Raw genomic sequence first — 288358 nt, forward strand, 5'->3', positions numbered from 1 at the left:
TCTCCTAATGAGAAAGTTAACCAGCCATCTGACTACCCAAGAATTATTGTGGAAACCATTTTGAAATATATAGAAATATGGAATCACTATGTTGTGTACCAGGAACTACCATAGTGCTGTAGATCAATTATTCCTCAAAAACAAAGTCATAGAAAAAGAGATCAAATTTGTAGTTATTAGAGGTGCAGTGTTTGGGAAGGGGAGACTGGATAAAGGCAGTTAAAAATTTCATGTGTTTTCATGTTTCCTAGATATTTTAATGAGAAATTTAAAAAGTATGGCAAGATGTTTGTCTTCTGCTATGTTACAAAAAATTTTTTTTATTGTTGAGAGTGTATAGCACAGTTTACTACTTAATTGTAAACTCTAGTAATATTTCATGGCTACTAAATTTGTTCATCAAAATATAACCCACAAACAGTACTATCAAATTATTTTAACAAGAGTACTAAACTAAGTCAAAGGGAAAAGGAAAGTCACCTATGCAAAAATTATTTCAATACAGCTCACACATGCAATCATAGAAACCAAAATTAAAATACTAGAAGAAATATAAAAGAAGAAATATGTCTTTTAATTTTGAGAAATGCAAATATTTCTTAGGTAATAATGTAGAAGCATTAGTGATGAAAGAAAAATTGAAAAATCTTACTAATTAAAATTAAAAACTTGTTTTCAAACAAAATAAAACAACCCTATTAAGAAAATAAATAGGCAAATCACAGACTAATAATATTCACAACTCATATAACTGATGAAAGATTTTAATTCAGAATATATAAATAACATGTACAATTCAATGACAAAATGATAGGCAACCCAATTTAAAAACAGGCAAATGTATTCCTAAAAGAAGACTGTTGAGTCTGTTTCTCCACTGCTGCCCTGTAAATAAATTCTTCCGTACCATTTTTCTAGATTCCGAATATATGCATTAGAATACAATAATATCTTTCTCTTTCTGACTTACTTCACCCTGCATAATAGGTTCTAGGTTCATCTACCTCATTAGAACTGACTCAAATGTGTTCCTTTTTATGGCTAATGAGAGGCAATGCCAAAGAATGCTCAAACTACCACACAACTGCACTCGTCTCACACGCTAGTAAACTCTCAAAACGCTCTCACATGCTCAAAACTCTCCAAACCAGGCTTCAGCAATACGTGAACTGTGAACTTCCAGATATTGAAGCTGGTTTTAGAAAAGGCAGAGGAACCAGAGATCAAATTGCCAACATTGCTGGATCATGGAAAAAGCAAGAGAGTTCCAGAAAAACATCTATTTCTGCTTTACTGACTAGGCCAAAGCCTTTGACTGTGTGGATCACAATAAACTGTGGAAAATTCTGAAAGAGATAGGAATACCAGAGCACCTGACCTGCCTCTTGAGAAACCTATATGCAGGTCAGGAAGCAACAGTTAGAACTGGACATGAAACAACAGACTGGTTCCAAATAGGAAAAGGAGTATGTCAAGGCTATATATTGTCACCCTGCTTATTTCACTTACACACAGAGAACATCATGAGAAACGCTGGACTGGAAGAAGCACAAGCTGGAATCAAGTTTGCCGGGAGAAATATTAATAACCTCAGATATGCAGGTGACACGACCCTTATGGCAGAAAGTGAAGAGGAACTAAAAAGCCTCTTGATGAAAGTGAAAGAGGAGAGTGAAAAAGTTGGCTTAAAGCTCAACATTCAGAAAACGAACATCATGGCATCTGGTCCCATCACTTCATAGGAAATAGGTGGAGAAACAGTGGAAACAGTGTCAGACATTATTTTGTGGGCTCCAAAATCACTGCAGATGGTGATTGCAGCCATGAAATTAAAAGACGCTTACTCCTTGGAAGGAAAGTTATGACCAACCTAGATAGCATATTCAAAAGCAGAGACGTTACTTTGCCAACAAAGGTCCATCTACTCAAGGCTGTGGTTTTCCCACTGGTCATGCATGGATGTGAGAGCTGGACTGTGAAGAAAGCTGAGCGCTGAAGAATTGATGCTTTTGAACTATGGTGTTGGAGAAGACTCTTGAGAGTCCCTTGGACTGCAAGGAGATCAAACCACTCCATTCTATTGAAGATCAGTCCTGGGTGTTCTTTGGAAGGACTGATGTTGAAGCTGAAACTCCAGTCCTTTGGCCACCTCATGCAAAGAGTTGACTCAATGGAAAAGACCCGGAGGCTGGGAGGGATTGAGGGCAGGAGGAGAAGGGGACAACAGAGGATGAGATGGCTGGATGGCATCACTGACTCGATGGATGTGAGTTTGAGTGAAATCTGGGAGTTGGTGATGGACAGGGAAGCCTGGCGTGCTGCAATTCATGGGGTTGCAAAGAGTCGGACACGACTGAGTGACTGAACTGAACTGAATATTCCGTTGTGTATATGTACCAAAATTTTTTATCCATTCATCTGTTGATGCACATCTAGGTTGCTTCTGCCTAGAGAAACAGACATAGAGAATAGATTTATGGACATAGGGAGACGGGGGAGAGGGGAGAAGAGGGTGAGATGTATGGAAAGAGTAATATGGAAACTTATGTTACTATATGTAAAATAGATAGCCAACAAAAATTGCTGTATGTCTCAGGAAACTCAAATAGGGGCTCTATATCAACCTAAAGGGATGGGATGGGGAGGGAGACAGGAGGGAGGTTCAAAAGGGAGGGTATATATCTATACCTATGGCTGATTCATGTTGAGGTTTTACAGAAAACAACAAAATTCTGTAAAGCAATTATCTTTCAATTAAAAAATAATTTTTGTTAAAAGTAAAAAAAAAAAATATTGCGGATCCTGAGAATTTCTGTTTTGCAAAAGCTGCTTCCAGTCACTATGAGGTCTGGCCAAGTGAAGGAATCTCTACTCTGTCACCTTATTTCAACTCAGACTTTTGTCTCATCCCAGCCCTTTCACAACCAAATATTCCTGTAAGGAAAAAATAAATAAATAAATAAATAAATAAATAAATACAAAGTCTAATAAGTATATTAAAAGTGCTCAATATTATCAGTCATCAGGGAAAAGCAAATTAAAACCATAATTAAAAATAACAAACTACACAACCACTGAAACAGTTAAAATGAAAAAGAATGAATACAAATACTATTAAGGATGTGGCTGTTGTTCAGTAGATCATTTGTCTGACTCTTTGAAACAACATGCACTGCAGCACATCAGACTTCCCTGTTCTTCACTATGTCCTAGTTCATTTCAGTTCAGCCACTCAGTCGAGTCTGACTCTTTGCGACCCCAGGGACTGCAGCATGCCGGGCTTCCCTATCCATCACCAACTCCCAGAGCTTACTCGAACTCATGTCCATCAAATAGGTGATGCCATCCAAACAGCTCATCCTCTGTTGTCCACTTCTCCTCCCACCTATAATCTTTCACAGCATCAGGGTTTTTTCAAATGAGTCAGTTCTTCGCATCAGGTGGCCAAAGTATTGGAGTTTCAGCTTCAGCACCAGTCTTTCCAATGACTATCCAGGACTGATTTCCTTTAGGATGGATTGGTTAGATCTCCTTGCAGTCCAAGGGACTCTCAAGAGTCTTCTCCAACACCACAGTTCAAAAGCATCAATTCTTCAGTATTCAGCTTTCTTTATGGTCCAACTCTCACATCTATACATGACTACTAGAAACACCATAGCTTTGACTAGATGGACCTTTGTTAGCAAAGTAATGTCTCTGCTTTTTAATAGGCTGTCTGGGTTGGTCATAGCTTTTCTTCTAAGGAGCAAGCATCTTTTTATTTCATGGTTGCCGTCACCATCTGTACTGATTTTGGAGCCCCCCAAAATAAAGTCTCTCACTATTTCCACTGTTTCTCCATCTATTTGCCATGAAGTGGTGGGACCAGATGCCATGATCTTAGTTTTCTGAATGTGAAGTTTTAAGCCAAACTTTTCACTCTCCTCTTTCACTTTCATCAAGAGGCTCTTTAGTTCTTCACTTTCTGCCATAAGGGAGGTGTCATCTGAATATCTGAGGTTATTGATATTTCTTCCAGAAATCTGGAGAAAGCTTGTGCTTCATCCAACCTGGCATTTCACATGATGTACTTCTCACAGAAGTTAAATAAGCAGGGTGACAGTATACAGCCTTGACATATTCCTTTACTGATTTGGAACCGGTCTGTTGTTCCATGTCCAGTTCTAACTGTTGCTTCCTGACCTGCATACAGATTTCTCCGGAGTCAGGTCAGATGGTCTAGTATTCCCATCTCTTGAAGAATTCTCCACAGTTTGTTGTGATGCACACAGTCAAAGGCTTTGGCATAGTCAATAAAGCAGAAGTGAGATGTCTTTCTGGAACTCTCTTGCTTTTTCAATGATCCAACGGATGTTGGCAATTCAATCTCTGGATCCTCTGCCTCTTCTAAATCCAGCTTGAACATCTGGAAGTTCACGGTTCACATACTGTTGAAGCCTGGCTTGGAGAACATTGAGCATTACCTTGCTAACATGTGAGATGAATGAAACTGTCTGGTACTTTGAACATTCTTTGGCATTGCCCTTCTTTGGGGCTGGAATGAAAATGCAAAGGAGAAGCCCCAGCAAGACGGTGGGAGGGGCGAAATGACATTTAGGATCAAATCCCATACCCACCAGAGATGTTCAGAGGGCTCAAACAAAACTTTGTGCACACCAGGAAACCCCACAGAGACTGAGTCTGAGTGTCTCCTGCGGAGGTATGGGTCAGCAGTGGCCTGCTGCAGGGGCAGGGGCTCTGGGTGCAGCAGACCTGAGTATGGCATAAGCCCTCTTGGAGGAGGTCGTCATTAACCCCACCATAGAGCTGCCAGAACTTACACTTATGTCCTAGAGTTTGCTTAAATTTATGTCCACTGAGTCAATGATGTCATGCAACCATCTCATCCTCTGTCACCCCTTCTCCTCCTGCCTCAGTCTTTCCCAGCATCGGGGTCTTTTCCAGTGAGTCAGCTCTTCACATCAGCTGGCCAAAGTATTGGAGCTTCAGCTTCAACATTAGTCCTTCCAATGAATATTCAGTGTTGACTTCCTTTAGGATTGACTGGTTTCAGCTCTATGCTGTCCAAGGAATTATCAAGAGTCTTCTCCAGAACCAGAGTTCAAAAGCATCAGTTCTTTTGTGCTCAGCCTTCTTTATGGTCCACCTCTCACATTAGTACATGACTACTGGAAAAAATCATAGTATTGACTATATGGACCTACGTTGGCCAAATGATGTCTCTACTTTTTAATACGCTGTCTGCATTGGTCAAAATGTGGAGCTCGTAGTATTCTCCTACCTTGCTAGTGAAAATTTAAATGGTCCAATCACATTCACTCTATGATCCAACAGTTCCACTCATAGATATTTATCGAAGAGAAATGAAAACCTATGTCTTCAAAAAGATTTGTGTATGAATGTTTATTGTGATTTTAGTCATAATGACCACAAACTGGAAACATATCAGTGTCCTTCACCAGGAAAACAGATAAACAAACTGTATATTTTTTCTATGGTTTACTTCTCAGTGGCTTCCCTGGTGGTTCAGCAGTAAAGAATCTGCCTGCAATGCAGGAGACTCGAGAGACACATGTTCAATTCCTGGGTCAGGAAGATTCGCTGAAGGAGGGGGTGGCAACCCACTTCAATACTCTTGCCTGGAGAATTCCAAGGACAGGGGAGCCTGGCAGGCTACAGTCCATAGGGTCGCAAAGAGAGGACATGACTGAAGTGACTTAGCATGCATGCCCACATGCATACTTCTCAGCAATAAAAAGGAACATGGATGTGTCTCAAAAACATTATGCTAAAGAAAATGAGCCAGATATAAAGAGTGTGTGCCATCTGATTCCATTTAAGTAAAACACTAGATTAGGTAAAACTAATTAATTAGTGATTTCTTGGTGCATGTGTGTGAGGGGGGTTATTTCATGGGAAGGGGCAGTAAGTCCACTTTCTAGGGTGGTGGAAATAGTCCATATCTACATAAAAATGCGGGTGACACAGACATATTCATTTTTCAGTATTAATGGAACTGTGCAATTAAATTTGTGCCTTTTACTCTATGTAGATGATTTCAATATACTTATCATATGTATACAAGGGTTGCATTCCCTGGTGGCTCAGATGGTAAAGAATCTGCCTGCAGTGTGGGAGGCCTGGGTTCAATCCCTGGGTTGGGAAGTTTCCCTGGAGGAGGGCATGGCAATCCACTCCAATATTCTTGCTTGGAGAATTCCTATGGACAGAGGAGCATGGTGGGCTGCAGTCCATGGGGTTGCAAAGAGTCAGACATGGCTGAGTGACCAAGCACACAGCACATGGAGGCAATAGAAAGCCCAGGATTCCATACTAGATTTATAAGACATTTTTCCTGAAATTATCAAATCATTGGATAACATAGTATAGAGTCCAAATGACATATTCTAAATACCCACCCAAAGTAGATTTTGATACCACTACATCAGAAGTGCCAGCTTTATGATGATTCCACTACTGCTTATGAGGAATTCTACTGCAGATGGAAGTTAAAAACTGAAAACTGCTGTGTTGTGCTTAGTCACTCAGTCATGTCCGACTCTTTGAGATCTCATGAACTGTAGCCCACTAGGCTCCTCTGTCCATGGGATTCTCTAGGCAAGAATACTGGAGTGGTTTGCCATCCCCTTCTGCAGGGGATACTCTCAATCAAAAATGAGTATACATATTGCAGACTGCCCTAAGTGAATTTGTTTGTTTACAAGGATTTCTTTGGTATGTATCAATAATCTCAATGTCTAGAAGCAAATGAGGGTTATAGGTGTCCTTCCCAGATAATACTCTAGTTGGATCAGGTAACAGAACCCTCCAAAGATCTTGGGATGTGAGGCTTAAGGAGTTTAGAATCAGGGTATGCAACCAAGCAGGACCCTTTTGGGCCTTCCTGAGACAGACCCCTTCCCCATGTCCTCTACCTGCCTCTTCTTTGTGAAAAAGCTGTAGTCTCCCAGCCCTCCCCTCAAGAATTAGTGATTGAAAGGATGTGACCAAGTAGTGACAAAAGCAGCTGTTGGGCCAGGAGAACTGTTAACAATTTACACAGATATCAGCCATATGGTAGAACAGAATCTTTAGTTCCTCCCTGAAGTACAAAAATAACAGTATCTGGTGCACATGCTTGAATTGTTTTAGACACTAAAGCCCCCGCTGAATGGAGAAAGTTAACTACATAATGACAGTGAGCACATACCCCTCAGACTGGCTGGAGCATGAGGGTAAAGTTAACCCCTGTGATACTGCCATTCTACCTTACCATCAACAGATCAGAGAATTGAGCAAGAGTTGAGTTGACCATGTACCCTGAAACTCCACTCCTGCATCTTGCCTTAAAAATGCTTCCCTGAGTATCCAAAACTGGTGCTCTGTGACAACCTGGAGGGATGGAGTAGGGAGTAAGATGGCAGGGGGGTTCAAGATGGAGGGGACACATGTGTACCTGTGGCCAATTCATACTGACGTAAAGCAAAAAACCATCACAATATTGTAAAGTAATTATCCTCCAATTAAAATAAGTAAGTAAAATTTTTAAAATGCTTCCCTGAAACCTACTGGGGGCCTTTTGAGCATAAGCTGTGCCATTCTCTTGCTCAACCCTCTCAATAAATCTTTCTCCACTCCATATTCCCATGTTTCAGTTTGTTTGGCCTCACTGTGCTAGGGGTACACTAACTTGGATTTGAACAACAGATAGAGATTGTTAGGTTCTGTTGAGCACAGCTGAAGTGTTATATATTTCTAGCTAATCAGTATGTCTTGAATATCACTCATTTCACCAAGACAAAATAAAATATAACTTCACTTATGCTAATTTATAAATACCCTAGAGCTGACCTCAAGTAAAAATAGTTGAAGTTTAGTAACCTTGTGAGTTTTAGAGTCTGGTAAGAGCAGTGGATCTCAACTATGCAATATGTTCAAATCATCTCTGGAGAGTTTTTAAATCCCAAAGCCTAGGCCACAATCCAGGCCAGTAAAATCAGAGTTTGTAGGGGTGGGATCCAGTCAATAGTATTTTTCAAACCTCCCTAGGTGATTCCAATTTACAGACAAAGAAGAGAAGCACTGGATTAGTCCATGAACTTCTCCAGGCCAGAATGCTGGAATAGACTTTCCATTCTTCAGGGGATCTTCCCAACCCAGGGATCGAACCCAGGTCTCCCACATTACAGCGGAATTCTTTACCATTTGAGTCACAAGGGAAGCCCTACAACCTTCCAATCAAGCCTAATTGCAGTGGATATTATTGAATATTGGTGTTTTAAATGCTGTTTAACTATGTTTAAAGGATAAGTAATACATATTATATACCATACTTTTGATGTTTAAATGTTTTTAAGTAAATACATAACATGAAACACATCCCATTTTCTCAATGATAGAACAGAAACAACATAACTATAGATACCAACTAGGTCTATGGCCATACCACCCTGACCGCGCCCGATCTAGTCTGATCTCAGAAGCTAAGCAGGGTCAGGCCTGGTTAGTACTTGGATGGAAGATACCAACTAGAACAGACTAGTAATCACCACCACCACCACTCCAGCATCCGGCACCAGAAAGGGAATTTGGCCATTTTTGAATGACGGATCTAGAGAAGGGAAGGCTAGATGCATTTGTACACAGATGACTAAGACTCTGCACTGAAAATTTGGTTTTTAAGCAATTACATCCTGAGATTGCCTGTAAATAGTAATACATGCCCTGATTCAAAGTGACTATCTCAGCCAGACCACAATAAAGTCAAAGCAGCAAGGTATGTACAGTTAGTTAAGAATAGGATGACAAGAGGAGAAAACCTAAAACAGACCAGAGCATTGATAATTCCCTTAGCCTAGCTGGCCAAAGATTTTACTAGTTCCTGACGAGATATCAGAAGATATTTTCAGAACATTACTGCAAGTTACTTGTATTTGTGGTATATAAATAAATTTATGTAAATTGCTGAGTAAAGTGTATGTTTTCATATGATTTGGTGATAGTATGGGTTTCTCTTGTAATCTTTATTTTTTAAACAGCCTGATATATCACAAACTTGGGCCCAATCCTTATCAGTTCCCCATTTTAAAGATTCTCTTCTTGAATAGATACATACACATGTACAACAGAGCCCCTTTGCTGTCCACCTGAAACTATCACAACATTGTTCATCAACTATATTCAAATATAAGATAAAAAGCTGAAAAAAATTCTCCCTTAAAGGATGTGAACCTAGACCCTCAATGTCCTATAAATATTTCTCTTCTGACTCCCCGCTTCAGAGTCCCTGCTAAGGCTTGTCAAGGTGATATTCATTCCAACTGTAGTTATTTCTAATAAATTTATCTTTAAGAAATTTTATAAAGATATTTTGGTGAGATCAACAGCAACATCACAACTAATCAAGGCTAATGCCTGCTTTGGAATGCCATTTACTACATGAGCTCAGTAAATGTATATTGATAATGTTTAAGTAAAAACAAGTTTCAGTTCAGTTCAGTTCAGTCGCTCAGTCGTGTCCTACTCTTTGCGACCCCATGAATCGCAGCATGCCAGGGTTCCCTGTCCATCACCATCTCCCGGAGTTCACTCAGACTCACGTCCATCGATTCCATGATGCCATCCAGCCATCTCATCCTCAGCAACATAAAATTCCAATCGAATATTGCAAAATATTTTTTCCCATCCCATTTGTTAATCAAAAACTGCCTGAGAGGATCTGAGGAGGAAAAAAACGCCCAATCGCATCCCCAAAGAGTTCCTTCATTAGAATCAGGTCACCTAACGATTATGAGAGATTTACATCCAAATACTATGTTCAGTCACAGTGCTCTGTGTATTATTTCCCTCCCTCTGCAAATGTCATCTTGAAATCACCTATTCAAATGTCATCTACACAGCATTTCTATCAAGTCTTTGAGGAATCCTTCTAACTACTCCTTTCTCTCAGCTATGTCTTTTGTGTTTACCACACAGTAATATTTGTTTTCATTTCTTTCTCCATTCACTTTGATCTATTTGAGAGCAGGATCCACAATAGTTATGTCCCTTTAGGGCTCATCATTGCAGAGTTTAAATTTTTTTTTAAAAAACATAATAAGTATTTTTTCAAATATTTAACCAGGTTTTTGGTCCTGTGATTATTTTACTTAACTTCAAACTTTACTTACAAACCCTTATTAACAAATGACACCTGGGTACTATAATACTTCTGCATGAGAAAAAGGTCCACTAAGACTGAGATACACAGTTATCAGTTGGTTGGGACAGAAATTCCAGCTAGAACAAGGGCAACTAAAATAGAAACTAGAAAGGTGCCAAAGGTGAGAGTCAACTCTTTGGGATTGTTCTGGGGAAGGAGATTTCCATAGTTTTTGCATCCTTTCTAGGGAAATTTCAAAATAATTTATTTTTGTATGCTTACGTATTTCAGTTAAAAAAATAACTAATATGTAAGATCCTATCAGGTTAAAAGAGCAGGATTTGTGTGTGTGTGTGTGTATTTTCTTGCAGAAAATAAACATCTATATTGTCAAGTCACATCCTGCATTGTTATTTTGCCTGAATTTCTTCAGAAATATATTCTAGCCACTATATTCCCTGTTTAAAAACAGAAAACTTTCTAATGTTGCATTCTTCAGTGAAAAAAAAAAAACTTGTTTTCTCTCTTTTAATGGATCTGAAAAGTAAATGACATATTGAGGTCACTAGGAAAATGAACGTCAAGATTGACATGAGTCAAGATTTACCTAACAAGCTTTCCTTCACCTGCATTTAATGAGTGGTTACATGGTATAGAAGAAAGACATTAGTTTTAGTATCCAAGATCCTGAGATCTAATTCGAAGCTTGCAAATTTATCTGGGCAACAATGGACCATTATTTCACGTCTCTGGATCTCAGTTTCTTCTTTCATTAAATATAATAGTCCCTCTTTTATAAAATTTTCTTGAGAAATACATAAGTGAAAAGTAAATAGTAGGCAATGAAAATATTTAAGTTGAATTGGAAATGTATTCATAGCAACTCTGTAAATCAGTTAGGTAAATAAGAATTTCACTCACCTATATCATCACTCTATAGATGGGATCATGGAGTTCTGGGTTCAGAACCATGAACTGAAAGAAAAACTCTTGGGGAGCATAACTGAGGCAGTGTAAGATTTGCCAGGACACTACAGACAATAAACCACCCCTAACATGAGACCAAAGAGGTGTTTCCATATCCACAAGTGGTCCAGATCTCTGTTTTATGTCTCTTTTGAAAGAAGGCAAAGTGTTTTTCTCTATCTAGTTCTCACAAAAGAAGTGGGCAGAAATGTTAGCCGTGTGACTTTAATGAATATCATATGAACTAGTTTCCTTACACACTGCTTTGGAAATGTCACCAAATCAAAGGTTGCACTTAGAAAGGGCATAAAACTGAACAAGATAACGGGACAGTTGTTGCCTGGCACACAAGAAAGGACATCACCTTTGTAGCCGGAAAATAGAACAAGAACACAGTAAGTTTGGTTACTGCACACACAGCCATTACTCAGAATATGTTGATGCACCTGCTTTACCTTGAAAATTGGTTCCTCTAATGGCCCAAATTAAATAAGGATAATGAGAAATATATTTTTAAAGTGCTATATGAAAATGATAGTAGATAGAAGATGTATAATGCAGAGCCAACACACCTACAATCAGAGTCTCTAAAGAAGAGAAGATTTGTAGTACGACAGAGCAAATACTTTCAGGCACAATTATGAAAGAACTTTTCTGAAATTAAAGAGAGACTTGAATCTAGATGCTGAAAGTAAACAATATGCACTAAAGAAATCTGGTTTATGATAATTAAAACAAGACCTATTTTTCCTTAGAATTAAATTTCTCTTCCTAAGAAGATGGCATCATCAATTCAATAAATATGAACATGGGCAAAATTGAGATGGTGAAGAACAGGAAGGCCTGGCACGCTGCAGTTCATGGGGTCACAAAGAGTGGGACATGACTTGGCAACTGAACAAATAAAGAAGAAATTAAAATTTTCTCTTAGGGAAAACAAAGATGAAAAAAATTATGGGAACACATTATAGTAAATTAATTATTTGGATTATATTAGCATTCCCTTTTTCTATGCCTTACCCCTTTATCATTTGTAATTTTTAGTATTTATATCTTTTTCCTTTTTTAATTGAAGTATAGATTTACAGTATTACATTAAATTCAGGTATACATAATAACTAAATACACTTATAGATGATACTCTAAAATTATTACAAAATAATGACTATATTTTCCTGTACTGTACAATGTATCCTTGTTGCTTATATATTTTTACATAGTAATTTGTATTTCTTTCTCTTGATTAATTTAACAATATTTTAGGTATTTTTATAATTTAAAAAAAAAAAGCTTTGGGGGAAAAAATGGGTTCTTCTCTCAAACAAAACCAAATAAACCTAAACAAAGTACACAGAGGGAAGGCCCAGCATATCTTCCAGGTACTTGTTTTCCCGTTGTTAGGCAGTTAGAAATTCAGCTCATGCTTAAAATGCACACTTAGTCATCTACACTTCACACATTTTCTGTGGCCCTAAAGTGCTGTTGATAAACAGTTAGTTAAAAACTCTCACAGATAATAGTTCCAGAATGCCCTTCTGTTGAAAAGCCTGTTACCCGTGGAACTCTTCCAAGCAAAACAAACAGTGGGAACTTCAGGACAACCTCTGTGGGGCTCTTACCTTGCATTCACATGATTCAACTCCCATCTAATTGCCATTTGGCTGCCAATAATTTTCCATGTCTCTACATGGTGTTGCAGCAAATATAGTCTACTGTGACTAGGAACCCTGACTGGACTATAATCAACTGTGTGCCTTTCTACCCTCACCCAAGCTTGAGGGTGGTACAGTGGGATGCCAGAATCATTTTTGTATCACTGATGCCTAAAACAGGATTTGGCGTCTAATGGGTCCTCAGTAAATATTTGTTGACTATTTTAAGAATGCCATCATTGTCACATTTTCTTTCCTACCAACCTATGCTTTTGTTTATAATAAAGATCTTGTCTCCATGTCTTCATTCTGTCTAATAATATTGAGTGGCCAGAAAGTTTTTTTGAGTTTTCCATATGTTATGGCAGAAAAACCCAAATGAACTTTTTGGTCAACTCAATACCTAGATTCTTGAGTGCCTGACAGCAAATGGTAACCCTCTAAATTAAATAAAATCTTTCAGCGATGTACCACGCATTCACCCATTCACTTTCACCAAGTCCCCCAACTACTTTCTCAGTTCCAACAAATATTTATCATCTATTGCCTGAGAATACTGTGCAATATTTTATACAAGTTGGAAAATTGCACAATCACTGCCATTTATAACCAGCACTCTCCAATAAAAAGATAATGACAGTCATGAGTGAAAGCAAATGTGCACTTTCAGTTTTTCTAGTAGTTATATTAAAAAAGGGAAAAGGAAAAGGTAAAATTAAGTTCAATTGTAAACTCTACATATATGAAAATTGCCATTTCAACACATTCAATGTAAAACTTATTAATGTTAAATGTTACTTTTTTTTTCTTATTAAGTCTTCAGAATCTGGAGTGTATTTTTAGGCTTACAGTATGTTGAGTTTGGAAGTGTCAGTGACAATGTGTGGCTAGTGGTTACCATATTGAGCAGCACAGACCCATAAAATCAACTTCTCATAAAAGAAAGAGAGGACTGTAATACAACATAAAGTAGAATGAATGCGATATTCAGTTACAACAACAAAACATGGGGGCAAAGAGAGGACCCGATTCTAAGAGCAGGGAAGGAAGTAGTCTCCTCTAGACCTACTCTAACTCTTTTCTCTGTACTAAACATGGCATCCTCTCATCTTACTTGCCACTTCGTCCTTCATCCTGTGTGATACATCCACGACTGTGTGCATCCACATATCTGTGCAAGTAGTTCAGAGTTTCCTAGGACTACACATAAATGGATGACACATTTATGTGAGTGCAGGCTATGTGTAACTGAATATGACTCTCCAGTTTATATAAATCGTGATTTAGAATAGATGGGAGGGGCAAATGCAAGATAAAAAGAAGGGGTGAACAAGAAATGAAAGACAGGGCTGTGACTGGTAGACCTTCTAATGGTGTATTCCTTTCCTAGTGGATTACCAAAAGGTAAGAGCAGGCAATGAGTAAGATGAAGAGAAACCTAGTTAAAAGGTAAGGCAACTAATTCTGTTTGTCTCCTTCTCAGGAAAAAGAATTAGCAGAAATTAATGAGAGTGTTTTCATAGATCTGTTTTACCAATATCTCCTAGTTCTTGACTATCGGGACTAGGTATGAATTTAAAATGAGGAATTGGAACTTTTGTATTCCCTATGCTTGGTAGAGGTATTCCTAATGTTAATAGTTTCTATCTGATATAGACGAGCATGAGGAGATGAAAAAAAAAAAAAAAACAGAGTGCCAATTTAGGAACCTAGTGTAAAATAAATGATAAAAGATTCGGGGGGAAATGCATCAGAACAACACTAAACACATACATAAAGCATTTGCATGGGATTAATTCCTTCATAAAGCAGTTGAGATGAGAGCTGTGTTTTACAGGCTGGGGATTTTGTTTGATTGAAAAGAAGGGAAAGTGACTGAGAAGGGAAAACTTAAAAATGAAACATGATATATCCTAAACAGACTGAAGATAGTAGAATGGGAAATAAGCAGCTATATACAAAATTAATTGACATCAAGCAAATAAGTGACAGTGAGATAGAAAGGAAATAAAAGAAGCCTGGATTCGAATTTTCACAGACTCATCCTATGCCCACTGGCTACCAGTTAGCTATCTGGTCTCTCTCAGACTAAGTATCCTCATCTGAAACATGGGGCTCATAACATGCTGTCATATAATGTGTTTAGCACAAAGCCTAGTACTTAATACACATGTGGCACATTTCAGTTGCATTTGTTAGAAAGTCTGAGATAACAAGGTTTGGAATTTGATAACAAGGGCAGTCGGTTACTGTTGGGAAGTAGAAAGTCTGGGGTAACAAGGTTTAGAATTTGATAACAAGGGCAATTGATTACTGTTGGGAAGTATGGTGAGTTATCTTTAATGGAAAAAAGATTTTATTTTTATTACCATTTAACAAAAGAAGCTATAAATGAAGAAGTTCAGTATACAATGCGGTGATCATCTAAGAGAAAGGCTGATAGAACCCAGGCCAGAGTTGTGCCTGAGTGAATAAAATGTGGCGAAGGCAAAGTCATATTTTTCATAATCTGAGATTTTTATAATGAATGAGGTCTGAAAAGAAAAAAGAGAAAAGTCTCCTCCTAGTTCACCACGAAGCACTCAGATCACTTTGGGAAGATTTCTTAGTATCTCCAAACTTCACTTCCCTCCTCTTTAGAATATAAGTAAATGTTAGTCGCCAAGTCATGTCTGACTCTCTTGAGATGCCATGGACTGTAGCCCACCAGGCTCCTCTGTCCATGGAATTCTCCGAGCAAGGGTACTGGAGAGGACTGCCATTTCCTTCTCCAAGGGATCTTCCTGATGCAGGGGTTGAACCCGGGTCTCCTGCACTGCAGGAAGATTCTCTACTGTCGGAGCCACCAGGGAAGCCCCAAAACCAAAAGCAGCTGTGTGCTGAGAGTGAGCCTTGTGAGAGCGGTGTGTGCTGAGGCACACAGCCTGATGATGGAGTGAGCTCAGTGTGTGCTGAGGCACACAGCCTGATGATGGATGATACCTCACCACAGGCCACTTGGCTGCCCCCAGCATGGGGCAGGATAGCTTCTTGGCAGGCTTAACCATGAGGAGCAGGGAAAGTCTACATGCATGCTCATGTGGCACTCTTTGCCCGAGGTCTGGGGACTTTCCCCTAGGCGCAAACAAGGAGCTAGTCCTCCTAGGACACAGGCCTTCGGCACGAACTCTCTTTAGAGTGGGGATAATTTGTGAACATAAGCTTCACAGAAACATTAGGAGGATTAAGTGAGTTATTATTTGTCAAGCACTAACACTGACTGGCACATGCTTGGTGCTATGTAAGTACACCTTAGGCGAAGCTGCAAACCACAAATGCAGTGTTTTGAAAGCTCTGGTGTGTGTGCTCAGTTGACCCAGTCATGTCCCACTCTCTGTGGGCCCCAAGGACTGTAGCCTGCCAGGTTCCTCTGTCCATGGAAATTTCCAGGCAAGAATACTGGAGTGGGTTGCCATTCCCTTCTCCAGCAGATGAACCCACATATCTTTTGTGTTTCCTGCATTCGAGGGTAGATTCTTTACCACTAGCACCACCGGGGAAGCCTGAAATCTCTTTAAGCATTCACTTTTCCTCTTCCCATACATCATATTTCTCAATCTAAACAGCAACACTGGGGGGCAGTGCTATTCCCACTTTAGGGATGAAGAGAGAGTTTTGGAGATCTGGTCAAAGTCACACAGGAAGAGTGAGCCAGGAGCCAAAACCAAGCCTTGCACTTGCACCTGGGCTCTCTCCACTACCACCAGTGCCCATGATGCGATGAGCCAGAAAACCTGGGAACAGTGATGTGATAAAGGTACTGAGATGCTGAGAAGGACTAGGGGCACACTCATTTGTCATTAGGATTCTGTTACTTAAATTTTTTAGAATCTAGGTATCAGAGAGGTGTTCAGTTCAGTTCAGTTCAGTCGCTCAGTCGTGTCCAACTCTTTGTGACCCCATGAATCGCAGCACACCAGGCCTCCCTGTCCATCACCAACTCCCGGAGTTCCCTCAAACTCAGAGAGGTGTTAGAAATGTGGAAATACATTACTACTACTACTACTACTAAGTCACTTCAGTCGTGTCTGACTCTATGCAATCCCATAGACGGCAGCCCACCAGGCTCCCCCGTCCCTAGGATTCTCCAGGCAAGAACACTGGAGTAGGTTGCCATTTCCTTCTCCAATGCAGGAAAGTGAAAAGGGAAAGTGAAATACGTTAAGAACAACCAAATGAGACCAAGCAAATATTTATTCAGAGCTTGCTATAGCAACAGAGTCAGCCAGCAACACCTCTGTTTTTTTAGAGAACCTCAAAGGCAGACAGAGGAGTGGAAAAGTTTAATTATGAGAAAGAGATGGCTTCCAGATCTGCCCTGATTGGAGGCTGCTGGCAGGGGAAAGCGCAGATGAGCTAATTCAAAGCCAGGCACCCTGCGTGACTGGTTAGGGATACACAGTTGACTTTCTCGGGTTGGTCCTAATCAGAAGAGTGGACAAAAATTAGGGAGGTTCTTAGTTATTCATCAAGTCCTGGCTCTATGGGGTCGAATGTTACAGGAGTTATTACTGCTAGAGATAGTGTGTTTGTTTTTGATAGTAAGGTCACCTTCCTGGGCTGGTCACTGTAGATATCGATTGGTTTCTTGGGTTGGTTGCCGTAGACTGTGGGTCACAGTCCAGCTTTTACAGATAGCCTGGTCATTGTATACATATTCAGCCTTTCAAAAGTCATCAAGTTGAAACCCCAATGTGAACATGATTAAATGTGACCATCATGGAGTATAAAGAACTCCAAAATACATAGTTTCATCTGAGACAGCTGGCCAGTGTTTTGAGGCTATAGTCATTAATGCTCACAAAAGTGTGTGTACTACTAATTTCTATTACTTGGTTCAAGGTCTGTGTTCTGAAGGATAATAAAAACCCTCAGGGAGTACATAAAACTCTCTGATGGCCTATCCCTCAGCACATAGACCTTGTATTAAAAGGAAGAAATAAATGTAACCTCTGAATTTACACAGAGTCACCCCGGTGTCAGTCTAATCCCGCTATTTCTACATCTCACAGACAAACTTCTGCTCAGACCAGCCACACATTTCATAGCAAATCACCATCTCCATGAGGCTGGGCTAAATATAAATCTGGATACCAATAGTAGCACAAGATCTTTTTCTTATTTGAGGAAAAAAAATCTCAGAAAAACAATTACTGTAACCTGTACCAGTCACCAAAATGCACCTGTAGACAGGTGCATAGGATTTGAATAAAATTTCAACTGATGAATCAGTATTTAATTTCTTTCCTAGAAGATTTTCTGCTCCCTCCCTCTCCTCTACCCCCAAACTTTAGTCACAGAAAATTCACTTGCTTTTTTTAAGAGCATGTACTATCTCTCCTTCTAATAGCTCAAAGATGAAGAAGCAACATCAGAGAAAGACAGGTAAATGGCTCTTTGAGTTTGTTCTTCTTGACACTGTTGAAGAGAGAGGCAGTTTTCTCAAAGCTTTTATCTGCTTACTTGGATGTAGTGGAGAAAGGGAACAAGGAAAGTCAGAGAACAAGTGAACAGGCTCCGCACCCACCAAGGGTGTGTTATCTCCTGATTGTCCTGTAGGAAAACTGCACTCACTTTCTCTGGTCTGGCCTACTGCATTGGAAGACAGTTCTTACTCAGAAGAATAGATCATTTTCCCCAATGTGTTCCTAACTTATTTCAACCTCAAAAATTTTAGTTACCACTCTATCTGCCCAGCAGAAGAGGATTCCAAAATAAACTTGTCTTATGCTACTTCCAAAGCAAATGACTATATACTCAATAGCATGACTTCCTATTATAATATTCAATACACAAACCCATATGTGTAAACAATACCTCCACTAAGCCCTTGAAACACATCTGTAATTATTATAAAACGTTGTGAAGTCATTCAACTTGGGTCAAAGTGGGAGGACAAGTCAGATGTCAAGCAAATGAGAATCTCACCAATTTACTACCACCCTATCATTACCACAGTGAGAAAAATGGGAGGCTCAACCATTCAACAGAAAAACCATATGGAGAAACCTTGTCATAAAGGGAAATCCTATCAGCCTCTCCCCCGTGGCCAGAAAGAGTTCAACTGGTCTTAGATACAATCAACAAATACAACATAAATTTAGTAACAGCTGCTGAGGGAAAAAACAATAATGCAAGATAATGGATAGAAATCAACACATGAAATACTATATTTCATTCTATGCCTGTGGCAGATGGCCAGCTCTCTACCAAAGATGCCTGTTGTCCTTCCATGGCATTGAGTTGCTTCTGGAAAGCACTTACCCAATCAGTGCTCTTTGTATTTAGATGAGGCCACATGACAGGTCCTCACCGATGGCGTGTAAGCCAAAGTGAGTCACTTCCAGGCTGAAGTAGTTAAATAGCAAGTGTGGCTTCCTTCTCCACCACTCTATCCTCATCTTCTGGCTGAAACTATAGGACTCTAAGGTCTGCAGGGGGAGAGCAAAGCCAGGGGAGAGAATAAGCCCGAGTCGCTGAATCACTGTGTGGAAAGCCATCCAAAGCATTTCATATGGACTTTGTGTGAGCAAGAAACATATTCCTATTGTATTAACCACTGAGGTTTCAGGGTTTGTTTTTTTTTTTTAATTACAACTGCTCCTGTTATTTTTTATGTTATTTTTGCCGACCGTCTCAAAATGTAATTGACGCATAATATTGCATAACGGCTTCCATGGTGGCTCAGATGGTAAAGAATCCGCCTGCAATGCAGGACACCTGGGTTTGATCCCTGGATGGGGAAAATATCCAGCTTAAGTGTACAGTGTGATGATTTAATACATGTGTGTATTGTGAACACGTTCACTGCAATGAGGTTAATTAACACATCCTTCTCCCTGGTGGCTCAGAGGTTAAAGAGCCTGCCTGGAATGTGGGAGACCTAGGTTCGATCCGTGGGTTGGGAAGATCCCCTGGAGAAGGAAATGGCAACCCACTCCAGTACTTTTGCCTGGAGAATCCCATGGAGGGAGGAGCCTGATAGGCTACAGTCCATGGGGTGGCAGAGTTGGACACGACTGAGTGACTTCACTTCACTGTACATAATTACCGTTTTGTTGTTGTTACTACAGTGAGAACTTTTAAGACTACTCTCACAGCAATATTCAACTATATAATACAGTATTGTTAACTGTATTCCTCATGCTATACATTAGATCCAGCACTTACTCATCTTACTGAAAAGCCAGATCCTGAAAGAATCCCATGTTTCTTTGTTGCAATTGTACTACTGGTCCTTTCTCTTCCTAATTTAAGCCCCAGATAGATTCCCTCATTTTGCATTTACAAAACAAAAAGAGGCTCAAACACAGAAAACAAATTTTTGTTTACCAAAGAGGAAAAAGGGGAGGCAGTTTGGGATTAGCAGACACACACTAGTATATATAAGACAGATAACAAGGTCCTACTCTATAGCCCAGGGAACTGTATTTAATGTCTGGTAATAAGCCATAATGAGAAATAATATATATAAATATGAATCATTTTGCTATAAACCAGAAACTAACATAACACTTCAAATCAATACTGAATACTTCCATTTAAAAAAACAAGGATGATATAACCAGGCTTTAGCACTACGTGAACTGTGAACTTCCAGATATTGAAGCTGGTTTTAGAAAAGGCAGAGGAACCAGAGATCAAATTGCCAACATTGCTGGATCATGGAAAAAGCAAGAGTTTCAGAAAACATCTATTTCTGCTTCATTGACTATGCCAAAGCCTTTGACTGTGTGGATCACAATAAACTGTGGAAAATTCTGAAAGAGATGGGCATATCAGACCACCTGACCTGCCTCTTGAGAAACCTATATGCATGTCAGGAAGCAACAGTTAGAACTGGACATGGAACAACAGACTGGTTTCAAATAGGAAAAGGAGTACATCAAGGCTATATATTGTCACCCTGTTTATTTAACTTATATGCAGAGTACATCATGAGAAACACTGGGCTGGAGGAAGCACCAGCTGGAATCAAGATTGCTGGGAGAAATATCAATAACCTCAGATATGCAGATGACGCCACCCTTATGGCAGAAAGTGAAGAGGAACTAAAGAGCCTCTTGATGAAAGTGAAAGAGGAGAGTGAAAAAGTTGGCTTAAAGTTCAACATTCAGAAAATGAAGATCATGGCATCTGGTCCCATCACTTCATGGAAAACAGATAGAGAAACAGTGGAAACAGTGTCAGACTTTATTTTTGGGGGGGCTCCAAAATCACTGCAGATGGTGACTGCAGCCATGAAATTAAAAGACACTTACTCCTTGGAAGGAAAGTTATGACCAACCTAGATAGCATATTCAAAAGCAGAGACATTACTTTGCCAACAAAGGTCTGTCTAGTCAAGGCTATGGTTTTTCCAGTGGTCATGTATGGATGTGAGAGTTGGACTATAAAGAAAGCTGAGCACCGAATAATTGATGCTTTTGAGCTGTGGTGTTGGAGAAGACTCTTGAGAGTCCCTTGAACTGCAAGGAGATCTAACCAGTCCATCCTAAAGGAGATCAGTCCTGGGTGTTCATTGGAAGGACTGATGCTGAAGCTGAAACTCCAATATTTTGGCCACCTGATGCGAAGAGCTGAGTCATTTGAAAAGACCCTGATGCTGGGAAAGATTGAGGGCAGGAGGAGAAGGGGACAACAGAGGATGAGATGGTTGGATGGCATCACTGACTCCATGGACATGGGTTTGGGTGAACTCCGGGAGTTGGTGATGAACAGAAAGGCCTGGCGTGCTGCAGTTCATGGGGTCACAGAGTCAGACACGACTGAGCAGCTGAACTGAACTGAACTGATCTGATCTGTTTTGCCTTTTCAAAAGATCACTTTGACTGCAGGATGGAGAATTAAGTTAATGAGGCCAATTAGAAGGTATAGCAATGATCCTGTCAAGAGATGACTTGCCTAAATTAGAGAGTGGCAGAAACACTTGATAAAGAAGCTTGTGGTACTAAGGACAGGACATGGTGAAGGAAGAGACATGGATGAAGATTTCCGGATGCTAACAGAGATGGGGACACTCACTGAGGACAGACTACGAGAGAACAGTCACCCTCCCCCACTGTTCATTTTTATAGTGTTTGGTTTGTTTTTATTTATAGTTGCCCCGTAAGCAATTGTTCTAAAGGGCTCCACACAGAAACATACACACACGTACACACAAACACATATCTGCCAGCTGTTAGTAAACCAACCATAAGACTCCCTGTTACTCCTCTCCTTAGAGTTACCTGCTTCCCAAGAGAACCTCGAGAACCTTAAGACATAAGTTTTGTAGTGTGGGGGTTCTTTTTAAAATGGAGCTACCATATGAACCACTAATCCCACTTCTGGGTACACATCTAGGAAAGACAAAAACTCAAATTAGAAAAGATATAGGCACCACAACGTTCAAAGCAGCACTATTTACAATAGCCAAGACAGGAAGCAAATCTAAATGACCACTGACAGATGAATGGATAAAGAAGACACACCATATATCTGCTGCGGAATATTACTCAGCCCTAAAAAAGAATGAAATCTTGCAGTGATATAGGTGGGCCTGGAGATCACCACACTGAGTGAAGTATGTCAGACAGAGAAAGACAAATATTAGATAACTTATATGTGGAATCTAACAAATAACACAAATGAACTTATTTACAAAACAGGAACAGATTCAGACACAGAAAACTTATGGTTACCAAAGGGGTGGAGGGAGAGATCAGGTGTCTGGGATCAACAGATGCCACACCATTGTATATAAACAAATAACCAACAAGGACCTACTGTGCAACACAGGGAACTACACTTAATACCTTGTAGTAACCTATAACAGAAAAGAATTGAAAATGTAGAGAAAGAACTGAATCACTTCACACCTGAAACTAACACAATATTATACATCATATATACTTCAATTTAAACAAACAAAAAAGGCTGAAGAGTTTTCTTTCACTCTGATGTCAGTAGCCAGAAATACCACCATGGACAACTTAAGCCTGAGGTCCCCCACCTGCCGCACCACCACTTATATGTTTTCCCGCAGCTAGTTCTGGCAGCAAGTTTAATCCACAGCCATGCCTCGGCTACCCCTACAAAGGCCTTGACTCATCTCATTTCAGATGACCCTCCCCTGATATTCTCTTGGTTGTAAGGTTTCATTGCTTCTCTCCTTCTGCATGTTTTTAGGTGCCAAGGGTGATTCATCTCCCAGCTCCAACTCCACCCTACCACCACAACTACTGCCACCATCACCTACAGGGATCAAATGAATTCATTTACTTTCTCTTTCTCAGTGGGACCCAAACCCATTCATAATCCCCACATGAGCACCATCCTTCCATCTCCTGTTCTCAGTTTCCAAATAGCTTATTTCCTCCAAGTCGACAATGCAGACTCAGTACCTCTCACTTTTTTTCTGGAATCTCTATTACATAACGTATGTTATCTGAAGGAGAAAGAGAAACACGTTTCCCCTTTGGGAAATTTGCCTCAAATCAATCAATTACCCATAGTTAACATTCAAGCTTTGTACATATGCTAATAAATCATTAAAATTCATGCAAAGCCTAACATTTTGAGGTTGTCTTCTTTTTCTATGTTCCATCATTTCAACCCAATTCTGGAAATTACAAATTTCCAAGTGAGAGCAATCACCCCCAGAAAGCTGCACGATACATAGGACTAAACAGAGGAATCTTAAGTTAGAAACTTTCATCACTTGTTAGACACTTTTTAGTCTTGAATAGTTCACAGTTCTGTTCCTAATTTCCCAAATGCAATACTGATTAACATTTGTTATGGTTGAACACAGAAATAAAATATACTTCTTCAAATGCCCAGAGAGAACCTAAAGAATCATAAAGAAGTTTGGGACTTGGTGGGTCATAGGAGCCAAGAACCCTTTACATAAGACTTTCCTGGTGGCTCAGACTGTAAAGAATCCACCTGCAACACAGGAGACCCAGGTTCGATCCCTGGATCAGGAGGGCATCTGGGAAAGGGAATGGCAACCCACTCCAGTACTCTTGCCCAGAGAAATCCATGGACAGAGGAGCTTAGTGAGTTATAGTCCATGAAGCCGCAAAGAATCATTAAAAATTTAGCTCCTACTTGCGTATTTCAGAGTTTAAGAGACTCACCCACTGAGGCTGACAGTCCCCATGTTGGTTGGTTTCTATTTGGGGAAAGTTTCTTGCATAAGAAATATATATAATAATTTACATATACTATGAATGTTCCTGGGCTTCCCTGGTGGCTCAGCTGGTAAAGAATCTGCCTGCAATGCAGGAGACTCAGTTTTATCCCTGGGTTGGGAAGATCCCCTGGAGAAAGGAACCACTATCCACTCCAGTATTCTGGCCTGGAGAATTGCAGCGACTATAGTCCATTGGATCGCAAAGAGTAGGACACAACTAAGCAACTTTCACTTGTAACTTTGTATGAATGTTCTTATTCCTTTCACCTTTAGGTTTCCCAGGATACTAACCAATAAACTCATCTCCATTTCTAAATTATAGCCTTCAACACTCTGCACACAGTCGAGTCTCCATTAAGCAACTCTTCCTCAGACTGAGCATGTGCAGTGACCTCAACACTTCCTTAGAGGTCAGGTCTTACCAATCTGTCACTCAACCACACAGGCTCACTTCAACTGCCTCATAAGTCTTTCTATCTCCTCTCTCCCCATCCCACCCAGATGGTCCCCAAAGATCAGGAATGCTCCTGAGGCACCCAGGTCCTAACAGAGGCCAGGAGACTTGATCCAAACACCAGAAAGCCAAGAGTCTTCTACAAACACCTTTAACCTGAGCTCAGTCCTCTTAGTTTTAAATTTTGCTAGCACCATCTGGCTATTTTTAAAATCATGGCGTTTTCCTGTCTTGCATACAGGGTCGTCATTGCTATCTTTCTAAATTCCATATATATGTGTTAGTATACTGTTTTGGTGTTTTTCTTTCTGGCTTACTTCACTCTGTATAATCGGCTCCAGTTTCATCCATCTCATCAGAACTGATTCAAATGAATTCTTTTTAACGGCTGAGTAATACTCCATTGCAAGACAGGAAAAAAGACACAGCGGTGTATAACGGACTTTTGGACTCAGAGGGAGAGGGAGAGGGTGGGATGATTTGGGAGAATGGCATTCTATCATGTATACTATCATGTAAGAATTGAATCGCCAGTCTATGTCTGACGCAGGATACAGCATGCTTGGGGCTGGTGCATGGGGATGACCCACAGAGATGTTATGGGGAGGGAGGTGGGAGGGGGGTTCATGTTTGGGAACACATGTAAGAATTAAAGATTTTAAAATTAAATTTAAAAAAAATTTTTTAAAATAGAAAAAATAAATAAATAAAATCATGGCGTTTTAAAAACCCAAAGGCGTTTTTGACATTTTCTTATAAAATTAAGACTTCTCCATTATATTCTTGTTAATTTTAAACTAGTTTCTAGGCTTTATATTTATCCTTGTTACATTACAAAGTATTGATTCCTCTCTAGTACTTTTTTTAGTCTTATTTTGCCATTTTAAGTATTAGCTATTCTTTCTAGCGTTAAGCCATCTTTTCCATTATCTAAGTCAAATAATAACCAAAATATTCAATACTAAACAGGATAGGGTAAAGGGCAAAATGCTGTCATAAAATTTCAGCACTTAAATATATAAAATTAAAATGTTAAATTTCTTTTAAATTATGTGCTAAAAATTAAAATTCAAAATGTCCTTCATGATGTGAATTTTGTAGTGAATTTGCTTATTGCATATGAGAGAATAAAAATATATTTGATTATAACTATAATAGGATTAGAGACATCCATAGTTGCCAACTTGAGCAAATTCATTGTTTCTCAACTTAGTATTATTGACTACAGAAAAGTTGAAGAACAAGGAGTATGCTGATATCCTTATGGGAAGCATCTTTTGTTCTGTGCAAGGAAATTTAAGATGTACTATTCTATAACTCTTTCCATCTAATAAGCTTACTTAGATTTTTACTTACATAGATGCCCAGACTACTGAAACATGTGTAACTAAATTTGATATTAGTCTACTAACAATATCAATTTGTTTTGAAATTTTAAATACATAAAAAGACTTCCAGTTACATCTCACAAAGTGATCTCAAAGTCTTCAAAACGATAACACAAAAATCATGTAGTAAAAGGAAATCAATTTGCTTTAGCATTGCAATGTCCTTAGTTATATGTTTTACAGATAAATATGTGTGTATGCATTCAGTCTTGAAAGATATATATAGAAATGCCTAACTGCAATGTTTTCAGCAGTAAATCATGACCTAATTATTGCTATAAATTCATTACCAAAGCTTTTCCCTTTCTCACACCAAGCTAAAATATAAACCTTGCACCATTACAAATTCTAACTGCAGCCAAATACATCCAATTATAATCAGCTGCAGTAAACTCTCACTTTGCATTAGGCATAATTAACCATGTGATAAATAATCAGTATGATAACATTTAATGTGCTGTGATAGCATTTCTGAACTACTCATGAGAATTCTAGAAGACAGAATATACTGCAATTCCAACCATCAATGTTTTTAACCATTTCCTGTTTAAAATTTCATGCTTATGCCTTGTTAGAGAAATTTTAATACACTCACCCAGAAATTAAAAGTTGGATACACTCAAGCACTTCCTCATGTATGTATTACAAAAATGTCCTCTATTTTCATCAAAATATTGTCAACTTTAATATTTAATTGAATCATTTGCATTTTAAGAAAAATCTCACACGCTGTTCATTTCAGTCACCATATCATCATTGGAGAAGGAAGTGGAGGAGAAAGAGGAAGATTTCTGCTCTGTCCTTATAAGGATGGAAATACAATTCAATTCACTGAAGAATATTTTTATTCTAGCACATAACATTTTTATTATCACCACTAACATTGTCCTTCTTTTTATGTTTACAATAGCAGGGTCAATTAGAAATAATATCAAATAGTATTTCTGAATTGCATGCTCTTTGTTGAGTTTTAGGCTAATTTCTCTCGTGTCATTCAATGACAAAATGATAATACCTATTACAACTTTGTGTTTTTATTTCACTAGAAACCCTATGACAATAAACACTTTGGAATGGTTAAAATTAATTGCCTGCACTGTAAATCTTTTTTGGCACTGTAATAGGACTTTAAAAGATGGATGCTAAACTATGACTTAGATTTTTTTTCCCCTTTGGGCAGAAGCTATCATAATAATATTTGCTCTAGTGAGCTTTGGCCAACATATTCATTGCAAACATGGTTATGGGTTACATTTAATTATTTATCTCGTTTCCCTCTTCAGCCCACAAAAATTTTGGCTAGTAATCTCTCTGGCTCAGTTTCATATTTCCATCTTTAGAGGTTACTTTTAATTCACTCTTAATTAATCAGAGTTACTAAGTGAATTCCCTGTCACATTATCTATATAACCACTTTGTGTTCAATAACTTAAAACTGATTTTTAAAGGATACTCTCAGGCTTGTTTCTACTTCAGGTTTGCAACATTTTGAAAAGAAATTTTCAAGGTAATTAGGAGACGCTCTTTGACTGTCTTTTACATATACAAACAACTATATATGAAAAGGATAACTAATAAGAGCTACTGTACAGAATAGGGACGTCTACTCAATACTCTCTCATGACCCATATGGGAAAAGAATCTAACAGAAAGTAGATCATGTTTATGTATAACTTGTTCACTTTGCTGCATAACAGAAACTAACACAACATTGTAAATCAGCTCTACTCCAATAAAAGTTTTTTTTTCAAAAAAGGATTTTTAACTGTTAACCAAATCATTCAAATTGCTGTCCTTCATAAGAGAAATCTAAGTTACCAGAGCTTTGCTAATATGAGATTCTTCTAGAAAAGCTGGCAGAGTTAGATTAATCCGTTCACAGTCCCTCACCATTATGAACAAATGCAGATTGAATGTTGGATGGATAAATATGAAGTAACAGACATCAATAAGCTTCTCATGAAGTTGAGCCTGTCACCTTGCTCTTATCACACATGTTCTGAGTCACCCATGTGTTCACAAAGAATAAAGCAGGTGTCCCTGAGAAATTTCTTTCTCCTCTGGATACCATAAGGGTGACTATGGATTGCGTCAGTGTCCTACATTTGTCCTACTCCATTTTTTACTGTTTATCAATGATGATTTTCACATAAAAATTATTAGATCCCTAGAACCTATTCATCTTATTTCTATAAGTCTATATCCTTTGACTAATATCTACCTATTTCCTATATATGCCAGACCCTGGTAACCACCTTTCTATTTTCCATTACTTTGAGTTCAGTATAAAAACATCATGTTTAAAAAACTTAAATATATATGGTTTTTATTTGTTAATAATACCCCAGTAAAGCTTGAAACCAATAAAACCTTTAGAGGAAGAGAAAGAAAGGGTTGAATATCACTCTAGGAATGCAATGATTACAGCCTAAAAAGTTCAAGAAAATATATAGGTGTAAGATAAGGTAGAGTCTTCTCTTGTGTTGTTGGAAGAAGGTGTTTGCTATGACCAGTGCATTTTCCTGGTAAAACTCTATTAGTCTTTGCCCTGCTTCATTCCATATTCCAAGGCCAAATTTGCCCGTTACTCTAAGTGTTTCTTGACTTCCTACTTTTACATTCCAGTCCCCTATAATGAAAAGGGCATCTTGTTTGGTGTTAGTTCTAAAAGGTCTTGTAGGTCTTCATAGAACCGTTCAACTTCAGCTTCTTCAGTGTTACTGGTTGGGGCATAGACTTGGATTACTGTGATATTGAATGGTTTGCCTTGGAAAGAGAGATCATTCTGTTGTTTTTGAGACTGCATCCAAGTACTGCATTTCGGACTCTTTTGACCATGATGGCTATTCCATTTCTTCTAAGGGATTCCTGCCCACAGTAGTAGATATAATGGTCATCTGAGTTAAATTCACCCATTCCAGTCCATTTTAGTTCTCTGATTCCTAGAATGTCAACATTCACTCTTACCATCTCCTGTTTGACCATTTCCGATTTGCCTTGATTCATGGACCTGACATTCCAGGTTCCTATGCATATTGCTCTTTACAGCATCGGACCTTGCTTCTATCACCAGTCACATCCACAACTGGGTATTGTTTTTGCTTTGGCTCCATCCCTTCATTCTTTCTGGAGTTATTTTTCTACTGATCTCCAGTAGTATATTTGGCATCTACTGACCTGGAGAGTTCCTCTCTCAGTATTCTATCATTTTGCCTTTTCATACTGTTCATGGGGTTCTCAAGACAGGAATACTGAAGTGGTTTGCCGTTCCCTTCTCCAGTGGACCACAGCCATGAAATTAAAAGACACTTACTCCTTGGAAGCAAATTATGACCAACCTAGATAGCATATTGAAAAGCAGAGACATTATTTTGCCAACAAAGGTCCATCTAGTCTTGGCTATGGTTTTTCCAGTGGTCATGTATGGATGTGAGAGTTGGACTGGGAAGAAACCTGAGCACCGAAGAATTGATGCTTTTGAACTGTGGTGTTGGAGAAGACTCTTGAGTCCCTTGGGTTGCAAGGAGATCCAACCAGTCCATTCTGAAGGAGATCAGCCCTGGGATTTCTTTGGAGGGAATGATGCTGAAGCTGAAACTCCAACACTTTGGCCACCTCATGCGAAGAGTTGACTCATTGGAAAAGACTCTGATGCTGGGAGGGATTGGGGGCAGGAGGAGAAGGGGATGACAGAGGATGAGATGGCTGGATGGCATCACTGACTAGATGGACGTGAGTCTGAGTGAACTCCGGGAGTTGGTGATGCACAGGGAGGCCTGGTGTGCTGAGATTCATAGGGTCGCAAAGAGTCGGACAGGACTAAGGGAGTGAACTGAACTGAACAGAAGATAAGGTATTTTACACGTATATTATAAAATTCTGAAAAGTAAATTTTAAATGGCTAGGAATTGAATGAATGTTGGCACACTCCTACATCCTCTGGAGAAGAACTGCATTTGTAGTTATCATCAACAAAGCACAGTAACAACTTTAATAGAGCTGATTCACTCTTTTGTACAGCAGAAACTAACAAAAGATTGTAAAAGAATTATACTCTGATAAAAAATATATTTAAAAAAAAAGCAAAATGTATCTTCTTGCTTTTATCTCCGGTTCCTCCTATCATCTGTTTAGTGCTGGTTACATCACTGTTTATGTTCCTGAATCATCCTCTGCAGTCCCTGTGTGTACTGGGTTCCAACAACTCTGTTAAAGTTGACCACTGCCCACCGTTTTTCAAAGGGCCTTTATAATAGCAACCAAAACTATTTAATTTCCATTCACCCTTAAGGTGTGATTCAAGCTTTCTGCTACTCCACTGCATATTCTCAGATAACCCCAGGACTTCCTTGGCCTTGAGTATGATTTCTTATCATTTGCATCCTTTATTTGGTTTTTGGCTGGAGTATTTTGGGAGAGGGGGTGGGTTTTGTTTTTAGTGAACTTTTAGTTACTTTTTAATGTTCATGATATTTCTGCTCAACTGAGTATAGACTAGTTGGGAAAGGCAAATACATCCTCTGTGTCAGTCACAGAATTGAGGCTATAGTACATATCCAATACATTACTCTTGACTGACCAATAAGTAGACACATATACCATATTGTATGTAAAATGGTGCTTTACCTGCCTCAAGCTTCCCCAGTGGCACAGTAGAAAAGAATCTGTCTGCCAATGCAGGAGATGCAAGAGGTGCAAGTACAATCCCTGGGTGGTGAAGATCCCCTGGAGTGGAAATGGCAATCCACTCCATTGTTCTTGCCTGGGAAATCCCATGGATGGAGGAGCCTGGTGGGCCGTAGTTCATGGGGTCACAAGCTTCAGACACAATTTAGCATCACATCTAATAAACAGACACATATAGCACAGTGTATGTAAAATGGTATTTTACCTGAGTCATATTATACTGGGACATAAGCTCATCTACTGAGGGCTATTTTTGAGTTAGGTTGACTTATATCTTAATTTGTTTAGGAAAAATGAGATTAAGTCAGAAACATATTTCTTGAAATGAAGACACTCAGAACCAAAGGATTTTTTCCTCCAATAAACAGCATAAATATGGAATATTTAGAATAAATGGCAGAGAAAATGAAGAAGAGCATTCCCTTCTCAGATCTTTTTTCCCAAAAGACAGGACTAAAACTATAAGCTCTTCTGGAAGGTTATTCACCAGCCTTTAAAAACTTGCTCATTTTATGCTTAATGGCACAATCTATTTTTTTCCAGTTTCATTGAGATGCACTGGATATACAGCACTGTTTAAGTTTAAGATGTATAGTATAATGATGTGACTTACATATATCATGATATGATCACTACAAATTTAACATCATCTTATATAGATCCATAATCTCATCATTACAAAAAAAGTTTGGTCCTCCAGCTAAGTTTGAAAGTGTTGGTAGGTAAGAAAGGATACTTCTGATAAATGCAGTGTCTTAATTTGTGAAAACATGAAAAAATTTAAACAGTGACTTTTATTAAATCACAATTTAAAAAGTTAAAAAAAACTTGCTCATTAATTCTTTTTCTTCCATCTTTAATTTTTAGAGTAAGTCTAAAGCATCAAGATGTGGGTCTTGAGCTGACAGAAACATCATTCCTGGATGCTGCAAGCTTGCTGAGCTCTGATGAAGGCATGGAGCACTGCTTGGAATTTTCAGGTTGTTTCTACACCAAGGGCTCCTGCAGTGACTCTCAAGTCCTGCAAGAAGCCTCCTCAGAAGGAGAGCAGATGTGACAGTCATATGCTGCCCTGATGTTCATGGTCTTGAACTTGATTTCATTTATGTTTTAACTCTTTAAAAAAAGAGAGAGAGAAAAGTGTCCTTAGCGCAAAAGATTTTTATTTTGCATACATTTGCATAATGAGGAATTCATTCAAAGTATGGGTAACAAACTAAAGTGAATTCATTCATCAGCCTACAGTCATTATATTCAGGTTCAACATGGGTGGTATTACACACATAAAAATGTCTGCAATTTAAAATTAATCATAGCCTGGATCAAGAAGAGATGAGTATTGCTGAAGAATACTGCTTAATAAACCTGTGAGACCCTGAAGTTATTCTGCTTTTATTAAATAACACTACGGGAAATTGGCCAGAGCTCTATTTTTCCTACTAGTGCTACCAAAGGTGAGCATCAGTTCAGTTCAGTTCCTCAGTCGTGTCCAACTCTTTGCGATCCCATGAATCACAGCACACCAGGCCTCCCTGTCTATCACCAACTCCCGGAGTTCACTCACACTCATGTCCACTGAGTCGGTGATGCCATCCAGCCATCTCATCCTCTGTCGTCCCCTTCTCCTCCTGCCTCCAATCTCTCCCAGCATCAGGGTCTTTTCCAATGAGTCAACTCTTTGCATGAAGTGGCCAAAGTACTGGAGTTTCAGCTTCAGCATCAGTCTCTCCAATGAACACCCAGGACTGATCTCCTTTAGGATAGACTGGTTGGATCTCCTTGTGGTTCAAGGGACTCAAGAATCTTTTCCAACACCACAGTTCAAAAGTATCAATTCTTTGGCGCTCAGCTTTCTTCATAGTCCAACTCTCACACGGTGAGCATAGTTCAAGCTTTATCTTTTCTGTGACAGCATTTTATTAATCTTTGTATCCTTAGGACTGGGCTTCCCTGGTGGCCCAGTGGTAAAGAATCTGCTTGCCAGTGTAAGAGATGCAGATTTGATCCCTGGCTCAGAAAGAGCCCCTGGAGAAGGAAATGGCAGCCCACTCCAGTATTCTTGCCTGGGAAATCCTGTGGACAGAGAATCCTGGCGAGCTGCAGTCCATGGGGTTGCAAAAGAGTGGGACACAACTTAGCAACTGAACAACAACAACAAGCATTGTTGCCACAAAATAGTCAGAAGATCACCTCTCTTTTTCATTTGAGATTATTCAGTTTCCCCCTCTCTAGCCCATAAACCAGTTTTTCTGAAAGTGTGGTCTACTGAGCTCTTTCACCAGATTTATCTGCAGAGTCTAGACTAAAGTTAGAGTCTTTGGTCTAGTTTCAGAAGATGGGATATACAACTGTGAATTTTCAACAAGCTTCCTGAGTAATTCTCATTCACATGAGATTTGGAGAGCCATTCATACACACACACACACACACACACAAGCATATCACATAAATGTATTTCTTACTAAAAGAAAAATACACTAAGCAGATGGCAGAGAGTAGGATTATTCTATTAGTCTTTTCCATCAGTTAGTAAAAGGAATCATTATTTACCTGGGGAAGGTGAGTACTTATTAATTATGTAGATAATAGAAAAGGTTAACAAGTCTTTTAAAATCTGCTTTGCATCATGGGCAAGTGTGTCTCAGAAATCAGGACCCATCACCCTCATGTTTTCTGTAATCCTCCCCCATTCCCATCTGGAGATATAACAATATTTGAGTGTGAATCCCTCAGTCTCCAAGAGACCTATCATTTGGGCTTCCCTGGTAGCTCAGCTGGTAAAGAATCCACCTGCAATGCAGGAGACCCCAGTTCAATTCCTGGGTTGATATCCTGGAGAAGGGATAGGCTACCCATTCCAGTATTCTCGGGTTTCCCTGGTAGCTCGAATGATAAAGAATCTGTCTGCAATGCAGGAGACCCGGGTTCAATCCCTGGGTTTGGAAGATCCCCTGGAGAAGGGCATGGCAACCCACTCCAGTATTCTGGCCTGGAGAATCCCCAAGGACAGAGCAGCCAGGTGGGCTACAGTCCACTGGGTCCCAAAGAATTGGACATGACTGAGTGACTAAACAACATATGAAAAATACTCAGGGAAAAAAATTCTATAATGTCAAGTACTTTAAATTTGGAAATTAATAAAGGACTAAAGATCACATTGTAACTAAATATAGGTATTCAGTATAATAAAGGACAGAATTTCCAACTCTCTTTATATCATGAAGAAATTTCTCAAGTCCAGTTGCCCTTGTTTCCTCATAGCCTTTCTATATAGACTTTTTTTTTTAATGAAGTATGGTTGATTTACAACATATTAACTTCAGGTGCACAGCATAATGAATCAATAATTTTATAGCTTATACTCCATTTAAAGTTATTACAATATAGTGACTATATTTCCTTGTGCTATATCATGTATGCTTGTTGCTTATCTATTTTATATATGGCAGTTTATATCTCTTAATCCCCTACCGCTATCTTGCCGCTCCCCTCTTCCCATTTCCCACTGGGAACAGCTAGTCTGTTGTCTTATACAGACTTTCTTTCCAGTACTGGAATGATGTGTGTGAGAGCTGGTTGAAAAAACCTATATAAAATAAGTAATTTTCCTGTGACCAGATGTTCTGCTGGTTTCCTGCTAGCTTTGCTGTCAGTCATAGGAGTTATCTGGAATCGCCAGAAGGCTCATCAGCCATTTTTTGACAAATATCAAGTAATTAACTAATTACAGTTCTAGCTAACTTTTCCCAAAAAATTAATAAAGCCCCTGTCAAGGAGATGGACTCGGGCAATCTCCTTTCTTAGCTGCCCCGAAGTATTTTCTAACATGACATCTTGTGCTGAGTGAAATCTTCTGCTTAATGATGAAATGTAGAATGCTTTAACAAGTACCCTCTAAATTAGAAAATAGAAAACATCTAGTACATTTTAAAAAGTATACTACCCAGAGACTTGTGACCAGAGAGAAATCAGCAGGCTATTCAATCAACTTTTTCTGAGAAAGGAAAAAAAAAAAAAAGCCCTTTGTATTCAAAAACAGCACACATGTTTGTCCCTCTGTGCTCTTTGAGTTGATTTTCCAGTAATGATGGTCAGTTCATACTAACTTATTCACACTCACTCACTTGTTTCTCATCACTGTTGGTTCAGGGCATTATGGGCCGTTGCCAAGATAATAGAAATGAATTTGAGCCTAAAGCAGTGACTGGTCACATTCCATATCATCATCACCACTGGACATGGAAAGACAAGCAAAGCATTAAATATATTGTTGAAAAATAGAGTTTCTGGTTATCAAATGATTGCAATAACAACACCAACAGTAATAATGGATAACTCTTTTTTTGAGCACCAGAAAATGTTCTAAGACTCTAAAAAGACACCGATAGTCATTTAATCCTTGTTACAACTTCATGAGTTAAGTGGTATCATTATCTCCACTTTAAAGAGAAAAACTGAAGCACAAAGAAGCTACATATTTTGCCCTAAGTCATGTAGCTGGTGAGGAGCAGAACCAAAATTCAAAACAGTTACTAGCTTCAAAGCCCATGCTCTTCAGCACTCTGTTATAATGCTCTCAAGCAAAATAAATGTGTTGAGGCAGGTGTGGACTCACGACTTCATTATCAGAGCTCTAAACAACTAAGTTCACCAGTCACAAGTAAATTCTGCGTAACACTTCAGACGCATACTCTAAGGTGGTCACAAAATTAAAATGGAATCATTTTTATCTAACATAAAATATGCCCAGGAAAACTAAGTAAGTATAATTTATAAAACTAATAAGAGAAATACTAAATGAGTGTTTCATAGAAAACTGACCTTATACTTGACCACAATACATTGTAACTATTCCATTACTTTTTTAAAAGTACTTAAGTTATATCTTGAGTATGCATCTTTAAGGTAAGAAATATACAGGTGACTTAGACAGTAAAGAATCTGCCTGTGATGCAGAAGACTTGGTTCAATCCTTGTGTTGGGAAGATCCCCTGGGGAAGGGAAGGGCTACCCACTCCAGTATGCTTGCCTGGAGAATTCCATGAACATAGAGACTGGCAGGCTACCATCCATGGGGTCAAAAAGAGTCAGACACAATTGAATGACCTAACACGTTCCTCACTTATGAATGGAAAGCTTAAAATTGCCTACCTTCCAGGATGGTGGAGAGAGAGATAACGCCTGTATAGGTTGCAGACATAGTATGTGATACATGATAAGATTTAAAAAAATGTTATCTCTTAGCTATAACTCTGCGACTGAAGAGCTGAAATGTTACTACAATTTGTGGGACCTCCGTTCTTTAATCTGCAAACGTAATACATGGAACAATAGACTGGTTCCAAATTGTGAAAGGAGTACATCAAGGCTGTATATTATCACCATGCTTGTTTATTTTATATGCAGAGTACATCATGCGAAATGCCCGGCTGGAGGAAGCACAAGCTGGAATCAAGATTGCCAGGAGAAATATGAATAACCTCAGATATGCAGATGACACCACCCTGTGGCAGAAAGTGAAGAGGAACTGAAGAGCCTCTTGACGAAAGTGAAAGAGGAGAGTGAAAAAGCTGGCTTAAAACTCAACATTCAGAAAACTAAGATCATGGCATCTGGTCCCATCACTCCATGGCAAATAGATGGGGAAACAAGGCAAACAGTGACAGATTTTCTTTCCTTGGGCTCAAAAATCACTGCAGATGGTGACTGCAGCATGAAATTAAAAGAGGTTTGCTCCATGGAAGAAAAGCTATGACAAACCTAGATAACATATCAAAAAGCAATGACATTACTTTGCCAACAAATGTCCATCTAGTCAAATCTATGGTTTTTCCAGTAATCATGTATGGATGTGAGAGTTGGACCATAAAAAAAGCTGAGCACCAAAATATTGATGCTTTTGAACTGTTTTGTTGGAGAAGACTCTTGAGAGTCCCTTGGACTGCAAGGAGATCAAACCAATCAATTCTGAAGGAAATCAGTCCTGAATATTCATTGAAAGGACTGATGCTGAAGCTGAAGCTGAAGCTCCAATACTTTGGTCACCTGATGTAAAGAACTGACTCACTGGAAAAGACCCTGCTGCTGGGAAAGACTGAAGGCAGGAGGAGAAGGGGATGACAGAAGATGAGATGATTGGATAGCATTGCCAACTTGATGGGCATGAGTTTGAGCAAGCTCTGGGAGTTGGTGATGGACAGGGAAGCCTGGCATGCTGCAGTCTATGGGGTCACAAAGAGTCGGACATGACTGAGAGACTGAACTGAACTCACTGACTGAAGTAACGCAAGAGGTAAAGGATGGGTTATATATACATCTTTCCTTTCCTTTCTATCTTATTTTCATTCTCCTAGTACAAAATGAAAAGTAATAAATGCCTTTTGGGGAATTTCCTTGGGCAGTCCAGTGGTTAAAACTCCATTCTTTCAATGCAGAGAGCAGGGCTTCAATCTCCGGTTGGGGAATTAAGATCCCACATGCTACACAGCATAGCCAAAAAAATTGTTTTAAAAGTTTTTAATAAAATAAATGCCATTTTTAAAAGATACCACTGCTTTTTTCTCACTGAGTCCTTATAAAACTTTGGGTCAAAACAGTCTCCCACAACGGAAGTTCAGAAACCTTAATTTGTGTTTTGAAATTTCTTTTATAAAAATGTCACTATAATTCAGTGTGTTGGCAAATATTTATTAAATGCCTTAAAAGCCCCCAGGCACTGTGAGGACACGAATCTAGGAAAAATACAGAAGTCTTTCTCCTTAAGATACTCAAAAATGACTGAAGAGACAGAATTGGGGACAATTATAACACCCAAAATACCTGTTGCATTGGAGGATTATACCAAGTACAGTGGGACTGTAGACAAAGAATCAGCCATGCCTGTATCAGAAAACTGAAGAAGGTTCACGGTTGTAAGTGTTTTCTAGATGGTCAGGAGAATTTCAAGGAGAAGAACAAGAATACTCACAGCACAGATGTTGAAACTATAAAACCAGAAGCACTACTGGAGTAAAGTTAAAGTGTTAGTCGCTCAGTAGCGTGTGACTCTTTGGGACCCATGGACTGTAGCCTGCCAGCCTCCTCTGTCCATGGAATTCTCCAGGCAAGAATACTGGAGTGGGTGGCCATTCCCTTCTCCAGGTCTCCTGCACTGCCGGCACATTCTTTACCATCTGGGCCACAAGCAAAAGGGTATGGGTTATGAGAGCTGGGATATGAGCCAAGCAGACAAGTAGGAGTCCAATCACCACAGGTGTTTCATAGCATACAAAGGAGGACAGACATCATATGTATGGGTTAGAAAGCTAATCATAATGACATTGTGATTGAATATGCAAGAATATCAAGAAGGATGCTACAGAAGAGCACAAATAACAGAAGATATGGACAAAGACATCAGCGGTAGAGGAGACAGGCACAAGAAAACTATTTAAACGAGTAATCGAACCTGTTGATTGACAGATCTTAGGAATGAGAAGGAGTGCTGGTCATGATGGTCTCTGTCATGAGGAAAGCCAAGAGTTCTGTGTTTGTACATGGGTCTAATGAGGAGACAGAAATCATATTGTGATTTGAAGAGAGAAAATTTAAGTAAATTAGGGGGTAACCTATATGACATGTTTCACAATGGTGAGGGACAGGGGTGAGGGACCGGGAGGCCTGGCATGCTGCAGTCCGTGGGTTGCAAATATATGGACATGACTTAGCCACTGAACAACAACATCAAGGGGATAACCTACTAAAAGGAAAAGAAACTTTAAAGATTTCAGAAATAACAGATACATGGAGTAGTCACTAACTCTTGGGCTCAAGCAAAATACTCAAGGAAGAAGAAAGTCTGAAAGAAGCCCCTGTCTCCCACCAAGGTTGAATTCCAGAATTCAATGGAGAGGGGCAGCCAGGACCCAGTGATGACCAAGTATTGAGCTGGACAAAAAGTTTGTTCAGGTTTTGTAGCAATTTATGGAGAAACCAAATGAACTTTTTGATCAACCCAATATTGTGCAGAGCTGTCATGCCAGCTTCCCACGTGGTGCTAGTAGTAAAGAATCCATCTGTCAAAGCAGGAGACACAGGAGTCATCAGTTCAATCCCTGGGTCAGGAAGATCCCCTGGAGGAGGAAATGGCAACCCACTCCAGTATTCTTGCCTGGAGAAGCCCATGGACAGAGGAATCTGGCAGACTACACTCCATGGGTCGCATAAAGGTGGACGTGGCTGAGCAACTTAGCACACATGCACATAATGCCAGCAGACCATTTAATCAGAGATTAAGATTTTAATCTCTGAGGTACTAGAGGAAGCCATCCATGGGGAGGCGCAACACTGTGGGATTCAACAGAAAGCCACCCACTGGGCATCGAGGAAGCATACCTGTGGGAAAGTTCTGTTGGTTGCTGGCTATGGTGAGCCTATCAAGGGGAAGGAGCTATGGAAGACATAGCCCTACTCCCCCAGTGGTGTCCTTCAACACTTTCTTCTGCCATCTAGTCAGCTGGTAAAGGAAAAATATTTCCAGGCTTCAGCTGTGTCATTGTCACAGAGAAGACAATGAATGGATTTGGGGCTGAGAAGCAATCAATTAAGAACTGACACAGCACGTGCAGGGAGAAAGTGAATTCTATTACAGAAGTTTTGAGTATGTGATGCCTTTGGGGGTCTCCTCTTTTGCTTTGCAAAAAGCAAAGGAGAAAAGGAAAGATATACCCATTTGAATGCAGAGTTCCAAAGAATAGCAAGGAGAGATAAGAAAGCCTTCCTCAGTGATCAATGCAAAGAAATAGAGGAAAACAATAGAATGGGAAAGACTAGAGATCTCTTCAGGAAAATTAGAGATACCAAGGGAACATTTCATGCAAAGATGTGCACAATAAAGGACAAAAATGGTATGGTCCTAACAGAAGCAGAAGATATTAAGAAGAGGTGGCAAGAATACACAGAACTATACAAAAAGGATGACCCAGATAATCACGATGGTGTGATCACCAACCTAGAGCCAGACATCCTGGAATGCCAAGTCAAGTGGGCCTTAGGAAGCATCATTGCAAACAAAGCTAGTGGAGGTGATGGAATTCCAGTTGAGCTCTATCAAATCCTAAAAGATGATGCTGTGAAGGTGCTGCACTCAATATGCCAGCAAATTTGGAACATGCAGCAGTGGCCACAGGACTGGAAAAGGTCAGTTTTCATTCCAATCCCAAAGAAAGGCAATGTCAAAGAATACTCGAACTACCACACAATTTCACTCTTCTCACATGCTAGTAAACTAATGCCCAAAACTCTCCAACTCAGGCTTCAACAGTACATGAATTGTGAACTTCCAGATGTTCAGGATCGTTTCAGAAAAGCAGGGGAAACAGAGATCAAATTGCCAACCTCCACTGGATTGCGGAAAAAGCAAGAGAGTTTCAGAAAAACATCTGCTTTATTGACTATGCCAAAGCCTTTGACTATGTGGGTCACAATAAACTGTGGAAAATTCTGAAAGAGATGAGAATACCGGACTACCTGACCTGCCTCTTGAGAAATCTATATGCAGGTCAGGAAGCAATAGTTAGAACTGGACATGGAACAACAGACTGGTTCCAAATAGGAAAAGGAGTACGTCAAGGCTGTATATTGTCACCCTGCTTATTTAACTTCTATGCAGAGTACATCATGAGAAATGCTGGGCTGGAAGAAGCACAAGCTGGAATCAAGATTGCTGGGAGAAATACCAATAACCTCAGATATGCAGATGACACCACCCTTATGGCAGAAGGAGAAGAAGAACTAAAGAGCCTCTTGATGAAAGTGAAAGAGGAGAGTGAAAAAGTTGGCTTAAAACTCAACATTCAGAAAACTAAGATCATGGCATCTGATCCCATCACTTCATGGGAAATAGATGGGGAAACAGTGAAAACAGTGGCAGATTTTATTTTGGGGGGCCCCAAAATCACTGCAGATGGTGACTGTAGCTGTAAAATCAAAAGACACTTAGTCCTTGGATGAAAAGTTATGACCAACCTAGACCGTATATTAAAAAGCAGAGACATTACTTTTGCAACAAAGGTCTGTCTAGTCAAGGCTATGGTATTTCCAATAGTCATGTATGGATGTGAGAGTTGGATTGTGAAGAAAGCTGAGCACCAAAGAATTGATGCTTTTGAACTGTGGTGTTGGAGAAGACTCTTGAGAGTCCCTTGGACTGCAAAGAGATGCAACCAGTTCATCCTAAAGGAGATAAGTCCTGAATATTCATTGGAAGGACTGATGCTGAAGCTGAAATTCCAATACTTTGACCACCTGATGCAAAGAACTGACTCACTGGAAAAAACGCTGATGCTGGGAAAGATTGAAGGTGGGAGGATAAGGGGACAACAGAGGATGATATGGTTCAACAGCATCACTGACTCAATGGGCATGAGTCTGAGTGAAATCCAGGAGTTGGTGATGGACAGGGAGGCCTGGCATGCTGCAGTCCATGGGATCGGAAAGAGCTGGACACGACTGAGTGACTAAACTGAACAGAACCGGGGTCTCCTATTGGAAAACGAGTCTTAAAATCCGGAGACAGGTGTGAGCTTGAGGTACAGATCTTTAGGTTTGGCAACAAGTATGTGACAAAGCCTTGGGCATGGATGTAACTGTCCAGAGAAAATCTGTTATTTGAAAAATGCCAAAGATAAAGGAAAATAGCACATATGAAAAGGAAGAGGAGAGAAGAAAGCCCACAAGACAAACCAGCAAATAGATCAAAAGATAGTAGATTTATGGCTAAAAGGGTGAGTGAGTGTTAAATAACCTCAAGTATTAAATAAAAGAAAACTTGAATTTTTTTAGTTGATTTGACAATTAAAAGGTAAACTTAGTAAAAGAACTTTCAGTGAAGTGAAGTGTTGGTTGCTCAGTCATGTGTGTCAATGTAAGGGTAATAATGAAATCCAAACTTCATGGATCAAAATATGAGTAAGTGAGGAAATAAAGACAGAAAACAGGTTTTTTGTTGTTTGTTGTGTTTTTTTTTTTTTCTCTAGGACGGTATATAAAAGTGGATGAAGTGTCAGTGGAGGGAGCAACTTTATTTGCTTTAGTGTGAGTGAGAGAGAGAGGAAGTGAAGTGAAAGAAGTCTGAGCATATGAAAGAAATCACTGAAAATTCAGGATTACAGGATAAAGAGGAGATAACTGATGAAATAAGTGTTGGCGGAGGCAGCAGTCAGATTAAGGAATCAGATTCAGATAGCAGTAGAGATTCTACCTTCTCAAGAATTTCATTTGAGAATTAGTGAACAGAAATAAAAAGTGAAATTTCCATCCATCCTATAAACTTTCAATCTTTCTTACAACTCAGAAACAAAAGATTTGCTGATCTTTGGAGCTTGAAGGGACTTCAGAGCAACAGTTCTCAAACGGTGGTTCACAAACTAGTAAAATCAGAAAGGGATGGGAAAACCCTTTTCCTGAGGAGCCAATTTAAAAACACGGGGAAGCCTAGCAGACAACACCTGGCCTTCAACCAACGCAGACTCCTTTTTTTTCTATTTCTCATATTCAGCTTCCTTTTCCAATTTCATTCAGAGTCCTGCTATAGCATCATTTAAAAGCTATGCTTTAGTCCAAGCCACTTGTTTTACAGATGAGGAACCTAGGGAACAGACAAGTCAAGTGATTTGTCCAAAACCCAGAGCGCCTCTGTCACTAGAACCTTCATTACCAATAACAAACGTATTAATTTATCAATTCTCCTGAACATTAATAGAAACAATTCTGACCTTAGACCTCACCCTTTTCTTGTCATGGTGACACGACACACGTGTGTATGTGTGTATGTGTGTGTGTGCGTGTGTGTGCGTGTGTGTGAGCATGCTCACTCAGTTGTGTCCAACACTTTTGTGACCCCATAGACTGTAGCCCGCCAGTTTCCTCTCTGTCCATGGGATTTCCCAGGCAAAAATACTGGAGTGGGTTGCCATTCCTTACTCCAGGGAATCTTCCTGACCAGGAATCAAACCCACATTTCCTGTTCGGCAGGCAGATTTTTTTACCACTGAGCCCCCAAGAATGGTGACACCCTATACTATCAATTCAAGAAAAATCAAGAAGTCGTATAAATATGGCTTCTTATGTGTTTGCTTAGCAGACAGGCATTCAGAAGTAACTATTCTAATGACTTTAAAGTCATAAACAAGAGAAAATCCTCAAGGAACTGATTGAATGCAGTGTTCTGCCACATTAATGCCCTAACTGTTTGAGCCAGGAGATTCTCTATTCCTCTTATAACAAAAACAAAGTCCACAATCACCCTTGGGGAATAATCTTCTGCATCTTTTCACTTTTGCCATAAGCAATCTAATGTAACAAAATAAACACTCGCACGCTCTAACCTCGGGATTTAGAGCGAGATCAGAATCACCTTAGGAGAATTTTACAAAAATATGTCCCCTTGCTTTAGCCAAGATACCCTGATGAATTGTTATTAGCCCCCAAAGAGACACAGTTTCTATATAAAAAAATAAGTAAGTTGAAGTTAAATGCATATTAAAAATATATAAAAGCCCAAAATCAGAATATATATAATAAGGCTAGAGTACCTATATTTATATCAGATAAGTTAGTCTTCAAAGAGAAAATAAAAATAATAAAGGAAAGCATAAAAAGCATAAATATGTCTTAACCTAAAACTGCAGAATTAAAGGGAGAAATATACTATTCTACAATCAAATTCAGAGAGGTTAACACTCATTCATATCTTAGCAATTGATAAAACAACTAGACACAAATTCAGTAAAAAGATAGGTAATCTGAAAAGTAGCACTAACCACTATAACATAATTCATATTTACAGAATCAGCAAACACAAAATACATATTATTTTCAAGTGTACATGTGCATGTATATTCACCAAGATAGAACAAAGGGCCACAAAACTGTTCTCAATAAATTTTAAAATATCAAAATCTGAGTGTATAGTCTCTGACCACTATACAGAATTAAGTTGGAAACCAACAACAGTGAAGGCGTAGATATTATTTTAATACCCATAAGACTTCTGGATAAGCAAAATTTCTTAGAACACAAAGAGCACAACCATCAAAAGTTGATAAATTAGGCTTTGTCAAAATTTAAAAATTTGTGGTTTCAAAGAGCATTAATGGAAGGAAAAGGCAAAACATTGACTGGGAAAAACATTTTGTAACACATACATAAGACATAGGACTCAGGTTCAGAATATCTAAAGAACTCATAACTCGATACTGAGACAACAAACCCAAGTTTAAAAGTGGACAAAAGATGTGAATAGACACATCAAGAAAGATGATATATGAATAAAGCTTATGAAAAGATGCTCAACATCACTAATCATCAGGGAATTGCAAATTATAGCTACAGTAAGATACAAAGTACACTTCGAATAGAATGACCAAATTTTTAAAAATAATCTTACCAAGACTTTGTGAGATGTGGAGCAAGTGGAATTCTCAAACACTGCTGGTGAGGAGGTAGAATAGTACATCCACTTTAGAAAACAGATGGCAGTTTTTAAAAAAACCAAGGGGTTTTGCCATATACCCTAACCATCCTAATGCTAGATATTTATACAAGAGGATCCAAGACATAAAAACCTGTACATGAATGCTCATAACAGATCTTTCTTTAACAGTCAAAAACTGGAAATAGCCCAAATGCCCATCAACATGGATAAACAAATTATGGTGGATCTATACAATGAAACACAAAACTATTGAGATATACAACTGAATGGATGAATATCAAATATTATGCTTAGTGAAAGAAGCCAAGCAAAGAAAAGGAGTATACACTGGCTGAATTTACATAAATTTTTAGAAAACACAAATCAGTCTGTAATAGGAAGTAGATCAGTGGTTGCAGAGGACCAGATGAGGACAGATTACAAGAGGGCAAAGGAGATTTTTGAAGATACCAAAAATGTTTTCTATCTGGATTTCAGTGATGATTTCACAGTTGTTTATGTATGTCAAAACTGATGAAATGTACATTTTAAACATGTATATTTTATTGTACTCATTTATACCTCAGTAAAGATATAAGAAAACTTTTAAATAATCCAGTATTGGAATGGAGTGGTTTGACTATGGAAAAAATAAGATTACCCTTGGGATAATAATAATTGAAGATAGGGGAAAAGTTTGTGACTTTTGCATATGTTTGGAATTTTAACTTAAAAAGTTTCAAAAATCTCTGAATACCACCTATTAAAAATACAATCTTAGTTTTTTTATGAAACCTGTAGAAAGAAGTTAATTTCCTGGCTTAGTAGTTTCTTAGCACTCTAGTCACTATATTTGCGGACCACATCACAGGGCTTTCCAGTTGGCACTAGTGCTAAAGAATCTGCCTGCCAATGCAGGAGACACAAGAGACACAGGTTCAGTCCCTGGGCTAGGAAGATCCTCTGGAGGAGGAAATGGCAAACCACTCCAGTATTCTTCCCTGGAATATTCTGTGGATGGAGGAGCCTGGCAAGCTACAGTCCATGGTGTCACAAAGAGTCAGACACAACTGAGAGACTGTGCATAGCCAGGGTGGCTTATATTCATTAATCAATATTTTGCCATGGCTTTGGAAATGAATCAGACTAGAACACAATGATACCAGAATGAGTTTTATAATCAAGAATTAACTTGGAATATTATTTGTGATTATTGTGATAAGTTGGAACTATTGAGGAAAAAGTATCCAAAACATGGAAATGAGCAAATGGATGACTATTAAAAAAAAAAAAAGCCACATTTCTTTTCAGTGTCTTGCTGCAACTTGTCTAATAAACATATCTAAGGTGAGTGCAGCCATGAAATTAAAAGACGCTTACTCCTTGGAAGAAAAGTTATGACCAACCTAGATAGCATATTCAAAAGCAGAGACATTACTTTGCCAACCAAGGTCCGTCTAGTCAAGGCTATGGTTTTTCCAGTGGTCATGTATGGATGTGAGAGTTGGACTGTGAAGAACGCTGAGCACTGAAGAACTGATGCTTTTGAACTGAGGTGTTGGAGAAGATTCTTGAGAGTCCCTTGGACTGCAAGGAGATCCAACCAGTCCATTCTGAAGATCAGCCCTGGGATTTCTTTGGAAGGAATGATGCTAAAGCTGAAACTCCAGTACTTTGGCCACCTCATGTGAAGAGTTGACTCACTGGAAAAGACTTGATGCCGGGAGGGATTGGGGGAAGGAGGAGAAGGGGACGACCGAGGATGAGATGGCTGGATGGCATCACTGACTCGATGGATGTGAGTCTGAGTGAACACTGGGAGTTGGTGATGGACAGGGAGGCCTGGCGTGCTGCAATTCATGGGGTCGCAAAGAGTCGGACACAACTAAGTGACTGAACTGAACTGAACTGAAGGTTTATTTAATTCTCTAGAGTATGTATATTTGACTATTTACTATTGATTAGAATATTTTACAACTCTCTGGATAGATGTGAACTTGTAGAGAACTGAAAATGATGCAAATGATTCTTGTCCAATAAGAATCCAGTAAAAATAAAAATTTTCTAGTAGAGATTTCATCTAAGAAAGATGCAAATGACTCCTATCTGATAGGGGAAAAAAGATGTCCCCAACTATTGGGTGGCCAAAAGGTTTATTTGGGTTTTTCCATGACATCTTAAGGAAAAACCCAAATGAACTTTTTGGCCAATTCAGTATTATACTTCAATTGTTCTTTAGACATTAACTGGAACTGTACCTAATTGAACAATCATTCATTCAGTATTCATTCTTTCAGTGACTAAAAGTACGCTACTGTACTCCTATGCAATTCTCCCATAGCATACCCCTCTACTATACTTCTTTGAACCAAATTTATCTTACTTCTGGCTCTTTCATTAAAACATTAGAAATAATAGTTAAGCTATGGGAACAACCTAAGTGTCCATCTATCGATGAGTGGATAAAGAAAATGCAGAATGCACACACACACACACACGATAATATGAACGGATCTTGAGGGCACTGTGCTCAGTGAAAAAAGCCAAAGACAAATACTATATGACTTCAATTATATGTATAATTAATAAAACAATAACAACCAGAAACTAAACTTCATAGATATAGATTACAAGTTGGTAGTTGCCAGAAGGAGAAAAGGAAAGATACAAGCATCTGAATGCAGAGTTCCAGAGAATAGCAAGAAGAGATAAGAAAGCCTTCTTCAGTGATCAATGCAAAGAAATAAAGGAAAACAACAGAATGGGAAAGACTAGAGATCTCTTCAAGAAAATTAGAGATACCAAGGGAACATTTCATGCAAAGATGGGCTTGATAAAGGACAGAAATGGTCTGGACCTAACAGAAGCAGAAGATATTAAGAAGAGGTGGCAAGAATACACGGAAGAACTGTACAAAAAAAGATCTTCATGACCCAAATAATCATGATGATGTGATCACTAATCTAGAGCCAGACATCCTGGAATGTGAAGTCAAGTGGGCATTAGAAAGCATCACTACGAACAAAGCTAGTGGAGGTGATGGAATTCCAGTTGAGCTGTTTCAAATTCTGAAAGATGATGCTGTGAAAGTGCGGCACTCAATATGCCAACAAATTTGGAAAACTCAGCAGTGACCACAGGACTGGAAAAGGTCAGTTTTCATTCCAATTCCAAAGAAAGGCAATGCCAAAGAATGCACAAACTACCGCACAATTGCACTCATCTCACACGCTAGCAAAGTAATGCTCAAAATTCTCCAAGCCAAGCTTCAGCAATACATGAACCGTGAACTCCCTGATGTTCAAGCTGGTTTTAGAAAAGGCAGAGGAACCAGAGATCAAATTGCCAACATCCACTGGATCATGGAAAAAGCAAGAGAGTTCCAGAAAAACATCTACTTCTGCTTTATTGACTATGCCAAAGCCTTTGACTGTGTGCATCACAATCAACTGTGGAAAATTCTGAAAGAGATGGGAATACTAGACCACTTGACCTGCCTCTTGAGAAATCTGTATGCAGGTCAGGAAGCAACAGTTAGAACTGGACATGGAACAACAGACTGGTTCCAGGCAGGAAAAAGAGTACATCAAGGCTGCATATTGTCACCCTGCTTATTTAACTTATATGCAGAGTACATCATGAGAAACGCTGGGCTGGAAGAAACACAAGCTGGAATCAAGATTGCCGGGAGAAATATCAATAAACTCAGATATCCAGATGACACCACCCTTATGGCAGAAAGTGAAGAGGAACTAAAAAGCCTCTTGATGAAAGTGAAAGAGGAGAGTGAAAAAGTTGGCTTAAAGCTCAACATTCAGAAAACGAAGAGCATGGCATCTGGTCCCATCACTTCATGGGAAATAGATGGGGAAACAGTGGGAAAAGTGTCAGACTTTACTTTGGGGGGCTCCAAAATCACTGCAGATGGTGACTGCAGCCATGAAATTAAAAGACGCTTACTCCTTGGAAGAAAAGTTATGACCAACCTAGATAGCATATTCAAAAGCAGTGACATTACTTTGCCAACCAAGGTCCGTCTAGTCAAGGCTATGGTTTTTCCTGTGGTCATGTATGGACGTGAGAGTTGGACTGTGAAGAAGGCTGAGCACCGAAGAATTGATGCTTTTGAACTGTGGTGTTGGAGAAGATTCTTGAGAGTCCCTTGGACTGCAAGAAGATACAACCAGTCCATTCTGAAGGAGATCAGCCCTGAGATTTCTTTGGAAGGAATGATGCTAAAGCTGAAACTCCAGTACTTTGGCCACCTCATGCGAAGAGTTGACTCATTGGAAAAGACTCTGATGCTGGGAGGGATTGGGGGCAGCAGGAGAAGGGGACGATAGAGGATGAAATGGCTGGATGGCATCACGGACTCGATGGACGTGAGTCTGAGTAAACTCCGGGAGATGGTGACAGACAGGGAGGCCTGGCGTGCTGCAATTCATGGGGTCGCAAAGAGTTGGATGCAACTAGCAACTGAACTGAACTGAACTTGGTGCAGGAGACAGAATGGGTGCCAAGGGTGAAAAGTTACAAATCTCCAGTTTTAAAATAAATAGGTCACAGGGATGTTAAAAGAAGAAAAGATAAATCCCTATATACTCACTTTTAAAAAAATGTCTTAAAAAATGCCCAAATCCTGCCTTGCATCAAATACATAAAAATCTCATGGAGACTTTTCTGCCATAAAAAATCTGCCATAAAAATCTCATGGAGACTTTTTTCTCCAAAAAATCTCATGGAAGCAAAGGCTCATGGGGAAATCAAAAGGCATTGTTATTTTTGGCTCAGGTCATGTCTGCAACCCCAGGGCAGAACTCTCAGGTAAACTGGATTTAAGGCTTATGGGAAAACTTCTCCTTCCACCTGTTTCCAAATCTAGATGTCATTATCAGGAAGACACTCCACCTCTTGAAAATGAGAGAGTTAGGGTGCCAAACCTGCCTTCTGGGTCAGTTTGCCACCTGGAAGGGCCACATTCACAAGTGAAAAGTCCAAGTGTTAGTCACTTAGTTGTGTCCAACTCTTCTGAGACCTCATGGACTGTAGCCCACCAGGCTCCTCTCTCCATGGAATTCTCTGGACAAGAATACTGGAGTGGGTAGCCATTCCCTTCTCCAGGAAATCTTCCTGAGACAGGAATAAACCAAACGTGGGTCTCCTGCATTGTAGGCAGATTCTTTACCATCTGAGCCACCAGTGAAGGTCACAAGTGACCTCTCAGCAAATATTAACTCTCAGGCAACTCTGGTTTAATCAGCACCCTGAAGTCTGATCAATCAAATTAACCACAATGTAGTACTTTAGCACCAGAATGAGGTTAGGAAGAAGGGTTAGGACAAAGATCAGGGGCTTGCATTAGTGAATTGCCTAGTCAGATACCTATACTCAGGAGCAAGACCGATGTGAGTAAGCCCTAGAGTAGGTGGCAATCTAGTTGGAGAGGTCAGACTCTGAACATGAAATAGTAACAGAGAGCTAGCAATTGATGCAGATGTTCAATGTTCTAGGTTAAAGGAAGACAAGGTTACCAGGACTGGGGCCTTCTGAATGAAACTTGATAAGTGAAATATACAAAATTTTTTAAGGTAAAAAGCAACTACAGGAATTTACAAAATGGGTACTCTGGAGAGAGGAGAAGGTCAGGGTCTCTCCTTGGATACCAAGTCTAAGTCTTAAAAGTGGAGATACAGGAATGAGAATATTAAAACAAACTACATGTGAATTTAAATAAAATATTGAAAGAAGAGGAGCGGAAGGGGACAGCAGGGCAGCAAGACCAGAGGCATGAAGCTGAGTCCTAACACACACTGACAGCAAGATTGCAATCCCCTGGGGTAAGGAAAATGCCAGCCCCCAGCAGTCAAGACTTCTCTCTCTGCAAGTACAGCCCCAAAGCAACTGTTGCGTGCTCTCTACACACCCCACTGCTTGAAGCTGAAAGAGTCTGAACAGCCCCCTAGACACCAAAATTAACTTCCCAGATACATTAATCTTCTTCTAAAACACAGTGAACTGGAAAAACAGAGAAATAAAAGGAGATGTGGTGAAGATGTGTGGTTTGTGTTGGGGAGGGAAAACGAGAGTGAGTTTTCAGGACTTTGAACCTCAGACTAAAGAAACTGTTAAGCATGGTCTCCTGTGCAGGGCACAGAATCAGCAATGAATAGCCTGGCAGCCAACCCTGGTTAAGCCACTGGCTGTCCTGGGCAAGCCATTTAACCACTCTGATCTTCGTTTCATATCTGCAAAATGAGAGAATTCAGTCAAGAGAATGATCTAGTTTCTTCCAACTGTAAGGTGCTAATGTGTTTAGTCGTATCCAACTCTTTGCAGCCCCATGGACCATAGCCTGCCAGGCTCATCTGTCCATGGAATTTTCCAGGCAAGAATACTAGAGTGGGATGTCATTTCCTTCTCCAAGGGATCTTACCGACCCAGGGATCAAATCCAGGTCTCTCACACTACAGGCAGACTCTTTACCATCTGAGCCAGTAAGGGGTTAGGACTTCAACAGTTAACTGATAATAAATGTGTTGTGCTATGCTCAGTCATGTCCAGCACTGTGGATCCATGGACTGTAGCCTGTCAGCCTCCTCTGTCCCTGGGATTTTCCAGGGAAGAATACTGGAGTGGGGTCCTATTTCCTTCCCCAGGGGATTTTCCTGACTCAGGGAGCAAACCCACCTCTCCTGCAATGCAGATGGGTTTTTTTTTTTACCACTCTCACCACCTAAGGTGCTAAATTCTTAAATATGATAAGTTCAAGAAATTAAATTTAACAATAGATTGAAAGAATAAGGAAAGATGAGGATTTAATGTTACATAAACAGATAACAACCCATCCTTAGATCTACCCTTTTATAAAATGTGTAAGTTCTTCACTTTCTGATTAGAAACCAAGCTGTATTTCACAGGGAACTCTGCTGGATAGGAGGGGAGTTTGGGGGAGAATGGATACATATATATGTATGGCTGAGACTCTCTGCTGTCCACCTAAAACTATCACAACATTGTTAATCGGCTATATTCCAGTATAAAACCAAAAGGTTTTTTATTTAAAAAAAAAAAAGGAACCAAGCTATATTGGAGAATGGGACAATTACATAGTTAAAATGCTCTCCCCCCCCCCAAAAAAAAAATATAGTTACATCCAGGGGGAAAGGAATCACATGGTGATTGTTTTATTAATGAGATGCTGCCTCCTACAGTATAAGACAAACACAGCCCTTGATGATGAAATGTTTCCTAATGGCAAAACCAAAGAATTTTATTTTAGTTGTCTTGCATTTTGAATTTTTTCTTGTTTTCAGTTAGGGTGATGGAAAGAAAATAGTATATATGCTTCAAATTTTTCAAAGTTTGCAAGCCTTTAGATAAAAATGCTTCCTAACTGAATGCCAGGCATGCCTGAGCTTGCCTTTGTCCATTTCCTTCACACGTTCCCCAGAACTAAGCCTGGTTTCCTTCTCTGGGCTTGGTGCCACCTGGTTTGCAGCTGAAGATAGAACCAGCCTCTGCATTTTGCGTTAGTCTTGCTTGAAGGGTTTATAAGAAAACAGGAATACCCAAGGTGGCTGATTCTCGAAAAAAGTGTAATTACATAGAAATAAATAGGGTATGTGTTAGCCTGAATATGTCTGGAGTGATTTATTATTTTTGTTACAGTGCAATAAGTTTTTGTTTTTGATGTGGAGGTTTTTCACTGAGGAAAGTGTATGGTAAATTCTAACAGTAAAAGAAGCATTTGAAGAGCATGACTCTGGAGCCAGCCTGCCAGGGTTTGGAATCCAGCCCCAGCCCTGACTAATTATCTGACCTGGGCTAAGTTGTGTCACCAATTTGTGCCTCAGTTTCCTCATCAATAACATAGATGTCATACATAGTAGCACTTTTCTCCTGAGTACTGAGTAAGTTCATCTTTGTAAAGCCCTTTCGAACAAGAGCTGGCACATAGTAAGGTTATGTAAGTATTCACTAGCACTAATAAGTATTTGTTAAATAAACAAGCTGATGGGGGAGGGGGGGCAGAGATCTGAATTCTGACTTTCTTGTGTGCTTTCCCTTTCACAACCACCTTTCATGTCTCTCTTCTGCATCTTTCTATTCTGCAATAACAAATCCTCTTTTTCCCATCCATTTTTTCTCAGATCTGTTCTTATGCTCCCACCATTACAGAGAAAACAAGGATCTAAGAACCCTAAGGCAGGAAAGTGCATCTAATGGGGTTTAGTCCTTTTATCTGCAAGGAAAAGGAGCTGAGAACCACAGAGATTAATTGACATGTCAAACAGCTAAGAAATGTTAAGCATCTTCAAAAGCTCCTTCTGCTTCAAAGCATGTTATTTCTGAGACTGAACTTCCCCATTATTCCTGACACCTCCTTTTTCTCCCTCTCTTTTTCTCCCTCCTTTTCTGTCCTCCTCCCTCCCTCCCTCTTTGCCTCCGCCTTACCCCCTCCTTCTCTGTCTCTCCTCATCCCTGCCCCACCCCCTCCAATGAAGGTCTGGCAACTGTGTTTCTTGCTCAAGTCTGTCATTAATGACCTTTCCCTTTTGGTTGCTTTCATTCCCTTTTGCTGGCATAAATAACACAGTCCATAATTCTGAAACAAAAATGGAAACCCAAGGTAGGGAAAGAGATTTTTACCTTTTGCAAAAATTGACATGCAAATTTTTCACCCTGAATGAGTTAAGAAAACAAAAAGTGAATCAGAGGTGCTTTTGCATTTAGAGAATTAACGCTTTAAAAGAATGAAGTTATATGAAATTGGTACTATTTCAAAATGTCAATGTACTCCACCCCTTAGGTACAGGTATATACTACATACAATTAAAAAGACACGCATATTCAAGTCTCTAGAATCTTCTTGGTTTCCCTGTTGTGCTCTTCCAATCATCTGGCCCCCAGACACTCAGCCACCAAGGTATGTATCACATCTGCATAATTTTATTACTGGCCATCATTTACTGACTACTATCTGCAGAGATTTTGGTGACCTGTTAAGCAATAACAACAACAAAAAGCCCACACATATCATAGCTGAGTAGGGAAAACACAAAAATAAAGACAAGTTTTTTAAGTGTATTTTAAAATGGAGAAAAATATACAAAAGTATCCCTCTATAGAGCCTCGGTGGGCTGCCGTCTATGGGGTTACACAGAGTCGGACACGACTGAAGCAACTTAGCAGCAGCAGCAGCAGCAAGAGTCAAATGTAAGGCTTTGCTGGTGACTCAGTGGTAAAGAATCTGCCTGCCAGTGAAGGAGACACAGGTTCGATCCCTGGTCTGGGAAGATCTCATAAGCCATGGAGCAACTAAGCCTGTGTGACACAACTGCTGAACCTGTGCTCTAGAGCCTGCGAGCTGCAACTCCTGAAGCCCACGTGCTCCAGGGCCCATGCTCCACAACAAGAGAAGACACGCCAATGAGAAGTCCTGGCACCACCACAAGAGAGTAGCCACCTGCTCGCTGCAACGAGAGAGAAGTCCCACAGTGAAGCAATGAAGACCCAGCACAGCCAAAAATAAATAAATAAAAGTTTATAATTAAAAAAGAAAAGACTCAAACGTAAAACAAAAGATCATCTCATTCAGTCTGGTTGGGAGACATATAAATAAACAAATATACTTAATTACCAAGGAAATTACTGTTGTGAAGGGAAAGATCAGGGTGCTATCGTGGATGAGAAAAAGAAATGGGAGGAGGCTAATTTATTTGGAATATCTGAAGGAATAAACTGAGGTGAGGTCACTAAAACCTGAAAAATGAGTTGAGTAAAAAATGATCCAGGCAGAAGAGTACCATGAGTGAAGGTCCTAATCTGGTAAAAAGCTCAGTGCTACCATGCTTGGGGCTGAAAGGCAGTCACTTGTGCCTACTGATTGTGAGCAAGAGATAATAGCAGGATGAGGTTGGTAGGAGAGGGAGGGGCTCAAGCTTTCAGCCTCAAAGGCAATGTTAAGTATCTATATTTTATCCTAAGTGCAATGGGGGACCCTTGAGAGATGATAAGCAAGGAGATGACATGATCTTATTTGCATCTTAAATAAATAACTATGAATACTGATGTGAAGATAGAGGGAAATAAGAGTGGGAAGAGGAAGACCAATTAGGAAGCTCTTAACCATTAGGAGAGATGTTGATGGATTAGACTTAAGTAAGAAGGTGGTGAAGACATGGGGGAAAAATCAGTCAATTCAAGACATATTTGGGGATTGAATTCACATAGTTGATTGTTACAAACTGGGTGAAGGGGATGTTGATGTGAAGAATACTTTCAGTTCAGCTCAGTTCAGTTCAGTTCAGTCACTCAGTCGTGTCCGAGTCTTTGCGACCCCATGAATCGCAGCACGCCAGGCCTCCCTGTCCATCACCAACTCCCAGTGTTCACTCAAACTCACGTCCATCGAGTCGGTGATGCCATCCAGCCATCTCATCCTTTGTCGTCCCCTTCTCCTCCTGCCCACAATCCCTCCCAGCATCAGAGTCTTTTCCAATGAGTCAACTCTTTGCATGAGGTGGCCAAAGGACTGGAGTTTCAGCTTTAGCATCATTCCTTCCAAAGAACACCCAGGACTGATCTCTTTTAGAATGGACTGGTAGGATCTCCTTGCAGTCCAAGGGACTCTTAAGAGTCTTCTCCAACACCACAGTTCAAAAGCATCAATTCTTCGGGGCTCAGCTTTCTTCACAGTCCAACTCTCACATCCATACATGACCACAGGAAAAGTCATAGCCTTGACTAGACGGACCTTGGTTGGCAAAGTAATGTCTCTGCTTTTGAATATGCTATCTAGGTTGGTCATAACTTTTCTTCCAAGGAGTAAGCGTCTTTTAGTTTCATGGCTGCAGTCACCATCTGCAGTGATTTTGGAGCCCAAAAAAATAAAGTCTGACACTGTTTCCACTATTTCCCCATCTATTTCCCATGAAGTGATGGGACCAGATGCCATGCTCTTCATTTTCTGAATGTTGAGCTTTAAGCCAACTTTTTCACTCTCCTCTTTAGTTTCATCAAGAGGCTTTTTAGTTCCTCTTTAGGCTCAAATTTTCTCTCTCAATCTCACCTATTATTTTCTTTGTTTTCTTCATTCTTTGGCCATCTTTCCTGAGCTCTTGGTACTCTGTAGACAGAAGCACAATATAGAACTAGGCTATGCTCTTAAAGTTTGCAAGCTTTAGGACTTCATAATAAATAAAAATGTGAGCCATATCTATGAATACATTTTCATTATGACTTGAGATTTCCAGGAAGGACCTCTTGTGAGAAGATGTCTTAGCATCTATGCCTTAGATTATACCAATGTAATAGTCATTTGGCCCTGGACAGTATCCCATCTCTCAGAATTTTCCAATCAAAATGCAAATATCCCAGGCAAGGTCAATACCATGTAGCATTCATTTACTTTAGAAAGAAATATAGCTGGAAGAAGGCTTTACTTGGATTATATCACAAGGTAGGAAAAAGTAAAAGAAAGAGAGGCAGGGCAATGAAAGGGGAAAAGGGGAAGGCCAATTTTGGCTTTTTCAGAATTTGACAAATGGCCATCTTTTGATATTGCTTACTGATTAGAATGTTATTTTCTTGGGATTTGCACATTTGCATATTGAGGTGAATAATTAGTGGCCCCAAATATGAAAGGTACATCTAGAATAGATTAGAATAATGATTGAGAGGAAGCCACACTGTGCTTGCAAACATGACTAGTGCTATTCTATGATGTTCATTTTGCCATGGATGGAAAGAAAGATCAGGAGTGAAACTAACTACACTAGAAAAACACATCCAGACAGAAATTTAGAAAAAAAAAAAAAGAAGGTGTTTGGCACAATTAGAAGCACAGCCTTTTCAAAGTGAAAAAAATAATTAGACGTTGACAGAGGAGATCACCAAGGACAGAGCCCCAAGAAGAATCAGTACAAGATTAATTATAAGTTAGATTTTGACTTTGAGTCTTAACTTTATGTAAAAAAAGACTATATAGTAAAAATAATTAGGAAAAAAATAACAACAAATTTGAAAACTTCTAAGCAATTATACTGCAAATTTGAATACAAGTCCAATTATTTTGGTCATTTATTTATGATTCAAATGCCATTTATTGAAACTCTCCTACATAAGAGTTCTTATTCATTTGCTCATTCACTGAATCTTTCCAGCCACTGTTAATTAAGAATTTACTACTTTCAGGAACTATGGTTCGTAAACGAACAAGACTGATGAAGAATGTAAATGGAGTTTACATTCTGGTGGGAGGCACAGATGGTAAACATGTCATCAAGTGAATATGCAAAAATTTCAAAAGCACTAAATTTTTGAAAGTGGTGACTGGATGGAATATAACTCAGTAAATGAACAGAGGACAGGAAGAGTATGGTAGCAATGTAACAGAGGAGAACAAACCTGACTCCATATTAGATCTGTTCCTTTTCCTGTGCTTATTCAGGCTGGCTCTGCACTTTTGTAAAAGAATATTGCCTATAGCCTGAAATATACAGGACAGCCTATTTTCCAGGTTCTGACCTTTAAAGGTATAACACTTTTCATTCATATAGAGGTAAAAAGTTGCAGAACACAAAATAACAATTGTCTTGTTGCAGGTTTATAGAAATACTGTGACCAGACCTACATTGCCAGAATAAAAGATTACTCCACCAAGAAGTTTGAAACAAATAAACAGGCCCTCTCTCAACCTTAAATTTTAAAATGATTTGTTGAAATCTTTTGGGGAGTTGGGGATTTGGGGGCATGAGCTATCTGTTTCCTTGCACAGCCCTGCAGTAAACCTTTCTCTATGGCAAACGCTTCAGTATGGTTTGGCCTCAATGTTTGTTGGGCACACAAACTTGTGTTATCCAACAGCAACAGTTAGTGAAGATCACTTAAGAGGATATAACATTTAAACTGAGAAATAAATGAGAAGAAAGCAGCCATGTGAATATATGGGGAATGAGGATCCAAGCAGAGGCAACAGTAATGGCCAAAACCCTGAGGTGGTAAAAACCCCATAAGTTTAAGGGACAAAAGAAGGCAAGTTTGACTGGATGATCATGACTAGCTCAGGGTAAGTGATGGAGACTTTCATGGAGAATCACAGATAAAGACTGGGGCCTTTGGGAAATGTGATGTTACATTTCAATTTCATTCTATTGACAAAGAGAAGCTAATGGGGGGTTTTAAGCAAGAGAGAGAGATAAACTGATTTGTTCTGGGAGAAACAAAAATTTTTAGACTTACTCTAGGGTAGACAGGGGAACTCAGAGGTGCAGCCTTAGCCCCACCTATGTGGGAGGATTATAGGAATGCTTAGGGAGGGAACTAAGGCATCTGGTGAGCCTTTGAAGCTGATTTGGCCAAAGAGAGCAGGAAAAAGAGAAAACAGAGAGCTTCATGTGAGCACAAATGCAGCATAAGCAAAGGTACTGTGGCAGAGTGTATGGCAGCATTCCCCTAAGCCATATGTGGGCAGGGGGATGCTAGCAGGTCAGAATTAATGGAGGAAAGCAGTTAAGACACAACAGGGCAAGGTTGAGGTACAGCAGACCAGGGCAATGTACGGAAGGCTTTGTGTATGCTGGGATAAGGAATACAGATTCGATCCTTTGAATAAGGTATCAGAGGATTTTAAGCAGCATGGCCAAAGGATTCAATTTATGTTTTAGATAGAGTAACTGGAAGGCTTTGTTGAAGTCAAATTTGACAGGAACAGTTGCAGAAGGACGTGTAGGAGGCAGATGAAATAATCCAGATAGCAGTCGATCAGAACATGTTGGTAGTAACAATAAAAACAACAACTTTAACATATTGTGGCACTTGCTCTGTTCTAGGCACTCTTTTAAGCAGTTAACAGATTTAAACTCATTCAATGCTCAAGAAAATCCCATAAGGTAAGACCCTATTACTATCCCCATTTTATGGATGAAGTAAAAAATGGTTAAGTAACTCACCTAAAAGTAATAGAGCAATACAGTAATAAAGTAAGTTGTAAAGCTGGAAGTCAGAATAATTGGAAGGAATTTATGAAGTACTTAGGGACGAAAAGCATTTCAAGGAATATTTAAGGAAAACTGGTAACATTTTGTAAGTAGGAAAAGTTAAGAAAAAACCTACATATCCAACCGTGCCTTGGGTGATGCACTATGGCCTTAAATGAGATAGAAAAACAGTGGGTAAGAAATCAGGTCTGCTGGGAAGTGGGTGGACTCCATTTGAGATGTTTGAAGAAACATGTTCAAACATGAAATATCCAACTGGGTATGGTGAGCAGAGATTTGGAAAAGTAGTTTAAGCCTCAAGAGAAATGTTGGGAACAAAAATTTTAAATTACAAGGCACTGATATACAAATGGGAGGATTCCTCTGCTGCTCAGCGGTCAAGAATCTGCCTGCACAGCAGAAGACACAGGAGACCCAAGTTCAATCCCTGGGTCGGGATGATCCCCTGGAGGAGGGCATGGCAACCCACTCCAGTATTCTTGCCTGGAGAATCCCAAGAACAGAGCATCCTGGAGGGCTTCAGTCCACAGGGTCACAAAGAGTTAGACAGGACTGAAGCGACTGGGCACACAGGCACAACATATAAATGGAAATAAAAACCATGATGAACTGTAGTAAGCAAGCTACCTATTAATAGCATCAATAGTAAAGGAGATTACTGGGATTCAGCAGGCATCTATTTCTTCCCTAAGGAACCAGCAGTCCTCATAGTTCCAGATGAGAAATAAAAACTGAGACTGTTTTATGGTCAATTTAGAAGAATAAATGTACTATTTTAGTTGCTTAGTTTACAATTTAACAATTTAGGTAACAATTTTTAAAGAAAACTTTATCTTAATGCCAATATATAATTTAGAGTACAATCAACTAAACATTTCAAGCTGTAGAGTTTGTTGAAATTGATGATGGAATTCTTATTACAAATTTATTTAAAAATGAAAAATCGGTGGGTAGATTTTATTTTTAGGTGTAAAATATATAAGGATCATTATTTTTCTGGGAACTATCAAACTTCTAGTCAAATACAATGAAGACTAATTAATAATAAAATAAATTTTCTTTCTACTTACCATGCCATTTTAAAAATCTAATATATTTGTTTTCATTAGGGGATTTTTTTCTACATGATCTGACTTTGAATTCCAAGTGCAGAAATTCTTTTAACTATAATGCTTAGAAAACTAGGAGATGGACACGTCCAGGTTAAACAAGGGAAGCAGACAAAATTCTAATGAAAAGAATACCATTCTTGGTTTGTCAGGGGACCAAAGTGCTCTCTTAAGTGCTCTCTCATTAAGCTCTCTTAATCCGAAGTCTCTATCTCTCAGAATGAAAAGATGGAGCATAAAAAGCAAGATGACAGTTTAAGATATAATGGTACACAAATCTATTAGACTATTCTTAAATTCACCAGTACGTTTTACAAAGTACTATGGCTGTGAGATACCTACATCTTGATATACCATTGCCAACCACTAATCAGACAGATAAAAGGAAGAATATGAACATAGAAAAGTGTGGATATACTTTATAACTTTTTTCTGTCCTTTTATTCACGTCTGCTATCAACTCTTATTACCTGTTTTTCCTTTATCCTGAGTCTATTTCTCAAATTCAGGCTTTGAAAGTTGATTAAATGAAAGGAAAGGTCACTGAATTCTTAGTATTAATTACAGAAAACAACGGAGACTCAAGAGAGGTTAATAAACATCTTAAATAGAAATTTAAGAGATTCATATGTGCCAGGCAAATTTGGCCTTGGAGTATGGAATAAAGCAGGGCAAAGGCTAATAGAGTTTAGCCAAGAGAACACACTGGTCATAGCAAACACCCTCTTCAAACAACACAAGAGAAGACTCTACATATGGACATCACCAAATGGTCAACACTGAAATCAGATTGATTATATTCTTTGCAGCCAAAGATGGAGAAGTTTTACACAGTCAGCAAAACAGGGAGCTGACTGTGGCTCAGATCATGAACTCCATATTGCCAAATTCAGACTTAAATTGAAGAAAGTAGGGAAAACCACTAGACCATTCAGGTATGACCTGAATCAAATCCCTTATGATTATACAGTGGAAGTGAGAAATAGATTTAAGGGACTAGATCTGATAGATAGAGTGCTTGATAAACTATGCACAGAGGTTCATGACATTGTACAGGAGACAGGAATCAAGACCATCCCCATGGAAAAGAAATGCAAAAAGCAAAATGGCTGTCTGAGGAGGCCTTACAAATAGCTGTGAAAGAATAGAAGTGAAAAGCAAAGGAGAAAAGGAAAGATATAAGTATCTGAATGCAGAGTTCCAAAGAATAACAAGGAGAGATAAGAAAGCCTTCCTCAACAATCAATGCAAAGAAATAGAGGAAAACAGAATGGGAAAGACTAGAGATCTCTTCAAGAAAATTAGAGATACCAAGGGAACATTTCATGCAAAGATGGGATCGATAAAGGACAGACATGGTCTGGACCTAACAGAAGCAGAAGAGATTAAGAAGAGGTGGCAAAAATACACAGAAGAACTGTGCAAAACACATCTTCACAACCCAGATAATCACGATGGTGTGCTCACTCACCTAAAGCCAGATATCCTGGAATGTGAAGTCAAGTGGGCCTTAGAAAGCATCACTATGAACAAAGCTAGTGGAAGTGATGGAATTCCAGTTGAGCTATTTCAAATGCTGAAAGATGATGCTGTGAAAGTGCTGCACTCAATATGTCAGCAAATTTGGAAAATTCAGCAGTGGCCACAGGACTGGAAAAGGTCAGTTTTCATTCCAATCCAAACGAAAGGCAATGCAAAGAATGCTCAAACTACTGCACAATTGCACTCATATGCTAGCAAAGTAATGCTCAAAATTCTCCAAGCCAGGCTTCAGCAATACGTGAACTGTGAACTTCCAGATTTTCAAGCTGGTTTTAAAAAAGGCAGAGAAACCAGAGATCAAATTGCCAACATCCACTCGATCATCAAAAAAGCAAGAGAGTTCCAGAAAAACATCTATTTCTGCTTTATTGACTATGCCAAAGCTTTTGACTGTGTGCATCACAATAAACTGTGGAAAAGTCTGAGAGAGATGGGAATACCAGACACCTGACCTGCCTCTTGAGAAACCTATATGCAGGTCAGGAAGCAACAGTTAGAACTGGACATGGAACAACAGACTTGTTCCAAATAGGAAAAGGAGTAAGTCAAGGCTATATATTGTCACCTTGCTTATTTAACTTATATGCAGAGTACATCATGAGAAACGCTGGGCTGGAAGAAGCACAAGCTGGAATCAAGATTGCCAGGAGAAATATCAATAACCTCAGATATGCAGATGACACCACGCTTATGGCAGAAAGTGAAGAGAAAATAAAAAGCCTCTTGATGAAAGCGAAAGAGGAGAGTGAAAAAGTTGGCTTAAAGCTCAACATTCAGAAAATGATCATGGCATCTGGTCCCATCACTTCATGGGAAATAGATGGAGAAACAGTGGAAACCGTGTCAGACTTTATTTTTTTGGGCTCCAAAATCACTGCAGATGGTGACTGCAGCCATGAAATTAAAAGACGCTTACTCCTTGGAAGAAAAGTTATGACCAACCTAGATAGCATATTCAAAAGCAGAGACATTACTTTGCCAACCAAGGTCCGTCTAGTCAAGTCTATGGTTTCTCCAGTGATGATGTATGGATGTGAGAGATGAACTGTGAAGAAAGCTGAGCACTGAAGAATTGATGCTTTTGAACTGTGGTGTTGGGGAAGACTCTTAAGAGTCCCTTGGACTGCAAGGAGATCCAACCAGTCCATCCTAAAAGAGATCAGTCTTGGGTGTTCATTGGAAGGACTGATGTTGAAGCTGAAACTCCAGTACTTTGGCCATCTCATGCGAAGAGTTGACTCATTGGATAAGACCCCGATGCTGGAAGGGATTGGGGCCAGGAAGAGAAGGGAACGACAGATGAGATGGCTGGATGGCATCACTGACTCAATGGACATGACTTTGGGTAAACTCCAGGAGTTGGTGATGGACAGGCTGCTGTGATACATGGGGTCGCAAAGAGTCGGACACGACTGAGCGACTGAACTGAACTGAACTGATGTGCCTGTGAATAAGATATGAACACAGTGCATTTCTTATCATATTCATATCTTATCTCCAAGCACATAAAGTTTGTTTTATTTAGTCTTGTTCATTTTTTCCCAGTAGAGATGCTCATGGTCTGGTGGAGGGAACAAATTAGGTTTTACCAGTCTCTCTTCTGATGGCTGTAAACATCTCCTTTCCTTTTTCCTACTCTCTTTAACAGAAAAGGCAATCCTGGATCAATCAATAAGGTGCCCAGATTATACTCTCTTGAATTTTCATGTTTTATGTAATACTGACAATTCTAACTGAAATCGGCCAAGAGAACGAACTAGTCACAGCAAATACTCTTTTTCAAAAATACAAGAGATGACTTTACACATGGACATCACCAAATGGTCAATATCGAAATCAAATTCATTACATTCTTTGTAGCTGAAGACAAAGAAGCTATATACACAATCAGCAAAAACAAGACCGGGAGCTGACTGTGGGTCAGATAATCAGCTTTTCATAGCAAAATTCAGGCTTAAACTACAGAAAAGCAGGAGAGACACTAGGCCAGCCAGATATGACTTAAATCAAACCCCATATGAATTCACAGCAGAAATAATGAATAGATTCAAGGGACTAGATCTAGTTAACAGTGTGCCTGAAGAACTATGGACAGAGGTCCATAATATTGTATAGAAGTCAGTGAGCAAAACCATCACAAAGAAAAAGAAAAGTAAGAAGGCAAAGTGGTCATCTGAGGAGGCTTTACAAGCAGCAGAAGAATGAACAGAAGCACAAAATAAGGGAGAGAGGCAAAGATACATTCAGTTAAACCCAGACTTCCAAAGAATAGCTGTATGAGACAAGAAGACCTTCTTCAATGAAAAGTGCACAATAATAGAAGAAAACAACAAAAGGAGAAAGCCTAGAGAGCTCTTCAGGAAAACTGGAAACATCAAGGGAGCATTCTGCCTAAAGACGGGCACAATAAAGGATAACGACTGGTAGAGACCTAGTAGACTCTGAATAGATCAAGATGAGATGGACGGAATACATGGAAGAAGTGTATAAAAAAGATCTTAATGAACCAGATTACTATGATGGTGTGGTTAGTTACCTAGAACCAGACATTCTGGAATTCGAAGTCAAGTGGGCCTTAAGAAGCACTGAGGTTAATAAAGCTAATGGATACAATAAAATTACGTCCATTGGAGGATGTCATCAAGGTTTTGCATTCATTATGTTAGCAAATCTGGAAGACCTAGCAGTGGCCACAGGACTGTAAAAGGTCAATCCTCATCCCAATTCCCAAGAAGGGTGGTACCAAAGGATGTGTTAACCAGTGGACAATTGCACTCATCTCCCATGCTAGTAAGGTCATGCTTAAAATCTTGCATGCTAGGCTTCAGCATTATGTGAACCAAGAACTTCCAGATGTCCAGGCTGGGTTTAGAAAAGGAAGAGGAACTAGAGATCAAATTGCCAACACTTGCTGGATTATAGAGAAAACAAGAGAATTTCAGAAAAACATCTATCTCTGATTCATTGACTATGCTAAAACCTTGGACTGAGTGGATCATGACAAACTGTGGAAAGCTCTTAGAGAGATGGGATATGAGACCATCTTACCTCTCTCCTGCAAAACCTATGTGCGGGTCAAGAAGCAACAGTTAGAACCCTGTATGGAACAACCGATTGGTTCAAGATTGAGAAAGGAGTAGGACAGGGCTGTCTGCTGTCACCCTGTTTGTTTAACCTATATGCAGACCATATCATGAAAATGCTGGACTGGGTGAGTTATAAGCTGGGATCAAGATAGGAGGGAGAAAACATCAACAACCTCAGATTTGCAGATGATACCACTCTAATGGCAGAAAGTGAAGAGGAACTAAAGAGTCTTTTGATGAGGGTGAAGGAGGAGAGTGAAAGAGCTGGCTTAACATTAAATATTAAAAAAACTAAGATCATGGCATCCACCCCTAATACTGCATGGCAAATAGAAGGGGAAAATGTGGAAGTAGTGACAGATTTCCTCTTCTTGGGCTCCAAAATCACTTAGGACAGTGACTGAAGCCATGAAATCAGAAGATGATTGCTTCTTGGCAGGAAAGCAATGACAAACATAGACAGTGTGTTTAAAAGCAGAGACATTACTCTGCCAACAAAGGTCCCTATAGGCAAGGCTCTGGTCTTCCCAGTGGTCACGTATAATTGTGAAAGCTGGACCGTAAAAGAAGGCATAGTGCCAAAGAACTGATGCCTTTGAACTGTGGTTCCGGAGAAGACTCCTGAAAGTCCCCTGGACAGCAAGATCAAACCAGTCAATCTTAAGGGAGATCAACACTGAATATTCACTGGAAGGACTGATGCTGAAGCTGAAGCACCAATATTTTGGTCCTCTGATGTTAACAGCTGACTCACTGGAAAAGTCCTTGATATTGGGAAAGATTGAGGGCAAAGAGAAGGGGGCATCAGAAGATGAAATGACGACGGCATCACTGATGCAATAAACATGAACTTGGACAAATTTGGGGAGATGGTGAAGGACAGGAAGGCCTGGTATGCTGTAGTCCATGGGGTCGCAAAGAGTTGGACATGACTGGGCAACAAAACAGCAGCAGCAAAAATCCCTGACATTTATTTATGACATAACAAATTAGCAATATTTGTTGTTTAAATAATATATTTGGCTATTAATTGTCTGTGGTCCTGTAATGTCTCTTGTATCATCATTTTGTTACATATCACTTTCGGATTTTATCCTTTGTATATCTTATATCCCCAAGTAGATTACAAACTAAAGTCAACAATCTTGTTTTATTCTTGTTTGTACTCCTCTCTTATGCTAAAAAGAATTCCTTGTACCCAGAAAGTCAGTAATTATTTATTAATCAAACAATTGTTAATTGACCAACATACTTAAGAAAAGTTTAGTTCACTCATTCATTCACTGAATCAAAAAGTATTCAACACCTACTCTGTATTAGGCGTTATACTGGAAATAGAGCTGTGAACACAATACAGAACTTAGTATCTTGAAACTTGTATACTATAAGGGGAAAAGCGATAATGAAATGTCTTAATAAATAATATATTGTCAAATCGTGTTAAATTCTCCAAAGAATAAAACACGCTAAAGGAATAGAGGGTGATCAAAATGATCACCGAAGCCTTCTCTAAATAGCTGACACACGAAGAGAGGTTTACCTGCCCTGACTAAATGAACACTAAGTACAAAGAACTGAAAGTAAAATGCCTGTGATGAGTTAAGGACATAACAAGAAAGCCTGGATCAGAACATGCTAAGGGAAGAAGGGTAGAACAGGGTTGTGAAATTATTCAAGAAATTAATTTTCTTAGACCTGATCCAGGCATTAAATAGTCTGTGATTTGGGTAATATTATTGCCCTGATACCATCAGGTTTGATTAATATCTACCTTAATTCACAGATCTGATAATTATGAAAGGAAAGCATATGTGTGAAAGCATGTTGAGTAAATATATAGCATTATGATTATCAACCTAAATCCTGAATTCTGCTTTAAGGTTTTCCAGTGGGTGCTGCTTAGACAACCCTGTTTCTTTTCTTCTCTAGTTTTCATAAAATAATATTGCCTCAAATATTTAAAGCAAAAAATAACTGAACAAAGAAATATATATACATTCACAATTATAACATTTTTATGTTTGTATTTAAAATATATATTTGCATAGAATTTTTAGTATGCTTTTCTCAGTAATTAATAGAACAAGCAGATAAAAAATTTAATGATACAGAATGAGAGAACAAAGAGATATACATACTTGACTTAATAGACATAAATAACAGTACATCATACATTCTTTACAAATTGACATGGAACATTTGTGACTATACGTTGAGTCACAAACCAACTATTAACAAATTTCTAAGAAAAGTCATATGAAGGTGTTACAAACACAACACAATCTATAAATCAGTATTTCTTAAATATAAGAAAATGTCCATGGGTTAGAACCATGTTAGAAACCTTAAGAGTATAAATGAAAACAAATTAAAATAGAAGATATCAAAATTAAGAACATCTTTTTATTTTAAAGAAGTTGTATTCTTTAAAAGAAGATATTTTTTAGTTCTTTGACCCATTTTTTGATTCGGTCATTTATTTTTCTGGAATTGAGCTGCATAAGTTGCTTGTATATATTTCTGAGATTAGTTGTTTGTCAGTTGCTTCATTTGCTATTATTTTCTTCCATTCCGAAGGCTGTCTTTTCACCTTGCTTATAGTTTCCTTTGTTGTGCAGAATAGACATTTCTCCAAAGAAAACATATGGATGGCTAACAAACACATGAAAAGATGCTCAACATCACTCATTATCAGAGAAATGCAAATCAAAACTGCAACGAGGTACCATTTCACACCAGTCAGAATGGCTGCGATCCAAAAGTCTACAAGCAATAAATGCTGGAGAGGGTGTGGAGAAAAGGGAACCCTCTTACACTGTTGGTGGGAATGCAAACTAGTACAGCCACTATGGAGAACAGTGTGGAGATTCCTTAAAAAACTACAAATAGAACTGCCGTATGACCCAGCAATCCCACTGCTGGGCATACACACCGAGGAAACCAGAATTGAAAGAGACACGTGTACCCCAATGCTCATCACAGCACTGTTTATAATAGCCAGGACATGGAAGCAACCTAGATGTCCATCAGCAGATGAATGAATAAGAAAGCTGTGGTACATATACACAATGGAGTATTACTCAGCCATTAAAAAGAATACATTTGAATCAGTTCTAATGAGGTGGATGAAACTGGAGCCGATTATACAGAGTGAAGTAAGCCAGAAAGAAAAACACCAGTACAGTATACTAACACATATATATGGAATTTAGAAAGATGGTAATGATAACACTGTATGTGAGACAGCAAAAGAGACACAGATGTAAAGAACAGACTTTTGGACTCTGTGGGAGAGGGAGAGAATGGCATGATTTGGTAGAATGGCATTGAAACATGTATACTATTATGTAAGAAATGAATCACTAGTCTAGGTTCAATACAGGATACAGGATGCTTGGGGTTGGTGTACTGGGATGATCCAGAGAGATGATATGGGGAGGGTGGTGGGAGGGGGGTTCAGGGTTGGGAACTTATGTACACCTGTGGTGGATTCATGTCAATGTATGGCAAAACCAATACAGTATTGTAAAGTGAAAAAATAAAATTAAAAAATAAAAATAAAAAAAGAAGATATTTTTTAAAAAACAGGAAAAAATGCACTAAATATTTATTTCAATAAATTAAAGAACAAATTAAAGTCTAAAAAAAAAAACAGAAGAAAGACTACTTTTAGAAATTAATGAACTAGAAAGCCTACAGAAAAGCTAACAAAAGTTGGCTTTCTGAAAAGACAAATAAAACTGATAAAATGCTAGTGAACAAATAAGAAGAGATGCCACACCCATATTAGAAATGACAAAAGGAACATCTTGCAGACATTAAGGAGATTAAGAGGATATTATGAACAGCTTATGACAATAAATATAAATTTAGGACAAATGGATAAATTCCCAGAAAAAAAAAAATAACTATGACTCAAGGAGAAAGAGGAAATATGAATAATCTTGAAGCCATGAAAGAAACTGAATCAATAATTAAAAGTCTTCCCACAACTGAACTCCAGGCACAAATGGTTCCACTGGCCAGTTAACCAAATATACTCATGCTTATCCTAAGAGGCTATCATAACTTGATTGCTGTTGCTGAGTTACTCAGTCATGTCTGACTGTATTATGACACCCAGGGACTGTAGCCCACCAGGCTCCTTCTGTCCATGGAATTTCCTAGGCAAGAATACTGGAGTGGGTGGGTTGCCATTTCCTTCTCCAGCATAATTTCATACCAAAACTCAAAAGAAGACTAAGGGAAAGAAGATTTACAGTTCAACGTAACTATATACAAAAATGCAAAATCCACAACAAAACATTGGCAAACTCAATCCAGAAATATATTAAAATAGTGCATTTTATCAAAGGAGGATTTATTTCAAGAATATGTTTAGTTTGACATGATAAAGACAATTTAATTTACAACATTATCATATTGTTTCAATGCAGGAAAAGTATTTAATAATATCCAATATTTATCCTTGGTAACAAAATATTTAGCAAAAAAGGAGTAAAGATGACAACTTAATCTGGTAGTGTAGAGGCTGGCAAACTTTTTCTTGTTAAAGAGCCAGACAATAAATATATTCAGCTTTGCAGGCCATCTAATCTCTGCTACACTATTTTGCCATCATGATACAAAAGTAGCTGTAGACAACAGTGTTTACATGAATGACACAGTTGCATTCCAATAAAATTTTACTTACAAAACCAGGTGCCAGGCCAGATTGGGCCAATAGACATAGAATGCCAACTCTTGAGCTAAAATGTATCTATAAAACATAGCCTATTGATATTTATCACAATCAATGATGAAACCATTTTCTTTCAGCCAGAAGCAAGATAAAGTTTCCCAGTGTCACAAACATGCTGCACATTGCATTTGAGGTTCTGGTCAGTGCAGTAAGGTAAGAAAAATAAATAAAAGTACAAAGATTGAAAAAGAAGAAAAAGAACTGCCAACATTTGGAGAAGAAATAATTATGTATATATAAGATCTAAAAGAACCTATATAGATAATTTTTAATGAGAATTTGGCACAATTCCTTGACATAAAAAAACATACAAAAATATATTCCTAACAAGAAATAAAATTTAAAACATGATATGCTTATAGTAGTGATCAAAATATTAATTACCTAAAAATAAATCTATGAAAATATATATAAGACTTCTGCAAGGCAAATTTATGAAAATATTAAAAACGGCCAAATAAATGGAAACAGAAAATATTTTCATAGGTTGAAATCTCTGTATTTTAGAGATGGTAATTCTCCCCTGCTATATAGATTCAATACAATTGCAAACAAAATCTCAACAGTCATTTTGAAGAAGTTGACAAAATAATTCTGAAATATATACAAAATTTCAAGAGGTCACAAAAAACCAAAACATTTTTGGGGAACAAGGTAGGATAACTTGATCTAACAGATATTAAGACTCATTTTGAGACAAGTAAATAAAGTAGTATGGTGTTACTTCAGTTACCGCTAGGAAACAAGCCACATTGTTACGGACATTCACATGACAGAAACAGTACTATCAGCAAAGAAATGGCAGCTTTTTCAGTAAATGGTGCTAGAAAAAGTGGATATCCATGTGAGATAAAAGAAAATTAGACTCTATTCATACAACCCACTAAAATAAATCAGAAAAGACCAAACTGAAAAGGATAAAACTATAAATCTTGGAAAGTAAAGGAGAAACATATCCATATAACCTTAAAATAGGAAAAGATTTCTTAATTTCATTTCATGAAATTAAAAGACACTTGCTCCTTGGAAGAAAAGCTACAACCAACCTAGACAGCATATTTAAAAGCAGAGACATTACTTTTCCAACAAAGGTCTGTCTAGTCAAAGCTATGGTTTGGTTTTTCCAGGAGTCATGTATGGATGTGAGAGTTGGACTGTGAAAAAAGCTGAGTGCCGAAGAATTGATGCTTTTCTACTATCATGTAAGAAACGAATCACCAGTCTATGCCCGATGCAGGATACAGCATGCTTGGGGCTGGTGCACGGGGATGACCCAGAGAGATGTTATGGGGAGGGAGGTGGGAGGGGGGTTCATGTTTGGGAACGCATGTACACCCGTGGTGGATTCATGTCAATGTATGGCAAAACCAATACAGTATTGTAAAGTAAAATAAAGTAAAAATAAAAAATTTTTTTAAATAAAATAAAATAAACTGTGGTGTTGGAGAAGACTCTTGGGAGTCCCTTGGACTGCAAGGAGATCAAACCGGTCAATCCTAAAGGAAATCAGGCCTGAATACTCATTGGAAGGACTGATGCTGAAGCTGAAACTCCAGTACTTTGGCCACCTACCATGGAGAGCTGACTCATTTGAAAAGACCCTGATGCTGGGAAAGTTTGAAGATGGGAGGAGAAGGGGATGACAGAGGATGAGATGGTTGGATGGCATCACAGACTGGATGGACACGAGTTTGAATAAGCTCCAGGAGCGCGTGATAGACAGAGAAGCCTGGCATGCTGCAGTCCATGGGTTCACAAAAGGTCGGACACAACTGAGTGACTAAACTGAACTGATCCCAACCCTAGGGTCCATATAAATTGTGGTGGGTGGTTGGGTGTTAGTCACTCAGTTGTGTCCGACTCTTTCTGACCCCATGGACTGTAGCCCACCAGGCTCCTCCAACCATGGACTTCTCCAGGCAAGAATATTGGAGTGGGTTGCCATTTCCTTCTCCAGGGGATCTTGCCAACCCAGGGATTGAACCCATATATATATTGTGGTATATCTGTATAGTGAAATATGCCCATAATGGTGTCAATATCCCCTTTCTTTATAGATTTATGACAAAATACCACAGAATGGATACATCAGGCCAAACACATGAGTTTGTCCCAAGAGAGGGATAAAGGGGTTGGGAGTTTCAGGGAACTGGCCAGCTTCTATTTCTTCACCTCAGTGCTACCCAGTATTCACCCCAGAATTATTTGTCAACATGACAAATATCTGTTTTATGATTATTATATATTCATCATATATGAAAATAAAACAACAACAATAGAAACCAAGCGTACTATTTTTTTCATAATATCCTATGTTCTCATTCATTTTGTTATACCAAATAGATATGATACAACTTCTTATATTTTATAAATTATATTTTTCCCACTTAAATGTATTCCCCTGTATTATCTAACTTCATTCTCTGGAAAATATTAGACTTCTCATCATGTTTATCTATACTTTAACAATGGATTTATACATACCAAAAAAATATACTATGCACCAGTTGGCAGTCTTCTCCATCCCTACCTTTCAAAGTTAGTTAAGACAAAAATCTGATTTGATACAGATCACAGCACTAACATGAATACATAAAAGAGATATCAGGTTTTTCCTGTCTACCAATAGATGAAATATGTAAATGACAATGTCACCCATGATTTGTACAGCGAATAATAGTAGATTGCAAATGTATATTCAAAAGGCCTAGAGCAATCAAAGAAGACTGAATATTCAAAATACATTATTCTTTTACATAGGTTTCCAAAATCCTACTAAAAATATTATTATCCAGAGGATAAAAAAGAAAAAAAAAAAACTGTGGTTTCAAATTAATAGCTGTAGATGCTGCATTTTTCCCCTTTTTAAAATGTGAGTCCTACACTCTGCAAAAGGCAATTATATTCAACGCCATAGTATGGACTCAATTCCCTACATTTAAAAACAAGAATTAAAAAGTTTTAATGGGCACATTACAAAATCACTGAAGTAGTAATATTTCTAAAACAAAGTTTCATGAAGCTTTTTTAGTCTGACATTCCTCCATGCCTAGAATCTGTCTTCTCAATTCTATTTGAGACTTTTAGTAATTTCTGTGAGAGCAACGCCAATAAAGCCGCCATTTGCCATTAATCTCAGTTCTAAGAAAGAGTAAATCATCCCCACAAGCAATTAAACAATGAATGCATTAAAATAAGACCAATTAGAGCTAAGTCTAGACATTCACTGCATAGTTATGAGACAGGCTTGTCATTAGCATTTCAACTTCAATTGAAAATTTCTTTAATAATTCTTTCCAACAGAATCAAGACTGAAAATTTTGTTGTATACAGTTTAAATTGAAATATTCCAGCAGGAATTTCAGTTGTATGTCTGCAAAACTTCCATGTACTATTAATTTGTACATCCAGGATTAGTGCAGCAATAATCCACCATATACAACACACTCTGCAGTTTGTAGCTGTATCAGTTCTCTTTCACATTTCCATATACATTGCCTTGAAAAGGTAAAATGAACAGATATCCAATGGCCATCCATGATTTTTCTCCTTTTGGCAGTCAATGTTATACAGAAAGAAGACTGATTTTCAGGGTGTTTTAATAATTTGAACCTTTGTGGGAATAAAAATGTTTAAGATCTTCCTGAACTCATCAGATGTCAGTTATTGTTATATATGTTATTTCCTAATACTATGAATGTATGAATGAACTTAGGTAATTTTCAGAGGAACCGTGAATAACTTTTAAAATGTACTTCTAAAGCTGTTATTGTTGCTATTACTGTTCCTCTTGTTGTCCAGTTTCATATGCCACAGTTTGGTCACCAAAAAGCACTTCCACTTCAGCAGAGAAATAACATAGCCCTTTATCTAATGATCTGCCCTCAAAAAAGTAAGTCCTCAGTAAGCAGAGGCCTGTTGCTGCTGTTTGTTGTTTAGTCACTAAGTCATGTCTGACTCTTTTGGGACCCCATGGACTGTAGCCCACCAGGCTCCTCTGTCCCTGGGATTTACCAGGGAAGAACACTGGAGTGTGTTATCATTTCCTTCTCCAAGGGATGTTCCTGGGCCAGGGATCAAATCCATGTCTCCTGCATTGACAGGAGGATTCTTTACCACTGAGTCACCAACAACAAATTCCATTTCTTACATTCACTGATGAGCAACAGTTTTTCTAATAAAGGTAATAAAGGGACAGAGAAGTTGCAAATAGAGATGAACATTCCCAACTTGTTGGCAGGGGAAAGAGATTAGGGTTGGGGAGAGGGAGTTTTATGGAGCCAAAGGAACACTCGCCTGAGAACTCAAGCAAACAGAAATGTTCTTAGGTGTAGCACATGAATCAGAAGATCAGGAAATGTCATGTTTTTATTTATTACCATTAACAAGATATTTTCCAATAAAGGCAATTAAGATGGGGAATAATTTTGAGAACGTGTCCTATGTTTCATGTTAATGAAGCAGTGTAGACGGAGCCCAGTGTTTTGTTACAGGTACAGAACATACACAGGCAACCCCTTGCATTCACAGCTGAGACAAATTCAACAGGGATTTGTTTAACCTTAGGGGTCAACCAAAATATGTAGCATATTTTGACTTCAAAATATGTAGCCTATTAAAAACCAGAGACATCACTTTGCCAACAAAGATCCATACAGTCAAAGCTATGGTTTTCCCAGTAGTCGTGTATGGATATGAAAGTTGGAACACAAAGAAGGCTAAGCATCGAAGAACTGATGCTTTCAAATTGTGGTGCTGGAGAAGTGAGAGAGCTAACTCTTAGGTAGGTTGATAAGGAGTCCCAGGCCCTCAAGGAGGAGAAAAGGACAAATTCTTTTTACATTCCTTAGTTTTAGTCACATATTATTTCCTTTAAGCCCAGAGCTAATGATTACACAACAAAAAAATTCAACTTAAACTCTGTACTAAGGATTATATAACACACTGTATCTTGGTCAAGGACATGTTTCTCGTTTTTAACAAGAACCTTCTGATTAATCTTGTTATCTTATGTGGAAGTGAGTCTGCTAAGACCTTTCTACTGTTAATTCTAATCTTGAGTTCCAGAAAAACATATTTCTGCTTTATTTACTATGCCAAAGCCTTTGACTGTGTGGTTCACAATAAACTGTGGAAAATTCTGAAAGAGATGGGAATACCAGACCACCTGACCTGCCTCTTGAGAAATCTGTATGCAGGTCAGGAAGCAACAGTTAGAACTGGACATGGAACAACAAACTGGTTCCAAATAGGAAAAGGAGTACGTTAAGGCTGTATATTGTCACCCTGCTTATTTAACTTTTATGCAGAGTACATCATGAGAAATGCTGGACTGGAAGAATCACAAGCTGGAATCAAGATTGTCGGGAGAAATATCAATAACCTCAGATATGCAGATGACACCACCCTTATGGCAGACAGTGAAGAGGACTAAAAAGCCTCTTGATAAAAGTGAAAGAGGAGAGTGAAAAAGTTGGGTTAAAGATCAACATTTAGAAAACTAAGATCATGGCATCCGGTCCCATCACTTCATGGGAAATAGATGGGGAAACAGTGGAAACAGTGTCAGACTTTACTTTGGGGGGCTCCAAAATCACTGCAGATGGTGACTGCAGCCATGAAATTAAAAGACGCTTACTCCTTGAAAGAAAAGTTATGACCAACCTAGATAGCATATTCAAAAGCAGAGACATTACTTTGCTGACTAAGGTCCGTCTAGTCAAGGCTATGGTTTTTCCTGTGGTCATGTATGGATGTGAGAGTTGGACTGTGAAGAAGGCTGAGCGCTGAAGAACTGATGCTTTTGAACTGTGGTGTTGGAGAAGACTCTTGAGAGTCCCTTGGACTGCAAAGAGATCCAACCAGTCCATTCTGAAGGAGATCAGCCATGGGATTTCTTTAGAAGGAATGATGCTAAAGCTGAAACTCCAGTACTTTGGCCACCTCATGCGAAGAGTTGACTCATTGGAAAAGACCCTGATGCTGGGAGGGATTGGGGGCAGGAGGAGAAGGGGACGACAGAGGATGAGATGGCTGGATGGCATCACTGACTCGATGGACGTGAGTCTGAGTGAACTCTGGGAGTTGGTGATGGACAGGAAGGCCTGGCATCCTGCCATTCATGGGGTCGCAAAGAGTCGGACACGACTGAACAACTGAACTGAACTGAACTGAATGTTGTGGGATTGGGTCTGATGAAAGTATATAAGGCTTTAATAGCACTATAGTGGGGCACTCTCTGGACCCCTTCTTATGTATATGTCAGAAGCTTTCTCTGTCACTTTTTATACTTTAATAATTTTCTGCTACGCAAAAACTCTTGTGTAATCAAGCCTGGTCCCTGGTCCTGAAGCTAAATCTTTGGATATGACAAATCTAACATTGTTCACCATAAGAGATCAGAAGGCTCTGTGAGTCCCTTGAACAAAAAAGAAGATCAAACCAGTCAAACCATTCAATATCACAGTTATCCAAGTCTATGCCCCAACCAGTAACGCTGAAGAAGCTGAAGCTGGACGGTTCCATGAAGACCTACAAGACCTTTTAGAACTAACACCCAAAAAAGATGTCCTTTTCATTATAGGGGACTGGAATGCAAAAGTAGGAAGTCAAGAAACACCTGGAGTAACAGGCAAATTTGGCCTTGGAATATGGAATGAAGGAGGGCAAAGACTAATAGAGTTTTGCCAAGAAAATGCACTGGTCATAGCAAGCACCCTCTTCCAACAACACAAGAGAAGACTCTACACATGGACATCACCAGATGGTCAACACCGAAATCAGATTGATTGTATTCTTTGCAGCCAAAGATGGAGAAGCTCTATACAGTCAGCAAAAACAAGACCAGGAGCTGACTGTGGCTCAGATCATGAACACCTTAGCAAATTCAGACTTAGAATGAAGAAAGTAGGGGAAACCACTAGACCATTCAGGTATGACCCAAATCAAATCCCTTATGATTATACAGTGGAAGTGACAAATAGATTCAAGGAATTAGATCTGAGAGACAGAGTGCCTGATGAACTATGGATGGAGGTTCATGATATTGTATAGGAGGCAGGGATCAAGACCATCCCCATGGAAAAGAAGTACAAAAAGGCAAAATAGTTGTCTGGGGAGGCCTTACAAACAGCTGTGAAAAGAAGAAAAGCTAAAGGCAAAGGAAAAAAGGAAAGATATAAGCTTCTGAACGCAGAGTTCCAAAGAATAGCAAGGAGAGATAAGAAAGCCTTCCTCAGTGATCAGTGCAAAGAAATAGAGGAAAGTAATAGAATGGGAAAGGCTAGAGATCTCTTCAAGAAAATTAGAGATACAAAGGGAGCATTTCATGTGAAGATGGGCACATTAAAGGACAGAAATTTTATGGACCTAACAGAAGCCGAAGATATTAAGAGGTGGCAAGAATACACAGAAGAACTACACGAAAAAGATCTTCATGACCCCAGATAATCATGATGGTGTGACCACTCACCTAGAGCCATACATCCTGGAATGTGAAGTCAAGTTGGTCTTAGAAAGCATCATTACAATCAAAGCTAGTAGAGGTGATAGAATTCCAGTTGGGCTATTTCAAATCCTAAAAGATGATGCTGTGAAAGTGCGGCACTCAATATGCCAGCAAATTTGGAAAACTCAGCAGTGGCCACAGGACTGGAAAAGGTCAGTTTTCATTCCAACCCCAAAGAAAGGCAATGCCAAAGAATGCTCAGACTACCACACAATTGCACTCATCTCACACGCTAGCAAAGTAATGCTCAAAATTCTCCAAGCCAGATCTCAACAAACAGTACATGAACCGTGAACTTCCAGATGTTCAAGCTGGTTTTAGAAAAGGCAGAGGAACCAGAAATCAAATTACCAACATCCGCTGGATCATCAAAAAAGCAAGGGAGTTCCAGAGAAACATCTACTTCTGTTTTAATGACTATGCCAAAGCCTTTGACTGTGTGAATCACAATAAAATGTGGAAAATTCTCAAGAGATGGGAATATACGAGACCACCTGACCTGCCTCCTGAGAAATCTGTGTGCAGGTCAGGAAGCAACAGTTAGAACTGGACATGGAAAAACAGACTGGTTCCAAATCAGGAAAGGAGTACATCAAGGCTGTATATTGTCAACCTGCTTATTAACTTATATGCAGAGTACATCATGAGAAATGCTGGGCTGGATGAAGCACAAGTTGGAATCAAGATTCCCAGGAGAAATATCAATAACCTCAGATATGCAGATCACAACATTCTTATGGTGCTCAGCTTAAGTGAAGAAGAACTAAAGAGCCTCTTGATAAAAATGAAAACTGAGAGTGAAAAAGTTAGCTTGAAACTCAAAATTCAGAAAACTAAGATCATGGCAACCAGTCCCACCACTTCATGGCAAGTAGATGTGGAAACAATGAGAGACTTTATTTGGGGGGCCTCCAAAATCACTGCAGATGGTGACTGCAGCCATGAAATTAAAAAGACATTTGCTCTTTGGAAGGAAAGTTATGACCAACCTAAACAGCATATTAAAAAGCAGAAACATTACTTTGCCAACAAAGTTCTGTCTAGTCAAAGCTATGGTTTTTCCAGGAGTCATGTATGAATGTGAGAGTTGGACTGTAAAGAAAGCTGAGCACCAAAGAATTGATGCTTTTTGAACTGTGGTGTTGGAGAAGACTCTTGAGAGTCTCTTGGACTGCAAGGAGATCCAACAAGTCCATCCTAAAGGAAATCAGCCCTGAATAGTCATTGGAAGGACCGATGTTGAACCTGAAACTTTGGCCACCTGATGCAAAGAGCTGACTCCTTTGAAAAGACCCTGATGCTGGGAAAGATTGAAGGCAGGGGGAGAAGGGGAAAATAGAGGATGAGATGGTTGGATGGCATCACCGACTCAATGGACATGAGTTTGAGTAAACTCTAGGAGTTGGTGATAGACCGGGAGGCCTTGTATGCTGCAGTCCATGGGGTTGCAAAGAACTGGACATGACTGAGCGACTGAACTGACTGACTGATTGACTCAATGGACTGTTTGGGCAAACTCCAGGAGATATTGAAGGACAGGGAAGCCTAGTGGGCTATATTTCATGCTGAGTAGCTTCAGTCGTGTACAACTCTTTCCAACCGCATGGATTATAGTCTGCCAGCCTTCTCTAGCCATGGGATTCTCCAGACAAGAATACTGGAGTGGGCTGCCATGCCGTGCTCCAGAGGCTCCTCCCAACCCAGGGACTGAACCCATGTCTCCCACAGTTCCTGCACTGCAGGCCGAGTCTTTGCCCCTGAGCTACCAGCGGAAGCCCCACATGGTGTCATAAAGAGTCAGACACGACTTAGTGACTAAACAAAAAACAACAACAATCCAACAATTACACAGGAACTACACCAATTTCAGACAGATCATGGGTCTCTAATCTGGATCCTTCAACAAGCATCAGAAGTTTACAAACAAATTGTAAAGCAAAACACCATGTGTATACACATATATATCTCACAACTACCTAGGAAGAGAAACCATGGCATTTGTAATCAGATCTCTTAAATGTATGAGATCTTACAGAATGTTAAATGTGTTTGAAGTTTACATCACATTTGGCTCTGGATCCCATCAGAGTACCCTATATCCAAGCAGACAGAAGACAGTGTTTCATTAAGGTTACATAACTAAACACTTTAAGGATTTTTTATTTTAGTTCAAAAACTGTTTGAATTTTTTTTAATCTAACTATATCAACCACTATAAACAATATACTTTAAAAAAACTAAGGAAACTATGTCTTCTTAAACTGTGATTTTACCAATGCAAAGAAATAGCTCATATTTTCTTCTATCATTGCTGGCTGGTTATAGGAATTAGAAACAGGAATGCAATGATAGGGACACAAACTTTTAACAATGGTTGAACCACAATCTAGCCTTGTTCCAAGTCTGCAAGTTCCAAGCCACCCACTAGATCCCTTCATGGCAGTTCAAAATGTCTTTTCTGATAGCAGCATTTGAGGGATTCTTTTAAGATGAAATCTGTATGTATACATAATAGACATCACTGACTCCATGGACATGTGTTCGAGCAAACCCTGGGAGATAGCGCAGACAGGGAAGGCTGGCCTGCTTCAGCTCATAAGGTTGCAAAGAGCTGGACACAACTTAGCAACTGAAGAACAACTACAATAATAGGGGGAATGTGGAGGTTAATAAATGTATATTTTTGTGTAACTAACAGAAAACAAATTGTTTCTACAAGGAAAAAACAGATAAGAGAAAGTACAATGTGCTATGAGTACAAAAAATAATTCAAACTACTCTTCAAAATTAGGGTAGGCCTAGTAAAATAAACCCTAAGAGGTATTAAAACTGACTAAAATATTTCAGCCTACAATCAGGGGGAAAAACCACTACAAACTGAAAATACAACCTAGCATCATAACACTTCATTCCTCTATGACCCTAGAAATGAGAGAATCTGGAATAAAACGTGCTCAGAAATATTCTAAGCCTCAGCTTTTACAGCAATAGTGTTAGAAATATACTAAAGTCTAATCTATATTCTTTGAAACAGAGCTCACCTTTGTATATCACCATCAGCATTAAAGTTAGTTATCTTTACTTATAAAGGAAATAAACTATGCTGAATCTAATTAATTGGGAGAAACTCACACAGCTTAACCCTTAAGCACACACATATATATGTTTAAACATACAGCATATATTTATTACATTGGAAAAATATTATAGCTCAAGGCTCACCTCAAATCCTAGCCTATTTACCCCTGATTATTTTCTTTTATTCATTTAACATCGTTCACTCTTTTCTGAACACAGGTGTGTGGTAACAGAAAGAACTTACTCTTTGCAGCAAGAAAGACCTGAGTTCTCATCTCAAACCACCATCTACTAATTGACTTTAAACAAGTAACTTAACGGACTTTTGGACTCAGAGGGAGAGGGAGAGGGTGGGATGATTTGGGAGAATGGCATTCTATCATGTATACTATCATGTAAGAATTGAATCGCCAGTCTATGTCTGACGCAGGATACAGCATGCTTGGGGCTGGTGCATGGGGATGACCCACAGAGATGTTATGGGGAAGGAGGTGGGAGGGGGGTTCATGTTTGGGAACACATGTAAGAATTAAAGATTTTAAAATTAAAAAAAATAAAATAAAATAAATAAAAATAAAAATGAGGAACAGTTAAAAATAAATAAATAAATAAACAAGTAACTTGAGGGCTCAACTTTTCCTCCTGTAAAATAAAAATGACAACAGCTCCCTAACAAAGATTTAAGAAAGCTGGCTTATCAACAGAAACATGATTTCCTTCAGCCCCTTTTGTCACTGTTCTTTAATCTTCCTCCAACTCTGATTTCAAATTCATGTGTGAAAAATACTCAGAAGAGTGACTGGCACATGATGTCTCTCAGCATACATGGAAAACTGCTGATTTGGTATAAAAGTGGTCATAACTTATACTTGTGAATAATATCTTCTATGTTTAATTTTTTTAATGTTTAAATTTTCTTATTCTTTTCTTCGGCTGCACCAGGTCTTGGCTGCTGCATGAAACGATTACTCTCTGGTTGCAGTGTATGAGTTTCTCACTGCACTGGCTTCTCTTGTTGCGGGGCACGGGTTCTAGAGCATACAGGCTTCAGTAGTCGCGGCTCAAGGGCTCCAGAGTGCAGGCTCAATAGTTATGGCCCACGGACTTAGTTGGCCCATGGCATGTGGAGTCTTCCTGGACTAGGGATCAAATCCATGTCCCTTGCATTGGCAGGTGGACTCTTAACCACTGGGCAACCAGGGAAGTCCCTTTATGTTTGATCTTAAAAACATACAAATATTTAAAAACTGACACCTGGGATCTCAAGAACTGAATTGCTTCTCTTTGATATTTAAGAGTTGGGGCTTCCCAGGTGGCACTAGTAGTAAAGAACCTGTCTGCCAATGCAGGGGATGTTAGAGACACGGGTTTGATCCCCGGGTAGGGAAGATCCCCTGGAGGAGGAAATGGCATCCCACTCCAATATTCTTGCCTGCAGAATCCCATAGACAGAGGCACCTGGAAGGCTACAGTACATGGGGTTGCAAAGAACTGGACACGACTGAAGCAACTTAGCAATGTAAATCAAAATTAAACCACATCTCTGTTTAACTTTGGGGTTTTTTTCACTCTAATGTGCTATGATCCCAATGGAAGAGCTGACTCATCTCTTATTTGCAAATTACCTCAGCAAACATGGAAGCAATTTACAACCCATCACGCTACACATTAAGATTTCACAATACCCTGTCATCTTTCGTTGCCATCAAGAAGACCGCTTCCTTCATGTGAACTTTTGTTTTATATTTTAAAACTGACTACACAGTCATCCAACACATTAAGAAGAGAGCCTCTTAAAACAATTTGCTCCAAGAGGGATAATGCAGTGAAAAATGCAATGTGTGAAAGATTATTTCCTCTTAACTGATGTCCTAAACATTTTAATTGGTTTGACTAAACACTAATTATCAAAGTTTCAATTTTGCTTTTGCTAAAATTCTTTCACTATTAATGTACTCATTATAATAACATCCTACAGATCCTGCAAGCAAACTGTTAGAAAACGCTAAATAAAGAGTATATCCTTATTGTTCATAAAGACTTGTGTCTGAAAGATACATAAAAACAGGGCCTAAGGAGGAGACTTTTCCCATTCATATCTCATCTTTTCAGACTTGATTTGATTCTTCAGTTTCTACAGATTGGAGGTCATATCAATATTAACCTGGACTTTAGATTGCAAATGATAGAAACCCAAGCTAATAAGGTCACACTCAAGAGAAAATAGTGGATGGTATTCTACCACTGTAGTTGAGATCATGTACCATGGAATCGTGTGTGTGTGTGTGTCGGGGGGGGGGGGGGTTGAAGTCTTTTCATTGAATCTGTTACAATATTGATTCCATTTTATGTTTTGGTGTTTTGGCCACAAGGCATGTGGAATCTTAGCTCACCGACTAGGGATCAAACCCACAACCCCTGCCTTGCAAAATACAGTCTTAATTTCTGGACCACCAGAGAAGTCCCTGGATTCTTATTTTGGTTCCATCCACTTTTAATTGTGTGATCTGTGGCGAGTGAATTAAGCTTTTCTTCCTTGTTTAACAAAAACTATCTCATGGACCTGTTAGGAGAACCACATGATTTACCATGTGAAATGCCTTAGAAAACTGCTTGGTACATAATAAACATTCAGTAATTTTTTAAAGAACAGAAATGAACCTAATTTTGGAGACAACTGGAATCAGAGGATAAATGCCATCAGGATTCACTTATTCTATTTTCTTTCTTTCTATCTGCATTTCAATATTTCCAAACTTCAAATAGCTTAGCAACCAGTCTGAGAGAGCCTTCTTTCCTCAGATCAATACAAAATATCTCAGAGGAGAACTCTGACTACCCCAGTTTAGGGATGTGCCAATACATGGACTGGACTAGCCACTTTGCCTGCAGGTGGGGGTCCATGATTAGTGTAGCCAGGGAGCCCAGTTTATCATACCTGTTGTCTCAGCATAATGACCAACAGTGTACAATTCCACTCTAAAGTACCTCAATTTCCATAACATTATCTATGTAGTATTCTTGCCAAATGTTTCATCTGAAGCTAATTATAAGGAAACATTAGCAATATCTAGACTGTGAGACATTCTATTACAACCATAATGGATGCTTTGAAAATGTCAATGTCATAAAAGATTTTTTTTTTTTTTAAAGAAGACGGAGACTAGAAAACCCAGTGAAATGCGTGATCATAAGGAATGGTGTGAAGTAGCTTCAGCTGTGTCCAATTATTTGTGACCCTATGGACTATAGCCCACCAGGCTTCTCTGTCCAAGGGATTCTCCAAGCAAGAACACTTGAGTGGACTGCCATTTCCTCCTCCAGGGGATCTTCCTGACCCAGGGATCGAACCTGCATCTCTTATGTCTCCTGTGTTGGCAGATGGGTTCTTTACCACTAGCACCGTCTGGGAAGCCCATAGCATGTGGGGAAATACCTATTAAAAAAAAATTTGGGAACAACTTCATGTGATGGCAGTAATGTGCTCATGTAGAAGAATGGCTTTTCTCTCTGATATACAAGTAAAGGATGTAATGGGAAACTGTCATAATGTCTGCATCTTACTTTCAAATGATTCAGGAAAAACAAAAAACCAAGGCTACATCACAAGAGAAAGAGAGATAGAGAGCAAATGTCACAAAATGTTAACAAACTGCTAAATCTGGATAGTTCAACGGATTATATTCACTGTATTATTCTTCTGATGCTCCTATAGGTTCAATAATTTTCAAAATAAGAAGTTAGGAGAAAAATGACTCCATGTGAATAATAAATTATACGGTCACCCTATCCTGACTGGACCACTTGGGTTGATCATCTAGCCTTAAACAATGACAAACTGCCGCTTGACAGGGAAGCAAACTTTTTTTTTTTTTTTAATGACTAGTCCCATTCAGAACAAGTATCTCAAATATGAGGATGAAGAACAAATTCCCAAGGAATTTGAAACCAAGGAAGAATCACTGTATGTCAGGCAGCCACCCAGCTTGTATACTGGAACATGCAAATTATCTCTAGATCAAATGCTGTGATTCTTTAATTCCATTAATGAGAAGGAATAAGCCAAACCATTGTCCTTTTGGCAAATGAAATGCCTCTTTCTCAATTTTCCCTGAAATTGGCATGGCCCTGTACCTAACAGTCGGGAAAACTTCAAGGAACAAGTCTTAGGAATTCTTTCAGTCATGGTCCCCAAAGCTGGCTTTCATCCAATCTGCAAACTCTTGACCATTACGATTATTGCTATTATTTTTCTAGAACCCCCTCTTTCCCTAATCAAAACCTAGGAAGGTGTGCAAATTCTCCTATCACAAAGCTTTTTGTTCCATTTGCTAACTTTTAAAGAATGCTCACCATTTTTTAAATTTTATAATCATGTAAGATTTTTGAGAAGTAAGGTCACACACAGAGGTCTGAGTCTGACTACCATTCTAGGATGTTACTTTGGGCAAGTTACTTTACATCTCTGAGGCTCAGTTACATCACTGGTAAAATGAGAAGCCCACCTGAACTGCAGGGTTGTTGCAAGCATTGGAAACAAATAAGGTAAAAGATGTAATAGTTACTTTTCATAAAGAGGGAACAAGGATGACAATGATAGCACTGCCACTGCCCTCAGGGATCCCATTGTTTAATAACTTCCGTCTCCCTTCACCCACATCCCTACTTGTCTCAGTCACTTAGAACTTTTGTTCAGAACAAGTGAATGCTCCCCTATGTGGGCAAATGCAGCACAGAAATATAGGCTTTTTGCTGTCTGAGGCACCCTAATTGCATGGCATCTTATTTTCATTTGCATCTTGTTTTGTTTTATAAACATTACTGTGACCCAGATTCATTCCAGTGCATCAGGTTCTAAAAGATCTTCCCTTTCAGACCTTCCTGTGTGAAGTATTATTTTCTCTTTGCACAAAAAGAATTGGCATTTAGATTTTTCCCATCACTAGATGTGTCTAAATGTTTGTGTGAGTAAGCAGGACCTTGTTACAGGGTAATGCGTCATCAATAAAACAGGAGACACAGCTGGTGTATTATCTGGTGCAAATCCATTTTTTCCAGATTATAGGATCTTTGTTAGCAGTAAGTGTGTAATAGATGGAAAGAATGCAGTTAAACCACTTGGTATGAGGTTTGGATTCACAAAATTAGAAGAAAAGTATTTGGGTTAGGAAATTAAGAAAGAAAAAGACCTCAATATCAGTGTTTGAAACAGTTTGGAATACTAAAAGTCACTAATATTATTTTTTTCTAAATTCAATACAGAAATTTCAAATATAGGCTGGGAACTAGTCATGTTTGAAGAACACAATTTCTTCATATTTACACCACAAATACTCTAGCACATGGACAAAACAGGAGAAAATCGATTACCAATCAATTTGAATGACACATCAAAAAATTAACAAAAAAAACTAAAACCAATTTTAATGCCCTTAGGGCCATAATATTTCAAATAAATTAGTAGGATCTTAACTATGTTTGAAAATGTCTGTAATTTAAGCACTTAAGAGAGTCACACATTTCCTATATATTCAAGAATGACTCTGTACAAAGAAAGTTGCCTATAAACAGTTTACGAAACCCCTAAGGGCCTACTATAGTTTTGAATGATTTTAAATAACTAAATTTTACTTGTAAGTTTCCAGTGTAGTGAATCGTTTTATAGCCACCAAAAGCAAAATACAAAGTTTACAAAAAGAAATGATGACTAACAGTTCCTATACAGCTAGATATCAACTTCTCTCATGTCCTCCGAACCCCTCAACCCCAAAAAAACACACAAACACACACAAAAAAAAAAATAGGAGCAAACGATGCTACATATGGCCATGAAGTGCCGATAAGAGAAGGCTCTTGAGACAACCAAGTACATTCATATAGCTCTTCACGTGAGCCTCAGGAGAGACATTATCTATAGAGCTGCCCAAAGGTAGAGCAGTTTCCTTGAATGATTTTCCCACTCACTGACTAGCCTTGTGTAAAAATAACTGGTCTCAGTTTTAGAACTTTCTCCAAAGATGACAGCCTTAGTTTCTCCATTTGTCCAGAAACCCAGTCTCTCTACCTATATTTTCTGCATGTTAAGTTCTGTAAAGTGTCTCATTATTTTTCCTTAGATGCAGGAAATTTTCTTCTGGCTGTTACCTCAACATCAATTACAGTTTCTATCATTCAATCTATTTCAGTTATCTATATGGATGTTCGGATATCTATTCATGTATCTATTTAGTTATAACATACTGTATAAACATTCAGTAACTTAAAAAAGTAACAACCATTTACTTGCTCATGGTTCTGCAACTTGGGCCGGGCTCAACAAGCACAGCCTCTTCTCTGCTTCATGTGATGTCACCTGGAGCTCTACTAGGACTCAAGAATCCAAGATGGCTTCACTCACATGTCTGGAACCACAGCTGAAAAATGTGAAGACCTGGAGGCTGACCGCACCTCACTCTTTGCAGTATGCTAGTTGCAGTTCTTTACCTACTGGCTCAGGGCTTCAAAAGAGAAGCAGAGACGCCAGAACTCTTAAGCCCAAGCCAGAATAGGCACACTTTTACTTCTGCCCCCATTTGGTTGGTAAAAGCAAATTACGAAGTCAGCCAAGACCGGGGGGTGGGGGGACGGGGGGGGTGGCAAAAAGATCCCACATTGGATGAGTGGAATGGTGCAGGCTTTCAGGCATGGGAGGAACTAATGGTGGTTGTCTTTCCAGAAGATCAACTTATGGTTCATTACATTAAGATATTTTTTTAATGTGGACTATTTTTTAAGTCTTCGTTGAACTTCTTACAATATTGCTTCTTCTTTTTTATGTTCTGATTTTTTGGCTGTGAGGCATGTGGGATCTTAGCTCCCCAACTAGGGATCAAGTCTGCACTTCCATCATTGGAAGGCAAAGTCTTAATTACTGGGCCACCAGAAAAGTCCCTCATTTCTCTACATTTCAGCTAATGCCCAATACACCATCATCTTTGATGATGACAGAGATGAAATTATATTCTTACTTCTTAAATTCCTATAATACAAATCATTCCCTACCTTATAACCTTCACATAAAATAATGTGTAAGATAATCTAAGAATATCTCTACCTTCTGGTCAGTTCAGTTCAGTTCAGTCGCTCAGTCGTGTCCGACTCTTTGCAACCCCATGAATCACAGCACGCCAGGCCTCCCTGTCCATCACCAACTCCCGGAGTTCACTCAGACTCACATCCATTGAGTCAGTGATGCCATCCAGCCATCTCATTCTCTGTCGTCCCCTTCTCCTCCTGCCCACAATCCCTCCCAGCATCAGAGTCTTTTCCAACAAGTCAACTCTTCACATGAGGTGGCCAAAGTACTTGAGTTTCAGCTTTAGCATCATTCCTTCCAAAGAAATCCCAGGGCTGATCTCCTTCAGAATGGACTGGTTGGATCTTCTTGTAGTCCAAGGGACTCTCAAGTCTTCTCCAACACCACAGTTCGAAAGCATCAGTTCTTCGGCGCTCAGCCTTCTTCACAGTCCAACTCTCACATCCATACATGAACACAGGAAAAATCATAGCCTTGACTAGACGGACCTTAGTCAGCAAAGTAATATCTCTGCTTTTGAATATGCTATCTAGGTTGGTCATAACTTTTCTTCCAAGGAGTAAGCGTCTTTTAGTTTCATGGCTGCAATCACCATCTGCAGTGATTTTGGAGCCCCAAAAAATAAATTCTGACACTGTTTCCGCATCTATTTCCCATGAAGTGATGGGACCGGATGCCATGATCTTCGTTTTCTGAATGTTGAGCTTTAGGCCAACTTTTTCACTCTCCTCTTTCACTTTCATCAAGAGGCTTTTTAGTTCCTCTTCACTTTCTGCCATAAGGGTGGTGTCATCTGCATATCTGAGATTATTGATATTTCTCCCGGCAATCTTGATTCCAGCTTGTGTTTCTTCCAGTCCAGCGTTTCTCATGGAGAAGGCAATGGCACCCCACTCCAGTACTCTTGCCTGGAAAATACCATGGACGGAGGAGCCTGGTGTGCTGCAGTCCATGGGGTCGCTGACAGTTGGACACCACTCAGTGACTTCACTTTTACTTTTAACTTTCATGCATGGAGAAGGAAATGGCAACCCACTCCAGTGTTCTTGCCTGGAGAATCCCAGGGATGGCGGAGCCTGGTGGGCTGCCATCCATGCGGTCTCACAGAGTCGGACACGACTGAAGCGACTTAGCAGCAGCAGCAGCAGCAGCATTTCTCATGATGTACTCTGGTAGGTGGGATTAAGTCCTTCAAAGCCTGCATCCAACTCAAAATAAGTCTTTCTTTCATCATGGAAACACAGTTCCAAACAGTCCCACCACTACAACCCCTCTTTAGAGTCAGGCATTGAGATGAGACTAAAAATGTGTTATCTAGACCTGAAAACACAGTATATGATAAACATAACTACAGAGATGAGCTTGAAAATCACCTGCACACAATATTTGTAGAAAGACACATGAGAGAGACAGATTTAAAGAAGATTAAGGAGAAGAAAGGCAAGAAAGAGAAAAAATTAACCCACCTAATTTGAGGCAGATGCCACTTTCAAGAAAACCTCTTAGAAGGAGCAATAAATATGAATGAACAGTTATGAGACACACAGTTGGCATTTCATATCCACAGATAGAAGAGCCATGGATATGCAGGACCCAAAGTGCTATGGCTCCATCTTGCATAAGGCATTTGGGCATGTGTGGGTTTTGATATTGAAGGGAGGGAGGTCCGGAACCAACCCCTGGTAGGTACTGATGGAGAACTCTGCTAAAGAGAAACTCACCTGCAGTAACTTGACCTGAGTGAATAATTTCATTTGGTTTACAAGGTTCTCTGAGAAAAACAGTGGAAGATGTTTTTGTTTCATCACATATAAACCACAATGCAACTGACTAACGTTTATTAATACATTATTCTTAACTGACAGCTAATCAATTAAGGCAAGATTATATACTGGCTTCCAATTTTCTAGACTTGAATGCAAAACTAAATCTCTGAATGTTCTTTTGCATCCAATACAAGGATAAAAATACTTTTAATTGCTAAAATAGATACTACTTCAAAGATTAATTTCTACCTTTTATTAGCATTTCAAGGAATGTACAGTTAATCCTTGAACAACTTGAGGACTGGGAAGCAAATCCCACTGAGTTGATAAATCACCTATAACTTGACTCCCCCAAAGGTAACTACTAATAGCCTACCATTGACAGGAAGCCTTACTGATAATTAGAGATACAAACTACTATGCATAAAACAGATAAGCAATATGGACATAGCATACAATATGGGGAAATATAGCTGTTATTTTATAATAACTTTAAATGAAGTATGATCTATAAATAGATTGACTATGTTGTACACCTGAGACTAATATTGTAAATCATCTATCTTTTTTAAAAGTGAAAAGGTAATATGAAATCCATATTTACAGGTATAATAACTCATGCATTAATAATGAAGCAGCAGCAATATGATCTCTTCATGACATTCTAGTACAATGGACATCATTTTGAACAAACTCTAGAAGACAGTGGAGGACAGAGGAGCCTAACATGCTACAATCCATGGCGTCATAAAGAATCCAATACAACTTAGCCACTGAACAGGAGCAATCTTAGTATAATCCATATTGATTGTACATAGCCTGACCTATACACTAATGGATAAATTGCTATTAAAAATTTATGGCATACAGTATTACAGTCATATTCACAATATAGTATTAGAAATATTGCCATTATTTTTTTTAAAGCACAACAGCAATGATAAGTTGACACACAATTTCTCCAATGATGAGAGAGGCATACTGTAATGTAATTCTTTGAAAACACTTATAAAACAGTAAGAAGAAAGATACACTATTAATTTTATGTTAAATATCACTCTCCTTATGCCTATGCAAGGACAGACTATCCACTTCAATAGTCTCTAGCACACAAGGGTCTACAGGAACTTAGGCAATAAATGATGACACAGAACATCTCATATAGTTCTTGCCATTCAGTTATTAGATTTTCACATGAAGACACTTGCATACATACAACAGATAAGTTGATTAACTGAAAGGCCTGATAATTATTTACCATTCATGAAAGTCTTCATCCTCGTCATCTTCACATTGAGTAGTCTGAGAAGAAGGAGGAAGAGGAGCGGTTGGTCCTGCTGTCTCAGAAGTGGAGGAGGTGGAGAAAATGGAAGGGGAGGCAGGAGAGGAAGGCACACTCAGGGTAACTTCATGGAAATAAAGCATAATTTCTGATATTTCTCTCTTGCACCTTCCGCTTTAGTTTCAGTGTCCATATCCTAGAAGAGTCCATGTCACAGAAGAAGTCAAAAGCACTCTTGAATAATCAGAACCCTTCTGCCAGACTGTCTAATGTCTATTTCCTGGCACTGATTCTTCTACATCTTCTTCCCCATCATCTGGCACTGGTTTGGAAGAACTCACTTCCATCTAGTCATCTTCTGTTAATTCCTCCAGTGTGGTGATTATTAGCTTCTGGATTGCTCCAAGATCTATATCTTGAAACCCTTTACCTCTTCCTCACCATTTTTGGCCATACATATTTCTCCAGGGGGAAATGTTTCTGGGTGATGGCTTAGTTTTTTGCTGTTGTTGTTTGTTTGTTTGTTTCCTTTGGCAATGCCAAAAAGGCATCTTCAGTTGTATAATCCTTCCAGACTTGCATGATGTTCTCTTTATGGGGTTTTCTTCCATACCACTGGCAATCCTTTCCATAGAATACCATGTGTCATAACCCTTAAAGGTCCTTATATCCCCTTGATCTAGAGGCTAAATTAGAGATGTTGTGTTGTGGGCAAGTAGATCACATGGACATCATTGGTGTTGAACTCAGGCAGTTTTAGGTAGTGAAGGGCATTGTACAGTACCTAAAAAACTTGAGATGATAGTCCCTTATTTGGCAAGGTTCCTCCTGACTTCAGGGACAAAGCATTGATGGAACCAGTCTAGAAGAAGCATCTCATTGTCCAGGGCTTCTTGTTCAACCAAAAGACTGGTACCCAGTTTTTATTTTTTCCCTCAAGGCTGGGGTATTAGCACCTTTACAGATAGAGGCAGTCATTATAAACCCAATGCATCAGCACCAAACAGTAGAGTTAGCCTGTCCCTTCCTGCCTTAAATCCTGGTGCTTGTTTGCCTTTCTTACTAATAAATGGCCCTTTGCAACAATATTATTTTCCAGAGTAGAGCACTTTTGTTTGTATTAAAAACCTGTTCAGTCAGATATCTTTCCTCTTCAATTATTTTCTTAATGGCGTCTGGGAACTCGTTTGCTGCCTCTGGGTTGGCAGAAGTTGTGTCTCCTGTTATCTTGACATTTTTAAAGCTGAACCTCATTCTAAAATCATCAAGCCATCAATCATCTCCACCTTTAGATCCTTCATCTTCCTTTAAATTGTATTATAATAACTTTGATTTTCTCAATATTAGAGTCTGTAAGTATGCCTTTAATAGCAATCCTTCCCCCACATAAAAGCTGAATTTTTGATATGACATAAAAATATATTTCACACAGAGTCGAGGTTTTCATGTTTGCTGGTGAAGCTGCAGTGACAGCTTCATGAATTTCCTTTTCTTTTTTTAGCAATGGTTCTTACACTGGATTCATTTATCTTGAAATGGTGGGCAAGCACAGCTGCAAACCTCAATCTATGATACAAATCAAGCAATTCTACTACTTCTTGTAAGTCATGATTTTTCCCTGCTTCTTGGGAATACTTCCAGCACTAGTGGCATGTCACATGGGTCCCATGGTATTATTCAAGGTTTATGCTATTGCACTAAACATGATGAAAACTAAGCAAGAACCTCAAGAGATCATTTTTTTTTACTGTGATGAACAATCCAGTGAAAAGATGAACTTCTCACATGGACGTGATTAGCCTCACATTTCATTTTAAGTAGATAACTTGCAACACTTGAGTTCATCGCAACAGCGACAGGAAGTGAGTAAGAAATTATTACAGTGGTACAGTGTGTGCTAGAGTTTATTTTATGCAGTCATGATTTAATATTGTTTTCATCTTGTTCATGTTTCTCTCAACTGCAAATTGTGCCATATATAATAGTCCTTGTGTGCCTAAGTTTTGGTAAATTTTAACTTTAATAGGTTTGTGTATGCTTTATGGTAATAAATAATAAAATAGGTGAGTACATATATTTTGGCATTAATAACATTTAATTTTTTAAACAATTTTTAAAAATATTTCTAGGCTATGGGGTTTATCTACAAATTTTTTCAAATTGTTCCAAATCTCAAAAAAGTTTTCCCATATATTTATTGGGAAAAATACATGTATAAATGAATCCACTCAGTCTAAACCTATGTTGTTCAAGGGTCAGCTGCATTCATTACAGTAACAGTGGCCAAAACTGGGCTGAATAGACAATCAGAATAAATTAAAAAAAAAAAACTTCTCATGGTTCAGCTCAGTTCAGTTCAGTCGCTTAGTTGTATCTGACTTTTTGAAACCCCATGGACTGCAGCATGCCAGGCTTCCCTGTCCATCACCAGCTCCCAGAGCTTGCTCAAACTCATGTCCATTGAGTCAGTAATGCCATCCAACCATCTCATCCTTTGTCGTTCCCTTCTCCTCCTGCCTTCAATCTTGCCCAGCATCAGGGTCTTTTCCAATGAGTCAACTCTTCGCATGAGGTGGCCAAAGCACTGGAATTTCAGCTTAAGCATCCATCCTTCCAATGAATATTCAGGACTGATTTACTTGAGGACTGACTGGTTTGATCTCCTTGCAGTCCAAAGCAATGTCTCTGCATTTTAATATGTTGTCTAATTTGGTCATAGCTTTTCTTCCAAGAAGCAAGCATCTTTTAATTTCATGGCTGCAGTCACCATCTGCAGTGATTTTGGAGCCCAAGAAAATAAAGTCTGACACTGTTTCCATTGTTTCCCCATCCATTTGCCATGAAGTGATGGGGCTGGATGCCATGATCTTCATTGTCTGAATGTTGAGTTTTAAGCCAGTTTTTTCACTCTCCTCTTTCACTTTCATCAATAGGCTCTTCAGTTCCTTGTCACTTTCTGCCATATGGGTGGTGTCATCTGCATATCTGAGGTTACTGATATATTTCACAGCAATCTTGATTCCAGCTTGTGCTTCATCCAACCTGGCATTTTGCATGATGTGCTCTCCAGTAGTCATGTATGTATGTGAGAGCTGGACTATAAAGAAAGTTGAGCACTGAAGAATTGATGCTTTTGAACTGTGATGTTGGAGAAGACTCTTTAGAGTCTCTTGGACTGCAAGGAGATCCAACCAGTCAATCCTTAAATAAATCAGTCCTGCATAGTCATTGGAAGGACTGATGCTAAAGCTGAAACTTTAATACTTTGGCCAATTGATGCAAAGAACTGACTCATTGGAAAAGACCCTGAAGCTAGGCAAGATTGAAGGCAGGAGGAGAAGGGGACGAAGGAGGATGAGGTGGTTGGACGGCATCACTGACTTGATGGACATGAATGTGAGCAAGCTCCTGGAGCTGGTGATAGACAGGGAAGCCTGGTGTGCTAAGGTCCATGGGGTTGCAAAGAATTGGACCTGACTGAGTGACTGAAGTGAACCCTGCATGTAAGTTAAATAAGCTGGTAATATACAGCCCTGACATAATCCTTTCCCAATTCGGAACCAAGTCTCATGGATAAAACACATTAATTCATATAAACAAATATCTTGTGAACAATCATTGTGTGAAAGGAAACATCAGAGATCCCAAGAAGAATGGCTGTGCCCTTAAAGAGCTTAAAATCTAGTAGAGGAGATAAGATGTGAAGACAAACTCGTACTATCAGACGCAGTGTCAAAATGCAATAAGAAAGATGAAAGGAAAAGAGCTCCAGAATATCAGAAACTAGAACAAAGAAGAGCCCAGGGAAGAGAAGACTCTTGATCTGCATTCTGAACTGTGGGTAGGATTTTTAGAGTGGTAAATGGGGAAAGATGACCATTCAACATGGAGACAATGGTGCAAACAATGAAGAATGTAAAACAGTTTTCAGGAATAAAAAGTGCACAAAATTGGAGAGTTTGGAAATATTGGTACATGAAGAATAAAAGTAAAAAACTGAAAGTTGAAAAGGTAGATGAAAATGTCACTGCTCTGCTAAAGATTTCAGGTTCTGTTCCAGGGTCTTTAAGTATCTTTGCTCAAGTATTCCCAGAAGAATGGTTTAAAAACTATGCGTTCTTGCATTTTTTTTTATTTATAATTACAATTTTTTTTGTCTGAAGCTTAAATAGTGGCAAGGATGTAGTTTCCAGCAATATCATAAATATTGACATTTAAAAAAAAGCATTGTTACATCGTTCTTTTAATATCTACTGTAGTTCACAATCATCCCTTTAAAAATATCTGTATACACGCCTCTGAAGTAATCAGAAATTCTACATTGTCTCTTTTTCTTTCTTGAACTCCTGCTCCTGTTACCTTTCTCTCACAGAATTTTGTCCTAAAATTCGCAAGTCATACTGATGAAGCTTTCACTTTTCTCTGGAAAAAAATATTTAATATATGAATAGAATATAATTTGTTCCCTTTTATAAGGCTATGATATTTCAATAATGTTTCAGATTAAATTATCATTTCCATGGTCATCAGTATCCAATTTATCAAGACAAATATTTTTTAAATGTTAATAAACAATTAAATATAAGGTAAAGATATTAATGGAAATGTATTCCTTAAAAAAATGAGGCCTTATCATCAAAAAATCTACAAACAAAAATGCTGGTGAGGATGTGGAGAAAAGGGGATCCTCTTGCACTGTTGGTGGTAATGTAAATTCATACAGTCAATATGGAAGACAGTATGGAGATTCCTTAAAAAACTAGGAATAAAACCTCTATATGACCCAGCAACCCCACTACTGGGCATATATCCTGAGGAAATCAAAATTGAAAAAGATGCATGTACCCCAGAGTTCACTGCAGCACTATTGACAACATCTAGAACAGGGAAGGAACCTAGATGTCCATCGACAGATGAATGGGTAAAGAAGCTATGATATATGTATTTAATGGAATATTATTCAGCCATAAAAAGGAACACATTTGAGTCAGTTCTAATGAGATGGATGAAACTAGAGCCTATTATACAGAGTGAAGTAAGTCAGAAAGAGAAAAACAAATATCACATATGATAGTGCATATATATAGAATGCCGGAAGATCGTACTGATGAAATTATCTGCAGGGCAGCAATGGAGACATAGACATAAAGAACAGACATATGGACATGGGGCAGGGGGAGGAGACGGTGGGATGTATGGAGAAAGTAACATGGAACATATATTACCATATGTAAAACAGATAGCCAATGGGAATTTGCTGTATGATTCAGTGAACTCAGACTGGGGCTCTGTAACAACTAGAGAGGTGGAATGGGGAAGAAGGTAGAAGGGAGGTTGAAGAGAGAGGGGACACATGTATACCTATGGCTGATTCATGTTGATGTTTGGCAGAAACCAACACAATTCTGTAAAGCAATTATCCTTCAATTAAAATAAATAAATGATTTTTTCAAAATGAGGACTTTTAAAAAAAGCTTATTTCATGCATCAGTGGATGAATATTACAGAAGCTGATTTAACATCAATTCTATTTCAATTTTTTGCTTTTATATTTACCAGTAACATATAAATCTTGAGTTATACATCAGAATCACAATGCTCTAGCATCAAAAATTATTTTTAATTATCATCTGACAATTTGATTGCATATACCTTAATTTTTAAAATCAAGAAATTAGACATTATCTAATCAAGAAGTTATTACAGCCCAATCAGCACCAATATTTTAAACTGCCCTTTTCTTAACACTTCAAAAATTCTACAACCTGAACTAACATGTAAGATTCAAGATGACTCGTAAGGCAGGCATTTTCTTTTTTCACATGAGAAAGGAGCCATTGTAGAAAAAGTCATAGAAAAAGAAAACCCACAGTTTGCAGCTCACCTCCAAAGATGGGAGATCAATTTGAGAAAACTGAGAATCTACAAACTGATGCTCATTAATCTCAGCCTGGAAATTTCTTAGGAAGTCTTTGTGTATCTCCAAGGACACATATACCGAATTAGAAGACTGCTAGCAATAGGGGACAAGTGACAGTTTTACATCAGGGAAATAATATAATTGTGTAAGAACTTCCAGATGTTCAAGCTGGTTTTAGAAAAGGCAGAAAAACCAGAGATCAAATTGCCAACATCTGTTGGATCATCAAAAAAGCAAGAGAGTTCCAGAAAAACATCCACTTCTGCTTTATTGACTATGCCAAAGCCTTTGACTCTGTGCATCACAATAAACTGTGAGAAATTCTGAAAGAGATGGGAATACCAGACCACCCGACCTGCCTCTTGAGAAGCCTGTATGCAGGTCAGGAAGCAACAGTTAGAACTGGACATGGAACAACAGACTGGTTCCAGGCAGGAAAAAGAGTACATCAAGGCTGCATATTGTCACCCTGCTTATTTAACTTATATGCAGAGTACATCATGAGAAACTCTGGGCTGGAAGAAGCACAGGCTGGAATCAAGATTGTTGGGAGAAATATCAATAACCTCAGATATGCAGATGACACCACCCTTATGGCAGAAAGTGAAGAGGAACTAAAAAGCCTCCTGATGAAAGTGAAAGAGGAGAGTGAAAAAGTTGGCTTAAAGCTCAACATTCAGAAAACGAAGATCATGGCACCTGGTCCCATCACTTCATGGGAAATAGATGGGGAAACAGTGGAAACAGTGTCAGACTTTATTTTGGGGGGCTCCAAAATCACTGCAGATGGTGACTGCAGCCATGAAATGAAAAGGCCCTTACTCCTTGGAAGGAAAGTTATGACCAACCTAGACAGCATATTAAAAAGCAGAAACATTACTTTTGCAACAAAGGTCTGTCTAGTCAAGGCTATGGTTTTTCCAGTGATCATGTATGGCTGTGAGAGTTGGACTGTGAAGAAAGCTGAGCGCCAAAGAATTGGTGCTTCTGAACTGTGATGTTGGAGAAGACTCTTGAGAGTCCTTTAAACTGCAAGGAGATCCAACTGATCCATTCTAAAGGAGATCAGTCCTGGGTGTTCATTGGAAGGACTGATGCTAAAGCTGAAACTCCAATACTTTGGCCACCTCATGTGAAGAGTTGACTCATTGGAAAAGACGCTGATGCTAGGAGGGATTGAGGGCAGGAGGAGAAGGAGATGACAGAGGATGGATGGCATCACTGACTCAATGGACATGAGTTTGAGTAAACTCTGGGAGTTGGTGATGGACAGGGAGGCCTGGCGTGCTGCGATTCATGGGGTTGCAAAGAGCCGGACACGACTGAGTGACTGAACTGAACTGAAGTGTGCTTTAGAAATATTAAGCTAGAAACAATGTACAGATTGGATTGGAAGGAGAAATTGTTTAAAAAATGGAGACAAATGGACACCTTACTGCAGATCAGAAAATATTGGAGGATATGGACTAGAATATTAGCTTTAAGAAAGAATGAAAAGTATCATAGAATAAGAACAAAAATGATTTAGTTACTAAAATTTGATGTGGGAAATTTAATTAGTAATTAAAGTTTATACTCCAAATGTATACTTCTATCTCAAATTAAGAAACTTTTAATAAAAGAAAATTTAAATCCATATTGTGCTTAGTCACTCAGTCACTTTGTGACCCCATGGACTGTAGCCTGCCAGGCTTCTCTGTCCATGGGGATTCTCCAGGCAAATACTGGAGTGGGTTGCCATGCCCTCTTCCAGGAGATCTTCCCAACCCAGGGATCAAACCCAAATTGATATTGGCTAGATCCAATACCTTAATGGAAATGAAGATTGATACTTCAAAGTCGTGGTAGTGGAAGAAATCTAGTATATGAAAGAAATGGCTGTTATCAGAGAGTTGAGAAAAGTTGGCCACATCTTAGCAATCAGGTTTTTGTTGATTTATTAATTAGATTTAAAAATAAAGACATAACCAATGATTAATTATCTCACTTTTCTAACATTCCCTACTATCAAACAGACTCCCTAGCAGATGTTCAAGTACTTCTTATGACTATGTTAGGGGAAACACACTGAGTGAAACCATCTACTCTGTCCAGGCACCATAGTAATCATTTGCATGAGTTACTTTACAACAGGAGGTCCTGGTAAAGAACGTGGAACTAATATGCCACCTCCAACCAGAAGAGTTCAGGAAAGGTCAAAAGGAGACACCACATGTCCTACCATTTCCCAGAATCCTTGCAGGCATCCATCTTGGTTGAGCAATGTGTGTGCCGCCAGGAAGGACCCTGAGTCAGAATGATTGACCAGAGGCAACTCAGAAACTAATCCTGTCACCATAAAACCTGACACTGTGAGCCACATGTCAGAGTAGTCCTCCTGGGTTCCCTTGCCCTCCTGCTCTCCACCCGGGTGCCCCTTCCCAATGGAGTCTTTTGCTTTGTCAGCACATGTATCTCCTTAGATGATTCATTTCCAAGTGTTAGACAAGAGCCCACTCTCGGGCCCTGGAAGTGGTTTCCCTTCCTGCAACAATTAGAAACTCTCAGTTTCCCAAATTAGTCCCTTCTGTCAGAGGAAACTCTGAATTTGAGTAACAAACTTGTAAAGGCAGCCAAAAACCAACCTATCACACTTTACTGGGTATGTTTATTATCATCCTTTTCCTTTTAATTATTTAAAAATAACTCTACCTCTTCACTTTTTCTGTTTGAGCTAAATATGTCCAGTCCCTTCCACAGTACTTCTCATGCCATGAATTTTAACTTTTCCACCTTCTTAGTCTCTCTCTTGCCTGTAAATGGCTTTTCCAAGTGTGATTCTACAATAGAATACAACTTTATCAGTTCACACCTCCCAGATGAGAATACAGCACAAAACTCACCATCCCTCTACTGAATGACATACAGAGGATGTGGTCAACAGGTTAAATATTGTGGACAGGAAATTTTTCCCTTCTACCTATCTAGGCTCTGTGGCTGGTCTAAGAATTAAATTGACATAATACAGACTAACAGAAGAGAAAAAAAAAAACAGTTTTAATTATATACGTATGCACAGGAGCCTCTCAACTACATGATACTCCAAAGGCCACCAGATGATTGAGGCTTATAGGTCATCCTGAGCTAAGAAAAGGTGTAAGGGTCTGAGGTAGAAGCATAATTCATGGGAAAAGGAGAGAAGAAAATGTCTGCTAAATAAAGTTTGCCAGACCACACAGATAAGTCTCTCCTAGTGGAGTTATCTCCCTCTTATAATAGCCCTCTTCCTGGTTCATGCCCCCATTCTAATGTAAATTTCCCTTACAAAAGGATAGCTTCTACTCTGTGTCTGCATTTCTCAAAATAAACAGCTCAAAACAATCCTTACGCCAAGAAGTCATATTTTGGGGTGGTATATTCTACCCTTCAATATAAGTAAAAATAATTTATAATTTAAGAAAATGGCATAATTTCACTGGCACCTTTGCCATCCATTTATATGTGTGTGTATTTAATACTCTAAAGTTTCCATCTTACCAAAAAAAAAAAAAAAACAGCAAGTTTTTAAAAAATCTTTTTTTTTTTTTGGCTACACGGCATGTGGGATCTTAGTTCTCCCATCAGAAATTGAACCCACATCCCCAGCAGTGCAACAGTAGAATCGTAACCACTGGACTGCCAGGGAAGTCCCCAAAAAGCAGAAATTTTAAATGCAATTAGGATATTTATTATTAGAAAGACCAGTTGCTTGGCTTCTCGGGTGGTTCAGTGGTAAAGAATCTGCCTGTGGATACAAGAGGCAAGGTTTGTTCCCTGCTCCGGGAAGATCTCACATGCAGCACAGCAACTAAGCCTCTGCACCACCACTACTGAGTCTGCACTCTAGAGCTTGGAAGCCTCAGTTACTGATGCCTGCACGCGCTAGAGTCTATGCCTGGCAACAAGAGAAGCCATCACAGTGAGAAGCCCTCTCACTGCAGCTAGAAGAGTAGCCCGCGCAGCAACAAAGACCCACAACAGTCAAAAATAAGTAAAAATATTTGTTTAAAAGAAGAATTTCCAACTCTCACCAATCCTGCCCAGAATTCAAAATCTTAAATGATGCTATTAAAAAGCCTATTGCTTTAAGAAAGTCAGCTCAATTCTATAATCTAAATAGTTTGAAGCAAAAACATTTCATTATTTATACAATCCAATCATTTACTTAAGACTCTCAAAGGCTAATGAGCATACTATAAGATTAGACAGGGTTCTCCTTGTGGTGGGAAAAGTTCAAGCAAAGAAGACGAAAGCAAAAGTTATCCCCCAGATAGAAAACAAAGCACCGTCTTAAATGCAGATAAGCCTTTATAACTTGATGTGCTATTGTGCATTATTTCAATGAGAAAAATGTTCAGGAAAAAACAAAACTTAAGGTTTTTTAAGTTTTTCTTTAGTTCAGTTCAGTTGCTCATTCGTGTCCGACTCTTTGCAACCCCATGAATCGCAGCACACCAGGCCTCCCTGTCCATCACCAACTCCCGGAGTTCACTCAGACTCACGTCCATCGAGTCGGTGATGCCATCCAGCCATCTCATCCTCTGTCGTCCCCTTCTCCTCCTGCCCCCAATCCCTCCCAGCATCAGAGTCTTTTCCAATGAGTCAACTCTTCTCATGAGGTGGCCAAAGTACTTGAGTTTCAGCTTTAGCATCATTCCTTCCAAAGAAATCTCAGGGCTGATCTCCTTTAGAATGGACTGGTTGGATCTCCTTGCAATCCAAGGGACTCTCAAGAGTCTTCTCCAACAAAACAGTTCAAAAGCATCAATTCTTCGGCACTCAGCTTTCTACAGTCCAATTCTCACATCCATACATGACTACTGGAAAAATCACAGCCTTGACTAGACGGACCTCTGTCAGAAAAGTAATGTCTCTGATTTTGAATATGCTATCTAGGTTGCTCATAACTGTCCTTCCAAGGAGTAAGCGTCTTTTCATTTCATGGCTGCAATCACCATCTGCAGTGATTCTGGAGCCCGAAAAAAGGAAGTCTGACACTGTTTCCACTGTTTCCCCATCTATTTCCCATGAAATGATGGGACCAGATGCCATGATTTCATTTTCTGAATGTTGAGCTTTAAGCCAACTTTTTCATTCTTCTCTTTCACATTCATCAAGAGGATTTTTAGTTCTTCTTCACTTTCTGCCATAAGGGTGGTGTCATCTGCATATCTGAGGTTATTGATATTTCTCCCAACAATCTTGATTCCAGCCTGTGCTTCTTCCAGCCCAGCGTTTCTCATGATGTACTCTACATATAAGTTAATTAAGCAGGGTGACAATATACAGCCTTGGTGTACTCCTTTTCCTATTTGGAACCAGTCTGTTGGTCCATGTCCAGTTCTACCTGTTGCTTCCTGACCTGCATACAGGTTTCTCAAGAGGCAGGTCAGGTGGTCTGGTATTCCTATCTCTTTTAGATTTTCCACAGTTTATTATGATCCACACAGTCAAAGGGTTTGGCATAGTCATTAAAACAGAAGTGGATGTTTTTCTGGAACTCTCTTGCTTTTTTGATGATCCAGTAGATGTTGGCAATTTGATCTCTGGTTCTTCTGCCTTTTCTAAAACCAGCTTGAACATCTGGAAGTTCAAGGTTCATGTATTGCTGAAGCCTGGCTTGGAGAATTTTGAGCATTACTTTACTAGCGTGTGAGATGAGTGCAATTGTGCGATAGTTTGAGCATTCTTTGGCATTGCCTTTCTTTGGGACTGGAATGAAAACTGACCTTTTCCAGTCCTGTGGCCACTGCTGAGTTTTCCAAATTTGCTGACATATTGAGTGCAGCACTTTCACAGCATCATCTTTCAGCATTTGAAATAGCTCAACTGGAATTCCATCACCTCCACTAGCTTTGTTCGTAGTGATGCTTTTCCCACTTGACTTCACATTCCAGGATGTCTGGCTCTAGATGAGTGATCACACCATCGTAATTATCCGGGCCATGAAGATCTTTTTTGTACAGTTCTTCTGTGTATTCTTGCCACCTCTTCTTAATATCTGCTGCTTCTGTTAGGTCCATACCATTTCTGTCCTTCATCGAGCCCATCTTTGCATGAAATGTTCCCTTGGTATCTCTAATTTTCTTGAAGAGATCTCTAGTCTTTCCCATTCTGCTGTTTTCCTCTATTTCTCATTGATTGCTGAGGAAGGCTTTCTTATCTCTCCTTGCCATTCTTTGGAACTCTGCATTCAGCTGCTTGTATCTTTCCTTTTCTCCTTTGCTTTTCGCTTCACTTCTTTTCACAACTATTTGTAAGACCTCCCCAGACAGCCATTTTGCTTTTTTGCATTTCTTTTCCATGGGGATGGTCTTGATCCCTGTCTCCTGTACAATGTCACAGACCTCCGTCCATAGTTCATCAGGCACTCTGTCTATCAAATCTAGTCCCTTAAATCTATTTCTCACTTCCACTGTATAGTCATAAGGGATTTGATTTCGGTCATACCTGAATGGTCTAGTGGTTTTTCCTACTTTCTTCAATTTAAGTCTGAATTTGGCAATAAGGAGTTCATGATCTGAGCCACAGCCAGCTCCTGGTCTTTTTTTTGTTGTTGACTGTATAGAGCTTCTCCATCTTTGGCTGCAAAGACTATAATCAATCTGATTTCGTTATTGACCATCTGGTGATGTCCATGTGTAGAGTCTTCTCTTGTGTTTTGGGAAGAGGGTGTTTGCTATGACCAGTGCGTTCTCTTTGCAAAATTCTATTAGCCTTTGCCCATTGGCTGCATGGGCGCAGGAGGGTTGAGAGGAGCTACTCCATGTTCAAGGTCAGGAGGGCCCGCGGTGAGGAGATACCCCTTGTCCAAGGTAAAGAGCAGTGGCTGTGCTTTGCTGGAGCAGCCATGAAGAGATACCCCACGTCCAAGGTAAGAGAAACCCAAGTAATACGGTAAGTGTTGCAAGAGGGCGTCAGAGGGCAGACACACTGAAACCATAATCACAGAAAACTAGTCAATCTGATCACATGGACCACAGCCTTGTCTAACTCAATGAAACTAAGCCATGCTGTGTGGGCCACCCAAAACGGGAGGGTCATGGTGGAGAAGTCTGACAGAATGTGGTCCACTGGAGAAGGGAATGGCAAACCACTTCAGTATACCTGCCTTGAGAACCCCATGAACAGTATGAAAAGGCAAAATGATAGGATACTGAAAGAGGAACTCCCCAGGTGGGTAGGTGCCAAGTATGCTACTGAGATCAGTGGAGAAATAACTCCAGAAAGAGTGAAGGGATGGAGCCAAAGCAAAAACAATACCCAGTTGTGGATGTGACTGGTGATAGAAGCAAGCTCCAATGCTATAAAGAGCAATATTGCATAGGAACCTGGAATGCCAGGTCCATGAATCAAGGCAAATTGGAAGTGGTCAAACAGGAGATGGCAAGAGTGAACGTCGACATTCTAGAAATAAGCAAACTAAAATGGACTGGAATGGGTGAATTTAACTCAGATGACCAGTATATCTACTACTGTGGGCAGGAATCCCTTAGAAGAAATGGAGTAGCCATTATGGTCAACAAAAGAGTCCAAAATGCAGTGCTTGGATGCAATCTCAAAACCGACAGAATGACCTCTGTTCGTTTCCAAGGCAAACCATTCAATATCACGGTAATCCAAGTCTATGCCCCAACCAGTAACGCTGAAGAAGCTGAAGTTGAACAGTTCTATGAAGACCTATAAGACCTTTTAGAACTAACACCCAAAAAACATGTCCTTTTCATTATAGGGGACTGGAATGCAAAAGTAGGAAGTCAAGAAACACCTGGGGTAACAGGCAAATTTGGCCGTGGAATACGGAACGAAGCAGGGCAACCAAGTTTAATTAGTTATAAAATTTTAAAGCTAAGTATTTCATTTGCTGAGTAGGTGACATTGTCTGCTTCCCTAATAATTACCAATAATGAATGCACATTCCTACATTTATAGGGTGGAGTGAAAGAGGAGACACATGGCCACCAAGACAATCAACACCAATGGCCAAACAAACCTTTAGAGGTATTATAAAGGACTGTGAGAACATTATAACAAGTATCTCCATGAGTAAGTCTACTGGGGTGCTGATAATATTTTATAATTTGACCTGGAAAGAGCTTGCACAAAGATGTACAGTGGGAAAATTATCAAGCTGTATCTTACATTTGGCATCCTTTTACTCTAGGTAAGTTATACTTCAAAAAGGAAAGGGAAAAAAAATATATCTATGAGCTGATCTTGTCTCAATGGCTCTAAAACCCACTTCTCCTTTGGAGCTAAATCCTTCAGTTATTATAATGGTCAGGAGTCTTCCATGGCTTTTATGTACCAGTGACATTCATGTTAAAACCCTGTAACACTCTTGAGCAGACATGTCCCTTCCTGTTTAATCAAAGATGGGAAAACCAAGGCTAGCATTTGATTTCCAAGTGAGCAGAAAACTTGTAACGGGTTATATCAAAAGATTTCTGTGTCCTAAAGTTCTTTCCACCAACCTGAGAGAATCCTAGGAATGTCCACTTAATCAAACTCTTTGGGTAAATGGATGGAAGTACTTAGCAAAAATATAATTTTTCAGGTTTTCCAGTGTCATCTAGAAGGGCTCTGAAGGAATGGAACAGAGAGCGAGTATTTATTTGGTATGTTTAAAAAACCCAGAGTATGGCTACTGCCCAGAAAGGATAGACCCAAATATCATTATCAGGATGTTGTTTGATGGCAGGGAAAGCTGTGCCATGGGGGGAGAGATTATTCAAGCATTAACAATGCCACCAGCCCACTCCTTCACCATCAGATATAGTTGCTGAAAATCTGAGTGTAGGAAGCATGGAGCAAGGCTGGTAAAAGGGAAGAAAAGCTATTTTTCAAAAATTAATCAGCCTTAATGCAGAAAAAAACACACTAGAATAATGAACTGGGGAAACTTTGTTTCATTCCCAAATCTGTAACTATGGAGCTGTATAGTTATCACTTAATTTCTCCCATTCACCGTTTCTTCATTTATAAAAGGAAGAGGTAAAACAAGATGATATATAAGCCCAGGGATTCCAAGTGCTCTTGGTCTTGCTGAATTTAATGTCTCCTACTGTATCCTGTTGGGTTCTATAATTTTTCAGTTAGGGAGAAGAAAGGTTGTCACTGTTTATTTTCATGTCTAATGTAGCAACATTCAAACATGCCAGGATCACAGAAATGTCTGGTTCTCACCCTAGTATATTCTTGTTGGCAAGATTTCCAAAGAAGCAGACTTGACACAATAAAGTATAAAATCATGGGGAATCCCTACATTGAGCCTAACATAATACATCACTATCAGCATCGGAGGCTGGCCTCTGTCAGTATTTTTGCTACTAGCACCCATTTCCCCCCAGGTTTTCATGTTGGAACTCATAGGTAATTGGCCCCAGGTGATAGTCACTGGATTTCTACTGAAGACGTATACTTTTAAAAGTTAAAATTATGAACATTACTCTATTTTAGAGGGCAAACCTGCTGAAAGAGCTGAAATTGCACAGCTAGCAAAAGCCCAGAGATTTAACATGTGAGTTCTTTTCTGTACATTCCAGAGCAATACCTCAAAAAAGCTATCTCCAATGGGTTGAACTGCAGCCTGTAACATTAGAATGACATCAAGGAATCTGTCAATGATGATAACATCCGATGACTTACAGGATGCAAAGTGTCACAGACCCATGGATGTGAAAGCCCTGACACACTATCTAGGATCTTGCACTATCAAGATAACTCAGACAAACAGCAAATACATTTTTGAAAAAGGAAAACTGTCAGCCTTTCTCCCCTTCAGAAAACAAGTTTCCAAGACAGGACCTTAGGGACTCTGGCAGCCATCAAATCATGGGCAGATTAAGTAGAATGTTTCTAATTGATTTGACAACCACTACCCTCAGGAGGGCTCACTATCCATCTACAGCTGCCCTCACAAACATCTGCCTAACCCCTGGGGCGGAGTGGATAGAGATGAGAGAGAAGGGATGTAGGAGAAGAGGCTTAAAATTAAAATTATGGCTGCAGATGTAGAATCCAGAGAGGAAAATTCTCAGTTACCTTCAACCTGACCCTGCTGTCATAAATATGCTCCACGAAATTCTACCGGAAGGAGAAAGAAAAAAAAAAAAAAAAAAAAAACAGGAGAAGAAGGGTCTAGCTCAAGAGGGCAGACTAGGAAGATTCTAAGCTCACGTCCTCCCACAGACACACCAAAACTACAACTACACATAGAAGAGCTGTTTCTGAGTGACCTGATGACTAGCGAAATAGCTTTTCTGCAACTAAGGATATAAAGAAAAGGTCACATTAAGAGAAGGAGGAATCTTAGAAGTTCAGGCAGAATCCACAGTAGAGTGACCTATAAGTAGGAAAGGTCACAGTTGTGAAGTTACCCCATGGAGAGTGAGAGGTCCAAATGCCATGCTGGGCTCCTTAACCCAGGGGACCAACACCAGGAAGGCAAGCCCCCTCACACCTCACTTTGGAAACTACCAGGGCTGTGTCCAGGAGAACCAGAGGTTGTAGGACACTCAGGCTCCACTCTTGAAGGGCGTATCTATAAACTCGCTCCGAGTCCCACTCCAGATAGAGCAGCTTGAAAAACACCTGGGTCTTAGGAGAAATAACACTGGCTAATTTCAGGGTATGTGCCAGTGGGGCAGGGATCTGGTGGAACTTTCTCTTTCCAATGAAAGAGTAATGACAAAACCTCAGAGAAAAGAACTAAGTGAAATGAAGAGGAGCAATTTATAAAGAATTCAAAATAATAGTCATAAAGATGCTCACCAAACTTGGAGGAACAGTGAATAAACTCAGTGAGAACTTTAACAGAGACAGAAAACTTTAAAAAGAAACCAATCAGAAATGAAGAATACAACAAGTGAAATAAAAAATATGCTAGAAGCGATCAACAGCATACTAGATGATTCAAAAGAACAGATCCGTGATTCGGTAGATAGGGCAGTGGTAGTAACTCAAGCAGAACAGCAAAAAGAAAAAACAACACAAAAAAGTAAGGATAGTTTGAGATATTGGGATATCTAGCATACTAACATTTACACTATAGAGGTCTCAGAAGGAGAAGAGATAGATAAAGGCAGAGAAACCACACTGAAGAAATAATGACTGAAAACTTGCTTAACCTAGGAAAGGAAACAGACACCCAAGTCCAGGAAGCACAGAGAGTTCCAAACAAGATGAACTGAGACACATTATAATTAAAATGTCAAAGTTAAAGATAGAATCTTAAAAGCAGCAAGAGAAAAACAACTAGTTAGGTACAGGGTACCCCCATGAGAGTATCAACTGATTTTTTAGCAAAAACTTTACAGATCAGAAGGGACTGGAATGGTATAGTCAAGTACTGAAAGGAAAAAAAAAATTTACAACCAAGAGTACTCTAGTTATCAAGATTATCGTTGAGAACTGAAGGAGAGAAAGATCCCAGCAAACTGAATTCAACAATATATAAAAAGGATCATACACCATGATCAAAGGGGATTTATCCCAGGAATATAAGAATGTTTCAATATCCACAAATTAATCAATGTGAAGCAGCACATTAACAAAGGATTTAAGTCATATGATCATCTCAGTAGATTCAGAAAAAGTATTTGACAAAATTCAACATCCATTTACAATAAAAACTCAAAGTGGGTATGAAAATTATATACTCTAATATAATGGGCTTCCCTTGTGGCTCAGCTGGTGAAAAATCTGCCTGCAATGTGGGAGACCTGGGTTTAACCCCTGGGTTGGGAAAATCCCCTGGAGAAGGGAAAAGCTACCCACTCCAGCATTCAGGCTTGCAGAATTCCATGGACTGTATAGTATACAGACAAAATTCAACATCCATTTTATGGACAAAATTTATATAGACAAAATTCAACATCCATTTATAATGAAAACTCAAAGTGGGTATAAAACTGATACACCTTAATATAACAAAGGCCCTATATGGCAAACTCACAGCTAAACTGAAAGGTTTTCCTCTAAGATCTAGATCAACCTTAGAACTGCCCACTATGGACACTGTTATTCAACACAGGATTAGAGTCCCAGCCATGACAATAAGACCAAAAAAAGAGATAAAAGGAATCCCAGTTGGGAAGAGAGAAGTAAAATTGTCATTATTTGCTGATGACATGACATTACATATAGCAAACCCTGAAGACTCCACCAAAAAAATTAAATGAATAAAAACTATTAGCACTAATAAATGAATTCAATAGTTGCATAATACAAAATCAATATACACTAATAACAAGCTATTAAAGAAATGAAGAAAACAATCCCATTTACAACTGCATCAAAAAATAATAGAATACTTGGGACTAAATTTAACCAAGAAGGGGAAAGCCCTGTACTCCTGCACTCTGAAAACTGTAAGATGTTGATGAAAGAAACTGAAGATAATGTAAATAAACAGAAATATATACAAGCATACCTCAAAGACATTGAGTTTCCAGTTCTAGACCACCACGCTAATATGAATAATATAATAAAGCAAGCCACAATAATTTTTTGGTTTCCCAATGCATGGAAAAGTTCACTGTTAAGGATACAACAGTATCATGTAAAAAAACATTGTGTATATCATAGTTTGAGTACTTTCTTGTATTGAAAACTGCTAGCCATCATCTGAGCCTTCACAAATTCTACTTTTTTGCTGGTGAAATGTTTAAAATATTGTGAGAATTATCTAACAGTAACACCAAGATACAAAGTGAGCAAATGCTGTTTAAGAAATAGTGCTGACAGACTTGTTCTGTGCCTGGTTGCCATAAGTCTTCAATCTATAAAAGACACAATAACTGTGAAGTGCATAAAGCAAATTGTAGTGAAACAAGATATGTATGTACCATGCTCATGTACTTGAAGAATTAATATCGGTAAAATGTCCATCCTACCCAAAGCAATTGACAGACGCATGCAATCCCTTTTAAGACATACAGATGGATAACAAACACATGAAAAGATGCTCAACATCACTCATTATCAGAGAAATGCAAATCAAAACCACAATGAGGTACCAATTCACACCAATCAGAATGGCTGCAATCCAAAAGTCTACAAGCAATAAATGCTGGAGAGGGTGTGGAGAAAAGGGAACTCTCTTACACTGTTGGTGGGAATGCAAACTAGTACAGTCACTATGGAGAACAGTGTGAAGGTTCCTTAAAAAACTGGAAATAGAACTGCCTTATGACCCAGCAATCCCACTGCTGGGCATACACACCTAGGAAACCAGAACTGAAAGAGACACGTGTACCCCAATGTTCATCGCAGCACTGTTTATAATAACCAGGACATGGAAGCAACCTAGATGTCCATCAGCAGATGAATGGATAAGAAAGCTGTGGTACATATACACAATGGAGTATTCAGTTCAGTTCAGTTCAGTCGCTCAGTCGTGTCCAACTCTTTGCGACCCCATGAATCACAGCACGCCAGGCCTTCCTGTCCATCACCATCTCCCGGAGTTCACTCAGACTCACGTCCATCGAGTCAGTGATGCCATCCAGCCATCTCATCCTCTGTCGTCCCCTTCTCCTCCTGCCCCCAATCCCTCTCAGCATCAGAGTCTTTTCCAATGAGTCAACTCTTCGCATGAGGTGGCCAAAGTCCTGGAGTTTCAGCTTTACCATCATTCCTTCCAAAGAAATCCCAGGGCTGATCTCCTTCAGAATGGACTGGTTGGATCTCCTTGCAGTCCAAGGAACTCTCAAGAGTCTTCACCAACACCACAGTTCAAAAACATCAATTCTTTGACACTCAGCCTTCTTCACAGTCCAACTCTCACATCCATACATGACTACTGGAAAAACCATAGTCTTTACTAGACAGACCTTAGTCGGCAAAGTAATGTCTCAGCTTTTAAATATGCTATCTAGGTTGGTCATAACTTTTCTTCCAAGAAGTAAGTGTCTTTTAATTTCATGGCTGCAATCACCATCTGCAGTGATTTTGCAGCCCCCAAAAATAAAGTCTGACACTGTTTCCACTGTTTCCCCATCTATTTCCCATGAAGTGATGGGACCAGATGCCATGATCTTCATTTTCTGAATGTTGAGCTTTAAGCCAACTTTTTCACTCTCCTCTTTCACTTTCATCAAGAGGCTTTTTAGTCCTCTTCACTTTCTGCCATAAGGGTGGTGTACTCAGCCATTAAAAAGAATATATTTGAATCAGTTCTAATGAGGTGGATGAAACTGGAGCCGATTATACAGAGTGAAGTAAGCCAGAAAGAAAAACACCAATACAGTATACTAACGCATATATATGGAATTTAGAAAAATGGTAATGATAACCCTGTATGCGAGGCAGCAAAAGAGACACAGATGTATGGAACAGTCTTTTGAACTCTGTGGGAGAGGGCGAGGGTGGGATGATTTGGGAGAATGGCATTGAAACATGTATAATATCATATATGAAATGAATCACCAGTCCAGGTTCAATGCATGATACTGGATGCTTGGGGCTGGTGCACTGAGATGACCCAGAGGGATGGTATGGGGAGGGAGGAGGGAGGGGGGTTCAGGATGGGGAACACGTGTATACCTGTGGTGGATTCATGTTGATATATGGCAAAACCAATACAATATTGTAAAGTAATTAGCCTCCAATTAAAATAAATAAATTTATATTTAAAAAAAGAAAAAAAATGTAAACATTAGAAGTAAAAGGAAAGAGAAGAAAACATAAGAGAAAGCTATTTCAAAATAAATAAATAAATAAAACACCAATAACATCTTTCACAGAACTGAAAAAAATGATCCTAAATTTTGTATGGAACTACAAAAGACCCTGAAAAGTCAAGTAATGTTAAGAAAAAACACAAAGCTGGAGGTATCCTGCTCTCTGATTTCAAACTATACTGCAAAGCTATAGTAACCATGGTGCTATGGTACTGGCACAAAATTAGGACACAGGTCAATGGAACAGAATAGAGTCCAGAAATTAACATGCATATATAGTCAATTTATGACAAAGGAGTTTTAAAAAAAAATACAGTGGAGAAAAGGCAGTCTCTTCAATAAATAGTATTGTGAAAACTGGATAGCTATATCAAAGGCAGGCTTAAATTGAAGAAAGTAGGGAAAACCACTAGACCATTCAGGTATGACCTATGCTGAAGCTCAAATACTTTGGCCATCTGATGCAAAGAGCTGACTCACTGGAAAAGACCCTGATGCTTGGAAATTGAGGGCAAGAGGAGAAGGGGGCAACAGAGGATGAGACAGTTCGATGGCATCATTGATTCAGTGGACATGAGTTTGAGCAAACTCAGGGGGATAGTCTGGAGAAGGAAATGGCAATCCACTCCAGTATTCCTGACTGGAGAATTCCATGGAAAAAAGAGCCTGGCAGGCTACAGCACATGGGGTCGCAAAGAGTCGGATATGACTGAGTGACTATCACTCACTCAGGAAGATAGTGTTGGGCAGAGAAGCCTGGCTTGCTGTAGTTCATGGGGTCACAAAGAGTCGGACATGGCTTGGTGAATGAACAACAACAAATCCCTTATGATTATACAGTGGAGGTGGCAAATAGATTCAAGGGATTAGATTTAGTAGACAGAGTGCCTTAAGAATTATGGATGGAGGTTCATAACACTGTACAGGAGGCAGTGACTAAAACCATCCCAAAGAAAAGAAATGCAAGAAGGCAAAGTGGTTATCTGAGGAGGCCTTACAAATAGCTGAGAAAAAAAGAGAAGCAAAAGGCAAAGGACAAAGAGAAAAACATACCCAACTGAGGGCAGAATTTCAGAAAATAGCAAGGAGAGATAAGAAAGCCTTGTTAAGTGAACAATGCAAAGTAAACTACAGAATGGGAAAGACTAGAGAATACTTCAAGAAAACTGGAGATACCAAGGGAACATTATATCCAAAGATGGGCACAATATCAGAAGAATGAAACTTAACCACTATCTTAAACCATATACAAAAATAAACTCAAAGTGGATTAAAGACTTAAATGTAAGGCCTGAAACTATAAAACTCTTAGAATAAAATAGCTAATAATCTCTTCAATATTGGTCTCAGCAATATTTTTTTGGATATGTCTCCTCAGGCAAGGGAAATAAAACTAAAAATGAACAAATGAGAGTACATCAAACTGACTAGCTTTTACATAGCAAAAGAAACCATCAGCAAAATGAAAAGGCAGCCCACTGAATGGAAGAAGATATTTGCCAAGGATATATCCAGTATGGGGTGAATGTCCAAAATACATGAAGCACTTACACAACTCAATATCCCCAAATCAAACCACCTGATTAAAAACTGGGCAGAGGACATGAATAGACATTTTTCCAAGGAAGACATATGGATGGCCAACACAGGAAAGATGCTCCACATCACTAATCATCAGGCAAATTAATTCAAAACCATAATGAGTTATCACCTCACTCTTGTCAGAATGGCTATCATCAAAAAGATAATAAATTAGCATTGGGAGGGTGTGGACAAAAGGAAACTCTGATGCACTGTTGATGAAAATGTAAATTGGTGCAACCACTATGAAACACAGCCCCCCAAATTAAAAATACAGTTTATCCTTAAACAGGAAGGTTTGAACTGTGCAAGTTCATTCATATACAATTTTTCTATAGGTGTGTTTTATAGTGCTGCACAGACAAATAGGATCTGTGTCCAAGTCCCTACTTTGTTCAGAGGAAACCAGTAGAACTACCATTCAATCCAGCAATTCAATTTTGGAATATCCAAAGAAAACAAAAACACTAATCCAAAAAGATAAATGCACCTCTATGTTCATCCCAGCATTATTTACAATAGCCAAGATATGGAAGCAACCTAAGTGTCCATCGATAGGAGAAATGAAGAAGTTGCGGCATATGTACCACATATGTACATACACATGTACACACAAAGGCACACACACACTGGAATATTATTACTTAACCATAAAAAAGAATAAATCTTCCCATTTCTGATGACATGGATAGACCTAGAGGTATTTTGCTAAGTGATAAAGTCAGACAGAGAAATATATGATTTCACTTATATGTGGAATCTAATAAACAAAACAGAGAGACTCAAAGATACAGAGAACACACTGGTGGTCACCCTGGGGAAGGGATGGGAGATTGGGCAAAACAGGTGAAAGAGATTAAGAAGTAAAATTTTTCAGTTATAGGATAATAAATCATGGGGAAGAATACTGTGCAGCATAGGGACTATGGTCTGCAATATTACAGTATCTTTATGGTGACAGATGGTTACCAGACTGGTCGTGGTGCTCAGCTCATAAGATATAGATACGTCAAATCACTCTTGCACACATGAAACTAATATTGATGGAATATTGTACATCAACTATTTCAAAGAAAAAAAGAGATAAAAACATATTTCAGTTGGTAACAGAGTCTTTTTAATATTTTGTTTACCACTTTCGCTTGTGTTTTCACAAAACTAAATTTTGCTACCCAGAACACCTGCTACAAATAAAAGCATGGTTTAATAATAAGTATATCATTCTGATTTCTATAAATCCAATCCTAAACAATCCTGATTTTAAATTAAAAGTTCACTCTCTTTTTTACGTAATTTCTAAAAATAGCTTGCTTCGCTAAATGTGTAGGTCCTGTAGAATTGGCTGGCTTTATGAAACATTCTTTAATAAAGCAAACAGTGTCTATATAAAAAGCAGATGCAATACCTTTGTAATTCAATTTTATAGTTTAAAAATATTCTACATGGAAGTGCCAAGTTCTGCCCTGCAGAGACACAGGGCTCCCAATGACGTCAATGAGAGCCATGTACCCACAAAGGAGGGCAAAACTATGCCCTGAGCACTTAAATTTAGTAATCCATTAGGCGCGGCAAGGAAGAAAAAGATCAGTTCAAATACCATCTCATGAGCATTTAAATCCGCTGATGCTAGATGCTGTTTGCAGCATTTTAAACCCACAGAGCCGATGAACAAAGGAAGAAACACAGGAGCAGAACGGTCAGTGTTCTGACCAATTTTTTAATTGGAATTTCATGTACACTTCTAGTCCCAAAGATAACTATGCCTTCATTCCTTCTGAGCCCATCTTTTACCATTTTTAAGATAGCTGAAGACTCTGATTTTCTGAAAGAAAATATAGAATTTGTGGTTGTATAAACAAGGAAAAAAACCTCCTCTTTAAATGAATAGAAAGAAGATTTATACATGAGCTAATGACTGCTTCTGATGTAAGCCAGCACTCTGTATTTTCAGTAGCACAGGCCAAGAGAAGACAATGGGAAGACAGAAAGGCTAAGAGCTGCAAGATCTGAATGATGCTTCCAAAGAAGCCATTAATTTTCTGTGTACCTTTGGTACCCTGTCCAAGCTCAAATGACTTATGGAGAGCTATTATTATCTTAACCACATGCTGTTAAAAACAAAGGGAGAATGCAGTGCCATACTGTGCATAGAAATACTGTAAAGAATTACATGCATCATAGAAGAATGAAGTAGGAGTAGCGCTAAGGTCTTGTGGATATAGCCTTCAGATTCAAATCCTCTACCGTTAATAATGTTTCGTTGTCAGAATCTGTCATTAATGGAATTTTCCACAGGAAAGTTAATGCCTTGACTGCCCCATGAATTTTAAACATCTTAGAGACATACCGGCTGAGTTTAATTTTAAAACGAGACTAAAGTTGGGCGATCCTCAGCCCTAATAAGTCTTGGTTCTTTCTAACGTCTTCCCCTTTCTATCAGTTTTATTTCCTGCTGCCAGAATAATCTTACTAAAGAATGTCTTCCCCATATGAACACTTTTATTGCCTCTCCATTAACCAAAGGGCAAGTCTGAATGCCTAACCTGACAATCAATGTTCACTTTAACCCGACCCCACTCTCTAGGAAGCAACCAGAACTATTCACGCCCTTCTACAAAGGCCCAACACGCTTTGCCACTTTTGTGCCTTTGCCATTTTGCTCGGTCAATGACCACATCTTCGAAGGTCCCTGTCTAGACGTCTTTCAAGGTAGGATCTGTCCATCACCTGCTCCACAATGCCACCCACAATCCCTTGCTACAAGTTAGAAGTACAACCCTGTTCCTCCCCAAACTGCCCCTAGCCATGAGCTTGTACCTCCCTGTGTGTGCTCAGTTGCTCAATCATATCTGACTCTCTGTGATCCCAAGGCCTGTAGCCCACCAGGCTCCCCTGTCCATGGGATTCTCCAGGCAAGAATAATGGAGTCAGTTGCCATTACCTCCTCTAGGGAATCTTCCCAATCCAGAGGTCAAACAAGCAGACTCTTGTGTCTCCTGCATTGGGAGATGGATTCTTTACTACTAAGCACCACCTGGGAAACCCTTGTACCACTCTGACTGCAATCAGTGAACTTCTCCATTCAGTTTTAATTGCTAACGTGTCATTTATTTATCTTATTAGGCTATACACACCTTATGGGCCAGTTGCATATTTAATTCATACTTTTTTATTATGAAATCTTTGAACCAATACTTCACTAGAATTACCAGAGCCAAAGATATTTTCCACTAAATATAATGTTATAATTATTGGTGAGGAAAACGATCATTACAGTCAAAGTCAAAACAGAGAAAAATGTTGGCTCCATCTCAAGAGTGGTCAGACAGCCAAGGAGAACTGTAAAATGCTCTGGCACAAGTGGCTTCTTGTCTGGCAACAGCTACGGGTGAGAATTTCCTTCCTGGGATCATGTCTTGAAATGTGAAGACATCATTTGTTGCATTATTGCTGAAGGAAGATAAAGAAGTAACCGAGGGGCCTTTTTTTGCATCATCATCATAGAATCCTCTCAGTTCATCTGAATGCTGCTTGCGCGGACTTGAGAAGCACAGCAGGTTCAGCTAGGCACAAGGAAAGCCCTTAGAAAAGACAGATTCTCAAAACACCATATGTTTTGAGGAGGAGAGACTTCTCTGGGTGGCAGAGGCGGAACCAAGACGGTAAAGACAAGGAAAAGGAAGCTGTGGCTAGATGGCTGCAAATTAAGCTGAAAGAATCGCTTTTCAGAGAAAACAGTAAAATGAGACACCACTGCAGAGCCCTTAATGGTTTCCAGCTCTATAGAGCCTGATAGAGGGGCTCACCTGGGACACTTAGGGAGGATGCAGAGGCTGAGTACACCCCCACAGTCGCTGATTTAGAGAAACTGGCCCAGAGATTGGGTGTTTGTATTTTTAACAAGCACTCAAGACACTGGGTTATATAAACCAGAAATGAATATTCAAGTTGAGTTGAAAAGCTATTTGCCTTTGTTAATTTCATTACCCCCATGTAGTGAAATGATGTTGCTTTATGTCAGCAACTTAAAATGACCCATCATTGCCACTAGGTTCATCAATGTAAGGCAATCAGAATCAACATTGGGTACATACAAGATAAGAATATTTTACTAAGTGTCTTACTGATCAATCAGTTATAATCTCAGGATTTGCAGGGGCAGGGGTGCATATACAAATGCCAAGGAATTTTGCTGATTAAAACAAAACCAGTTCTTAAGCATTCTGTAAAGGAATCACCTTCTTGGCCATAATACAACAAAATTGCATTAATGTAATCAACATTTTTGTTTCAAATAGACACTGTTTCAGGTAGATGAAGCAAGACATAGCTATTCATCAGCTTCCCTGGGGTGTCTGAATGACACAGTCACTTAACCCTTTCCCCTCTCCTTCATTTGCCAGCAATGCCTTAGTGAAAAAGGTATAGCCAGGGCTTACTTTTTTTTATAGAAATTGATGCTTTTTCTTTCTCATCCTCCTCCTCCTTTCCAATTGTTTCTTTCTTTTCTGTTATAAGTGACAACTAAGTCATTTCGAGGATTTTGTTAGAATGACACATTAGAATTTGGTCCAATCAATCTGAAATCCCTGAATGTCAAAAAAATAAAAAATATATTGGAAATAACATTCTCTCATGAGAATGTCTTCACATGTCCTATTGCATATGTTCTGTTTGTTGTGTTACCTAAAAATGAAGAAATAGAAAATAAAATTATGAAAGCTATTCATTATTTTAAAACTTGCAGTTACTTCCTCCTTCCTCTTACCTGAAAAACAAACAAGACTGCAAGGGTTGCAGCAGCCATTTTTGACCATGAGGTAAACTTAAGGAGGGATGCTACATGCCAAGGATGGTGTAACAGAAAGAAAGTCACTGATGAATCTGTGGATGTCTCTGGGCTACTTCTAGGCTTTTCTTAAGGGGGAAAAAAAAAGTCTCTGTTATTTATGTAAGCAACTGTAGTCATGTCTTTGTACTAACAGCTAAACACAACCCATTACTCATGACAGTAGGTAAAGCTCACAATAATTTGCATGGTGCTAAATAAATGAGAGTTGGACTGTGAAGAAGGCTGAGTGCCGAAGAATTGATGCTTTTGAACTGTGGTGTTGGAGAAGACTCTTGAGAGTCCCTTGGTCTGCAAGGAGATCCAACCAGTCCATTCTGAAGGAGATCAGCCCTGGGATTTCTTTGGAAGGAATGATGCTAAAGCTGAAACTCCAGTGCTTTGGCCACCTCATGCGAAGAGTTGACTCCTTGGAAAAGACCCTGATGCTGGGGAAGATTGAAGGCAGGGAGAGCAGGGGATGACAGAGGATGAGATGATTGGATGGCATCACCAATCTATGGACATGAGTTTCAGCAAGCTCTAGGAGCTGATGATGGACAGGGAATCCTGGTGTGCTGCAGTTCATGGAGTTGCAAAGACTCGGACATGACTAAGCCACTGAATTGAACCGAAACTTGTAGAAAAACTTGAAAGTTACTTAATCCACTTTTTCATAAATGCAAAATTCCATGCGCTCTATATCAGGAGAAGGTTGACCATCTATAAATTTGAAATGCTTACTTATTACACAGAATAGCACTAGCATATTATGCAAATGAAGTATTTCCTACCAAGTTCACTCCATTTAATCTATACTAACAGAGAGAAGACAGGCAGAGAGAATGGAGGTACAGTATACGTGAAAATCAACTTCAGGCTGCTTGTTCTCTGCCTGAAGTCCTCTTCCTTTTGCCTACATATTGCATTTACATTCCTTTTCTCACAAGCATGCTGCAAATCATATGACATAAGATCTGCTTTGCTTATGTTTCTATCTCCCCATTTAGCTGATGAGTTCTTGAGGGCACAGGGCAGGAGTCAGAGAGTGTTTATCTTTGAAATCCTGTTGCTTAGCACACTATTGTGCTGGGCATCTGATTACATGCCTGATCCTAGTAGTAATAAAGGAACACTATTTACGAAACACCCAGTAAGCACTAGCACTGTGTTGTCAGATGGCTCAACGGGTAAAGAATCCACCTGCAATGCAGGAGATATCTGATTCCCAGGTCTTCAAGATCCCCTGGAGGAGAGCATGGCAACTTACTCGAGTATTCTTGCCTGGATAATCCCATAGACAGAGGAGCCTGGTAGGCTACAGTCCATGAAGTCACAAAGAATCAGACACACCTGAAGTGACTGAGTTCACACTGTGCTGGCAACTTCCTTAATAGTATCTCTGATAATGATAATAATCTTAAGTAGACTTTATTGAAATAAATTTTACAGATGAGGGAAGAGGCAGAAAGAGGATTTGAAATTTGGCTAGGATCAGATTGCTTTTAACTGGGGGATTTTGAATTTTAACCTGGATAGAAATAATTGAAACATATATAATTTTCCCTATACCATTTAGCAGATGCACAAAAATGTCAAATTAAATATATAAAGAAAATAATAATATAAAAAAGGAAAAAATTATATTATACTATATGTGATATGTAATGCAATATATGAATAACTGTAAAACGAATGATATAACTAGACAAAACTGAGAAATTTACCCATTTTTATTCAGAATGAAGATTACAAATTTGACAATTGACCTTGAAAATTCCAAGGACATATAAAAGTGTAAACAATAAGATTTTAAAAGAAAACATTAAATCTTTCTACACAGACATTAGTATTTTGGTAAACATTGTTTTAGTTATTTTTCTATGTATATCTACATATAAACCCCTTCTGCCTTCAATCTTTCCCAGCATCAGGGTCTTTTCGAATGAGTCCGTTCTTTGCATCAGGTGGCCAAAGTATTGAAGTTTCAGCTTCAATATCAGTCCTTCCAATAAACACCCAGGACTGATCTCCTTTAGAATGGACTGGTTGGATCTCCTTGCAGTCCAAGGGACTCTCAAGAGTCTTCTCCAACACCACAATTCAAAGGCACCAATTCTTCAGTGGTCAGCTTTCTTTATAGTCCAGCTCTCACATCCATACATGACCACTGGAAAAACTATAGCCTTGACTAGATGGACCTTTGTTGACAAAGTAATCTCTCTGCTTTTTAATATGATGTCTAGGTTGGTCATAATTTTCCTTCCAAGGAGAAAGCATCTTTTAATTTCATGGCTGCAGTCACCATCTGCAGTGATTTTGGAGCCCCAAAATATAAAGTCTTCCACTGTTTCCCCATCTATTTGCCTCAAAGTGATAGGACTGAATGCCATGATCGTCGTTTTCTGAATGTTGAGCTTTAAGCCAACTTTGTCACTCTCTTCTTTCACTTTCATCAAGAGGCTTTTTAGTTCTTCACTTTCTGCCATAAGGGTGGCATTATCTGCATATTTGAGATTATTGATATTTCTCCCAGAAATCTTGATTCCAGCTTGTGCTTCATCCAACCCAGCACTTCTCATGTACTCTGCATGTAAGTTAAATAAGCAGGGTGACAATATACAGGTTTTTCCTATTTGCTGACGTACTCCTTTCCCTATTTGGAACCACTTTGTTGTTCCATGTCCAGTTCTAACTGTTGCTTCCTGACTTGCATACAGGTTTCTCAAGAGGCAGGTCAGGTGGTCTTGTATTCCCATCTCTTTCAGAATTTTCCACAGTTTATTGTGATCCACACAGTCAAAGGCTTTGGCATAGTCTGACCTACATTTAGTTTTTATTTTCTTACATAGACTTAGAAGAGTAATATCATGAAAGTCAATTCCAAGAATGTTTAATATTTTGTATTTGACTTTCCCTCAATACTTTCACCCGAAATGGCCTTTAAAATATGTGCATGTACTTGTACCTGCCTAAGAAGAGTGACTTTTACCGGAAAAAATTTGGGGGAAAATCGTTATATGTCTATACACTAACAACAACAACAACAAAAAAGCTAAAAGAAAAAGACAAATTTTAGAAAACAATTCAATTCACAATGATATCACAAACAAAAAGTACTAACTAACAAGGAGGTAAAAGATCTGTACCCTGAAAACCATAAAACACTGATGAAAGAAACTCAAGACACAAATAAATGGAAGATATTCCATGCTCATGAACTGGAAGAAGTAATAAATGTTCATACTGTCCAGAGCAATCTGGAGATTCAATGCAATCCCTATCAAAATTCCAATGACATTTTTCACATAGAAAAAAAATCCTTAAATTTGAACAAAACCACCAATGACTTCAAAGAGCCCAAGTAATCTTGAGAAAGAACAAAGCTGGCGGCATCATGTGTCCTGATTTCAAATTATACTACAAAGCTACAGTAGTCAAAACAGTATGCACTGGCACAAAAACAGACTCACAGATCATGGAACAAAATAGAGACCCCAGAAATAAGCCCACTTATGTAGTTCCAATTAATCTTTTTTACAATGACACTAAGAATATACAAAGGGGGGAAATAGTCTCTTCAATAAATGGTGCTGGAAAACCGATATACACAAGCAAAAGAATGAAACTGGGTCCTATTTTTCATAAAACATAAAAGATCAACTCAAAATGGGTCAAAGACTTAAACATGAGACCTGAAATCTTAAAATTCATAGAAGAAAGCATAGAAGATAAGATCATTGACATTGGTTTTGGCAATTATTTTTTATTTGACATCAAAAACAAAGGTAACAAAAGCAAAAATAAACTAGGACTACATCAAAATTAAAAAAAATTCTGCATTTTAAAAGAACCAATAAAATAAAAATGCAGCTACAGAATAAGAGAAAAGACAAAATGTATCTGACAAGAGGTTAATTTCCCAAATATATAACATATGAATAGAGCTCAATACCCAAATGGAGAAGGCAATGGCAATCCACTCCAGTACTCTTGCCTGGACAATCCCACGGACTGAGGAGCCTGGTAGGCTGCAGTCAATGGGTCACTAACAGTTGAACATTCTGAGCGTCTTCACTTTCACTTTTCACTTTCATGCATTGGAGAAGGAAATGGCAATCCACTCCAGTGTTCTTGCCTGGAGAATCCCAGGGACAAGGGAGCCTGGTGGGCTGCCGTCTATGTGGTCACACAGAGTCAGACACTACTAAAGTGACTTAGCAGCAGCAGCAATAGCCAAAAAAGCAAATGGTTTGATTTTAAAATAGGCAAAGGACTTGAACAGACATTTTTGCAGAGAAGACACACAAATGGCCAACTGGTACATGAAAAAATGTTCAACATCATTAATCATCAGGGATATGCAAATCAAAATAGCAAATGAGATATCACTTTACATGTGTTTGGATGTTCATTATCAAAAACACATGATAAATGTTGATAAGGATATAGAGAAAAGGAAACACTGGGAATGTAAACAGGTATGACTACTACAGAAACCAGTATAAAGGTTCTTCAAGATATTAAATACAGAACTATCATATGATCCAACAATCCCACTTCTGGGTATATATCCAAAGGAAATGAAATCATTATCTCAGATAATATTTGAATGCCCATGTTAGCAGCACTATCACAATAGCCAAGGTATGGAAAAAATTTACAAGTCCTGTGGTAGATGGATGGATAAGAAAATGTGGCATATATTCAGATGACACTGGAATAACATGAGTTAATCTGTGTATAATTTATAGTAGGCCTCCATATCTTTAGTTCCTCCACATCTACAGATTCAACCAACCAAAGACCACTGTAGTATTTACTATGGAAGAATACGCATGTATAAATGGACTTGTGCAGTTCAGACTCACATTATTCAAGGATCAACCATATACAATGAAACATTCCACCGTGAAAAAAAAAAAAAGGAAATTCTGTCATTGCAACAGCATGGATGAACCTGAAGGGCATTATGCTAAATGAAATAAACCAAACAGAGAAGGACAATACATTGAGTTGGTCAAAAAGTTAGTCCAGGTTTTTCCATAACATCTTATGACAGAAACCAAATGAATATTTTGCCAACCCAATAAGTGCACAGTGTCACCTATTTATGTAGAATCTGAAAAATATAAAAATTCAAACTTATAGAAACAGAGGAGAATGGTGGTTGCCAAGAGCTGAGGGTAGTGGAAATAGGGAAAGGTTGGTAACAATGTATAAAGTTTGATTTATAAGATGAATAAGGTCTAAGGATCTAATATTATTACAGTTAATGCTCAGTCAAATCAGTAGTGTTTGACTCTTTGTGACCCCATGGACTATAGCCCACCAGGCTCCTCTGTCCATGGGATTTTTCAGGCAAGAATACTGGAGTGGATTGCCATTTCCTTCTCCAGGGGATCTTGCCAACCCAGGGATTGAATCTGGGTCTCTCACATTGCAGGGAGATTCTTTACCATCTGAGCTACCAAGGAAGCCCCACTATAGTTAATAATGCTGTATTATATCATTGAAATTCACTGAGAGAGTAGAACTTTAGCATTCTCAACAACAACAAAAGTAACTCTGTGAGCAGTGAAAGTTAATCAACTCCATATCAGAATCATTTCACAATATATATTACAATAAAATATCACATTTTGCACTTTAAGTACATTATTGTTCTGTATGTCAATTATATCTCAATAAAGCTGGAAACATAAGTAAAACAAAAAGATATTGATAAATTGATTTCCAAATTTATATGAAAACTTAAAGGACCTAGTATAACAAAAAATCTTGAAAAAAAACACATTTAAGAACTCACTACCTGACTTTAAGACTTATTCTAGAGCTACAATTATTAAGACAGTGGGATATTGAGGTAAAGACAACCAGTAATTCTGAAGAGTCTTGGTCTCTGAAGAGACTTCTACACACTCTTACAAATTATTAAGGATTCTATTGAGCTCTTGTTTATATGGGTCATATCTATCAATATTTACCATATCCCCAACAACACTGGAAAATTTTCAAACTTTACTTTTAATTTATTTAAAAACAATAATTACAAACCAATTTCACATTAAAACAAATTAGGTAGTTTTATGAAAACTAAGTATTCTCCAAAACAATGAAAAATCAGTGAGAGAACTAGTTTTGTTTTACATTTAAAAAAATCTCTTTAGTAACAAACTTGGTAGAAGACGACTGGATTTTCCTATCTGATCCTGCATTTAACTCTTTGCCGTGCTGCTTGGGTTGAAGTATACAGGGAAAGTCATGCAACACACTGACATGTACTAGAATGAAGATTTTCACAGACTTTTCAGATTTTTACATATATTCTCTTTGGAAACCACATTAAGACTCAAGTGGTAGCTTTTTAAAGGTTAGTTGCAATGTAGCACCTGAAAATATATCGATGGAGTTTTCACGCTCCATTGGTCTGTCTTGCATTCTGAATGGATCTTCTGCCCACACATGTTTTTCTAATATCAGGCTTAGTTCATTTGGAAAATATTGATTCATCAAGTTAGCACATTTTCCTGACAACAGCGCATATGATTAGAAAATATCAAACAAAATCACATTTATTAATCTCACTAATCTGATCAACAAAGTCTTTAAGTTCTGGGAAGCGATTATGCTTATGGTGTCAGGCACACATTCCGCAAAATTATAATGTTATCATTGGCAACAAAGATGGTCAGTTTAACTCCTCGGAATGACAAGCTTGCTTTGCTCATTCTTGAGGAAATATCTGCCAAATACTCAAATCTGAATAATCATAGTTTGTCAGTCACTCTGTCAAGTAATGATGGTGTTTCATGGAAGACAAAAAAGTTTAGTTCGGCTTGCAGATCAAATAAGTGCATTTCTCCTAGACCAGAGAAGTCCCCAAATTATGACCCAGGAGGCCAAATCTAGCTTTAAGCTCATTGTAGTAAATAAAACTAACTGGAACACAGCCACACTCATTCATCTCTATATTATCTATGACTGCTTTCACATTGTGGTGGCAATGTTGAGTAATTGTAGGATTTGTTGTACAAAACTGAAACTATCACTCTCTGGCCCTCATTCCTGTTCTAGACAACCACCACATTACAATTATATTTGACATGTAATTGAAGTGCTTTATGCATCCCTTCCATTTCATCAAATGAAAAATTTTAAAGACTCTCAATCCTTAGATTGAGAATTGGGATTCATATGTGCACACTGCTATATTTAAAGCAGATAACCAACAAGGACCTACTGCATATGGAGCTCTGCTTAACACTTTGTAATAAATGAGAAATTTTTTTGAAAAAGAATAGATACATGTATATGTATAACAATCACTTTGCTGTACACCTGAAACTAACAACATTCTTAATCAATGAAGTTATACAGTCCACAGGGTCACAAAGAGTTGAACAAAACTGAGCACATAATCATGATGATGACAGAACTTAAATTTTTAATTTAATTAATTATGCAAACCCAGGAGTCAGTTTTAATAAAATTATTAGTTTATCTTCAGCGTATATACTAACAATGAGTATAGTTTGGCACCAGGGCCCAGATTCATACTAAAGTACCAGCAGTTTTACCCACAATTGCTTTTATACTATCAGTGTAAACAGCAAACGTATCTTAGTATCATGAAAATATCATGAAAGTATTATGAAAATAATTTTGGTTACACAAATGTCCTCAAGGACCCCCACAGGTCTGTAGATCAGATTTTGAAAACCACTTTGATGGGCAAATAAATTAAAAGAAAAGAAATTTAAGAACTATAACCACACATATATATCCAATTGATTTTCAATAGTCAGCAAGGCCTATTGGAGGCCTCCATTGAAGTCAATGGAGGGAAAAAAAGGCTTTTTCAACAAATTAAACTGGAATAATTAGATAAAACAAGTGGAGAAAAAATGACACTTGACCCTTCAGTTCAGTTCAGTCGCTCAGTCGTGTCCGAGTCTTTGTGATTCATCCCAAATAATTAATTTGATATAAACCATAAACCTAAATACTGAAACTGTATCTATAAACTTCTAGGAGAAAAGGAGATCTATATCATCTTGGGCTAGGGAAAGATGTTTTAAGAAAACACAAGAAGAACTAACCAGAAAAGAATGACCTAATTTGTCTTTTCCACGAAAGTGTGCCCCCCAAAAGTTTCTTTTCCCTCAGACATCATGTGACACAACCATGCAGATCAACACAGACTTAATCAGATGACCTTGGTATGCCAGCAGCTTTTGCTAAGTTGCCAGAGAAAAACACCATTTTTCTCCATTGTCCCCTCCTCCCCACAGGCTCGCATGTCACAGCTGAGTCAGATCAGAAGCTCCTACCCCCTGACATTTCAAGTTATTGAAATTTCATCACGAACTACTTCTGGTTTCAGGCAGACGGTTTACAGGAGCAGATAAACTTCTTTGCCTGCTACAACATGGTGATCATGACACACTTGCATAAGTAATTTGAGAGAGGAGATATGAGGTCACTGAAGAGGAAGTGGTAAATAAAATTACCACCAGAAGTATCTTAGCATGCACTAACAGCCACAGATATAAAGCAATCACGCCTAGCTCCAGCTCCTTCATCGACGCCAGTAGTACTGCCAACAAAGCACAGATGCACGCCACGTGAGCAGGTGCAAGGATGGTGTCATGAGCTGCACAATGGCCGTGTGGAAACAGGAGTGGGACAATCCCACACTGCAACTGTATCTGTCATTTAGCCAGCATTTCATTGCGGAAAAATCTTTGCATTCATTTAACCCCTTTGGTGGTGCATTTATTTAGCTGGGCTAAGTGTCTCATGAATATTCATCAGTGTACCTTATTTACATAGTTACTAAGCTATTAGACACTGCAGCAAATATTCTAAACCAGAACTCAGTATTAACCATCATTCATTACAACCATAGGGACAAAACAACTGATGTTCATAATGACCTTAACATCTTACATGATTTTTGAAGACCCTTCCGTATCACAGGAAATAAATTCATCTTCAAATTAAATCTCAGCTGAAAAATTTAAATGGTAATGAGATACTGTGTCTGGTCTATTAAACTGGCAAAGATTAAGAGCAATGATGATGGTATGGGGAAATGGGTCCCCTAGACACCACTAAAGGGAAAGTAAACTAGTACAAACTTTCTAGACAGAACAGTTTGTCAAGATGTGTTAAAAAGCCTTATAAATAATAATAGCTAACGCTTACACGATGCTTATTATAAGTCATACAATAGTCCAAATGTTTTGCATTTATTAACTAATTAATCCTAAAAATAACTCTATATAATGGGGATTATTAGCCCCATTTTAAAGATAAAAACACTGAGCCTCAGAGAAACTAATTTGCATGTCCAAGGTCACACAGCTGGTAAATTGCAGAATAGGAATTTGAACACAGGAAACTGGTCTTCAACAGCTCATGAGCTTCCTAGAGGCACATGAAAAGATGCTCAACATTGCTAATTATTAGAGAAATGCAAATCAAAACTATAATGAGATATCACCTTAAACCAGTCAGAATGGCCATTGTCATACTCAACAAGGACCTACTGTATAACACATGGAATTCTGCTCAATATTATGTGGCAACCTGGATGGGAGGGGAACATGGGGGAGAATGGATACATGTATATGTATGGCTGAGTTCCTTCACTGTTTACCTGAAACTATCACACTGTTAATCAGCTATGCTTCAATATAAAATAAAAGCTTTTTAAAAATTAAAACCTAAAAAAGGGAAAAAAAAATCATGTATTGCACTTCCCTTTTGGTCCAGTGGTTAAGAATCCACCTTGCAATGCAAGCAACACTTGTTTGATCCTGGATCCAGGAAGATCCTATATGCCACATAGAGAGTAGGCCCATGTGCCACAACTACTGAGCCTGTGCTTTAAAGCCCTTGAGCCACAACTCCTGAAGCCCGAGCACCTACAGCTGCTGCTCCAAAACGAGAGAAATCACTGCACCAGGAAGCTTGCACACTGCAACTAGAGAGTAACCTCTGCTCACTGCAATTAGAGAAAAGCCCATGCGCAGCAACAAAGACCCAGGGCAGCCAAAAATAAATAATTTTTTAAAAACAGAATGGCCGTCATCAAAACATCCATAAACAACACAGGCTGGAGAGAGTGTAGAGAGAAAGGAATCCTCCTACACTGTTGGTGGGAGTATAAATTGGTACCAACATTATGGAGAACACTATGAAGAAAATTCCTTTAAAAACTAGTTCAGTTAAGTTCATTCACTCAATCATGTCCGACTCTTTGCTACCCCATGAATTCCAGCACTCCAGGTTTCCCTGTCCATCACCAACTCTCGAAGCTTGCTCAAACTCATGTCCATCAAGTCGGTGATACCATCCATCCATCTCATCCTCTGTCTTACCCTTCTCCTCCTGCCTTCAATCTTTCCCAGTATCAGAGTCTTTTCCAGTGAGTCAGTTCTTTGCATCATGTGACCAAAGTATTGGAGCTTCAGCTTCAGCATCAGTCCTTCCAATGAACACCCAGCACTGATCTCCTTTAGGATGGAATGGTTGGATCTCCTTGCAGTCCAAGGGACTCTCAAGAGTCTTCTCCAATACCACAATTCAAAAGCATCAATTCTTTGGCACTCAACTTTCTTTATAATCCAACTCTCATTCTCTGGTGGCTCAGATGGTAAAGTGTCTGTCTACAATCGAACCGGAGACCCCGGTTCGATCCCTGGGTCAGGAAGATCCCCTGGAGAAGGAAATGGCAATCCACTCCAGTACTATTGCCTGGAAAACCCCATGGACAGAGGAGCCTGGTAGGCTACAGTCCATGGGGTCGCAAAGAGTTGGACACGACTGAGCGACTTCACTTCATATCCATACATGACTACTGGAAAAACCATAGTTTTGACTGTACAGACCTTTGTTGACAAAGTAATGTCTCTGCTTTTTAACATGCTATCTTGGTTAGTCATAGCTTTTGTTCCAAGCAGCAAGCATCTTTTCATTTCATGGCTGCAGTTACCATCTGCAGTGATTTTGGGGCCCAAGAAAATAATGTCTCTCAGTGTTTCCATTGTTTCCCCATCTATTTGCCATGAAGTGTTGGGACTAGATGCTATGATCTTAGCTTTTTGAATGTTGAGTTTTAAGTCAACTTTTTCACTCTCCTCTTTCTTTTTCATCAAGAGGCTCTTAGGTTCTTCTTTGCTTTCTGCCATAAGAGCTGTATCATCTGCATATCTGAGGTTATTGATATTTCTCCCAGCAATCTTGATTCCAGTTTGTGCTTCATCCAGCCTGGCATTTCACATGATGTATTCTGCATAGAAGTTAAATAAGCAGGGTGACAATATACATCCTTGTCATATTCCTTTCCCAATTTGGAACCAGTCCATTGTTCCATGTCTGGTCCTAATTGTTTTTTCTTGACCTGCATACAGATTTCACAGGAGGCAGGTCAGGTGGTCTGGTATTCCCACCTCTTCAAGAATTTTCCACAGTTTGGGTGATCCACACAGACAAAGGCTTTGGAATAGTCAATAAAGCAGAAGTAGATGTGTTTCCGGAACTCTCTTGCTTTTGCTATGATCCAACACATGTTGGCAATTTGATCTCTGGTTCCTCTGCCTTTTCTAGATCCAGCTTGAATGTCTAGAAGTACTCGGTTCATGTACTGTTGAAGCCTGGCTTGGAGAATTTTGAGCATTATTTGCAAGCATGTGAGATGAGTGCAATTGTGTGGTAACTTGAGCATTATTTGGCATTGCCTTTCTTTGGAATTGTAATGAAAACTGACCTTTTCCAGTCCTGTGGCCACTGCTGAGTTTTCCAAATTAAAAACTAGAGTTACTGTGAAAGCGTTAGTTGCTGAGTTGTGTCCGACTTTTTGCAACCCCACAGACTGTAGCCTACCAGGCTCCTCTGTTCACGGAATTCTCCAGGCCAGAATACTGGAGTGGATAGCCATACCCTTCTCCAGGGGATCTGTCCAATCCAAGGACAGAACCCAGGTGTCCTGTACCACAGGCAGATTCTTTACCATCTGAGCCACCATACGAGCCTACAATCCCACTTCTGGGCATATATCCAGAAAAAAACCTGCTTCTAAAGTATTCCTGCACCCCAGTGTTCACTGTAGCACTGCTTACAATAGCTAAGACATTGAAGCGACCTGAACGTTCATCCACAGAGGAATGGATAAAGATGTGGTACATATATATAATGGAACATTACTGAGTCATTGAAAGAGTGAAATAATGCTATCCGCAGCAACATGGATGGACTCAGAGATTACCATACTGAGTGAAGTCATATAGAGAAGAAAAAATATCACGTGGCATCCTTTACATGTGGAATCTAAAAAGAAATGATACAAATGAACTTATTTACAAAATGGAAACAGACTCATAGTTAGGGAGTTTAGGATCACCATATACACACTGCTATATTTTAAATGGATAATCAACAAAGACATTGAAAACATTGAACAAATCATCTTATGTCATGTAGTTATTTATAAACTAAAAAATAATAATGCCCACCTCTTTGGGTTTTTAATGGATATTAAATAAAATAGTTTGTGTAAAGGTCTAAGTATGCTGTAGTTGTTTGTAGGATGCCTTGCTTTTAATAACTTCCTAATACATGATTATGTGGTGAAATTACATAACATGATAAAATTATATATCAAAAGAACACTGAAAATTATCAAAGGCCATATATGTATATATTTTGAAGCTATATAATGAAAAAAAAAAAACTTCCACACATAATAAATAGTGATCTTGAATATTTTGGGGTAATTTTTTTTCAAATGACTATACATCTACTCATTAAATTCTCACATCAAATACAGGTGTGGAATAAGAGGAAGAGAAAGCCATTCCTGGTTTGTGAAGAAAGTTGAGAGCTTCTTTTCCATAGAAAAGTAAGTAGAATTTCCCTGTAACTAGCACGTTCTTGATAGATATAAGCTTGTAAGACTGTCACGTTGAAGGTAAAAAGCACATGCCAAAGCCCCCTTGAGATACAATCCATCTTTTGATAACAAATAAAATTTCATTTCATTTTGGGCTTACTCACAGCCAGACTTGCAAGCCATTCATCTTATATCTCATGTATGACTCAGTATACATTACAACACTCTCCCTCCCACCCCAATCAATGCTGGGTGACTTCAAGATTTTGCTCTCCAATCACTCAATTGTGTCCAACTCTTTGCAATCCAATGGAAGGCAGCATGCCAGGCTTTCCTGTCCTTCACCATCTCCTGGAGTTTGCTCAAACTCATGCCCATTGAGTCAATGATGCCATCCAACCATCTCATCCTCTGTCATCCCCAGATTTCCATCATTCAGTCCAAAAAGACTGTTTAAATCAGGGGTCCCCAACCTCCAGGATCTAATGCCTGATGATCTGAGGTGGAGTTGATAAAATAATAATAGAAATAAGGAGCACAATAAGTGTAATGCACTTGAGTCATCCCAAAACCATACCCCCAAACAGGTTCATGGAAAAGTTGTCTTCCAAGAAACTGGTCCCTCGTGCCAAAAAGGTTGGGAACTGCTTGTTTAAAAATGGCAATTTTTTTCACTTTTCTCCCTGCACATGAGCCACTGCATAAAATTTCACAATAAAAAACAAGGAAAATTAACCAGAATTCTGCCAAGCTGAAAGTATGAGAGAAGCCAACACCATTGAAATGTCTGAAGGCAGACGTCGGTTCAGGGGTTCACAAGTTCATTCATTATGGGAAACTAACGGAAATGTGGTCAGACCTGCTATTGGTTTAAAGAATATCACTGAAGCTTTGCAAAAATGATGTATGGTCCCATTCAAACATATCAAAAGCTATTAAAATTAATTTCCTTTTTAAACATGTACTCTATCCTTGATTGCTGATGGGTGAGGAAATGTTTTAATCCACAAGGTATTTTTGGTTCACTAATAAATGTATTCACAAGCAGCAGACTGTTCCCACAAACATGTTTCCATGTGTCAGATTTCAAGTATCAATGGATTTCCACCTTTTCAAAGGTCCTGATTCTCTTCATCCATTTTCCTCTTGAAGAATCCAGCCATCTGCCCACCCTACCACCACCTTTCCTCACCATGTGTCAATTTTGTGCTACAATCCTAACATCTTCTAAGATTACAATCTTGATCATCAAAATTAAGTTATATTATTGGTCTCCTTCAATCTTTCAGTGTGTGTATCTTTGTTGGTACAGATTTTACTCTAACATGGCACAACTGATTTGTTATACTAGTTTAGCTTTCCTCTGAAATATCAGCCAAACAAAGCCCTGAAGCAAGACACCAGCTTCAGCATCCAAGACCTTTACATTTCACTTAATTCATGGATACGGGAACTTCTGACCCTAAAAAATAAAAGTCATGAATTGCCTCTGAGCTGATTCTGAAAAAGCTATGAGGAAAAAATAAGAATCATCTCTACCATTATAGAGGTATCACCTCTGGCCATGTTGTTGTTGTCAGTGAGTCACTAAGCTGTGTCCAACTCTTTGCCATCCCATGGACTGCAGCATGCCAGGCTTCCCTGTCCTGCACTATATCCCAGAGCTTGCTCAAACTCATGTCCATTGAGTTGGTGATGCCATCCAACGATCTCATCCTCTGTTGTTCCCTTCTCCTCCTGCCTTCAATCTTACACAGCATCAGGGTCTTTCCCAAAGAGTTAGTTCTTCACATCAGGTAGCCAAAGTATTGAAGCTTCAGCATCAGTCCTTCCAATGAATATTCAGGGTTGATTTTGTTTATGATTGATTGTTTGGTATGATCTCCTTGCAGTCCAAGGGACTCTCAAGAGTCTTCTCTAGCACCACAATTCAAAAGCATCAGTTCAGTGTTCAGCCTTCTTTATGGTCCAACTCTCACATCTGTTCATGACTACTGGAAAAACCATAGCTTTGACTACACAAAACTTTGTCAGAAAAGTGATGTCTCTGCTTTTTAATATGCTATATATAAGTTTAGTTCGGTCGCTTAGTCATGTCTGACTCTTTGTGACCCCATGGGCTGCAGCACCCCAGGCTTCCCTGTCCATCACCAACTCCCAGAGCTTGCTCAAACTCATGTCCATCAAGTCGGTGATACCATCCAACCATCTCATCCTCTGTCATCCCCTTCTCCTCCTGCCTTCAATCTTTCCCAGTATCAGAGTCTTTTCTAATGAGTCATTTCTTCGCATCAGGTAACCAAAGTATTGGAGCTTCAGCTTCAGCATCAGTCCTTCCAATGAATATTCAGGGTTGATTTCATTTAGGATTGACTCGTATGCTATACAGCCATTGGTAAAGATTAAACTCAACATTCAGAAAACTAAGATCATGGCATCCGGTCCCATCACTTCATGGCAAATAGATGGGGAAACAGTGGAAACAGTGGCAGACTTTACTTTAGGGGGCTCCAAAATCACTGCAGATGGTGACACTGCAGCAATGAAATTAAAAGATGCCTACTCCTTGGAAAGAAAATTATGATCAACCTAAATTATGACCAACCTAGACAGCATATTAAAAAGCAGAGACATTACTTTGCCAACAAAGGTCTGTTTAGTCAAAGCTATGGTTTTTCCAGTAGTCATGTATGAATGTGAGAGTTGGACTATAAAGAAAGCTGAGCACTGAAGAATTGATGCTTTTGAATTGTGGTGTTGGAGAAGACTCTTGAGAGTCCCTTGGACTGCAAGGAGATCCAATCAGTCCTTGCTAAAGGAGATCAGTCCTGGGTGTTCATTGGAAGGACTGATGTTGAAGCTGAAACTCCAATACTTTGACCACCTGATGCAAAGAGCTGACTCATTTAAAAAGACGCTGATGCTGGGAAAGATTGAAAGTAGGAGGAGAAGGGGATGACAGAGGACGAGATGGTTAGATAGCATCACCGACTCAATGGACATGAATTTGAGTAAACTCCAGGAGATGGTGATGGACAGGGAGGCCTGGCATGCTGCAGCCCATGGGGTCGCAAAGAGTCAGACATGACTGAGCAATTGAAGTGAAGTGAACTGAACTGAACTGAACTGAAAGATTACACGGGCTTCACTGGTGGCTCAGTGGTAAAGAATCCATCTGCCAATGCAGGAGACACAGTGGGGAGATTCCTGATTCAGGAAGATCCCACATGCCTTGGAGCAACTAAGGCCCCAAGCCACACCTACTGAACTCTATGTTCCCTAGAGCCCGTGCTCTGCAACAAGAGAAGCCACCGCAATGAAAAGCCCCTGCACCACTGGAGAGTAGTCCCCACTCCCACATCTAGAGGAAAGTCCATGCAGCAACAAAGACTCAGCATAGCCAAAAATAAATACAATTATTAAAAAATAAATTTGCAAGGAAAGATGGGGAGGCTGATTTACATTCTTGTTTCCTGTATTTTTCCCTTGCTTAATATCAGTGGAAATAAGGTAAGTTAATGCAAAAAATTCCTGTGCATACTGAAAACATAGAACTAACCTCTGTGTACACTTAAAAACACATACACAATGTTTGTGTGCATTATAATATCTTCATTACAAACTATCAGAGAAGGCAACACAGTTCAGCATTTAACAGTTCAATGACTTATAAATGAGTAAATGTCACTTGAACTACTCTTCTCTAGTTCTATCTTAATGTCCTTTGGAGATTATCAGATAAAGAAGTTACAGGACAGAATACGAATATAATTTGAGAAATTCTAATCATTGCTGTCATGACTAGCTGCCTTTCCTCCAGTTGTATAAGCTGATTCTGAGCTAATTTCTGTTACTTCTAAACTGCATCTAGTGAGACTTCCCTGGTGCTCCAGTGGTTAAGAATCCACCTGCCAGTGCCACTGACATGGGTTCAATCCCTGGTCCAGAAAGATTCCAATGCCATGGGGCAACTAAGCCCATGCACCACAACTATTGAGCCTGAGTTCTAGAGGCTGTGCACTGCAACTAAAGAGTAGCCCCCTCTTGCCACACTAGAAAAAGTCTGCACAGCACCAGTGAAGACCCAGCACAGCCAAAAATAAATAAAATGTTTAAAAAATAAATTGTATCTAGCAGTATGGAACACACTCCAACAAGAGGCCAGGCACATGTCAACCAACTAACTGTAAGCACAAAGAACTCTAGCCCTAGAAATAAATAAAAGACATGGTTACTTGCGCTCAAGGAGAATTTTTCTTTTTAAAAGTTCTAAGGTATACAGTATCAATTTAACTTTTTTCAACTCCTGATGGAAAAGTAAATACTTAAACTCTAAGACACACTAATAAAAGGATAACTTTTTTTTTTTTTACCATCATCCCTCCCTCCCTCTAATGCTAGGTTGCATTAAGCCAAAAAGAAATATTGACTGCCTGCTGCAAATTCACTTCTTTGCTTTTGAGATATTTGCTTAGACCACGCTCACATCCTGCCACAATTACCTCTCCCTCTCAGCTGTTTAGTCAAAATTTAAATGACATGGGATATCACAGACAGAAAGTGCTCACATATTTACTCATGAATGAATAAATGAGGTGAGTGCAAATTATTAAATACAGGAAATTGGGTAGATAGTATAATATTTAATACTTCACAGAAGCAATCCAAGCAACTCAATTCCCATATAAACAATGCTAGTTATTCATTCACACTCAATTCTCAGTTATTAAAAAACAGCATGCTCTCTCTCAGTTCCTCTCTTTATAACCACAATCGTTTAAAAAACTCCTAGAGAAAGTATAGGGATATTTGAAATGCTCTAATTAGTTTCTGTTTTTTAAATTTGCACATTTAAATTTGTTGCTATTGCTTTTTCAGTAATATTATCCTAAGAGCTAAGTTGAAACCAGAAGAATAAAAGACACAAGTTTGAGCTGCCTTTAAAATCTCTGCTTCCAATGATCCTATATATTCATTATTCCCTGGAAGTTACCACCTACACAAGCATTAGACCTGTAGAATTGCTAACTGAATACATATCACAGTCAGAAATTCTTACTCTGAAAGTATTCACTGAGAATACCTTCCTAATGGGCCAGGTACTACTAGCGTCCTGTTTTAAACTTCAAACTGCATTAAACATCATCTAAAAACCCTATGTGGTGTCCCACTCAGTGATGTCTGACTCTCTGTGACCCTGTATACTGTAGCCTGCCAGGCTCCTCTGTACATGGAATTCTCCAGGCAAGAATACTGGAGTGGGTTGCCATTCCTTTCTCCAGGAGATCTTTCCAACACAGAGATCAAACTGGGGTCTCCTGTATTGCAGGCAGATTCTTTACCATCTGAACCACCAGAGAAGCCCCAAAACTCTACAGTGTTGTTTTTTTTCAATCTTTTCTATCACAGGCATATATCATATAAAGAGTTAGTTGTTACATGAAGACAGAACTATAACAAGTGGGAACAAGCTTCAGAAAGCTGGTGGTAAACCTACGTATGTATTCAAGCACTAAAAGATGTCTTCCTGATCTTGTGTCTTTCCTGTTAGAGCGCTACACAGACTAGGCCATCTCACTTCCTTCGCATTCTGATGTTCTTTCTGGCTAAGGCTACCCCTCTCAGGGCAATCTCAGACCAGCAGCCTAGACCAGCCACACTGCAAGCAAATGCCAAATGCTTTCAGTATTACACCTTTGGTTCGTATGAGGATGTAGGTATGTTCTTTTTGCCATTGTGTTGTGTGTGTGCTCAGTCATGTTTGACCCTTTATGATCCCATGGACTGCAGCCTGCCAGGCTCCCCATCTATGGAATTTTCCAAGCAAGAATACTGAAAAGGGTTGCCATTTCCTTCTCCAGGGATTCTTCCCAACCCCAGGGATTGAACCCATGTCTCTTGCGCCCCTTGCATTGGCAGGCAGATTCTTTACCCCTGTCCTTTTTTCCATTGGTGGTGGTGGTTTAGTAGCCAAGTTGTGTCCAAGTCTTGCAATCCCATGGACTGTAGCCCACCAGGCTCCTCTGTCCATGGGATTCTCTAGGCAAGAATCCTGGAGTGGGTAGCCATTTCCTTCTCCAGGGGATTTTCCTGACCCAGGGATAAAATCCAGGTCTCCTGCATTGCAGGCAGATTCTTTATTGACTGAGCTACAAGGGAAGCTCTTTTTTTTCCATTAAGATGATATATTCTGACAGTAAAGGAAAAGAAAACAGTGACTAGCCTTGCCACAGTATTCTTTAGGTTCACCTGGTATAGAAAAAAAAAACCCTCCAGTCTATCTGGCAGAATCCTACAATGCTGACCAACAACCAAACTGATTGTAGATATCTTGCCTTACCTTTCAGGGGAACAAATTTTCCATGGAAACACAAAAAGTGGTAAGCTATGGAACATTACCACAGCTGATCATGATCATAATGCTGCATTTTTTCTTGAAACAATCTGTGATCATAACCAATAATACAGATATCATATGTTATGACTTTAAGTTAGCATTACCCTCTCAGTTTCTAATCCTATCACTGGTAAATAATAATACTATTCAAGATAATGAAACAAAGACCATAAATAGTGTGCTGTGCTTAGTCACTCAGTCGTGTCCAACTCTTTGAGACCCCATGGATTGCAGCCTGCCAAGCTCCTCTGTCCATGGAATTCTCCAGGCAGGAATACTGGAGTGGGTTGTCATTTCCTACTCAAGGGGATCTATCAAACCCAGGTTTCTATGAATAGCATATTAACAAAGTAATCTTCTAATCCCATAATTTGTTCTGGAAGTGTTATAACTAACATGAGGAAGCTAAAATATAAAGCTTAGAAGAGGTTTATTTTTAATACAAATAAATATTTATTCACTTCTTATGGAAACTGCTACTTGTCTCAGTGTTGACAAATTTGAATATTGCTATAGAGCCATTTGACAGCTTTTAGAACTTTAAAAGACTTGGCAAAGGTCACCATTCCAAATATTAGCATACAACATTGGACATCATACTTTTCTCAGATGGCCTAAGAACATTTTTTGCTAGCACAGGGAACTATACTCAATATCTTGCAATAACCTATAATGGAAAAGAATCTTGAAAATAATTATATATATGTGTGTATGTATATATATGAATCACTGTGCTGTACACTTGAAACTAATACAACATTGTAAATTAACAACACTTCAATAAAAAAATTTATTGAAGAGTTCCTATGTGTCAGATACTGTTCTAAGTGTTTATATGTATTAGTTTGTTTCTTCCTCACAGTAACTAAATGATGTTTTACATACGAATAAAACAAGGCAAAGAGAGTTTCAGTAAGTTGCCCAAGATCTCAAGCAGTAAAAGGTAGAAGTAAAATTCACACCCAGGTTGTGTGGCTCCAGAGGCCCTACTCGTTACCACTGTGATCTACAACATGAAATTAACCAAAACAAAGTTTTGCTCACCAAATGTATATGTTAGGTAAGGGAATATTTATGTCATCAATCAAGTTACACTTTAGTTGTTTGATTGTTGTTGTTTACATTTAGAGAAGGCTATATGTGCTGTATACCATTTTGTAGTGTTTTATAAAGTATTTGAAAAAGCTTATAAGAACATATATGCAAATAGTTATATAATAAAAATTTAGAGAAAACACCAAGAAAAGCACAAATAACACAAAATATATGATATTATGCATTTTTTATGTTTATAAGTGAAATTCCTGGTAGTCAAAAAAGAAAAATCATTTACATGACTCTCACTGTCCATCAGAAGAAAACACAGTACCTTCCTGAAAGGTCAGGATTTCCAAAGACTCTTACTAGTCAAATAATTTTACGGAACTTGGGATGCTTTCAATTCTGCTTCAGAAAATTACAGACTCCTTAATGAAAGAAGTAGTTTGGTAGGATCTTAGAAGGCAAAAGAAATATGGGCAAGACCATTCTAGGCAGAGGGAAAGATGTACAATTATAGAAAAGCATGAAATACTTTTTGTGTATTAGACTGACATGAATAGGTGAATAGACTGAGATGTTTGGAGTAGTATTTCCTAAAAGGTATTCTGTGAAATGCTCACCAATGACCCAAAATAAGTTTTCATTGTAAAACTAAGCTGAAGAAATGCTGGGATAAAATACGAATAACTGGAGGTGGCTTTTGGGTCTATGATGAAATACCAGACTAACCTACTTCAAAAGCACAAGCAAAACAAAAACCAAACATGATGCATACAAAGCTCCTTGAAGACACTGGAAAGCAACCAGGCAACCAATACCTAGGAGCAAACGTCCTAAGGGAAAAGGAGTAAACAGGGAAGCCCCACCTTAGCCTGCTGCTTTGTCCTTCTGGGGCATATGCTAACTCACAGCTCAAAGCACAGAATACAGACAGAAAGCAGTGGCTTAGAACTTGCGTCTGTGTCACTAGGCTGGAGAAACAAAAGAAGCAGTTCAGGGATACGTGCAATGGTGGTGGTTGCTGTTGTTTTGTCATTGAGTCCTGTTGACTCTTTTGCAGCCCCATGGACTGTAGCCCACCAGGTTCCTCTGTCCATGAGATTTCTCAGGCAAGAACAGTGGAGTGGGTTGTCATTTACTGCTCCAGGGGAACTTTCTGACCCAGGGATGAAACCCACATCTTCTGCTTGGCAGGAGGATTTTTCTTTTTTTTTAACCACTGTACCACCTGGGAAGACCATGCAGTAGTGATGCCCAAATTCTGAGTGCAATTTCCACCTCAAGTGGTTTGCTGACTCTTTAGTGTACCAGGTAGGTTGCTGAAGAAACAATCAAAAATAAACTGCTGAGACATTAAAAAGGCAAGTAGAATTTTTGGCCATCTGAAGAAAAATTTGAGTTACAGGGTCTACCTATAAAGAAAGGTGCTGATAAATATGCCAGGATTTCTGTTGAGACCTCTGAGGGACTATACTCCTGGATAAGGACAACTCTGAAATTGGGACTCAACTGAATCAAGGTGATCTTCCTGTATTTCAGCTGCCTTAGAGATGATAATTAAATTCTCTCTAGTAGATGATAACATAATTCAGACCTTTTAAAGTTTTTCATATGAAGGTTTGGCATTCATCCAAACATTAATAAAGAAGCCAAGGAACAGAACCATGTGACTAAAATTTGGAAGAAAGAATAGTGACCCATGGATGACACAGATAGGGGAGTTACTGGCAAAAGATTTAAAATACCCGTAATTAATACGTTCAAGAAAACAAGGGAAAAACATGAAGAACTTGACCATGTTTTATGAATTCATAAAAAAGTGATACAACGTTTATTCTAGAAGTGAACTATAACCAAAATTAAGAATTTGACAGATCAAACATTGCATAAAATAATGAATGCAGTGAGATAAATATTAAAATTAAAGCTCATAGAGAAAAGAGAATGAAGAGAAAAGAGAATGAAATGAAAAGATGCGAGCATAACAAACATATGAAACAAGGTGAAAAGACCTAAAATGGGTATAACTAGTCTCAGAAGGAGAATGTGAGAATAGACAAAAGCAATATTTAAAGAGGTCTTGGGTGGCAATTTTCTAAAACTGATGAAAATCATCAGTTTATGAACTCAAAAAGTATTATGAACTCCAAGCACTTCAGATGCAAAGAAAGGTATACCTAGGCACATCCAACAAAGAGAATTCTTAAGAACAGGCAAAAGAAGAGGCAAATCTCTTGTGAAGAAACAGTACCAAGACTGACAAATTCATTTCCAGTAAAAATGACAACCAGAAGGCAAAGAATACTGTTCGCAAAGTACTAAAAGAAAATTTTCACCTACCTATTATCCTACACCCAGGAAAATAATTTATTAAAACACACTATAGTAATAGCATCAAAGAAAATAGCACTAGATGGAATAAAGTGGTGGCAAATAGAATAAAGCATGCTATAATTCTAGAATTGTTTTAGAAGTGAGAATATACAAACTCAAAGCCTCTAAAAATTAGACACACATAAACTAGGGTTGGAAAATAAACTATATAATTTGAATGACCTATGGGTCAATGAAGAAGCAACATAAAAAAGACAACAGTTTTAACTAAATGACAATGAAAATATGACATACCAAAATTTGTGGCATGCAGCTAAAACAGTTCCCATAATATAGCCCTATAAGACTGTTTAAGAAAAAAAGAAAGGCATGAGCTATCAATACAAGGAATGAAAAGGAGGCACCACTACAAATCTGATATGTAATAATAAATTATAAGGGAACATTATTAATTATGCAACAAATTTTAAAATTTATATGAAATGGGCTAATTTCTTGAAAAACACAACGTAGCAAAACTGACATCAGACACGATGTAGAAATTTGGAATACTTCTAAATATATTAAATAAATTAAATCTACACTTTACATAGTCCCACGAAGAAAACATCTGATTCAGATGAATTCATCAAGAAATTCTTCCAAACATTTAACCAAGATAACACAAAATTTACACAAATTTTCCCAGAGAAGAGAAACTTAGTTTATGATGGCAGCCTAACCTTGACACCAAAACAAAATGGAATAACAAGAAAGGAAATCACAGACCAATCTCCCTTAGAAAAATTGATACAAAAATCCAAAGGAAGTGTTGAAAATTGAGAAACAGACCCACACATATATGGTCAATAAGTTTGTGTTAAAGGTACCATAGTGCAGTAGGGAAAAAGATAAACATTTCAACAAATGAAGGTGGATATAGATTTTTTTTTTTTTCCTTAAACAACCAGGATAGTAGAAGGTAACACAGGCCCTCTGGACCTCGAACCTTACCTGTTGTCCTTAGGAAACAGTACTAGAACCAGGGTCTCTGAGATTCTCTCCTGAATTTGAGCCCAGCTTAGGTATCACTTGGATTAACTTGGCCTTGTTTCCAAAGCCACAAGTTTTAAGAGGAGTTCTAGAATACAGTCTGTTGTTCAAAGGAAGCCAGGCCACACTGTTCGCATGTGTGTCCCCCAGCAATGATCTCCGGGGGTTCTAAACACTGTGGTAGGGATTAGTCCTCACCAGGATTGTTGCTAGAACACAGTTCCTGCAGTTACCAGGGTTCTGCAGCCTCAGGGTTACCAAGAATATCAGTTGAACATTCACATGGAAAAAATAAACCTTTAGCCCAATCTCACACCAAACATAAAAATAACTTTCAGACGGATTGTAAACTAAATGCAAAACATTGAACAATAAAGGCTCTAGAAGATAACACAAGAGAATAATTTTATGTTTTGGAGGGTAGGCAAAGATGCCTCTAAACAGGAAATAGTAAGAATTAACCATAAAGTAGATTTCAAAAAATTGGGCTACATAAAAATTAACTTCTATTCATCATGAGACTCTATGAGTAAGTAAAATGGCAAACCAAAGGGCAGATATTTACAGTATACACATCTGACAGGACTTGTCTGCATAATACATAAAGAAGTTATATAAATCAATAAGAGAAAGAAAACCAACCAATTTCTTTTTAATGAGCAAAACCATAGCAGGTTCTTTACAAAAAGGCTGTCCAAATGCTCAATTAGCACATGAAAGACGTTATGTTTCACAGAGAAAATCAAATTAAACTCAAATGAGGCACCACTGCACATATATAATAAAAGAACTAAAATTTTAAAAATCCATCAGTATCAAGTGTAGAGAATATAGAGCAACCAGAATTCGCATACACTGATGAGTATGAAAATCTTTTTAGCAGTATCTCAAAAAAATAAAAACGAAAAATCCCACATATTTTATGGTCCAGCAGTACACACCTAGCGAAAAAATAGATACGTGTTCACCAAAAGATGTGTACAAGAATGTTCACACTGAGCCCAGTGCTCAGTGAGGACCTAGAGGGGTGGGATGGGGAGTGGGTGGGAGGCTCACGAGGGAGGGGACATATGTATACTCATGGCTGAGTCACACTTTTGTACAACAGAAACCAACACAAAGTTGTAAAGCAATTATCCTATTAAAGTTTTTTAAAATAAAAGAATATAAAATAAGAGAATGTTCACAGCAATGCTATTTGTCATGACCAAAACCAGGAAATAACTCAAATGCCTATAAATAGTGCAAGGGATAAGTAAATTATATATTCTACAGTGGGATATCACACAATAAGAATTGGCAAACTTTTTTCTGTAAAGGGCCAGAAAATAAATGTTTTTGTCTTTGAAGGTCATATACATTCTCCATTGCATTTTCTTATATATATATTTTTTTTATATATATATAATATATATTTATATATTTTTTATATATTTATATATATATTATATATATATTTACATATATTTTATATATATATTTACAACTTTTTTAAAAATATCAAATCATTCTCAGTTCAGAGGCTGTACAAAACAGATGGTGGGCAAGATTAGGCCTGCAGGCAGAATGTATGTGATAATATGAATGAAAGTCATAACTATAACCTTGAGCAAAAGACATTGGACACAAAAGAAAACATACTCTATGATACCAGTTATGAAAACTTTGAAAACAAGCAAAACTCATCTATGGTGATAGAAGCCTGAATATTGTGGTGGGAATGAAAAAGATTCTGGAGTGCAGGAAATCATCTCTATTTTTTTATTTGGATAGAGTTTATACAACCCAAATTGTGTTCACTTTGCAAAAATTCACAGATGTGCACACTTAAGGTCCATGCATTTTAGAATATTTATGCTTCAGTTCAGTTAAGTTCAGTTGCTCAGTCATGTCCGACTCTTTGCGACCCCATGAATCACAGCACGCCAGGCCCCCCGTCCATCACCAACTCCTGGAGTCCACCCAAACCCATGTCCATTGAGTCGGTGATGCCATCCAACCATCTCATCCTCTGTCATCCCCTTCTCCTCCTGTCCTCAATCCCTCCCAGCATCAGAGTCTTTTCCAATGAGTTAACTCTTCGCATGAGGTAGCCAAAGTATTGGAGTTTCAGCTTTAGCATCAGTCCTTCCAAAGAACACTCAGGACTGATCTCCTTTAGAATGGACTGGTTGGATCTCCTTGCAGTCCAAGGGACTCTCAAGAGTCTCTCCAACACCACAGTTCAAAAGCATCAATTCTGCAGTGCTCAGCTTTCTTTATAGTCTTTATAGACTGAACTGAACTGTAGCCAACCAGGCTCCTCTCTCCTGGGATTTCCCAGGCAGGAATACTAGAGTGGGTTGCCATTTCCTTCTTGAGGGGATCTTCCTGACCTAGGTATCAAACTCGTGTCTCCTGCACTGGGCAGGCAGATGCTTGACCACTGAGCCACCTGGGAAGCTCCAGTTTGTGATACAGTCATCCTGAAATACAGCATTGTTCTTGTTGTTCAGTCGCTCAATCATGTCTGACTCTGTGTGACCCACGGACTGCAGCATGCCAGGCTTCCCTGTACTTCACCATCTCCTAAAGCTTGCTCAAACTCATGTCCATTGAGTCACTGACGCCATGCAACCAACTCATCCTCTGTTGTCCCCTTCTCCTCCTGCCTTCAATCTTTCTCAGGATCAGGGTCTTCTCTAATGAGTTAGCTCTTCACAGCAGGTGGCCAAAGAATTGGAGCTTCAGCATCAGTCCTTGCAATGAATATTCAGGATTGATTTCCTTTAGGATTGACTGGTTTGATCTCCAGTGGGAAGGACTTAAACTATCAACCATAAGAATGAGGCAATTAACACATATCTCCAGCGAAAAGTCAAACTCAGAAAGATATACATGCACCCTAATGTTTACAGAAGCACTATTTACCATAGACAAGACATGGAAGCAATCTAAATGTCCATCAGCAGATAAACAGATAAAGACGATGTGGTGTGTGTCCATATGTGTAATATATGTGATAGAATATTGCTCAGCCATAAAAAAGAATGAAATAACGTCACTGCAGAAGGACCTAGAGATTATCATACTAAATGAAGGTAGAAAGATAAAGTTAAATACGTTATATAACTTATACGTGGAATTTTAGAAATACTAATGACATATTTGTAAAACAGAAACAGACTCACAGACATAGAAAATGAATTCATGGTGACCAAAGGGAAAAGGAGAGTGGGAAGGATGAATTAGGAGTTCAGGATTAGCAGATATACACTACTATGTATAAAATAGATAAACAAGGGCCTACTGTATAGCACAGAGAACTATATTCAATATATTGTAATAAACTCTAATGGAAGAGAATCTTGAAAAGAATATACGTGTGCGTGTGTGTGTGTATATATATATATAACTGAATCACTTCACTGTACACCAGAAATTAATACAACATTGTAAATCAACTATATTTCAATTAAAATTTTGAAAGAATGAGACAAACAGATTCAAAAAATGTGTGGACTGGTCAATAAATCAGTGGTCTTCGATAAATACAGTGGCCTTATTTTTAAGAAGATACTCTTATTCTATAGCATCTATTACAACTTACTTCAAATCTGGAATTCTCTATTATCAGTAAATATAAGGTACAAAAACCATGCAGCTCTGAAACATAAAGAGGAAAGCATAAAGAAGGTACACTGCTTGGAAAGGGCCCAGGAAGGCCTTTTACAATCACACTTGCATAGCAATTTCCAGTTTTTATTCATGTGAATTTTTACTGAGGTTGGCTTACATCGTCACATGGAGAGCAAAAATTGTGGTTTCATTGGCTGGCCAAAAAGTCATTCGGGTTTTCCCATAAGATGCTATGGAAAAACTAGAACCACCTTTTTTGGACAACCCCAAACTTAGATGGTACATTTATTTGGCAGCAGTTGTGGAAGGGCTAGGGACCTAACAAAAGCAGAAGATATTAAAAAGAGGTGGAAAGAATACACAGAAGAACTGGACAAAAAAGATCTTCATGACCCAGATAATCACAATGGGGTGATCACTCACCTAGAGCCAGACATCCGGGAATGCGAAGTCAAGTGTGCCTTACGAAGCATCACTATGAACAAAGCTAGGGAAGGTTATGCAATTCCAGCTGAGCTATTTCAAATCTTCAAAGATGATGGTATGAAAGTGCTGCACTCAATACGCCAGCAAATATGGAAAACTCAAAAGTGGCCACAGGACTGGAAAAGGTCAATTTTCATTCCAATCCCAAAGAAAGGCAATGCCAAAAAATGCTCAACCTATCACACAACTGGTAATGCTCAAAATTCTCCAAGCCAGGCTCTAACAGTACATGATCCGTGATCTTCCAGATGTTCAAGCTGGATTTAGAAGAGGCAGAGGAACCAGAAATCAAATTGCCAACACCCTTTGGATCACTGAAAAAGAGAGTTCCAGAAAAACATCTACTTCTGCTTTATTGACTATGCCAAAGCTTTTCACTGTGTGGATCACAATAAACTGTAGAAAATTCTGAAAGAGATGGGACTACCAGACGACTTGACCTGCCTCTTGAGAAATCTGTATGCAGGTCAAGTGTAACAGTGAGAACTGGACATGGAACAACAGACTAGTTCCAAATCGGGGAAGGAGAATGTCAAGGCTGTATATTGTCATCCTGGCTATTTAACTTCTATGCAGAGTGAATCATGTGAAATGCTGGACTGGATGAAGCACAAGCTGGAATCAAGATTGCCGGGAGAAATATCAATAACCTCAGATATGCAAATGACATCACCCTTATGGCACAAAGCGAAAAAGAACTAAAGAGCCTCTTGGTGAAAGTGAAAGAGGAGAGTGAAAAGGTTGGCTTAAAAATCAACATTCAGAAAACTAAGATCGTGACATCTGGTCCCATTACTTCATGGCAAATAGATGGAAAAATAGTGGAAACAGTGACAAACTTTATTTTGGAGGGTTGTAAAATCACTGCAGATGGTGACTGAAGCCATGAAATTAAAGACACTTGCTCCTTGGAAGAAAAGTTATGACCAACCTAGACAGCATATTAAAAAGCAGAGACATTACTTTGCTAACAAAGGTCTGTCTAGTCAAAGCTATGGTTTTTCCAGTAGTCATGTATGGATGTGAGAGTTGGACTATAAAGAAAGCTGGGTGCTGAAGAATTGATGCTTTTGAACTGTGGTGTTGAAGAAGACTCTTGAGAGTTCCTTGGACTGCAAGGAGATCCAGTCAGTCAATCCTAAAGGAAATCAGTCCTGAATATTCATTGGAAGGATGGATGCTGAAGGTGAAACTCCAATATTTTGGCCACCTGATGCAAAGAACTGACTCATTGGAATGTCCCTGATGCTGGGAAAGATTGAGGGCAAGAAGAGAAGGGGATGACAGAAGATGAGATGGCTGGACGGCATCACCGACTCAATGGACATGAGTTTGAGTAAACTCCAGGTGTTGGTGATGGACTGGGAGGCCTGGCATGCTGCAGTCCATGGGGCCACAAAGAGTCATACACCACTGAGTACAAGGAGCAAGTGTCTTTTAATTTCATGGCTTCAGTCACCATCTGCAGTGATTGTGAAGCCCAGGAAAATGAAAAGGCTGAAAAGAGCAAGGTATGCTTGCCTTCCCTAGATCATCTAGAAGGAAAGTGCCCTGCTGAAACCTTCTTGAGCCCAATGAAACTAACCTCCAGAATCATAAAAGAATAAATTTGTATTGTTTTAAGCCATAAAATTGTGGTTTTCATAGCCACATTAGGAAACAAACATAACATCCAAGTGAAATGTTTACCAACCCTGGTTCATGTCAGAATCACCTGTGCAGTATGTTAAAGACACTGATCCTTGAGTCCCATTCCTAAAAACTCTAATTCCTGGATCTGTGATGAGGCACAGGCATCTAAACTTTTTAAGAAGCTTCTTGTATGATTGTTGTGCTTCAAACCAGAGTACAAATAAAAAGAAGGGGACTTCCCTGGTGGTCCAGTGGTTAAGAGTCTGCCTGTTAAAGAAAGAGACACAGGTTTAATCCCTGGTCTGCGAAGATCCCACATGTCACCAGGCAACTAAGCCTGTGAGCTGCAACTACTGAGCCCATTCTTCACAACTATTCAACCTCCTATGCCCTAAAGCCCGTGCTCCACAGTAAGAGAAGTGACCGCAATGAGAAACTCGTGCACCACAACTAGAGGAGACCCTGATCACTGCAACTAAAGAAAGCCCATGCACAGCAATGGAGAGCCAGTACAGCCAAAAATAAATAAATTTCTAAAAACTAAATCAGAAGAAGAAAATTCACTGCCTGAATTCGTTCCCTAGAGCTCCCATACCAAATTACCAGAAACCGGCAATCCTAAAATGACAGAAATGTATTCTTTCACCATTGGGAAGATCAGCACTAGGCCAAAATCAAAGCGTCCACAGGGCTGCAGTCCCCCCACACAGGAAGGGCTAGGAATCTGTTCCTTGCCTCTTTCAGTTCCTGGTGGCTGCCAGCTTTCCTTGACTTGTGGTCATATCACTCCAACCTCTGCCTCAGTGGTCACATTGCCTCCTCTTCCATATGTATCCAATCTCCATCTTCCTCTCTCTTATAAGGACATCCATGATTGGAATGAGGACTCACCAGGATAATCCAGAACAATCATTCCCTCTCCTTGTGGATCAGCTGGTAAAGAATCCACCTGCAGTGGAGGAGACCTGGGTTCAATCCCTGGGTTGGGAAGATCCACTTAGGAAAAAAGGCTACCCACTCCAGTAATCTGGCCTGGAGAATAGTCCATGGAGTCGCAAAGAGTCGGACACGACTGAGCACCTTTCACTTTCACTTTCAAGATTTGTAATCACCTCTGAGAAAAACTCTTTTTCTTACAGAACAACACTTACAGGATCTGGGAATTAGGACATGACATCTCTGGGTGGCCACTATCAGCCTACTACTTGCTTTAGTGTCCTTGGAGGTAATTCAATGATAAAAGACAAAAAAGCTGAAAAACATTTTCCCAAAAAAAGACAAATATTTTTATATTCAAAACTTCTTTTGACCTTTTACAAAATTCAATTATGCTATTTTTTTAAATTCCCAGCCTCACTGGAATATCCTGACAATTTTTAAAAAATATTTATTCTTATTTATTTATTTCACTGTGCCAGGTCTTAGTTGTGGAGCACACAGCATCATTTTTAGTTGCTATATGTGGGATCTACTTCCCCAGCTGGGGATTGAACCCAGGTCCTGTGCATTAGGAGTTTGGAGTCTTTGCCATTAGACCACCAGGGAAGTCCCTGGAGTATTCTGATAGTTAAGGAGGCTTTAGTAAGCAGGGAACTGAGAGATTATTGGAAGAAGGAGGTCCCCAGGATTCAGTAGTATTTTTATTATGAAGTAATATGCCCATTTTTAAAATTGGCTTCTCATAAGGGTGCTTCTGAACAAAGAAGTATTGCCAAACAAAGGAATCTTCACGAAAGCTGTCTATCACAGAGGACTTTTCTACAAGGGGCCATACAAGCAGATTGCATGAAATGTTGGTTGGGAGTGATATTTTTATGCAAAAGCATATTTCAAATTTAAATAAATCACAGATTTCCTTTGCTTGCATTTTTACTCTATGCAACCAATAAGTTTAGACTCCATGGTTCACTCCATGGTTCTTATTCTGTTTGACTTTTTAAGGTATTTCAGATAAATAATCCAGAACAGAAATCACCCTGAAAAGTCACAAGCACACATTATCATTCAAACAATGGCCTAAAAAAATGTGTATAGTGTGGTGATGCTCCATAGAAATAATAAGTAGCATAGATTTTGTTTTTAAAACATGTCCTCTTTCAGAAATGGCATGTTTTTATTTTCCTAATATCCCTGCACAATGAGGCTTATGCCCTCTCCTAACTGTGAAAAGTTATCCTTTTCTCAAATGTACATTTTTATATCCATCCCCTAAAGACTTTTAAGCTCCATTTCCCTTTACTATTACCTACTAAAAATCTAAATACCCATCCCCTTAAAATAATCCATGGCTTGGCTTTCAACAACCTAATTTTCATTTTAACAGGTTATTTTAGGGGAAATTTTTTTTTCTAATTCATCCCACTGGAGTATGACCACATTGCCACCTACACGCTATTTAGTATTCACTTGTTTGAATCTCCTCATAGGCTTCAAATTGTGCTCTTCATGCTCTGACCTAATCTGCCAAATTCTCAGAACAAGTGTTGGCTAATAACCCACTGATAATAAGTAATAACCAATACTGTTGGGTAATAATTCATAAATAGAGTGTTGTCTAAGAAGCACCTCATCAGAAGCAACTAAGAAGCCTACAAAAATGTAGATTCCAGGGCCCCACCTCAGACCTACTATATCTAATTTCTATATGTTTACATATGGATTTATTTCTATATGCCTGCGTGCACATGCCGATCCATATCCTCCCCATCTTTGAGATCCCATGGACTGTAGCCCACCGGGCTCCTCTGTCCACAGGGATTTTTCAGGCAGGGATACTGGAATGGGTTGCCATTTCCTCCTCCAGGGGATCTTCCCAACCCAGGGATCAATCAAACCCGCTTCTCTGTGTCTCTTGCATTTTCAGGCAGATTCCTTACCACTGGGCCACCTGGGAAGTCCCTTATGTCTATACATTTACACAGACATTTTATATATATATATTTCTCCATTTTTCTATATATATTCTAAATATGTCTAATAATTTAGAATTTTCATTTTTTGCAAACAAAATGCAGCCACTAGGAAATTGGAATCCAGTGATCAGAAAGGCCTGACACTTGGAAATTCCCACTTCATGCACTCGCTCCTCCCCGTAAACACTCGGGCTGTAGTGGTTTGACGACAGTGTTTTACAGAAACAAAGTAGCCTGCATCAGCACCCTAAACTTAAGCATCACCCACATACCATTCCGTAACCGAGACACACCCTTACTGCACTCTTAAATGCTGACTCCATTTTTGCTTTTAAATCCCTATGCAATTTTACCCTTCTGTTTTCAATCACTGTGACTCCATCATCTCCTGGAGGAATCCACCCTGACTTACTCTTCATTTCAATGCCTAGTTGCATTTTCTAGAGACTTCTTCCTAGTGCCCTTATCCCAATCCAGAAATCCCTTCCATTAAGGCCAGGGGGCAGGTAGGCAACAAAACCAAATATCTAGAGTAAATGTTATTTGGAAACCTTTTTAAAAATTTTAATTGGGGGATAACTGCTTTAGTCAGCTATATGTATATATATTTTTTCTCCCTCTTAAACCTTCCTCTCACCTATCTAGGTCACCACAAAGCACCGAGCTGAGTTCCCTGTGCTATACAACTAGTTATCTATTTTACACAAGGTGGGTATATATGTCAATGCTATTCTCTTGATTTGTTCCACCCTCTCCTTTCCCCACTGTGTCCACAAGTCTGCTCTCTATGCATGAGTCACTATCCCTGCTTTGAGGATGGGATGATTTGGGAGAATGGCATTGAAACATGTATAACATCATATATGAAACGAATAGCCAGTCCAGGTTCGATGCATGATACTGGATGCTTGGGGCTGCTGCACTGAGACGACCCAGAGGGATGGTATGGGGAGGGAGGAGGGAGGGGGGTTCAGGATGGGGAACACGTGTATATCTGTGGCCGATACATGTTGATGTATGGCAAAACCAATACAATAAAGTAATTAAACTCCAATTAAATAAATTTATATTTTTTAAAAAGTACATTCATAAATACCATCTTTATAGATTCCATATATATGCATTAATGCACAATATTTGTTTTTTTTTTCTTTCTAACTTCACTCTGTATGACAGATTCTAGGTTCATCCACCTCCTGACAACTAGCTCAATTTCTTTGCTTTTTTGACTAATACTCCATTGTGTGTATACACCACAACTTCTTTATCCATTCATCTGTTGATGCGCATCTAAGTTGCATCCACGTGCTGACTATTGTAAATAGCGCTGCAATGCACATTGGGGTACATGTGTCTTTCTGAATTATGCTTTCCTCACAGTATGGGCTTCCTGGGTGGCTCAGATGGTAAAGAATCTGCCTGTAATGAAGGAGACTCGGGTTTAATCCCTGGGTCAGGAAGATCCCCCAGAGAAAGGAATGGAAACCCACTCCAGTATTCCTTTCTGGGAAATCCCATGGACAGAGGAGCCTGGCAGGCTATAAATCCATGGAGTCTCAAAGAGTCCATGGGGTCTCAAAGAGTCAGATACAACTGAGTGAGTAGCTCTCAGTTACTTACTCACTTCCTCAGGGCATATGCCCCGTAGTGGGATTGCTGGGTCGTGTGGTAGTTTTATTCCTAGTGGAAACTTTTTTTCAAACAATTGGAACAAGAGAGGGTCCAAATTGTGAACATATTTGGACCACAACATTTACCAGCAGAACCGAACTTCCCCCAGAAAAGAGGATTCTTCTTGGGGCAGTGGGGCAGGGTTGGGTGCACGGTCTATTTCCACATCATGTGACACAGGGAACCTCACTCCACCTACCGGTAGAGATTTATTTCATCAGCCCAATGGTATGAGGACAATTTAATCTTGCTTGGTTTTTCCCACAAATCAACCTTTTTTTTCCAAAAGGAGGTTAATTTATCTGCCACAGACACAACTCTTCACCAAATGCCACCAACAAGAGCAATTGCCATCGAGCTGTTTACACTAATGTAGCAGAACCTCTGGGGCAAGAGACCGAGAAAGAAAAAGCGAGCTGTAACTGGGATACACAGCACACTGTGCCTCCCCACGAAGCGCAGCGCCTCCACTGCAACTGCCCTGGTGAAGCACTTGGCCAGTTTACATGGTATTTGGATTTGAAGTTATATGCCATTTGGGGAAGATTACTATAATTAGAAAAATGGCCTAATTACTTTCCTGGCAACTGCAAAGAAAGAGAACAGATTTTTCGGCTTAGAGAGACAAGTCCTTGAGAAACCTCAAAAAGTTTCTGGATCCTGTTTGACAGGAAAGAATATCTCATCTGAACCTCTTGATCTGTTGAAAATCGAGTTTTTTGTTGTTTTCTCTTTTTTTTTTTTTTTTGGAAAAGCCAAAACCACAAGAGAGGGAGAAAGAGGGGAAAAATGAAAAGCAAGAAGAATACTTCTTTCTACTGGATTCTGAAACAGAGATGACAGGAATGGTCCTTTCTGTTCCATGGCAAGTTCCATCTGCTGGTCCTCAGAAGCACAAACAGGAAAGAAGGAGGCAGGGAGAGAAAAGTACGCCTTTTCTGCAACAGGGCTTGGAAGATGGTTTTACACCAACGTTGCTTGATGGCCTCATCTGTTCTAATTGCGAATATTACATAATACAACCTCAGAGACTGAAAGAGCAGCTTTTCATTATTTTAGGTCTTTCGTTAACAGGATCTACCGGGTTGGCCAAAAAGTTCATTCGGGTGAACAGCTTGCGAAGAACACCCGAACGACCTTTTTGGCCAACTCCAAGAAATGGCAAAATCATACCAAGTTCCTTTTTACTCTGTGTTGAGGGGAGGGTGATGTGGCTGCATTGATTTACACATTCCCCAGGACTTGGTTCTACAGGACATTGCCTTTCACCCAGAAGCAAAGTGGTAACAGTGAGAGCTCTGTTGGAGAAAAATGACCCCAGGATTTCCCTAGTTAGGTTCTGTTTTCTGAACTTAGCAATGGGAAAACCTGTACTCCATCAAATACATCTTTACAAAAACACAATTTAAAACAGTCGTGATTTTTTTTTAAATATAAGGGTAAAATTGGGACAGTGAATAAACTTCAAAATGTGCGCTTTGTGGGGAGAGAGAGAAGAGTGGTAACTGGGGAGAAGGGAAGAGTGTTATGAAATGGTTGCTTTTTGCAAGTCGTGAGCTGTCTGATGAAAATACTCCCGTGGTCAGTGTGGCTCTCGCTAGAATGCTTCCTACCATGAGTGACTGCTAGCAAGTTCTCTCCCCTTCCAAGGCCCTTGATCAAACCCCACCGAAAGGAGACGTTGGATTTCAAGCTGTGTTCAAAGTCCTTTGCCAGCCTTATATAGAGTCACTGTATAAACGCCCCTTTGATCCAGAATCTCAGGGTTTGTTTTATGGCAAATGTAAACATGTATAAAAATACTGCCCCCTCCCAGAGTGATTCTGGACCTTTTCCAACTCAACCTATCCTTCAAAAAGCTTTTAAAAGGCCTTAACAAAGCATTTATTAACTTATTTCTTACTTTATATCAGGTGGCTCATATGAACATTTTAAAGCATAAATGTTGTTCCAACTGGATTCTTGTTAATTTTATTTGTTTTCTGGAAAAAAAGGATTTGCTGTGCTATATCACAGAATTAAGTAAATCTGGTGCTGTTTTTCTTTTTGACAATAATCAGTTCCTTTGGAAGAAAAGAAAAATCTTCTATAATCGCATATCCTCAGTTAATCTTTGGTGTGTGTTATCAGGGTCAACTAATTGAAATATAATCTTTTCATGCAACTAGAAAGTATCTAACTTAGTGCATGGACTTTTGATAAAAATACAGCTTAAAAATTATTTTCAGTGGAAAGAATATAGGCCTTCTTTATTGAGCTGCTATTAATGAAAAGATTCATTAAAGATAGGTTACCATCTTGGGTCAAGAATCCTTTTTATTATTTTTATTTTTATGGCCATGTGGCATGTGCCATCTAAGTTCCCCAACCAAGGATTGAACCTGTGCCCTCTGTGTTGGAAGCACAAAGTCTTAACCATTGGACCATCAAGAAGTTCCAGTCAAGCATTCTGAAACCCAATTTACAGATTGAAATTACATCCCTTCAAGATTCACAGGTTGAAGCCCTAAGCCCAAAACTTTTGAATGTGACTGTGTTTGTAACTGATAGGCCTTTAAAGCCCTGGAAGAGGACACAGCAACCCAATCCAGTATCCTTGTCTGGAGAATCCCCTGGACAGAGGAGCCTGGTGGGCTACAGTCCATAGGGTTTCAAAGAGTCAGACACAACTGAAGCAACTTGGCAAAGCACAGACCTTTCAAGAGGTGATAGAGTTGAGATGAGGCCATCAGGGTGGACTCTAATACAATCTGACTCATATTCTTACAAGAAGAGGAAACTTAGACACACAGCCACCAAGAGCAAACAAAAAGAAAAGACCATGTGAAGACACTGAAGTAAGATGGCTGTCTGCCAGCCAAGGGGAGAGGCCACGGGAGAAACCAACCCCGCCGACACCATCATCTTGGACTTTCCAGCCAGTGGTTAAGACTGCTTAGACGTCTGAAAGCAAGGCCCTGACCACATGGAAGCCTGGTATAAAACAGACAACCAGGAGAGAGGTCAGAACACAGGAGAAAAGAGGTTGCCAGGTCAAGGCAAGAGACAAAAGAAATAAGGATCTTGACTTCCAGGCTACAAAGGAGCAAGGTGGGAGACACCGCTCTTTGCTCCACCAGATGAGGACTGAGCTGAATGCAGTGCCAGAGAGTATCAGCGTCTTTCTGTGAAGGAAGAGAGGAGAATGACCAGGTCTTCATTTTATGAGACATGGAGATGGAAAAAGCATGATCTTTTGGTTCTGCAAGAGATTATGCAAAAGAGGACTTTTGCTCTAATTAAGGCAGGATTGAAGACATCCCAAAGATTGAAGATGACAGAATTAACCCAGGGAAGAAAGAGGGAGTAAGCCAGGAAGATAAGCAAAATACAAGCATGGTTAGATGGAGAAAAACATAAATTTGACTGAGTTTACTTCCAAGTTGCTAGATTTCTTTCAGTATTAGAAAGAATGGTACTCAAATAAACTTGGTTGCAGAAATATAACATCACATTTTCTCACTCCTGAATTTGCTGTGAAATATCTTACATCTACACAATACATAAAAACTATGCTCAGAAGTATTGTTGCTGGTTTTTAGTCACCAAGTCATATCTAACTCTTTTGAGACCCCATGGACTATAGCCCACCAGGGTCCTCTGTCCATGGGATTTCCCATGCAAAAATATTAGAGAGGGTAGCTATTTCCTCCCCCAGGAGATCTTCCCTATCCAGGGATCAAACCTGTGTCTCCTGCATTGCAGACAGATTCTTCACTATTGAGCCACCCTGAAGGCCTTCTATAAGAATAACAATTTTGAAAATTGGAGCGGGGGGGGCGGGGAGTGGTTTTATTTCCCCCATAGTTTAGCCATTATGGTAACATGGACCAAACGCAAATAATAAGCTTTTGTAGTATCACAAATACATTCTAATTTTCACGAAAGTAAGTATCTCGTTTTAGTTTACTCTCTCTCTAACCAACTAGACAGACAGAACAAAACGCAAAATACCAGAGGGCACTGGAGAACGTAGCTCACCTCATTCTCAATATTTCAGGAGATAAATTCACCCCATTCATCATAGAATTAGGTCCAGATTCCCCAGTCTGAAATTCAGTACTGTTCACAATTTGAACCAGTGTTGCTTGTCTAAATGACCATTCACTCATTCAGTCAAACCCACTAAGATCTCCTATTTGCCAGATTGTTTCAACTATTCCTTATAAAGCCCCAGCCAACTGATCAACTCCCTTGGCAAGAATACACCATTTATATTCCACTCTTCATATTCTCAGCTGTCTATAACGCCCTCTATAAGAGGTTGTCAGTAATGCCCTCCTTCTCTCCTCAATTTATTTAATTACTACTAAAATTTTCAAGGCACAGGTCAAAACCTTTATCTTCAATGAGCTTGCCAAGAACTTACCCCATCAGCAGTTACTCACTGTCAGAATCATCATTTGAGGCTGCATGTATATGAGAATGGGGGCTTCCTGGGTGGCACAGTGGTAAAGAATCTACCTGCCAATACAGGAGACATAGGAGATGCATCTGGAAAGCGAACAGAAGATCCCCTAGAGGAGGAAATGACAGTGCTCTTCAGTATTCTTCCCTGGATAATTCCGTGAACAGAGGAGCCTGGCAGGCTAGCCCATGGGGTAGCACAGACTCAAAGACACAACTGAGCGACTGAGCACACACACACGTTTATGAGAAGGAATGTTTCCTGTTTTCTTCTTTGCAACAAAAATGTATTTGTCAAGTAATGTCTACTTCTTTGAAATAATAGGAAATCATATCAATTGATACATTTTTGCAGGGAGTTCTTTCAGTCTAGGCAAAGCATCATAGTTACGAGGGATTACAGTCCAAAAACCTAAATATATAAGAGGGAAGTTCCAAAGATTCTGAAGGAGTGCACAGACCCTTGAGTCTCCCAGGATGACAGGAATGGGAGTTCACTCTTTGAAAGGGAAGAAAGGTGGAAAGAGAGGGAAATGGAAATGGAGAGCTTCTTCAGTGACTAGCCTACAGGTCTCAATTCTGCCAAAAACCATTCATGCAACTTTATGTCTACACAAACACATCCTTAATTTGCTTGCCTTTGGAACCTCCAATCAGCCTATAGGGTCACCATAGCGACCACATGCCTAGATCCAGGATCAAACCTTAAAACGTGTTGAATGCAAGTAAGAGCTGAGAAAGTTTAAGAAAGAAATATATTGATTCTAAATGGGCATGAAGGAGAGGCTTCCCTGAGAAAGCTGTATCCAAGTTTGAGAATCTTACTTGATAGGGCAAAACTCAATTCCCCAGGAGAGGACTATTTTTACATCAGCAGTTTGAGATTCTGCAACAAGGCTGAAAAGCCATCAACTCCAGGGAAAAAACATGAGTGTCACATTAACTTATCTTGATGGTGAATTCTTCTGAAATTAAAAACTCAGAAAAGCACACACATCCAGCTCTATTAAGAAATAAAGCCTCGGTGACTCACTAATAGTTTCATTCCACTTATTTCTGAAAGTCAATCTTAATGGAAATATTACAAGATAAATATTAAGAGATTGCTTCAGGGCATCATGCCTCAGAAATATGAAGCTGCCATTCACGATATGTCAGGCGTTGCCCACTGTTATTCTAAAGCAGCCATCAACCTTTTTTGTACCAGTGATGTACTGTACTGTCAAGGTTCATTGAGTGCCATAGGACACTGTCTACGTGTGTGTGTATGTGTGTGTGCCCTTACAGATTGAATCCAAGTGGGAAACAATGAACTTCAGATAACAGTCCTAAGAAAGTCAACGAGGTTCCTCCCTATAGCTGCTGCGTCGGTGTCGGTGGGAGCCCCAGCTCGAGCTTGGTAATAAAAACTCTCTTGCTTTTGCATCGGATCTCGGCTCCCTGGTGGTCATTGGGAGATTTCGCGACTTGGGCATAACATCTGGGGGCTCGTCTGGGATCTCCCACTGGCAACAAGGGAAGACCGATCCGGAGAGTCATCTGCAGCCGATCAGATGCCTCATGACCTGCAACCAGGATTGGGAAAAGACTTAATTTAAGGGACTGTCGTCTCCAACATGGATGGAAGGACTTTTTTTATCAGGAGAAACTACACTACACCAGGATGAGAAGACGACGACATCAAGGTAGACAGCTTCCCTGAGATGCTGGACCTGATTCGTATGATCATTTATGTTTTCTTGACTTCTTAGACCTTTGCATATAAGTCAAATGCTTTTCTATCATAGGCCTGATCCTATGCTAGTTTCAAAATCAATCCAATTGTTGTTGGGTTTGTGGCCAATAACCTGTGTCTAGTTCTGGGTTACCTTGGTAAATTTCTCTATTACCAGACTCTAACTGGTTGGCCCTGAGAAAATTTACTTAAAAAATTAAATCAAACTAAAGATAATCAGTCTAGTGACACTAGAAAACTGGGCTATGTTCCTTATAGATGGTGCCAATATATAATTTCCCTGGAAGATAAAGATTCTACAGGGCAGACTAAGTCAGATAACCTGAAGATATACTGGGCTACATCTAATGGAAGTTCTTAACATAAGTCTTACTTGTGACTTTACTAATACTGCTGGCCATGTTATTTGTATTTCACCTGTTTTACAAAATTGCTGTTTCTTACACTGTATGTGTGTGAGGCCTCTAATAGAATAATATATAGTCCCGTATGAGATCAATGATGGTAACAGTGTAACTCTAGATATGGCAAGAAGCAACAAGAGGGAATATTCTCCTGGACCAAAAAGCTAGTAAGACAGGTGGTCCAGAGAATTTTAGATACTGTTTTATGGCCTAGTCCAGTAACAGCACATTGAGTGGCCTGTTTACCTGAGAATGGACACTCTCAGCACCATGGGATAAAATGGTCATGAACTGCCCCCCTCATAATCATGATCAAGTTTATGAGCAAAAAGGGGCTCTGCCAACTGAAGGCTGACACTCGCCATCTGCATCTACAAAGATTAAACCATGGCCGCTGCAACTGCTGACTTTCAACGCCCCTGAAAAAGGAGTTCAGGGTGAAAATCAGGAATGAGGCACTCTGTGCCCTGGGAAAAACTGGCAGAACAGGCCTTCAGATAGTTAGATCTTTTCAGGAAAAGATTTTATGAGTCCCAATTCTTGCATCTTCTCATACCTAGAGAAACTGACGTCATTAACAGTGAAATCTGCTTTGGCTATTAAGGAAAAGTTTACAATTAAAAGTCAAAATAGAGTAGCTATGGTTCAGATAGTCCTGGGAAATAACTAGGTGATGCTATGAGTGTACTTTCAGATTAACCTTGTGTTGCTAAACCCTTGAGTTTTCTGAGTTGTGTCAGGCTTGGATGCCACCATTTTCAAAACTGTCTGCTGGAAGCTACTAACCTGACTTTTTATAAAACTAGGCAACTGGCTACATGGCTACAAGTCTCCCTGAAGTGCCAGGTCCAGACTGGGTTTCAGACCTATTCTTCTAAAAAGAAATGAGATTAAGATTTTAATCATACAAGACTCAGATCTAAAACTTGGAACTCAGAAATACTTCCAATTCAGTGTCTATACTCCAAGCTGGGGCAGTCCTATGCCCCATTTTGACAGGAAGTTATCACAGTCACAGTTGCCTAGTTCCCTAAAATTAAAACTGAGCAGGACTCTGGGGCTCTGGAGTGCAGATCTGTTCTGTGTTCTCTATTTCTTATCTGTAGGATATAGACTTTGTTCAGCCTCCTTGGCCTTCGCTGAATTCCAAAGCATGGATTCAAACAATTGCTAAGCAGGGAAGGGAGGGTCTACAAAAACAGAAACAATCAAAGGTTGGTACAGCCTCCAGACAGAGTCCTGGTCCCTACTCAAAGAAATATGCATAACAATGTCTTCAAGCCCCCACCCAGGTAGAAGATGGTAACTTCAGACTGAACACAAGATTCCTGGAGCGCAGCTCTGTTGCCTCACCACCAACCCATCAGAAGGGGTCACAAAGCCTGCAACCCTCACCCCAAATGTTGCCTTCTGTTTCCAGAGATGACCATCCTGTTAGGTCTCCTGTTTGGCCCTTGTCTATTTCATCTCTGAGAGGGGCCAACTAAATTGCTGTTACTACAAGGGTAGAAGCTGGTTTCAGATGTGGAAAACCCCAACTTAGATCAGGTAGAGAGAGACTTCTGCTCTATTAGGCAGGCCTACACCCATACACAGCAGGAAGAAGTTACAGAAGAAAGAGACCTCCGCCCCAATTCCCAACAAGTATCTTGAGTATGAAGTCTCTCAGAGGGCCTATGTGCTGTGTTAGGGGAAGAACGTTGTTTTTATGTGAATCACTCAGGGGTAGTCAAGGAGTCCCTGGCCAAGATAAGAAAAAGGCTGAATAAAAGAAAGAAAAAAGAGAAATGTCTCAAAATTGGTTTGAATCCTGGTTCAACTCATCCCCCTGGTTCACAACTCTCATATCCTCCTTGGTGGGGCCCCTGATTATCTTGTTACTGCTACTCACCCTCAGGCCATGCTTACTAAACTAACTAGTGGCCTTCATTAAAAACTGCATCAACACAGTGCAGCTCATGGTACTCAGATCCCAATATGCGGCCCTACCAACGGTCCCCTTAGCAGGAGACAATATAGAGCTGACCTCAGACCCATGATTGGGTCTGTCCTAGATCCTGGAGAAGGGGGGAATGAAGAATCAAAGCTACTCCATTTTGTAAGGTTCCGGGAAAAGAGCCTTTGGAAATCCCCTGACCTCACCCCACCACCTGTGAACCAATCAGAACCCTTGGCCAGCCCAGGAAATTCGAGTCAAGCCCGGGGAAGGAGAACCAATCAGAACTCAACACCTAACCCTTCACCAGAAGGTGACCAATCAGACCCGGAGACTCCCATTTTTTGAATTTTTCGCGCAATAATACCCTATATAAGCAATGTAACCCAGAGCTCAGGGCTCCTCCTTATAGCTGCTGCATCGGTATCGGTGGGAGCCCCAGCTCGAGCTTGGTAATAAAAACTCTCTTGCTTTTGCATCGGAAAAAAAAAAAAAAGAAAGAAAGTCAACGAGCCTAACAAAGAATAGTCCCATTCTTCTTGCCTTAGAAATGCCCTCTAACTGTTCAGTTACACTGGGATCTCAATGAGCCAGCTCCTGAAACTAAAGACACATATTTGGAGTTGTTTTGAGCAGTCTCCATGACAACTCCTAAGATTGCCTGGTCTTCTCAGAAGTCTGTTTTCACACACCCAAAGGAGCACAACCACACCACACATGGACTGCAAAATTTTGTTGTTGTTGTTCAATCACTCATATACAACTTTTTGTGACCCATGGACTGCAACATGCCAGGCATCCCTGTCCTTCACTATCTTCCAGAGCTCAAACTCACGTCCATTGAGTCAGTGATGCCATCCAACCATCTTATCCTCTGTCTGTCTTACCCTTCTCCTCCTGCCTTCAATCTTTCCCAGCATCAGGGGCTTTTCCAATAAGTCAGCTCTTCTAATCAGGTGGGCAAAGAATTGGAGCTTCAGCATCAGTCCTTCCAGTGCATATTCAGGGTTGATATCCTTTAGGACTGACTGGTTTGATCCCCTTGCACTCCAAGAGACTCAAGAGTCTTCTCAAGCACCACAGTTTGAAAGCATCAGTTCTTTAGTGCTCAGCCTTCTTTATGGCCCAGCTCTCACATCTGTACATGACTACTGGAAAAATTTACACTAGCTCCTCATTCAGTGAAGGATCTTTCCCAGATTGCTTTCCTAGTCATTGTGGACTTTCTCCCTGAACATCTTCCAACTCCCTGAAACACCTTCACCTCTACAAACTTATTCTTCATTCTATGCCTTCAACACTAACTATCAAGACCTGGAAAGGACTGGTTTCCTGTTGCACCAATAAATCCCCAGCAGTTCATGAAAGTGCCTGGTGAGGACTCCTTGCTGCCATTTTTCTCCAGCCCATTTCCTCCCACACAACCCAGCCAGACACTCTTCTCCCAAAGAGGATTTGATAACATCCCTGCTCCAAATCATTTAGAAGATTAAGTCTAAATTCATCAGCTGGACATACCAGCCCCAGCCCCCACAACCTGGCATCTAGACCTTATCTACAGCAATTGTTTTTCAGTCTTGACGCCAATTAGAATTGTCTAATTTGCTCATTACACAACCACAAATTCCCCCACCTCTGTTTTTTAGTTCATGCTTGCCAACAATGTCCTCCCACCCTCTCTTTACACTATCAAAGTACAGTTGATCCTCATGATCTGCGGTAGTATATTCTCCAAAATCAACATGAATAATGAATTATCAAATCCTGAACCACTGCTCTTAGAAGAAATACTGGATTATGTTCCTGTGAGCCTCAAGTCGCAACATTTTTGTCATCTCATTAATACTTGACCTTGTGTGATGTGTGTTTCTGCTAAAAGATACATCAGTGAATCTACATTGCTGATTCATCAGCATGGAACTCACAGCTAACAACACTAGGTAACTCCTGCCTGAATGAAGCTAAAACACACGCATACATTTTCCATGAGCTAGATCACAACCTTCTTGCGTTCAGGAACACCAGATAGCACTTCAACACCGTGCTTGAGGGCCATTTTAAACAGCAAAATCACCAACGAAAATGTGAAAAACATGGCACTAACCAGCGAAAAGGACACTTGATTATGGTCTGAGAGCTGAAGCAAGAAGGCAGAGCTTTGCCTTGTCTGACCTTAGCTGGGAACATGCATGCATGGGGTGTCGGGGTGGGGGGTGCCAGTCAGATCTTTCCCTACTCTGTCCATGCCCGGGAGTGGCCGCAGAATACCACGAGTACCGATTTGGGGATAGCAAAGTTAAGTAGGCAAATTCTCAAACGCAGAATCAAAGAAAACTGAGGATTGGGGCTTCCCTGGTGGCTCAGTGGCAAAGAAGACACCTGACAACGCAGGAGACACGTTCAATCTCTGATCCAGGAAGATCTCACTTGCTGCAGAGCAACCAAGCCAGTGCACCACAACTGCTGGGTCTGCGCTCTAGAGCCCCGGAGCCGCGACTACGGAAGCCTGTGTGCCCTAAAGCCTGTGCTCTGCAACAGGAGAAGCCACTGCAATGAGAAACCTATGCCCCCCGCTAGAGAAAAGCCCACATAGCAGTGAAGACCCAGGAAAGCCAAAAATTTAAAAAAAAAAAAAAAGGAAAGAAATGAGAATTTGCTGTATTACTTTTGCATCAAGGAAGCCACAGAGTGGTGAATGCTCCGGGACTTGAAGTGGAAAACCAAGGTGTAAGGACTCCTTTCTTACCTGTTTACAAATTAACCAGAACTTCATTTCTCTAGGCCTCAGTATCTTCAGCTTTAAAATGGCAGCAATAACATGACACTCAAGTAAGGGATGATGTATGTAAAACCCACCTGTTGCCATAAAGCACTATATAAATAAGAGGAGGTCGGGTGGGCCCATCTTCCACAACAACTTTCCTGAAGATTCTAGACTGTCCTATCTCTGTCCACCCTGAATTCAGAGCACTTATTATTTCTTTTCCATTTTTAAAGTCCTTATTAAAATTTGTTACAATACTGTTTCTGTTTAACGTTTTGGTTTTTTGACCTGGAAGCATTGTGGGACCTTAACTCCCCAACCAGGGATCCAACCTGCACTCCCCTGCACTGGAAGGTGAAGTGTTAACTGCTGAACGACCAGGGAAGTCCTCAGCGCACTCTTTGTTTAAAATGCACACTTCTCATTTGACATGGCCATTTTTAGTTTTACACTTCCCCGATTCATTTGATTATTTACCTTCTGACTTTTCAACTAGAAGATAAGCTCCTTGAGGGCAAAGAACTCTTGGGTGCTTCTCTGTCTCACTCACTCACACATGGAGCAAGTCTATTCATAAATGGCTGTAGGAGTGCAAGGCCCACCTAACTCATCCACAGACTTCTGGCAGGACCCCGAGAGCAGGAGTGCAAGGTTCCCTATCAGCAGACATCCCTTAGGATGCCAGGTTAGGGCTCTTGGCATCTGGCTGCCAGCAGTCGGACCAGCAAACTTGAGGCCTGTTTGCCAAAGAGCTTATCTTGCCCTGTAGATAAACCATTTGGCGCTAAACCAAAGGCACTCACAGACAAGTTAAGAAAGTTCAGTGGACTTGCTGATAATTTCTATGCTTCCATTTTTTTGACAGAGACCAGCCACAAGCATGCTAACCTTGAAAGAGCAAATCTTGCCCTAGAACACATGATCTGGAAAAACTAAGTGAGATTTTTTTTGCCCCCATGAAATAGCTCTGCAGGGTTTGGGTTGTTTTTTGTTGTTTTTTGTTTTTTTTTTTTTTCACATTTTCGAGGTTTATAAAACTGTCTCTGATTTAGATTGATGTCTGGGTGTGAATGAGGACCCAGTCCGCAAACATCCTGATGCTCTCCCCTTTGCTAATAACCTGAGCTATCCATTTCCAGTCCCCATTCACAGCAGCCCACAGCATCACGTGATTCCATGATGGGATTAACTGAGGAGAGAAGAAAGGGCGATAAGGTGATGCTCAAAAGAAAGCGGTCTGCCCGGGTAACAGCAGAGAATCGTATCACACGGATAGCCCATGACGTGCTCTTGGCTGTTGGTCTAGCCTTCGACTTTCTTAGTGATTTATTCAAGGGACTCTGCTTTGTTTCACTTGCAAACTATTTTAACATTGCTGTGGGTAAACAGAGTGTCACCAGATTTCCCGTCTTTCCTGGGTCATTTTTCCTGGTTATATAAATGTTTGTCTTAATCCTACTTCTTCCTCTGCACTTTTCAAAACGTTTTCCTATGCTTCCAGTTCTGCACAGGGTCAGTGTGCTAATTACCCAACAAGATGGAGAGGAAGGAGGCCAAAGATCTAGGCTACAGGTCTTCAGGCAACACCATAGGGTTTCTTTCTTTCTTTCTTTCTTTTTTAAATAGCATTCAGAGTTATCCATCCAGGCACACTTCACCCTCACGTGTTGTTTCAAATTATTAGCTCACAGCTCCAAACGGGCTCAGAGCAGAAAACTCCAGGTCAAGGATCCAATAATGGCTGCTTCTGCTTTTGTGGCTTTCGGAAGTGAAAAACACTAAAATCAGGGATGCTGATTTAGCAGCATGTTTCTTTCGGCTCCAGACTTGGGTATTAAGGGAAGAAGTCTAGGTTAAATGTGAATGCTCCAGAGTTTTCCCACCATCCCAACTGTGTTGTATTTGGCAAATGATTTTCTGGAAGAGGAACAACATGTTAAGCTCTGGCCATGACACAGTTTGTGATAAGCTTAACTGAATTCAAGAAGGAATGAATCTATGCCAACTGTCCTGACACTCTTACAATTTCTCATGCACGCAGGAGCAGGGTGGGGGAAATCTCAGACAAAGCTTGAATATTTCAAAAGTGATTTGATATATAAACCATATTAATTAATCCTGATGCTATTCTGAAGTGGCCTGAAAATTATAAACAATCCTCTGCTCACATCCACAGAGAAATATTTAGACTAAAAAATTAATGGTTGAAACAGGATAAAAATATGCCACTAAGTTTTTTTAATACTTCCTATTTAACTCCAAAGTGAACAGAAAAAAATAGACCTTTTCTTTTTGCTTTAAGCTAACAGTTGAAATAATCACAGATATTAATTTTTCTCTTTATGAGAACTGCTTATATTTTTCTAAGACTCACCATCAAAACAGTATTTCTGTTGACACTGCTTAATGGTAGAGGTGAAAAATTCTGTTCCCTAAAATCTAGCAGCTTCCATGGATTTCCCTGACAGTCCAGTGGATAAGACTCCACGTTTCCAATGCAGGGGTGCACAGATTTGATCCCTGGTGGAGGAACTAAGATCCCATAGGCCACTTGATCAGAAAAAAGGAAAAAAAATTAGCAGCTTCCAATGTTTACATAACTAAGCCCAGCATACCTCTTGCTAAGGGGACTAGCTGTGAGGAGATAATTTATTCATGAGCAATCAGCCTGTGCATTCCATTTTATCTACAACAAGACTGACCACAGAGCTAAAGTTTAGTACATGACTGAAAGAGAAAATACCTAGAGAAGATTTCTGGGGCCATAGCAATGACATTTCAAATGGTTTTATTTTTAGACCTCTGAGGTGAAGCCAAGTATCAGGAGAATGGCACAGGCCAACCTACATAAATGAAATGACTGTGTTCTTTTCATTGAGGACTATAGTCAACAGCATTCACTGCAGAACAAAGGAACACTCTTAGATGTAGGTAAGTAGACAGATGCCAACTCAAGTAGGACTTAGGTGTAAGAAAGGTGTTTGCTCATCCTTTGCTCTGTGTCTAATGCCCAGTGTCTTCAGAGTGATATTAGAAGGCAGGCAGGGAAAGTTAACGTGAGGGCAGAATGCCTTTTAGAGTCAGATAAAAATCATGAATTTGTTTCCTGCAAGAAGGATGATATGCACAATCTGGCAAATGTGCAGAAAATTTCTGAGCTTTGTGAAACTCACTGACAAAATTGTAACAATTTATGGACTACATACTAAGAATCCCAGAAAAAAAGGTATTTTCCCCCATAAGAAGCAAATGTTATTGAATGAATTAATTTCAAACAATTTGAATCACTGGCACTCATTCATTTACTGTCTTTTAATATTTAAATTCTTATTCAGTACCCATCCTCAACCGAAGTTAGTTAGTGTTAGTCATTCAATCATGTCCAACTCTTCGCAATCCCATGGGCTGTAGCCAGCCAGGCTCCTCTGCCCATGGAATTCTCTAGGCAAGCATATTGGAGTGGGTAACCTTTCCCTTCTCCAGGGGATCTTCCCAATCCAGGGATCAAACCCAGGTCTCTGGCACTGCAGGCAGATTCTTTACCATCTGAGCCACCAGGGAAGCCCATACCCTCAACCAAAGTGCTGTGCAAATGCTGCATAGCCTTGGTAATCTCAGCAGAACCTGGCCACTCAGAAGTGAGTTTGGATAAAAGGCAGCATTTCTCTTTATAGTAGTACTATTACTGCAATCAAAGAGTTTTGGTCTTTATTGCTGTTCTGTTCACGTTTAACTTTTTATATTTCCTTTTAAAAGAGAGATGTATGTAAGCCCAGAAAACATGTCAACTTGTATTTACACGATTTGGGGTAAAGGTCTGCAAAAACCTCCTAGAGAGAACATCATTATTAGTCACTATTCCAAAGCATGGCTCTACCTGTATACACTACTGCCCCCAGCTATGTGACAGGGCCCAAGGGCGACGTCAGGAAGATGCCTCCTGAGCTCAACTTAGGGGGAACAGAAACCAGCCTTCCACTGCTGTGATGCAGGCAGCTCCAGAGAGCAGTGCCCCTAAATGGAGGGACTGAAACAGTTGCTGGATGCCAGCAAAGTAGGAAACACAACCTTAACACTTAGATCAACCCTCGAGCTGAGACTCTCCAAGTCTCCTTCAGCTATTTCTACTACCTTGCCTTTGGAACCTAAATTCTCAGATAAAAAGGCACTCTTGAGGTAGGCAGGTTTGAGGCCTGCCTTCATCTGTTACTTCCTAGTTTTGGAACTACAGATTGAGCCAGTAATATTTTAAAAGCTAATAGAGTCTCTACTGTTATTCCCTGGTGGCTCAGATGGTAAAGAACCTACTTGCAGTGCAGGAGACCCAGGTTCAATTCCTGGGTCGGGAAGATCCCCTGGAGAAGGGAATGGCTACCCACTCCAGTTTTCTTGCCTGGAGAATTCTATAGACAGAGGAGCCTGAAGGGCTATGGTCCATAGGGTCGCAGAGTCAGACATGACTGAAGTGACTTAGCACAAAGTCTCTACCATGGAGGTTCTCTTGAAGACTAAATGAGATTGTTTTCTAAAGGATTTAGTGTGGTGCTACACAAAGAGAAACATTATAAAATGTTAATTCTTTTTATTACCATACAATACCCACCCTGACCCTTGCAACTTCTGAAAGTTAGTTGAGTCTGGCTCCAAAAGAGCAAAACTTGTTCTTCAAAGTCACACAAGTTAAAATACTGGAGATCCTGAATTGTAAAGAAGGTCTTCTGGTCCCTTGTCAATAAGAGCTCTAAAATACAGCCCAGGTGCATATAAACATGGATCCAGATGAAGTGGGCTAAACACTGTGTGCTCACATTCACTCATGTCTGACTATTAGTGATTCCACGGACTGTGGCCCGCCAGGCTCCTCTGTCCATGGTGTTTGCCAGGCAAGAATACTGGAGTGGGTTGCCATTTCCTTCTCCAGGGGATCTTCTGGACCCAGGGATCAAATCTGCATCTCCTGTGTCTCCTGCATTGGCAGGTAGATACCTGACCACTGAGCCACCTGGAAAATCTACTATGGTAATAAACAAGACAGGATCCATCCTACAAAAGATAGAAGAGTCCATTGAGAGAATTGTCCAACATGTTCATATTTACGTATTCCAGCTGATTTTTCAGCAGTAAAAACAAACCTAGGAGTCGAGTCAGCAATGACTTTCAATTTTTTTAAAAAATGGCACAATCTAGGTATCAAGGTACAGTAAAAACATCTACAGTCAGAACAGCAGGACAGAATTACTTTAGCACTTGTATGCAGTAAGATTTGGAATAAAACCCTTAACATTCTCTAAATTATAGTTCTTCTCATATGGAGAGTGAAAGTGATAATCTCCCTCTCACAGAATTGCTGTGAGGATTCAATTAAGCAACCTGGCAAAAACTTTACCATCACACACATCATTATCTAAACTAGGACATTTCTGAAAGGATGAGAAGGCACTATTAAAAATTATACTATGGCAAGGGGCAAAAACCTGGATATCTGACCGCACTCTTCATCACACATATGGCACATACCCGACACACAGATGGCACTCAATACATATCAGTTCTTTTATTTGTTCCTGAGCCTTGAAGAATTTCTGACAGAGGAAAGGGGCAGGGGAAATATATAACAAACAGAGGGAACTCCGCGAGCAAAGGAATATTTCAATGTAAAAGCCTGTGAAAATGTCATCTTGTTCATGTTGTTGTTCAATTGCTAATTGTGTCCAACCCTTTGTGACCCCACGGACAGCAGCACACTAGGCTTCTCTGTCCTCCACTATCTCCCAGAATTTTCTCAAATTCATGTCCATTGAGTCGGTGATGCCATCCCACCATCTAATCCTCTGTCACCCTCTTCTCCTGCCTTCAGTCTTTCCCAGCATCCAGGTCTCTTCCAATGAGCTGGCTCTTCCTGTCAGGTGGCTCAAGTATTGGAGCTTCAGTTTCAGCATCAGTTCTTCCAATGACTATTCAGAGTTAATTTCCTTTAGATGGACTGGTTTGATCTCTCTGCAGTCCAAGGGACTCTCAAGAGTCTTCTCTCATATAATCACATAATTATAAACTATCACAGCTGGAAGGAACTGAGATATCATTTAACCCAAACCATTTCAGAGATGAAGAAAATGAACCTCTGAATGGTTAAATGACAGGGACATCTAGTTCCAAACCAAGGACAAGCACCAAGTTTTTCTGACTGCTCACCCAGGGACCTTCCCATGGTCTCATCCCTCATCTCTAAGAAAGGTGTCTCCTAGACCAGAGCTATCATAGAAATGATAGAAAATCTGTAACTTCTCTCAACAGCTTTTCTCAAACTTCTTAAATTCTTGCTGTCTGTGTCCAACCAATTGCACAGCCAACCAGTACTATCTTCAGGGAAGATGAGTACAACTAGCAGTACTCTTGCCAAGGAGAAGGAAGCACGTTTACTTCACTTAGCAATATTTACTGCTCAGTTAAGAAAGAACAAATAGCTTCTTCATCACTTATATAACTTCTTTGGATCTGCATTTTCCTTGGATTTGCCATTCACCATAGATAAGTTTGATGGATCAAATAATTTAGGAATAGGACTCTATAAGTAGTATAGTTCATATAAAGCTCATTCTTCCAATTGATGAAATGGTTCCTGAGCACAGAAGGTATCACTAGGTGTCTGCACAGCATGAATGAACTAACTGGCACACACTCCCATAGCTAATAATGGAAGGAAGTATCCCCAGGTGACTCTAGTGGTAAAAAATCAGCCTGCCCATGCAGGAGATGCAAGAGACACCTCCTCTGGGTTGAGAAGAACCCCTGAAGGAGGAAATGGCAACTCACTCCAATATTCTTGCCTGGGAGAGCCCATGGACAGAGTAGTCTGGTGGTCTACAGTCCATGGGATTGCAAAGAGTTGGACATGACTGAGCACACAGGCACAGAGACAGTGAACAGCAGAACATTTTTTTTTTGGAAAGGCCCTCCAGTTATACTTTCATGACTTCCTCTCAAGATTCCCCCAACCACCAAGACAATTTTCACAGCTCTGAGTGTCATGAACATACAGTGTCCACCTGGAAGAATAAGTTGGATAAAAGAGATCTCCATGCTTGTTTTGTTGTACTGTTGGAACTTTGCCCAACAGTTGCTTCTCTAAAAGCTTTAGAGCCTCTTCTTTTTTTATTTTATTTATTATTTATTTATTTTTTAAATTTTAAAATCTTTAATTCTTACACGTGTTCCCAAATATGAACCCCCCTCCCACCTCCCTCCCCATAACATCTCAGTGGGTCATCCCCATGCACCAACCCCAAGCATGCTGTATCCTGCGTCAGACATGGACTGGCGATTCAATTCTTACATGATAGTATACATGATAGAATGCCATTCTCCAAAATCATCCCACCCTCTCCCTCTCCCTCTGAGTCCAAAAGTCCGTTATACACAGCTGTGTCTTTTTTCCTGTCTTGCATACAGGGTCGTCATTGCCATCTTTCTAGATTCCATATATATGTGTTAGTATACTGTATTGGTGTTTTTCTTTCTGGCTTAATTCACTCTGTATAATCGGCTCCAGTTTCATCCATCTCATCAGAACTGATTCAAATGAATTCTTTTTAATGGCTGAGTAATACTCCATTGTATATATGTACCACAGCTTTCTTATCCATTCATCTGCTGATGGACATCTAGGTTGTTTCCATGTCCTGGCTATTATAAACAGTGCTGCGATGAACATTGGGGTACACGTGTCTCTTTCAATTCTGGTTTCCTCGGTGTGTATGCCCAGCAGTGGGATTGCTGGGTCATAAGGTAGTTCTATTTGCAATTTTTTAAGGAATCTCCACACTGTTCTCCATAGTGAGAGTTCATTACTCTGTCCTCTTGAGATACCACGGCATTTGAATTCACCCGTTAGAGTTCTTAGCCACGTTCTCTGTTGTAATTTGTTGCCTCCCTCTGCTCAAAAGACTGCTATCCAGAGAGATGCCTGAGGTTTCATAGTGCTCTGTAGACTCAGTGACATCCTGGCACATAGTAGGAGCTCAAATAATCACTCATTGCATGAATTACTTGTGGCACCCAGGGAACAATATATTAATAAAGAGCACTATTCAGGAACCATTTTTAGGACAAAGGAAATGGTCTATGTAAAAGTATTATATGTTCTTTGAAAGAAAGGAACTGTAAAACTACAAGGCATTACTCTCCGTTATTGTATGGCAAACCGCTACAGTGCTCTCCTTAAATGGTACTTGGTGGCCTGGAAAGCTAATGTCTCTCATTAAATGCTGACTCCCTGAGAGTCACTTATGTAACTGGAAGCACTTGAGCGATTTTGTTTCAAGAAGTCATTTTGTCTTGAAAAGTGCTGCACACAGGAATTTTTTATGTTACCTAGCTCATTATTTGTAGCATTATGAAAATGATTTTAAAAAAACTAAAAAAAAAGTTAAACTCTAACTTGAAGAAATATTTAGGATCTCAAATCCTGTTAGAGGTGTGATATTAAAAAAAAAAAAAAAAGATGTACTTCTGCTATATTTAAAATGAATAACCAACAAGGTCCTACTGTATAGCATAGGGAACTCTGCTCAATGTTATGTGGCAGCTCGGATGGGAGCGGGGTTTAGGGGACAATGGATACATGTGTATGTATGGCTGAGTCCCTTCATTGTTCACCTGAAACTGTCACAACACTGTTAATCAACTATACTCTAATACAAAATAAAAAGGTTATTTTTTTTAATGTACTTAAATAGGCTTTCATAAATGTACTTTTTGGCTTAAAGAAGGGGACAAGTACCCCAAGATGATGTGTTCAAAGAAAACAGTATGATGTAGTCATATGAGTTTAAATTTCACCTCACATGATTTTTCAGAGAGTAAAAAAGGCTTTCAGATTCAGTGAAACAACTGCTGGATTTTATGTCCTACAGCTATTTTATTTTCTTTATGACCAGATCAAATGGAAATAGTAATTCATCTGCTGGCCTACTGATACTTATTTTTTTTCCAATCCTTCACAAGCATGTTGTGCAAAAACAAATAGCAAGCACACTTCCCTGCACTATGAGTGGAGGTTTAAATCCAAAAATCTGTTCCTAGGCCTGCCAAATGTAGTCACTGACTTCACAAGTTAATACAAAGATTGTAACGTCCATCTGCAATATCACCACCACCCTCAAGAAAGAAAAATAAAGCCACAACATTTCAATCTGTTGATCAAGTTACCACAAATTAATTCATTTATCATTAAATGCATTCATTCCAAACTGTTTCTCAGTGTTATATGAATTCCAAATGCACTTTTTGAGATGTCCAGACTGAATTATAAACATTTAAGCCCCTTACTCATATATTACTGATTCCTTACTAAAGAGCTACCTCAAGGAGAAATAGTGTATGACATTCTTTATATGCAAAATCTTAAAAGTCATGACACAAATGAACTTATTTAAAAAAACAGAACCACACAGATTTAGAGAAGGAACTTCTAGTTACCAGGGGGGAAGAATGGGGAGAGGGGATAGTTAGGGAGTTTGGGGATCGATAAGCACACATTTCTATATTTAACATGGATAACCAACAAGGACCTACTGTATAGCACATGGAACTCTGCCCAATGTCATGGGGCAGCCTGGATGGGAGGGAAGTTTGGTGGGAAAATGGATACATGTATATCTAAGGGCTGAGTCCCTTTGCTATCCACCTAAAACTATCACAACACTGTTAATCACTGTTATTGGAGTGATGCTCCAATAAAAAAATTTAAAGTTTTAAAAAAGAGAGACCTACTTCAGCATCTCCCCTACATGACAACTTCCAATAGATATTTTCACAAGCATTTCTTGAGCCCCTCTCACATGAAATAGGGCTACAAAGTGCTACAGCAGCTGTAAAACTTAATTTTTGCCTCAACAAATTTTGTTATCATTGTGCACCTTAAAGAAATGTGAGGACTTCCCTGGTGGCCCAGTGGCTAAGACTCCGTACTCCCAATGCAGGTGGCCGGGGTTCAATTCCTGGTCAGGGAACTAGATCCTAAAGGCTACAACTAAGACCTGGTGCAGCCAAAAAAATAAAAATAAAAAAGAAACGTGGGCAAGGGAAGTCAAAATATTTAAACTTATTTGTCCTAAGAAAAATGTATCTTTCACTTTGTTACCATATTTAAGATATGTTTAGCCTCCACACTGATGACACTATGAATTTATTTTTTTCTTTTTCTTTCCACTGGTTCAGTGATTATCATAGGAATACAACTCCAGTAACCTTTGGCACACAGACACACAATGAGGGCTGCTACAGCACACTGAGATTTGATACAAACATGTTCAGGCCGGAGAATGTGCGTCATATTCTACTGGCTGGAGAGAGAGATTTTGCTTTTCAAGCTCTTAATCTTTATACTTAATTGAATAAACATTAGGACACACCCAGCACGTGCCCAATATATTATATTAAGCAATGCAGATACAAAAATGAATATGTCCCCTGCCCTCAAGAAAACAGTCATCAGAAGGCTTATAAATCATAACAGTCTAGAAAAGCTTGCAAAGGCCAAATTTCATGCATTTGTTTATTTTTGTTTAAGTCTTAATAGAATGTTTCAATGTTGCTTCTGTTGTTTATGTTCTGATTTTTTGGCCTCCAGGCATATGGGATCTTAACTCCCAGAACAGGGATCCAACCCGCTACATTGGAAGCAAAGTCTTAACCACTGGACCACCAGGGAAGTCCCCAAGCATTTTCACACTTCTTTTGTTTTTCAGAGCGTGGTTTACTTGATCACCTCAAAAATCACCACATGAACCTATTTGCAGGGCGGCAATGGAGACACAGACAGAAAACAGACTTGTGAACACAGAGGGGCAGGAGAGGGTGGGACAAATTGAGAGAGCAGCATGGAAACATATACATAGCCATATGTTAAATAGATAGCCAGTGGAAATTTGCTGTATGATGCAGGGAGCTCGAACTGGTACTCTGTGACAACCTAGAGGTGTGAGATGGGGTGGGAGGTGGGAGGGAGGCTCAAGAGGAAGGAAAAATATGTAGACTTATGGCTGATTCATGTTGCTATACGGCAGAAACCATCTCAATGTTGTAACGCAGTTATCCTCCAATTAAAAATAACTTTTTAGAAAAGAATCATCACAGACTCACTCCTCTCCTTTTACCCTAATGTGCAAACACAATGCAAGCCCCACCTTCTGAATTCCTCTACCACTGCCACAGCTCAGACAGGCTTCTCTTTCTTTTTACTTTTGATGCCTGGAATGCCATGATAATTTCCACACTTATCAGAAATGTGTTCATAGGAAAAGACAGAAACCTAACTCAATCTAGCCTAAACCAAAAACAAAAGTCAAACATAATAATGAGGGGGGAGGTAATTTTCAGAAAAGAAGGAATGTGGGAGTGGCTCATAAGAATAACTGTGGGACCCAGTACAGGAACAATAGGACTCTTAGAAACTAGAAACCAGGATCCCTTGCCTGCTAATATTCTCTCCACCTGTCATCTCTGTTTCACTCTGTGCTGTGGACTTCCTCTGTCCTACTCAAGTGGGTCTACTCAGGCACCAGGGAACACAGCTGTACTGAGCTGAACAGTACCCCACCACCATTCACCCCACAAAATCCACATCCACCTGGAACCTGTGAATGTGACCTTAGCTGGAAATAGCGTCCCTGTGGATGGAGTCAAGTTAAGGTGAGATCACACTGGACTGTGCATGTGCTTAGCTGTGTCTGACTCTCTGCAGCTCCATGGACTGTAACCCACCAGGCTCCTCTGTCCATGGGATTCTCCTGGAGTCAAGAATACTGGGGTGGGTTTCCATTTCCTACTCCAGGGCATCGTCCTGACTCAGGGATCGAACTCGCGTGTCTTGCATCTCCTGCACGGGCATCTGGGTTCTTCACCACTAGCACAACCTGGGAAGCGCACTGGATTAGGGTGGGCCTTAATTCAATGACCGATGTCCTTATACGAAAGGGGAAATTCGGGCAGAGAGACCCACAGTGAGAAGACCACCATGGGAGGGCGGAGGCAGCGGTGGAGTGCTGCAGCCACACCCTGAGGAAAGCCCAAGACCGCCTGATCCACAAGGCAGGACCCGGCCCTAGAGGCTTCAGAGAGAGCGAAGCCCTGCTGGCAGCCTGACTTTGGACTTCCAGGGCTATGAAGACTCACAGTTTAAACAGAAAAACAAGGTCTTACTGTATAGCACAGGAAACTATACCCAATATCTTAAAATAACCTATAATGGAACACACACACACGTGTGTGTGTGTGTGTGTGTGTGTGTGTGTGTGTGTACTGGAATACTGGAGTGGGTTGCCATTTAAGGAAATGGCAACCCACTCCAGTATTCTTGCTGGAGAATTCCATGCACAGAGGAGCCTGGTGGGCTATAGTCCATGGAGTCACAGAGTTAGACATGACTGAAGCGACTTAGTACACAGCACATATATAATTGAACCACTTTACTGTACACTTGAAACTAACACAACATTGTAAATCAACTATATTACAATAAAGTTTAACCCAGTTTGTGGGACTCTTCTGGCAACCCTGGGAAGCTAACATAATGGTCAACAGCATTCTCAAACCTCACTTCTGTTTGGGAACCCTAAAAGAAAAAATGCTGTGTCTTCCATAGTGTATTTAAAATCCAAGCCCCAGAATTGGACAGATTCTTGAGTCAGATGCCTATTCTTGTACATATTAAAGTGCTGATCTGTCCATGGAGGATGTAACGCCACCACTGTCCACACACGGGAAATGCATGCATCTCTCTGATCCAAGAGAAGAAAGGATGGTGAACGCAAGTTTGACCAAAAGCATATGGAGCGTGAAAGGAGAAAATCTCAGACAAGAACACAAAAATATGAAAATGGTGAGGAAGTGATGTCAAGCACGCAAACTGACATCAACTATCTTCTTTAATCTCACCTTCTCCTGCCATTAATCCATTCTCCAAATTGTTGCTAGACTAGTCTTCTCCAAAGATATTGCTCAAAATTCTTTATCAGCTGCGTTTAGTTTTCAGAGTAATGCCAAAAAGTAACAGCTGACAGGAAACCCAAACAAACTTTTTTGGCCAACCAAGATCTCATCTTGACCCGCCTCCTGAATCACTCCTGACACTCACTGCACCTCCAGCCAGACCAAACCTCTTACAGCTCCCTCAGCACTTAAGTATGTTTACACCCGATCCCTGGGCTATTCCTTGGAACGCTCTTTCTAGTGATACTTTTCTCCATTTTGTTAATTTCTATTCATCACTTCACTTCACATTCATCCTTCAGGATTACATTTAAATATCAGCAGTGATGTCCTTTTATACACATTACCTTACCTCTGAAGCTTCAGAGCTCTCCTCTTCAATGTAAGGGCTGGCTATTTTTCATTTCCAAGAGAAATCTCTTCAAATCACAGTGTGCTTCCTGGGTAACAAGTAAGGCTCTGCTTTCTTTGATGAGGCCAACAGGCCTGACAAAAACAATAGAAATACTCTAAATGACTGCTGGCAAATTGCTGTCTATCCAGCAGTAAAATACATCCTATAAACTGGAAAAAAAAAAAAAAAAAGCACAACATGAGAGTTCTACTTGGGGCAAAATGAGGACTATAGCCTAGGAGACAGCATTTCAGATAGCTCTGACAACTGCTCCAAAGAGGTAGGGAGAGAGGTATTATATATGATTTTAGTGAAAGGTGTATGTGCCCTCAAACACACATTCTGGCAGATATTTGCTACTGGTCACAGGGAGCATATGTCATCATTAATGATTTTATTGCTCTTCTAGATGAGGAGATACAAGAATTGGCCTCATAAAATCTTCTCCTGAAAATATCTAACTGTCTGAAGGCATCTTCTGCCCATTTGCCTCCAGGGCACAGAGTGCCTCATTCCAGACCTCCACCCCTCCACTCCTTTCAGAGTATGTTGTAGGTCAATGACTGCAATGGCTCATGACTTAATCTTTGTAGAGGCAGATAGCAAGTGCCAACTTTTTGTTGACACTCCTAATTCTGATATCCTAGCTTTGCTGTAAGAAATTAAGAAGCTAGGAAGAGTTATTATGCAGTAGATGAAAGAAATCACTTATTTCAAAAATAATAGTGGAAAGAGGAAAGGAAGATGAAATATACCAATGTTTGGAGGGTTATTGTGAAAGACCTGAGTCCCTCTTCAATACATTTCCCTGGTCTCATTCTATCTGGAAATCTCATATCATTTATCCCCTACACAGTATCACAAATACTGGATAAGACAGCAGGGACAGCACATAAGCCAGGGCCATTTATTTATATGTGAGCAGTAATTGTCATGTGTAGACTTGAACTACTTAAGCCCTAGACTCAGATCACTTTGGCTCAAAAGTATGTTCTGCCATTATATAATGAACTGAGGAAATTCACTCAACTTTCTAGAATCTCTAAAGTTCTGTAAAACTGGGATAATAATAGTTCCTCTATCATAGGGGTCATATAGGCTTCTAGTGGCTTAAGGTATACAAACACTTAGAACAGGAGTTGACATATAGTAAGTGTTTGGTAAATGTTTTGATTATACTATCTCCAGTCTTTTAACAAGACCATATGAAATAAAAGGAAACTTCAGGACAGAGAGACAAAGAGCACGAAGCAGACCCCACATAAGAGAGGGGCTGGCAAGGACACAACCTAAATATTCAACAGGTGGGTGGGTAAAGATATGGTGTGTGTGTGTATAATGGAATATTACTCAGCCATAAAAAGGAACAAATAGGGTTATTTGTAGAGACGTGGGTGAACCTAGAGTTTGCCATACAGAGTGACATAAGTCAGAAAGAGAAAAACAAATATCATATATTAATGCATATTATGGAATCTAGAAAAATGGTACTGATGAACCTATCTGCAGGGCAGGAACGGAGATGCAGACATAGGGAAGAGACTTGTGGACACAGAGGGGAAGGGGAGGGTGGGATGAGCTGAGAGGGTGGCACTGACGTATCCACTACAATGTGTAAGAGAGAGAGCCAGCGGGAAGCAGCTGTATAGCAGACGGAGCTCATCTCAGAGCTCCATGACGACCTACAGGGCAAGAAGGGGGTGGGAGGGAGGCTCCCGAGGGAGGGGGCATATGTATACCTGCGGCTGACTCATGGTGATATATGGCAGAAACCAGCACAGCATGGTAAAGCAATTATCCTTCAATTACAAATAAATTTTTTAAGAATAGAGGGAGGGGATATGTATACACCGCTGATTCACATTTCTTTCTGTTGTACAGCAGAAACTAGAACAATATTGTGAAGCAATTGCCTCCAATTAAAAATAATTAAAATAAATAAAAAACAAATAAAAGAGGGCCTGGCAAGATAGCTAACAGAGAAGGACAGAAGAGATGCTGAAGTTGAATTCTGGAGGCATCCTAGCTTTACCAGGGGCTGGTGTTCCCTGGGAAAAGTTGAATAACACAGGACTCAGCTGCTGATTCTGGGGCAGTTGCTGCTCTGCCATGGCCTCTCTCAGACTGGAAGCTCTTGTAGTTGGGACTACAAGTAGGAATCTCATCTTCATTTTTTTTCCTGGCTTCTCCACGCTAACTCCTGGCAGGAAAAAGGGTAACTTTCAGTGGTAGAACCCATTAGGGAAAAAATTTTCCCATAGGTGTGGCAATCACCATGCTCCCCTAGCTCAAAGTGTGAGGGTCTGCCGAACATGTCAAAACTTTGAAAACATGAGTTATGAAAAGAAAATCACACCAACTGATGAGAGAGGTCGTTTTAGACATAGTAATTGTATTAGAGTTCCTCAGGAAAACAGAACCAATAAGATATGTGTGTATGAATATTTACACATGTTTATATATATACACGGATACATAAATACAGAGAGAGAGAAAGAGATTAAGGAATTGGCCCATGTGTTCGTGGAGGCTGGCAAGTCCAAATTCTCAGAGCAGGCAAAGAGGCCAGAAACCCAAAGAAATGGTTGCTGTTGCAGCTCAAGTTCAAAGGCCATCTACTGGTAGACTTTCCTGTTCCTTGGAGGAAGTCAGTCACTTTTCTCTCAAGACTCAACTGGTTGACTGAGGCCCACTCACATTATGATAAGTGATGTGCTTTACTCAGCTACTGATTTAAATATTCAGTTCAGATCAGTCTCTCAGTTGTATCTGACTCTTTGTGACCCTGTGGAGTGCAGCATGCCAGGCCTCCCTGTCCATCACCAACTCCCAGAGTTTACTTAAACTCATGTCCATTGAGCCAGTGATGCCATCCAACCATCTCATCCTCTGTCATCCCATTCTTCTCCTGCCTTCAGTCTTTCCCAGAATCAGGGTCTTTTCCAATGAGTCAGCTCTTCGCATCCGGTGGCCTAAGTATTGGAGCTCCAGTTTCAACATCAGTCTTTCCAATGAACACTCAGGACTGATATCCTTTAGGATGGACTAGTTGGATCTCCTTGCAGCCCAAGGGACCCTCAAGAGTCTCCTCCAATACCACAGTTCAAAAGCATCAATTTTTCAGCACTCAGCTTTCTTTATAGTCCTACTCTCACATCCATACATGACCATTAATCTCATCTAAAACATATTTTCATAGCAATATCCAGACCAGTGTTTGATTAAATATCTGGGGTCTGTGACCTGGTTGACATATAAAATTAACCACAGTGACCAATTAGTCTTTTTCTTTCCCAGTTCCCAGAGAAATGCCATTTCTACCATTTTAACCAACCAGATATTAATTAGTTTAGCACTGTCTCTGTCCTCTTTGTAAATAACAAAGACTATATCAAGTACAAATTTTGTTTTATTTGTACTCTTTCTTGAAAAAAGATAAAGTTTTCAGCCCTAAATTCTCTGAGTGCACCATCTCTGGGTTCCACTTTGCATGTCTTGACTTAGCCATACTATGGAAAATCACAAGCCAGACGCAGTTTCCCAAGATTGGTGGGAATCTAGTTCTGTGTTGTTTAAAACAGAGCCAAATGATGCCAAAAGAATTTGAATATCATCACTCTTAACTCTGAGTGAACTTAATACACTATGATATGAAGCATGCATTCACACAAAGTAAGAACCAAAGAACAGATTAGTAGGTAAATTTAAAATCACTGTCAGTTAAACAAAAATTACATGAAATCGTTTCTCATAAAGTGGAGGGAAAAAGTTTTTATAATAAAAAATAAATAGAACTTCTGAATCTAACTAAAGTCACAGTTGAAATAATATTAATAACAAGGGAAGAACTGCATTGTACTTACTTTTATATTACCAACAGAGTCCTACATGCCACCAATGCAAACCTAAAAATCATCTAAATAGAAATTCAAATTGAGAATTTGCTCTAAAATATTCTACATTCTCAGAATAGTTAATGTCAACATCACCATAACTGTCCAAGCCCTTACTCTCCTGGGTGCCATTTACTTCTCAATTTTGTCTACACATTGTATATTTGCCCTTTTCACAAAAGGTTCTAATCATTACAGGAAGCCAAAGAATGAGTTGTGGTTCACTGCTCCCTAAAGTACACAAACTATGTCCATTCATTCATTCAGCAGTATTTACTCATGTCTGCATACTCCACGAAGGCCTTGGATATACTGATGAATAACTCACATTCCATAACCTCGTTGAGCCTACAATACATTGGGAGGAGAAAAACCCTCTGGAGTTTGCAGACTAACATGGAAAAAAATAAGCATCTGATTACAACTCAATGTGATTGGAGGAAATACACAAGTACTTTTCCTGAAATATACAAGTTATTATGAGAGTGAGTGCATGAACAAACATTGTGGGTGGAGTGGAGGATCAGACACCAACTGAGACATTAAGCTTGAGAAGACTTTAGGCAGGATAATGACAAAGAGCATTCCTGGGAGGAAGAAAATAGCGGTGCAAGGCCTTTAGGTAGGAAGCAGCTGGACAAGTACGGGGATAAAGAGTGGCTTGAGGCATAGAGCATGAACAGGGGCCAACAGGGTCCCATCCTGCAGTGCTCCCTTATGTCCCTATAACCTCAAAACAAACCTCAAACCAAAAAAAAAACAAATCCATATTTAAATTGTGACATCTAAAAATGATCTTTCCATCTATTCATGTAGGAGATTCAAGTCATTTGGGGAAAAGATGTATCTTGAAATATCAATGAATTGGTTGCAAACTTCTCTCCCTTTATACTGAAGTCTCAGAATGACAGAGATAAACTAATATCTGTTTTTAAATTATTGAGAGTGTATTCATTAAATAATATTTTTTTCTAAAACTAAAACTAAATAGTCCCTCTATACTGTATTTATACTATAAGCACTAACAAACCTAGAGAAAAGTAGAAAGAAGGTCACAGAGACTTCCAAAAGCAACAAAATTCAACAAAATATTTAAGAGTGAATAAAAATGTAAGACAGAAAAAGTTAAGTGATATCAACAGACAGAACAGTGGATTCTCTTCCCAGGATATCTGAAAGTACATTGTACTTCAATTCATGTCAACATATGGCAAAAACTATCACAATATTGTAAAGTAATTATCCTGCAATTAAAATAAATTAATTCAAAAAATAAAATAAGGAACATAATTATTTTCTTCCACTTTAATATCAAACTTTACTAAGAATAAAGCAGTGAAACTGCAGAGATAATCATAAGTTAATATAAGATGCATGTGAAATACTGGTGGAGTTACAGACTGCAGTGTACTGCTCATGTGGAAGGATGCTGGGACATCCCAATTTGGATCCCTCGTGTGAGTTTTTGGATAAAGGGTTACACTGTGATGCTGTCAAAGGGAACTTAGTGCACTGGACATGAGCTCAAAGGGTTGTGAATTCAGTGATAGATCTTTAGAAAAGATATGATGCCAGATTCCTAAGCCTTCTCTCTGACTGTGATTTGTGCCTTCTGCATTTTTCTTCCCTCCATCTTTGAGAATCTAGGAGCCAGGGAGCTGTCTCTGAAGATAAGTAATTGGTTATTATTTATTCTTCTCTGTTCACTAGGATGTGAATGTCTCCGTTTTTCTATTTTGACACTGAAAATAAGAACTGCATCATATGAGTCAACATTTACAAGATGCATTGACATCCTGAAACTAAGAGTGTGGCATGAGGATTACAATTTCTCACCAGAAAAAAATGACCTCCAAGGTCTCTTTGTGTCCTGAGATGCTATGATAGGCTCCATTTGTTGTCTATTCATCATAACTTGGGGCCAAGGTCACTGCAATAGCAAGAAGCACTGGTCTAACTCAGACACTAAAATGGTGGGAAAAGAATGTACTCTCAGGATCTTACATTAACAGCCAATAAAATTCAACATATCTTAAGAGTTGTTAATCAAAATAAAGTTAATTTTAAAATTCAAAACAAAATTGGCACGGGGCAGGGGAAGACTCATTTAGGAAACAGAGTCAACCCTAACTTTCAAAAAATCATAAATTAGCAGAGAAGAGAAGAACAAATTTTTTAAAATACCAGATAAGGAAGTTAAGTAGCCACATTTCTTTCAGATCAGGAACAGATTTGAGGAGACACAGTTTACCTGGATGACTGGGCTACCTAAATTACTTAATTGGATGAGGGTGATTTGATCATAGTAAATGATACTGCTTTAACGTCATGTAATTCTCCAATAACAAGAAATCAATCCACAGAACCTTTTGGTGGTCTTAACTGATGACACTATCATTTTCCTTTACCATATTATTTCCTTAAGCACTTGAAAATGTTACTAAAGATTTTCTTCATTTTTAGGTCTTTTTTTTTTTTTTTTTAGGTCTTTTCTCTTTCAATATGCCACATTACTAAGCCAGACAGCATAAGGAGTAATATAATTAAAGGCAAATTTTATGCAACATCTTTAAAATGTAAAAGGTACCTTTTCAAGATCTTGGACATTCTAGATTAAATCAGAAGGAACAGATTTAGAAAGAAATATAATATCATAACAAAATTCTGAAACAGCAGCTCACAAGAATCCATGAAAAAAATGCTAATCAATAAATTCCAGCAAGGTTTCAGGGTGCAAGATCAACAAACAAAAATCAGTTGTTTCCATACTCCAGCAGTGAACAACCTAAAGAAGAAATTAAGAAAATAATTCCATTTATAAATGACTGTAATGGTTAGTTTTGAAGGTGGACAGCTTGAGTTCAAGGCCTAACTACCATTCAGTTCAGTCGCTCAGTCATGTCTGACTCTTTGCGACCCCATGGACTGCAGCATGCCATTCCTACCTGTCCATCACCAACTCCCGGAGTTTACTCAAACTCATGTCCATTGAGTTGGTGATGCCATCCAACCATCTTATCCTCTGTTGTCCCCTTCTCTGCCCACCTTCAATCTTCCCCAGCAACAGAATCTTTTCATATGAGTCAATTCTCCCCATCAGGTGGCCAAAGCATTGGAGTTTCAGTTGCAGCATCAGTCCTTCCAATGAATATTCAGGACTGATTTCCTTTAGGATGGACTGGTTGGATCTCCTTGCAGTCCAAGGGACTCTCAAGAGTCTTCTCCAACACCACAGTTCAAAACCATCAATTCTTTGGCAGTTAGCTATCTTTATAGTCCAACTCTCACATCCATACATGACTACTAGAAAAACCGTAGCTTTGACTAGACAGACCTTTGTTGGCCAAGTAACGTCCCTGTTTTTAATATGCTGTCTAGGCTTCAACAGTACATGAACACTGAACTTCCAGACATTCAAGCAGGATTTAGAAAAGGCAGAGGAACCAGAGATCAAATTGCCAACATCCACTGGATCATCAAAAAGCAAGAGAGTTCCAGAAAAACATCTACTTCTGCTTTATTGAGTATGCCAAAGGTTTGACTGTGTGCATCACACAAACTGTGGAAAATTCTTAAAGAGATGGGAATACCAGACCACCTGACCTGCCTCCTGAGAAATCTGTATGCAGGTCAGGAAGCGACAGATAGAACTGGACATGGAAGCAACAGATAGAACTGGACATGGAACAACAGACTGGTTCCAAATAGGAAAAGGAGTATGTCAAGGCTGTATAATGTCACCTTGCTTATTTAAATAATACGCAGAGTACATCATGAAAAATGCTGGACTGAATGAAGCATAAGTGGGAATCATTTACCAGAAGAAATATTACTAATCTCAGATATGCAGATGATACCACCTTTATGGCAGAAAGAGAAGAAGAACTAAAGAGCCTCTTGATGAAAGTGAAAGAGGAGATTGAAAAAGTTGGCTTAAAATTCACCATTCAGAAAACTAAGATCATGACATCTGGTCTCATTATTTCATGGCAAATAGATGGAAAACAGTGGAAACAGACTTAATATTTTGGGGCTCCAAAATCACGGCAGATTGTGACTGCAGTCATGAAATCAAAAGATGCTTGCTCCTTGGAATAAAAGTTATGACCAACCTAGACAGCATATTAAAAAGCAGAGGCATTACTTTGCCAGCAAAGGTCTGTCTAGTCAAAGCTTTGGTTTTTCCAGTAGTCATGTACGGATGTGAGAGTTGGACTATAAAGAAGGCTGAGTGCAGAAGAATTGATGGTTTTGAACTGTGGTGTTGGAGAAGACTCTTGAGAGTCCCTTGAACTGCAAGGAGATCCAACCAGTCAATCCTAAAGGAAATCAGTCCTGAATATTAATTGGAACAACTGATGCTGAAGTTGAAACTCCAATACTTTGGCCACCTGATGTGAAAAACTGACTCATTTGTAAAGGCCCTGATGCTGGGAAAGACTGAAGGCAGGAGGAGAAGGGGACAACAGAGGATGATGGTTGGATGGCATCACTGACTCAATGGACATGAGTTTGAGTAAACTTCAGGAGTTGGTGATGGGCAGGTAGGAATGGCATGCTGCAGTCCATGGAGTTGCAAACGGTTGGACACGACTGAGCCACTGAACTGAGATTGGTCATAACTTTTCTTCCAAGGAGCAAGTGTCTTTTAATTTCAGGGCTGCAGTCACCATCTGCAGTGATTTTGGAGCACTCCCCAAAATAATGTCTGTCACTGTTTCCATTGTTTCCCCATCTATTTGCCATGAAGTGATGGGACCGGATGCCATGATCTTAGTTTTCTGAATGTGAAGTTTTAAGCCAGGTTTTTCACTCTGCTCTTTCACTTTCATCAAGAGGCTCTTTAGTTCTTCTTCACTTTCTGCCATAAGGGTGATGCCATCTGCATATCTGAGGTTATTGATATTTCTCCCGGCAATCTTGATTCCAGCTTGTGCTTCATCTACTCCAGCATTTCACATGACGTACTCTACATATAAGTTAAATAAACAAGGTGACAATATACAGCCTTGATGTACTCCTTTCCTGAACTGGAGCCAGTTTGTTGTTCTATGTCCAGTTCTAACTGTTGCTTCTTGACCTGCATACAGATTTCTCAGGGGACAGGTCAGGTGGTCTGGTATTCCCATCTCTTTCAGAATTTTCCACAGTTTGTTGTGATCCACACTGTCAAGAGCCTACCAGGCTCCTCTGTCCATGGGATTCTCCAGGCAAGAATACTGAAGTGGGTTGCTATTCCCTTCTCCAGGGGACCCTCCTGACCCAGGCATCAAACTTGGGTCTCCGGCATAGGAACGAGATTCTTTACCATCTGAACCACCAGGGAAGCCACTAACCAAGAGGTTTCATGCAGTCACCTAATCACTCTGTGCCTTAGTTTCCTCTGCTGTAAAAAATGAACATAAACCACCACCTACTTCATGGTGTTGCTGCCAGAACAAATCAGTTAATTCACTTAAATTTCTGAAAACCATCACCTGACAAATTGCTGAGCTCTGAATAAATATGAGATATAAAAGAAATTTAACAATGAACAAGCACAAGGAAGGATAAAGCCTCCTTTATTTAGCAATGGTTTTGGAGTTGGATTTGTGTATTTGGAGAAATCTGTCATGTTTTTGTCATTTGGCTGGGCTGCTTCAGACTCTCAGGTAGGTGACAGCTTACCATGAATACTGGTAAAAGTTCATTAACACAAATGAACATGCTAAAGCCAGTCTCTACAGGATGCTCTAATGAGAAACTAGTCTTCTCTGAAAGCTTCCTTTGCTTCAGTCATTTCCACATCTAATCACATACCAAGGTCTGTGATTCTACCTTTAAAGCAGTTCTGCAGTTTTGTCTTTCTACTCGCCCTCTGTTCTCACTACTCTGGTCCTAGTTTTCACAATCTTTCACCTGGAGTATTGCCACAGCCTCCAAACTTGTCCCCTAACCTCCAATCTTCAAATCTCTCCTCTACACGTCCTGCACGGACGTTCTTTCTAACCATATCACTTCCCTGTTGAAATGTGTCAGACTCTCTACCAGGGCATCCCAAGGCTTCTATGCTAGATCTCTGCATTCCACACTACCCTCATCCATTACATCACTAACCTGTTGTTGTTTTTCAGTTGCTAAGTCATGTCCAACTCTTTGCAACCCATGGACTGTGCACACCAGGCCTCCCTGTCCTTCCCCATCTACAGGAGTTTGCTCAAACTCAGGTCCATTGAGTCGGTGATGCCATCCAACCATCTCATCCTCTGCTTGCAGTGTGGTGCACTATACTTTTTTTAATATAAATTTATTTTAATTGGAGGTTAATTATTTTACAATATTGTGTTGGTTTTGCCATACATCAACATGTATCTGCCACAGGTATACACGTGTTCCCCATCCTGAACCCCCCTCCCTCCTTGTACCATCCCTCTGGGTTGTCCCAGTGCACCAGCCCCAAGCATCCAGTATCATGCATTCAACCTGGACTGGCGATTCATTTCATATATGATATACATGTTTCAAGCTATACTTGGTGGTTTTCCCTCCATCACCTTCATTCATGCTGTCTCCTCCTACAAGGTCTGCCCACTACACTCCCCGAGAATGACTCCCAAGTGATTTGAGGACACTGTCCTAATAGCTCTACCATTTCACTTGATATCGTGTCTTCTGGGGTTTATTCTTATGCATTGTCTCCCCACTTAACTGTTATTTTCTTGGAAACAGGGCTTGTTTATTTATATTCTCCATGCAATCACTACATAGAACCTTGTACACTATAAAGACAAGAATTCAAATATTCTGGATCACCCCAGTATCTCCAGCACCTGACCTAGGGCCTGACCCATAACAGACACTTAATAAATACTGAAAAAGAAAGGGAGGGATGGAAGAACACTGGTTGAGAGGGTAGTGTTAAGAGTCACAAAGTTCTGGGTTCTGCACATACAACAAGCAGAAGGGTCTTTGCAAGAAGCAAAATCCCACTTTGGCTATAATATAAAGTACAACTGTCCAAAATCTGTTCAGTGATACCCCTAACTCTGTTGTTATATGACATATATCATGTACTCTTCAGTGATCTCACCCATAAAATTGAGGTATTACTACCTGTACCATTATTTAACATTACGACAACCTAAGCACCTGGTACATGGACAGAATCTGGTATGTATTTCTCAATATATGGTAGCTACTAATTTGGGGAATAATTATAATATTTGTTGACTACATTAACAGATGGAGAGAGATGAATGACATAGATGATATCTACTCAGACAGGAAAATGGGTAGATGGATAGATGATATACAGATGGATAGAGATAAATCCATCAAAACTCAGGGGATATCTACTACCATCTCTTACCACATACAGTTATGCTATCTTCACCAACTTTTCTCTGTGCAATTCTCCAACACTTAAACAACTCTATGTCTCTTCTAAGATTTAATAAATATTCAACGATGGTCTGTGCTAGGTTCTCTTTTATTCATTTTGGTCAGTAATCATAGAATGTGATTCTGGATTCCTTGTCATTTACTTAAAATGTGGTGACCCAAAGAGGATGTAAGATTAAAGTCTTTTTCACATAGCATCTAAATAATATTCAGTTCAGTTCAGTCGCTCAGTCGTGTCCGACTCTTTGTGACTCCATGAATCGCAGCACGCCAGGCCTCCCTGTCCATCACCATCTCACGGAGTTCACTCAGACTCACGTCCATCGAGTCCGTGATGCCATCCAGCCATCTCATCCTCGGTCGTCCCCTTCTCCTCCTGCCCCCAATCCCTCCCAGCATCAGAGTCTTTTTCAATGAGTCAACTCTTCGCATGAGGAGGCCAAAGTACTGGAGCTTCAGCTTTAGCATCATTCTTTCCAAAGAAATCCCAGGGTTGATCTCCTTCAGAATGGACTGGTTGGATCTTGCAGTCCAAGGGACTCTCAGGAGTCTTCTCCAACACCACAGTTGAAAAGCATCAATTCTTCAGCGCTCAGCCTTCTTCACAGTCCAACTCTCACATCCATACATGACCAATGGAAAAACCATAGCCTTGACTATACAGACCTTTGTTGGCAAAGTAATGTCTCTGCTTTTCAATATGCTCTCTAGGTTCGTCATAACTTTTCTTCCAAGGAGTAAGCGTCTTTTAATTTCATGGCTGCAATCACCATCTGCAGTGATTTTGTGAATCTTATACATAATATCTCATTCATTACAATATAGAGTTAAGTTTCCTTTTACTAAAATGTCATTATACCATTTGTTCCCCAATGGCTCAGTGGGTAAAGAATCCACTTGCAATGCAGGAAATGCAGGAGATATAGGGACTTGGGTTTGATCCCTGGGTTGGGAAGATCCCCTGGAGGAAGAAGTGGCAACCACTCCAGTATTCTTACCTGAAAAATCCTATGGATAGAGGAGCCTGGTGGGCGACAGTCCATAGTGTTGCATAGAGTCAGACATGACTGAGCGACTAAGCACACAAGCATATGCTGAAACAGATTCTTAAACTATATTTCTTTTATACACAAATACTACCTCTTTGATGCTTAATGGTTGGTTTTGCTTTGTTCCACAGAGCCTCATGTTCTAATTTTAAAGAATTATATTTCTTATTGTCAGGTTCCATCTCTGTTTGGGGAACTAAGATCCCACATGTCATGTGGCACAGTCAAAAAAAAAAAAAAAAAGGAAGTAACCCAATGTGTACCTATATAAGACCGCTTATATCAACAATATACCCATTTATCTTTAGATAATGATATTAGAAAGATATCTATGATATATTAAGTAAAAAGAAAATGCTAACTATATAAAAGATAAAATACGTATTAACTTTTGTTTGCATATTTCAAAGACACATAAGAATAAAAAAAAATGAGACAAGTGCATCAGTTCAGTTCGGTCGCTCAGTCGTGTCCAACTCTTTGCGACCCCATGAATCGCATCACGCCAGGCCTCCCTGTCCATCACCAACTCCTGGAGTTCATTCAAACTCATGTCCATCGAGTCAGTGATGCCATCCAGCCATCTCATCCTCTGTTGTCCCCTTTTCCTCCTGCTCTCAATCCCTCCCAGCATCAGGGTCTTTTCCAATGAGTCAACTCTTCACATAAGGTGGCCAAAGTGATTTGGGATTTCTGGAGTTTCAGCTTCAGCATCAGTCCTTCCAATGAACACCCAGGACTGATCTCCTTTAGGAGGGACTGATTGAACAAGTGCATAACCATGGTCAAAAACAGGTAAGAGCAAGATTTCTCAGTATTACCATTATAATATTGCTTTCTTTGGAACCATATGAAAATATCACCTATTCAAAAGTTTAAAATTTAAAATATTAGTGGACAAACACAATAATTACTAAATTTTAAACACTGAAAATAAAAAGAATTGGCATAAGAGTGGAAAAAACTAGAACACAAAAAAATAATGGCATAGCGATGAAAGAGCAAGTACAGATTTTTGTTTCACATTCTTCTATGATTTCTCCCTATGAGACGACTGTCTTTACTGGAAAAGCCTATACAAGGACTGAAGAGAACTGTATCAGTTCCAGGTCCAAACCACACCCCTGTTCTCAGATAACTCTTGAGCATTCCTCTATTTCCAATTGCATCCTTTTTACCTTGACTCTCCTAAATATTTGGTGTCTCCACCCAAGTTGGGTTGGGATGTTGATTTGCAAACTACATTCTCACTTCTCCATTCTCTGATCATTGAATAAAACCTGTGCTGTTTCAGTCTCAGCCGTAGTTTTCATTATTGGCTGAACAAATCTGATCGGAAAAGAACCTCCTGGGCTTGAGACTGGGGCCTCGGCTGAAGCTAGGATCCCAGTGTGGGTTCCCTCAACCAGTTCAACAACAACTGCACTCGGCCAGCAAAGAAACTGATGAATAAAGTTAGAAGCTCCTAACATTGGCAGAGAAGGACCTTAAGAGCTGACGTGAGTTTGTTGTTTTCTAACAAGTCTCCCAAGAACAACCGCATGCTCTTCTCCCTTCAAAGGTATAATCAATATTACTTACATTCTATAATATTCTTTGCACAAGTACCAAATAGAGCAAGAAGAAACAGGCTTCACTCAAGAGCAGTCAGGAAAATAGAGTGGAACTGTAACTATTCCAAGAACGGACGCATACAATCAAGTTCTACAATCTTAATGTGTCAGAAATGGGTAACTGAAGTCAATCTGCTTCCCCACAAATGAGACGGAGAATGCCTTCTCCCATGGGGAAACCTTTCCTGCTGAATCACCCCAACTGATGGCAACAGATACACCAAATCTGCCAGCCCTAGGAAATGAAAGACAAACACAGGAGACATTCAAAACAATCAAGCATCTGGGGAAAATAAGAAGGAATGGATGAGTTGGTTCTGTCTGAATTTAAGTAACAGGAAATATCACATACTAGAAAGGCTATATTAAGATGGACAATATACTCTTAAAATTCTTATCCAGATCACTAAAAGAGATAATACTGTATTTTCAAATTCATAGAGCCATTTCATGAAGAATACAGACTCGCATTTTATAATAGAAAAACTGTGGTTTAAAGAAACAAAAGTACATTTGCCTATAACCAGCCAAACCAGTCAACAGTGGAACCTGGGATTTCTGAAGCCCACATTCCTGACCATTAAAAGAATCAAAAAGTGACAAAATACAACCAAGGAGGAAAAAATAAGTAAATGCAGATTCGCAAACAAACCAAAACAAAATTAGCAAATTTGAGGCCACTTTTCAAGTGTGCAAATATTTTCCCACACCACAAGAGTACATGAGCAACAACATGGAGGTTTCTTTAAAAAACTAAAAGTGAAACTATCATATGACTCAGCAAGTCCACTACTGGGCATTTACCCTGAGAAAATCATAATTCTAAAAGACACATGTACCCTAATGTTAACTGCAGCACTATCTGTGATAGCCAGGACATGGAAGCAACCTAAATGTCCACCGACAAATGAATGGATGAAGAAGATAAGGTCCATATATACAATGGAATATTACTCAGCCATAAAAAAGGAATGAAATTGGGCCATTCATAGAGATGGACCTAGGGTTTGTCATACAGAGTGACATAAGTCAGAAAGAGGAAAACAAATACTATATGTTAAAGCATATAGATGGAATCTAGAAAAATGGTACAGATGAACCTATTTGCAGCACAGGAATAGAGATGCAGTTGAGAACAGACATGTAGGGAGGAAGAGATGGGTGGGATGAACTGAGAGTATCGTTGACATATATACAGGACCATAGCTAGTGGGAACCTGCTGTAGAACACGGGGAGCTCAGCTCAGGATCCTGTGATGACCTAGAGAGGTGGACAAGGGTGGAAGGAGGGGATGTATGTATATATACAGCTGATTCACTTCATTGTGCAGAAGAAACTAACACAACATTATAAAGCTATCATACCTCAATTTTTTTTGAAAAGGGGGGTGATACTTCTTGATGAGTTCCTAAGTGCCAAGCTCTTTGCTGGCACTATTTCATTCTCTCCTCACAAGAACCTGCACTTTAGTGCTACTATCATTATTAGTAATTTAGTGTTTTTTGTCATTCTCGTTTTAAGAGAAGGAAACTGAAACTTGGGAAAGTAAGTCCACTTACCTCCTCACTCAAACACCAACTGGTAAACCCAAAATTCCAGCTTGATCTCAATCTCACGCTTATCTTAGAAGCCAGAAAGGCCAAGGCTAAGGGTCAAGTTATAGATGGACAAAAGCCTGACCGTGAATCCAGGCATCACCATCTCTGAGCTGGGCCACCTGAGGCCAGTTACTAAACCCTTCCTTGTCTCAGCTGAGTCATCTGCAGCTTGGGAATGCTACTAGTATTAATACTTCACAGTGTCCTTATAGGAATTAATAAATTAATACAAGTAAAGCACTTAAAAGCGTGTTTGCACACAATATTCTACATGATCACAAATATTAGCTGTTATGAAGATAATGATGATGATTGTTACTATTATCTTTATTGCTCCAGACTGTCTTCCAGCCCTGCAAAATAATGAACACTTATGAGATTCCCCTGCACTATTAGGAAAAGTTTAATTTCTCTTCAAGAAGCTCAACAGAAAAGAAAGTTTGCAGTATATTTTAGAAATGTTTCTGTTAAAAATATCTGCGTGCTCAAAAGTCTGCCTTAGTTATCCCAAAAAAGTCATTATAAGGAACAATGGGTTTAGATAAATAAGCTGCCTTTGTTTGTGAGGACATTATTTGATTCACAATAGCAAAGGCCATGTACCAACATTTGATAATATTTCCTTTTTCTTCATATTTTTGATTACCAAAGGATTTGCAATTAATATTAGTTCTTTTGAAAAAGAAAACCAAAACATTCTAGCAATCAGAATGGAATACTGAATTCTTTTAGAGCTTATCTCTGCTTTTTGCTATTAAAAATAAATCTTTCCATGCTGATCTGAAAAGTAAAATACCATAATAATCTAAGAGTTTATCCACATTGGGTATAGATGCAGAAAAAGTAGTTGCCCTTCTAGGGTTCCAGTCTGTATCTATTATTCCCAGAGCATAAGATATGACCTTGTGTAAATTCTTAAAAAAAAAAATGAAATTGTTAGTCACTCAGTCGTGTTCAACTCTTTACGTCAGGTTTCTCTGTCCATGGGGTTCTCCAGGCCAGAATACTGGAGTGGGTAGCCATTCCCTTCTCCAGGGGGATCTTTCCGACCCAGGGATCGAACTCAGGTCTTCCACATTGCAGGCAGATTCTTTATCATCTGAGCCTCCAAGAAAGCCCATGTAAATTCTAAACCCCAAAATAAATAGTTACTTTGGGAATAATGACAATATTTTCCAGGGGATATCCCTTTTAAGCAAACGTTCAACCAAAAGTGTTTTCTCTTCAGTTTAGAGACACAGTGAAAAGAAGTAGATTTTACTGAATTCTAAACTGGGCCAATTTCCCCCACTGGCTCATTTCTTTATGTTTGCACAGATTGATTTTTTTAATTTAACTGCTCTCCTGACTTTGGACAGCACTTACATTCTCTACACACAAAAACATCGTATTTCCTGTTCACTACGTGTTAGACATACTTGTCTGTTTCACCACACTGGAAAATTAAGTTAGAATGCATATTTTAGAGACATGGAGAGACCACAAAGAACTGAGGGAGGAGAGAAATCACTCTTTCTGCTAGGAAGAAGAAATACAAATTTGCCAGAGACAAACACAATCCCACAGAAGAAAAAATTAAGAAGCTTAATACTTCCCCATTTTCAACAAAACTTACAGGAAGCTTTCTAAGTGACTCAATAGGAAGGAGGCAAAGGAAACTATTTTAAGTCTAGAATATCTTATTTTTTTCTCATTTTTTTATTGAAGTATAGTTGATTTACAATATTTTGTTAGTTTTAGATATAGTACGTAACTAAGTGTGAGTGGCTTAGTTGTGTCCAACTCTTTGTGACCTCATGGACTGTAACCTGACAGGCTTCTCTGTCCACGGAATTCTCCAGGCAAGAATACTGGAGTGGGTAGCCATTCCCTTCTCCAGGGGATCTTCCCAACACAGGAATCAAACCGGGGTCTACTTCATTGCAGGCAGATTCTTTACTGTCTGAACCACCAGGGAAGCCCAGTTTGGACTATACAGTCCTAGGAATTCTCCAGGGCAGAACACTGGAGTTGGTAACCGTTCCCTTCTCCAGGGGATCTTCCCAGCCCAAGGATCAAACCCAGGTCTCCTGCATTGCTGGCAGATTCTTTACCAGCTGAGCCACAAGGGAAACCTAAGAATACTGGAGTGGGTAATCTATCCCTTCTCTAGGGGATTTTCCCAACCTAGGAATCAAACTGGGGTCTTCTGAATTGCAAGCAGATTCTTTACCAACTGAGCTTTGAAGGACGCCCTAGTTTCAGATATACAGCACTGCAGTTCTGTCACACACACACACACACACACATGCACACGCACACACACTCTTACTTTCAGGTTCTCTTTCCTTGTAAGTTATTACAAAATATTGGGTATAGTTCCCTGCGCTATATAGTAGGTCCTTGTTGTTTATTTTCTATATAGTAGTGTGTATCTGGTAATCCCAAACTCCTAATTTGCCCCTCCCCTTGCCCTTTCCCCTTTGGTAACCATAAATTTGTTTTCTATGTTTGTGTGTCTCGTTCTGTTTCAGAAATAAATTCCTTTGTATCTTTTCATTTTTAAAAGAATATTTTACTAATCTCTTGTGGTAATATGTTTTTACACTTTAAAACATGGGACATAGACACAAGGAAAATACATACAGGAGGCAATGGTCCACTTTACCAATTAAATGAGAACGCTTTCCAGTGTGGCGGGCACCCCCTGGTTTTCCACTTCAGGTTTTTCTAGCCATTCCGTGTCTTTTGCCAGTAACCTTCCTTGCAGTAAAAGGCCAGATGCAGACTGTTGACACGAGGAGCCACACAACTGGTGAAATGCCTAAAACAGAACACAGGGCGCCACAGGACTCTCTGAGACACTCCCCCTTTCAACTAGCAAACTACATTGTTACAAGCAAGGGTGCAGGCGTAACCCTGAGTTAGGGGTAGAGCGGGGGTTGGGGGGAAGGGGTAATGGAAAAGAATAAACTATAAACTAAAACTTTACACTTTAAAATACTGCAAGTCTGCACAAAGTAGTATTTAAAGGAGTTTGCTCAAGGCACTTAAGCAAATATTATGTGGCTACTATGTGCTTTCGGTGTTAGCAGTAAAGTGCCAATGTGGGTAGATGTAAGCGTCACAGGTTCAATCCCTGGGTTGGGAAGATTCCCCTGGAGGAGAGCATGGCAACTCACTCCAGTATTCTTCCCTGAAGAAACCCATGGACAGAGAAGCCTGGTGGGCTACAGTCCATGGGGTCAGAGAGAGTCAGACACAATTGAAGTGACTTAGTACACACTGTGTGCCTTGCTCTGCACTTATAATAGAGCTGTATAACAGCCTTTAGTATACTCATAAGTTCATTTTTGTTTTCCCAAAAAAACTGGAATCATAGACAGCAAAACATCCTCAAGGAACAATGAATAGATCAGCCCAGGTGTCACCCCATCACTGTATAATCCATCTCTAGTAGTGAGCGTATTGTAAACACGTGATGTATTTATGTACAAAACTCTATATATTTCTATTTATATGAGTTTTCAACCATAGAAAAGGGTCAAGAATAAAACATAGGAGAGTGTTAACAGCAGAGACCTTTAGGAAGGCACAAAAAGGGGGATATAAGATGAGTTCTTTTTAACTAAAAAACCCACACATCCAAAGGCCAAATATAAACTACAAACAAATGCTTTCTTCTACAACTTTTTTTTTTTGGCTTCTCAAGGTCTTAGCTGAAGCCCACAGGACCTTTATCTTTTTCCAGGCATGCTGGATCTTTAGTTGAAGCATGTAGGATCTAGTTCTCTGAGCAGGGATCAAACCAAGAACTCTGAGTCTTCACCACTGGACCCCCAGGGAAGTCCCTTCTCCATAACTATTAGCAACATCTGCTTCACCTTAATTTGCAGTGGTGTTTGCAGACCCCCAGGAGACCACACACAAGGCTGAGCCCCCTGGGGCCCAGCCCCAGCCTCCTGATTGCTGAGAAGTACTGACTGGGCTCTGGTGCCCAAAATGCACTGAAGGGCAGGAGCCCAAGAGAACAGGTTTCTCTCTCTCTCTCTTTACTATAGGAAATTGTTTCCAACTACAGAATTCAAATCCTTTATGATTATACAGTGAAAGTGAAAAATAGATTTAAGGGACTAGATCTGATAGACAGAGGATCTGATGAACTATGGATGGAGGTTTGTGACATGGTACAGGAGACAGGGATCAAGACCATCTCCATGGAAAATAAATGCAAAAAAGCAAAATGGCTGTCTGAGGAGGCCTTACAAATAGCTGTGAAAGCAAAAAGCAAAGGAGACAAGGAAAGATACAAGCATCTGAATATCTGAATGCAGAGTTCCAAAGAATAGCAAGGAGAGATAAGAAAGCCTTCCTCAGTGATCAGTGCAAAGAAATAGAGGAAAACAACAGAATGGAGAAGACTAGAGATCTCTTCAAGAAAATTAGAAACACCAACGGAACATTGCATGAAAAGAAGGGCTCGATAAAGGACAGAAATGGTATGGACCTAACAGAAGCAGAAGATATTAAGAAGAGGTGGCAAGAATACACAGAAGAACTATGCAAAAAAGATCTTCATGACACAGAAAATCACGATGGGGTGATCACTCACCTAGAGCCAGACATTTGGGAATGCGAAGTCAGTGGGCCTTAGGAAGCATCACTACAAACAAAGCTAGTGGAGGTGATGGAATTCCAGCTGAGCTATTTCAAATCCTGAAAGATGATGCTGTGAAAGTGCTGCACTCAATATGCCAACAAATTTGGAAAACTCAGCAGTGGCCACAGGACTGGAAAAGGTCAGTTTTCATTCCAACCCCAAAGAAAGGCAAAGCCAAAGAATGCTCAAACTATCGCACAATTGCACTCATCTCACACGCTAGCAAAGTAATGCTCAAAATTCTCCAAGCCCGGCTTCAGCAACACATGAACTGTGAACTTCCAGATGTTGAAGCTGGTTTTAGAAAAGGCAGAGGAACCAGAGATCAAATTGCCAACATCTGCTGGATCATCGAAAAAGCAAGAGAGTTCCAGAAAAACATCTACTTCTTTATTGACTATGCCAAAGCTTTTGACTGTGTGGATCACAATAAACTATGGAAAATTCTGAAAGGGATGGGAATACCAGACCACCTGACCTGCCTCTTGAGAAACCTACATGCAAGTCAGGAAGCAACAGTTAGAACTGGACATGGAACAACAGACTGGTTCCAAATAGGAAAAGGAGTACGTCAAGGCTGTATATTGTCACCCTGCTTATTTCACTTACATGCAGAGTACATCATGAGAAATGCTGGGCTGGAGGAAGCACAAGCTGGAATCAAGATTGCTGGGAGAAATATCAATATCAATAACCTCAGATATGCAGATGACATCACTCTTAAGACAGAAAGTAAAGAGGAACTAAAAAGCCTCTTGGTGAAGGTGAAAGTGAAAGAGAAGAGTGAAAAGGTTGGCTTAAAGCTCAACATTCAGAAAACTAAGATCATGGCATCTGGTCCCATCACTTCATGGCACATAGATGGGGAAACAGTGGAAACAGTGTCAGACTTTATTTTGGGGGGGGCTCCAAAATCACTGCAGATGGTGACTGCAGCCATGAAATTAAAAGGTGCTTACTCCTTGGAAGGAAAGTTATGACCAACCTAGATAGCATATTCAAAAGCAGAGACATTACTTTGCCAACAAAGGTCCATCTAGTCAAGGCTATGATTTTTCCAGTGGTCATGTATAGATGTGACAGTTGGACTGTGAAGAAAGCTGAGCGCCGAAGAATTGATGCTTTTGAACTGTGGTGTTGGAGAAGACTCTTGCAAGTCCCTTGGACTGCAAGGGGATCCAAACAGTGCATCCTAAAGGAGACCAGTCCTGAGTGTTCATTGGAAGGACTGATGCTGAGACTGAAACTCCAATACTTTGGCCACCTCATGTGAAGAGTTGACTCATTGGAAAAAACCCTGATGCTGAGAGGGATTGGGGGCAGGAGAAGGGGACGACAGAGGGTGAGATGGCTGGATGGCATCACTGACTCAATGCACATGAGTTTGGGTAGGCTCCGGGAGTTGGTGATGGACAGGGAGGCCTGGTGTGCCGTGATTCATGGGGTCGCAAAGAATCGGACGCAACTGAACTGAACAGAATTCTGCTAAGGAGTCCTGCCTGCCATTTGCTGGTTTCCAGCTGGTTGGTCAGTTGATTTCTTATTTTATTCAGGTTAAAGTTTATCTTTTAAAAAAACACGCTGTAGCATCTTTAGTACTGTTTAACATTTGACATGCTTCAGCTTTCTTTTCGTTTGCTACTCAGTGACACTGCTTAACTTTCTGTTTGTATGTCTACCATCCATCATTCTCATTTTCCCTCTTCTTTTCACCTTTATCTTTTAAATGACACAGTCTTACACCTAACCATTTTGCATATCAGACTTTTTATCATTTTTTTATATTGGTTTGACTTACCTTTATTAAGAAATTATATGATTTGGCAATTCTCTGAACTTTTCCTATTTTTAAGTCTATTTTATTAATTCAACATATTTGAATTAAATCTATTTATTTAATCTGTTTCTTTAGTTAATTCTATTTCTTTAATCCATTTCTAAATTTCCTTATTTGGGTTTGTAAAGTCCTTTATCCTGTTTCTTACATGCTGCTAAGTCACTTCAGTCGTGTCCGACTCTGTGCAACCCCATAGACAGCAGCCCATCAGGCTCCCCTGTCCCTGGGATTCTCCAGGCAAGAACACTGGAGTGGGTTGCCATTTCCTTCTCCAATGCATGAAAGTGAAAGTGAAAGGGAAGTCACTCGGTCATGTCCTACTCTTAGCGACCCCATGGACTGCAGCCTACCAGGCTCCTCCGTCCATGGGATTTTCCAGGTGAGAGTACTGGAGTGGGGTGCCATTACCTTCTCCGGTTTCTTATATAATCTTTATTCTGTCTTTTGTGGAGAATTTAAATTTTTTCTTCTTTGTTAAATTTTCATTGAGTTTTATGTTATGGTTTGCCTTGATGATGGCTGGCAAATAATACAGACAAGGCGGTGGTAATAATAAACATACATAGCATGCTACAAGGAAAATCTGGAGACTTCCTCCAATTCTACTATACTCTCTGCTCCCACTGATCAAAAGACCTCTTCTTTGATTTTTAATTTTTAATTGAAGCATAGCTAACTTTTTAATACAATGTTCAGGTGTATAGCAAAGGTGATTCAACTATACACATACATAATGTATATCTTTATTCTTTCTCAGATTCTTTTCCATTATAGGTTATTACAAGATATTGTGTATGGTTCCCTGTGCTATAAAATACGTTCTTGTTGTTTATCTATTTCATATATACTAGTGTGTATCTATTAATCCCAAATTCCCAATTTATCCCTCCCCCATACTTTCCCCTTTGGCAACTATAAATTTGTTTTCTATATCTGTGAATCTATTTCTATTTTATAAATAAGTTCATTTGTATCATTTGCTTAGATTCCACATATAAGTGACATGTGATTTGTGTTTCTCTGTCTTACTTAATTCACTTAATGATAATTTCTAGCTCCATCCATGTTGCTGCAAATGGGATTATTTCATCTTTTTTAATGGCTGAGTGTAATCCCACTGTATGTATATGGTACATCTTTTCTATCCATTCATCAGTCAAAAGACATTTAGGTTGCTTCCATGTTTTGACTATTGTGACTAGTGCTGCAATAAACATCGGGGTCCATGTATCTTTTCAAATTAGAGTTTTCTCCAGACATATGCCCAGGAGTGGGATCACTGGGCCATATGTTGGTTCTATTCCTAGATTTTTTTTTAAGTACCTCCATATAGTTCTAAACAGCATATTAAAAAGCAAAGACATCACTTTGCTGACAAAGGTCTATATAATCAAAGCTATGGTCTTCCCAGGAGTCATGTATAGCTGTGAGAGTTGGACCATAAACAAGGCTGAGTGCCAAAGAATGAAAGTGAAAGTCAAGTCGCTCAGTCGTGTCCGACTCTTTGTGACCTGATGGACTGTAGCCCACCAGGGTCCTCCATCCACGGGATTCTCCAGGCAAGAATACTGGAGTGGGTTGCCATTTCCTTCTCCAGGGGATCTTCCCGACCCAGGGTTCAAACCCAAGTCTCCTGCATTGCAGGCAGACGCTGTAACCTCTGAGCCACCAGGGAAGCTGAGTGAGAATAGATGTTCTCAAATTGTGGTGCTGGAAAAGACTCTTGAGAGTCCCATGGACTGCAAGGAGATCAAACCAGTCAATCTGAAAGGAAATCAACCCTGAATATTCATTGGAACGACTGATGCTGAAGCTGAACCTCTAATACTTTGGCTACTTGATGTGAAGAGCCGACTCATTGGAAAAGACTCTGATGCTGGGAAAGATTGAAATCAAAAAGAGAAGAGGGTGACAGAAAATGAGATGATTGGATGGCATCACCAACTCAATGGACATGAATTTAAGCAAATTCTGGGAGACAGTGAAGGACTAGGAAGCCTGGCATGCTCCAGTCCATGGGGTCACAAAGAGTCGGACATGACTTTTCAATTGAACAAAAACAACACTGTTCTAATAGTGGCTGCATGAATTTATGTTTCCACCAACAGCATAAAGAGGTTCCCAAAGGTCTTTTACAACGCAGCTTTTTGTCTATATACTGAACTCTAAAGTTGTCATGACAGGCTATGTACTGTCCCATCCATCTGTGAGGAGATCTCTAGCCTAAAACTCAAAGACTTTAATCTAAGAAGATCAAGTAGGGCAAGAGATTAGAGTAACAGAAAGTTGCTTCATCAATATGCCTGGTCTGACTTCAGCTAAACCACCCACAGACTTCTATCAAAGAAGCCAAAGCACAATGTCCATAATCAGATTTCTGACATCATTTCTATGACAGCCGGATTCTGATATACTGATTTCTAGCTTCATCTTCTCTCCTCTCAACAGTCCTGTAGAAGGATCCTTCCATGTATCAGTTCCTCAGCTATCTTCCCTCATTATGAGACACAATAGGAAGCTCTATGGAGCTGAGCGGATCCTCCATGAATGTGGAGAGAAAAGAGTTATTCATTTTGTTTTGTCGAGTCACCTCTGCTTTAACTGGATGACATCACAAATGTAAAGTCACTAAGAGTATGGTTCATTTAGCCTATCAAAATCAAACGGAAAGATGATGTTCCTTCAACTAGAGAGGTTTACATGATTCACAGGATGTCTCAGGATACAGTCAAACAGCTCAGTTTGGGTTTCTTGGTGGCTCAGACAGTAAAGAATCTGCCTGCAATGCGGAAGACCTAGGTTCAGAGTCCCTGGGTTGGGAAGATCCCCTGGAGGAGGGCATAACAACCCACTCCAGTATTCTTGGCTGGAGACTCCCATGAACAGAGGAGCCTGGTGGGCTACACAGTCCATGGGGTTGCAAAGAGTCAGACACAACTGAGCAACTAACACTTTCACTTTCCTATGTCACTCCCTCAAAGAGAAATACAAAGCTATACTGAGAAAACAGCCCAGTTAGTTTTCTGGAGTTCTGCCATAATGTTAATTCTTATTTCCTGTAGTTTTCTCCAATTATGCCTCCTGTTTATTCTTTTTGGATCCTCTCTCTGCGGACCCAGCCTGCTGTTGCACAATCTCTATTATTTTATTCCAGTCCTTCCAGTCCTAGGAAATGACACGAGCCAAGTACCCTGAGTAAAGATCCAACTCATCGCGCCGTTCTTAACCATCCAGGACAACCCTCTGCATTCAGCTCACTCACTCATAAAGGTCCCCTCAGGTCCCCCAAGATCTGCCCACCTGAGTTCTCACCTGGCCTGTTTTATTTGATCTGCTCAAACAGCAACTGCAATTCAGGCTGATGTTAAGCTGTATAAATATGCCAGCATCTAAATTTCTTTATCATCAGGAAATGAGCATGAATCTCCAGCAAATGATCACAAAGGAATTCACGTAAGCACACAGCAGGTTGTTCCTCCTAATCCATTTTAATGGTATTGCATGCTTGCATGTGTGCTGTTGCTTCAGTCGTGCCCACCTCTTGTGTAACTTCTGAGACTGCAGCCCACCAGGCTCCTCTGTCCATGGGATTCTCCAGGCAAGAATACTGGAGTGGGTTACCCTGCCCTCCTCCAGGAAATCTTCCCGATCCATGGATCAAACCCGCATCTCTTATGTCTCCTGCATTGGCAAGCAGGTTTTTCATCACTAGCATCACCTGGGAAGCCCCTTTAATGGTACTTGGTTGGCCCAAAAGTTTGGGTTTTTCTGTAAGGATGTTATGGAAAAACCTGAACAAATCTTTTGGCCAATCCAATATATGTCTGTTGTAAGAGACCTGTATTTTAGAAATCTTTTTGCTCATATTTAGTGTTTAAGATGCTCCCTTTTTTCCCACCCAGCCACAGAGGGGAGAGATGGACAGTAAAAAGCCCACTCTGATAGCTGTTTCTGAGATTGACTGCTGTGCAGTACACTCTCTAGAAATGTTCATTCTGCTCGTTCTATCAGTTTCTGGATACTCCACATGCCTGGCCCACCTAACCTGTGATCAGGAGCAGAAAGCTTTGCCAGTATCTTTTTCTAATACTTTGTTTTGTTTCCAACTCTTGACAGAACACTTATTAAATAAAGGTCCTGGATATATTCCAGAAAATGATTAAAAAAAAAAAACGTTTAGCTATGCTATTAGAAGAACTCATTAAAGGAAAGCTGCCTAATCAGGGTCTTCCAACAGGCTTTCCATAAAAGGCATTCATGAATTTCCCCTCAAATTTACCAAATTGCTTGGGTTCAGGGAAGTGATCATGGTCTTGGATGGCAGAGAGTGTTAAATGGTTTGTGTGCTTCTGAGATTTACAGAAAGCTTCTGCCAAAATCTGAGAGCAGAAATAAATACATCAGTTGCTGCCAAATTATGAAAATAAAATATTAAATAATAAAAATATTCCACTATAAATCCACTTAGAGACAGAAACTAGCTATAAACAAAAGGAAGAATTTGAAAATCTTGCCAGTCAGAGGTAATATCATTCAGAAAGTATGACCAACACCAAACTATATCTATACTTAATATCAACTGTTTCCCAAGGTTCTGAGAGACATAAATTCAGTAATGCCTGCTGTCATACATGAAGTAGGCATTACTGCTCATACACATGGAATAACCTAATACAGATTTCTAAAAAAAAAAAAAAAGTCTGTCCAAATGTGGTGTTCTCATATTACTTATAATGTGTTCGATCTGAAGCCATCTAAATGATCGGAAATTATGAAATTGATGAAGTAATGATAAGTGAATTGATCAATGTAATATACAATAGAATGTTACTATATTGAAAATTATTTGTAAAGATACTTTGTAATAACATCAGAAAATGGTATTTTATAATGATATTAATTGGAAGAAGAAAGAAAAAATTTAACAAGCAGTCTATATGCTAAAAATAAAGTTTCAGATGACAGAAATATCATAGTTAGGTACAGAAAATTATGACACAATATATACATGAATGCAAATTCAGGACTTCCCTGGTGGTCCAGTGGTTAAGAATCTGCCTGCCAATACAGGGGCCATGGGTTCAGTCCCTGGTCCAGGAAGAGCCCAGATGCCACATAGCAACTAAGCCTATGTGCCACAACCACCGAGTCCTCGCACCCTAAAGCCCGTACTCTGAAACAAGAGAGGCCACAGCAATGAAAAGCCTGTGCACCACAACTGGAGAGTAGCCTCCACTCACCACAACAGAGAAAGCCCACACACAGCAATGAAGACCCAGCACAGCCAAAAAGTAATTCATTGATTTTTTAAAAAAGAATGCAATCGCTATACTTTCCCCCAGGGGCCCAATAAACCTTGGGGACCAATACAGAACTCAAAAAAGGGAAGAGATGTGACCCAGAGGCAAATCACATCCCTCCCCACCTTGCGCTCTTTACTCCACACTGGGAAAAGGGAGGAAATAGTGTCTTTGGAGCCTAAGCCTGGCTGGTGCTAGGGGAAGGGAAGAAGGTATTCGTTGAACTGAGCATGAGATGCAAGCTTCACATTTGGTCACCGTGTTTAACAACTGAAAGTAACTGAAAAACTGGGGATAGGCACAGAGTGTTGTTAAGCAATGTAAAGAAAAATTCACCATGACTTGGTAGAAGTGAGTGGAGAAAATAAAATATTTGGGAAGAGTCAAGATATATAAATTCTTAAGTCTGAGGGCCCTTTATCGCCTCCTATAATAGGGCTTTATGTATTTTGTAGAACATGTCTAATTTTCTTCATTAAACTGACACCTCTTTAAGTTTGATGTATCAAACTCAAAATTTAAGTTTGATGTATCATTTTATCCCCAAAGAACTAACACTTTGCCTTGCATATAGAGAGTATTAATGAAACAAGCTATTCATATATTTTACTGCTATTTCAAAGAAAATGAAAAGCTGTTTACACATTTGTTAATAAACAGTGATCTTAGTGATGAGTCATTTCATTCTGGAATTATAATTTGAGGATATTTAAAGATCTTCCACCCCTGTAAACCAGTGGTTAACTGATGTTGTTCTACTAAATTTTTATAACCCAATGAAGTACACATATCTTCCAATTTATTCTAAATTGAGAAAAATCTACCAATGATTTTAAATTAGGAAAATCCTAGTCAAGGCAGTTATCTCTGTTATCAACTTCCAAAAGTATAATTCATCTAATGTTGAAATTTGAAAATGTTATTCATCCTCAGTTAGCCTATGACTAATGATTAATATAAGAAAGCATTCTATCTTATAAATCATTCCTATAAATGTGTCAAAATTAAACATCAATTGAGGAAATTAGATTCCTAAACTCTTACGTGGTAAATCACATTTATGCAAATTGGCTAATCACAGTTGGCCAGGTAAGTTGTATGCATATAAACAGCCTGGAAGTCATCTAAAGGTTGCATTCTGAAATCTTTCATTAAAATTTCTGGATGGAAATTCTACAGAACATAAGAATCAAGGCCAAAGTGCTATTTTACATGCATAGGTAAAAAAACCTATTTCATAATTTCATATTTTAATAACAAAAAAATATTCAAAGTCTAGAATCACAGAAACATTTTCTCCAGACTAAAACTTTACCAGGAAAATTAATATACAAAGCAGTTTTTTCTCAATTGTCTGTTCCAAATTGCATTCTGAATATTTATCTTTTTACTAGTTCTCTCCCAAAAACATAACTGTAAAATGTATTATATGGTTGCAAATGTTATATATATAAAGAGACAAAAACTTGATTTCAGGTGCATGAATTATAGTAGATGTTTGTGCCATCATTTCATTAGTGAAAATATCAATAGGCTAAGATCCAACTTAGGAACTCAACTCATAATTATACTATGTTCATGCTGCTGCTGCTGCTAAGTCGCTTCAGTCATGTCCGACTCTGTGAGACCCCAGAGACGGCAGCCCACCAGGCTCCCCCATCCCTGAGATTCTCCAGGCAAGAACACTGGAGTGGGTAGCCATTTCCTTCTCCAATGCATAGATGAATGCAATTGAATGTAAAATTCAATTATTTTTTACCCTGTTTTTAAGTGTTTCAATCACTTAAATATAATGAATATAACTATTCTGAAGCATGAGTTTCAAGAAAACATGAAAAATAGTCATATTTATACATACATTTTATATAATATATACATAAAATGTCAGAAGCCTTAAAGTATTCCTATTTGAATGTCTAAGCATTTCTATTATTATCTAAGGTAAAATAAATGTCTTTTATGTTAAACAAAGACAAAAGGTGAGGTCAGTGCAGCTGCTGTGATTTGGCTTAACACCAAGCTCTAAGCTTACTAGTAGCAAAAAAAAAAAAAAAAAACCTGTTACTTCACCTCATCAGTGGAATTACGACAGTGTGCCTTTAAAGACACATCATGGGAACATCTAAGAAAATGCAGACGAGGTGTTTGGCACAGTGCTTAGCACGTGGGAGGTGACTAAGGATGCTATCTAGTATTGCCATCCAATAACACAAAACAAGCAAAGTTTCTCAGAAAAGACAGGATTGTGGCTGCTACCAAATCCTAAGAGAATTTCCCTACACAGATCACTGTAGTAGGATCATAAATGAGTCGTTTCATCAAATCTGGTTTCAGTAGAGTTTGAGTGACAAAGATAATTTCTTTTTTTCAGGGAACGTTCATTGTACTGGTGCCAGCCACAGTGCCTTGCACATGTGTGAATGCTAAGTTGCTTCAGTCATGGCCTACTCTGCTACCCTGTGGTGTACAGTCTGAAAGGCTCCTCTGTCCATGAAATTCTCCCGGCAAGAACACTTGAATAAGTTGCCATGACCTCCTCCAGGTGATCTTCCTGACCGAGCAATCGAACCCGCATCTCTTACATTTCTTGCATTCGCAACTGGGTTCTTTACCACTAGTACCACCTGGGAAGCCTTGTACATCGTAGTCATTTAATTGATCTGGTTACAAAAGAAGGCTGTAAAAAAATATTTCTGGGCATCAAAACCTTTCTCTTTTTCTTCCATGGTCCCTAAATTCTCCAAGCTTTGGTCAAGGCTCTTCTTTTCAACTCTTCAACTACCTGGAGAGAGGAAGAAAAAAATCTGAATTCCCAGTCAGTGCCACCTGCCATGATGGAGCACATCAACTGATCCAGAGCTAAGAGAGGGACAGAATAGAAAGAGATGACACCTTCCTGAGTGTCTTACAGTTGAAATTCCATCTTCTTTAAAAAAAAAAAAAAATCTGAGAATTTGAGTGAATTTCAACTTCCTCATCTCCATTCTGACCTCTTATTCTCTTTATAACCAGGCTCAAACTTGCTTGGTTACAGCCCTATTCTCCTAGATACACTACAGGTGGGTTTCATGAAACCAACTCACCACTGTAACTGCCCTTGCTTTGTTTCAAGGTCTCAAGTGAAAAGTGAAAGTGCTTTTGTGCTTCATTCAGTCGTTTCCAATTCTTTGCAACCCCATGGATTGTAGCCCGCTAGATTTCTCTGTTGACAGGATTCTCCAGACAAGAATACTAGAGTGGGTAGCCATTCCCTTCCGGAACCCAAATCCCCTGCATTGCAGGTATTTTGTTTAAAATTGAAGCCACCAATGACTTCTAATTACCAAACCTATGGACCTCTTAATTTGTGTATTTTTGGCTAGACTGTCTTCATAATTCCTGTTGGGCAGAATGTGATAACTGTTGTACATAGTGATTTCCACACCTTTCTCATTTCCCTCTTTTCCTTTTTCAATTTATTTGACTATGCCAAGTCTTAGATGTGGATCTTAGCAGGATCTTCAGCTGCTCCATGTGAGATCTAGTTCCCTGACCAGAGATCAAACCCGGAGAGTCTTAACCACTGGATCACCAGGGAAGTCCCTCCCTCTTTTCTGAATGGGAAACTTTATAGTAGTTATTCTACTGCTTTTCTACTATTAGGATACAAGTGCTCACAGGGTGAACAAAATGTCTTTTAGATGGGTTACCAAACTGCAGGAAGCTGCATCTGGCCCTGGACACCAGGCATGCATAGAGATCAAGGACTGTGCGTTGGATGAGCAACTTGATGAATTTGGGGGTTACCTTTCATATGGAGGAGCTGATGGTGACCTATGAATGATCAGAATTGTGTTCATGGATTTTTAAAAGACCACAATGTGGTCCCCCAATACACATTTTTCTTTTTTTCCAGTGGTGACAGAGTCACCAATTTTGAGCTTGGCACATGGCTTCCCAGGATGGAGTCAGCAACTTCTTTGCAGAGATGGAGTCCTATAACTAGGTCCCTGGGGTGCTAGGCAAAAGTGTTCATGTAGCAGCTTCTGGAAATCCTTCTGATGACGTGGAACACACATGCCCTTTGCTCTGTTCTTTCTCCCTTCCTCTAACCTGCTGTCTGGAACTTAGATGCCACTATCTATGACAAGGCAGTAAGATACAAGGAACCCTTGTCCCTCAAGTTATAGAGCATATATTAATCTTCAAATGCCAACTCAGATTTTTATGTGCAATTAGAATCAACTTCCATATTTTTTGCAAGCATACATGCTAAGTTGTTTCACTCGTGTCTGACTCTTCGTGACCCTATGGACTACAGCACACCAGGCTCCTCTGTCCATGGTGATTCTCCAGGCAAGAACACTGGAGAGGGTTGCCATGGCCTCCTCCAGAGGATCTTCCTGACCCAGGGATCGAGCCTGTGTCTCTTATATCTCCTGCATTGGCAGACAGGTTCTTTACCACTGCACCACCTGGGAAGCCCTCCATATTGTTTAAGCCACTGCTAAGAGGAAATTTCTGTAACAGAGTCAAACCTCATCCAAACTGACACGGGTATATGAAATAGAAAATGATCTCTCGTTTAAGAAGAGATAAATAGTGGTACCCAGGTGGTGCTAGTGGTAAAGAATCTACCTGCCAATGCAGGAGACATAAGAGACACAGGTTTGATCCCTGGGTCAGGAAGATCCCCTGGAGGAGGGCATGGCAACCCACTCTAGTATTCTCGCCTGGAGAATCCCATGGACAGAGGAGTCTGGAGGGCTACAGTCCTTACAGTTGCAAAGAATCTGACATGACTGACTTAGCACACACATATATACACCATTCACTAAGACAGAGAAAGGGCAGGCTTGAGTGGAGAATTGGATCTTGGATGTGTTGAGTATGGGCTATGCATAAAAATACAAGTATTAACACTATCAGAAGAGGGGTTTGGGCAAAAACAAAAACTCTGGAAATCTATAACATATAAATGGCAGATGAAGCCTCGAGGATGAATAAGTTTATCCAAGGAATGAAAAGAAAAAAATATATATACATATATATATATAAAGTAGATTATATGAACTCAAAAACTACTTGAAGCTTACAAATGTCTGTCATTTCTCACATTCCAGCTTCCATGCTTATGTTTACCCAAGATGCACAGTATTTATGTTGAGCTGATCTCATGTCAGATCTGCCCTTGCCTCTCAGGAATAACCAGTGGAAAACACTGTTCTAATAAAGCCAGTGGAAAGTTCACAGACTTCTCCAAATCTTATCTGCCCTATTTATAGCCTAAGAAGCAAAACTAGAACATTTAGGGTAAACTGGGCTTTTCTGAATCACTCCCATCATTCACAGTCATAACTAAAAAATATCATAAAATTTCAGAATAGAAAGTATCCTCAGACTCTTCCAAACTAGTTTGTGTGTGTGTGTGTGTGTGCATACTCAGTCATGTCTCACTCTTTGCAACCTCATAGACTATAGTCTGCCAGACTCCTCTGTCTATGGAATTATCCAGGCAAGAATAGGAATGGGTTGCCATTTCCTATTTTAGGAGATCTTCCTGAGCCAGGGATTGAACCCACATCTCCTGCACTGCAGGCAGATTCTTTATCACTGAGCTACCAGGAAAGCCTCCAAACCAATACACCATCATAAATGTTACTGTACAGAAAGAGTACAGATCATAATTTACTTAACAAGAATCCTAAGTGAACAAAGTTAAGAGCTATCCCTATGTTTAAAAGAATGTGAGTTTTTTTTTTTTTTTAAAAAGCTTCTCTTTCAAGAAACAATATAATCCCAGGGCAGCAACAGAGACGCAGAAGTAGAGAAGGGACACACGGGCAGAGTGGGGGGAGAGGAGGGTGGGACGAACTGGGAGACTAGGATTGACATATATGCCCTACCATGTGTAAAAGAGACAGCTAGCGGGAACCTGCTGTAACGCGCAGGAGGCTCAGCTTGGCACTGTGTTGACCTAGATGGGATGGGGTTGGGGGATGGGGAGGTCCCAGAGGGAAGGGGTATCTGTATCTGTATAGCTGATTCACTTCACTGTAGAGCCAGAAACTAACACATCATTGTAAAGCAATTATACTACAATTTTTTAAAAAGAAATCATGTAGTAATTATAAAAGTGTTGTTTTAAGCCTTTCCCATGTAGCCTCAAGACAGATCTTTCCCATTTCTAATATTCACAGAAGCAAACTCACCGATGATAGTCAGATATCAACAAGAAAATTCAGTTTAAACATTGGGAGTCACCTTTTAACTACAAGGTCATTCAAACACTGCTAGAGTTTACCAACGGAATTATGGGATCTGCCTCAGAGATTTTCCAGCATCCGTTAGACATTCATTTGAAGAAATTAGTTTAAGATAACTTGCATGTACTCCTTTTGCAGCAGGGAGCTGAACCACAGGATTGTTTTTCTATGACACTATTTCCTGGCTGGAAATCGAAGGTGGCAGAAGAAAATAACAGTGAGTTGGAAGTTTGGGGGTTTATTATTTTAATTATTTCCTCACATTAAATGAGCTGCAAATTTCACCACTTATGGCATTTAAATATATTCAAGACTAGGACATTTTTCATGTGCTTGCCAAATGGTATTTATTTAATTTCTGACTAATTTATACTTAGGATTTCTCTAAAGGAGGTTCTGGCTCCAGCTTTATAACTTCCAGTCAAGGCAGAGAACCACAAGACTGAGCTACCACAGTGGACTGACCTCAATTGTTCAAGGACATCTTGGCTTGCCCGGACACTCTTTGATACTTGAAACTAGTATTTGAAGCCATAGAGAGAAGTCATCTCCATGGTTTGGAAGCAGTTAACTTTTCCAACCAACGAATCTATGCAGTCAACTTTTGATGAATGGATTACGAGATGGAGAAAGGTAATGACTGAATTCCAAATCACAGATAAAACAAACTGCAAATATCATGGTTAATCCACACCCTCAACATTCTAAGTGAATAACAAAAGAACATGTAAAAGAAGAAATTGACTCAAACACTTCTGCAGAATGCAACCATGGAAATCAGGGCTGTCAAGTGCAGAGTACACAGCAGAGTGAAGAGCTATGTTCTGAACACCCCCATCTTTTTTTCTGAAAAAAATATCTGGATGTAGAATTCTCTCTTAAGGGGTGTAAGTAAACAAAATTACTTTCAATTCCTCATGTCCCAACACGACCATAATTAGCAACAAAGTTTTTGAGCTTCTCAGGTGGCAAGAATGGTAAAGAACCCGCCTGCCAATGCAGGAGGTGGGGGTTTGATCCCTAGGTTAGGAAGATGCCCTGGAGAAGGGAATGGCTACCCACTCCAGCATTCTTGCCTGGAGAATCCCATGGACAAAGGAGCCTGGTGGGCTGCAGGCCATGGGGTTGTAAAGAGTCAGATACAGCTGAGTAGCTAAGCACACATGGAATGGAATGTGACTGAGCACAATTGTTGAGCTGATAATCAAGTGGCTGGCTGAAGAAGAATATTGCTGGTGGAGGGCTACTACAAATGACACCATTTTACAATTCACAAATTGTCTAGTAATTCAAGGATTCATGCTAAAGTTGCTGTTCTGGAAATAGAGAGATAATCGTCACTGTGCTTCTCTGTGAGTCCAGCTAAGACTACAGCAATGAAAGTTCAATGTTCCTGTGGATAAGGATGTCTAAGCTACTACTGCTATAACATTTACCGGGCTACCGATTAAATCACAGGGCAACACGGCCAAAGCATCTTCACCCTCAGTGCTTTCTGTCTGAACTATGTTCCAAACAGCAAAAGAAAAGTAACTGCTGAAAGTGGAAAGAGACTAAAACCAGACAGTCTTCTTTCATGAAGGAGGAATATGAACAGACGTGACTGGCTGACCTTAGACACAGCAAGCAGTGGATAAACTGACCTCAGTCTATAAAATCTGTGTCCAAGGCTCCACTTCTGTTTCCTGCCCATGCAAGTGGGAGAGTCGTATGTTACCCCTTAAAAGAAAAGGATAAAGAAAGCAGAGAGGGAGAGAAGAAAGAGGGGGAAAAATCTGTATGCTACTACTTAATGGATTATTATGAAAAATCGAACTGTTACTTCAAAGTCTAAAAGTAAATTATATGACAGTTCCTTGCAAAGTACACAATTCTACAGAAAATAAATTTCTGTGTTATTTGATGATCATTCCTTGGGTGCATTCAATTTGATATTCATTTGAGTGCTTTCAATTTGATATTTCCTTAAGTGTCTCTTAAAAGATGATGCTATGAAAGTGCTGCATTCAATATACCAGCTGTACTCAATATGTCAGCAAATTTGGAAAACTCAGCAGTGGCCACAGGACTGGAAAAGGTCAGTTTTTATTCCAATCCCAAAGAAAGGCAATGCCAAAGAATGTTCAAACTACTGCACAATTGCACTCGTCTCACATGCTAGGAAAGTAATGCTCAAAATTCTCCAAGCCAGGCTTCAGCAGTACATGAACTATGAACTTCCAGATGTTGAAGCTGGTTTTAGAAAAGGCAGAGGAACCAGAGATCAAATTGCCAACATCTGCTGGATCATCGAAAAAGCAAGAGAGTTCCAGAAAAACATCTACTTCTGCTTTACTGACTATGCCAAAGCCTTTGACTGTGTGCATCACAATAAACTGTGGAAAATTCTGAGAGAGATGGGAATACCAGACACCTGACCTGCCTCTTGAGAAACCTATATGCAGGTCAGGAAGCAACAGTTAGAACTGGACATGGAACAACAGGCTGGTTCCAAATAGGAAAAGGAGTACGTCAAGGCTGTATATTGTCACCCTGCTTATTTAACTTCTATGCAGAGTACATCATGAGAAATGCTGGGCTGGAAGAAGCACAAGCTGGAATCAAGATTGCTGGGAGAAGTATCAATAACCTCACATATGCAGATGACACCACCTTTATGGCACAAAGTGAAGAGGAACTAAAAAGCCTCTTGATGAAAGTGAAAGAGGAGAGTGAAAAGGTTGGCTTAAAGCTCAACATTCAGAAAAAGAAGATCATAGCATCTGGTCCCATCACTTCATGGGAAATAGATGGGGAAACAGTGGAAACAGTGGTTGACTTTATTTTGGGGGCTCCAAAATCACTGCAGATGGTGACTGCAGCCATGAAATTAAAAGACGCTTACTCCTTGGAAGGAAAGTTATGACCAACCTAAGGAGCATACTGAAAAGCAGAGACATTACTTTGCCAACTAAGGTCCGTCTAGTCAAGGCTATGGTTTTTCCAGTAGTCATGTATGGATGTGAGAGTTGGACTGTGAAGAAAGCTGAGTGCCGAAGAATTGATGCTTTTGAACTGTGGTGTTGGAGATGACTCTTGAGAGTCCCTTGGACTTCAAGGAGATCCAACCAGTCCATTCTGAAGGAGATCAGCCCTGGGTGTCCTTTGGAAGGACTGATGCTGAGACTGAAACTCCAATACTTTGGCCACCTTATGCGAAGAGTTGACTCATTGGAAAAGACTGTGATGCTGGGAGGGACTAGGGGCAGGAGAAGAAGGGAAAGACAGAGGATGAGATGGCTGGATGGCATCACTGACTCAATGGACATGAGTTTGGGTGAACTCCAGAAGTTGGTGATGGACAGGGAGGCCTGGCGTGCTGCAATTCATGGGGTCGGAAAGAGTCGGATATGATTGAGCAACTGAACTAACTGAACTAACTAATGCTTATTGAAAAACTTTCGTGCTCCAAGCTCTGTAATAGACAGTTTCCACATGTTATTTCATTTAATTCTGACAGCAGTAATTAAAAATGCCTACGTTTCAGATGAGAAAAGTGAGCGGCAGTAAGGTTGTGCTTAGTTGCTCAGTCGTGTCCAATTCTTTGTGACTCCATGGACTGTAGCCCTCCAGGCTCCTCTCTCCATGGGATTTTCCTGCAAGAATACTGGAATGGGTCGCCATTCCCTCCTCTAGGGGACCGTCCTTGTTTTTCCAGTAGTCATGTATGGATGTGAGAGTTGGATCATAAAGAAAGCTGAGCACCGAAATTGATATTTTTGAACTGTGGTGTTGGAGAAGACTCTTGAGAGTCCTTTGGACTGAAAAAAGATCCAACCAGTCCATCCTAAAGGAAATCAGTCCTGAGTAGTCATTGAAAGGACTGATGCTAAAGCTCCAAAACTTTGCCCACCTGATGCAAAGTATTGACTCAATGAAAAAGATTCTGATGTTGGGCAAGACTGAAGGCAGGAGGAAAAGGGGATGACAGAAGATGGGATGGTTGAATGGCATCACTGACTCAATGGACATGAGCCTGAGCAATCTCCAGGAGTTGATGATGGACAGGGAAGCCCGGCGTGCTGCAATCCATGGAGTCGCAAAGAGTCAGACATGAGTGAGTGACAGAACTGAAAGTACTACGTTCTCATCCTTATCATAATGTCATCTGCAGAGTAGACACCCTCTTTTATACTTTTATTGCATCTTGGATGTTTTCTTTGTAGCTGTTTAACATTTTTCTGCCCCATGAGATCATACACTAAACTTTAAAAGACAGAAGTCCCCAACCCCAGGCCAAAGACCTGTATACAGTCTGCGGCCTGTTAGGAACACTGGGCCACACACCAGGAGGTGAGCGGCTGGTGGGTGAGGGAAGCTTCGTCTGTATTTACAGCCACTCCACTTCACTCACATTACTGCCTGAGCTCCAGTTCCTGTCAGATCAGCAGTGGCGTTAGATTCTCATAGAAGCATGACTTCTACTGTAAAAGGTGCATGTGCGGGATCTAGGTTCGTGCTCCCTATGAGAATCTAATGCCTGATGATCTGATTCTGCATCATGGTGAGTTGTATAATTATTTCATTATATATCACAATATAATAATAATATAAATGAGATGCACAATAAATGTAATGTGCTTGAATCATCGCAAAACTATCCCCTCTCTCCTCGTCCATAGAAAAACTGTCTTCCTCGAATCTGATCCCTGGTGCCAAAAAGTGGGGGACTGCTGACGTAGGCTTAGGACTACATAGTAGCCTTGGTGTCTGCTCTATTCCCAGATACGCACACACACACACAGCATTTACTGTACAGTCCATGGCAGAGCACTTTCATTAGTGTTTCCTAGAGGGACACCAACTCTAAGCAAATCTTAAGTATACACAAAAGACCACCTGGCTTCAATGTTTCAAGTATAACATTGTGCATACCTTTTGTCTTAGAAATTTTCCTGTGGCTTTTCTGCCTATAAAGTGACTAAAGCCAAACTATCTAAACTGATGGAAATGGAAATGGCAACCCACTCCAGTATCTTTGCCTAGAGAGTCCCATGGACAGAGGAGCCTCGCAGGGTACAGCCCATAAGGTAGCAAGAGTTGGACGTGACTTAACAACTAAATCACCACCACCACCATCTAAACTGATCTCATTCAAAAATAAGACTGCAGCCTGCCACGACACTTATATCAAGCCTTTTCTGCTCATTTAGAGTTACATTTACTTTTTTTTTTTCATTTTGTGACTCAGAGTTTATTCTCTTTAAGCTCTTTTTTTTTTCACTTTATTTTACTTTACAATACTGTATTGTTACATTTACTTTCAAAAGCAAGACCTTCTTTCACATTTTCATGATATTTTTTTCCAAGTGTATTTCTCAACAAGCAGCCAAACCTGTGAGGCTTTATCTCCTACCCATTGTTAGCTATTAATATTATAATTCAACTCACCTGCAAACTGGTTAAAATAAAAACTGTCATTGTATGGCAAAAACCACCACAGTATTGTAAAGCAATTAGCCTCCAATTAAAATAAATTAATTAAAAAAAGAGTAACAACCCTGAGGAAAAGAATAGGAAAACTATGCAACATTAAAGGTAATAAAAACTATTATTAAGAATATATGTCAAGTTATTCAGATTATACTACCAAGCTACAGTCATCAAGACAGTATAGTACCGAACTGGCACTAAAATAGAAATATAGACAAATGGAACAAGTTAGAAAGCCCAGAAATAAACCTATGCACCAATGGGTACCTTATTTTTGACAAATGAGGCAAGAATACACAATGGGGCAAAGACAGCTTTTTCAATAAATGGTGCTGGAAAAACTGGACAGCTTTGTGTAAAAGAATGAAATTAGAACACTTCCTAACATCATACACAAAGATAAACTCTAATTGGACTAAAGACCTAAATGTAAGATAAGAAACTATAAAACTCTTAGAGGAAAACATAGGCAGAACACTCAATGATGTAAATCAAAGCAAGATCCTCTATGACCCACTTCCTAGAGTAATGGAAATAAAAACAAAAGTAAGCAAGTGGGACCTGACTAAACTTAAAAGCTTTGGCACAGCAAAGGAAACTATAAGCAAGATGAAAAGACAACCCTCAGAATGGGAGAAAATAATAGCAAATGAAACAACTGACAAAGGATTAATTTCTAACATATACAAGCAACTCATACAATGCAATACCAGAAAAACAAACAGCCCAATCAAAAGATGGGGAAAAGACCTAAACAAACATTTCTTCAAAAGAGACATACAGATGGCTAACAAACACATGAAAAGCTGCTCAGCAACGCTCGTTATTAGAGAAATGCAAATCAAAACTACAATGAGATATCACCTCACACCAGTCAGACTGGCCATCATCAAAAAAGTCTACAAACAATAAATGCTGAAGAGAGTGTGGAGAAAAGGGAACACTCTTGCACTGTTGGTGGGAATGTAAATTGATACAGCCACTATGGAAGATGGTATGGAGATTCCTTAAAAACTAGGAATAAAAATCACCGTATGACCCAGCAATCCCACTCCTAAGCATATACCCTGAGGAAACCAAAATTGAAAAAGATACATGTATCCCGTTGTTGACTGAAGTACTATTTACAATAGCTAGAAAATGGAAACAACCTAGATGTCCATCGACAGATGAATAAAGAAGTCATAATACATATACACAATGGAATATTACTCAGCCATAAAAAGGAACACATTTGAGTCAGTTCTAATGAGGTGGATGAACCTAGAACCTATTATACAGAGTGAAGTGAGTCAGGAAGAGAAAGATAGATATTGTATTCTAATGCATATATATGGAATCTAGAAAAATGGTACTGAAGAATTTATTTACAGGGCAACAGTGGAGAAACAGACATAGAGAATAGACTAGGGAGAATAGAGTAGGGAGAAGAGGGTGAGATGTATGGAAAGAGTAAGATGGAAACTTATATTACCGTATGTAAAGTAGATAGCCAATGGGAATTTGCTGCATGGCTCAGGAAACTCAAACATGGGCTCTGTATCAACCTAGAGGTGGGATGGGGTGGGAGATGGAAAGGAGGTTCAAAGGGGAGGGGGATATATGTATACCTATGGCTGATTCATGTTGAAGTTTGAGAAAGAACAACAAAATTCTGTAAAGCAATTGTCCTTCAATAAAAATAAATAAAAATTTTTAAAAGACTATATGTAAAGTCAAAATTCAGAGGAAGTTCTAAAAAATGTCTAATAAATCATCCCCATTGGTGATTAGCATTATTTTAATTACAAAAAGATTTTAACTTGATAAAATTATTTAATCAGGTTTGATTTTTAAGTCTAGAATCACTGCAAATGGGCTGGTATGTACGAATAGAAATCACCGTTTTGATTTCAAATACTCATTTTCTGTAACTTTGTCATCCTTTATATAACACTATCTTCTCTTAGATTTCTTTCATCATAGGTGGCAAGATATTCTCTCTGCAGCATTCTTTGCAAGCTAAGCCTTTCTCTCCCAAAAGGATCATGTCCTTTTTCCTGAACTTTCTTCCCTAAGTGGATCTCCACTATAACAATTCGTGGAGTTTTTACCCAATGAGACTTATTGGGCATCTCTTGTAGCTCAGTCGGTAAAAGAATCTGCCTGCAGTGCAGGAGACCTGGGTTCGACACCTGGGTCAGAGAGACCCCCTGGAGAAGGAAATGGCAAATCACTTCAGTATCCTTGCCTGTAAAGTCCCATAGACAGAGGAGCCTGGTGGGCTGCATTCCATGGGTTTGCAAAGAGTTGGGCATGAGATTTATTGCATGTGTTTAAAATGGAAACACACATTACTTTCACTTACATTAACAGATTAATAATCTGTGATGCATATTTTTATATCAACTCAAAATATAAATACAGATTACCCTTTTCTGTAATCGTTGGCCCATAGCTCTGAGAAGAAAACAGTTTTCCCAGTGTATTTTGATTAGACTTGCTGAACTCATATTTTTTCTTATGTATTTTCTCCTGCTGTTGGATTTCTTCCTCACTGTGCAGTGGTATCTTTTCTCTTTAGTAGTAATCGGAAAATCTTATAATGAAAATGATACTCTCCCTCTGAAAATTTCAAAGATTTGTCAAGATGCCAACTTCCAAGTTTAAATTTCTTTATCATTGAGGAGAAATAATCTTAGGATTATTATATTTTCTATTCTTTAATAATGATTGTAAAAACTTTTTTCTTATTTTAGCTTTTTTCAAAAATTTTTAATAGGAGGAAAATTGCTTTACAATGTTGTGATAGTTTCTGCCACACAACAATGGCCATACAACAATGCAAATCAGCCATAATTATATATAAATCACCTCCCTCTTGAGCCTCCCACCCCTCCCCCACCCCACTCTTCTAGGTTATTTTTCTCTTTTGCATTTTTGCTATGAAATATATCACATATGTAAAAGAGTGTGCCTACTGTTTATATTTCATAGAGAAATAATAAAATGATCAACTCTATATCAGACACTCTTAACAGAGCTTTCCTGCTAACTATAAGCTCCCTGGGAGAAGTTTTTTGTTACCAAGTTCTCTGAATAGACCCTGAATTCTTTGAAAGACCCCTTTTATCCACCCTTCATTCCACTCCTTCATTCCATTTCACTGTGTGCTTAGTCTCTCAGTCACGTCCAACTCTTTGCAACCCCACAGACTGTGGCCCACCAGGCTCCTCTGTCCATGGGGATTCTCCAGGCAAGAATATTGGAGTTTGTTGCCATGCCTTCCTCCAGGGTGTCTTCCCAACCCAGGGATCCAACCCGGGTCTCCTGCATTGCAGGTGGATTCTTTATGTCTGAGCCACCTTATCTCTCTGCAAACATTTCCAACCATTCCCTAGATCCCAATCTGGACCAGATGACCAATTATTTCAAACATCACATTCCTGTTCTCTAGACTTCCCTACATCTTTGGCTTTCTGGTATACCAATATGCATGTCTTAATAGTCCCAATAGCTAATATTTATTGCACTTCTATGAGATATACAGCACTGAGCTCAGTCCCACACATTTGGGCTTCTTAGGTTACTCAGTGGTAAAGAATCTGCCTGCTAGTGCAGGAGACATGGGTCAAGTCTTAAGTTGGGAAGATCCTGGGAAGAAGGAAATGGAAACATACTCTAGAATTCTTGCCTGGAGAACCGCATAGACAGAGGAGTCTGGCAGGCTATAGTCCATGGGGTCACAAAGAGTAGGACGTGACTGAGTGACTGGACAACCACCACCAACACATTTAATCCTCACAACAAACCAGTAAAGTTGATATTATTAGCTTTAACATCTTTGTTGTCTTTTTATAATACAAGATTATTTTTTCCTCTATAATAAAAAAAATAAAGTTTAAAATAAATGTTTGCCAAATGGAGACTTTACTGAAAAAATCTATACATACTTGTAAATAAATAAATACACTGACACTTATGCATCAAGAATTCAAGAGGAAAATGTGCAAAGAGGAAAACAAGTAGAAAGTTTGGTACCACTGATGTATAATATCCATTTTTAAAAGCTTAAATGTATCCAAGGAGGAAAAACAACACGTGCTAATTCATTCTTAACATGAATTCTTTAGGACACTTTAAAATGAGGGAATTTCACCTTTATGCTCTTTTAGTCCTTTTCGTCTTTGTTGAAATTCTATTCAGGGTAATACGTATTTGTGACATCTGTAATTTTCCTCTTTGATATATAGTTTTCTGGCAGAAGTTATATTAAGGTCACAAATACACAGCAGGTAAGACTTTTTTGAAAAAGACAAAGACTATTTGGGGCTCTGTCATACACTAGCTGAGTGAATTTGAAGAAATCATGAGCTCTATTTTTTCAATTAGGATATAATAATCTTGCCTCCTATCTCTAATAATTGTGTGAATTAATGTGATAAAATTATTTGAGTTCTTTCAAAATAAGTACTCTAAAAATAAAGTTGTTTCACACTGTTCCATTAATTTTGAATCTCCTTATTTTAAAAAGGAAATTTTAAAAGGGGACAAATGGCAACCATTGTTGTTTTCTAGAGAAAATATTTCTATTTTCTCTTAAGAAAATAACTATTTTTTATGTATGTCTATTACAATCTATTTCTACCATTTCTTGAGGAAGAACATTTAAAATTTTTAAATGCCTCTGCCCTTTGACTCAGTTATTCTATTCTTATAAATTCTGCCTAAGAAACATGTCCCTCCCGAAAAAGTTTCATATACAAACATATTTATTGTACCCTTACTAGCACTGAAAAACACTAATGATTAAATAATGGGGTTATGTTTAAGTAAATTGTGATTTAGCCACATGAAGAAACATCACATAAATATTAAAATATATATGTAAAGTACATATAAAAGAAACTTTATAATAACAGAGGGCTTCTTATAAAGTTAACTAAAAAAAGACAGTGAAATTGCTGAAATACTCTGAGTTCAGCTCAGATTAAGATGAAAAAGGTTAGCAATGCATGTGTTAAAATAGTCCCATTATAGATAATTATATAGAGAGTGCAAGTCACTCAGTCGTGTCCAACTCTTTGCAACCCCATGGACTTGACAGTCCATGAAATTCTCCAGGCCAGAATACTAGAGTGGGTAGCCTTTATCCTCTTTTAGTTTTACAATAATCTATAGTGAGTTTTTATTATGTTTATAATAAGGAAAATTGGAAATCATATTGTAGACAAAATGCTCTCAGGATACACTTTCAATTCAATGGGCTGAGTTTCCCATCCAACTGAAGCAAAGCAACATATGACACTCCATATCCCACACGTGGACACACTAGGAGATGAACCAGCACCTCACACATTTTACCCAACAAGGAGTAGAATCAAACCACTCATGGGCCTCCATACTGTGAGATCTCAAAGCCCTAGCATCACATACACACACAAATTCTGCAAAACAGCACTTAAGTCACTTAGTACACCCCAGGTCCATTGTTCATTTCAATGCTCTCACTAGACCAGATACCTGGTTCTTCTGGAGCTCGGGTTCTGTTTTCCCAAGCTGGCCCCATGGGCAGTGACTGTCTGGCTCCATGATAACACTAAACGATTCACCTTTCTCAAGTTCACAAGCAGATCATCTTAGTCTTGAGACCACTAACAACTTGTTCTGCAGGATAAAATGGTGTCAGTCACCCACAGTGGCTGAGTCAGTTCTAAGAACAATCTTCTTCACTCTTTCATTTTGTTTGGTTTAGGACAGGCCTGGCTCTGTCTACCAAGAGAGCTATAAACATCCTAGAGAACTTCCTCTGGTTTCAAGCCATCTCTGTTCAGCAGACTTGAGTCCTTGATCTAAGACTGAAGATGGTTTTTTGGGGAAAAGCCTGGGCTTTGGAATCAGAGAACTCTGTGTTCAAATCCCAGCACTGCCATTTGTTTGTCCTGCAATTTTGGGCAAGTTACTTGACTCCTACAGCTTTCACATGAAAAATAAAGGTAACAATTCTTAACTTTTTGAGTCTGTAGCAAGAGTTCCTGAGACAATGTAAAAGGCTGACATAATGATATTAACATTCACTTGGTTGTATTTAAAAAATGAATGCACAGGACTGAAGGTTTCCATTGGAACAGCTTTATTTTTAGATGAGGAACTAGGATAAGATATAAAGCTGAGAGTCGAAGAACCAGAGTAAAGACCCTCCATCAAAGGAACATAAAGGTTGAAAGCTGGAGATTAGAAGATACTGGTCGCACGATTTTAGCACCTGGTTGATGTTATTGTGACTCTTTTTCCTTAAAGTATTATTGAAATCTAATACAAAGTTACAAACTATAAGTACACAGAAATTCTTAAAGAGATGAGAATACCAAACCACCTTACCTGCCTCCTGAGAAGTCTGTATGCAGGTCAAGAAGCAACAGTTAGAAGCAGGCATGGAAAAACAGACTGGTTCCAAATCAGGAAAGGAGTACATCAAGGCCGTATACTGTCACTCTACTTATTTAACTTATATGCAGAGCACATCATGAGAAACCCTGGGCTGGAGGAAGCACAAGCTGGTAATCAAGATTGCCAGAAGAAATATCAATAACCTCAGATATGCAGATGGGGGCTTCCCTGGTGGCTCAGATGGTAAAGCATCTGCCTGCAACGCAGAAGACCTGGGTTCGATCCCTGGGTCGGGAAGATCCGTTGGAGAAGGAAATGGCAACCCACTCCAGTATTCTTGCCTGGAAAATCCAATGGATGGAGGAGCCTCGTAGGCTACAGTCCATGGGGTCGCAAAGAGTCAGATATGCAGATGACACCACTCTTATGGGAGAAAGTAAAGAACTGAAGAGCCTCTTGATGAAAGTGAAAGAGGAAAGTGAAAAAGTTGGCTTAAAACAACATTCAGAAAACTAAGATCATGGCATCCAGTCCCATCACTTCATGGCAAGTAGATGGGGAAACAGGGCAAACAGTGACAGATTTTATTTTCTTGGGCTCCAAAATCACTGCAGATGGTGACTGCAGCCATGAAATTAAAAGACGCTTACTCCTTGGAAGGAAAGCTATGATGAATGTAGACAGCATATTAAAAAGCAGAGACATTACTTTGCCAACAAAGGCCCATCTAGATAAACCTATGGTTTTTCCAGTAGTCATATATGGATGTGAGAGTTAGATGATAAAGAAGGCTGAGCACCAAAGAATTGATGCTTTTGAATTGTGGTGTTGGAGAAGACTCTTGAGAGTCCCTTGTACTGAAAGAAGATCCAACCAGTCTATTCTAAAGGAAATTAGTCCTGAATGTTCATTGGAAGGACCGATTCTGAAGCTCCAATACTTTGGCCACCTGACGTGAAGAACTGACCCATTGGAAAAGACCCCAATGCTGGGAAAGATTGAAGGCAGGAGAAGATGAGATGGTTGGATGGCATCACCGACTCAATGGACATGAGTTTGAGCAAGTTCCAGGATTTGGTGATGGAAAGGGAAGCCTGTTATGCCACAGTCCATGGGGCTGCAAACAGTTGGACATGACTGAGCAACTGAACTGAAATGATATAACACCCAGTACCACAGGTCAAGACCTTCAACATTGCCAGCACCACAGAAACAAAAGAGGGATTTTGAAAGAAAGTATTTTAAGTGCTCTTTGAAGGAATATTGTCTTATTTCAGTGTGGTCAGTGGCAAAAACATTCTCATACCTCCATGTCACTCACCTGAACAGCAGGACACTGCATAATATAAGTATAGTAATAACAAGGAAGAATACCTGTGGTTCCAGGTGGGTCTCCAGGTTACTTTCCAGATCCACACACACTCGTGTGCACTCCGCTTTGGTGGGCATCCAGAACATTTCCCTACACAACCTCAGTGAAGCGTAACGTAGAAAAGTTCATCCAAAAACGTGTCTTTCCTGGGCTCTGACACTGCTTGCTCTTGTCATAGTGGTGTTTAGAGCACTGCATTGTATCAAAAGATCAGGGCAGTTAGCATAAATGAACAGTCACTCAAAAATAATCAAAAATGTGACTTTCTTCCTCTGTTTATAGCCTGTGATATAAAATTGAAAACTCAGTGAGAATCAAAGATGGTAAACATCAAACACCAGAAATATGCTGTCAATTAGTTCCCAAAGATAGAAGTAGATTAAGTAGGGTTCTTCAGAAACAGATTCACAGACTTAGAGAACAAACTTACGGTTGCCCTGGGGATGGATGGGGGAAGGGATAGTTAGGGAGTTTGGGATGGACATGTACACATGGCTATATTTTAAATGGCTAACCAACAAGGTCCTACTGTGTAGCAGGGGGAACTCTACCTAATGTTATGTGGCAGCCTAGATGGGAGGGGAGTTCAGGGGAGAATGAATACATGTATATGGATGGCTGGGTCCCTTCGCTGTCTACCTGAAACTGTCACATCATTGTTAATATGTGGTGGTGGTGGTGTAGTTGCTAAATCATGTCTGACTCTTGTGACCCTACCAACTGTAGCCTGCCAGGCTTCTCTATCCATGGGATTTTATAAAATAAAAAGTTTAAAAATAAGGTTCTTAAATATCAAAGCTGGTGCTGGCTACATTTAATAGAGTCTTACAGCTCTGGAGCTTAAAAACTAAACAAATTAAATTATCTCTCCCAGATCTTTGTATGATGACCAAGGGATTAAATTTTGTGATGTGCCTTTAGCCAAGTTCTAGCCTCAACCTAATGCTCTGTGTACCTGTCTTCATTAAGGGGACTAGGTCCTGAATCTAAAGGTGTCTACATTGAAAAGAACCTTGAAAATAATTTTATTCTACCCTCCTCCATTTTTCACATAAGAAAAACAAAGACCCAGAGGAACAGAGTGGCTTATCTAGAATTACCTTGCTAATTAATTGTGAAAATGAGTCTAGAATTACAACTAATATCCTTTCTATTACACAGAAGATTTTCCAGCCCTGTTCTCCACAACCTCTGCATCTCCAGATGCTTTGGATTAAAGGCTGCCCCAGGTATTAAGAAAGAATTTTAGCAGTTTGCTACAGAATACCAGACTTCATTACCCTTTCTTCATTTCAGAATAAGCAACTCCATTTGTTTTACATACTGGCTTCCATGTCAGATTTCATTTGAGGAACACATTTGGCTAAAATAATTTGACAGCTATTGCTTTCTATGAGCATCAGTAGACTTTTTGTTTTTAAAAAAACAGGCAATGTGAATCAATAGAATCAATATAAATCTTATTTATATTTTGCCAGGCTCAACCACCATGGGGTCATAAAGAGTTGGACACAACTGAGTAACTGAACTGAACTGAACTGAGGCTCAACAAGATAAACTTGAACTGCTGTTGCTGCTGCTGCTGCTGCTGCTGCTAAGTCGCTTCAGTCGTGTCCGACTCTGTGCGACCCCACAGATGGCAGCCCACCAGGCCCCCTCGTCCCTGGGACTCTCCAGGCAAGAACAGTGGAGTGGGATGCCATTTCCTTCTCCAATGCATGAAAGCGAAAAGTGAAAGTGAAGTCGCTCAGTCATGTCTGACTCCAGCGACCGCATGGACTGCAGCCTACCAGGCTCCTCTGTCCATGGGATTTGCCAGGCAAGAGTACTGGAGCGGGGTGACATTGCCTTCTCCATGAACTGCTGTTAACCCTCAACAAAAACAATAGACATCAAACACCCTCCCCTCCTTAAAGATGCTAACTTGCAAATAAACCACTAATTGGCTGTTAGTTGCTCCTTGATTGAATAATAGATTTTAGATACTTCATCTATTATATCTTTGTTTCATTTCACAGAAGAAAACCACTCAAGAAAAGCATGTTTAGAATATAACTTCTAAACATGAGGGAAGGTAAAAACACCAACATTTGTACCTTGGGCACATTTCCACAAAACATAGGCCAGTTATTAACACATTGTAAATGTCAGCTGTTGTCCACACTTCAAAATCCGGTTAGTATTTGACAATTTTGCATCTCAGGACATCTTTGGCCAGATGTACCCATCTCTAATCACTTAGTTGTATATAAAGTGCTCTGATAATAATAAGAGAAAAATCTATGTATTGGCAATGCCTAAAATATCCTGACTGGTAATCAATATCTTCACAGTTGGTTTTCCAATTAACTGAAAGATGATGACAGGTAGAGGAGATGGATAGAAAAACAACAAAAAATGCTTTTTTGGCATAAATAGTACTAATTAATCCAAAGATTAATAAGATAAGATGGAAATCACTTAAGCTAAGATGAATAGAATCCAAATTAGTACTGAGTGAGGAGTTCAGCATATACCTGAGGGCAAAGGGATTAATACCTGTCCAGCTTCTACATGAGAACCTCCTCTGTAATTAACTTTTTAGCTCTGTCCCCTGGGTAACCCAATGAAAGCTGACAGATTACATGTCTTACCAGGTAACTTTGCTTATGGCAGAAATGATTTCTGATTGGTCGATTGCATCTAGGGGAACATTTCCTTTGGGCTCCACTGAGAGACAGGCTTCTTTCACTCAACCTAATGTTTTCAAGATTTATCCATATTGTAGCATGTATCAGCATTTCACTTCCTTTTTGCTTTTCTTGATTTATTGAGATACAATTCACATAACACGCAATTCATTCATTTAAAGTTAGCACAGCTGGGACTTCCCACGTGATCTAGTGAGCTAAGACTTCACACAACCAAGCTCGATCCCTGGTCAGGGAACCAGATCCCATGTGCTTCAACTAAGGGTTCATATGTTGCAATTAAAGGTTCTGCATGCCACAATGAACAGCAAAGTCCCTGAGTGCTGCAACTAAAACCCAGCACAGCCAAATCAATCAGCCAATATATTTTATATGCATATATATATAAAAATATACATGTGTGCAATTGATTTTTAATATATTCACAGAATTGTGCAAACATCATCACAGTTAATTTAGAAACTTCTCATCTCCTCAAAGTAACCCTGTATCCTTTAACTGCACCCCACTCTCTGCCCATCTCCTCTAGCCTGAAGCAACCACTAATATACTGTCTGTGTGGATTTGCCTATCCAAGACTTTCATGTGAATGGAATCACATAGTATGTGATCTTTTGTGACTTCTTTCATTTAACGTAATGTTTTCAAGGTTTATCCATGTATCAGGACTTCATTCCTTTTTATGGTTGAACAATATTCCATCATAGGCAGAGATCACATTTTATCCATTTGTCAACTGATAGATGTTGGGTTGTGACCACCTTTTGGCTATTATTAATAAAGCAGCTATAAACATTTGAGTACAAGTTTTTGTATGCACATACGTTTTCATTTATCTTGGGCATATAACCATGTGATGAGTCAATGGCAACTCCATGATTAATCATTTGAGGGATTCCAGACTGTTTCCCAAACTGGCTGCAACATTTTATAATCCTAACAGCAGTGTATGAGGATTCTTAGTTCTTCTTTCTCCACATCCTCCTCAAATTTTATCCAACATGGTTAAGATGCCACATGTTTTTTTTTTTATTTTATGGAAGTTTAATTGATTTACAATGTTGTGTTAGCCTTTGGTATATAGCAAAATGATTCAGTTATACATATTCTTTTTCTTATTCACATAGTTATTTTTAATGGTCATATTTTCATTCTCCACAGGGCTTGCAAACTCCATTCTATGACATTTTCAAGAATTTTGCACAGGATTACCAAATTCTCCAGCTTTCAAGTTGTAAAAAAAAAAATTTTTAAGAGACAGTACAATTGCCTTTGCCAATCTCTTGCACTCATTCCCATTCTTCAAGCTTGCCCAAATATCATTATTTCTCAAAGATCACTTTGAACTGAAAGAAGATTGGGTATCCACTTGTCTTTTTTTGACACTGAGAAGAAATTTTGCATAAAAAGAACTCCCAAACACAGATGCTCTATTTAAAAAAGAAAACAATGTTAATCTTGGTTATTTGGCATGACTTTTTATTTCCCTATATTATTTCTATATTGAGTTATAATATGTAATGTGTCATGAAACAACATTATAAAAGATTATTTGACCACACACAATTTAGTAAAATATATTCAATCAATAAATGAGCAAGTTCTAAGCTTTTTGAAATGATCTGTTGATTCTAATGAACAACTGTTCCCCCAAAAGTTTTTAATCAGATTCAGATTTTAAATAGAAAGATTAACAACACTGCATTTTACTACCAAAAAGTTATTGAATGATTCTGATAATTTCAAAATAGAGAGTATAACAAGAAATTTTATTTCAACCTAGTCTTGCTACTCTATACAACCTGAGCAAAAGATATTCTGCTGAAGTATAATTGACATATAATTAGTTTCAATTGTACATCATGATTCAAAAATCTGTATATATCATGTATGATCAAAATAAATTTAGTTAGCATCATTACCATATATAGTTATAAAAACTTTTTTTTTAACAAGGACTTTTAAGACCTACTCTCTAAGTAACTTTCAATTATGTTATACAGAACATTAACTATGGTCATGTTCTGTATCATAGCCACAAATTATTTATAGAAGAAAGTTTGCACCTTTAAAGCCTTTTCACTCATTGTGCCCACACTTACCCCCCACCTCTGGCAACCACCAGCCTTTCCTCTGAATCTATAAGTTTGGTTGTAGCTTTTGGGTTTTTTTTTTTTTCTCCTTTTAAATCCATATATAAATAAGATCATATGGTATTTGTCTTTCCCTGTCTCAATTATTTTGCTAATGCAAAATATTTGGTGTAATGCCCTCAAGGTCCATCCATGTTTTCGCAAGAGGCTGATCTGCCTCTTGAGAAATCTGTATGCAGGTCAGGAAGCAACAGTTAGAACTGGACATGGAACAACAGACTGGTTCCAAATCAGGAAAGGAGTATGTCAAGGCTGTATATTGTCACCCTGCTTATTTAACTTATATGCAGAGTACATCATGAGAAACGCTGGACTGGAAGAAACAAGCTGGAATCAAGATTGCCGGGAGAAATATCAATAACCTCACATATGCAGATGACACCACCCTTATGGCAGAAAGTGAAGAGGAACTAAAAAGCGTCTTGGTGAAAGTGAAAGAGGAGAGTGAAAAAGTTGGCTTAAAGCTCAACATTCAGAAAATGAAGATCATGGCATCTGGTCCCATCACTTCATGGGAAATAGATGTGGAAACAGTGGCTGACTTTATTTTGGGGGGCTCCAAAATCACTGCAGATGGTGACTGTAGCAATGAAATTAAAAGACACTTACTCCTTCGAAGGAAATTTATGACCAACCTAGATAGCATATTCAAAAGCAGAGACATTACTTTGCCGACTAATGTCCATCTGGTCAAGACTATGGTTTTTCCAGGGGTCATGTATGGATGTGAGAGTTGGACTGTGAAGAAGGCTGAGTGCCAAAGAATTGATGCTTTTGAACTGTGGTGTTGGAGAAGACTCTTGAGAGTCCCTTGGACTGCAAAGAGATCCAACCAGTCCATTCTGAAGGAGATCAGCCCTGGGATTTCTTTGTAAGGAATGATGCTAAAGCTGAAGCTCCAGTTCTTTGTCCACCTCATGCGAAGAGTTGACTCATTGGAAAAGACTTTGATGCTGGGAGGGATTGGGGGCAGGAGGAGAAGGGGACGACCGAGGATGAGATGGCTGGATGGCATCACTGACTCAATGGATGTGAATCTAAGTGAACTCTGGGAGTTGGTGATGGACAGGGAGGCCTGGCATGCTGCAATTTATGGGGTCGCAAAGAGTCAGACACAACTGAGCGACTGAACTGAACTGATGTATGTATATATGTGTGTGTGTATATATATACACATATATATGTACACCTCACAAACATACAAAACAAACATATATATCTTACCTTCTTTATGCATTCATCCATCAGTGGAAACTCAGGTAGTTTCAATATCTTGCGTATTGTAAATAATGCTATAATGAACATGGAGGTGCATATATCTTCTCAAAGCAGTGTTTTTATTTTCTTTGAATAAATAGTAGAAGGGAATTGCCAGATATGGTAGTTCCATTTTTAATTTTTTGAGACCTCCATGCTGTTTTCCATAATGCCTATACCAATTCACCTTCCACTAACATGGCACAAAATTTTGTTCTTTTTCTCCATATCCTTGCCAATACTTGTTCTTCTTCTCTTTTTGATTTGCATTTCCCTGATTAGTGATGTTAAGCATCTTTCCATGTATTTTGGATATTAACCCCTTTCAAATATATGATCTGAAAATATTTTCTCCCATTCAGCAGGTTGCCTTTTCATTCTGTTAATGGCTTCCTTTGCTGTTCAGAAACTTCTGTTCTGGCATCTTGCTTATTTTTCCTTTTGTTGCCTTTGATTTTGAAAGGGAAAGGGAAGTCACTCAGTTACGTCTGACTCTTCGCGACCCCATGGACTGCAGCCTACCAGGCTCCTCCGTCCATGGGATTTTCCAGGCAAGAATACTGGAGTGGGGTGCCATCACCTTCTCCGATTTTGAAGTCATATCCAAAAAATCATCACCAAGAGCCTCTTGCCTGGTATTCTTCTAGGAGTTTTATGGTCTTAGGTCTTATATTCACCTAAACCACTTTGAGTCAATTTTTGTGTATGGTGTAAGATAGTAGTCTAGCTCATTATTTGGTATGTGGGTGCCCAATTTTCCCATTTCTTAAAGAGATTACCTTTACCCATTGTATATTCTTGGCTCTAGGTTGGAATATAATTGACCACACATGACTGGTTTATTTCTGGGCTCCATATTCTGTTCCACTGATCTATGTTTCTGTTTCTATGCTAACACCATACTGTTTTCATTATTATAGCTTTTTAATATCATTTGAAATCAAGAAGCATGATGCCTCCAGCTCTGTTCTTCCTGCAAGATTGCTTTAGCTATTCAAGGTCATTTAAGATTCCACATGAATTTTAGGATACTTGTTCTATTTCTGTGTGTGTGTTTAATCAAACATTCAGTTATCCCCTCCTTTGCAGATAAACTGAGAACTAAAAGGTAGACAAACTTATAAAAGAAATGACCTCAAGGTTAGCTATCCTATCACATTGAACTGGCAACTGACATGGTTGATCTTTGTCAAGTATGGAAAAGAGTTGAGTTATGAGACAAACTGTATAAGAAATCTCAAAAACTCCAATCCTTAAGCATATTATCTGCGTGTCCACAGTTGAAATTTCATTAACTCCCAGAGCATTCAAAACATAAATACAAACATTTTATTACCAAACGTGGTTTTAAATTAAATAAATAAATAAATTATCTACCACTTTATCTAATGCAAATCTAAGCCCCTCCTCATTTTAGCATGTTTGAAAATTTTCTGTAAATCTAAAATCCATCTGTAAGGATTCTCACATTTTCTAGGATGAGTAGTTAGTAGATGTATATGTGTGGACCAATGCCTAAACCTAATTTTACTCACTCTTTGTTTAATTCAAGTCCTGTTCAGTCCCCTGGAATGAATCCTCCAGAAAGAAAGGGAAAGCATCTGGTCACAACCAGGGTGCTAAACTGGAGCCGGGAAAAGCACCGTAGGAACAGCAAACATCTGTCTGATTGTGTTGGTATCTTCTACTCTCAGGTAGAAGGCTCATCTACACAGGGACATCTAGTGGTAAAGAAGAATCAATGCAGTTATCCGCCTCAACATAGGAATCTTACCTCTGCTCCATCTCCATATAATCAAGGAGGAAAAAAAATTCTGAACTCTAGCTCGTGGCCACCGAAAGTATTTATAACAGCGTTTGAGAATGAAAAAAAATACTCAAAAAAAGCAAATAATTTGAACTGATTCCATTTTTTTTTCATGATAAAACACTAGCTTAGAGCCAAGATGAATTTATCCAGTTGGATTTCTCTAATTTTTTTCAAGCCATAGCACTGTTAAGATATAAAATAACAGTTTGATCAAAATTAATCTTTCACAGTCACGCAACTATAATAAAGGTATTCATCTTTTCAGAGACATCAAAAGCCAGAATAAACTGATTCCCCTTTACATTGTAGAACATTAGTTTAATAGGATTACTTTTTAAAGCAATATGACTGTAATAAAAAAAAATACTAACAGAAAAATAACAATCTATATCACAATAGAAATCATTAAAATGAAATAAGTTAATATTAAACCATTCAGTAACCTTGAAATAGTTTCTTATATGTCTCTTTTATAGGAATCTTTTTTTTTTCTTTGAAATGAGATTGAAAGCTAAGCAAAAACCTTCTTTAGTGCAAATAGTCTTTTTCCCACTAGCATTATTTCCTGATGGAGAAAAGGCAACTGCTTTTCAGATATTTGTGGAGAGTTGTAGAGCAAAAGACAAGAAAAGATGAGCATTTAGATCCGGGTCTCAAAAGGTATACATTGTTAAGGATAACAGATACAGTGTTTTGACTTCATATTAATTCAGTTCAGTTCAGTTCAGTCGCTCAGTCGTGTCCCACTCTTTGCAACCCCATGAATCGCAGCACGCCAGGCCTCCCTTCCTCCCTCCCTCCATCACCAACTCCCGGAGTTCATTCAAACTCACGTTCATTGAGTCGGTGATGCCATCCAGCCATCTCATCCTCTGTCGTCCCCTTCTCCTCCTGCCCCCAATCCCTCCCAGCATCAGAGTCTTTTCCAATGAGTCAACTCTTCGCATGAGGTGGCCGAAGTACTGGAGCTTCAGCTTTACCATCATTTCTTCCAAAGAAATCCCAGGGTTGATCTCCTTAGAATGGACTGGTTGGATCTCCTTGCAGTCCAAGGGACTCTCAAGAGTCTTCTCCAACACCACAGTTCAAACGCATCAATTCTTCAGCGCTCAGCCTTCTTCACAGTCCAACTCTCACGTCCATGCATGACCACAGGAAAAACCATAGTCTTGACTAGACGGACCTTAGTCGGCAAAATAATCTCTCTGCTTTTGAATATGCTATCTAGATTGGTCATAACTTTTCTTCCAAGCAGTAAGCATCTTTTAATTTCATGGCTACAGTCAGCATCTGCAGTGATTTTGGAGCCCAAAAAATAAAGTCTGATGCTGTTTCCACTGTTTCCCCATCTATTTCCCATGAAGTGATGGGACCAGATGCCATGATCTTCGTTTTCTGAATGTTGAGATTTAAGCCAACTTCTTCTCTCTCCACTTTCACTTTCATCAAAAGGCTTTTTAGTTCCTCTTCACTTTCTGCCATAAGGGTGGTGTCGTCTGCATATCTGAGGTTATTGTTATTTCTCCTGGCACTCTTGATTCCAGCTTGTGTTTCTTCCAGTCCAGCGTTTCTCATGATGTACTCTGCATATAAGTTAAATAAGCAGGGTGACAATATACAGCCTTGACGTACTCCTTAATTGGGCTTCCCTGGTGGCTCAGAGGTTAAAGCGTCTGCCTGGAATGCAGGAGACCTGGGTTCCATCCCTGGGTTGGTAAGATCCATTACTGACAATCATTTCAGCAGACCAATCTGGAATCTTTCTCAAGAGTAAATTTTAGAATGAGTATTTAATTGACTAAACATCTCATTTCACCTATTCCAAGATCATAAGCTGATTCTATTTTTAGGCAACTATTTTGAAGAAACTTAGCTAAAAAGGCAACAAAAGCGTAAGCAAGCATTCCCTCCAACCAGATGGGGGAGATGTTGAACAGATGTGACTTTCTTACGAACTTTAACAAAGACTATGATAGTTGTCTTATCCACAAACTAGAATCAAGATTGCCGGGAAGAATATCAATAACCTCAGATATGCAGATGACACCACCCTTATGGCAGAAAGCAAAGAAGAACTGAAGAATCTCTTGATGAAAGTGAAAGAGAAGAGTGAAAAGGCTGGCTTAAAACTCATCATTCAAAAAATGAAGATCATGGCATCTGGTCCCATCACTTCATGGTAAATAGATGGGGAAACAATGCAAACAGTGACAGACTTTATTTTTGGGGGCTCCAAAATCACTGCAGATGCTGACTGCAGCCATGAAATTAAAAGACGCTTGCTCCTTGGAAGAAAAGTTATGACCAACCTAGACATCATATCAAAAAGCAGAGACATTACTTTGCCAACAAAGGTCCATCTAGTCAAAGCTATAGTTTTTCCAGTAGTCATGTGTGGATGTGAGAGTTGGACCATAAAGAAGGCTGAGTACCAAAGAATTGATGCTTTTGAATCATGATGTTGGAGAAGACTCTTGAGAGTCCCTTGGACTGCAAAGAGATCCAACCAGTCCATCCTAAAGGAAATCAGTCCTGAATATTCATTGGAAGGACTGATGCTGAAGGTGAAGCTCCAAAACTTTGGCTACCTGATGTATAGAACTAACTCATTGGAAAAGACCCTGATGCTGGGAAAGATTGAAGGCAGGAAGAGAAGGGAGTGACAGAGGATGAGATGGTTGGATGACATCACTGACTCAATGGGCATGATTTTGAGCAAGCTCCAGGAGTTGGTGGTGGACAGGAAAGCCTGGCATGCTGCAGTCCATGGGGTCACGAAGAGCTGGACATCGCTAAGCAACTGAACTAAACTGATGATAGTTGTGAAAACCTATTACTACACATTCGTTTAATATTTAGTATATAATTTTGAATCTTTTCCTTTATGTCCCAACCCCAAATGTTCCATCTACCTGCAGCTTTTCTTGGACAACAGATGTAAAAGTCATCATGGATGGGGTTCTTTTTTAATTTGCAATCAAAGGACAGACTATACTTGGGAAAGAGTCAGATAAAGTAATCATGTGCACAAACTAACCCAGTGGATAGATTAGGGTACGTTTAGGGAAGACTGCATTGGACCAACTGTGTGAATTTATAAATTCTGATAGAGAGATACATATAGAGCTATATAAACATATATATGCACATACACAGAGAAATATATAGATATAAGTATGTGGATTATCTATAGTTTTATTTCCTAGATCTGCCCACTGAGACGGCCTTGAAGCAGTAACACCTCGTTGACAATGAACACACTTAGTGTCCAGATCAGGCTTCCCTAGTGACAATAACAGTAAAGAATCTGCCTGCAATGCAAGAGACCTTGGTTCAATCCCTGGGTTGGGATGAAACCCTGGAGTAGGAAATGGCAACCCAATCCAGTATTCTTGCCTGGAGAATTCCATGGCAGAGGAGCCTGGTGGGCTAAAGTCCATGGGGTCACAAAGAGTCAGACTTGACTGAGCGACTAACACTTTCACTTTCAGGGTCCAGATCTTGACTTTTAATTACCATCCTCCACTAAAAGAAATTAAGGCTCCTTGGAGAAATGGCTGACTATAGAGATAACTGAAGTAAGACAAGAACAAGATGAGACTGAACATCCTATTACGTCAGAGAGTAAGGATGTACATGAAGAATGATGGAGACAGGTCAAAAGGACATGGAACCCAGCTTCAACAAACTCTACTGGTTAAACTGGGAGCAATTTGAGGGTCATACCCAATAAAGACAGTAATGGGGTATAATTTATTGAATAAAGTAGGAAACAATCATATTTAAATAAATAGATAAATGGAGGGTTTGGTGAGGAAAGAGATATTTATATCATCTTCAAGTACCTCCTCATGAAACACTTATTACAAAGAGAAAAAAATATTAACTGTAGAGTGGGAAAAGTCTGGCAGACACCACCTTAGTTAAAAAAAAATCATTAGCAATGGGACAAATCAAAATCCTACATCAATAAGATGCAATGGAAAGAACTTAGCATTACTGCTGGCAGAGTTCCTGACAGACTCACAACTGAGTCTAATCTTGAAGAAATATCTGACAACCTAAATGAAGGAATATTTTTTAAAATAATTGGCCTTTTATTTTCAAAAGTGTCCAGATTATGAGAGTCGAGACTAAAGAAACATTTCAAAGCAAAGGAAGCCAAAGGGAGATGACAGTTAAATGCAACAAGCGATTCTGCAGGATCATTCTTCTACAAGTGGCACTGTCGGTACAACTGAGGAAGTGTGAATGAGTTCTGATGAATACAAAGCAAGGCATAAATGTAAGTTTCCTGACTTGGTGGTTAAATTTAGTAATGTAGGAGAATATCCTTGTTAGAAATACACATGAAAGAATTCTGGAGAAAGTAGGACAGTACCAAATAATTCAGGGAAAAAAAAAATGGAGGCACTGTACTTTCAGCTTTTCTGAAAGTTTATGCTTATTTCAAAATTTTTAAAATGATGTGTATGGAAGTCTGCCCAAGCATTTAAGCAAAACTATTTTCAATATATTTATATAAAATTAGTACAAAACCAATTTCTACATCTCCATTAATTGGCTATTTGAAAACTTATCACTATTTAGAAAATGGTACATTTCTTTTTCTAGTTGACATGATGCATTCGACAAATACAGACAATGAATACATATTAGGGAAGGTCAGAAGATCCTAGCAGACAATAAAGCAGACAGTGTCTTAGTATTAACTAAGTCTACATTCTGTGAGGAGATGGAGATAATAATTTCAGATAATAATTGTGACATGGAGAAAATAAAATAAGGCAATGAGAGTAAGTGGAGACAGTGCAAGAGGGTGACTTTATAGAGGTCAGAGAGGGTTTCCCTTGGGCAGTGACACTCAAATGACAAGACCTAGCAATGAGAAACTCTAGACAAAAGTAGTCCATGCAAAGACTCCCTGGCGGTCCAGTGGTTAAGACTTCGCCTTCCAATGCAGGACGTGCAGGTTCAATTCCTGGTCAAGGAGCTAAGAAGATTCACATGCCTTAGGGTGAAAAAACAAACAAACAAAAAACCATAAAACAGAAGCAATATTTTAACAAATTCAATAAAACATTCCAGGTAAGGGAAACACTGTGTAGGAAGGCCCAAGGCAAGAACTGTAAGAAGAGAAGTACAGCCAGTATGGCTGAGAAGCACCATGCAAGGGGAGATGAGAAAGGAGGCCCAAGATAAGGGGTAGGGCCAAAGTCAGACTGGGCCTTGTGGGCAGTACAAAGAAGTTAGAGTTTTATCCTAAAGGCAATGGATAATTTTGAAAACCTTTTGACCTCTAATGGTCACTCTTATCTTTCAAAGATCACATTGTCCAGACCGCAGGACAAATGCATTGGCCACAGGGATGCAAGAAAGGTAGCAAAGTGATGAATTAGGAAGTTATTATGGTACAAATAGGAATTGATTGGGTAAAAACCAGGATAACAGCTGGAACATAAAGTAGACTGGAATGTACGTTGGACTTGATAATACAAGACAGTTTTATAAGATACTATCAATTTTTGACTGAGCAAATTCTATGTACTCAAATTAACTTCTGCCTATTTTAGTACTTAACTGTCTAATCCTGGCAGGAATAAAGTAATTAGGAACCTATGAGAGAGAGAGAGAGTCACTAAGTCGTGTCCAACTCTTTGCAACCCCATGGACTGTAGCCCACCAGGCTCCTCTGTCCATGGAACTCTCCAGGTGAGAATACTGGAGTGGGTTGCCGTTCCCTTTTCCAGGGGTTCTTTCCCAGCCAGAGATGGAACCTGGGTCTCCTGCATTGCAGGCGGATTCTGTACCATCTGAGCCACCAGGGAAGCCCATGAGACTAGTTCAACCAAAACAAAACAAATTCAAGGCAAAGTAAATGAACAAAAAGAAAGGACTTCCTCTTGGTATCTACTACTTTCAATAAAAATGTATATTCTACCCTAATGAGAGAAGTGCTAAGTAGTACTATTATTCAAGGGGATGTCAATTGACACAAAATGAACACAAATTTGTCATTTGAAACAAGAAGGGAGAATACATTTACATTTTAAAAAACAGGAGCTGATACATTATTATATTAACACGTTAGAAATTTTACATGAATGTTCTCCTCTGTGTTTATGTTTCCTAAGCTACTTTTGCTGTTTTTTCAGCATGCAAAAAAAAACCTTTTACTATATGAAAGCTTGCAACACTTGAAAACAATTCAATTTGGTTTGCGTCCAGTTAATATTTCTCCGGGTATCATCCAAAATTCCCCACAGACAAGGTTTTCACCCTCATTAAGTATTGGCCTCAGTCTAGCCAACTGGGACTGTTCTATTAACAGTCCTGGGATTTTACCTCCAGTTACCTCCACTTCCTGGAACATGCTCTCTACTAATGTTATCAAAACCAAGTTGTACTTCATACAGATGTTTTTGGAACGTGAGTTTTTTCTTCCATGAGTTGAGTTCTCTAAGAAAATTATTACCTTTATCCATTTTGTACAGTACTATTTTAACACTGCTTCCTGAACTTATATTATTTTAACTGATTCATTCCTCACCCTGGTGTCACCCCTCCTAACTGCTCTCCTTCAATAAAGCAATAGACTGTTTAAAAAAAAATCAAGAGATGAGATGTCAGGAATGACCATAATTCTGAAGGTATATATAGTGAATTGAGGCAAAGAAATGGAGCGTCTGAAGAAATAAAATGTTAACACTGCACTTTGGAAACTTTATCAGAGGATACATCACAGCTAGACAAGAAAGGGTGTGTTGAACCATCAGATTGGACTAAAAGCCTGGAGAAATACATCCCTGGAGCCCACTGTAACCCACAAACAAACTCTGCAATGTCAAATGACCTACCAGATGAACCTCCCTCCGTGAGAACAGTGTTCTTTGGAAGTAAAAAGATGCAGGATAGATCCCTGTGAAAAGTTTTGGGTTTTTGTTGTTTGTTTGTTTTCCTCTGAACTTCCTTTATCTGCGTAAAACGAGAACTTCTCCAAAGAATCATTTGTCATAAACGCGCCCTCTGGGAGAAATTGCCAAGGAAGACTGACTCCTATGACAGATGGCAAGAAATTGCCTAAACAGACGTCACAAAACTATCATATCTCATATCTAATCTTCTAAGGGCACATATTTCTCTTTCGTAGAGTCATTTATTTTGTTATAAGTGGCCTTCTCCCTCTCTTTTTCCCTTATTAAGATGGTACATACACCCCAAATTCTGACTGCCTCCTTGAGTCATATTTTTCTGTGAACACTCCTGTATGTAAATGAAGAAAAATCTGTCTTTTCTCTTGCTAATCTGTCTTCCTCAATTTAATCTGCACACCCACAATCATTAAACCTAAGAGGGTAGAGAAAAGGGCTTTCCCTCCCTAACAAAAGAAAAAATGGAGGATTTCTTTTCCAAAAAGAACTAGATAAAGGATAAAACCCATTTCTCATCCAGTTGCTAGTCTCACAACAAATTCAATTTATACATATTTTGTGAAATGAAAGTATGAAAGTGTTAGTTAGTGTCTGACTCTTTGCAACCACATAAAACATAACCTGCCAGGCTCCTCTATCCATGGAATTCTGCAGGCAAGAATAATGGAGTGGGTAGCAATTCCCTTCTCCAGGGGATCTTCCTGACCCAGCAATCAAACCTGTCTCCTGCATTGCAGGCAGATTCCTTACCGTCTGAGCCACAGAGAATTACATCCACACTAAATCTTACAAAGAATTTTAAGCAACACCCAGTGAAAACATGGGGGCTTCCTTGATAGCTCAGTTGGTAAAGAATCTGCCTACAATGCAGGAGACCCCGGTTCAAGTAGTCATGTATGGATGTGATAGTTGGACTATAAAGAAAGCTGAGTGCTGAAGAATTAATGCTTTTGAACTGTGTTATTGGAGAAGACTCTTGAGAGTCCCTTGGACTGCAAGGAGATCCAACCAGTCCATTCTGAAGGAGATCTGTCCTGAATATTCATTGGAAGGACTGATGTTGAAGCTGAAACTCCAACTCTTTGCCACCTGATGCAAAGAACTGACCAATTTAAAAAGACTCTGATGCTGGGAAGGATTGAAGGTGGGAGGAGAAGGGGACAACAGAGGATGAGATGGTTGGATGGCATCACCGACTCAATGGACATGAGTTTGAGTAAGCTCCAGGAGTTGGTGATGGACAAGGAGTCCTGGTGGGCTGCAGTCCTTGGGGTTGCAAAGAATCAGACACAACTGAGCAGCTGAATTGAACAAAAACATATATATTTAATAGTTAAAATATAATAAGCTATTGTTGACCTAAAGAAAAATTCACAACATGAGAATTTTAAGTTTAAGTTTTACTCAGGGAATTACTAAGGACTGCCCAAGAGATAGCCTTTCAGTTATTCTGAAGAAACTTCTTTACAGAGGCAGAGGAAAAGCCAGTTTACATATGAGTGTTTTAGGCTTGGAAATACCTGCAGTCAAGCATATTTGATGAAAGATTACTGCTAATTACAAACAGATATTTCAAGTAAATGATTTTAGTGCTTTAAAAAAAATTTTTTTTTTTAAATTGGTGGATTCTTGCCTGGAGAATCCCATGGACAGAGGAGCCTGGCAGGCTCCAGTCCATAGGGTCAAAAAGAGTCAGACAGGACTGGGGCGACTTAGCCCGCATGCACACACACAGTTGATTTACAATGTTGTGTTAGTTTCAGCTGCACAGGAAAGTGAACCACTTACACATACACATATATCTACTTTTTTTAAGAGTCTTTTCCCATATAGAAAATTACAGAGTATTGAGTGGAGTTCCCTGCACTATAGAGCAGGTTCTCACTAGCTATCTATTTTATACATAATAACGTGTATATGTCAACCCCAATCTCCCAATTTATTCCTCTTCCCCTTCTTATCCCGTGGTAATCATGTTTGTTTTCTACATCTGTGCCTCTACTTTCGTTCCATTAGTAAGTTCATTTGTATTTAGTGATTTTCTATGCGTGAGTAGACACAAGAAGCCAGAGTCACTAAAATTCTCTTAGAGATGTATGTCTAGCCATCTAAATATGTGTTTACCCAAAGCACAGAATGCCTCATTCTGTTTTTCATCTTGAATGCCTCTCAAGGTGCACTGTTGGTGGGCACATGCAGTAGGTTATGACTTAACCCTTGTAGAACTGGGTGCTGAACAAAGCTCTTTGTTTTTCTTTGCTCACACTAGTCGAGAATAAAAAATCACCCCTGGGAAAATTTAACGGAGAGAGTAAATCAAGTATTTAGATTATAAATGCCCATATAATTCTTTCTTCTTAAGTAGTCAAAAGGAAAAGGAAATTACGGTTGATTTTTTTCTTGTTAAAAGGGGAAACGATTAAGATGCAACAGTTCATCAGAGAAAGCAGAGCTTCTCTTAGCTCTTAGGGCTAAATGGGATTTCTCACGTGGGATTTTGCTAATGGGGCACTGAGCCACGTGCCAGGCACCATCCTTGACGACGTTCCCACTGCAAATGCAGTATCAGGGCTCATAAGACTGTTTCTGGCTGCATGTCTTGCTCTGAGAAACATAGGAATAGCTCAGTGAAGCCACGCTTGGCAAAGGGGCAGATTAGCTGATTAGCATCTCTGTTCATTTTCTATCCTGCTGGTAGGACTTGGCATATTAAAATCCTATTGTTTCTGGTTATACAGATCAACAAAGTCCGACAGAAGCCAGAACAGGAGTTCCTCGGGTCCTCAGAACACAGTGGGTCTTTTATTCGGTACATTAAAAAAAAAAAAATATATATATATATATATAAACAAACAGCCCTCAAAGAGGCAGACCACTTTTCAAAGCACATTTTCTTGCTTGACCGGTATCTGCCATGATCAAAGTGCACTTAACATGAGAGAGGGAGAGAAATTAAGCTGAAACTGTTCTGAGTTAAGACAATCACTCCAGCTCTGGCTCTCCAAATGACCTTTGAAAAGTCATTTATCTTCTGTGTCTCCATGCCAAAAGTATAGAAGATATGCTTTAGGAAAAGTTAGACTGATACAAAGAATATCGAGAACTAGAAATGAACTCTTCTCAGTCACTGTGCTGTGCTAAGTGGCTTCAGTCATGTATGACTCTTTGCGATCCCATGGACTGTAACCCACCAGGCTTCTCTGTTCATGGGATTCTCCAGGCATGAATATTGGAGTTGGTTGCCATGCCCTCCTCCAGGGCATCTTCTCTACCCAGGGACTGAACCTACTCAGGAGTCTCCATTGGCAGGCAGCTTCTTTACCACTAGTGCCAATCACTGCTGCTGCTGCTAAGTCACTTCAGTCGTGTCCAACTCTGTGCGACCTCTTAGACAGCAGCCCACCAGGCTTCACTGTCCCTGGGGTTCTCCAGGCAAGAACACAGGAGTGGGTTGCATTTCCATCTCCAATGCATGAAAGTGAAAAGTGAAAGTGAAGTTGCTCAGTCGTGTCCAGCTCTTCACAACCCCATGGACTTCATTCAGTTCAGATGAGTTCAGTTCAGTCGCTCAGTCATGTCCAACTCTTTGCGACCCCATGAATCGCAGCACACCAGGCCTCCCTGTCCATCACCATCTCCCGGAGTTCACTCAGACTCACGTCCATCGAGTCAGTGATGCCATCCAGCCATCTCATCCTCTGTCGTCCCCTTCTCCTCCTGCCCCCAATCCCTCCCAGCATAAGAGTCTTTTCCAATGAGTCAACTCTTTGCATGAGGTGGCCAAAGTACTGGAGTTTCAGCTTCAGCATCATTCCTTCCAAAGAAATCCCAGGGCTGATCTCCTTCAGAATGGACTGGTTGGATCTCCTTGCAGTCCAAGGGACTCTCAGGAGTCTTCTCCAACACCACAGTTCAAAAGCATCAATTCTTCAGCGCTCAGCTTTCTTCACAGTTTAGAAAGGCAATGCCAAAGAATGCTCAAACTACTGCACAATTGCACTCATCTCACACGCTAGTAAAGTAATGCTCAAAATTCTCCAAGCCAGGCTTCAGCAATACGTGAACCGTGAACACCCAGATGTTGAAGCTGGTTTTAGAAAAGGCAGAGGAACCAGAGATCAAACTGCCAACAACACTGGATCATCGAAAATGCAAGATAGTTCCAGAAAAAACATCTATTTCTGCTTTATTGACTATGCCATGGACTTCAGCAGCTAATTCATGACTTGCCTAAAGAGGAGCAAAACTACATTCCTAACACAGTAGAAAAAAAGTGAAAGTGATAGTAGATCAGTCGTGTCCAAGTCTTTGTGACCCCATAGGCTGTAGCCTGCCAGGCTTCTCTGTTACCATCTGAGTCGCCAGGGAAGCCCAACACAACAGAGCATATAAACAGTGAGCAACCAATTGGAGTGGTTTGTTGGCAAATCTGTCATTTTCTACAGAGTTACAAGAATGAAGTGGGGAGGAAAAATGAGTTTGTCCTTGAGAGTCAAACAACCATTTTCTAGGAAGATGTAGGAAAGTCAAAAGTATGGGATATGGAATGCTCAACAGATGGTTCCATTTTTGATTACATTCAAAGCAAAAGCATCTTAATCAAGAAGTGAAAGGGGAAAAAAATGTAACAGGAAATTTTGTCCACATGTTTAAAAGAGAGCTGCAAAACTGATTTCTCTTTCTCTAATAACTTCCAGGAAATGATTTCTCCTGGTCTGCCTTTTGGTAATGAGATACATAAATTGTGTCATTGTCACTTGAAGCCTACTTCACCAGTTAGTTGTTTGACTAGTTAGGGTAGAAAGAAAGAGGTCAATTAAAGGAAAACCAATTAAATGTGATGCTTCCTTTTTAAGGAAGGTCATAGAACATTGTGGTTAAAAGTATAGATGTGGAGTCAAAATGCCTGGGTTTCAACATCAGCTGGCTAGATGACAAAGGGCAATTCATTCACCTCTCTATACCTTTCTTTCTCTTAGGTGGTGCAGTGGTAAAGACTCTACCTGTCAATGCAGGAGATGCAAGATACGAAGGTTTGATCAGGAAGGTCGGGAAGATCACCTGGAGAAGGGCATGGCAACCCACTCCAGTATTCTTGCCAAGAGAATCCCATGGACAGAGGAACCTAGTGGGCTAGAGTACATGGGGTCACAAACAGTTGGACACAACTGAGCACGTGCACACACACACACACCTTTGTTACCTTTTTTGCCAAATGGGGATGTATGTGTAGGCACAACACCAGGTCTTTTTGAAGCAATAGCATAACTCATATAAAGGGCATGAAACAGGCTCTGCTTTACAATATGTGCTCATAAATGTTCACTGCAATGATTATACCTTTAGCAGAATAACTCAGTTTCCTGAGCCTGACACCCATCCCAAAAGGTGGTCCCAGTAAATAACAGCTAAGAAACAAAAAGAGGACTCTCGTGCTGATATAGTTTAAAACAGACTCAAAAATTCAGGCATTTCCATTCCCCAAAACTATTATTTGTTCTAAAAATGTCCCAAAACTGTTTTCCCCTTCAAAAATTCAGTTCGACATTTCAAGTGTAGCTTAAATGTACTTTAACTAGCTAAAGAGCCTCCCATCTTACATAAACACATTTGAAAAATACAATTAAAAGAAACAATGAGATTCCACATGGGGAAAGAAGACAATGGAAACGTGTTCATGATCCAAACTTCATAGATTACAGCTGGGATGTTTGTACAGCTGCACTATTTAATTGGTTTACTATCTTCCCAGAATTACGAGCAATGTAAGGGGAAGACTGCTAGGCTGTTCTCTGCGGGAAGTTAGGGGAAAACTTGCAGAAGCAGTTTAGTTTACAGATGGAGGCAAGTGATTTATCTTAAGTTTGGTGGACTGGGAAAAAGAACTAAAAGCGCTCCAGATCACAGATGACAGGAACTTCTATGTGTATCAAGGATGTAGCTATCATACCCAGAAAAGGATGTAACAGACGTGCCCAAGATCATACAATAATATAGGAATCAAATAGGGAGCCTTCTGCTCCCACAATTGAACCCAGTTGCCATTGATGAGTAATCTTGAGCCATTTAATTCAGATGGAATTCGCCCCAGAAATTCTAGACTCTTATCTCCCAAGACAAAACTTTCTTCCCCTGAACTCAATAATTTCCATGAACTCCATCCTCTTTTCAGAAATCAGAAGTCTACCACATCCCATAGGGATCAGACAGCTGTGTATGCCAAGTCACCGTTGCCCCAGGAAAAGGATAACTTTACTCTCTCCTGAATCCCTGCATCCCCACATCCAGGAAAGGAAGAGATGATGGAATTCCAAAACATAAAGACCATTCACAGCTAGAGGTACAGCAAAAAGGACACTGGATTTTGAGTCTGAAGACCTGGCTTCACCTCCTGGCAGTTACCAACTGGATCATCTTGCTGTTGTTCAGTGTCTAAGTTGTGTCCGACTCTTTGTTATCCCATGAACTGCAGTACACCAGGCTTCCCTGTCCTTCACTATCTCCCAGAGTTTGCTCAAACTCAAGTCCTTTGAATCAGTGATGCCTCCAACCATCTCGTCCTTTGTTCCCCCCACCCCTTCTCCTCCTGCCCTCAATCTTTCCCAGCATCAGGGTCTTTTCCAATGAGTCAGCTCTTCTAATCGAAGTGGCCAAAGTATTGGAGCTTCAGCTTCAGCATCAGTCCTTCCAATGAATATTCAGGGTTGATTTCCTTTAGGATCATCTTGGGTAAATAATAAATCCTCTCCTGGCCTCAATCTTCTCAGTTATGAAGTAGGTATAATACTATCCTACCTAACAGTTTGAGGGGATTAAAAGGGACAAGAGATGTCAAAATTCTTTGTAAACTAACATGCTATCAAAGTTGGTTATGATGATTGTTTGATGAGGTTTCTAACAACTTTATCTCCCTCAAAGAGACTGTGACTTTCTTGGAAGTAAATTCTGTTTTCTTATTTCTTTAATACTCATTAGTTTCTGAAGAAGTATCTTCAGAGACTACGCAGAAAAAACACTCAATTGTAAGATTTGGATTTCAGTTTCTTCCATGAGTTATCTAACCTCTTGATCTGAGTTTCCTTAGCTTAAGTGTTTATTTTCTCACATAAGAAGAAGTCCAAAGGCACAGCAAGTTTCAGGGTTAATTGATTCAATGGCTTCAAGGTGTCATTAAAGATCACTTTCTCTGCTTTATTGTCCAAAGTATCAACTTCATCCTAAGGCTGATCATGAGATGATAACCAGCAGCAACTGGGGCCACATATTTCTTCCTTAACTTTGCCCTTAATTGCGAATGTGCATCCTCGCCTAATAGTAAACTAATAACAGCCACCAGGGGAAATGTCACCACACTGACTGACTTTACAGTTCTCCGTTACAACTGGACTTTAGATTCATCTAGGAAGTTCTTTAAAAACACCCAGTTCTGGGACTTCCCTGAAAGTCCAGCAGTTAAGGTTACGTGCATCCACTGCAGGGGGTAAGGGTTCAATCCCTAGTCAGGGAACAAATATCCCACATGCCATCATGCAGGGCAGCCAGGAGAAAAATAAACATGAAAATGCCCAGTTCCCATATCCCAGAGATTCAGATTCAATATGTCTGGAAGGGAAGGGAGTCGGAGCATTTTTTTAACACAGCCTAGATGATTCAAATATGAAGCCAGGGATGAGAAACCAATGCAAAGTAATTGGGATACACCCATAAAGCTGGAGAAGGAAATGGCAACCCATTCCAGTATTCTTGCCTGGAGAATCCCATGGACAGAGGGGCCTGGTGGGCTACAGTATATGGGGTTGCAAGAGTCAGACATGATTGAGCAACTAGGTACACACCCACATATACATAAAGCTGGGGATGAGGAGGTTTATAAGGTAACAAAGAAGTAGATACTGTAGTGGCTACCATAAGTTACATAGTATATGAAAGTGAAAGTGTTACTTGCGCAGTCTTGTTCAACTCCTTGAGATCCCATGGTCTCAAGCCTGCCAGGCTCCTCTGTCCATGGAATTCTCCAGGCAAGAATGGCAAATGGGTTGCCATTCCCTTCTCCAGGAGATCTTCCCAACCCCAGGATCAAAACTCTGCCCCTCTAAATACTCAGAGTGTACATCTGCATATTAAATATTCAACAATAATGGAAGCTAGTTAATGTTTTGTCATTGTTTTGCAGGAGCAGGTGGGGGGCGGGGTGGTGTTGGTTGGCAGGGGGTTAGTGGGGATTGGCTATTTAACAAAGAAGGATCCTGGCAAACAACAAAAGAGCTAACAGCTGAGTGAACAACTAAAGACAAAATCCACTTTTACTAGTTTAGATCAATATTTTTATGGAGATTTCTGAGATAGATTAGACCTAAATGAACTGTATCAGCATAAACAAGGAGATTTAGTAAGACCGCAATTAAGGAGCATATAGCCCAGAAGTCAAGGTAAAGTCGTCATTCAGAAATCTGAACAAATAGTCAGTATCAGGACCAGGGGACCACAAAGTGACAGTAATCTAAGGCAGAAGCGATTTCTATTAGGAAAGTAACCAGTTTCAGAAAATAGGCAACTAAGAACCCATAGAAGAAAAATGTTGTAGAAATGACATTAGCTAGAAATGGTACAAGAAAGGACAGCAGTTGCAGATATTCTTCAAGGTCAACTGGCTGTCTTTATTTTAAAGACGTTATTTTAAAAAATGCTTCTTGCCAATACAATAAATAAATTTTTAAAAAACAATAAAATAATAAACTCTTCTCAAAAAGTAACAGGTGAGGCAGGGAGGTGAACCACAGGAGACCTCTGAATATGCAATATTCTTCATTATCAGGCCTGCAGCAGAAATTTTCTCACCAAGGTGCAAGGCTCATGGCCTGGTGAACCAAATATTTGGGTTCCAGCCAAAAGGGAATTGAAAGTACAGAACACTAACAACTCAAAAAACACATCAAACAAATATGCAGGCAATGAAGGATGTGGGGAAATGTAGCAGACATTCTGATATGCGTCAAGAACAAGATATAAGAGAAGCAATGATGTAAACGTTTTATCAAAATGGCATTAGTGAGGTCATTAGTGATGTCTGAATGTTGGCAAGTCAAGGAGTCTTGGGCATGTCAGAAGAATCACACAGAACACAGTTCTGGCAAAGTTACAGAGAGGAAGCACTTGTGCAAACAGTATGTGACAATGTCCCTTTGGGAATAGCAGGAGGTCGTCCAAAAAGAATTGTATTTGTCCAGTCAAAAGCATCTGTTAGGTAATTCCTGACCACTTCTACAGGCACTCCTTTGAATACTTTCACAGTCAAATCATCAACGGATTCTAGTTGGCAGCCACAGATAGAACAACCTTCCAACATACACCACTTCAACATAAACGAGGATCAAGAAGCCCATCTGTCTAAATCGAAATTTTTATCTTTTAAGAGACTTCTGTCTCCCATCTTAGAACAGCTTTACCACAAGTCTCAGAAAGGTTGTCAGTAATGCCTCCTACTCTTCTCATTATCGTGAAGGGCTCTATGTTATATATTTTTCCTCTGCAAGGGGAGGGGTGGAGGGAGATTAGAGTGAGAAAGTTTCATTAATAAAAACAGGGTGGATTTAAAAACAAGAAAAAGAACTGAAGACAAAAAATGAGACAATCTTTTATCAGAAATTCATTCAACCAATATCTGTAAAAACCTATGATAAGCCAGACACCCTGATGAGGGCGAAGATCATGAAAGTATTCTGTTGAGCAACTTCAAAAGTAGTGACTAATAGGAATTTGTGAACCACAACTTGGGAAAGTGATGGTAGAAATGTATTTGAGCTGAAATGACAGTTCACAGACATTCTATCAGTGGTATTTTGATGAATTAGAGAGATAAAGTGATGGAAAATAGTGACCACTTCCTTGTCGCTGTAAATTTCTTAGTACATGTGGCATTTACTCCTTCCAGAATTTTAAATGATTTTCAAATTTGTAATCTATATACTTGAGTTGTTAATATAGCCCATGGCATGAGACCACAGAAGCATATGTCAAAAACTGGCTCCAAATTTACATCTTTCAAGAAATCTTCCCTCCTGGATCTCTCTGAAGCTGTCCCTTGAGCACCCATTTACACTACTGTGTACAATGTGATAGCTCTACTGCAGAGGGCTAACCCCAAATGCAGACCAGTCGTGTTCATATCCTGTCTCTGAGATTTTTTTTCAGAAACGAATAATCCCTTGAAAGCCTTTGTCACAGTTCCCGGCACAAAAAAAGTAGACCATAAATGTTAAATATTATTTATTATTTTAAATTCTTCTCGATTTGTTTCATATACAAATGTTTGGTCTCCAAAGACATCTGTTAAATAATTTCCTTCATAAATAAACTCCAATACATGGAAACTTAACAATGGAACCTGAGGATCTTACTTTATAAGTGTCCCCATGTCAAATTCTGAGCATTTTTTCTTATATTAGGTTGGGTTAGTAAGATTAGGTATGAGGGTTAAAATTGATTTTAGAAGTGTGTGCTCAAGTCCATCAACTTTTAATATCTGACTTGCTTAAACTCACAGGAAAACTCCATTTTTCTTGTGACTCTAAGACTCAAATATCCAAAATTCACTCCTAAGAAAATATGAGTTAAAAAAAAAAAAACCAGCAGAAATTAACACAATGTTATAAAGCTACTGAACTTCAATGTAAAAATAAAAAAGTAAAATAAAATATAAATAAATAAAAATACACCAGAAACCAACACAACTTTATAAAGCAATTTTAGGGCTTCCCAAGTGGCCTGCCTGTGCATGCTAAGTGCTTTCAGTCCTGTCTGACTCTTTGTGACCCCATGGACTGTAGCCCGCCAGGCCCCTCTGTCCATGGGTTTCTCCAGGCAAGAATACTGGGGTGGGTTGCCATGCCCTCCTCGCAGGTGGCACCACTGGAAAAGAGTCTGCCTGCCAAAGTAGGAGATGTGAGTTAGATCCTTGAGTCTGGGATTTTCCTAGATCGAGAAAATCCCCCAGAGTAGGAAATAGCAATCCATTCCAGCATTTTTGCCTGGAAAAGTCCATGCACAGAGGACCCTGGAGGACTGCAATCCATGGGGTGGCAAAGAGTTGGATATAGCTGAGTGCACATGCGTGCGCATGGGCGCACACACACACTCCAATTTAAAAGTTTTTAAATAAAAAGTTTCTAAAATATAAGAAATGTTGTTGGGGGTGAACTTCTGGATAACCATTTCAGGGCTAGAAAATACAGGAAAAGAAGCCTCTATATGAAGTATAAAGTTATGTTAAGTTCCTATACTCTAGCCAGACTCCATGCCAGACCAACTGTCCCTGCAGAGATGAAGGAGGGAATCCTGCCAGCCAGGGAGAGATGCCCATCTGCGGAGCTCACGTATGGTTCACCTCCCCCTCTGAATTGAGGCTCAGGGCTCCAGTGCATCTGTGGTTCACGCCAGATGCTAAGATATTTTAATAAAGTCAGCATGAGAGGTTGCTGGAGTTGGAAGCCTATATCAATGACTTCTTGAGGATCTTGGAGGCACTGTTTGGTGAGTCTATGGCTAAGCTGAGAGTCCATGAAGTAAGAACAGCAACTACAGAGACGGTGGCATCAGCAATGATACAAGGTTCCACATCCTAGAAAAAGGCCTCCCACCACTTGCCTTCATTTCTCACAGAAGTCTTATTTTTTGCTCTTTTTCAAACAATAATATTTAATACCTGAGCTGCTTGGAGACTTAAGAGAATCCTCAACTGTTTAGCAATCCTGCTATGAAATATGATAATAATGCACTGAAAACCATTTCTTTGTCCTTTACCATGGCTCTAATAAAAATTAAGACACACTTGATAGTGATAAACATTACTGAATCAAGCACAGAATTTGGTTTATGGAAACAGAGGTGTTTGCGGAAAAGGGGGAATTTTTGTTTTTCAATAGCACCCTGTTTGGTGGCCATTAATTCATTATCCCATTTAATCCACTGACTTCCCCTGAGGTTTAGCACAATATTCCTTAGAATCTGTGATAACTGTCAAAGTGATTTAGATTTAATAGGACAGATCTCTGATAGAACTTGGGAAAAAGAAGCTGAAAGAAGAAGAAAAAAACAAAGTAGATTACAATACAAATTTGTTGTTGTCTCGTGGCTAAGTCAAATCTGACTCTTCTGCAACCCCATGGACTACAGCCCACCAGGCTCCTCTGTCTCTGGGATTTCCCAGGCAAGAACACTGGAGTGGGTTGCCATTTCCTTCTCCAGGGGATCTTCTTGACCCAGGGATCGAACCTGTGTCTTCTGCATTGCAGGCAAATTCTTTACCACTGAGCCTCCAGAGAAGCCCTTACAGTACAAATAGCTCTTTCTAAAAACAGAGGTTACCTGCAGTAGAACTGAATGGTATTCCTTTATTATCTCTCCATACACCTTTTTAAAACATTGATTCAAAAGATTTTTCTTGCTTGCTTTCTTATATTTTTCTTTTTAAGAAATAGAAGTCATGTTATATTGGCCCACAGGCAATTAACTTCTGTTAAACAAACATAGTGTTGGCATTTAAAAATTACTGCTATCAATATATTTTGAAGGGAAGGCAATGAATAGTCCTCCCATTATGAATCACTCAAGCTCTCCCTGAGATACTCTTTTCATATGAGGTTGAAAAGAAAAACCACTTGATTTTCCCAGTCACTTTTGAAAAATAAATTTTTTAGTGAGTGAAGTGAGAGTCTCTCAGTTGTGTCCGACTCTTTGCGATCCCATAGACTTTACAGTCCATAGAATTCTCCAGGCCAGAATACTGGAATGGGTAGCCTCTCCCTCACCAGGGGATCTTTCCAACTCAGGGATCGAACCCAAGTCTCCCACATTGCAGGCGGATTCTTTACCAGCTGAGCCACAGGGGAAGCCCAAATTATTTAGTAAACCAATTTAAAAGTGATTTTTAGGCTGCAGTGGGCTAAGGGTTTAAGAATCAGCTATCTTGCAGATACTACCACTGTGGCTGGTTTTCAGCTACTGTCATGATGCTCCAAACACCATGTTCGGAAGACATACACACCATCAGTTTTCACAAACTGGCCTGAACCCTCTCTAACATAACCAAACTGACATAGAAGATGAAGCACACTTCCAAGTTCAGCTGTTATATCAACATTTGGGGAGGTAGGGGAGTGTATCAGAAATTATTTTCTTCCTCTGCCTCATTGGAGAGTTTTCTAGTAGTTTATCTCAGATCCTAGTCTAGGGAATACATCAAGAACAACTCAACAAAAAAAGAGGGGATGAGGGGAATGGTTTCACTTACCTAGACGATGTCTTAATAGTCCTTATTTGTATTATTATTGACTAGGATAAAGCAGTTAGCATACATTAGCCCAGCGAATTCTCAAGGATCCCTGAGGAGTAAGTAAGCAGTCAGTGTGAATTCCACTGTATAGAAAGCCAAGAGTTTCTAAGAAGATAAGAAATCAGGTTGGGCCATACAACACTGAGCAGCAAGAATTCTCTCCAGCTGCACAGTCGACGAGGCCCATACCTCCAGGAAAAGCAACTCATCTTTCTCCCCCGACACACAATCTTAATACTCTAACAATTGTTCCCCTTAAACTCGACCTATTTTTCACCCAGCAGGTGCTCGGGGACTTGGTAAGAAAAACAACTGGAAGCAGCAACCTCTGTGAATTTGAATTTTTCTTTTACCTCCTGGGAAAACATCACCCATCCTAAAAACGAGTGTCTAGAATCAAATGTAGCCTCATGAAATACGCCGTATTATTGAGAAACTAAAATCTATCTTCTCTTTCTTGCCAAAAACTCACTCACTGGCCAAAAAAAAAGAAAAAATCAACACTTGATTTCTGTTTTACTAGATGTGGCTTGTCTAGTAAACTCAATTCAGGAGAAAAGGTTCTGGTTTCAGATCCATTGGGGTGAATTAAAGTTATGCCCTCAGAGGTGGAGGGCATGGAGGTTTTTGCCCCAGCAGACCCTGAAGAGAACTGGATTTGCAGGGACTGGAAGCCAGGGGTAATGGTCTCAAGTGGAGGTGGGAGGCTGGGAACACAAGACGCTGGCCCCTCATAGCATCCAAGAAGCAGCCATGCCTCTGTGTGACTTTCAGGATGCTGAACATTGCACAGTTCGGGGGCCCAAGCCTCTCTGTCCCTGGAGGCAGTGAACCACCTTTGAAGGTGGGGAGCCACCTTCAAACAAGCCACACAAGCTTAAACAGCAAATCCTTCAGCAACTATCAACCAGGACAGAGAACAGAGGCCTCTCTGTCCAATATTCCTGGTGTTTTTTCGGCCTCCTTGGCTCTTTCAGCTGTTCTGAGTGAGACACAGGGAAGGGAGTGGGGGGAGGGGTGAAAGGGGACCAACTTGAGTGTGGATGACCTGCTAGCCAGGCAGCGCCATCCATATTTAAGCTGATTCAGAACAATAAAATGAGATGCTTTTTGCCTCTCAGCAGTATGCTGTAGCAAGAAAGGCTTTCCAGTTCCCTGTTGCCATAAGCTAACTGGAAACTTTACCCTGCTACTCCCATACTCCTTCTATGAATGTTCCCAGGCTCTACAAATCTCTCTACAGCAAAGGAAGCAACTACTCATGAAGTTAAGTTTACTTAGTTGACTCAGAGTTTTGACACCTTATACCTGCGGCACATAGTTACCTAAGGTCTAGGGATTTCCCCTCGCTGGTTAAATTTGATTAAGGATGCACATGGCCCTCCTTAAATTAGTAATTACCATAGGAAAAACTGTTGCTCCTGGCATACACCTTTTGGCCTCATTTGAACACTTAACTATCTCTGAGATGCACTTTTGGAATTTTAACTGCTCTGGGCAAATTTTTTGAAGGCAGGCAAAGCATGGTGAATGAACCAATCTCTACCAAAAGGTCAAGTGCCCAAAGCTTCCTGCTTTCTAGGCCATCAGAGAACAGTAAGAGGAATATGAAATCAGAGAGTATTAGGCTATTCGAAGAGGCCCATTTTCTGCTTTTAAGTGAAAGCAGGTGTTTCTACTCTCAGATTGGACAAATTGTTTAACCTCGGTGGGTCATGGTTTCTTCAGCTAAAAGTTTGTCTGTTCAACTAGAGGAGTTCTTTAAGGTTGCTTGAAGCACTAAAATTCTACGACTCCAAGATCATAAGAAATTCCCAAAACAAAGGAAAAGAGGGGCATTGTTCTCATTCTATTGTCCACCCAGCTGAATTTATCAGATTAAGATTCTGAGCTATAAATAAAAGGAAGAAAAGACACTGATACAATATAGAACTTGCATTTGGAGGAAGTGCATTTTTCATCCATATGGATCTTAACGGTTTCAGATGCTAACAAATAATTGAACAGCCTATCTATAGAAGTGGTTTTGTCCGTTCATCTGCTTTTCTCTATAACAGTAAAAATAACTTTATTGCTTTGCTATAAAACTGTGTTCAAATTAAAATAGGGAAATGCAGTCCTCAACAGTTTCTGAGATCTGGCTGAGCAAAGTCACCACCAGCCCAAGCAGCTCTCTATAAAAGCATAAAGGTAAGAGTGCCATCTGCTGGCATAAGCTGTATAATACTGTCTTTCTAACCAATAAAATTAACTCCACAGATAACTCCTAAAACTTGAGTCTTCACCTTGCCTTACGTAAACACTGAGCTCTCCACTAACTTAAAGAGCCTAAACAGAAAAATCATGTGATCTAATGTCCAAAATATACAAGCTGTGTGAATGTACCCAAGTGTTACTCTCTGAAATGAAGTTCTTAATTATATCTTACAATATTTACCATATCAAAAAGCTATAAACCTATGAGGTCAAAGTGTAAGTAGACAATGTCTTTCTTTTAAAAGCTTTCTTTAAAAAAGTAGAATATTTGGACTGTTTATAAGAGTGAGAAATACTGTTGGAATTGCTAAAAGGTTCCTGTTTGACAGCAGCAAACTGAGGGGCAGCTCTGTTAATGGAGTTCAGTTAAGGAAGAAAGAACACAGTTAAGTTGAAAAGTCATACAACTGATATAACCATCACTTCACTCCTCCACACTGACGTCAGTGGGCAGGTGAAGGTCAGGCCAAAATACATCCTGGCTCTGTCCTTTATGAGGTGCCGTGATGGTAACATCTGGGCCACCAACTACACTCATTCTGCTCGATCCCTCCCAAAACCTCCTTCAGCAAAGATTTTCTTTTAAGCAGACCACCCCCGCCCCTCACAGCAATGGAGCTTCTGGGAGACTATTTTGCATAAAAACAAAATAATTCAACCAATAACTTGGCACTAAGCCTGAGATGAGGCCAGGAAAATGTATTCGATTGCCTGAAATACTGGATAACTGATTGGCACAATCCTAAAATCACTAAGGAGTGTATAAGGCAACTGGAATACTCTTTATTCAAAAAGTTCATAAAACTTCCTATGCAGAAAGCATTTAACTAGAAAAAAAATACTTTAAGTATATAATATTTGGTATCAACAAGAAGCCAAATGATGGACTAGGACAGCTCTTAAGGGTCCTTGTGTGCATGTGTGAGTCGCTTAGTCACGTCTGACTCTTTGCAGTCCCATGGACTATAGCCCATGAACTGTCCATGGAATTCTCCTTGGCTTATTACTAATTTTCTGCCTTACCCATATTGCCAGTATAATCCCATAACAATTCACTCATTCTTGGCACTGCTGCTGCTGCTAAGTCACTTCAGTCATATCCGACTCTGTGTGACCCCATAGACAGCAGCCCACCAGGCTCTGCCGTCCCTGGGATTCTCCAGGCAAGAACACTGGAGTGGGTTGCCATTTCCTTCTCCAGTGCATGAAAGTGAAAAGTGAAAGTGAAGTCACTCAGTCGTGTCCAACTCTTCGTGACCCCGTGGACTGCAGCCTACCAGGCTCCTCCGTCCTTGGGATTTTCCAGGCAAGAGTACTGGAGTGGGTTGCCATTGCCTTCTCCGCATTCTTGGCATTAAAATTCTTATTTTCTCATGATGCCATGCTGTGAGGTTGTTTGGAAAAGTCAATTATTAAAATATTAAATCAAGTAACTAGTATACTTTAAATGAATTTAGGCTTAGGCATAGACAAAATCTATATGGGGGAAAAAAACAACATATTTGCTCTTCTTCTGTTGAAAGATGGTAACACATCTTGTGTTGTTTCCTCTGTGTATGAGCATGAATGAGTGTAAGCCACATTGTGCATCGCTCACCGCCTGCATTTTAAATTAAAACTATCTCAGGATCAATGAGTCATTCTGGTTAGTATTTTCTGGTGACATATTTTCCCTCCTTTTTCATCACTGGCACCAGGATGAAAGGATGCAGTTATCTGCAGCTCACATACCACTGCTTCTAGTTCTGACAACATCTTTAGGTCAGTGTGCATGCCTTCACTAACCTTGCCAAAGAACTAATGACAGCGCTCTGAAACCACATCCACAAGCATGCAAGAAACCAGTCATATGAGTTTATACCAAGCTCATGACAACAGTCAACCTGGAGGAAATTAGTTTATGTAGAACACGCCACTTCTCATATTCACTCAACATTGAAAACTACCACAAATTAACTACGATGACAATATTTGGACCAAGAACAGTTTATATTTGCGTTATATTCCATAATGTAATAATTAAATATGTTTTAATATATTTAATAAAGAAATATTCATTCCATAATGAAATATTTTCCTATATATTATTTCATTTGTTTTTCAAAACGCCCTTTGAGATGGGCAGATCATTTTACCAATCACTTGAGATCACTCACTCAATTTTTCATAATTGGAAAATACCTACTGAGTTTCTCCACTCAAAAAACGTTAACCATAAGTAAGACTAAAAATCCAGGAGAGCTTGTCAGTAATATACTAGTAAACACTAAACCATAAACTATAGGCTTACACAACCCAGTGAAGCACAATAGGGTCTGCTAGAACTATCACATTCTCTCCTGATGAAATTCACCTACCAGTCAAAAAGTTGGCCCTGTCCCCACAAAGCAAGAAATGACATTTCCCTCTAGACCGAGGGATGCTACTTCCAAGTGAAAATAATGGCATCACACAATCAAATTTTCTTTTTGAACATTATGAAACTGATATCAGTACCAAAATATATTTGAGACAATCTAGATTTTTAAAGAGAGGCCCTGAAAGGTTAAATTTTATCAACTTCCCATAGTTAGTTATTAGCAGACTCAAGGCTGGAACTCACTTCTAAACTTGAGCCCAGAAATTAGCATTTTGGAAACAATGTGAAAGAATAATTCATCAAAATGGTAAAAAATAAAAATATCTGTGGCCAATAAATTAAAAGTCAAAGAATTTCTGTAATTCACCAGTCTAGCTGAGAATTTAATTAATGAGAGTGTAAGGAAATCACCTTACTCACATAAGCAGCTGGTGGGAAAAAGTAAAGTAATATAGATATAGATGATATATCATCTATATAGATATATAGATAGTCATATCTTTTAAAATAGACAAATATCCATACCTTTCCATTCACCAGTCCCGTTTCTAGGATGAACACTGAATTATTTATAAGGTTGCTTAATGAAAGTTAATAACAAATTGAAAAAAAAAACATAAATGTCCACCTAAACTAAATTGATAAAATGAATTGCTATCTCTCATTAAAATGGAACACTGTAGCACCAAGAAAAAAAAAATTATACTTCAAAAAATAGCATATGAGATGGGAATATGCTATGGGCATATTTTGAAACATTTATATATGCTTTTAGCATATTTTGATATAAAAAGGGTTTATTAGATACGATCCTAAATAAGGTAGTATTTGTGAATAAGCATATTTAGCAAATACATAGACATTAATGACATATAAAAAGACACTACATCCATTTATGATAAAAAAAAAACACTCAAAGTGGGTATAGAGAGGATATAGCATAAGAAAGGTTACATGTATTACTTTAGAGATATTTATTTTGAAATAAAATATAAAAAAAGAAAGGCCAGAGAAGACAAACCTACACCAACATCATACGCAATGCTGAGAAGCTAAAAGCATTTCTTCTAAGATGAGGAACAAGACAAGAATTCTTGTCAAGAATTCCTTCTCACCACTTACATTCAACACAGAATTGGATGTCCTAGCTGTAGCAATAAGATAAAAAATAAAAGGAACCCAAATTATAAAGGATTAAGTAAAACTGTCACATTGCAGATGATGGGATAGTATATATGAAAATGTCACCAAAAGACCATCAGAAAACTTTTAGAACTAATAAATAAATTCAATGAAGTCAAAGATACAAGGTTAATACAGAAATCTGTTCCCTTTCTATACACTAATACTGAACTATCAGAAAGAGAAATTTTTTAAAATCCCATTTACAATGGCATAAAGCATTATGCCATAAATCAAAAAGCATAGAACTAGGAATAAATCTAACTACTCAGGTAAAAGACCAATATTTGGAAAACTGTAAGACATTGATAAAAAGAAACTGAAGAAGACACAAACAAATGGAAAGATATACCACATCCATGAATTGGAAGCATCATGGTCATTTGTTAAAGTGACCATAACTACCCAAGGCAATCTATAGATTCGGTGTAATCTCTATCAAAATACCAACAGCATTTTTCACACATCTAGTATAAATCATTCTGAAATTTATATAGAGACACAAAAGCCTCTGAACAGCAAAAAGAATCGTGAGAAAGAAGAACAAAACTAGAGATAGCACATGCCCTAATTTCAAACTATACTACAAGGCTATAGTCCTCAAAACATTATGATACGGCCATAAAAACAAACACATATATCAACTGAACAGAATGGAAAGCCCAGAAGATAATCCACATGTATTTGGTCAATTACATGTGAGGCTACAAATTACTCCAAAGGGGGCACAAATATACACTCTCTTTAAGAAGAGAGTGTGTTCAATAAATAACAGCCTCTTCAGCAAATGGTGTTGGGAGAACTGGACAGTCACATGCAAAAGCATGAAATGGGATGACTCTCTCAAACCATATATAAAAACAAACTTGGGGAGGGAGGTCGGAGGGGGGTTCAGGATTAGGAACTCATGTACACCCATGGAGGATTCATGTCAACGTATGGCAAAACCAATACAATATTGTAAAGTAAAAAAAAAAAAAAAAACTAACTAAAAAGGGTTAAAGACTTATGTAAGATTTCAAGCCATAAAACTCCTAGAAGTAAACACAGGCAGTACACTCTTTGACATTGGTCTTAGTGATATTCTTTTTGATGTGGTTCCTCGGGCAAGGGAAACAAAAGCAAAAATTAACAAATGGGATTACACTGAATTAAAAAGCTTTTACACATTGAAGGAAACTATCAAGAAAATTAAAAGGTAGCCTACTGAATGGGAGAAGATATTTCCAAAAAATATACCTGATAAATGGCTAATATTCAAAATATACAAAAAACTCAAAGAACTCAACAACGACAAAAAACAACATGATCGAATAGGTAGGCATTTTTCCAAAGAAGACATGTAGCTGGCCAAAAGACACATGAAAAGATCTCAGCATCACTCATAATCAGGGAAAAGTGAATCAAAATCATGAGACATCACCTCACATCTGTCAAAATGGCTATTATCAAAAAGATAACAAATAAGGGTTTGTGAGGATATGTAGAAAAGGGAACCATAGTATACTATTGGTGGGAATGCAAATTGCTATGTTCATTATGGAAAACAGTATGAAGGGTCCTCAAAAAAACTAAAAATAGAACCTCCAAACAATCCAGCAATTCCACTTCTGGGTATGTATCCAGAAAAAAACAAAAACACGCATTTGAAAAGATATGAATCTTTATGTTCATTGCAAGATTATTTACAATAGCCAAGATATGTGAACAAAGGGTCCATGAATGGATCTAGAGGGCTGTGGTATATCATATACAATGGAGTATTATTCAGCCATAATAAGAATGAAATCTTGCCAATATACATGGTTCTAGAAGGTATTATACTCAGTGAAGTTAAGTCAAACAGAAAAAGGCAAATACCATATGATTTCATTTATACCTGGAATCTAAAAAGCAAATGAACAAAAACAAAACAGAAACAGGCTCACAGAGAAAAAACTGCTGGTTGCCATAGGGGAGTAGAGGGGAGAGGATGGGTAAACTAGTGAGAAAGATGAAGGAACACAAATTAACAGTTTCAAAATTAATAACTTATGGGGATATAATGTATAGCACAGGGGATACAGTCAATAATAGTACAACTTCATACAGAATGAGATGGTAATTAGGTTTAACATTACCATCTAATACTGATATTATAATAGTATAATATATATATGACATGATAATAGGTTTATCATGGATCACTGGAAAAGAGAGTTCCAGAAAAACATTTATTTCTGCTTTATTGACTATGCCAAAGCCTTTGACTGTGTGGATCACAATAAACTGTGGAAAATTCTGAAAGAGATGGGAATACCAGGCCACCTGACCTGCCTCTTGCAAAACCTGTATGCAGGTCAGGAAGCAAGAGTTAGAACTAGACATGGAACAACAGACTGGTTCCAAACATGAAAAGGAGTACGTCAAGGCTGTATATTGTCATTCTGTTTATTTAACTTACATGCACAGTACATCATGTGAAACGTACTTTCTTTTTACTTCAAACTGAAAACGTTGTATATGAAGTACTCAATTGCATTCTTAGAAACAGCATAAATAAAATTGTCTCCAAAAGTAGATTAATTGAGGTGATCATGCGAACTTTACCCTCAGTTGAGTTCATTTCAGTCGCTCAGTCGTGTCCGACTCTTGGTGACCCCATGAATCGCAGCACGCCAGGCCTCCCTGTCCATCACCAACTCCTGGAGTCCACCCAAACTCATGTTCATTGAGTTGGTGATGCCATCCAACTATCTCATCCTCTGTCGTCCCCTTCTCCTCCTGCCCTCAGTCTTTCCCAGCACCAGAGTCTTTTCAAATGAGTCAGCTCTTTGCATGAGGTGGCCAAAGTATTGGAGTTTCAGCTTCAACATCAGCCCTTCCAATGAACACCCAGGACTGATCTCCTTCAGAATGGACTGGTTGGGTCTCCTTGCGGTCCAAGGGATTCTCAAGAGTCCTCTCCAATACCACAGTTCAAAAGCATTAATTCTTCGGCACTCAGCTTTCTTTATAGTCCAACTCTCACATCCATACATGACTCCTGGAAAAAACCATAGCCTTGACTAGACGGACCTTTGTTGGCAAAGTAATGTCTCTGCTTTTGAATATGCTGTCTAGGTTGGTCATAACTTTCCTTCCAAGGAGTAAGCGTCTTTTCATATCATGGCTGCAATCACCATCTGCAGTGATTTTGGAGCCAAAAAAAAAAAAAAAGTCTGACACTGTTTCCCCATCTATTTGCCATGAAGTGGTGGGACCAAATGCCTTGATCTTAGTTTTCTTAATGTTGGGCTTAAAGCCAACTTTTTCACTCTCATCTTTCACTTTCATCAAGAGGCTTTTTAGTTCCTCTTCACTTTCTGCCATAAGGGTGGTGTCATCTGTATATCTGAGGTTATTGATATTTCTTCTGGCAATCTTGATTCCAGCTTGTGCTTCTTCCAGCCCAGCATTTCTCATGATGTACTCTGCATAGAAGTTAAATAAGCAGGGTGACAATATACAGCCTTGATGTGCTCCTTTTCCTATTTGGAACCAGTCTGTTATTCCATGTCCAGTTCTAACTGTTGCTTTCTGACTTGCATACAAGTTTCTCAAGAAGGCAGGTCAGGTGGTCTGGTATTCCCATCTCTTTCAGAATTTTCCACAGTTTATTGTGATCCACACAGTCAAAGGCTTTGGCATAGTCAATAGAGCAGAAATCGATGTTTTTCTGGAACTCTCTTGCTTTTTCGATTATCCAGTGGATATTGGCAACTTTACCCTACCCTTATGTAAATAACTGTTCCACCAGTCATCCAGTCAAAGGCCAAACAAGCAAAGGAATGAACCACATATGCACATCTCTCCCTCACATAAATCCTAACTGTCATGCAGGGTACTTGCCTTCACTTTGCTTTGGTCCTGTCCATGGCCACTTCATGGCCTCATCTGTGTTTCTCAATGATCATAAAACCAAAATGTACCTTTGGAAAAAACACTACTGATACTCATGTGCTTAGTTGTTCAGTCATGTCTGACTCTTTGTGACCCCATGGACTGGAGCTCGCCAGGCTCCTCTGTCTATGGGGAGTCAGGGGATCTTCCCGATCAAGGGATTGAACCCAGATCTCCTGCACTGCAGGCAGATTCTTTACCAGCTGAGTCATAGTATGTCTCAAAAAAGTGATGAGCATACCCCAGACATCCCTGTTTGCACTCTGATACCATTACTTTAGACATTTTCATTTCTTCCCATGTGCCAGTACTAGACCCTATACAAAACAAACTGGAGACAGATATGTGAGAAAAAAATGGAATAAAGTGTTACAATTGGCATGGTAACATTATGCACATAGTTCAATGAAAAGTAAAGGAGAAAAACGTCAAGTTTATCTAAATAAGGGCAGCAAGCTCATTACTATCAACTATGTGTTCATATTCATCTTTTAATGACCTTCAAAGTATTCTTTCATTCCGATATATTAAGATTTTAGGGTTGAGTGACTAATGATTTTATTAAGATTTTTGTAACGTGGACCATTTTTTAAATTTTTATTGAATTTGTTACAGTATTGATTCTGTGTTATGCTTTGGTTTTTTTGGCCACAAGGCATGTGGGATTGGACCTGTCTCCTGACTTAGAAGGCAAGTCTTAACCACTGAACCACCAGGGAAGTTCCTCCAACCATTTTCTAGCCTTGATATATGCTTTTTCCATCCACAGCACTGTAGATCTAACCTAAAATACAGAGCAAGTATTCATACTACAAGATTTTATTAATATTGTATTATTAATGCAAATAGCATTTAATCAAATTATTGATATCAATTAAATGATATTAATTGCATGACTATATTAATTAAATGATTGATATTAAGTTAAATTAATTAAATGATTAGAACAAAAAGCTGGTTAACACTCCTCTCTTATACCATCTAACTACCACCTCTGGGGGTATGGTGAATATTTGTCTTGTCTGTGGTAATCCAGCATGCATTTGAACACTCTCTTGAACATTTTCACACATACTGACTGTTGTCTCTGCTTGCAGCAGGGTAAAGTCATGCAATGCACCCACAGGAGACTTTAGTCTGGGAAGCCAGTGATGTGAGAAAACAGACGCAGATGTAACATGCATCTTTCTGTAAGCATGGCAGCAGAAGTATCTGGGTTTTCCCAAAACTTCTTGGACTCGGTCCAGTATCATCCTTGGAAGTTGCAATGTCCAGAACAAAATGTGACACTCACAGCAGGTGGAGGAAAACTTGGTGTCTTTGCTGGGGTAGACACCAAGGTCTGGCCTGAGTACCGTTTCTGGTTGTGCAGTGGCTGAACCAGCCTCCCTAGGTCACACGTAGATTCTTTGATGGGCCACATGTATTTTATTTTAATAAGTTTCTTTCCTGCAGAGTTAAGCTAAAATGAATTTTATTGTTTGTTACACTGACATACTTCCAAGGGCTGCTGACCTTGGAGTGAGCCTCCCAGTAGGGACAACTGATTCCAAGCATCCTTGATCATCACAGAGCAGTACCTGAGGGTTGCTGGCTCTCTGAGCACTGCTTTCCCAACAGTGAAACATGGCTCAACAGCTACTGAGTCAGCTTTTGGAAACAACTACATTTCTTGCTCATTCACTCCCTTCCTCTAAAACTTAGCACACAACACTATTAATATTCTTTACCTTAAGAAGTATCTGTATCTCCCTACTATTTATCTTGTGCCTCTAAGCCAATTCTCTCTACATTATCTTTATTTAATTTTACTTTATTTTACTTTACAATACTGTATTGGTTTTGCCATACATCAACATGAATCTGCCATGGGTGTACATGTGTTCCCAATCCTGAACCCCTTTCCCCCCCTCCCCCCAATACCGTCTCTCTGGGTCATCCCAGTGCACCAGCCCCAAGCATCCTGTATCCTGCATCGAACCTAGATTGGTGATTCATTTCTTATATGATATTATACATGTTTCAATGCCATTCTCCCAAATCATCCCATCCTCTCCCTCTCCCACAGAGTCCAAAAGACTGTTCTATACATCTGTGTCTCTTTTGCTGTCTCGCATACAGGGTTATTGTTACCATCTTTCTAAATTCCATATATATGTTAGTATACTGTATTGGTGTTTTTCTTTCTGGCTTACTTCACTCTGTATCTTCAGCTCCAGTTTCATCCACCTCATTAGAACTGATTCAAATGTATTCTTTTTAACAGCTGAGTAATACTCCATAGAGTATATGTACCACAGCTTTCTTATCCATTCATCTGCTGATGGACATCTAGGTTGCTTCCATGTCCTGGCTATTATAAACAGTGCTGCCATGAACACTGGGGTACACGTGTCTCTTTCAATTCTGGTTTCCTCGGTGTGTATGCCCAGAAGTGGGATTGCTGGGTCATAAGGCAGTTCTATTTCCAGTTTTTTAAGGAATCTCCACACTGTTTTCCATAGTGGCTGTACTAGTTTGCATTCCCACTAACAGTGTAAGAGGGTTCCCTTTTCTCCACACCCTCTCCAGCATTTATTGCTTGTAGACTTTTGGATCTCTACATTATAAAATGTTTTTCCAAGTTTTTCCAAGTTCATAGTGACTAATTTGATAGTTATGTTTGAAAATATTTCCAAAGAGTTTTTGAAAGTCTTAGTGACGTATTTAAATTTCCCCTAATAGACCTGGTCATTTCATTCAGAAAAAAATTCTCAAAGGGAAGTCACATTTACTTAATGGACTTATTCTGTTAAAGTGTTTGTCCTATGAGTCTATTCATAATTATAAGATCCTGTTAACCGATGTGACATCTCCTGGTTCCTTCAGTAATATTAGCTTTAATGGCTTATTTTTGGTATTATACAATTTTTTAATAGCAGCTGAGTATTTTCGTCTACAAACAGAAATCTCCACAGGTTATCACTTTTTAAATAAATATTATTTGCATATGCAGAAATACATACATTAATTTGTACTGTATCATAATTTATCAAGACAGAGTTGAAATTTGCTTTCATACTATATATGAAAGGCAGTATTACTGAGCAAAGTGTACTGTAAGTGAAAAGGAGATGAGAGGTTATATTACGAAAACAAATTATTCTTAAAGCTTTGAGTAGCCTCTATTTACATATGAAATACCATACCAGCCCAAATCTATGACATCTCATACCACATATCAAGAATACATGTGGGACTTCCCTGGTGGCTCAGTGGTAGAGAATCCACCTGCCAGTGCAGGGGACATGGGTTCAATCCCTGCTCTGGGAAGATCCCACATGCCTTGGAAACAGTTAAGCCCATACACCACAATTACTGAGCCCATGCGCTCACACCCTAGAGCCCATGCTCCACAACAAGAGAAGCAACTTCAGGGAGAAACCTGAGCACCACAACTAGAGAGTAGCGCCTAGAGAACGCCCATGTGCAGCAATGGAGGTCCAGCACAGCCAAAGTAAATAAATTAAAATTTTTTAAAAGAATGTGTGTGATACCTATGGCTGATTCATGTCGATAGGTGGCAGAAACCAGCACAATATTGTAAAGCAATTTCCTCCAATTAAAAATAAGTTTTTAAAAAAGAGTATGTGTGGATGCTACTATATACAGAAAATAGATAACTGATAAGGACCTACTGTATAACACAGGAGAACTCTACTCAGTATCTCAATAATCTATAACAGCCTATATGGAAAAAGAATCTAAAAGAGTGGATATATACATATATATGTGTGTATGAGGATATATGTGTGTGTGTGTATATATGTATGTATGTGTATGTATATATATAAACTGACTCATCTGGATATACAGCAGAAACCCATTGTAAATCCAATAAAGTTTTTTTTTTAAATAAAGAGTATGTGTGAGTGATTTTACAACACCACTACTACTTCAAATATTTGATCAACAATTACTGTTTGTTGACAAATTAATAACTTCTGCTTTTCTGTTTGAGATTCCTATAAATTCAATTTCAGAGAGTGTGCCCTAAAAAAAAACAAAACACATGATACAGGAATTAAGTAGGATACTGACCCAAGGACACATTCCTTCATTGGCCACAGACACTCCCTTTCTTCAATGAGAGCTAAAAGTTGGAGCCTAGAATGGAGTTAGAGATTACAAATACTAAGAAACATTCATCAAAGCACACATGGGGGATCTTGGCACTAATTTTTTATGTCACTGGTATGAATATAGGTCATAGCAGTAACATGAAGAATTATGGGGAAAAATGAAAATTTAGCATCTAGCACCTAGAAAAAAGATCAATACTAATATATAACCTCTAGACAATATGGGAACAACAACAATAATTGGCTGCATGGGACATACTAAGCATTTCTGTAAGAGATTTATAAGTATTACCTCATTTAATCCTACAAAAACACTAAGATATATCTTCCTAATCCTGTTTTACAAATGAGATACATAAGAGTACTAAGTGTATGACCTTGAAGAAGGTCATATACTTGGTACCACTGAAGACGGGCCTCAAAGTGAGGCAACCTAAACCCAGAGCCTATGCTTCTTATGATTTACTGTGTTGCCTCTCTATTTCCCCTCCTGGGTCCTTGACATTATACATCTAAGGTTTCTGAGCATGTGCTTGAAGTCGTGGGGACAAAGAGAGATAGGGGAAATGCTTAGAGAAATATCTGCCTTAAAGACATTTCCTTACTTTGGGAATTTGAGTGACATTGTGTGTATGTGCTCACTCACTCAGTCGTGTCTGACTCTTTTCGACCCATGTAGCCCACCAGGTTCCTCAGTCCATGGAATTCTCCAGGCAAGAATACTAGAGTGGGTTGCCATTTCCTTCTCCAGGGGATCTTCCCGACCCAGGGATCAAACCTTTGTCTCTTGAATCTCCTGCATTGGCCAGCAGATTCTTTACCACTGTGCCACCTGGGAAGCCCCATGAGTGACATTACCCCTAAGTTAAAAATTGTGACTCAATGTTACTTAAATATTAGTAAATACACATCCTGGTAAAATATGCTTCCAGGTGTTCAAGATAATTGCCTTTTTTGGGACTGGCTTTTTCAGAGCACTCATGATATTTTTAGCTGTGTTCCCTATTTGCATAACAGAATGAACAAGAGGCTACTGCTTTAATAATCAACCAGTTCTCAATAATAAGCCACTTGTTTCAACAACAAATGTTTCTCACCTGCAGTATATAGACTTGAGAATTTCTAAAGTGTGTTTGCAAGGCTCATCAAGCTGTCCTGCACCACAATGAATATCATGCACTTGACCCCATTAACCACATATTTCACATGTACGTGTACACTCTGTAGATTATTACCTGATTACTAGACTCCACAGAGTGGATGCAACTGTGAAGAAAGCATCAATGGTAAGAGAGACTTCCCAAAGGAAGGAAAGCAAATCACTTCCATGAGTACAGTTCCAGGTCATCGTCAACTCAACAAATGAGTACTGAGTGCTACTTTGTAGCACAAGTAAGGAAGATAACAGTAGGAATAAATATAGACCCTATATTATGATACACCGATAACTCATAATTAAGAAGGTAAAGACATTGTAAGAACCCAGCAAAGGTATTTAGATGGAAAATAAAGAATGTATGAATCTGTTTGGGATCGCATGTACACCCATGGTGGATTCATGTCAAAGTATGGCAAAACCAATACAGTATTGTAAAGTAAAATAAATTAAAAATAAAAATTAAAAAAAAAAAAGAATGTATGAATCACTCTCTGGGATTGGATAGGGAAGTGCTTCCAAAATAAAAGGCACTTAAATCAAATTTAAGAGTGAGAGGGCTTTCCTGGTGGTCTAGCGGTTAAGAATTAGCCTTGAAATGCAAGCGATCCCTGGTCAGGACGATCCCACACACGGAGGAGCAACTAGGCCCAGGCACTACAACCACTGAGCCAGCGCTCTAGAGCCTGTGAGCTGAAACTGCTGAACCCACATGCTGTTACTAGCCCACGAGTGCCTAGAGCCCATTCTCCACAACGAAAGAAGTCACCGCAATGAGAGACCCAAGAACTGCATGAAAGAGTAGTGCCCACTTGCTGCAACTAGAGAAAGCTCTCATGTAGCAACGGAGACCCACCACAGCCAAAAATAAATAAATCTCTTTTTTAGAAAAAGAGTGAGAGGTCTACCCTAGATAAACAGGATTCCAAACCCAGAGAACATAACCAACAACTGGTCTTAGAAAATAACATCAAAACAGCAAACTACAGGTTGGTTGGTGTGACTGAATAACAGTGTACATGTAGGGGTGTGATGAATGATGGCGCTCGAAAGACTTGCCAAAGCCTGGATTTCAAAAGCTCCTTATCCCAATAGCTAGATACGATCAATTAGTCACTGTTATTCTCTGATGCTCACATATCCCCTTAAAAATAAATAAATATATGCCAAGGAGAAAAATTAGACAACTACTGCATGGATTCTGACTAAACATGGAAGACTGAACAGACAGAAGATTCAAGAAATGAAAATACTAATATAAATGTACTAAAAAAGGATAATTAATAAATAAAAAGTGAATGATCCACAGGACAACAGAAATAGAATGAATACAGCAGCCGATGAGAGTTAACAAAATTTTAAAATACAGAAAGCAAATGAATGGATGATAACCAATGTATCAGATCTGGAAATGTTGAGTGGGTTCAGATGAAGAACAAATATGACCCATGACCAGCTGTACTGCAGAATCCCATAAAAGACATGAATTGGAGGCAGAGTATTTATGAAAGTGGGTAGGAGGGCTGGAGCACGTACCACTCCTGCATCTTGGAAGAAGATGGAATGTCTGTCACAGAAAATGCAAACCGAAAGTCTCTGAAAAAGCACAGTGGAGGGAGGTCACAAAGGGATGACATAAAAAATCTACATGCTGAAGGGTTACTGCCCTAGGCTTGCAGAATGCTGGCGGCCAAACCTACACCTCAAAACCAGGATAGGAAAAAATCCACCTCTGGGGAATTCCCTGGTGGTCCCATGGTTAGGACTTTCACTGCTAGGGCCCAAGTTCTATTCCTGGTTGGGGAACTAAGATTCATTCCTACATGCCATAAGGCACAGCCAAAAAAAAAGTAAAGTGAAAATAAAGACCTAGGACTTGATCCTGTATCTAGATAGCCATATACAAAGCACTCTGAGAATATTCAAAGGGAAAAAAAAAATGATTGATACAACTTTGAGGGGTGTAAGTGGGACATCCCAGGCAGAAGGCACAGCTTGCAAAGATATATAGTCATGAAGGACTATGGCAAGTCTCGGGTATGGCAAGAGCTTCAGTGTGTTTGACCAACGGGATGCCTGGGATGGGTAAGAGTGAGAAATGATGGGTTCAAGTACCAGGTCCACCCATGAAAGATTTCTAAGCTGAGGAGAGGTCATTGCATGTTATATATAAGAAGGCAGTTTCCACAGAAGGAGGACATGATCAGATTTAGAAAGACAATGCTGACTGTAGTATAAAAGTTAATCAGGATTGAGGTAGAATGTAATAATGAGAAAGACTAGAGGACAGTGACTTTATCTCTAGGAGCAAAACTGGACACTAAACTAGGGCAATCGTAATAGAATAAGGAGGAGAGTTGGCATTTGAGAGACATTTATAAACAGCAATTTTTTTCCTCCAAGATTTTTTTTTGGAAATATACATTCAACTTTATTTCATTAGAAAAACTTACTTAAGCCACATGATGGCCAAAATGCCCATGTCCCAAGCAGGCACTGTCATTCCCCTGCCCACTTCAGACCAATAACCACACACAGACTTCAAAAATGTAAAAATGAGAACAGGACACAGAAGACTCCACCTTGCCCCTTCCTACAGCCAACCCTCACATCTCTTAACTGTTATCTGCACACAGAGCAGCTCTCATGAGAGAAAAGCTGAATACCAACTAAATTGACCATAAGACACCCAGGTCCAAAGGGATTCTTGGCAGATGCTGAGAAAGTAGGGTTGAAAATAACACCATCTCCCAACAGCTAAAGTTGCAGCACAAGTACTCATCTAAGAGAAGACAAAGGCAGGCTGCTCGGGACATCAAAGCAGACGGCAGACTGGGGAAGAGAGTGAGATCACTCCATTCCACAGCCACAGGCGACCCACTCACATCTGTGATAAAACAGGCCTTTTCCAGAACAAGGAGTATCCAGATGAAGAGGCCCTTTGAGGGCCTAGTAACAGTTTGTTCTCTGATAACACTGACATTGAGATTGCCTGCCCAGAAACTGGTAGAGCTGGAGGTATTTTGGACACTGTTCTAAGGTCGTAGCCGGTGGAGGGAGGTCTTATCACACCACTCTGCATAGAAGGCCTGGAAGGTCCTTGGGGTCTCTGATGGGAAGCTGACCTCTGGTGGTCCAATAGCTCCCAGGAGATGGGCTTTCCAGTAAGCCCTCCAGGGACTTCATTAAACTGATGAGTTTAATGAAGACGGAGAACAGGGTCAGCACCCCACCTAAGAGACAGACATTCAACATATGCTTCAAGGTGGCTCCAAGGATCCCACTCCTTAATAGAAAGGTAGAGTTGCTTTCTGCTTCTGGTAGGCCTCTGGATCCTCCAGGAGGAATGGCGAGGAGCAACCTGCTTCCTGTAATAATGGGTTGCACGGAATCAGAAAGAAAGTCAGTTAATGACATGTCAACCCAGACGCCTCTCTGTAGATAAAAGTGCAGCTTTCAGTGAAAACTCATTTTGTTTTTAAAATAAATTTCATGTAAAAAGCAAAGGAGAAAAGGAAAGATATACCCATTTGAAAGCAGAGTTCCAAAGAACAGCAAGGAGAGCTAAGAAAGCCTTCCTCAGAGATCAGTGCAAAGAAATAGAGGAAAACAACAGAATGGGAAAGACTAGAGATCTCTTCAAGAAAATTAGAGATACCAAGGGAACATTCCATGCAAAGATGGGTTCAATAAAGGACAGAAACAATATGGACCTAACAGAAGCAGAAGATATTAAGAAGAGGTGGCAAGAAGACACTGAAGAACTATACAAAAAAGATCTTCATGACCCAGATAATCACGATGGGGTGATCACTCACCTAGAGCCAGACATCCTGGAATGTGAAGTCAAGTGGGCCTTAGGAAGCATCACTACAAATAAAGTTAGTGGAGGTGATGGAATTCCAGCTGAGCTATTTCAAATCCTAAAAGATGATGCTGTGAAAGTGCTGCACTCAATATGCCAGCAAATTTGGAAAACTCAGCAGTGGCCATAGGACTGGAAAAGGTCAGTCTCCATTCCAGTCCCAAAGAAAGGCAATGCCAAAGAATGCTTAAACTACCGCACAATTGCACTCATCTCACATGCTAGTAAAGTAATACTCAAAATTCTCCCAGCCAGGCTTCAGCAATACGTGAACCATGAACTTCCAGATGTTCAAGCTGGTTTTAGAAAAGGCAGAGGAACCAGAGATCAAATTGCCAACATTTGCTGGATCATCAAAAAATCAAGAGATTTCCAGAAAAAACATCTATTTCTGTTTTATTGACTATGCCAAAGCCTTTGACTGTGTGGATCACAATAAACTGGAAAATTCTGAAAGAGTTGGGAATACCAGACTACCTGACCTGCTTCTTGAGAAACCTGTATGCAGGTCAGGAAGCAACAGTTACAGTTAGAACTGGACATGGAATAACAGACTGGTTCCAAACAGGAAAAGGAGTACATCAAGGCTGTATATTGTCACCCTGCTTATTTAACTTAAATGCAGGGTACATCATGAGAAATGCTGAGCTTGTAGAAGCAAAAGCTGGAATCAAGATGGCCAGGAGAAATATCAGTTACCTCAGATATGCAGATAACACCACCCTTGTGGCAGAAAGTGAAGAAGAATTAAAGAGCCTCTTGATGAAGGTGAAAGAGAGTGAAAAAGTTGGCTTAAAGCTCAACATTCAGAAAACGAAGATCATGGCATCTGGTCCCATCACTTCATGGCAAATAGATGGGGAAACAGTGGAAACAGTGGCTGACTATATTTTGGGGGCTCCAAAATCACTGCAGATGGTGACTGCAGCCATGAAATTAAAAGATGTTTACTCCTTGGAAGAAAAGTTGTGACCAACCTAGGCAGCGTATTAAAAAGCAGAGACATTGCTTTGTCAACAAAAGTCCATCTAGTCAAGGCTATGGTTTTTTCCAGGAGTCATGTATGGAAGTGAGAGTTGGACTCTAAAGAAAGCTGAGTGCCAAAGAATTGATGCTTTTGAATTGTGCTATTGGAGAAGACTCTTGAGAGTCCCTTAGACTGCAAGGAGGTCCAACCAATCCATTCTAAAGGAGACCAGTCCTGGGTGTTCATTGAAAGGACTGATGTTGAAGCTGAAACTCCAATACTTTGGCCACCTGTTGTGAAGGGCTGACTGACTGGGAAAAACCCTGATCCTGGGAAAGATTGAAGGCAGGAGAAGAAGGGGACGTCAGAGGGTGAGATGGTTGGATGGCATCACCGACTCAATGGACGTGAGTTTGGGTAAGCTCCAGGAGTTGATGATGGACAGGGAGGCCTGGCGTGCCGTGGTTCATGACGTCACAAAGTGTCAGACACGACTGAGTGAGTGAACTGAACTGTTACAACTTTGTCCCTTTTAAGAGACTTAAAAGTACCCCAAGAGTTCCACTAAGACAAGAAACTCCACTTTCCTTTTAACAAATTGCACATCTAATTTGTCCCCACTTATTACTATAATACTAATCAATAAAATAATCTTACTTGCTTTTGGAAAATAAGAAGTTAATACACAATAGTTGAATTAGGCTCAGAAATCAAGCTCAATCTTTTTCCAAGACTTGGAAGAATTTCTTTCATAGTTTCAGTTCCTGATCCTTCTGAATTCTCATCTTATCAATATCACTCTTCCTTCATCTCTAGATTGATGGAATATTCTTTATCAACTGGATGTAATGGAGTAAGGGAAGGCAAAGAGGCAAGGAGTCTTCCATTTCTCGCTTAACAGGAGTGAAGATGATGCCATGAACTGAAGTAGGGAACATGACAGAACTAACCACTTTGCCAAGGGAAAATAACAGAGTCGGTTTTGAGATACAATGTCTAAAAGTTCCCACAAGACATCTAAGAAGAAATGTTCTACAGAAAGTTGGAAATTATCTACAATCCAAGAAAGAGAATGCACCGAGAGGTACAGATTTGAGAGTCAAATTTTTGAAAAATCAAAAACTCTTGAGTACCACATTCATAACGAAGCCATGCTAAGAACTGCAGGCAAGAGAGGAGGCAAGCAAACACCACTACTCTCAGAGCTTTGTGCCCAGGGAAGGCATCACAAATATGTCAGAGCTTTTTCTTGCTAAACCCAAATGAGATGTCAGAAACCTCAGTACTGCTCTTCCAACACCTACAACCTATGAATCAGAGTTGGCACTTTAAGTAAAAATCCATTTGTGTCTAGAGAATAGACGTGTAGACATGGGGCAGGGGGTAGGATGAACTGGGAGACTGGGACTGACGCATGCACATTGCCATGTGAAAAAGAGCTAATGGGAGGCTGCTGCACAGCACAAGGAGCTCAGCTCAATGCTCTGTGATGACCTAGGGAGAAGGAGTGGGGTGGGGGAGACCCAAGACAGAAGGGATATATGTATACATATAGCTGATTCACTTCTGTATATAGCAGAAACTAACAACATTGTAAAGCAACAACACCAGTTTTTTAAAGCTCATTTCTTTTTCTGATGTAAGGCATCATGGATCAGAAAAAAAAAATTAGTTTCTTTGTGTTTTCCCAATACCACCATGCCTGGCACATAGCAGGCACTAACAAGTATTTGATTGGCTTTGGTGGTCTGAATTTTCATCTTATATTTTCACTCCTGGGAAAAATGCCTATGGAAAATATTTGGTAAGATTTTGCTTTCATTTCCAAATAAATTAACATGGTTTAAAGAGGGAAGAAACAACATTTGGCAAATACTATTTCAATAACCATTTTAATGCCATCAGAATGATTTCATCATTTCCCAGGAAATTTGCAAAGTATTATTGAATAGTCACATCACTTCCTGAAATTTCATGCAGCTGGAAATCCTGCTGGCTCCAAAAACAGGAAAACAAAACATCTTTTTCTCTTTTTATTGGATTTACACATTTTTCAAAAATACTATAATTCTTCTGTCCTCAACATTGTCTCAAGAGTCATTGAGAATCACATTCTCATTTAGTTTAGCTAGCTGTATGGAACACCACTCACTTCCTGCCTCTAAGTATCCCTTCTCTATAATATGTTTTAAGTTAAGATCACAAAGCGACTCTGGCAGCTTATCTATAGCAACAACATCCATAAAACACCATTTGTTCCATTTCTTCACTTAATTCTTCTTTAACTGAAAGATGGGCACCATGGATTTGAAGCTACTGTCATGGAATACATGATTGAGAGCTTCCTCTCAGATGGTGAGTACTATACAGCACTGGCCTTCTAATGCATTGCTGACCTGACCTAACCATAGAACTATAATAGTCTCCCATTCATGGAAGCACTACATAAATTGTACAGTCTTTCAGCAGCCAAATCCAAAGAGAAACACAAGTGTCACTTGAATGCTATTGTCTTAGTCACAAATGACAATTTCCAGATATGAACTGTGTTTTAAACAAAGCTATGAAACACACACATACAGTCCATAGATGACCTGAAGCTCCTTAGCACCTGGTCTGTACTTTCAAATACATCTCACCTCCACTGCCCCAGGCCTTGTAATTGACCTGAGTAACTTAGAGCACACCCAGCTTCCCTTGAAGAAAAAAAAAAAACAAAACACCTCAGTCAAAACAACCTACCTGGACTTCTTTGTTAACATATGATTCAGACCTGGGACCCTCTAGACAAAACAAGTTGTTTACCTAATAAACTAATTTGTACAAAGATACTAATGTTACCAGATTATGTGTTTTCTGTACCATATGTATTTGAACCTTATTAGGGGAAGCCAGAGGTTTCCCTTGTAGCTCAGTTGGTAAAGAATCTGCCTGCAGTCCAAGAGACCCGGGTTTGATCCCTGGGTCAGGAAGAGCCCCTGGAGAAGGAAATGGCAACCCACTCCAGTATCCTTGTCTGGAAAATCTCATGGACAGAGAAGCCTGATGGGCTGCAGTCCATGGGGTTGCAAAGAGTCCGCCATGACTGAGCAACTAACACACCCACAGAGGGGAAGCCAGAAATGACAGAGCCTTCAGTTAAGTGGCCACTGGTGGGAATTTGGGGGAAAGAAAAATCACTGAAGATTATCAGCTTAGGAGTTGGCTATCAATTTAGTCTACCCACACATAGGTAGTCACCTTGTCAAACACCCACTAAGGGAAAAACAAGGGACAGAAGATAAGAATAAATCTTAGTTGTCAGATTTCCATTCAATTCCCTCAGATGGTCAAGAATCTGCCTGCAGCGTGGGAGACCAGGGTTTGATCCCTGGGTCAGGAGGATCTCCAGAAGGGAATGGCAATCCACTCCAGTATTCTTGCCTGGAGAATTGCATGGACAGAGGAGCCTGGCGGGCTACAGTCCATGGGGTCACAAAGAGTCAGACACGACCGAGAGACTAACACTTTCACTTTTCGTAACTATATTGATGTAGTCCCTGAATATGGCCTCTACTTTCAAGGATCTTAATAGTCTGGGACGCTCAGGCATGTGTCCGTCCGTCTTTATTTAGTTAGCTATGCTAGGTCCTTGTTGTGGCACTTGGGCTTCTCTAGTTGTGGTGTGCAGGCTTAGCTGTACCATGGCATGTGGAAATCTTAAGTTTCCTTCTAGGGAGAAAACCCTCATCCCCTGCACTGGTAGGCAAATTCTTAACCACTGGAGCACCAGGGAAGTCCCTAGGTATCAGTCTTCAAATCAAAGGATCTATACCTTACATCCATGAGTGCAGAGACCTTTTGGCAACTATAAACTCAGTATCTTGCACTGAGCTCACTAAAGGTTTGGTGAATGAATGAATACTAGCAGTTCAGTTCAATTCAGTCGCTCAGTCGTGTCCAACTCTTTGCGACCCCATGAATCGCAGCACGCCAGGCCTCCCTGTCCATCACCAACTCCCGGAGTTCACCCAGACTCACGCCCATCGAGTCAGTGATGCCATCCAGCCATCTCATCTTCTGTCGTCCCCTTCTCCTCCTGCCCCCAATCCCTCCCAGCAGTATGGTCCTCCAAATGTTTCTTAGCCCATTTTCCCTTCTATAAAATAGGAAGGATGATATTCAGTTCACAAGATATTTATGCAGATCAAACAACACCCAGATGAGTTCCTTTGACACAGAGAGCTTGCAACATATAGATAATCCAGACCCAAATACAAGGACACAGAGTAGATGAGGAAAATTAATAGTAGAACAGCAGATTTAGAACAATCTGTTTGAGAGAGCTAATAATTAACTATACTCTGAACAAGTAGCTAACCAGGGAGGAAGTAAGAAAGTAAAGAACAGAGTCTTCAATTCCAGATATCCCCTGATAATCTAAATATGGTCATGAGGCATCACTTGTGATACGTGATCCTTAAAATGGACATGATAACACAACTGAGGAACATTCTGTTTTGTCCCTAGCACTCACAGTGCTAACAAGTTATTAATTAATTCTGTGTCCTGGTTATCATTAAAGAGGTTCTAACCAACTAAAGAGTTATTTAAACTAGTAAATGTGAAACATCAGCAAGAGAAATAAAAAACTTTCTCCAGGGCTTTGCTTAACTTTGAAATATGTCTCTGTTTTTATCATATACCACCACCAATATAACTATCCTTCTCCAATAAAGATCCAAACAAGAATTCATTTTCAAGGCAATTTAATGGTTATCAAATACATTACTGTTTTAGGTACTGTGTTGACACTAAATCATGCTGTTTTATTTGAATCACTATCTTACATAATCCAGTTTGTTACACAAAGTCCTACCATCCAATACACAAATATTTAAAATTGTTCCTCCAATAGAAGTAAAAACAATTGTACTGAATTATTACTTTCTTTCAATGGGTCCACTTTGGGAATGTGTGAAATACTGAGCCAGAGCTGGTGATGCAGTCAGTACCCTCAGAAGAAAGTCTTCTCCCAAATGACAGAGGGTATTTCATGAGAAGGACAAACCTCATTAGCACCAGAGTTTAAACTTGGGATTAGCAGTTAAGCCCATAAGATTTGTGACAATGAAACATGTTTCTAGTTCTCATTTTGGAACCTGAGAACAGAAGCAATATTTGAGCACAGTATAACTACTGTTTGGCCTGTCTTCCATTCCAATTCCTGAATTACAAGTCATGAAGAGAACATGGTACATAATCATTAAACTATCTGGTTTATCATAAGTATATTTATTTGCTCATTCAACACATATTAACTAAGCACTATTATGCCCAGGAACTTGACTAGTACAAAGATGAGCAAGATAAGAACTTGTACAGCATACAAACATGGAAACAATTGCTCTGCAGCATTCAAAGCTTGACCATTGCTGAACAAAGTCGAATAGAAACAGAGTGATCATGAGGGTCAGGGAAGTTATTAAAAGAAGGGGTGACAATTAAGCTGAATATTCAAGAATCAACAGACTGTTTTTCAGACACATGGGGGAAAAGGGAGATCACTCCAGTCAGCAAGAAAAGTACTTCAAAGGCATGAACTGAAATCAGCAACCTGATTCGGGGAACACCTGTCCCCAACAGGTAGAGTAAGAGGACACGGGTGGATTAAAGCCAAATCATGAATGTTATTTATTAATTTATAAACACATTTGTTGGGCATTTAACTATGTGCTAGAAATTATCCTAGATCACGCAGGTACATGGCAAATGAAATCCCTGCCCTAGATTCTAGCATCTGCTACGTTAAAGAATGTAGACCTTAGTCTGAAAGCAAGTTAAGCAGGAAATGTGGCACAAGCAGATTTAGAGAGGCAATTATTTCAACAGGGAGAAGAATGAACCGGAACATAGGAGACTAGACACAGAAGGATGAGTCAGAAGGTTACTTCCGTAGAGCAGATGAGTCCTGCTTCTGCTATGGCTTCCATGAAACATCATGGTCTTCTCATCTATGTATCTACAGCAGGAATTTGTAGAGAATGTTCACTCCAAAATATCATTATTATTATTTGACTGAGTTCTCACAAGAGATGTGAGCTTTCTCTCAAACCTTAAATTTCTACGCGAAGAGTATATTTTTGTTGGAGCCACATCATCTTGCACCACCAGCTATGTTCAGTCATTCTGACTCATTTCCTGAACTTTCAGTTGCTCCAAGACAACTTTGTTTTGTCCGAGAGAGTTGAGACAGACTATAGCCACCTATAAGGGCCCAGTGGATTCTCAATTTTCAGAGAACTTTCCAAAGAATAGATGAGCCGAGACTTCTGCAACCTAGAGAAAGGGAACTAAACTGGTTTCCTTCCTCTAAACCAATCTTCCTGAGATGACTAGGACCTCCCAAATCTATGATCTTCCAAACTACTGTCCACTTCATACATATCCCAGAGTCTCAAGATTTGCCCAAAGCCTTGAGGATCGTATGAGAGAGCCCTAGAAATGTAGTCTTTTGTCTGTGCAACTTCACACATTTATATTTATTATTTCATTTGCTTCTTGGGGCAAGCAAAGCAATAAAGCCAACCACCTGTCATCAGACCCATTTTAAAGATGGAGAAGCTAATACCAAGAGAGAGCAAGACTTTCACTCAAAGGTAAGTGTTCCTAAATAGCAGAATCAGAACAAGCATCCAGAGATTGGACTCCTGGACCACGGTCTTTGTTTTACCTCCACACTCCTAAGCATCAATCATTGCCTCTCTCCTGCGGGCATGCTCAGTCATGTCTGGCTCTTTGCAACCCCATGCACTGTAGCCCACAAGCCTCCTCTGTCCATGGGATTTTCCAGGCAAGAATACTGTCAATACTCTCCCAGACAAGAGTGGACTGTCATTTCCTTCTCCACCTACTGTGCCTACACATCCACACAACAATTCCTCGATCTCTTAATGTTGAGAAATAACCTCCTTTCTGTTAACCTAGACTTCAGGAAGCAATCGCTCTTATTTTCTACAGCTCAGACAAAGCCAGCTATATTCACCACTAAATAAAAGCTCTTTGCTTCAGTGATCCCCTTCATCTTACTCACCAACCTCCTCAGAGTTGCTGAGTTGAGCCCTCATCAACCCACCTCGACCTCAGTAGGCTGCAGGCTATTTTCACAAGACTGACATATTCAGTCAGGAAAAAGAACCAGCAAGATAGATGCCAAACTCCGTATCCACGCTGGAAATGAACAAAAATGGGAAGCGAGCTGGCTGAGTTCTATGTCCCCTCACATTTATTATAAATTGTCTGCGAGAACTTGATGAATTAGCAGTGACTCCATGCCAGCAACGCTTTGCCTCAGCCAATCTTGGAGCTGACTCTGCTAAACCTAGGCCACCTGAGGTCTTTCAAAAATAGGACTTCCACATGAAGTCCACACAGCTCAACCACTGCTGCCAAGAACAGGCCCAGGGAGCTGGCTGGCAAGATTGGTGCTGATCCTAGTCTGCAGTTACAGGAGGCAACATCTGAAAGATGAAAAAAACTAAGTAGAAGTCAGAAAATCTAGATTCCTGGCCACTTATAAGCCACGTGACATTAAGAGTCACTAGGAAGCAACCTAGATGTCCATTGACAGATGAATGGCTAGAGAAGATGTGGCACGTATATACAATGGACTGTCACTCAGCCATAAAAAGGAACAAAACTGGGTTATGTGTAATGCTGTGGATGAACCCAGAGTGTGTCAAACAGAGTGAAGTAAATCAGAAAGAAAAAAATAAATATCATATATTAATGCATATAAGGGCTTCCCTGGTGGCTCAGAGGTTAAAGCGTCTGCCTCCAATGCGGGAGACCCGGGTTCGATCCCTGGGTCAGGAAGATCCCCTGGAGGAGGAAATGGCAACCCACTCCAGTATTCTTGCCTGGAGAATCCCATGGACTGAGGAGCCTGGTGGGCTGCAGTCCACGGGGTCACAGAGTTGGACATGACTGAGTGACTTTACTTACTTATTAATGCATATAGACAGAATCTAAAAAGATGGTACAAATTAGCCTATTTGCAAGACAGGAACAGAGACACAGTTCTGTTTGCAAGAACAGATGCAATATATATGTATAGAGAGCAAATCCTGGATGCAGTCATGGAAGCAGAGAAGCATTTCTTCTCCATCAGCATCTTTCCCTTCTCTGCAAACCACTCCCTCCTCCCACAAGATGTGGCCCTGCACTACCTCCACAGCCTAAAACCTTCCTGCTCTCTAGCACTCCCTTTCCTATCAATGGGAAAATAAATGGATGCTAAAGCCTGTAACCACCTCTAACACATCACTGGAATTTTATTGTTGGTTGACTGATGATGGTGGTTGGCTCTGTGATAAGCGCTCAGCTCCCCTTTCAAGACTGAAGGGCTTATTCCCTAGTGGCTGTAAGAGATGCTGGCAGAGTCCTCAGCTCTCAGCCCTCTTCAGGCATTGACTTCAACTGAAGACAACTGCATTATCCACAAACAGAAGTTTGTGCACAACTTTACTGACCCTCTCACCCCAACTCAGGGCAACTATGAAGGGCTTTCCCCTAGCTTCTGAGCTCCCCTAGAAGTTGGCTGGACTTCCCTGGTGGCTCAGACGGTAAAGCATCTGTCTACAATGTGGGAGACCTGGGTTCGATCCCTGGGTCAGGAAGATCCCCTGGAGAAGGAAATGGCAATCCACTCCAGTACCATTGCCTGGTAAATCCCATGGACAGAGGAGCTTGGTGGGCTACAGTCCACGGGGTCGCAAAGAGTCGGACACGACTGAGCGACTTCACTACTACACTACGCGAAGACTGCATCACAACCCAATTCTTTCTCCAATACTTCTTCCTTCCCTTCTCCAATACTGGGCCCCCAAAACATGACCCAGTAAGTTTCTTGCACACTAACGTCGGTCTCAGAATCTGCTTTGTTGGTACCAGTACCCTCTGAAAAAGCAGACATGAAGATGAGATTTTGGTATTTGAATATCCTCTGGCTGACATCACTGGTGGTGGATCTCAGATAACTCCAGGTCCCCCTACCCACTCCCTACCTACTCAACACGTAGCAGAAGGAACCAGAAGAATCTTACAAGACTAGATTCTAGGGAAGCTGGATCAAAGTAGTTGTTGTTTAGTCGCTAAGTCATTTCTGACTCTTTTGCGACCCCATGGACTGTAGCACACAAGGTTCCTCTATCCACAGGACTTCCCAGGCCAGAATACTGGAGCGGGTTGCCATTTCGTTCTCCAGGGGATCTTTCTGACCCAAGGATTGGACCCATGTCTCCTGCATTGGCAGGTGGGTTCTTTACACTGAGCCACCAGGGAAGCCCAAATCAAAATATACAGTGCAACTTTTATTTCCTCTCATGGTGAACTAGGATGATACGCCAGTGGACAGAAATGGATTAGCAGATACACTGTATCAGGACTTGCAGAATTTGAGGAAATAGACATTCTAAGAAAAATATAATTAGAGAAGTTCCTGGGAATTTATGTTCTGGAGAAAAAGAATGAAACTCTGGTGGTTATAAATCATTAACTGAAAGCTCTATGTGAAATAAAGTTGGAGGGCTCATACTTCCTGATTTCAAACTTACTACCAAAGATACAGTAATCAAGACAGGGTAGTACTGGTATAGAGATAGACATAAATCAATGGAATCCAGAAGATTAAATTCATACTTTTACAGCCAGTTAGTTCAATGGCACCCCACTCCAGTACTCTTGCCTGGGAAATCCCATGGACGGAGGGGGCTGGTGGGCTATGGTTCACGGGGTCGCAAAGAGTCGGACCCGACTGAGGGACTTCACTTTCACGTTTCACTTTCATGCATTGGAGAGGGAAATGGCAACCCACTCCAGCGTTATTGCCTGGAGAATCCCAGGGACTGCAGAGCCTGGTGGGCTGCCGTCTGTGGGGTCGCACAGAGTCGGACACAGCTGAAGCGACTTAGCAGGAGCAGCAGCAGCTTTAGACAACAGTGCCAAGTCCATTCAACAGAGAAAGAATAGTCTCTTCAGTAAGTAATGTTGGGACAATGGATACACACATACAAAATAATAAAGTTGAACCTCTAACTCATAGAATATACAAAAATTAACACAAAATGGATCAAATACTTAACTTTAAGGACTAAAGCTATAAAGAAGTCCATTTATACCATGTTTTTACATTTCACATATGAGCGATATTATATCATAGTTGTCTTTCTCTGTCTAGCTACTTCATTTAATATGGTAGCTCTAGGTCTATCCATGTTGCTGCAGATGGTATTACTTTGTTCTTTTTTACAACTGAATAGTAACTCACAGACACAGAAAACAAATTTATGGTCACCAAACTGGAAGGAGGGGGGGATAAATTAGGTTTGGAATTAACACACACACACTACGATATACAAAAAATAGATAACCAACAAAGACCTACTGTACAGCACAAGAACTATACTCAATATTGTAATAATCTATAATAGAAAAGCATCTGAAATATAGATATGTCTCTGTGTGTGTATATATATATATATATAGCTGAATCACTTTGCTGTATGACAGGAGCTAACACAATGTTGTAAATCAACTATACTTCAACAAAGAAAGAACTAAAACTATAAAATTCTTAGAAGAAAATAAAGGGGCAAATCTTTGTGACCTCAGATTTGACAATGATTTCTTAAATATGAAACCAAAAGCACAGGCAACAAAAGAAAAATAGATAAATTGAACTTAATTAAAATTAAAGGCTTTTGTGCATCAAATGTACTGTTAAGTGGTCGCAAAGAGTTGGACAAGACTTAGCAACTGAACAACAGCAGAGAGAGTGAAAAGACAAATCAAAGGGGTTAATATCCAAAGACAATCCAAGTGAAAATGAGCAAAGAACTTAAACAGACATTTTTTCAGAGAAAAATGTAGAAAAATGTAAACAAGTAGACAATAAGCACATACGCACTACCATAAGTCATTAAGGAAATGCAACTCAAAACCATAATGATAAATGGGAAGGAAATCCAAAAGAGAGGGAATACATCTATTTGTAAAGCGGATTCACTTTGCTGTATAGCAAAAACTCAACATTGTGAAGCAACTGCACTCCAATAAAAAGAAAATTTAAATTTAAAGAACCACTTCCCTAGTGGTCCAATGGCTAAGATTCCTCACTCCCAATGCAGGGGGCCGGGGTTCAATCCCTGGTCAGAGAACTAGGTGCTGCATGACGCAACTAAGACCCAACCATCAAATAAGCTTTTTAAAACCCACGCCATGATGAAATACCACTTTACACCCAGTAGAGGATTAGTCAAAAAGATAAACGATAACAAGTATCAATCTTGATGTGGAAAAATTGGAACCCTCCTACAATGTTGATAGGAATTTAAATTCTACAGCTTCTTTGAAAAGCAGTTCCTCAAAAAGTTAGAGTTCCAGATGGTCCATCAATAGCACTTCTATGTGTTCATCCAAGACAACTTAAAAATATATGTCAAAAAATGTGTACATGAATATTCACAGCAGCATTATTTATAATATCCAAAAGGTGGAATCAACCCAAATATTCATCAATTGATGACAGGATAAACAAAATATGATACATCCATAGAGTGGATTATTTCATCATAAAAACTGAAGTACCAATACAAGCTTCAACATGGATAAATCCTGAAAAAGTGATTGTAAGTGAAAGATAGCAGACACAAAAATCATGTGTTTTATTAAAACTTATATGAAATATCCAGAAGAGACAAATCCATTGAGACACAAAGTAGATTAGTGTTTTCCAGAAGCTAGAAGAAGGAAATGAAGACGATTATGAGCTCAGGGTTTCTTTCTAGTGTAGTGGAAATATTCTGAAATTAGAAGTGGCTGTATGACTTTGATGATATACTAAAGTCACAGAATTTTACACTTTAATAGAGTGAATTTTATGACGTGAATTATATCTCTATTTGTTTTAAATCCAAAGTTTGGGGGAAAAACAAACAGTTAAATGTGAAAGTCAGGAGGTCTCCTTGGCAGTCCTGCAACTAGAGGACAGAGAAAGCTGAGAAATAGGCCCAGTACTAAGCAAAGTTCCAAAGAAAATCAATTTCTCAATCCTCTATGCCAAGGTCAAGACTGTCGCTGGCAAAGAATGGGACTCTGAGAAATGGGACAGGTTGATGTATTATAAATACAGGATTCACAGATTTCTCTAAGTCCTCCAACTATGCAGAAGTGGCCCACTCCTCCCTGTTAAGAACAAATGCTTCCTCCTTGTTACACAGTCTACACATGTCCAGCCCTTCGCAACCCCATGGACTGTAGACTGCCAGAATCCTCAGTTCACGGAATTCTTCAGACAGGAATACTGGAGTAGGTAGCCATTCCCTTCTTCAGGGGACCTTGCTGACCCGGGGATCAAACCCAGGTTTCCTACATAGCAGGCAGATTCCTTACTGTCTATGCCACCAAGGAAGCCCAAGTCCTCCTTGCTCAAACTAAATGTGGAGGCCCCTCTCCTGTTCCCAAAGGAGACTCAGCAATTTTAAATCTATGGTTGGTACCCAAACACTGGCACCCATTTGCCAAAGATGCAGTATACAAGAACATCATCATCCTGTTGGGAATAACTGACCCTGATCATCACAACGAAATAAGGCAGAGAGGAACATACCTGGCACCCAGGCGATCCACTAGGGCATCTCTGAGTATTCTTTTCCCCAGATTTGAAGGTAAATTGATGACAGCAACACCCATAGTCTGAAAAGGGCATAGTGACCAGGGGTCAACTAGCTCAGCAGATAAGCCACCTAGACCAGAAGAGACGCAAGCTGAGGATGAGGGAAACTTACAATAAAGAAGTCAGAGTGGATGACTATCAGTGGTCAAATCCAGTGAAGTAATATAGACCTTGGTGTATTCTGCTAACTATCCTTTGTAAGCTTCCCCATAGAAATAGGTCCAACAGACTCCTGGAGGACCTCCTCCCAGAAGAAATACTTAAAAAGTGGATTTAAGTATCATAACTAGACTGAAGTGGACACTACACTGTGAAGCCCAGGCCCTTCAGGACTGCCAACTTATGTCCCCCACTATACAAGAGTTGTCAGCTACCAGCCCAACTCGTCTTTCTCGAAATGCCCCCAGTTGAAGAGAGCCCTCTTACCCAAGGTCCCATCCTCTAACTAGAGGCTGCTTGCATGAATAATAGATCAACATGGGACTATAGCAGCCTGGTCCCCTGACACTAGTGCAGGATGGCTCTGCAGGGCACCTATCCTCTGGGGTTAGTGGTAGCCTTTGCTGAGATTGCATCACAGCTCTCTTTGCTCAATCCTGCATCCTTCTCTTCCACAAGTGTTGATTCCAAGAGCAGTCCCTTGATAAGTGTCCTATTTGCAAATGTGTTTTCTGGGCAACTTGACTTGCAATAGTTATAGTTACATCATAATGGAAAACACTACATTTTAAACTTATTTATCAATTAATGTTATTTCAGCTCCTCTGAATTCTGCTAATTTTTCTTTTAACCATCCTTGATTAACTTACTATGAAACCTCACCAATTGAGAACTTTTCCCACATTTTGAAGTCTCCAAAAGCTTACTCATACTATTTATCTGCAGTCCCAATAAATGACCTCATTTCACTGAAATCAAGGCTGAACATTAATTCTCTTAATCTTCCACCTACTCCTAAATTTCTTTGTGTGCTCAACACATGTTTTTATCTTTTCCTTCTTTCTCAGATAATCAAGTGTCTCTTTCCACACCAGGGTTAATTTTTACTATTTAGTCCTTTATCCTATGGTTTCCTGACTTCTCCAAATCAGTATTTCATCAGTCTTTTTTTAATTTATTTTTTTTACTTTATTTTAATTTACAATACTGTATTGGTTTTGCCATACATTGACATGAATCCACCACGGGTGTACATGCGTTCCCAAACATGAACCCCCCTCCCACCTCCCACCCCATAACATCTCTCTGGGTCATCACCGTGCACCAGCCCCTTTCATCAGTCTTAAAATCTCCATCTGAAAGTTTCCTTCCTTTGAGCACATTAATATCCAAACCATATTCCATCGAATCTCTAATCTCCCCATACAAGTTTCTTTCCTTCTGGTCAATAAACATCACTGCTTATTTAAGAAAACAAACAAATCCTTAAGGACTATCTTATTTCTCTTACTCTTTATTTTTTCAAACTTTAAAATTTTTCCTTTGTATTGGGGTATAGCTGATGAACAATGTTGTGGTAGTTTCAGCTGAACAGTGAAGGAACTCAGCCATACATATGCCTGTATCTGTTCTCTCCCAAACCCCACTCCCATCCAGGCTGGCACTTAACATTGAGTAGAGTTCCATGTGTTATGCAACAGGTCCTTGTTGGTTATCCATCTTGAATATAGCAGTTCTTATTCTTTACCAACAAACAAGGTAGAGAAATGTGTAACATATTTACTCCGTTTTGAGTCCATAGTTCAATAAACTACAATCTGTATTCTATCCACAACTCTCTATTGAAACACCTCACTGAAAAGTCACCAGTGACTCAATCAAATGCAATGATTCTTCCCTTAGCACTTTTTTTCCCTCAACCATTCTATGGTATTTTACTTCATTTGTTCTTATCTTATTCTTAAAATTCTCTCCTCATTATATTTTCCAAGAAGTTATATTGCCCACATTCTCAAACTCTTTAACCACCTTTTCCCAGTTCCTGCTCCTGCTGCTGCTGCTGCTGCTAAGTCGCTTCAGCCGTGTCCAACTCTGTGCGACCCCATAGACGGCAGCCCACCAGGCTCTCCCATCCCTGGGATTCTCCAGGCAAGAACACTGGAGTGGGTTGCCATTTCCTTCTCCAATGCATGAAAGTGAAAAGTGAAAGTGAAGTCACTCAATCGTGTCCGACTCTTAGCGACCCCATGGACTGCAGCCTACCAGGCTCCTCCGTCCATGGGATTTTCCTAGAGTGGGGTGCCATTGCCTTCTCCGTTTCCCAGTTCCTAACTACCCATTATGGGCATCCTAAAGTTCTGTTCTTAGCTTTCTCTTTTAATTCTAATCATACTCTCTTTCAGTGATCTCTTTTTCCCCCCATCTTGGACTAGAAAGAATAAGATGCTCAAAAATAAAATCACCTCCTTGACATTTTCTTCTGGGCTCTAAACTCAAGTTGCTACAATAAACAATATATTAATTATCTAATTAAAAAAACTATACTTTATTATGTTATGAATGTTTCTATTCCCAGTTTGAAGTGAAAAAGTGAAGTGAAAGTCTTTCAGTCGTGTCTGACTCTGCAACCCCATGAACTATACAATCCATGGAATTGTCCAGGCCAGAATACGGTGTGGATAGCCTTTCCCTTCTCCAGCAGATTTTCCCAACCCAGGGACTGAACCCAGGTCTTCCATATTGCAGGCAGATTCTTTACAAACTGAGCCACTAGGGAAGCCCATTCCCAGTTTACTAAACAGTTATGCTCAACATGTGTTGAATACAATCAACACCTTTTCAGGATTTACTGAGATGATAACATATATTTTATCCTTTGACATACTGTACTATAATATTAAATTTCCTAATAGTCAGTTATCTCTGTGTTTTTGAAACAAATCCTGCTTTAAAATGCTGTATTTTGTTTACAATTTCTAAATTGATATGCACAAATGAGAATGGCCCACAAATTTTACTGAAACTATCTTCAGTAGGTTTTAAGACTATTCTTTTCCTATGATCTAAAAAGTTTTATAGACTATGAGAAGTATCAGTTTCATAGCAGTTTCAAGTACTTGCCCATAAAATTTTCTAAGTCTAGAAAACTCATTTTAAGGTTGTTCTTTAAAACATTACATTTTTCCCATGATTTCTCATTTATTCAGATTTTTTATTTCTTACATGTCAATTTAGTTAGATGAAAATGCAAAACCTTCTTTTAAAATACATGACAGAACTAGCAGGAACCCCACCCCCTAAATAAACTTGAAAAGGTCAAAATTCGCATAAAAATTGGAGTTCAGCTGGATAGTTCCTAAGAGGCCTGGGGATTGAGTTTTAATGGGACTCACACATTAGGGAAAGAACATAAAGCCCATATTCTTTAAAAAGTAGAAAAACAAATCAAAGAATCCTGCATAAAGGCATAAGTTAGTAAAGGAGAGGGAAAGTGAAGTACAGGGAAAGCGTTACAGAAAGTATGTATACTGCTACGGCTTTGGCTCTGGGAGAAAGGGGATAAAAATGCTCCCTGGAGAACCCACGATCATAGGCATTCCCACTGTGGGATCAGAGGTGAAATTTGTATTTCCTCTGCTATTGGAAAAATTCTAAACTGAAATATTTTAAGTGGCCCTAAGACAGAAGTACTTTGGCCACCTCATGAGAAGAGTTGACTCATTGGAAAAGACTCTGATGCTAGGAGGGATTGAGGGCAGGAGGAGAAGGGGACAGCAGAGGATGAGATGGCTGGATGGCATCACTGACTCGATGGACATGAGTCTGAGTGAACTCCGGGAGTTGGTGATGGACAGGGACGCCTGGCGTGCTGTGATTCATGGGGTCGCAAAGAATTGGACACGACTGAGCAACTGAACTGAAGGCAGAAGTGGCCCCAGACATCTGACAAAAACAAACACACTATTTCTGGGGAAACATATTCAAACCCACTTCTCAAATGATTTCCAAATCAAGGTTAGGAGCTCAGCAGTAAAAACAAAGAACAAGGGAAAGATGCAACTTTCTGTGAGTGATAAGTAGCAAACCAAGAAGACAAGAAAATCACACATGCAACAACTACATATATTAGAATGACCAGATACTGAATGAAAGGTTACTATATAATAAACATGTATTTATGTAATGATAGCAATAAGAAATAAAATAGTGTATTGAAAGTATAAATGAAGGAACAAGAGACTCTCAAAATTGACCATGCAGCTTTGAAGATAAAACCAAACTTATAAAAATTAAAATATGATTGAAATTAGAAACTTAATGTTGGTTTAGATATATGAATAAACAAAGTAGAAGAGAGAATTGGAGAACTAGAAAATATTTGTGAAGAAATTATTCAGAAGAGTTTCTTGGATGGAAAATATAGGGGGGAAAAGAATGATTAAGAAACACCGAAAATAGAGTGAGAATACATACAGAATGGATCACAGACCATTTGACGGAAAATAAGAGTTTGGTGGCACAGAGGTTAAAGAGTCTGCCTCCAATGCGGGAGACCTGGGTTCGATCCCTGGGTCAGGAAGATCCCCTGGAGAAGGAAATGGTAACCCACTCCAGTATTCTTACCTGGAGAATCCCATGGACGGAGAAGCCTGGTGGGCTGCAGTCCACGGGGTCACAAAGAGTTGGACAAGACTAAGTGACTTCACTTTCAAGAGTTTAAGAAGAAAGATGTATAATACGAAATAGAGTGCCAAGACTGAAAACAATAGGAAAATCAATCTTTAAATAGTCAAGAGGTGATAATTTTCCAGATTTTTTTCAGTAAAAAAAAAAAAAAAAAAAGTACTCATAATCAGGTAGCCACAAACCCCAGGAGGGTAAAATCAAAAGAAATCCACACTCAATACATATTGTTGGGAACTGCAGTAAGATCTCTAACAGCAGGAGACTGACAGAAGGAAAAAAAGACAACTTGGACTGAGTTCTAGAAAACAATCCAGGAGAAAATGGCACGTTCCACATTCTTATATACTGCATACAGTTGTCCCTCATGGATAGACTGGTTCCTAGACCCCACAAATACCAAAACCTGTGGATGTTCAGGTCCCTTATATAAAATAACACATATGTTCAGCTGGCCCTCCATATCTGGAGATATGGAACCCACTGTAAGGAAGGGCTAATTTATTATACATTGTATTTATTTTTTATAAACTAAAAGACTATAAAATCCCATAAGAGAAGTGATTTTTGTCTTTTCTGTTCTGTCCACTGATAAATCAAAAGGACACAGAGCAGAGTCTGGCTTAGTAGGCATTCTATAGCATTTGTTGATAAGAATCTATGGTTTTTGCTTTTTATGTTTGTTTCAGAAATTCTTTCATATGTTGAGGTCATAAAAGAGATTTTTCTTTCTTATTTTGTAAGTGTATTACACATTTGTCTTTCATATCTACTCCATAATCCACATGGAACCAAATTATGTAAAGTAAGCATCTGATCTCATTTTTCACACATCTCTTTTCTACAGAATAAACTTCAAAATTGTTAGTATAATATTCAAGGGCACTTCATTTTCTACATCTGCTTTCTCTCTCCTGTGTCTTCTCTCCCCACCACCCTATGGAATCTTAGTTCAAATATATTAAACTACTTAAAATTCTTGAGCTCTAGACCTTGCAATATAATATATAACATGAAAATATGAAATTATTAAAAGATAAATTATTTTTGGAACACAGAACTATACCTGGAAAAAAATTTTAATCGTGATTAAAAAGATTTTCTGATAAGAATCAAAAGTCAAAATAATTGCAGTGCTGGTAAAGACATCAAATTAGACATGCTTATTAACAGTAAATGATAAAAAGAATTTCAAATTCTATCTACATACCATATTGTTTAACTTTTTAAAAATTAAATACAGATAAGTGATTTAAGAGGCACACTAAAATGATAATAGTCATTGTGTTTCAATGGTTGGATTTTCCCCTATATGCTGTTTTATTTTTTATGTATAAGTTGGGTTTATAATTAAAAATCTGTAAATAAAGACATTTTATATTTGTTCATAA

This window comes from Capricornis sumatraensis, chromosome 4, assembly GCF_032405125.1.
Source record: "Capricornis sumatraensis isolate serow.1 chromosome 4, serow.2, whole genome shotgun sequence".
Classification (NCBI taxonomy): Eukaryota; Metazoa; Chordata; class Mammalia; order Artiodactyla; family Bovidae; genus Capricornis; species Capricornis sumatraensis.